Genomic DNA, 287,229 nt, shown 5'->3' with positions numbered 1-287,229 from the left:
TCAAATGAAAGTAACAGAACTTGTGCTGTGTTTTGTACACGCATGCTCTCCTTGAAAGCTGTAATCTCTTATGTCATGTCTTGTTTCGATATTAAATATTGATAATTCAAAGATAAATAAAGTATTTTATAAATAAATGCTGTTCCACAAAGATCAGTTTTAAGCAGCAACTGTTCGCCTAGTGTAAGAAGTATTAGTATTTCTTATCTGTATAACAGTCCAATACACTCTGTTTTTCACCAGTTTTCCATTTTATACACCACACGAATTGAACTGTTAATTTTGATTCTGTTCGCAATTTGTATTCACATTCTGGCATGGCCATTCAACCAAAAGAACTTTAGTGAAAGCTTACAATTCGTATATTTTACCTATATTTGTGTCTAATAACTGGGCACCTGAGACCAAAATAATTTATGTGTCGATGTCTAATGATGCATGAGTAAACTGATAATATTTCGCTGCTCTTCCAGTAGACAAGATGTCAAGAAAACTGAACTTTTTATCTGAAATGGAATTTTCTCAGGTGAATAGTTACCATAAAAAAGGGGATCCAGTGATCGTCTAAGTTATCGGCTTCATGTTTCATTCAGGAAAATAATAGGATTTATAATTATTGAAAGAAATGTAGGTACTTACAGCAGTGAGGCACTGTCCTGTTGTTGAACGGGCTTACTGCTGCATGACTCATACAAATGACTTGTTACCAACGTGAGAACGTCTGTAGCGTTCAGTTGGACGTATTTAGCTATTGTTTAGCTCTTCTTGGGTACACTAAATATTTGGAATTCACGGAGGAAAGTAAGCTTTCTATAGCCTCTCTATGGTTATACTTTCTCCGTAGTAGAAATGTACTGTGAGTCGTACTCACTGTGGAATGTGGAAATCTGCGGTAATCGTTCTCATTTGCATCGCACGAAACCTAACGACCCCCGAACAGTACATCATGTCGACCATCTCTGCATATCTGGTGCAAATGGAAAATTTCAGCAACCCCTCTTGTCTGGTGAAGGCCTCGATCTTGTTTAGGGGAAAAATAACCCTGATATTACCGCCGGGAGGTTTCTTAATGACTGTCGGTTCACAATCGTGAAAGTTATTTCCACCGAAATGAAAATACTACACTGGCGTAAATAAATGGGAGATCAAGCGTGATATTACGTGCAATGTACCGAAAAATAGGCTCTTTATTGACTCAGACATCATCTGTAATAGAATAAATGTTCAGATACAGTATCATCATCGTCATCATTAGCAGCAGCAGGAGCATAATGAAGATCATTATCATCTTTTTTGTATTATTTGACCTCCTGAGTTTGTGTTCTATTTACTCATCGAAGACAAATGTTTACATTATTCGTAATAGCGTATTTAACGGAAATGAAAGCAATTTTTTTCCCACAAAGTATTTTTAGTAAATGGTGTAGTAAGCAAACTAGACATTTTATGTTACCAATTCACAATCTTCCTTAGCTTTCATATTAAATGAGACAGGTCATTTAAAATATGAGTGTAGAACTGTATTAGAACCGTGTTCGAGTTGTGATTATACTGTATCTGAACTCCACTTGAATTGTGTTTGACATGTAGTGACTTACGCTACAAACCACGTGCAGTGTATGAAAACAGATTAAACGTTCAGTTGGTATTAAGACATAATAAACTGTGTCAAAACAATGTTCACATGCGCGGTCCATGGATTACGTGAGTGCCGACTTTATGACGATTTCACAACGCAGAAGGTACAGCAGCAGAGCTACGAGAAGTAATCAACGCCAGATACAAGATTCAGTGACTAGGAGCAACGAACGAGGCGTATTAGCTGTGACAGTGAACAGCATGTTCCATCAGTTCTGTAAGCAGTATGTCACGCAGGCTTCAGAGCAGTCGGTAGGGGAGCCAGAACTTCTCGGTGGCAGCACACGGATTAAAAAGCAGATTACAGTAAATGTTATGCCTGCATAGTCTAGTTCAAAATCCATACGGCTAGTAGAAGGAATTGAATAGCCCGAAATTGGTTAAAGTGTATTTTATTGTAATTACTGTATTGAGGAACATTTGTAAAAACAAAGAGTAATTTTTTAAAAATTGTAGTATGGTTAGGAAAGGGGAGAGAAGGTATCTTCTTGGAAGCAGCGAAGTTTACTGTGGTAGCGAAACTTTTCAGATCAGCTACAAGTGATGCAGACTGATGATGGTTTCGATGATACTTCAGACCATATCCAAATAACAAGTAGGTAACATACATATAATGAATGTGAAAAGGTAGATTTCGTTTTAAATGACTACACTACGAATGAAGGTTTTGTCATGCATGACAACAATGATGTGTTAGATTTGAATGAAGATGCCAGAGACACAGAATCTGACGTCGACATTTCAAATGAATGGACGTAAGACTTACACAGGTGAAGCCATGGCTCTGTATCAGCCGGCACTTTGCCAAATGAGTGTAGCAGTTAAGAGAATACTGTTGGGCATCAGAATCAGATTCAAGGTCAACGTCAGTGATGGAATCAATGATGCCAATGACTTACGTATTTTCAAGGCAAGACTAGGAGAAAGTAAATATGAAATTATATAGGTTAATGCATGGAAAAGTTTCATAACTTTACATTAAAACTGATAAAATGATCAAAGAAATATTTGCAGAAACAAAGGTATTGATTAAAAATCTGAATGAGGGTCAGGATAAAATAGAAAGTAAGTTCACGAACAAATTAGGGATCTTAAGGAGTAGCTAGGAGAATATTTAGCTGAAATTAATAAAATAAGTCAGAAAATTGCTGAAATAGATATCATTCAAACTCGCGTTATTAAGGCATGTAAGTACAGACATCAACTGCAGTGTACAAAATTAGAAATTGTTACAAATGAGCGAAATAAACTTACCAGGAAAATTTCGAATGTAGGCTCAAAATGTAAAGACAACACAAAGGTGTTTCACGTTAAATTCAGAGAATTGGAGGAAAAGGTAGAAAATCTTCCCGAAATAGAAGCTGTGACTAATTATGTCACTAAAACAGAAGCAGGCAGAAACGCAAGAGTTCAGAGAAAATGTAGCTGAATGTAGGACAGAGTAAGGGATAGTTTAAAGGACCACATTAATGATTACTATGAAATGAATCGGTAACCGATGAACAACGTGAAATTAACACTAGCGCAGCTAAGGTAAAATTTGTTTGTAAAGATGAAACGTGTGATTCAAACTGATATCGTACCATTTTGTTTCAAGGTTAGTCAAACAATTCATATGTAAAGTTAGGTCCGTGAATTCTATGTTACGAATAATCAAAGACAGTACTCTAGCATTGTGTCAGTGTCTGGCTACGCTATGAAACTATTACTGTAGGATCAGTGGCTAAAGACGAAATGAATCTGAATGAAACTGGTATTGAAGCGTTAGACATCGAGGAAGTTGTAACATTAGACACAAATGAAGATGTCAAAACAAATGATGAGGTTAGTGAACTTGGTAGCAAAGATTATTCGTTGCGAGACCCACAGATTGATTCAATGTCTAAAGAAATATAGAAACTTAGTAGCAAGATTTCCAATGTAGAATCCGTTTGTAAAGATAAGGGAAATGTGATCAAGTTAACTTGAAAGATATCGCAGAAAAAGGAAAGTAATTTACCGAAGTAGTGAAAGAAACTGTCATCATTAATGTCACTAAACTTACGGGGAATGTTAAATTCTAAATGCAGTCACGAAGTGATCCATAAAAGAGAGAGGAAGGAGAGTCAATATAAATGCCAAACCGCGTTGAGTCACTCCGCCTAGTGTTTTCGCTGAAAGAAACGTGCAGGCACTGACGTTCATGCGTCATTTAGAGATCATTATTCCGTTCCAGTGGGCACAACAAAAAGAATTCTAGTGGGCTGCTTACGAGTTTAAAGTCGCTGAGAGGAGAACAATGGTTACCCAAACTACGCAAAATATTGTCGATTTGCAATATGAGAACAGTAGTGGGAAAAGTATCCATAATGTTGAGTTGCAAGACGAAGAATAAACAGCTCAGGAGGCAATTACTCATTGCTATCCAGGTAACAGACGATGCCAGGTGCCCAAGTTAACTGATAATTCTATTTCATTTTCGTTTCGTATTGTCAGTTCTTCCACTTCTAACGCTCCGAGCTACACCTACCATCTTTATTATCCTACACTATCAAAGCTGAGTTTCAGAAATGCGATCAAGGTAAGTTAAGAGTGTTGAGAAATGTTTGTTACCTAAATGGGAATAGATGTTGACACGAAATCGTATGCGTGCGTAAACATTATGTAAGCGTAACATGAGAGTATCGAGATGTGACAGCGTTATACCAGATATGTGACAAATCAATGAACAAATAGAACAAACACATTTCTGTAACAGTCTGCATGTCTAGAGTTGATACAACTGAAAAACAACAAGTAAAAGCATGTCATGAATTAGAGATTTCATTTAATTTTTGCCTTAGCAGTAGGCACACTCACAGTTTACTGAAACTTTTACGACGTAAACCACAGAGTGGAGCAACTTTTTCGTAAAATACACGCTGACTATAATTGCAGTAGACCTGTTAATGAGCACAATTACTCCTTAAACATAAAACAAAGAGATAAAGAGTTTAATATACAACAATACTTTGCAAAGGCTATTAAGAAACAAATAATACTGAAGTCAAATTGTATTGCATAGTAGTGTATAATTTCGCTGCAGCGGAAGAGTGGTTAAACAAAACGAGGTAAGTGGTCAGGACGTAATAATGATTGTATTAACTAAATGTAATTTACGTAGGTGATGTCACAAGATGGTACAACCAGTATACTGTCTCATGGTCATAACATTGTGAAGCCTGTGTTAAGTATGAACAATGTTATGCTGTAATGGTGGGAGTTTCCTATGCGACATATATTTCCAACAATATGAATGTTGTCGAAATTTATTGGGAAGGGATGAGCTTGCCAGTGAGATTTGTTGTATTAGATAGATTTATAAGGCGACAGGTACGTGGGCCAAAGGGAGTTGTGTTTGTGGAGATTATTTCAGGGAACGTGAAAGTCGGCTAATTACTTGCTGGAGATGGACATTTTAAGACATTTAAGGCAATGTGGTCTCCACCAATGATTAACAAAGTATTAAGTAGAAGACATATACAACTGCTAAGTGCAAGGTTCAGGTTAGCAATGTGAATGCAATAAATTGAGTACATAAAAAATTTAGACTCTAAGGCTACAATACAACGAACAAACTGGAGTGTCATGCACTCACAAGAGTCTCGTTTACGTATTACAAATGACTAACTCGGCCACAAAATATCTACTTAGCCTCATGGTATGTGTCACACATCATAGGAAGTTATTTATTGCAAATGAGGCAATGACTTAGCTTGGAGGAATATTTTAAGACGTGTATCTATGGGTAAGCATAAATATGAATGTTTCAAAAGCAATCTTCCATGATTTTTGAAATCAAGTTTTTGTAACAAATACGTCATAGATTCGTGACGAGATTATAAGTCACAGGCAACACTACAGCAACAGGAATGAACCTCTGACTGTCGAGTTAAAGCAAGAACATATTATACTGGCTACTGACTTTTCATTTTTATCGGCGTATGAAAGCATATAGCCACAAATTTTTGACATGCAAACCAAAGTGTTTTCACAAAACAGCTATGAATCATATTTGTACGTCTACATAATTAATAAGACATCCTGGCATTGTCAAAGCAGAATTTGTACTGCCTATGTGTAAGAAATTTTACAAAGCAGAATGATAACCAAAATGTTACATTTTATAAGTATTTATGATAAAGTTTACGTAACCAGGAACCAATACTGACATTGTACTTTCACGTGTGAGATGGCTGGAGCAGCGAAGTGACGCTGCGTAATGTAAGGCAAGTCATAGAGTGGCAGACCATAAGAGGAATTTAAAGCATACATGATGTGAAGACCAACCAGTGAACCCGGATGACTCATAACAGGAATCTGTATACTGACATTGTGACACACTCGGATGAAGCTACGTGCTCTGGTCACACGAGCAGTATAAACAGTTAAACACTACGAATTCAGATTGTATCTCTGAACTAAATGGCTCACAGACATATGATGATTTTATGGCATATTGATGGAGACGCTGACGAGCAATGAGTGTTTTTACGATGCATAGTGATATGTTTGGTTTGGATTATCCAAATTAAGTAACTAATTGATGCCATTTTTGTGCCTTCGTTGGAAATGTGTACGAGTCCTGTATGCTGATACTGGAGTCGACAGAAGGTGGACATTAACTATTCTGGCTCCACCATGGAGCAATCTGACGTCACGGAGTGTGAGGTCACGCTACAAATGACGGAGTCACGTCCAGACGTCGCTGTTTCTGGCACATCGATGCCAGTAGAAGTGTAAGATAAAGGGAAAGGGGTACGTCAAAGAAACGTGTAAGAAGTTTAAGTAGAGCTTTCTTTTTTAAAGCGAACGTCTATGTGACAACATAAACCTGTAATAGAGTGGAGGAACCACACTGCACTGATGGAAAAGCTGTTCGTAACAAATACATGTATCAGCATTAAATTTTTCGCTGTGACCATACAACTGCTCATGCACAATTCCAGTAGAAAATTTTAAATAAAATCTTAGTGTTAGGATTTTGCAGTGTAAATGAATTGATTGATGAAGTACTACAGCCTTTAAAGTTATTAACCTCCTTAAAACTAGAGTTGGTTACAGATAAAATGATTACATAATGATTTCCATAAGTTGCGATAAAATGCTTAGAAAGCTAGTTTCTCCAAATACTGCCTTAGGTAGCAAAACATTTATGATTTATGAACTACTTAAAATGAGAATTTTCTTTTTATTTATGTATGATAATTTTAACTATTTTCATTAATAGAATGACACAAATAAATTTTGGGGTCACGTAGAGGCCGAATATCAGTGTGGTAAAACTTATTGAGGGGCTCTGGTTGTTTCAATTTTCTTCGTAGTGATCTAAGCACAACTTATTTCCAAATTGTCTACTGTCTCCGGTAACATTCCAGAAATCTCAAAAAGGCGACGATGCCTTGTATTTCGGGTTGTAGAAGCCATAATATCCTATCACTTCTTTCATAGTTTGGATGGGATTGCATTAGCTGAGGTGTGACGTAAGAAGTGGAGTTAGAGGCAGACGATAGTTGGTACAATGGGTACCAGTTCCGTGAGAAATTTCGCCAGTTTAGTAGTCGGATAAACTGATGGGCTGCCACGACACGAGTCAGAACGCCAAATATAATTTTCATTTATTATTGATTTATGAAGTATAGCTCAGATCGAATTGTGCCAACAAATCTCTCAATTGCAAGCTGTCATCCACTTACTTCACAACCTACATTATAAGAGATTTCATTAACATTAGAATAATGATATTCAGAAGAAACAGTTCATCATCGGCTCCCGCAAAAAATGCCAGCCGAGCAAAGTGATTCGTGTTGACTTCTTCAGTCGGATAGCTTGGTCTGAGAGGGACAGTTCGATTTGAGGGCTGCACAATTAAGATCTAAGAAGCCCGCTGCATAGAATAATCTTAATCGCGACTCTGTGTGCAATGCAGAGAAGACGAGAGTAGACCATTAGTAAGTTAAATTATGAACATAATTTCTACAATGTACTGAATGTACCAGAACAGTAAATGTTTCAAAAATGAACTGCGATATATGAGACTTTGTGGCCGTGAGTTCGTAGTGTGTTTTGTTAGCAGTTGTAACTTTGTCTCGTACTTGATCCGCGTGGTACTTAAAGAGTAACTTCCGGCATCGCTGTCTGAAATTTGACTGCTGATATGATAGCCTTAGCCTCCTCACTAGATAGATTATTAAAACTTCCACCTCAAGAATAATAGACGCACGACGTCTCCACAGGGGCAAAGGCATCAGATGGGTGGACAATTACAAAATCTCAGTGTTCTGCCTTCATGTGGCATGCAAGAACTGAGTGAAGTAATACTGAATATTTGCATAGCTAATTTAGCTACGTATACATCTACTGTACTGTGGAAGGATTTCATGAAGACAAGTACTTGAAATTGTATAGATTTTGTTACTTTGCTTAACGCTTTGCGGTCAACATTCCGTTATTAATGGTTCAAATGGCTCTGAGCACTATGGGACTTAATATCTAAAGTCATCAGTCCCCTAGAACTTAGAACTAATTAAACCAAACTAATCTAAGGACATCACACACATCCATGCCCTAGGCAGAATTCGAACCTGCGACCGTAGCGGCCTAGAACCGCTCCGTCACACCGGCTGGCATTCCGTAATTAATCCATCTTTTTATTGCCATATCCGTGCTTGCTGCTGGGTCAGCTGCTCTCATTTTCAATAGTGAGGAATTATAAGCAGCTGCTTTCTTATTCTGATCGCTTTATCCTTTGCTCTTCAATTTCCATGATTCGTCTGCCCTGGTGGGCAGTAAAAATTGGGAATTGTTACGTGTTATCTGTGGTAGAAAAGAAGAGAGAATGAAGGAATGGCTGAATGAATGCGCAGAGCGCATGTTGCAATGGTCACTAATTGCAATCGCCACATTCGGTTGCTACAAGTATTAGGTTCGTTCAACAATAGTCAGTTCATTCATTTTATCGACGTACTACATTGAAGTATCATAATGATATTCATTTGTTAGAAAAATAAGCTGTGCTGCAGAAAAAGCACTGCAGTAAGAGTCGACTGCATCAGGGTGTTATGAATAATAAACTCATATGCTTATTTTTTGCTAGCCTACAATAAACAATAATGAACTTTTATTCTAACAAGCACAGTAGATAAATAACTGTGAGCAAGGCAACTGTGAAAAAGAAAACAGAAAGTAAATTTTAACAATCTTTTTTGTCTCAAATCATATTTCTTAGAGCAAGTATTAGAAAATTGTGCTTCTACCTTCACTACGAAGTTGAAATCGTCGAAGAAATAATTCGAGCAATCTACCCAGACTGTAAACGACATTTAACAAATACCACACTGTGGGATCTATTGAAATATACTTGTCTTCGATACGATAAATATCACAAGACATTATATTGTGTTCATAAGGGTATACACATTTTAATGTACATGGATCTCTAACTAGATAATTAGGCTGCTTTTGAAGCATTCGAATTTTAAGTGCAGTTTAGTTAAATGCTTGATATTTGTCTCAAGGGCCAAGAGACACTGTTACGTGTTTTGCAGGCAGGGTGTTCTTAGACACCCAATTAACAGTTGGCTGAAAGAGACTTTTCTCAGTTGCAAATAGAATATGAGGGCGGGCTAAAATATTTTCTGCGAAAAAGCTTGAAGCATTTTGAATAAAACAAACGTTATTAACATTCTACATTTTTATGCTTCATGTCTGCACATTATTTCTTAAGGCATTTCTCCCAAGGAGGGATAAGTTTGTTGACATCGTCACTGTCGAATGTTTGACTGTGTTGACTCAAGCTCACATCTACTTGCACCGCTTCATCACTATCGAAGTGAATCTCTCGAAAGTGTTCGTTAAGTTGGCAAACAGATGAAAATCGTGTGGTTCCAAGACGGAAGTGTATGGAGGATGATTGATGACAGTGAACAAAAGGCGTCGGATTGTTCCAGATAGTGCTCATGTTATTTATGAGGCGGAACTATGGACATCAAGGAAAAAGAGTGATCCGGTCGAGTCACGCAATTTGACTCTTAGTCTGATCACGAGGTGTGGCCATTAATTGCACGCGTTGATCACGTAGGTTGACGTGAGGATCCATGAACTATACTTGACGGGATGTATCTGGAACATCTTAGGTGATTAGAAAGTTAGTAGACAGGAATACAATTAAATACTTAGCTTTAATTCAGCATCAACGGTGAACGTCGATCTTGACTTTGTACAATAACATTTACAAGTGAAATTACAGACTGAACTGCGAGTACTTCTTTACAATTCTGATTGCTTCACACACATATAGATCAATTGTCAAGGCATAAACTGTATGTGGCCTCTGCCTATGTCGTAGCTGCTGACTTAGCTGAAGGCTATGCTAACTAGCGTCTCTGCAAATGAGATCTCTGAAGCTATAACAAGTGAACCATTCCTATTAAAGTCGGCTGTAGAACTAGGCAGTGCGCTAGCTTCTCTCGTAAGACCAGCCGAGTGGTGGCGCTCGGTCTGCTAGAGTCGACAGTGACGACTCGCGCGTCCGATGTGTATTGACGGACCGCGGCCGATTTGAAGTCTACAACCTAGCCAGTGTGGTGTCTTGCGGTGACACCACAGCTCATGTCTGGTTTGGCATTGTCATGCTGAAGAAGAGGGTGCTCCATTAGTGGACGAAATCTTCGAATGTGACACTCGATTTTAACATACTATTTCTCACGCACGGACACAGCTGCGTTACACGTGTTACACGCTACACTTATGTGACCTCTAGCGGCAGAGGGCTACAATTATGTAGACATAAAGAGTAAGGAAGTGTATTGTAAATAACGTTTCTTTTATTTACACTACTGGCCATTAAAATTGCTACACCAAGAGAAGAAATGCAGATGATAAACGATTATTCATTGCACAAATATATTATATTAGAACTGAAATGTGATTACATTTCCAAGCAATTTGGGTGCATACATCCTGAGAAATCAGTACCCAGAACAACCACCTCTGGCCGTAATAACGGCCTTGATACGCGTGGGCATTGAGTCAAACAGAGCTTGGATGGCGTGTACTGGTACAGCTGCCCATGCAGCTTCAACACGATACCACAGTTCGTCAAGAGTAATGACTGGCGTATTGTGACGAGCCAGTTGCTCGGCCACCATTGGCCAGACGTTTTCAATTGGTGAGAGATCTGGAGAATATGCTGGCCAGGGCAGCAGTCGAACAGTTTCTGTATCCAGAGAGGCCCGTACAGGACATGCAACATGCGGTCGTGCATTATCCTGCTGAAATGTAGGGTTTCACAGGGATCGAACGAAGGGTAGAGCCACGGGTCGTAACACATCTGAAATGTAACGTGCACTGTTCAAAGTGCCGTCAGTGCGAACAAGAGGTGACCGAGACGTGTAACCAATGGCACCCCATACCATCACGCCGGGTGATATGCCAGTATGGCGATGACGAATACACGCTTCCAATGTGCGTTCACCGCGATGTCCCTTAACACGGATGCGACAATCATGATGCTGCAAACAGAACCGGGACTCACCCGAAAAAAATGACGTTTTGCCATTTCTGCACCCAGGTTCGTCGTTGATTACACCATCGTAGGCGCTCCTGCTTGTGATGCAGCGTCAAGGGTAACCGCAGCCATGGTCTCCGAGCAGATGGTCCAAGCTGTTGCAAACGTTTTCGAACTGTTCTTGCAGTTGGTTGTTGTCTTGCAAACGTCCCCATCTGTTGACTCAGGGATAGAGACGTGGCTGCACGATCCGCTACAGCCATGCGGATAAGATGCCTGTCATCTCGACTGCTAGTGATACGAGGCCGTTGGAATCCAGCACGGCGTTCCGTAATGCCCTCCTGAACCCACCGCTTCCATATTCTGCCAACAGTCATTGGACCTCGACCAACGCGAGCAGCAATGTCGTTATACAATAAACCCGCAATAGCGATAGGCTACAATCCGACCTTTATTAAAGTCGGCAAAGCGATGATACGCATTTCTCCTCCTTACACGAGGCATCACAACAACGTTTCACCAGGCAAAGCCGGTCAACTGCTGTTTGTGTATGAGAAATCGGTTGGAAACTTTCCTCATGTCAGCACGTTGTAGTGTCGCCAGCGGCGCCAACCTTGTGAGAATGCTTTGAAAAGCTAATCATTTGCATATCACAGCATCTTCTACCTGTTGGTTAAATTTCGCGTCTGTAGCACGTCATCTTCGTGGTGTAGCACTTTTAATGGCCAGTAGTATAAAAAGCCTAAAGAGTTTTCCCATAAAAATTGGAGCCATTACTTTTCAGTACGCCCTCGTAGATTCAATAGTTTTTTCTGAGACAACTGGGTGGCATTAAGTGCAACGAAACGTTTGTAAGCACAGAGCACCTACGCATTCTTAGAGCTAACAAGATTTATGTTCTCTTTTGTAGTTTTCAGTCTTACAGGTGAGTGACACTTCCCGACTTAGACTGGCAATAATGTGCCGCCAACGACTGTGTAAAATGGTGCAAGGAAAACAGCGCTCAAACTGGGAACGGTTATAACGTTTTCCTTACAGGAAAACGTATTTCAGGCGGTCTAGTAAACTGTTACCGGAACAGCTAATTCTTAGTGGCTTGTAAAGGTCTTTTTCGCCGAAGGAGTAAAACAGCTGTGGGTTTAAACTCTGCCCACTTCCTGAAACTAGTTTATCGTGTTAGCTCTGCCAACACCTCCGACCGAAAGTTCGCACGTCTGTCTGAAACAGGTTTTCCTTATAAACCGAGAGCGGACTTTTATCACCATAATTGTGTGTGTGGTGCACGCTGTTTAATGCGAAACGCTACTGTTAACGTTTGAATTGATTTTTCGCGAAAGTAGATTGTGTCTCTCAGATTAGTGTGTCTGCTTGGCTGCTACTGCAGTGCTCGCAGAAAAAGTAACGACGTGAATAGATTGAACAAAGGAGTACATACAGATTAAATTTGCACGAATTAGTATGTTAGACTTTTCTATAGCAGCATTGTAAAACTACTCGGGGCGAGAGGATTATACATTAATTTAAACAGAAAACAGAACTTGCTGAAGCAGTGGTCCGAGATGATATTCCGTTCAGGTATTTCATTTATTTTACTCTGCATGTCATCATAGTCACGCCGCCATAAGGCTTTTGAGGCAATGCCTAGTTGTGCATGACACTCAAAGAGGTGTGAAATATCATCTTGTGACAGCATGTTCCACGTTTCGTGCACCTGCTGTGCCAGTTAGCCAAGGGACCTGTCGGCAACAGAGACTGGACCAAATCCCACCACATTGTGGCCCTAAGGTACTTGACAGATTGTAAGTTCCGCTGTCGTGCTGATTACGGAAGCTGACAGGGGATCAAGATGGGCATAGCGCCAACTGGGACCAGGTCTATCCCACAGCTAGATCGCAGAGTATTTGGCGAAGATTCCATGGCTCTATGTAGATCATAGCGACAAGTTGAAAGTTTTCAGAATAAAGGTGTATTATTTTAAGCTGAAAATTGCTCTCTTGTGGAATATACAGGCACGTCTAATATAACACGCACACTAGCATGTTTTTGTAAGATGTATTATTTAAGTGCAACGGAATTAATTTACCATTATTTAAGCAAAAGCGCACGTTGGATAACGTTTCTGTCTGTGAAAAGACTACCCGTAATATCTGTCCCATTATTCTGTACCTAATGACATCTAAAACTTCGTAGCAGCTTTGTGAATTTCGCAGACAAATTGGATGTCTTATAGCGAAACAGTGAGCTGAAAAGAAAGCGATGCTGTACTATGCTTTGTAACAAGTGATGGTGCAATAGCCTAGTTTGGTCCTGACCATTTGCTTTCAAAAACATAGCATCTGTTAACGTAACTCTTCTCTTACCTATTCCCCAGCTGAGATAGAGGATCAGTCTTCAGTCAGTTTTAATAAAAGGAATCGAAGCTAAAGCTACAGGAGACCTAGGGATGCAGAGATGTAAGATGTATCCAACACATATTAATAAGATGTAAGAAAAGAAAAATACGAATGCATTATGCACACTCTCCAGGTTTAGACCTAAATTAAGAAGAACTAAGCCTGCAAACTATCGTACACCACGTATATAGTGTGCTCCAAGGAAAAACCATCCACTAACAAAGAAATATCACTCTATAGACAGACTCATGAAACCTACTTTTTATGCGTACATTCAAAAGTGGTATGAAGAGCAGAAGTTACATGTTATGTAGTACACAGGTAATACTATAAGACGAGCCTCTTGACACTCTTGTTCTACACTCACGCAAGCTACGAATGCTTCGTTTTCCCACACGAACATAAAAATACCTCGCTATTGACTCAAATAACTATAAATTTCTGTGCGGTATGAGAGAACATTCCTATTTCATAAAAGTCGCAAGGATTCTGGGCCAAATAACCAGAATGTGGTAAAATAAATTAGGTGGTTATCAGAAGACACCATGTGACATTTTACAAAAATAAATTACCCTCAAAAATGTCCTGAGCCTATCACATACTTCACCGTAACAAGTTACTAAACATTAACGAAATACGTGACTGAGCAACAACCACACTAATGACATTTGCAGTCAAACGAAGGAACATGGTAGCAAGCTCCAGTCAACGCTAATTCAAGGAATATTGCACGTATTATAATAAAGCATTTCAAGGCAAAGGATTAAGTAATTGGTGATGCAATAACTAGTTACCTGAGAGCCACGTGCACTTCGAGGACTTTAATTATTAATTTCATGAACTAATTTTCGAAATGAGTTAATCTGAGAGAGTATCTGTAACGACAAAGGTTGATTAATTCTTTCTCCCGCACGTTCGCAACCTTGCAACTACGGAGTGTTATTGAAACTACTGTCTCTTTACTTATTTTTATCATTTCAACACTTACCTATGGAATTTTACCTGACAAAGACAACTCAAACTTAACGTATTCATTTATTAACTACAATATACAAACCCACCGCAATCTGACTTATATCCCATGACAACATGGCTTCAAATAATTAACATAAAAGAACGGCCCTGAATTGCAAGAAATCCTAACAATAACCCACACTTTTTCATAAGTCACTTACCTCACAGAAAATCTTCATAACACGAATTACATCAATTACAGCAAGTAGCTACTACAGCCAGCACCTCACAGAAAAGCTTCATAACACGAACTACAGCAATTACAGCAAGTAGCAACTATAGCCAGCTAAATAAAAAGATTCTAACTACTATAACTAACTACTAGGAGGCATATGGTTAGTAAAAGAAAGATTTTGTTGAAGAGCAAACAATTTATTTAGAAGATTTTACCTTATTCATGTGACATCCAGTTCCATAAGTTATACAGTTGTCAATACTTCCACTACCCAACACTCCCAACTACATCCATCTTCATGTTACAATGCATGTCCTACCAACACTGAGTCTCCACTAAGACCTCAAGTCCAAACCTTTGTCTGTTTGCTCGCTGAGTGCTAGTCCGTCCAGCCACAGAATCTCTTGTCGAGCACGCAGAGCGCTATCAGCGATATCTAAACTGTGTATAGGGCTGCCAGATACAAACAGGCTACTTACAATCGTAGCATCTTATGACCTAGTTACAACAGCAGCGGCGAGGCCCCTTGCAAACAGCATCTTCAACACAAGTGTGCAATCCAGTGGCTCTTTGTTCCCAGTTTTCCTCAGTCTTTCTCCTGAGCAGCCAAGAGAAATTAGTTCTCTTTTGTTGCAGATTCTGCTCAGTTCGACAGTCTCTTGTCTTACTGAACGACATCTGACGCGACATCTTTGAACAACACTATAACCAGAGTATGCACATTTAAGGGAAGTTTTAATTTTCTGCTTTAACATGAAGAAATCAGCGGCTGTGGCTCTTAAAATGCTGGGTAAGACCAATGGTGGGGGGAACTATTAGTGGAAGAACGTGCAGAGAATGTTTTCAACGCCTTAAGAACGGTGATTTTGATGTCGGAGACCGGCGTGGCGATGGAACACAGAACGTTTTCGTAGCTACTGAAACAGACGAAGACAGTAACAGGACATCATTATCGTAAGCAATTGATACGTTCGAGCACAGCACCGAAACACAAACGGCCGCAGTACAGCGATAGACACGTAAAGCTAATTTTGCAGCAGGTCATTGCTCGACCCCATGTCGCAAAACCCGTCAAAATATACATGGAAACGTTGGAATGAGAAGTCCTATCCCTCCCGCCGTATTCTCCATACGTTGCTCTCTCTAACTGCCATCTTTTTCCATCAGTGGCATACAGTCTGGCTGACCAGCGCTTCCTATCATATGACAAGTGCAAAATTGAATCGATTCAGGGACTCCCACAAAAGACGCCCAGTTCTTCCACCACGAGATTCGTATACTATCCGAAAAATGGGAGAATGTAGTGACCAGCGATGCATAATACTATGGATCATAATGTTTTTGTAAATTTATCGCAATAAATCCCCGAACTTCGAGAAAAACGGCGGAAGCAAAGTTGTAGACCTACTACAACACAAAAATAACATCACAATAGAGACACATCCATTACACTCACCTACATTTTGAAAATTCTTATAAGAGACAACTCTAAGATATCCGCAAGGAAAGGGGCCACTGTGTGCAGCGGAAGAAATCCCCTTCGGACTGGGCGGCAAAACGTACCCCTCTGGCCCTTCCAGGCATCAATGCCATACGATTACATTTTACTTTATCAGTATATAAAGTTGTCAGAGAAGGCTGTACTCGGCTAAATATGATGTTTTGTTTAATTCTTATTCCACATTACATCACCATTTTTGGTACTCTTTGTTAAATTTTTTTATTAGAGTCGCGATATCCTCCCATCTCTCAAAGTATGCAACAAATCAGGGACCCCTGGCAAGTAGAAAGGCTGCCGACGATTTACACGGACGAATCAATTTAAAATCCTGGCGACCTGTTAACATATTCCACACCTTCAAAGTGGGGCATAGACCTTTCACTTTCGCCAACTGGCACAGCAAGAGTCGTGGGAGGGAACGAGGTGAGGTGGCCAGTACATACATATCACATCTACATAGCCTTCGTCCACTAATGGTGGTCTTCACCTCGTTTCACGAACTTGGTCTGTCGCTGGACGATAAGCACTGAATGAATCACAAAGAAAAGCAGAGCCTTTTCTCAAGCTTATAATCTCGTTTCTTCATCTTTATACTAATTACTGATCACAGCACCGTCGTTCTTACATAAACTAACTACCACTCACAACTTCAAAAATGGTTCAAATGGCTCTGAGCACTATGGGACTTAACATTTGAGGTCATCAGTCCCCTAGAACTAACAACTACTTAAACCTAACTAACCTAAGGACATCACACACATCCATGCCCGAAGCAGGATTCGAACCTGCGACCGTACCGGTCGCGCGGTTTCAGACTGAAGCGCCTAGAACCGCTCGACCACACCGGCCGGCTGCCACTCACAAGTCTCTGTACCTATTTTAAATCTAATTTTTTAAGTCGCCTGTACAGCTCTTGCCAGATAGCATTATCAAATGAGTTTTCCGTATCTAAAAGGACAACTGAGTTGGCTTATTTTTCGACCGTTGTTATCGATAAGATATCTTAGTGTCAGAATGATCTCCCGTGTTCACAACTGCTTATGAATCCAAGGTGATCTTAACAAATCCTGCACCAAACTTTCAACTCAGAATCTTTGACGCTTGCAGAATGAGACGTAAAGGTCACTGTTGCTTACATTTGGTAGCTGCCACCTTCTTTGGTATAGAAACCACTCTACATTTCTGTAAGTCTCTTGGTGTCTCTCATGTCTTATTGTTTGTATGCTGTCAACAGCAATCTTGATCATTTTTGCAGAAGTATCGTCCATACTTCTACAGATCTTTTAGAAATTGCTCAGTTCCTCTTACTTCTTTCTTTGTTATCTTCGTCTACTATGTTCACTCCTACTTTTCTACGTGTTTGCTCTTATTTATTTTATGTGGTAAAATATTCGAAGAATGGGTTACGGCGAATCCAATGTACAACATAATTCCGAATTCGAATTCAGAACTATAAAATAAATTTCTTCTTATGGTACATGGTTCCATGACTGGCCCATTCAGTGTTCCGTACTTCTCTGTTGCATACGCTTTTGTTGCAATGACAGTTACTCGGTAAAGTCCCCTGTCAAAAACAGAGGAAATATTAGAGTTTCATTGTTGGGCAAGCACGTCGTGGATGCGTGATTTCATGTTGTTGCACACAGTAAGGGACCGTGATAAGGCCATGTTCATGATAAATCTTTCATCTAAAAGCGACAAACTGCGCATAATCGTCTCTTCCTTCTTCCTAATAGACTTCACTGAGATATCTGACTAGACAAAACATTAGTCGCTCTTAGAAAAACACATTGCGCTGTGGAATGCGTCAAACTGGTACCAGCTATCTAGTTTTGACATGAAAATGGTTTGTTTATTAGTGTGGGATTTCGATAGTATCTATGAGGAATGATGTACTACTGCTGTCGTGTAACACAGAGTAAGGAGAGAGGTCTAAAAGCGATCCTAACCGATAGCAACACGAGTGTTACACCATTTCATTGAAAACTGGTTTTAAAACAGGCTCTCTAATCATATGGACCAATGGTGTAGACAAAATATGGTATCAATAGCCATGAATAAGGTATTGTGTGAAGGGTGATACAGCTGCATCTAGCTATGAGTTTTATGCAACCTGCAATGCCTTCAAATACCATATGCAAGATTTTCATATTCTCTCACTTACTACATGCAAACTATTAGTCCAACAGCAAAAAATGAACAGGTCCTTTTGTATGAGATTTAATGTAACTAAATTTTGTACTTGGGTAAGTTTTCGCTAGAGGCCGTAGTTTTCGAATTATTCAAGAAAATCGTTCAAAAGTGATCTTCAAAAGCGCTTTCCTTCGATAACTCGAAAGCCGTGGCCTCCAGCGATAGCAAAATTTAACTCCATTGAATTTCCTACAAAAATATTCCAATCATTTTTTTCTGTAGGACTAATAGTTTGCACATAGAGAGCGAGAGTGTATGACAATATCACCCATGGTATTTGAAGGCATTGTTGGTTGCATAAAGCCTATTGTTAGGGGCACTGAGTCATCCTATATACAGGGTGTCCCAGGAGGAATGGTTAATTGTCAGGGGCATGGCAGGAACGATCATTTAGATAAAAAAATGCAGTAAACATGGGTTCCAAGACGATAACTTAAGAGCTATGATCAGATCTTCATTTTCGATACTGTGAAACAATTTCTTTTCTATTGAAAGCTCTTTGCTATCCATATTCTGGCAAGTGGTAGTGTGGACCGAAACAAGAACAAAGGTTCAGTAAACATGTGTTCTAAAGTGCGTGTTTTAAGAGTTGTGAGTACTTGTTCATCTTCGCTACTGTGAAACCCGTCTCCTCTACTGAACAAGGGCTCATTGCTGTTAAAGTATGCATTTTTTTTTTTTTTTTTTTTGCTCAATGCTACCTCCTCCAACAATATGGAAAGTAAAGAGCTTTCATAGTATGGAAACTGAAGAAGTGCTCATAGCTATAATGCATTTTAAAGCTCATGTTTATTAGACTTTTTCCTTCGAACAGTTGTTCCTGATTGCTGACCATTCCTCCTGGGAGGCAACGTATTACTCAAAGTCACCAATGAAATCTTGTCGGGTTATCAGCCTAGTCGTTGCGTTGTGTTTCGCTACGTTTCGATGAGTTTCCTATTGGTCATCTTCAGGCGAAGACGAGGATGATGACGGGCAGGAAACTCATTAAAACTTTCTGTCAACACGATGTCGTGGCTCGACTGATAATCCGATAAGATTTCATCAGTGAAATTCGCCGCGAAATCCTGCCTGCCCACATACTAAAAGACAGTTTAAAAAGGGAGCTAAACAATGTTACTAAGCCAAGGAGACAAATAACGTATCTAGGAATAAATGTTGACCAGAAATTACCTTTTAACGGAAATATCAGACAAATAGAAAAAGCAAGAAAACTAGTCCCACAACGTGTTCAGAACTGACACTGAAAAATACAAACAACCGTAACACATTCTACTACAAACGTATCAATGTAATCTCTTCCAGTGCATAGAATATTTTATGACCAGTACGTGGACATATTGCCTCCCTCTCATGACTGATGTCGCAACTGTTTGGAGGACACCGAGGGGCGTGCTATTGTAACCATCAAGGACCTTCGGGACCGCAGCAGCAGAAGCACTATGCACTATGGTCGGAATATACTTGACAGACACGAACTGCAGTACACTGGTGGAAGATAGGTAAACAAAAGGTGCCATTACAGAGGCTGTCGTCAAAGCCCTGCAACAACTGAAACCCTGGGAAATATATGTACGGGACAGGGAGAGGCACGTCTTCCGCGTAACTTCTTCTCCAACATCTGGGAGTGACTGGGATTGAGACATGTCAGCCCAGCCAGGGCATGGTCCTTTTACTGACAGACCATGGCGCTTGTCCAATGCATCTCTACCTCGTGAACCTCGGTAAGGATGCCCCTGGGGTCTCCAGACTACACATTCTGCCACTGTCACATCCTAGACCACACAAGACAGCTGCATTTGACACACGAAGACATTCTGCAATCACTATCACACACTGAAATGGGTCAAATGAATCCGTTTCAGGAATGTTAAACACCGTAATACGCTGGCAGTATTTAGTCCATTTGAGATTCCACTATGTCGCAGCTACACATGGCTTCGGGAAAAGGGAGAAGCTGTTATGTTTGTTTTTTCACCTCTGCACAGCCAGGTTTATTCCTACCCATGTAAAAGAGGGCTATGTGAGGAATCGTATGTAAGACCGTGTTCTTAAGATACCTCCATTATGGCCAGAGTTCACTGAGGTACTGGTTTCGGTTACCATGCTAGCGTGGAAGGTGGGTAGCATAGAAACCAGAGAGTGTTTCGATCGCTGACACGAAGAGTCACCACCGCTGTTCGGCCGCAGCTAACGCTAACATCCGCCACCACCGGTCGCCGGTGGACTGTACAACCAGGGCTGCTTCCTCCAACTTCATCCACTAGGATCTGTAAGTAGTGAACGCTTATAATGCGAACCACTCGTAGATGGTCAATTCAAGCCATTTTAAACGATGGTTAAAATCATTTTTTATCGTCATTTTTACCTGTTTCCCGTCTTTTCCTTTAGTTTCTCTAAATTCGTGAAGATATGTACCGTCTATGCAACTAAATGAAGGCAGTTTGTTGCCGTACGCGTTTCGCTTCATCGTCAGTGGCCTGAAATACATGATTCTTTTTATACATACGATAAAAATATTATGTGATAGATATAATATGATGAGATATTCCATTTTGTTGTATTTTTCTCTTGCTTTTTAGGTTAGAAGCAACTTCTGCAGCACAAGTTCCATGTTATGAATGTATCGTTCTGTGTTACGATTTCCAGAGCTGATAACACATATATGTGTTCCTGGAGATGTATTTGTTGGTCTTCATACTTCAGCTAGCCGAATTTGACGTTGTTTATACACATTTGTCACATCACATGTTTCACTTTCATTTCCATTTGGTGATCAACATATGCGTGTTTTCGGTGTGTAATGTTGCCAACTGTTGTTTTGTGTTTGTGTGTCTTTTTTTTCTGTTGTGTTTGATGTTTTTCATTTGTTGTCTGTGTGTTTGTGTGTGGGGAGGGGGGAGGGAGGGGGAGAGGGGAAGGAGATTCATTAATTATTTATCCTGGTTGCATTTCACTTTGTTATTGTTTGGTGATTAGCATAATCAGGGAGTTATTGTTTATATGGATTTGGTCATTGAGTACCTTCTTTTCCACTGCAATGGCACTTTGTATCTGGAGGTTTTCATGCAATGTCAGGAGCCTTTTGTTGTGATTATTCATTCTGATAACTGTCATGTCACATTCCATGTTGGATGGTTCATGTCCCTGTTTTATCAGGTGTTCGGCAAACACAGAATATTCTCATATTGCCAACTTCTTATATGTTCTTTATATCTAGTTTTAAAGTTCCTGCTTGTCATCCCCAGATATACTGTTTTACAGTCTTGGTACTCTAGCTGGTATATACCCGCTCCTTGGTATTTATCTGGTTTTTCTGTTGTCTGTAAATGTGATTGGAGTGTGTTTCTTGTTCTGTAAGATATTTGTAATCCCTGTTTCCTTAGTATATTTGCTATCTTGTGTGTTGCTTTGTGTTTGTATGTAAGAGTGTATAACTTTTTTCTGTTAGTCATATCATGGGTGTTATTGTTTTGTGTTTCTGTGTGTACTGTAGTGTCTGCGGGGTTCTGTGCTCTCTGCTTGATTTGATTTTCCCTTTGTTGTGTTTTAATTTTTTGATTGAGTTTTTGTACTATATGGGTGCTGTAATCATTGTTAGTGACTATGAGTTGTATTGTTCGGACCTCTTTTTCATAATTTTCTGTAGTGAGTGGGATGTCATTTAGCCTGTGTAACGTGTGTCGTAGGGCTGCTAATTTTTGGTTTTGTGGGTTGTTGGATGAAGCATGTATGATTGTCTCTGGCTGTTGGCTTTCTGAAGATGTCGCCGGTCGGAGTGGCCGAGCGGTTCTAGGCGCTACAGTCTGGAACCGCGCGACCACTACGGTCGCAGGTTCGAATCCTGCCTCGGGCATGGATGTGTGTGATGTCCTTAGGTTAGTTAGGTTTAAGTAGTTATAAGTTCTAGGGGTCTGATGACCCCAGAAGTTAAGTCCCATAGTGCTCAGAGTTTTTTTTTTTTTTTTTTTTTTTTTTTTTTTTTTTTTTTTTTTTGAAGATGTCAGATGTGTGTTTATTGTTCTCTCTCTCTTTATTGTTATGTTCAAGAAATGTATTTGCTTTTGTGTTTCTTTCTCCATGGGAAATTGAATATTTTTATGTATGTTGATTATGTCTGTCTGAAGTTTATCAATTTTCTCTGTTGGTTCATCTACCATCCAGATTACGTAGTCCACGTATCTGTACCAGTAAGCAATTTTGTATCCTTTCTTTGTGATGACTGTATCAAAGACTGTGTTTTCTATGTGGTTCATGAATATGTTTGCCAGTGTTCCTGAAATTGAGGATCCCATTGGGAGCCCATCTTCTTGTAAGTAAAATTCCTTTTCAAATTGGAAGTAATTTTGGGCTGTGGTTGCTTTGAGGTTTTTTGTTATTTCATTAATATTGTCTGCAGGTAGTTAGTTGTGTGTCAGTAAGTTTTCTTCAATTAGTTTTATTGTGTCTGCAGTGGGCGCTGAGGTGTACATGTTTTCTACGTCAAAAGAGGTGAGTGATGCTGTTTGTGGGATGTGTAAGTCTTTTGTTTTTTTTATGATTTCATTTGTGGTTTTCACTGTTCTACTGTTTTCTATTTCATAAATTTGCATTACGATTTTGTTCATATGTTTTGACACTTGGTATGATGGTGCATTCATGAAATTAACAACAGGCCTCAGTGGAATATGGGGTTTGTGAAACTTGGGTTGGCTTCTGCGAGTTGGTAATTTTGAGTTCTTCTGTGTGATGTGTTGTTTTTGTTTACCTGCGAGTATATGTCTGATCTCTTTGAGGTTGTTTTTTATGTATGCTTGGAAGCGTGCTGTTGGATCAGATTTTATTTTTGAGATACTGTTAGAAGAGATGAAATCTTTAGTTTTTTCTATGTATTGTTCCTCATTGATCAGTACTGTGTTGTTCCCTTCATCAAGTCTTGTGACTATGATGTTGTTAGGTTGCAGTTTTTTTTTATTTCTTAGTGGTGTTTCTTTCTGTTTGAAGTTTACTGTTTTGCTCTTTTTTGACATAGTGATTATGTTATTTATTTATTTCTTCACTGCTTCTCGTGTTGGTCCAATATTTATAGAGTTATTTTCTTTTCTCTCTTCCCCTGCCAGGATGTTTTCTGTTTGGCTGTAAGCACTATGGGACAACATATGAGGTCAGCAGTCCCTTAGACTTAGAACTACTTAAACCCAACTAACGTAAGGACATCACACACATCCATGCCCAAGGCAGGATTCGAACCTGTTACTGTAGCAGCAGCACAGTTCCGGACTGAAGCGCCTAGAGCCGCTCGGCCACAGCGACCGGCTCTGTTTCACAATCAAGGTCTCTAAGTAGTGCTTATCAATTTTTGTACTGATGTTGTGTTTGAGGCCTTTCTCTGATAGCTGTGTTTCTCTCTCCATTAATTCTGGATCTGTGAGATTTATTAATTTTGGGTGAAATTTGTGCTGATGTGTGTGTTGCACTTTGTCACGCTCTTATTTATGGTTGATTTTGTTAGTGAGTGTTCTGACTTTTCGTTTGTGTTTGCTTTGTGTATATTACAGTGTTCTTGCTGTGATGTGTACAGGTCTTTTGTATTTTTGTATTTCTAGCATTAATTTTCGGTCAATGGCCTATTAAAAACCTCTGTTCGGTTGGAGATGCGCAGATTCATCTACTTGCTTTTCAGACCAATAGAAGAGCGAATATACAAATAATTCAACTAAATTTGAATCGCAGGTTGATTAATGCCAGAACTCCAAATTCTACCCACATGATGATTTACACATGCAGTGAAATGAAAATGTATACGGTCTAGCATTTGACATGTAAATCAGTCGTTTTAGAAACAGCATAACTCCATAAATGCATATTTTTCAGGAAGCATAAAAACTTTTTAAAAGAAAGTTCAACACTCAACAAAATTTGCTTCATTTTGTCAAAAGAAGAATAGTTGTGTGAGTAATTTAACAACCAGTATAATCTCCATCTCATAGTGAAACCAGCCAAAACAGTGATCAAAGTGATTGGAGTTATGTTTTTTTATAAAGTTAACTCAAATGCTTGAGAAAATGTATCACTGAAACAAGCTATTGTAATCAACGTAATAATGCTTTTACTTTCAAAAGTTATGAAACATATAAAAACTGATTTAGGCATCAAACTTGCACAAATGTATGACATTAGTAATATATTGCCTTTAACATTTTTTTGAGGCATCTAACATATTTTTTTAAAATTATGAAACAAAAATAATCTTATAATGCTTTGACTTGGCAATTAAAATGCAAGACTGGAAACAGTTACTTGAAATTAAAGACGATTGTCCTAAACTTCAAAGTAAACTTGCTGATACTCTTCAGAAACATACTGGAAGATCTTCTTCAGGTCAGCATGTTTAGCTTCAGTGATTGACAGCTGTCTGTTGGATGTCCTCGTCTGTGGTAAACATACATTTCGATTCCCTCTACCCCACAGGATGAATGTTTGTTCTACTGCTGCGCTGAATGAGGATCCAACTACTGCCTGCAGATGCCGGGTTGAGTACTCGAAATGCCTTAATGTTGATATCTGGAACGCAGTACGCTTGTCTTTTGCAAGCTGAAATTACTGTATTATTATAACGAAGAAGCCACAAGTCCTCGAAGTTAATTACATCTTCAACGCCTGCCATAGTAACCATGAACCTCCCAGGGAGTCTTGGCTTACTATTATCTGTCCTGTTTCTTTTGGAAGATAAATTCGATGATGTTTTGACAAAAGTCTCTTCACAACACCAGACTCATGGTAATTGGGGAGAGAATAATGTCCTCGCAGGGGAAACAAGGGCTGTATTTTATCAAAACAATGTTCCTGAAAGAGCCATGGCGTGATCTCTATTTTGACCACCACAGCTTTCACTAAAGCAGTGCAGTCCCTTCACGTCGTTTGGAATACAATTATGTTGATAGTGCAGAAGAAAACTATCACATTTTGTCCTTTGTTTCCCTGGGTTTCATCATAGATGTAAAAATGACTTTGATGATTTCGAACTATACATTTCAAAAACGTTGAGGGTTAACCGACTAGATACAACAATCGCAAAATTTGTACAAAGCTGCACGTTCAGAGATCGTGAATAGTTACAACTGAATGAAAACACCCCTCGGTCAATAATTTTTAACGAATCAACCGGGTTTCAACACTGCTAGGAAAGAAATACAGTAGAAGAAGAATGGGTAGCTTTGAGAGATGAAGTAGTGAAGGCAGCAGAGGACCTAGTAGGTAAAAAGACGAGGGCAAGTAGAAATCCTTGGGTAACAGAAGAAATATTGAATTTAATTAATGAAAGGAGAAAATATAAAAATGCCGTATATGAAGCAGGCAAAAAGGAATACAAACGTCTCAAAAATGAGATCGACAGGAAGTGCAAAATGGCTAAGCAGGGATGGCTACCGGACAAATGTAAGGATGTAGAGGCTTATCTCACTAGGGGTTAGATATATACTGCCTACAGGAAAATTAAAGAGACCTTTGGAGAAAAGAGAACCACTTGTATGAATATCAAGAGCTCAAATGGAAACACAGTTCAAAGCAAAGAAGGGAAAGCAGAAAGGTGGAAGGAGTATTTAGAGGTTCTATACAAGGGCGACGTACTTGAGGACAATATTCTGGAAATGGAACAGAATGTAGATGAAGACGAAATGGGAGATACAATACTGCGTGAAGAGTTTGACAGAGCACTGAAAGACCTGAGTCGAAACAAGGCCCCGGGAGTAGACAACATTCAATTAGAACTAGTGACGGCCTCGGGAGAGCCAGTCCTGACAAAACTCTACCATCTGGTGAGCAAGATGTATGAGACAGGCGTATTACCCTCAGACTTCAAGAAGAATATAATAACTCCAATCCCAAAGAAAGCAGGTGTTGACAGATGTGAAAATTACCAAACTATCAGTTTAATAAGTCACGGATGCAAAATACTAACGCGAATTCTTTACAGACGAATGGAAGAACTGGTAGAAGCCGACCTCGGCGAAGATCAGTTTGGATTCCGTAGAAATATTGGAACACGTGAGGCAATACTGACCCTACGACTTATCTTAGAAGCTAGATTAAGGAAAGGCAAACCTACGTTCCTAGCATTTGTGGACTTAGAGAAAGTTTTTGTCAATGTTTACTGGAATACTCTATTTCAAATTCTGAAGGTGGCAGGGGTAAAGTACAGGGAGCGAAAAGCTATTTACAATTAGTACAGAAACCAGATGGCAGTTATAAGAGTCGTGGGACATCAAAGGGAAACAGTGGTTGGGAAGGGAGTTAGACAGGGTTGCAGCCTATCCCCGATGTTATTCAATCTGTATATTGAGCAAGCAGTAAAGGAAACAAAAGAAAATTCTGAGTAGGTGTTAAAATCCATGGAGAAGAAATAAAAACTTTGTAATTCTGTCAGAGACAGCAAAGGACTTGCAAGAGCAGTTGAACGCAATGGACAGTGTCATGGAAGGAGGGTATAAGATGAACGTCAACAAAAGCAAAACGAGGATAATGGAATGTAGTCTAATTAAGTCGGGTGATGCTGAGCGAATTAGATTAGGAAATGAGACACTTACAGTAGTAAAGGAGTTTTGCTATTTGGGGAGCAAAATAACTGATGATGGTCGAAGTAGAGAGGATATCAAATGTAGACTGGCAATGGCAAAGAAAGCGTTTCTGAAGAAGAGAAATTTGTTAACATCGAGTATTGAGTTAAGTGTCAGGAAGTCGTTTCTGAAAGTATTTGTATGGAGCGTAGCCATGTATGGAAGTGAAACATGGATGATAACTACTTTGGATAAGAAGAGAATAGAAGCTTTCGAAATGTGGTGCTACAGAAGAATTCTGAAGATTAGATGGGTAGATCACGTAACTAATGAGGAGGTATTGAATAGGATTGGGGAGAAGAGAAGTTTGTGGCACAACTTGACTAGAAGAAGGGATCGGTTGGTAGGACATGTTCTGCGGCATCAAGGGATCACCAATTTCGTATTGGAGGGCAGCGTGGAGGGTAAAAATCGCAGAGGGAGACCAAGAGATGAATACACTAAACAGATTCAGAAGGATGTAAGTTGCAGTAGGTACTGGGAGATGAAGAAGCTTGCACAGGATAGAGTAGCATGGAGAGCCGCATCAAACCAGTCTCAGGACTGAAGACCACAACAACAACAACAGGAGTTTCTTCCTCAGAATTTAAATCAAAGTATGGTCTATAACATGGTCACAGAATTATGACTAAAAACGTATGATACAGAGTATAAGTACGGAATCATCGTGAAAGACTGGCAGTAATTATATGTCATTTATAAAATGATGAAGATGCCAAAAGGGCATCAGTCACAAAAATATATAAGATAAATAAACTGTGGTGGCGAGCCACTAAGGGCTAATCGTTACTTACGTGATGCAGGTTGCAAACGGACTGAGGGGCCCGCGTTAACGAATGCGGCCAGGTGAACATGGCACTGCAACAAGCGCGCCATCTAGTAGCCGTTTTTCTTTCTAGAATTGTTTTCCTGCATAGTTTATGTACACACTTCGTTGAACACATGCTCTTTTAATTACCTCACTCTTGCATTCTTTCCTCACACTCCTCTTTCGTTTTGTGTAGTTTTTCATTAACGCAGAACTTTAAAATAAAATTGCTATCAACCTGCACCATGTAATCACGTAAGATAACCGAGATGAAGAACTGTTCTATCTAAATGACAACCAGCTCTTCAAAAATGACAAATCTTATTATTAGAATAAACAGAACACGCAGCTCTGCCAACAGAATCAACAGTGTTGCTACGTTAAGATTAGAAACACCAGAACGCCAAGAGTTACGTTGTTTCTGAAACTAACTAGACTCAAAAGACACACACGGTTAGATGGAAATCACATTTCTATGCACAACGCTGCAGTTACACTTAACGAAGGCTTGCACGTAAATATCTCATTTTACATAAAATGTTGAGCTATGTCTTTTCTAAAAGGATCAAGCCTCGTATGAGAGGTTCCGTGTTTCTTACTATGAAGAAGAAGGATGCCTACAAATCCCACTGATACTCAAGGAGTTGATCCTAATCGTCGTAATAGATCACTCAGAACGATATAGTTAAATCTGGACCTATAGGTGTAATGGAAATTGGAAGTATGTGGCAAGGTCTAATGGGACCAAACTACTGAGGTCATCGGTCCCTAAGCTTACGCACTACTTAATCTAGCTTAAACTAACTTACACTAAGGGCAGCACACACAGCCATGCCCGAGGGAGGACTCGAACCTCCGACGGGGAGAGCCGTGACAAGGCGCCCTAGACAACGCGGCTACCCCGCGCGGCCCTATAGGTGTACGAACTGAATCTGAATCTGCGGCATATTTCCCAGAACCCACTGCAGTGTATGCTCCAGTTCTACGTGACCATGTGATTGCCTGCTGATTGGTGTTGTGCAATGAGTTGTATAAACAGACATGTGCTGCGCCGTACCAAGAGAATTTCACAATGGCATCACAAGGTGTGAAAATTACTGAAGAAACTCAGGGTTTCTATGATGATGATCATAGATAGTTCATATATGTTATTGTTGTTGTTGTCTTCAGTCCTGAGACTGGTTTGATGCAGCTCTCCATGCTACTCTATCCTGTCCAAGCTTCTTCATCTCCCAGTACACACTGCAACCCACATCCTTCTGAATCTGCTTAGTGTATTCATCTCTTGGTCTCCCTCTACGATTCTTACCTTCCACGCTGCCCTCCAATGCTAAATTTGTGATCCCTTGATACCGAAGAACATGTCCTACCAACCGGTCCCTTCTTCTTGTCAAGTTGTGCCACAAAATCCTCTTCTCCCCAATTCTATTCAATACCTCCTCATTAGTTATCTGATCTACCCATCTAATCTTCAGCTTTCTTCTGTAGCACCACATTTCGAAAGCTTCTATTCTCTTCTTGTCCAAACTATTTATCGTCCATGTTTCACTTCCATACATGGCTACACTCCATACAAATACTTTCAGAAACGACTTCCTGACACTTAAATCTATACTCAATGTTAACAAATTTCTCTTCTTCAGAAACGCTTTGCTTGCCATTGTCAGTCTACATTTTATATCCTCTCTACTTCGACCATCATCAGTTATTTTGCCCCCCAAATAGCAAAACTCCTTTACTACTTTAAGTGTCTCATTTCCTAATTTAATTCCCTCAGCATCCCCGACTTAATTCGACTACATTCCATTATCCTCGTTTTGCTTTTGTTGATGTTCATTTTATATCCTCCTTTCAAGACACTGTCCATTCCGTTCAACTGCTCTTACAAGTCCTTTGCTGTCTCTGACAGAATTACAATGTCATCGGCGAACCTCAACGTTTTCATTTCTTCCCCATGGATTTTAATATCTACTCCAAATTTTTCTTTTGTTTCCTTTACCGCTTGCTCATTATACAGATTGAATAACATTTTACCCCTGCCACCTTCAGAATTTGAAAGAGAGTATTCCAGTCAACATTTTCAAAAGCTTTCTCTAAGTCCACAAATGCTAGGAACGTAGGTTTGCCTTTCCTTAATCTAGTTTCTAAGATACGTCGTAGGGTCAGTATTGCCTCACGTGTTCCAACATTTCTGCGGAATCCAAATTGATCTTCGCCGAGGTCGGCTTCTACCAGTTTTTCCATTCGTCTGTAAAGAATTCGCGTTAGTATTTTGCAGCTGTGACTTATTAAGCTGATAGTTCGTTAATTTTCACATTTGTCAACACCTGCTTTCTTTGGGATTGGAATTATTATATTCTTCTTGAAGTCTGAGGGTAATACGCCTGTCTCATACATCTTGCTCACCAGATGGTAGAGTTATGTCAGGACTGGCTCTCGCAAGGCCGTCAGTAGTTCCAATGGAATTTTTTCTACTCCCGGGGCCTTGGTTTGACTCAGGTTTTTCAGTGCTCTGTCAAACTCTTCACACAGTATCATATCTCCTATTTCATCTTCACCTACATCCTCTTCCATTTCCATAATATTGTCCTCAAGTACATCGCCCTTGTATAGACCCTCTATATACTCCTTCCACCATTCTGCTTTCCCTTCTTTGCTTAGAACTGGGTTTCCATCTGAGCTCTTGATGTTCATACAAGTGGTTCTCTTTTCTCCAAAGGTCTCTTTGATTTTCCTGTAGGCAGTATCTATCTTACCCCTAGTGAGATAAGCCTCAACATCCTTACATTTGTCCTGTAGCCATCCCTGCTTAGCCATTTTGCACTTCCTGTCGATCTCATTTTTGAGACGTTTGTATTCCTTTTTGCCTGCTTCATTTACTGTGTTTTTATATTTTCTCCTTTCATCTATTAAATTCAATATTTCTTCTGTTACCCAAGTATTTCTACTATCCCTCGACTTTTTACCTTCTTGATCCTCTGCTGCCTTCACTACTTCATCCCTCAGAGCTACCCATTCTTCTTTTACTGTATTTCTTTCCCCCATTCCTGTCAATTGTTCCCTTATGCTCTGCCTGAAACTCTGTACAACCTTCGGTTTAGTCAGTTAATCCAGGTCCCATCTCTTTAAATTCCCACCAATTTGCAGTTTCTTCAGGTTTTCTTTACAGTTCATAACCCGTGGTCTAGGGGCGCCGGCATGGTAGCTCAGCGTGTTCGGTCAGAGGGTTAGCTGCCATCTGTAATAAAAAAACTGAGTTAATCGATCAACAACAAACTTAAACGGATGTCTTACGACGTCCGCCCCGAGCAAATGCAACGAACAAAGCGAACAAAATGAGATTAAAAAAAAAAGTGGTTGCGTCTTTGATTCATAATCAAAACGTCTTCGGTCCCGGGTTCGATCCCCGCCTCTGCCTAAATTTTCATAAATAATCAGTATTGGCTGCCGAAGACTTCCGCCATAAGAAGTCAGCCTCATTCTGCCAACGGCCTTGTCAAAGAGGGCGGAGGAGCGGATAGAGGTTCAGGGCACTCTCTTGTCCTAGGGGAGGGAAATTGCCCCTCAAGGCGGAAGAATCAGCAATGATCAACGACATGAGGATGCAGAAGGCAATGGAAACCACTGCATTAAAGACACGTAACGTGTATCCACAGGACATGTGCGCTGTAATTGAAGAAGTGTCATGATGATCTCTCCATTGGCAAAAGATTCCGGAATAGTCCCCCAATCGGATCTCCGGGACGGGCCTTCCAGGGGGGAGGTTACCATGAGAAAAAGATTGAATAATCAACGAAAGGATAACGTTCTACGAGTCGGGGCGTGGAATTTCAGAAGCTTGAACGTGGTAGGGATACTAGAAAATCTGAAAAGGGAAATGCAAAGGCTCAATCTAGATATAGTAGGGGTCAGTGAAGTTAAGTGGAAGGAAGACAAGGATTTCTGGTCAGATGAGTATCGGGTAATATCAACAGCAGCAGAAAATGGTGTAACAGGTGTAGGATTCGTTATGAATAGGAAGGTAGGGCAGAGGGTGTGTTACTGTGAACAGTTCAGTGACCGGGTTGTTCTAATCAGAATCGACAGCAGACCAACACCGACAATGATAGTTCAGGTATACATGCCGACGTCGCAGGCTGAAGATGAACAGATAGAGAAAGTGTATGAGGATATTGAAAGGGTAATGCAGTATGTAAAGGGGGACGAAAATCTAATAGTCATGGGCGACTGGAATGCAGTTGTAGGGGAAGGAGTAGAAGAATAGGTTGTAGGAGAATATGGGCTTGGGACAAGGAATGAAAGAGGAGACAGACTAATTGAGTTCTGTAACAAGTTTCAGCTAATAATAGCGAATTCCCTGTTCAATAATCACAAGAGGAGGAGGTATACTTGGAAAAGGCCGGGAGATACGGGAAGATTTCAATCAGATTACATCATGGTCCGACAGAGATTCCGAAATCAGATACTGGATTGTAAGGCGTACCCATGAGCAGATATAGACTCAGATCACAATATAGTAGTGATGAAGAGTAGGCTGAAGTTCAAGACATTAGTCAGGAAGAATCAATACGCAAAGAAGTGGGATACGGAAGTACTAAGGAATGACGAGATACGTTTGAAGTTCTCTAACGCTATAGATACAGCAATAAGGAATAGCGCAGTAGGCAGTACAGTTGAAGAGGAATGGACATCTCTAAAAAGGGCCATCACATAAGTTGGGAAGGAAAACATAGGTACAAAGAAGGTAGCTGTGAAGAAACCATGGGTAACAGAAGAAATACTTCAGTTGATTGACGAGAGGAGGAAGTACAAACATGTTCCGGGAAAATCAGGAATACAAAAATACAAGTCGCTGAGGAATGAAATAAATAGGAAGTGCAGGGAGGCTAAGGCGAAATGGCTGCAGGAAAAATGTGAAGACATCGAAAAAGATATGACTGACGGAAGGACAGACTCAGCATACAGGAAAGTCAAAACAACCTTTGGTGACATTAAAAGCAACGGTGGTAATATTAAGAGTGCAACGGGAATTCCACTGTTAAATGCAGAGGAGAGAGCAGATAGGTGGAAAGAATACATTGAAAGCCTCTATGAGGGTGAAGATTTGTCTGATGTGATAGAAGAAGAAACAGGAGTCGATTTAGAAGAGATAGGGGATCCCGTATTAGAATCGTAATTTAAAAGAGCTTTGGAGGACTTACGGTCAAATAAGGCATAAGGGATAGATAACATTCCATCAGAATTTCTAAAATCATTGGGGGAAGTGGCAACAAAACAACTATTCACGTTGGTGTGTAGAATATATGAGTCTGGCGATATACCATTTGACTTTCGGAAAAGCATCATCCACACAATTCCGAAGACAGCAAGAGCTGACAAGTGCGAGAATTATCGCACAATCAGCTTAACACCTCATGCATCGAAGCTGCTTACAAGAATAATATGCAGAAGAATGGAAAAGAAAATTGAGAATGCGCTAGGTGACGATCAGTTTGGCTTTAGGAAAAGTAAAGGGGCGAGAGAGGCAATTCTGACGTTACGGCTAATAATTGAAGCAAGACTAAAGAAAAATCAGGACACTTGCATAGGATTTGTCGACCTGGAAAAAGCGTTCGACAATATAAAATGGTGCAAGCTGTTCGAGATTCTGAAAAAAGTAGGGGTAAGCTATAGGGAGAGACGGGTCATATACAATATGTACAACAACCAAGACGGAATAATAAAAGTGGACGATCAAGAACGAAGTGCTCGTATTAAGAAGGGTGTAAGACAAGGCTGTAGCCTTTCGCCCCTACTCTTCAATCTGTACATCGAGGAAGCAATGATGGAAATAAAAGAAAGGTTCAGGAGTGGAATAAAAATACAAGGTGAAAGGATATCAATGGTACGATTCGCTGATGACATTGCTATTCTGAGCGAAAGTGAAGAAGAATTAAATGATCTGAACGGAATGAACAGCCTAATGAGTACACAGTATGGTTTAAGAGTAAATCGGAGAAAGACGAAGGTAATGAGAAGTAGTAGAAATGAGAACAGCGAGAAACTTCAGGATTGATGGTCACGAAGTCAATGAAGTTAAGGAATTCTGCTACCTAGGCAGTAAAATAACCAATGACGGACGGAGCAAGGAGGACATCAAAAGCAGACTCGCTATGGCAAAAAAGGCATTTCTGGCCAAGAGAAGTCTACTAATATCAAATACCGGCCTTAATTTGAGGAAGAAATTTCTAAGGATGTACGTCTGGAGTACAGAATTGTATGGTAGTGAAACATGGACTGTGGGAAAACCGGAACAGAGGAGAATCGAAGCATTTGAGATGTGGTGTTATAGACGAATGTTGAAAATTAGGTGGACTGATAAGGTAAGGAATGAGGAGGCTCTACGCAGAATCGGAGAGGAAAGGAATATGTGGAAAACACTGATAAGGAGAAGGGACAGGATGATAGGACATCTGCTAAGACATGAGGGCATGACTTCCATGGTACTAGAGGGAGCTGTAGAGGGCAAAAACTGTAGAGGAAGACAGAGATTGGAATACGTCAAGCAGATAATTGAGGACGTAGGTTGCAAGTGCTACTCTGAGATGAAGAGGTTAGCACAGGAAAGGAATTCGTGGCGGGCCGCATCAAATCAGTCAGTAGACTGATGCCAAAAAAAAAAAAAGCAATAGATTGTGGTCAGAGTCCACATTTGCCCCTGGAAATGTCTTACAATTTAAAACCTGGTTCCTATATCTCTGTCTTACCATTATATAATCTATCTGATACCTTCTAGTATCTCCAGGATTCTTCCATGTATACAACCTTCTTTGATGATTCTTGAACCAAGTGTTAGCTATGATTAAGTTATGCTCTGTGCAAAATTGTGCCAGGCGGCTTCCTCTTTCATTTCTCTCCCCCAATCCATATTCACTCACTATGTTTCCTTCTCTCCCTTTTCCTACTCTCGAATTCCAGTCACCTTTGACTATTAAATTTTCATCTCCCTTCATTACCTGAATAATTTCTTTTATGTCATCATACATTTCATCAATTTCTTCATCATCTGCAGAGCTAGTTGGCATATAAACCTGTACTACTGTAGTAGGCATGGGCTTCGTGTCTATCTTGGCCACAATAATGCGTTCACTATGCTGTTGGTAGTAGCTTACCCGCACTCCTATTCTTTTTATTCATTTTTAAACCTACTCCTGCATTACTTCTATTTGATTTTGTATTTATAACCCTGTATTCACCTGACCAAAAGTCTTGTTCCTCCTGCCACCGAACTTCACGAATTCCCACTATATCCAACTTCAACCTATCCATTTCCCTTTTTAAATTTTCTAACCTACCTGCCCGATTAAGGGATCTGACATTCCACGCTCCGATCCGTAGAACGCCAGTTTTCTTTCTCCTGATTACGACGTCCTCTTGAGTATCCCCACCCGGAGATCCGGATGGGGGACTATTTTACCTTCCGAATATTTTACCCAAGAGGACGGCATCATCATTTAACCATACAGTAAAGCTGCTTGCCCTCGGGAAAAATTACGGCTGTAGTTTCCCCTTGCTTTTAGCCGTTCGCAGTACCAGCACAGCAAGGCCGTTTTGGTTAGTGTTGCAAGGCCAGATCAGTCAGTCATCCAGACTGTTGCCCCTGCAACTACCGAATAGGCTGCTGCCCCTCTTCAGGAACCACACGTTTGTCTGGCCTTTCAACAGATACCCCTCCTTTGTGGTTGCACCTACGGTACGGCCATCTGTATCGCTGAGACACGCAAGCCTCCCCACCAACGGCAAGGTCCATGGTTCATGGGGGTAGGAGTTCATATATACAGATGTTGAATTCATTGCATACACAGAAGGTGCCATTATGATAGAGACAACCTCTGCAAAAACTGCGTCACCGAGGTCTTCAAGGTTTTGAAGGGTGCTAAGAGACAGAGGAGTGCAATGTGGTTACGACGTTTCAAGCAAGGCATTCACTGGGATGATCCTGGTGTAGCGTATAAAGATATGGCGACGTCGCTTGGATTATTGGACCACAGAGATACCATCATGTACGTCAAAGGCGAGGAGAAGATTACAGGGATGCGACGAATCTTCAAGTTTGCTGTTATTCAAGACCTGGAATTCTACGTGTGTCCTGCTCTTCATCGAGAAGAAGAAGAAGATGTGTGAAAATATTGTTGTGTATGCTTACGAAAACCTTAAATTCCGTTTCATTTGGAGGAAAAATACACGAATTTTCACATTTTCCTATTAGTATGTAACTTTACCCAGAAATCACGTCATTACAGTTATTTTGTTCCTCTCCATCTTAGAACTTCATCTCCTTAGTGGCACCCATGTTTCAAACGAATGTAATTTGCGTCTTGCAAATCTTTTATATACACAACTGGGATGGGTTTTCCTGTAAGTAACAATAAGAAAGACGTACGATAACGAATTTTTCGTTTATTCAATTCTGACAGATACAGTTTAGTTCTTCAGGTGTTCTTGAGATACAATTTGGTTCTAATATTTCAATGCAGACATACTTATAACTATGACTGAATACGGTTTTGGATTTTCAGTGTAGAAAGTCTTTAAACTCACACAGTATTACTAACAACTATGGCTTTAAAAAATCTTACAGTCCACCCAACAGTAGCCCTGGTTGACAATATTTACAATTTTCAGTAGCACTGATTAAAAATATTTTTTACAATTTTCCAGGGCACAGTAGCACTGGTTGAGAATACTTTCTTGATGGACTGGGATCTATTTACAATAACAACTTATCAGACTGGATGGTTGTCAGAGATTCTACAGTCAATAGCGCGTTAATACCCAAATCATGCGAGACTGGTTGCAGGGGTCTTGAACCTACCGAATATAGACTGGGATGTCTATGGATTCATTGCGGCGGTACAGAGAGAGTCATGCGAAATACTTTTGAAGACGTTTTCTGAAAATAGTTTTGAGCATCTAGCTCGGCATCCCATACCCCATTGAAATATCTTAGATCTTGATGCTACAAATAGGCTGGATCTTATCGACAATGTCAGTGTAGAGACTGGGAATAGCTATCATGATGTCATTATGGCAACTATACGAAAGTTAATAAATGTAGGACAGAATGTTAGGACTGTTCCTGATAGATAGAGCCGATAAGCAGTTGTTAGCATTTCACTTAGACAGCGAACTGACATCACTTAGTTCCAGTAAGATGGCTGCAGAGATTTATGGGCAAAGCTGATTAAGCAGATCGTAAATCGTGGTGTCGAGTGTTATGTGCCTAGTAACTGGATAAAGGATGGAGAAGATCCACCGTGGTTTAACAAAAAGAGAAGGCACAAATGATGACAAACGAAGGTTGGTAGAGATTCGTGCATCTGTCAGAATATCTCAGCGCGAAGTATACAACTACCACCGTCACACGTTTGCAAAACATCTGACAGAGAACCCGATAAAATTCTGGTAACTCACAAAGTCCAATCATCAACGCACCCCACAATAAAAAGAGGATTGCGCTGATAATCGTTCGGGGGGCGGATGTAACGCCGCTTCCTTTGGACCCAAAGATGAAAATACAAAAATAGTACCCAAAACCCAATACAAGCCCCCAACCCAAGATCCAAATTTCATTAAAAAAGAAAACGAAGTCCCACTGTGATAGCATCATTTGAAGAAAACCAAGTATACTGAAGGGAAACAACGTAAAAAGAAATAGAAAAGAAATCCAGTATAAAGTAAGTTAGTATTTTTGCAAAAGAAAGTAAAATAGAATCCATTTTGTATCAAATTAAAATTAAAAGTAGATCGCAAAAGTAGTGTGCTTATAGATAACGGAGTAGAACAAGTGACCTCAAAGAATACTCCTTGTGCGTACTCTTGATCAGCAACTTTGAGAATATCATTACGTAAAGTCAAGATAGGAAAAGAACCGAAATTTGTTCAAAAAATGGTTCAAATGGCTCTGAGCACTATGGGACTTAACATCTGAGGTCATCAGTCCCCTAGAACTTAGAACCACATAAATCTAACTAACCTAAGGACATCACACACATCCAAGCCCGAGGCAAGATTCGAACCTGCGACCGTAGCACTCGCGGTTCCGGACTGAAGCGTCTAGAACCGCTCGGCCTCCACGGCTGCCGAAATTAGTCTTAAATCGATTATTATCAATGGAAGACTGAACCTTGTCCTAAATAATAGCCTGTAATTTAACGAAAAAGGAAGTGAATATTAGTATCGAATTATGGGAAAAGACTTAGATTTCGCTGAAGCAACTGGTGAAAACTGGAGCTTATTGCAAATTATTTGACTGAAATTTACGTAAATAATTCCACCCAGCTTAGGAAAAGGTTACTTCTTTAAGACAATGATAGAATGTGCTTAGACTATAATAAACCAGCATACCGTGAATTTACCGTGTTTGACATTTATTTCAAACCAACTATTATTATGTGCTTACGAAACATTTTATCAGTGCAACAATACAGATTAATAACAGAGCGCTGCATATATATATATAGTGGAGAAATTATTGTTGTATATAGACTGTAACCATGATTAGTGCAATAATATCATTTTGTATGCATCTACGTGTAGCTGTACTCGTACACGTCGGGGAGTATATGATTATTTGAGCTGGCCGGCACAATTAATACGCACTTGGCCTGAATATAGTGCAGCAGGACAGACTTCTTTTGTAATGTTCCTTGTCAGACAGTATAGAGACATTCTACCGCTAGCTAGTTGGAGCACGAAGTTCATCTACTATCATTTTCAATAGGAGCAGTTACATGCCTGAGGGAGGACGCGAACCTCCGGCGGGAGGGGCCACGCAGTCCATGACACGGCGCCTCAAACCGCGCAGAGACTCCACGCAGACCATATGGATACAGGAAAATGTTTAAGGTAAAAGTTGTAGGTAGCAGGAGGGTCACGCGTTGCTGCTAATGGGCATGAGCTTGAACGTGATTTTCAATGTGATTTGGAAGTTTGACTGATTTTTTAAAAATGGGAGCCATAATATTTTATTTAAGATTCGAAATGATTGTCTGTTACGTATAAAATGATAAACTATTCAAGATAATGTCACGATCCAGTGAAGGCATTAAGGCGAAATAGAGGAGGGATACAGCAAAATACAATGTTAGATACAAATCGGAAGAAGTATCCCGAGGATTGTGATATGAGGGGACCCATTCAGCGACTGTTAAATCAATCACATGCGATATATTTATGTTTTTTTCTGTCTTGCAAATGTCAAAATAACATTTATACATTGGGATGTATTTATTTTCCAAATTCGATGTCACATATAGGGATTTGCGTGAAACAAATTCAACCTTCGACAGACGTTAGAGAACTACCTTTAAGTTCATGGTTATAGGTAACGATACGTGACCCCTTATGGCCTTCCAAATTCGTATCTAACATTGTATTTTGCTTTGTACCTCCCCTATTCCCAGTTAATCTCTACTAGAACTAAAAACATGTTTTTTTATTCGACCTTCATTGAACCGAGCCATGACCCTGAATAATATATCATTTTATACGTAAAGTTCTCCGCTCATGTCAAATCTTAAATCAAATATTACTGTTCATATTAAAAAAAAAATCACTTTAACCTCCAAATCAAATTGAAAATCACGTTCAAGGTCATGGCCGTCACTAGCAGAGAGTGACCCTCTTTGCCTCCTACAACTTTTATTTAAAACAATTTACTGTATCTCGTCTCCATCCTGAGCTATCTCCCATCATGGATTAAAATGGTCCACCCTGTATGTGGATACCATATGCAAACGTGTTGCGAAAGGAGTTAGTAGTAAAGAAGTAACCAATTACAACGTCATGCCTGACTCTGAAATTTTGATGAATGAACAGCGAAAACGTAGTTAGCAGAAAACATTTTTCGTTTTGTTACTTTGTGTTCAGATTATATATGAAGTTTGTTGGAAGCAGTTAAATGCTCTCATTCTCTAACACTCGATGAATGTAGTGGGGGTAATTAGCGCGCCATGGGCTACACTGCGTCAAGATATATACATACTTGATTTCTAGTATTAAATCATTAACGTGTGATATACCTCGTAATGAATAAATTATGTCAACATTTTAAATTTTCAATTTCGATCGTAATAATTATGTGAAATGATGAATATCCAAATTTTGTTAACCTGTAACTGGGATCGGGTACTCATTTTAGCCGTATAGTAATAAAAATTGTACTACATTTTCTCCTAGTTAAAGAGGTAAAATGAATTTTTTAAGGAATGGTGTTGTTTCGTTACGCGCCGACAGCAACCAGTTATAAAAGCAACAGTACAGGTCTAATCCCCACATTAGGGATCCAGTTTCATAAAAGCTAAACTCCGTCCGAACAGGCCACGGTTGGCCCAATGGTACCGACCGACCTCGCGATTGGTGTCACTGAATGCGGGTATGAAGGGGCATGTGATCAACACACGACTTTCCCGGCCATTCTCAGTTTTTGTGACTGGAGCCACTATTTCTGAATCGAGTAGCTCTTCAATTGGCCTCACAGGGGCTGAGTGCACCCCACTTGTCATCATCGCTCTACATATCCGAGCGGTGACACACACAAGTGCTGACACTGCTTAATTTCGCAATATTTTTTATATTCACTTCGGGAAAATTAATTATGTTATGATGAATTTATTACGTGGTAAATTGAAAACTAATGTACATTATCATATTTTGTAAATAAGTAACGGGTACAATATTCAAACTACCGAAAATGGCCGTCGTAATAGTAAACAAAAATAGCTTGTAAATTATAGATTGCAGCGATCAGTCGTCTTTTTTAAATGTTGTTGCGCAGATCTAGATTTCGGCTAGAAGCTAGCCATTCTCAGTGCTAAGAACACAGGAAGTACATAGTTAGGTGATGTAAAAAGTTGCTAAAAATGGGTAAAATGACTCTAAGCACTATGGGACTTAACATCTGAGGTCATCAGTCCCTAGACTTAGAATTAGTTAAACCTAATTAAGCTAGGGACATCACATACATCCATGCCCGAGGCAGGATTCGAACCTGTGACCGCAGCGGCAGCGCGGTTCCGGACTGAAGCGCCTAGAACCGATCGGCCACAGCAGCGGGCTAAAAGGTTACAAGTAATGGCTTAACTCATATGGTTTGTGTATTACATACCACTAATATTTTCGCTCACTGCATGTAATACCTGTTGGTCGGGCTTCATCCACAGTTCATTGAATTCTACTGTTTGCGGAAGGCAGGCTGTATGGAGAACACGTCGGTTGGTTACATGGCCTTCCGTAGACAGAAGTAATCAATGAACTGTGGCAGAAGCCCGACCAACAGGCATTACATGCATTGAGCGAAAATTATAGTTGTATGTAATACACAAACCATATGAGTTAAGCCATTACTTGTAACTTTTTACGACATCATCTAACTATGTGCGTCTTGTATTCTTAGCATTGAGAATGGCTAGCCTCTAACCGAAATCTATATCTGCACAATAAAATTTAAAAAGGACTACTGATCGCTGCAATCTATAATTTACAAGTCAATTTGACAGTAGCTGAGTGCAACAGCTTTCTGAATGGAAGGTAACCTGATGAATAAAATTAGCAATCGAAAGAATTGTAAAGACTTATTTACACACCATGTGAGAACATCTACCAATTTATTATGCACATCAAGAAGAAAATCAAGTAACAGTAATCACGATCACGGAAAAACAGCCTGAATAAAGTTACGTTTGCCAAGAACAAGCAAACAAAGAATACTAAATGACAATTTCTACGAGGGAGTAAAATTGTACCAGTAATGGTCCAGAAGAGTAAAGAGATTACTAAAATACAAATTTTAAATGTCAGTGAAAGTTTATCTCTTATATAATTCATACTAGAACGCTAAGTATTATTTAGATAATACAGTGCAGAGCCTGGTAAAATCTTACTGTAAATGCGACAGTCAAGTGCCTGTGTTGTTATATATCGCCGACCGGGGTGGCCGAGCGGTTCTAGGCGCTGCAGTCTGGAACCGCGAGACCGCTACGGTCGCAGGTTCGAATCCTGCCCCGGGCATGGATGTGTGTGACGTCCTTAGGTTGGTTATGTTTAAGTAGTTCTAAGTTCTAGGGGACTGATGACCTCAGAAGTTAAGTCCTATAGTGCTCAGATCCATTTGAACCATTTTTTGTTAAATATCCTTCGGATATGCATGCATGTCCGAAGGAACAGGCACTGCAGCAACTACAGCCGTTACGAAATAAATGAGACGTATTCCTAGTTGCGAGTATGAGTAACCATCAGCTGTATAATGGGATGAAAATCTATGCCGGAACAGGACTCGAACGAGCCCCTCTCAGGCAGCGACTATCGATTAAAACGTCCTCCTCCATACAGGAATTACATAAAGTGTGTATGAATACAGGTAAATGTAAATGTCGTGTGACCAGGGCCTCCGTATGGGTAGACCGTTTGCCGGGTGTAAGTCTTTGGATTTGACGCCACTTCGGCTACTTGCTCGTCAATAGGGATGTAATGATGATGATTAGGACAACACAAGACCCGGTCCCTGAGCGGAGAAAATCTCCGACCCAATTGAATTCTTCCATTCGTGAATGAGTGAGGAATTATGTACATCTTTAGAACTGTAAGACCATGCTCTAATACTACCTTTATCTTCCTTCATCAGGATTATGTCTGTGTCGCCTGGAGCAAGAGCGATAAGTAACACAAGAAGATCTGCATCTTGACCCACTATTATCACTTACTGGTAAAATTTTGAGGCATTTATTGCTTATGCATTGTCATTCGCAATCCTAGTTTCAATACCAAGACTGTCTAGTTTTTGCACAAGCTGTGTGATAAACATTTCCTTACTGCAGCGGTTTCTCGCCATTAAAGAAAATTTCTTGTGAGGTCCGCTTCATGGTTCGCCTTTGGCGTTCAGTAGCTTTTGTGTCCAGAGAAATTTCTGAATACCTGTCACATACAACAGCAACATCATCTTTATAATGTCTCTGAATGTAAGCTATTAAGGTTTTGTAAATGTCGCTAAAAGTTCCATTCTCGGGACATACGACATGGTGGATAAGAAACCCTCAATCTATAACAAAGAACTTTGATTCATTATTGTCAACATTGCTTTCAGGTACTTGATTGAAAGACTGTACAGCGACGACTTTTTGGTTTCCTCATCTATCCACTGCTGTCAGACAGAGACATTGGTACACTCGATAATTTGTACGTGAAGCAATCCTTTAAATCGTTCAAATGGTTCAAATGGCTCTGAGCACTATGGGACTTAACTTCTGAGGTCATCAGTCCCATAGAACTTAGAACTACTTAAACCTAACTAACCTAAGGACATCACACACATCGATGCCCAAGGCAGGATTCGAACCTGCGACCGTAGCGGTCTCGCGGTTCCAGACTGAAGCGCCTAGAAGCGCTCGGTCACACCGGCCGGCCTTTAAATCGTCAGGTGGATGAAACGTGCACAGTAATCTCTGAAATAACTGCGTTGTATCTACTTCAGTTACTTTTTTTCAATCCTAACAGTTAACATGCACGTTGTCCTAACCATGCTGGATCGCTTAAGCTTCAGAGAACCAAATTTTGGCGAGACAGTAGCTATTGTTCGAAGAGCTTCTTCACCAACAGTCACAGCTTTGTAGCAGTTTACTTTCTGAGAAGCTACTGATCCAGATCCTAATGGATACAGTTGCTTCTTATAAACAAATGGAGTGTGCTGTTGCAACCATAGATGAAATGAAGGGCTTATTTCAATAGTGGTACAAGTCCATTACCTCCACTTTTCTGTCTATAACGCTTCAGAAATTAATGAGCCAAACAAACAGAAGGAAAGGTTCATCTCTGGCAAGAAGCCATATGCTTGAATATTTCTGGTATCTCAACTGCAGATTTTTCAGGGCTCTGTATCTCAATATGAACAAAAATGGACTTGTACCAATATTGAAAAAAGCCCTTCAAATGTTCTACGAATTTTCTCGTCAATTTTGTCCTCCCACTCCTCATTTCATGTTGATCACTTGAAACCGAATGTAAACTGCAGAACTGTTCCATAGCTTCACATATGTGATGGGCTACTGGTATACCGCAAATCCATCTGTTCAACACACAGTGGGTGAAACCTCTTCCATCTGAAACACCTCCAACACTCTTCAGGTTCTTCATAAGCGATCGTTCTATCGTCATGTCGGTCCATACTCCACACCATACTTTTCAGAGTGTCGAACCGTGAAGAAGCTGCCCTTCATGAATCTATCGAACTCCGCGGGTTTCGTGGTTTCTTTCAGTTTTTCCATATCTTGGAGGTACAAATGACGCGTCTTAGCATAAGGAAAGAGTCCAGTTGCACGGAATATTGAGAGCACAGCTCTCACACGTTCTGTATGGAGCTCCCAATTCCCCATACGCTCTGCCTGGATGAAATTGTACCCATAACTGGGAAGTTTTGCCTCTTTGCTTAATATCATCCACAGTGTTGACAAATTCATTTTTCAGCTTTTCAATCACTTGATCTTTTTCCAAATCGCCGAAAGATGCACCGTTTCCAATCAAATCAGAAATACAATCTTCAATAAGTTGCTTCTCCTCCTCCGTGACTGCCATTTCCTCCAGTATTATGATGGAAAGAGCACACATGACTGCAGAGTGTACCTGAATTGCCCTCATGTATGCACGACCAGAAAGTATATGGGGGACAGAAGCTGCAGCATATACAGTCTCCAAAAGTAGAGAGAGTCCACAGTTATTATTAAGAATCCTATTGCTCCTAGAAAAGGCATTATCAAGTGAAAGCCTCCTAATCGAACAACTACATTAGTGAATACCTTACTCCATTCATTAGCCTCCACTGAAACTATCAATATCTTTAGTTTTCATGTAGGGTGGTTGATCAAACGTCACGATACATGTTTGCCGTATGGTCTTCTTACTCTCCGCGATGGGATAAGTTAAAGCAGGTAAAATAGTACTGTAATCTGTGGGCGGGTTATTGATGAATGAAAGTGCTAAAACATTTGATTACGTATAAGGTTCTCCAGTTATGATTTTGTCCATAAAGCCTTGCCATTATACAAACTTTTTGGCCACTTGCTGTTTCAGCAAGAGCTCGCCATGTCAGAGAGTTCCGTTGCTCTCTGATCTTCTAAAGCTTTCTCAAGAGTCACACACCTGATTCCATCCATAGTATGGGATGTACATTTGTCCGTCATTGTTGCGCTATTGAAGTCAGCATTATCGAAAACGAACTGCGAGAACGAATCATTTCATATATTTGGTTTCCAGAACTTGAACGGCAGAAGCCTGTAATAAAGCCATAGTACTATATGAATAGCAGAAACCCATATTCGAGACAATTTCAACAATTCTTTTCATCGCACTTTACGAAACAAGTACACTGCAAGACCAAGTTGCAGTGGGGAGATAAATGACCGAGGATTGGTAGCTGACACAGTCGCATGGGATATTGCTGTACATTCTTTTAAAGGGCATGTTCACTGCCTTTCTCTTTTGGCGAAACCACACCCTCCAAAAATCGTGTAAAGCATCAGGAACCAAACCTCAGCATTCTCTGTCAGGTCATTGATATCTGGCAAAACTGTATGGAGTCATTCTTATATCTTCACGGACGATAGCTGCTGCTGCTTTTGCTATTCTCTTTCCCTGATCTTTTTTCATTAATAGCTCGTTCACTGTACCACTGATTCAAAAGTTTATGACCACTGCCACGAAAATATACAACTGGGGGATTTTTTTGGCATTGTGGCAAACAAGACCCCATCACAGAGGTGTTCAGTCAGTTTGTTTTTCAGAGTTTTTGTAGTCATTGGCTCTCCTTCTGGGAGGTATTCATTAACTGCCTGCAACAAAACGAGCAGTGAAAATTGACATTCCTCTGAACTATCTATAAATTTGAATAATTCTTGAAAAGCGGCATCAAAGTTGGTATCTTGAGGGCGGCCTCTTTTTCGAACAGAGGAGGGGTTCCACACTAGTTTAGCATAGCAATCTTCGTGATAACGGACTTCTGCAGCTACTAAACACAAAACATTATTGATGTGTTCAGCAACCTTTTTACCGAAATGATCATCGCGTTTCTGTGCTGTCACAAGCAGCGTAAGTTTCACAGTTAAAGAGTGAACTTCAAACAGTCCACCGCGTCTGGCGAGAGTTTTTTTTTGTTTGTTTGTTTTGTTTTGTTTCCGCCTTTATGTCACACTTTTCAGCACATATGAAACAGCCTCTTTTGAAATTCAATGGATAAGAGGAAGAGGATCTCAAACTTTTATCATCTGTTTGTGCAACATCCTGATTAATTAGTTTCCTAATATTACGTCCTTAGTATATTCACGTCGACATACCTTAAGCACTTCCATTAGTCCAGCGTTCTGTAGAAGATTATGAGTCCCATACTTTCGTTCCTTGCTGACGCATGTGAGAGTTTCCAACCCCTTCGTCACTATTGATGTCTCTCCTTCCGAATCACAGTCCAGATAAAAGAAATGAGACTAAGAGGAAGCACTTCATAACACCACAAACTGATATATACTGTCACAAAAACATAACTCTCTAGCACTACTTTGACAGTTCACAACATTAACTCAACTGAACTGGACGTTGGGTAGGAAGAAACGGCAGCGACGATAGAGGTAACGGAGCGCTGAGTGAGTGGGAAGGGTAACTTCACGTTTTCATTGTTGGCACGTACTCCTAATTTCAACAATACTGATCGCAAAAGAAATACAGGGTGATTCAAAGAGAATACCACAACTTTAGGAATTTAAAACTCAGCAACGACAAAAGGCAGAGCTAAGCACTATCTGTCGGTGAATTAAGGGAGCTATAAAGTTTCATTTAGTTGTACATTTGTTCGCCATTTCAGCCAATAAAGTTTTTGGTCCCTTTTTCTTCGAAGGTGCTACTGTAACTGGACTACAGTATCTGGAGATGTTAGAGAATTGGCTGTTCCCTCAGCTCGAACAAAAAGCACAACAATTCATATTTCAGCAGGATGGAGCGCCACCACATTGGCACTTATCTGTCCGTAACTACCTGAACGTCAACTACCCGAGGCAATGGATCGGCCGCCAGGCAGCCCGTGACAGAGCACGCCATCACTGGCCTCCAAGAAGCCCTGATCTTACCCCCTGCGACTTTTTCTTATGGGGGTATGTTAAGGATATGGTGTTTCGGCCACCTCTCCCAGCCACCATTGATGATTTGAAACGAGAAATAACAGCAGCTATCCAAACTGTTACGCCTGATATGCTACAGAGAGTGTGGAACGAGTTGGAGTATCGGATTGATATTGCTCGTGTGTCTGGAGGGGGCCATATTGAACATTTCTGAACTTGTTTTTGAGTGAAAAAAACCTATTTAAATACTCTTTGTAATGATGTATAACAGAAGGTTATATTATGTTTCTTTCATTAAATACACATTTTTAAAGTTGTGGTATTCTTTTTGAATCACCCTGTATAATCAAGTAGAATATATAGGCTACGAAATATGTCCATATACGTAATTACGCTTTTCATTTAAATACTTTGCTAGGTAACAAAAACAGCAAACTATTACGTTAACAGAATTCTATTCCAATTCTTATACCTCAAATACCATTCGCATAAATAAAGAAATGCACAAGATATTTTTCGTGTACTATTTTGAGAGGAATATATTTACTAATAAGAGCTCTGTTCGAAAAATGAGCTTTTTTGAGTATAAATTTAAAATATGGAACAAATTGACTTTGAGAGGGGTAAAAGGGGGACGCGCCCATCACTACGAACTTTTCTGTTTCTTATTAATACACCCCATATGAGTATTTTCCCGAAGTTTCAAAACTTTACACATTTCCCCCCCATTTACTGAGTTTCTTACTAATTTGCCTGGGGTATTTGTTCAGAAGGGGAGGCCGAAAAGCGATTGTCACCTTTCGGCCGGTCGGCGATTACAGAATCGACGCTCACGCCATGAAATCTTTCTCAAACGATTTTACAAAATCTATTCGGTACAAAAATTTCATTTTTGCTTTACTTGTAGCTTTATATGTCTGGTTCATTACGATTTTCCCATCATTGTAATACTTACGTGGAAGTAAGACAACCCGTGGAATTCGAAAAAGTTTGCAAATGAAATATAGGAGTCGTTAAGATTTTGCGTCTCGTGCATATTACATAATACGTTGATGCGTATGAAATGGGATCAATATATTCAATGTCTCTTTAGACTTGGTTGGAGGTCTCTATTTGTCACCAATCTCGAGAAAATTAATCCGACGTAGCGCAATCTACATCTACATCTATACTCCGCGAGCCACCTTGCGGTGTGTGGCGGAGGGTACTTATTGTACCACTATCTGATCCCCCCTTCCCTGTTCCATTCACGAATTGTGCGTGGGAAGAACGACTGCTTGTAAGTCTCCGTATTTGCTCTAATTTCTCGGATCTTTTCGTTGTGATCATTACGCGAGATATATGTGGGCGGTAGTAATATGTTGCCCATCTCTTCCCGGAATGTGCTCTCTCGTAATTTCGATAATAAACCTCTCCGTATTGCGTAACGCCTTTCTTGAAGTGTCCGCCACTGGAGCTTGTTCAGCATCTCCGTAACGCTCTCGCGCTGACTAAATGTCCCCATGACGAATCGCGCTGCTTTTCGCTGGATCATGTCTATCTCTTCTATTAATCCAACCTGGTAAGGGTCCCATACTGATGAGCAATACTCAAGAATCGGACGAACAAGCGTTTTGTAAGCTACTTCTTTCGTCGATGAGTCACATTTTCTTAGAATTCTTCCTATGAATCTCAACCTGGCGCCTGCTTTTCCCACTATTTGTTTTATGTGATCATTCCACTTCAGATCACTCCGGATAGTAACTCCTAAGTATTTTACGGTCGTTACCGCTTCCAATGATTTACCACCTATGGCATAATCGTACTGGAATGGATTTCTACCCCTATGTATGCGCATTATATTACATTTATCTACGTTTAGGGAAAGCTGCCAGCTGTCGCACCATGCATTAATCCTCTGCAGGTCCTCCTGGAGTACGTACGAGTCTTCTGATGTTGCTACTTTCTTGTAGACAACCGTGTCATCTGCAAATAGCCTCACGGAGCTACCGATGTTGTCAACTAAGTCATTTATGTATATTGTAAACAATAAAGGTCCTATCACGCTTCCCTGCGGTACTCCCGAAATTACCTCTACATCTGCAGATTTTGAACCGTTAAGAATGACATGTTGTGTTCTTTCTTCTAGGAAATCCTGAATCCAATCACAAACCTGGTCCGATATTCCGTAAGCTCGTATTTTTTTCACTAAACGTAAGTGCGGAACCGTATCAAATGCCTTCCTGAAGTCCAGGAATACGGCATCAATCTGCTCGCCAGTGTCTACGGCACTGTGAATTTCTTGGGCAAATAGGGCGAGCTGAGTTTCACATGATCTCTGTTTGCGGAATCCGTGTTGGTTATGATGAAGGAGATTTGTATTATCTAAGAACGTCATAATACGAGAACACAAAACATGTTCCATTATTCTACAACAGATTGACGTAAGCGAAATAGGCCTATAATTATTCGCATCTGATTTATGACCCTTCTTGAAAATGGGAACGACCTGCGCTTTCTTCCAGTCGCTATGTACTTTACGTTCTTCCAGCGATCTACGATAAATTGCTGATAGAAAGGGGACAAGTTCTTTAGCATAATCACTGTAGAATCTTAAGGGTATCTCGTCTGGTCCGGATGCTTTTCCGCTACTAAGTGATAGCAGTTGTTTTTCAATTCCGATATCGTTTATTTCAATATTTTCCATTTTGGCGTCCGTGCGACGGCTGAAGTCAGGGACCGTGTTACGATTTTCCGCAGTGAAACAGTTTCGGAACACTGAATTCAGTATTTCTGCCTTTCTTCGGTCGTCCTCTGTTTCGGTGCCATCGTGGTCAACGAGTGACTGAATAGGGGATTTAGATCCGCTTACCGATTTTACATATGACCAAAACTTTTTAGGGTTCTTGTTTAGATTGTTTGCCAATGTTTTATGTTCGAATTCGTTGAATGCTTCTCTCATTGCTCTCTTTACGCTCTTTTTCGCTTCGTTCAGCTTTTCCTTATCAGCTATGATTCGACTACTCTTAAACCTATGATGACGCTTTCTTTGTTTCCGTAGTACCTTTCGTACATGATTGTTATACCACGGTGGATCTTTCCCCTCGCTTTGGACCTTAGTCGGTACGAACTTATCTAAGGCGTACTGGACGATGTTTCTGAATTTTTTCCATTTTTGTTCCACATCCTCTTCCTCAGAAATGAACGTTTGATGGTGGTCACTCAGATATTCTGCGATTTGTGCCCTATCACTCTTGTTAAGCAAATATATTTTCCTTCCTTTCTTGGCATTTCTTATTACACTTGTAGTCATTGATGCAACCACTGACTTATGATCACTGATACCCTCTTCTACATTCACGGAGTCGAAAAGTTCCGGTCTATTTGTTGCTATGAGGTCTAAAACGTTAGCTTCACGAGTTGGTTCTCTAACTATCTGCTCGAAGTAATTCTCGGACAAGGCAGTCAGGATAATGTCACAAGAGTCTCTGTCCCTGGCTCCAGTTCTGATTGTGTGACTATCCCATTCTATACCTGGTAGATTGAAGTCTCCCCCTATTACAATAGTATGATCACGAAACTTCTTCACGACGTTCTGCAGGTTCTCTCTGAGGCGCTCAACTACTACGGTTGCTGATGCAGGTGGTCTATAGAAGCATCCGACTATCATATCTGACCCACCTTTGATACTTAACTTAACCCAGATTATTTCACATTCGCATTCGCTAATAACTCCACTGGATATTATTGAATTCTTTACTGCTATAAATACTCCTCCACCATTGGCGTTTATCCTATCCTTGCGGTATATATTCCATTCTGTGTCTAGGATTTCGTTACTGTTCACTTCCGGTTTTAACCAACTTTCCGTTCTTAATACTATATGCGCACTATTTCCTTCAATAAGAGATACTAATTCAGGAACCTTGCCCTGGATACTCCTGCAGTTTACCAATATTACGTTAACTTTTCCTGTTTTTGGTCTCTGAGGACGGACGTTCTTTATCAACGATGATAATGTCCTCTCTGGTAAGCCGTCAGGTATTTTATCGTTTCGCCCAAGGGGGGGTCCCTCTAACCTAAAAAACCCCCGTGTGCACGCCACACGTACTCTGCTACCCTAGTAGCTGCTTCCGGTGTGTAGTGCACGCCTGACCTGTCTAGGGGGGCCCTACAGTTCTCCACCCAATAACGGAGGTAGATGAATTTGCAACCATTATAGTCGCAGAGTCGTCTGAGCCTCTGGTTTAGACCCTCCACACGGCTCCAAACCAGAGGACCGCGATCGACTCTGGGCACTATGCTGCAGATATTAAGCTCAGCTTGCACTCCGCGTGCGATGCTGGTTGTCTTCACCAAATCAGCCAGCCGCCGGAAGGAACCAAGGATGGCCTCAGAACCCAAGCGGCAGGCGTCATTCGCGCCGCGTCAGCGATAAAGCCAAAGTGATTTGTTTGTTTGTTTTGTTTTGTTTTAGGGCAAAAAAAAAAGCAACTGAGGTCATACGCGCCCAAGTCAAAACTATAGAACGCAAACAGAGAGACAAGGGCAAACGATTATATGTCAGTCCCAACGGAAAGGAGACATCTAAACAAGGCTCGTGGAAAAAGCACTAAAAAAAATGGAGGTCCAAAACTAAAATTTAAATGGTCTTCACCGTATTGCTTCGGGGGATAAAGAGTAAAACTCAGGAGACAGCCCGCGCGTCATTTGCTAAAACAGCTGATAAATCAGATGGCAAACCCAAGATGGAACGTAAATTAGTAAAAACAGGGCATTGCAGCAGGTAGTGGAGGACAAAGCCAGAGTGAAATATACACAACATTCCTCATATTTCAGAACCGGTTTGAGATCTCGAAATGAGGCATTAGCAAATGGTAGAACACAAAGTGGAGAGTATTTTTCCGTATGGTTATTATACAAACCTTCGTTATCTACAGTGTTATTCAACTAACTACAGACTTTTCTGATGCTGAATGTAATTTTCAAGAGCAATCGGTAGCTGGTGAAATGAGAAATGCTATGGGTTTTAGTACAACGTAAGTGAAGTCATTACACTTTTATTTCGTACCGAGGGTGTGCTTTATCGTATGTTGCTGACCTTACTTTTTCCCAGTTCCTCACTTAATAAACTTGATAAACCACCATTTCAGAAATCTCTCGCAATTGCGTCTGAACAACATGTTAGTGAGGTGTAAACTCGGCTGAGTTTTGGCAAAAGGAGCAAATTTTAACGTGGCAACAAGACAAACGTGTAGGTTTTACTCAAAATTGCCCACTCGTTATTTTTCTCTGAAAGCTATAAATGATTAACAAACCAGGCGACAATAAATCGCTGCATTCTCGGCGGAATTCTTTTTAAATACTAGCCAGAGAAGAAGCGACAGATCTCTTTGAATGGTCTCTACCCACGTGTGGGCATGGAGGGGCCCCGTTTAATATTTACAAAAAACGTAGCGTCGGCTTCAGTTTAGAAAGGCACTTCCTTTCCAGCGCTCGGCATTTACCCATCCCATACAACTGTCTGAGTGCCCCCCCCCCCCCCCCCCCTGACCGCTGACGCTCTTCCCACGCTTCCCCAGCCGACTGTGCATCTAGCGGCCGCGGAATTTTGCACGCCCTATAACCAGATTGCAGGCGGTGAGAGCCGCTCCTTGTCCACTAAACTCGCAGCGGTCACTGCTGCAGGAAAACGTGGGCCCCCCATAGCCCAACGGTTAACGCTGTTAACTAGCTGCAATTGGCAGGACGCCGAGTTTGTCAGTCACACCCGTCACTATTTTGCACATCTATTACTGGAGCTTCCTCATAGTTAACGAAATCTCTGGCGTATGAAAATTAATAGAGTAACTGTGAAGCACGTTAAAATGATTACTTGCCAGCACTGAAACCCGATAAGTTATTGAGGAGAGGGGATTCTGATTCACAAGTCAGCGACAAATGTATCTTATTCCTAAAATAAAAGGAAAAACTTCCCCATATACAGGGTGGTCCATTGATCGTGACCGGGCCAAATATCTCACGAAATAAGCGTCAAACGTCCCGGCGGAGGTTCGAATCCACCCTCGGGCATGGGTGTGTGTGTTTGCCCTTAGGATAATTTAGGTTAAGTAGTGTGTAAGCTTAGGGACTGATGACCTTAGCAGTCCCATAAAATATCACACACATTTGAACATTTTTTTAAGCGTCAAACGAAAAAACTACAAAGAACGAAACTTGTCTAGCTTGAAGAGGAAAACAGGATGGCGCTATGGTTGGCCCGCTAGATGGCGCTGCCATAGGTCAAACGAATACCAACTCCGTTTTTTTAAACAGGGACCTCCATTTTTATTACATATTCCTGTAGGACGTAAAGAAAGATAAACGATTTAGTTGGACCTCTATTTTCGCTTTGTGATAGATGGCGCTATAATAGTCACAAATACATGGCTCACAATTTTAGACTAACAGTTGGTAACAGGTAAGTATTTTAAGTTAAAATACAGAACTTAGGTACGTTTGAACATTTTATTTCGGTTGCTCCAATGTGATCATTTCTGAGAAAGCATGCTGTTACAACGTGATTACCTGTAAATACCACATTAATGCAATAAATGCTCAAAATGATGTCCGTCAACCTCAATGCATTTGGCAATAGGTGTAACGACATTCCTCTCAACAGCGAGTAGTTCGCCTTCCCTAATGTTCGCACATGCATTGACAATGCGCTGACACATGTTGTCAGGCGTTGTCAGTGGATCACGATAGCAAATATCCTTCAACTTTCCCCACAGAAAGAAATCCGGGGACGTCAGATTCAGTGAACGTGCGGGCCATGGCATGGTGCTTCGACGACCAATCCACCCGTCATGAAATATGCTATTCAATACCGCTTCAACCGCACGCGAGTTATGTGCCGAACATCCATCATGTTGGAAGTACATCGCCATTCTGTCATGCAGTGAAACATCTTGTAATAACATCGGTAGAACATTACGTAGAAAATCAGCATATATTGCACCATTTAGATTCCATCGATAAAATGGGAGCCAATTATCCTTCCTCCCATAATGCCGCACAATACATTAACCCGCTAAGGTCGCTGATGTTCCACTTGTCGCAGCCAGCGTGGATTTTCCGTTGCCCAGTAGTCCATATTATGCCGGTTTACGTTACCGCTTCGTCGCTAAATAGAATGCGTGCAAAAAATCTGTCATCGTCCCGTAATTTCTCTTGTGTCCAGTGGCAGAACTGTACACGACGTTCAAAGTCGTCGCCATGCAATTCTTGGTGCATAGAAATATGGTATGGGTGCAGTCGATGTTGATGCAGCATTCTCAACACCGATGTTTTTGAGATTCCCGAATCTCGCGCAATTTGTTTGCTACTGATGCGCGGATTACCCGCGACAGCAGCTAAAACGCCTACTTGGGCCTCATCATTTGTTTCAGGTCGTGGCTGACGTTTCACATGTGGCTGAACACTTGCTGTTCCCTTAAACAACGTAACTATCCTGCGAGCGGTCCGGACACTTGGATGATGTCGTCCAGGATACTGAGCAGCATACATAGCACACGCCTGTCGGGCATTTTGATCACAATAGCCATACATCAACACGACATCGACCTTTTCCACAATTGGTAAACGGTCCATTTTAACACGGGTAATGTACCAGGAAGCAAATAATGTCCGCACTGGCGGAATGTTATGTGATACCACGTACTTATACGTTTGTGATTATTACAGCAGCATCTATCACAAAGCGAAAAAAATGTTCTAAGTAAAACATTCACATTTCTTTACGTACTACACGAATATGTAATAAAAAATGGGGGTTCCTATTTTAAAAAACGCAGTTGATATCCGTTTGAACTATTGCAGTGCCATCTAGCGGACCAATCATAGCGCCATCTGATTTCCCCCTTCAAGCTAGACGAGTTTCGTTCTTTGTAGTTTTTTCGCTTGATGCTTATTTCTTGAGATATTTAGCCCGGTCACCACCATTTTTATGTGCGTGTGTGTGTGTGTGTGTGTATATACGGTGTCACGGCGGAGGGGGGGGGGGGGGGGGGGAGAAAAATGGCTCTGAGCACTATGGGACTTAACATCTATGGTCATCAGTCCCCTAGAACTTAGAACTACTTAAACCTAACTAACCTAAGGACGTCACACAACACCCAGCCATCACGAGGCAGAGAAAATCCCTGACCCCGCCGGGAATCGAACCCGGGAACCCGAGCGTGGGAAGCGAGAACGCTACCGCACGACCACGAGATGCGGGCGAGGGGGGGGGGGGGGAGGAGTAGTGCACACATATTATTGGTGTGACCAGTGTGTTGAAATACTAAAATGCCAACATGAACCACGAAGACAAATTTATACCGTAAAGAAAATCGTATGAGGTAGATCAATAAAGTAAGTAATGGCGACGCAGAACTTTTAACAAGATAATAATAAGTTGTCGTCTCTTTCTCTATGAATAGATGATGAATGCAGCTAGCCGCTAACTTTGTGTAATGTCTTGTCTGCATAGACGTGTATCTGTTGCCTTTAAGACCCTTTCACCTTCACACATAAATCTATACAGTAATGTAAGGGCCTCCCGTGTCTTGGCTGATCCGTGATAAGACAGGCGAAAGGTTAGACTAATGGAGGATTATTAGTATTATCTCTATTTTCATTCGCTCTCTCTCTTTCTCTCCTTTATCTATGTACAGTTTTTAATATAATATTTCATTACGTGAAATCAGCCAAATAGGATCTTTGGTGGAGTCCTTCGTCTTGGTAATCAGCGGCTGGCTTGCTGTAAGAGATCTTTACATTTATTATTACCGTTAAACACTGTATTCAGTCGGGAGAATCAATCGTGTGGACAATTTGTTCCTTTTACGAAAGATTGCGAATTCCAGATACGTACGAAGCCTTTTTGGACGATTTAACACAGACTCAGTGATTGCAGGCTCTCTTCGACACAGCTGAAACTTCCCCACTAATTACAGGGCCAACGTGATCATCAAATGGTTCAGAAAAAACTCATTCGTTCATTCACTCCGGAACAAAGAGTCAAAAACCTTATTTATGAAGGAAGTAGTGTACTAAATCCATCTCCGTTACATGTCCAGATCTCCGGTGATTCCACGTCTTAATTATTTTCCGTTTACACTCTCTTTCTATTCAAACAAACCGCTAGTGGCACAAAAGTTAATTCGATCGATTTAGCGAGAAGAAAATCAGAATATGTAATTCTCAGAAATACGTCAATCCCTCAATCCCTACTCCAGAAGCTGTCCTAGTTGCCACTCTAACAACCATGGAGAATGCATATATGCATCTCTGTTATTTCAAAGAATAAACGCGCTAGAAAATACTTTGGCGTCGTCTAGCTGTCGCCGCATATGTTACGAGAAAATCAGATCAGATACTTTTCCAAAGTGAATGAATGTGGATGGTTTGATTGACAATGATTAATTGGTGCGTGGTAGAGGGTATTTTCTGTGGGGACGTTACAATCTGTTTATCATCTTCTCGATTGCAACACAGTCAACTGTTACATAATGTGGAATGAACATGAGGGAAATGAGAAATTAGACGTTCAAATGTGTGTGAGCTCTTAAGGGACCAAACCGCAGAGGTCATCGGTCCGTAGACTTACTCACTACTTAAACTAACCTATGCTAAGAACAACACACACCTGTGTCCGAGGGAGGACTCGAACCTCCGACGAGTCGGTGACATGGCGCCTCTAACCGCGCGGCCACTCCGCTTGGCAACTAGCGTCAGGACATTTGAAACATGCACAGCTTCACCTCTAAGAAAAACGCAGTGTAATATACGGAGCGACACGGGTAAGCCGTCCGTAGTGGCCGTGTGGTTCTAGGCGCTGCAGTCTGAAAAGCACGAGACCGCTACGGTCGCAGGTTCGAATCCTGCCTCGGGCATGGATGTGTGTGTTGTCTTTAGGTTAGTTAGGTTTAACTAGTTCTAAGTTCTAGGGGACTAATGACCTCATAAGTTGAGTCCCATAGTGCTCAGAGCCATTTGAACCATTTAATTTTTTTGACACAGGTAAACAGTGGAGGAAAAGAGGTACAAACATCGTGTACCGGAAGAGTCGAGTCTGTGTAGTTCTAAATATCTGCCAGAGATGACGACAGTTCGTCGTTGTGCACCGTTCACCACCAAGCGAAATAATGTCTAGATTTCTTGGATATGTTCAGAATGTGAGATGATCCACTGGCTGCATGAAAAAAAAAATTGCTTGTGTGATTGTCACAAAACTAAATGCACTGATTACTGAAAATATTATGCCCACATTTGTAACTTATTATAGCAGCGGTTTTGAGTGGCAAGGATTCAGCGATTTTAAGTGGCAAGGATTCAGCAAGTTCTGGCTACGTTTCCGAAGGTAAGTGTCACCAGATAACTGCGCACGAAATGGTGGCTCGCAAGGTCAAAAAGTGGTGCCCGATAGCATGCCACTTGTGTCCTATCGCCTTGAGAGTTCACTATCATGCTCCTCGAACCAGTTACGATTCTCGTCTTGGACAGTTACCCAGCAGGGAGATACTATCGCTGTCAGGGAAGTCATCAAGCAGGAAGAGATGCTGGTGGTCGGCGATAATGTTCACGTGGTCCTAAGCCGTCACGGTGCCTCCGATTATTACCACAGTTCGCTTAAAAGCCCAATGAATCTCCCCCAAAGCATAATACTGTGTCCATCGGCCTGGGTCCATTGCGTGTTGCATATTGCGGGAAGCAGTTTGCCTGGATGATAAAGTGTTCTGGAGACGACTGTCAACCTAGTGTAACAAAAAACCTGATTCATCATACGAGGTGATCCGTTTCCGTGGATCCACGGTCAGACCGCCCGTGTCCACTGCAGTCGTAATTGACGATGTCGTCAAATCGACGGAACTCATAGGCGCCTTCTGGTGCGGATCATCGTGTTTAACAATGTGTGGCTAACAGTATGCTCTGAAACACTTGTTCCTGCACAAACGCTCTACCCTGTCGTCACATCTGCCACAAATCGCCGTATATCCTGCTTTACAATGTGGGCAAGGCTCCATAGTACACATTCTGTAATGAAGTGTGGACGCCCAACATCTCGTCGTTTCACAGTCCTTCAACAACCATTTTCCGTAGGTCTTTCAACAACCACATAGTCGCTCACAAGTTTAGCACGCGAACAGCTGAACACCTTCGCAGTTTCAGAGACGCTCCTTCCTAGGCCCCAGGCCACAGTATTCTTCGCTTTGTGAAAGTCGCATATGTCGTGGATTTACCTATTAGCCATCCGTATCGTCGCTAAAATCATTCCTTGCAACACGTATGTGTAAGGGACACTTAAATGAAAACGAGACAGACGGAAGAAAGTAAATGAACTGTTTATTATTTCAAAAGTAATAGCCATAACTGGCACTATATTTATCTCATTGTGAGACGAGACGGCCAGTGCCTTCATGGGAAAATGTTTGCGGTTGTCTACGGACTCCGATTGTATCAAGGCTTTCACTCTCCTCCGAAGCTAACCGACGACCACGAGTATCTTTCTTCAGGGAATCACAAATATGAGACTCGCATGGAGAGCGATCGGGACTGTATAGAGAATGTGCAAGGATTTCCCTGCGAAACTCCTACGACATAGTCGAAATAATTTTCGCAACATTTGGGAGGGCGTTTTACTGCAACAGAATGATATCGTCCGTCAACATTCCTGGGCGTTTGGACTTGATGTCTACATAAACACTTTGCAAAAATTGAAGCACGCCGTCAAGTCCAAATGCCCAGGAACGTTGACGGACGTCATCATTCCGTTGCAGGAAAACGCTCTCTCATATGTTGCCAAGGTTGTTTCGACTACGCTGCAGAAATTTCGTTGATAAGTTCTTAGACATCCCCTATACAGTCCTGATTTCTCCTAATGCGATTACCAAAATTTTGGTGTCCTCCGTCTGCTTCGGATGAAGAGGTGCATGCCTAGATATGATCATCGTTCCCTAGGCAACCACAAACATTTTTCATGAAGGAGTGGATACATGTATTAACACTTATGGAGATTACTTTTGATTGATAAACAATTTACTTACTGTTTTCAATCTGTCTCATTTTAATTTACTGCCCTTTTGCTACATTTAGCCTGCCACACGCCCACAACACCATCAAGTTTCTCGGTGAGCAGTGATCCTAATGCTTTTGGCCTATCAGTATAACATATAAATATTATTTTCTTTCTCATTAATGTCATATGTCCATGTAATGAAAATACGTCATGTTATTCCTTTTTAGTTTTGTAACAAATTTCACATATAATTCTAACCATCCGCCTAACATGTTTAATGATAAAGCTTTAATACCACCTCCTATTTTCAAATGCATACACAAAAGCGCCAAAGAAACTGGTATAGGCATGCGTATTCAAATGCAGAGATGTATAAATAGGCAAAAAAAAAAAAAGACCGCTCTGCGATTGGCAACGCCTATATCAGTCAACAAGTGTTTGGCGCACTTGTTAGATAAGTTACTGCTGCTACAATGGCACGTTATCAAGATTTAAGTGAGTTTGAACGTGGTGTTATAGTCGGCGCACGAGAGGTAGGACACAGTATCTCCAAAGTAGCGATGAAATTGGATTTTCCCGTACGACCATTACGCGAGTGTACCGTGAATATCGGAAATAGTATAAAACATCAGATCTCCGACATCGCTGCGGCCGGAAAAAAATCCTGCAAGAACGGGAGCAACGACGACTGGAGAGAATCGTTTAACGTGACAGAATTGCAACCCTTCCGCATATTTCTGCAGATTTCAATGCTGGACCATCAACAAGTGTCAGCGTACGAACCATTCAGCGAAACATCATCGACATGCCCTTTCGGAGCCGAAGGCCCACTCGTGTATCCTTGATGACTGCATGACACAAACCTTTACGCCTCCCTGGGCCCATCAACACCGACATTGAACTGTTCATGAATGGAAATGTGTTGCCTGGTCGTACGAGTCTCGTTTCAAATTGCATAGAACGGACGGACGTGTACGGGTATGGAGACAACCTCATTAATCAATGGACCATGCATATCAGCAGGGGACTGTTCAAGCTGGTGGAGGCTCTGTAATGGTGTGAGGCGTATGCAGTTGGTGTGATATAGGAACCCTGATACGTCTAGATACGACTCTGACAGGTGACACGTACGTAAACATCCTGTCTGATCACCTGCATCCATTCGTGTCCATTGTGCATTCCGACTGACTTGCGCAATTCGTGCAGCACAATGCGACACTCCACAATTCCACTACACAGTGACTATAGAAACACTCTTCTGAGTTTAAACGATTCCGCTGGCCACCAGACTATCCAGGCGCGACCATTATTAAGCATATCTGGAATGCCTTGCAACGTGCTGTTCAGAAGAGATCTCCAACCGCTCGTTCTCTTACGGATTTATAGACTGTCCTGCAGGATTCGTTGTATCAAATCCCTACAGCACTACCTTGCTCGCTGGGGCCCTACACGATTTTAGCCTGGTGTACCAGTTTCTTCGGCTCTTCAGTGCAAAATAAAAAAAAGGAAGTGAATACTTAGTTCACTTTTTACCATTTCTTCGGCTTTTTACGTAATACAACAAATATAAAATCAAACAAGCGTTGAATTATTTTAACTTGCATGAAATGCAGACATACTTCGTCCACACTGTGTTTCGATGTTATTCATTTAACATATGAGATGTGCCTTCAACCCTTAATGCTCGTAAACCGTGGTCTACGGAATTGTAACCCATGTCCGGTAGGTCAGAATAACAATAGATGCCACACTTGGCGGATTTCAGCTGTATCCATATTCAGAGCTTGCTGCTGGACTATTTCTCGTCGTGTGACAAACACAACGCCACGTGGTAGTCGACTTCTCATCCCATGACTTGCTCTGCTTTATCTTTTCTCCTCGTGCCTCGCTGTTTCTGACGCTCCCCACGCCCTTCTCCCATCGCCCCCACCCCACCACCATCATTATCCCCACCCGCGCTAATGAAGCTCATCGCGCAAAGTGTCGTGTGAATTGTCTTGAGTACTGGGCTAACACCGCACGGCCGGCCAACGTGGCCGAGCGGTTCTAGGCGCCACAGTCTGGAACCGCGTGACCACTACGGTCGCAGGTTCGAATCCTGCCTCGGGCATGGATGTGACTCCTGTCCTTAGGTTAGATACGTTTAAGTAGTTCTAAGTTCTAGGGGACTGATGACCCCGGTAGTTAAGTCCCATAGTGCTCAGAGCCATTTGAACAATTTAATACGGCACGAGTGCATTTCGTAGAAGTTCCAAACCCGTCGTGAACCTCGGAACAATCACCTGGGAGCAAGCAGTGACGGAAAGCATCGACGTGAAAGGAAACAGAGAATCCATGTTATACCGAAAACAGGCCATAAGCTGACTCACGTACGGAAGTGGAAGAAGACAGGATATAACAAGTCTGAATCTTAGTCACTCTTATCTTATTGAAATGACTCATATGTGACTTGTACGACGGAAGCAGCAGATTACTGCCCGGTCTTCCTGCGGATCGGTTCTCGAAAATTTCCGAAAAAGGTTCGACGTGAAACCAGTCACTTTCCTTCAGACTATTCCCAATGAAGTTGCTCATTCGCCATTGCTACTCTTTAGTGTCGCCTACGCTGATCTGTAGAAACTTTGTGCTTGTCTGAGAATCCTTTCGGAATCTGCTCTCAGATTTATTTGAAAAGAACTTGATTTCAAATGTTGGCTTCACTTCATTAGGCCTCGTAATGTTAAAACTACGTACATATACATCTACAAACATACTCGGCAAGCCACCTACAGTGCGTGGCGGAGGGTACCATGTACTACTACTACTAGTCATTTCCTATCAGCCTGGCGGGGGCCGCGCGGTCTCAGGCGCCTTGTCACGGTCCGCGCGGCTCTCCCTGTCGGGAGTTCGAGTCCTCCCTCGGACATGGATGTGTGTGTGTGTTGTCCTTAGTATAAGTTAGCTTAAGTAGTGTGTAAGCTTAGGGACCGATGACCTCAGCAGTTTGGTCCCATAAGATCTTACCACAAATTTCCTGTTTCTATTTCCTTTCATGTTACACTCGCAAAAAGAGCGAGGGAGAAACGACTGTTATATGCCCCCTTATCAGCAATAATTTCTCGTATCTTATCTTCGTGGTCCTTAGGTGAGATGTATGTTGGCGGCAGCAGAATCATTCTGCAGTCAGCTTCAAATGTCGGTTCTCTAACATTTTCCAATAGCGGTCCTGGAAAATAAATTCGCCTTCCCTCCAGGAATTCCCATTTGAGTTCCCGAACCATTTCGTGTTGTTCGAAACTACCGGCAACAAGTCTAGCAGTCCGCCTCTGAACTGTTACGACGTCTTCTTTAATCTGACTTGATACGGAGCCCAAACGCTCGAGCGGTACTCAAGAATGGGTCGCACTGGCGCCCTACATGCGAATATCTACAACTAAAGGCTTTCAAGCTCTGCAATACCTTCCTTAAATGTACTGCTTGTGTTATAATCGACTATTATCAGCATCTTTGTATTTTTTCCTGCAATTACCAGCAGAATAGCTGCTGCGCCGTACAGCACGTGGAAATATGTTCTGCGTTTCTTTACAATAATCCGACGCTAATATTTTGCTGCAGACAACGGTAATATTAATGAACTATATGAAAATGCTGCTGAGCATACCTGATAAATAGTTTGCATCAACCGAAACCACTGACTAGTACAGCAACGCGCAACTGTGCGATGGTAGTCAGTTCGGAGATAGCCGATTTTGGACGACTTTGTGTCATGTTGGTACAATTCCACACCTCTCCACAGTGTCTCATGAAAAATGGTCATCTATGCGTCGGATGCGGGCATGAAGCTCCTCATACGGAGAACGAGAAGCGTTCCAGATTAATCAACTGAATCTCCCAGCCAATAATGTCACACCTCGAAGAAAACGGTCTATTGACACACAGTCAACATGGGTTTAGAAAACATCTAGCACACAACTAGCTCTTTATTTACATGAAGTGTTGAGTGCTATTGACAAGGGATTTCAGATCGATTCCGTATTTCTGGACTTCCGGAAGGCTTTTGAAACTGTACCAAAGAGGCGGCTCGAAGTGAAATTGCGTGCTTATGGAATATCGTCTCAGTTATGTGACTGGATTTGTGATTTCCTATCAGAGAGATCACAGTTCGTAGTAATTGACGGAAAGTCATCGAGTAAACAGAAGTGATTTCTGGCGTTCCCCAAGGTAGTATTGCTGTTCCTTATCTATATAAACGATTTTGGAGACAATATGAGCAGCCGTCTTCGTTTGTTTGCAGATGACGCTGTCGTTTATAGACTAATAAAGTCATCAGAGGATCAAAACAAAATGTAAAACGATTTAGAAAAGATATCTGAATGGTGCGAAAAGTGGAAGTTGACCCTAAATAACGAAGAGTGTTAGGTCATCAACATGAGTGCTAAAAAGAGCTCATTAAACTTCGGCTACACGATAAATCAGTCTAGTCTAAAAGCCGTAAATTCAACGAAATACCTAGGTATTACAATTACGAACAACTTAAATTGGAAGGAACTCTTTTAGAATAGTGCTGCGCGGTGTGGGATCCTTACCAGATAGGACTGACGGAGTACATCACAAAAGTTCAAAGAAAGGCAGCACGTTTTGTATTATCGCGAAATATGGGAGAGAGTGTCACTGAAATGATACAGGATTTGGGCTGCAAATCATTAAAAGAAAGGCGTTTTTCGTTGCGACGTAATCTTTTCACGAAATTCCAATCACCAACTTTCTCCTCCGAATGCGAAAATATTTTGTTGACACAGACCTACGTAGGGAGGAACGATCTCCACGATAAAACACGGGAAATCAGAGCTCGTACGGAAAGATATAGGTGTTCATTCTTTCTGCGCGCTATACGAGATTGGAATAATAGAGATTTTTAAAGGTGGTTCGATGAACCCTCTGCCAGACACTTGAATGTGATTTACAGAGTATCCATGTAGATGTAGATTTAGACAACTCTTTGTTTACTAAGCTCGTCCAGTAAAATATTAGTCACCCTCTCAAAAGAGCATACTGTTCGCTTTGGTGTGATATATGTGGTGTAGAACTGACACCAAGCTGTTATACAAAACCATCAGCACAGACGTTATTGAAGGTGAAATGTGCCAGTGTGCTGTCAACATAGAAAGATGGTTCTACGTGGCAACGTGATAGAAAAGCAGAAATGAGATAATTGTGTTTGTCCGATTTGTTGCTGTATCTAACGTGTATACGAACAAGAATTATTACTTACCTCCTTGATTCGGTCAAAGAATGCCGAAGGAGATCGGACTAATTGTGACTAAGCTGTTGGCTGATGTTTTCGGGTGACCACTGACGACGGCGTTTGTCGACCTTTGACAGTGCCACTATGACAACAAACTTAAAGGACTCAAATGTTTGCAACGTTCCCGTCGGGTCGCCGAAGTTAAGCGTTGTCGTGCTTGGATGGGTGAACATCCGGGTCTGCCGAGCGCTGTTGGCAAGTGGGGAGCACTCAGCCTTTGTGAGGACACTTGAGGAGCTACCTGACTGAGAAGTAGCGGTTCCGGTCAAGACTTCGAAGGAAGCATTTGAGAATTCTTGATATCCAGAAACAAATGGCGCCAATATCGACAATTTTTGTGAGGTGCACATGGAACTTGAAGATGAGCTACCGAAACTGGTATCAAAAATTAAATAACTTCTCAATTTGCGCTGCTGTTTGGTCAATTTCTTTTTTTAAAAACTGACAATGACCGGAAGCACGGAGTGCTGAACACATGTCTCTCCATATCCACATCCAGTTACGCCTATCGGCTGAGGACGAGATGGCGGTCGGTCGGTACCGTTGCGCGTTCCGAGGCCTGTTCGGGCTGAGGAGGAGGGGAGATGCTTACAACTAACGTGACTAGGCCCAGTGTAATAACAGTTAATAAAATGTGAAAGGTATATAAACAGGGTAAATTAATTCAAGTTTTGTAAGAAAATATTGTATTGAACCAGAGATGGTCAAATGTAGTATCGATTGTGTAGTAGCGTCGCTGCTCAACAGCGATCGCTGATTCAGTGTGTTATGAGTCATGTGTTAGGGTAACTTTAGATCGAGAGACGTATGGAGGACTCTCAAATGTAAAGACGTTTTGCATCTGATGCGTGCTGGATATATACTCACTCTCTACGGACAGTAGGGCGTTTTTTATTTGCAAGATAATATGATTTTTGCAAAGGACCTGGAAGAGCAGATGAACGGAATGGACAGTGTCTTGAAAGGAGGGTATAAGATGAACATCAACAAAAGCAAAACGAGGATAATGTAGTCGAATTAAATCGGGTGATGCTGCGGGAATTAGATTAGGATATGAGACGCTTAAAGTAGTAAATGAGTTTTGCTACTTGGGGAGCAAAATAACTGATGATGGTCGAAGTAGAGAGGATATAAAATGTAGACTGGCAATGGCAAGGAAAGCGTTTCGGAAGAAGAGAAATTTGTTAACATCGAGTATAGATTTAAGTGTCTGGAAGTCGTTTCTGAAAGTATTTGTATGCAGTGTAGCCAGTATGGAAGTGATACGTGGACGATAAATAGTTTAGACAAGAAGAGAATAGCAGCTTTCGAGATGTGGTGCTACAGAAGAATTCTGAAGATAAGAAGGGTTGGTCACATAACTAATGAGGAGGTATTGACTAGAATTGGAGAGAAGAGAAATTTGTCGATGAACTTGACCAGAAGAAGGGATCGGGTGGTAGGGCATCAAGGGATTACCAATTTAGTATTGGAGGGCAGCGTGGACGGTAAAAATTGTAGAGGGAGACCAAGGGATGAATACACTAAACAGATTCAGATGCAGTAGGTACCCCGAGATGAAGAAGCTTGCGCAGGATAGAGTAGCATGGAAAGCTGCATCGTCCGCAGCTCGTAGTCGTGCGGTAGTGTTCTCGCTTCCCACGCCCGGGTTCGATTCCTGGCGGGGTCAGGGATTTTCTCTGCCTCGTGATGACTGGGTGTTGTGTGAGGTCCTTAGGTTAGTTAGGTTTAAGTAGTTCTAAGTTCTAGGGGACTGATGACCATAGATGTTAAGTCCCATAGTGCTCAAAGCCATTTGAACCATTTTTTAGAGCTGCATCAAACCAGTCTCTGGACTGAGGACCACAACAACAACAACACGATATTTGCAAACTGTAAAGGGAATCTTAACAGAAGTAGGAAATAATTAAGGTAAAGAATGTTATTTTGTTACTAATGCAATGCGCGTATTCATAAGTGATGATAGAGACTATGTATAGCACTCACATCCAATGATTTTGTAAAGCTAATTGTTAATGTATAATCACTTTATTGGGAGTGTTAATTGTGAACAATATTAATTTTGTAAGTATGAAAAAACAGGCTTTAAAGTTACTGCCATATTGTTGCTAACCCCAAGTCAATACTAGTTTCCAGGTCCATATCATTTTTAACTAACTACACTACTGGCGATTAAAATTGCTACACCACGAAGATGACATGCTACAGACGCGAAATTTAACCGACAGGAAGAAGATGCTATCATATGCAAATGATTAGTTTTTCAGAGCATTCACACAAGGCTGGCGCCGGTGGCGACACCTACAATGTGCTGTCATGAGGAAAGTTTCCAACCGATTTCTCATACACAAACAGCAGTTGACCGGCGTTGCCTGGTGAAACGTCGTTGTGATGCCTCGTGTAAGGAGGAGAAATGAGAAATGCGTACCATCATGTTTCCGACTTTGATAAAGGTCGGATTGTAGCCTGTCGCGATTGCGGGTTATCGTATCACGATATTACTGCTCGCGTTAGTCGATATCCAATGACTGTTAGCAGAATATGGAACCGGTGGGCTCAGGAGGGTAATACGGAACGCCGTGCTGGATCCCAACGGCCTCGTATCACTAGCAGTCGAGATGACAGGCATCATATCTGCATGACAGTAACGGATTGTGCAGCCACGTCTCGATCCCTGAGTCAACAGATCGGGACGTTTGCAAGACAACAACCATCTTCACGAACAGTTCGACGACGTTTGCAGCAGCATGGACTATCAGCTCGGAGACCATGGCTGCGATTACCCTTGAGGCTGCATCACAGAGAGGAGCGCCTGCGATGGTGTACTCAACGACGAACCTAGTTGCACGAATGGCAAAACGTCATTTTTTCGGTTGAATCCAGGTTCTGTCTACAGCATCCTGATGGTCGCATCCGTGTTTGGCGACATCGCAGTGAACGCACATTGCAAGCGTGTGTTCGTCATCGTCATACTAGCATATCACCCGGCGTGATGGTATGGGGTGCCATTGGTTACACGTCTCAGTCACCTCTTGTTCGCATTGCCGGCAGTTTGAACAGTGGACGTTACATTTCAGATGTGTTACGACCCGTGGCTCTACCCTTCATTCGATACCTGTGAAACCCTACATTTCAGCAGGATAATGCACGACCGCATGTTGGAGGTCCTGTACGGGCCTTTCTGGATAGAGAAAATGTTCGACTGCTGCCCTGGCCAGCACATTCTCCAGATCTCTCACCAACTGAAAATGTCTGGTCAATGGTGGTCGAGCAACTGGTTCGTCACAATACATCAGACACTACTCTTGATGAACTGTGGTATCGTGTTGAAGCTGCATGGGCAGCTGTACCTGTCCACGCCATTCAAGTTCTGTTTGACTCAATGCCCAGGCATATCAAGGCCGTTATTACGGCCAGAGGTGGTTGTTCTGAGTACTGATTTCTCAGGATGTATGCACCCAAATTGCGTGAAAATGTAAGCACATGTCAGTTCTAGTATAATATATATGTGCAATGAATACTCGTTTATCATCTGCATTTCTTCTTGGTGTAGCAATTTTATTGGCCAGTAGTGTATATTTCTCAAGAGGTAATTGTCTCAGTCATATTCGATTTAATTAAGTTGTATGCCAAGCAACAGCCTTGCAGAACAGCTATTTGCTAACTATACAATTTAAAGTACTAACAGAGCAGTGAGAAGAGCGTTACCATCCCGCAAGTAAAGATAAGAAATTTTATTATTTCAGAGACAGGATTGATTGAAGGCAGGGACCATTATTTTCAAATTGATCAAGTTTTTCTTTTATTAACAGGGCCCATTTCAAATCAATAGTTTTGATTCAGATTCAGTTTTTGTGTTACGTAAATTCATACAGTTTTGGTTTGGTTTGAAGTTATTGACAGTTTTCATTCTCGCAGCTAAATTAAATTTTTTTCCCTCAGAAAAGTTCAGTGCAGGTGGAGCCTGCACGCCCCACCACTCACGAGAATTGTCACTCTCCACGAGGAAGCGGATATCGTCCACCTAAAGATGACCATACGCAACAACGAGCGGCGGCTCTATGAGAAAGTGGATGCCTTGCGGGACACTGTCCATAGGTTACGCCACGTTGGGACCACACTTCCACGCCCCTGGCATCGACATCCGGTTCCCCCAACCATCCTAGAGGAAACGGATTCCGACCATGGCTAACGATAGGTTTGGCACGTCCACCACGGACGCATCCTTTGGCGGGACTAGCCCCCATTCTACGTCCAATACTTTCCAATCATACCTGCCCATGTTAGGCTAAATTTTTCTGCCTGACTCATGTAGTACTGTCACCGTCAGAGGGTGGTACGGGACTACAAGTCCCACCGCCACACCTCCAAAGTGAATTGCAGTGATGCAGTCACTGGCCTGTGGAAATTTACTGCCTCACCAACACAGTTAGACCGCAATAGACCGGTGATGCACAAAAAAAAAGGCAGATCGCATTAGCGACTAGATCAAATTCACTTTCACGTGCCATTCCCATTCTAACAGTTGTATTTCAGACTACTCTCACGAGGGGACCTCATGGAAGGGGCATCGAGTTATGAGCTCCCATTTCGCCTGCTTATAGTGTGGGTAGGCACCGATCACACACTAAAATTGTAGGTGCCAATGAGGCCTCGTTTATGAAATATTGCCTGTTAAAGTTTGGGCAATACTTTATATACGGAAAAGTTTCACAATTGTGGCAAGTGAGCGAGTAGCCGAGTGAAAAAAAAAAAAAAAAAAAAAAAAGTGACAAGGGAGCGAGACTCCCGTCCATGCGACCCTGGTTCGAGACCCGTATACACTACTATTTGTTAACTTTTTTATCAAATGCCTCTTTTAATTTATAATTAATCATCAAAATTACGCAAGTAATTGATTAAAAAAATTACAAGCCTCTATAAATCAAAATTACACATTGAATGTCAAATTTAGTCAAAATTTGTTAACTCCTGCTGTTCTTCATTGTTAGGTGGAGCCCACAAAAGATCTCCGTGGTCTTCCACCAAATGTTCAATATTGTCGAAATTGCACTAACTGACAACTCGGGAACAACTTGCACTTTGCTCCATTTTAAAGGGTACACGTCTGCACACTTCATAGTCAAGCTTTCAACTGACGAGGAACGTTTATTCGGCAGTTATAACTGTCGCTACTCATGTACACACGGTAGTGTCCCTTTATTCGTGGAACGGCAGGTACAAATAGGAGAACGCCAGCGGTCACAGACCATAAACACGACTTAGGCGCGACGACGAGTCAACGATGTGACAGGTATAAAATTTTTTAGGACCCTGTATGACGGGTTTATGACTATTTTCGAAGAAATATTTTAACAACTTCTCTCAATTTTAAGGTCAATAGGCAAATTTATGTTTGTGAACGTTTGAATTGTGGTTAATTTCCTGTTAAAATAAAAACAAACACAAAATATTGAAATGTGAAATTCAATTTTTAATTTTGATTTATAGAGGGTTGTAATTATTTTTAATCAATTCCTTCCAGAATTTTCATGATTAATTATAAATTAAAAGAAGCATTTGAAAAAACAAAAAGATAACAAAAGTAGCATAGACGGATCTCTAATTAGGGTCGCCTGGACGGGGGTCTCACTCGCTTGCCACTTTTTTTTTTTTTTTAATAATCTCATTTTGTTCGCTATTGTTCGTTCCATCTGCTCGGGGCGGACGTCGTAAGGCATCCGTTTAAGTTTGTTGTTGATCGATTAGCTCAGTTTATTTTTATTTATTTATTTATTTATTTATTTTTTATTACAGAGGTCAGCTAACCCTCTGACCGAACACGCTGAGCTACCGTGCCGGCGCCACTCGGCTACTCGCTCACTTCCCAAAATAGTGAAACTTTCCTGTATATAAAGAGCTGCCAAAACTTTAACAGGAAATATTTCAAAAGCGAGGCCGCATTGGCACCTACAATTTTAGGGTGTGATAGGTGCCTACCCACACTATAAGCAGGCGAAGTGGGAGCTCATAACTCGATGCACCTCCCAGAAGGCCCCCTCGGCAGTTACGTAATTGCAATCACATTTCAAAAGTACATGTTTCAAATGATTGAAAAAGAGAGACAAGTGACGTTGGGTTAGAAATGCCACCGCTGCTCTCATGCGCATCGTGTATGAGTGACAGGGCGCACAGAGCTTTGGGGAAGAGGCGGAGGAAGAAGTGGGAGCAGTGAAGGACGCGGAGGGGCGGCCTCGCCGCTTATCGCCTGAGCCGCGAGCAGCGCGCCGCGCACCCGAGAGACGGTGACTCAGTGCTGCGTCGCACACAGACCAGCGCGGTTGCCATGGCGACCGACGAGGTGCCGCGACTGGTGGACGAGCTGCCCGCACCCTGCAAGGCCGTGACGGGTGACGTCACCCTGGGCGACCAGTGCCTCGTGCTGCGTCACCCCGACCAGCAGGGGCTGCTGGCAGACCTGCGGAAGGTCGCGGAATCCGCGGCCGGCGAGCGCAGGCCCTCTGAGGGCTACGACAGTTCTTCCGGGATCTGCGAGTACGATCTGGAGCCGGTCGCCAGGAAGGACTCCCTGGACAGCTGCTTCTCGTCCTACAACTCCGGTGACCTGGTCGACGTTTCTAGGAAGCTCGCGTTCGGATTCGACACTGCTGGCGTGACGTGTACTGTCGAATGCGAGGAGAGCCTGGAACAGCGGTACGAGGCAGTCGAGAGCTGCAGTGTCGCGGAATATTCCGAGTCCGAGAGTGACAGCAGTAGCGAAGATGGCGAAGAAAATCTCGAGTGGCCGCTGGCTGGAGACGGCCACGTCACTGACGGTGAGGAGCAGCCGGCAGACGAAGTGATACAATCGTTGTCCTCCCTGCTGCACCGAGAGACGACCCAGAAGTTCGAGAGTCTCACCGTAACCGACTCGGAGTCCGTGCACGTGGGCAACGTGACGTACATCTTGGGCGAGGTCAACGTGAAGCAGGTGGTGCAGGAGACTTCTCTCAAGCAGCAGGTGTTCGTGTCGCAGGCGAGGGGAGGTAAGGCTGCATGATTTCTTTACTTTTTTCTTTCCACGCCTGCTTATGCAAGTGCCAGGTTGCTCCCAGTCTACACCTCACAGAGAACGACACATGAACAGCTGTAGTACGGTAACCTATAGAACAGACTTCTTCCCTCCCTTAGGTTACCTTACGGCTGTGCCGAAGGCAAGGTCAGCCTGCCACAAAGTTAAAATACAGTAAAATAGCGAAATCATCAATAACAGCGGACCGCATACGGCCGAATAAATGCTGTGTAAGAGAGAGAGAGAGAGAGGAGAGTTCGTTTGTCTGAGTTAGCGTATCAGCCATTGTCTTCCAAATTACACTCCTGGAAATTGAAATAAGAACACCGTGAATTCATTGTCCCAGGAAGGGGACACTTTATTGACACATTCCTGGGGTCAGATACATCACATGATCACACTGACAGAACCACAGGCACATAGACACAGGCAACAGAGCATGCACAATGTCGGCACTAGTACAGTGCATATCCACCTTTCGCAGCAATGCAGGCTGCTATTCTCCCATGGAGACGATCGTAGAGATGCTGGATGTAGTCCTGTGGAATGCCATTTCCACCTTGCGCCTCAGTTGGACCAGCGTTCGTGCTGGACGTGCAGACCGCGTGAGACGACGCTTCATCCAGTCCCAAACATGCTCAATGGGGGACAGATCCGGAGATCTTGCTGGCCAGGGTAGTTGACTTACACCTTCTAGAGCACGTTGGGTGGCACGGGATACATGCGGACGTGCATTGTCCTGTTGGAACAGCAAGTTCCCTTGCCGGTCTAGGAATGGTAGAACGATGGGTTCGATGACGGTTTGGATGTACCGTGCACTATTCAGTGTCCCCTCGACGATCACCAGTGGTGTACGGCCAGTGTAGGAGATCGCTCCCCACACCATGATGCCGGGTGTTGGCCCTGTGTGCCTCGGTCGTATGCAGTCCTGATTGTGGCGCTCACCTGCACGGCGACAAACACGCATACGACCATCATTGGCACCAAGGCAGAAGCGACTCTCATCGCTGAAGACGACACGTCTCCATTCGTCCCTCCATTCATGCCTGTCGCGACACCACTGGAGGCGGGCTGCACGATGTTGGGGCGTGAGCGGAAGACGGCCTAACGGTGTGCGGGACCGTAGCCCAGCCTCATGGAGACGGTTGCGAATGGTCCTCGCCGATACCCCAGGAGCAACAGTGTCCCTAATTTGCTGGGAAGTGGCGGTGCGGTCCCCTACGGCACTGCGTAGGATCCTACGGTCTTGGCGTGCATCCGTGCGTCGCTGCGGTCCGGTCCCAGGTCGACGGGCACGTGCACCTTCCGCCGACCACTGGCGACAACATCGATGTACTGTGGAGACCTCACGCCCCACGTGTTGAGGAATTCGGCGGTACGTCCACCCGGCCTGCCGCATGCCCACTATACGCCCTCGCTCAAAGTCCGTCAACTGCACATACGGTTCACGTCCACGCTGTCGCGGCATGCTACCAGTGTTAAAGACTGCGATGGAGCTCCGTATGCCACGGCAAACTGGCTGACACTGACGGCGGCGGTGCACAAATGCTGCGCAGCTAGCGCCATTCGACGGCCAACACCGCGGTTCCTGGTGTGTCCGCTGTGCCGTGCGTGTGATCATTGCTTGTACAGCCCTCTCGCAGTGTCCGGAGCAAGTATGGTGGGTCTGACACACCGGTGTCAATGTGTTCTTTTTTCCATTTCCAGGAGTGTATTAATGGAATCAGTTTACCTTTGAGAACTGTCTAAGTACGAAAGAAACATTAAAGGAGTATGCAGAGCAAATGCATGAGATATAAACCTTTCCCTGCTGAAACAGTTATAAGAATTAAAACCAGCGGAGTAATGTTCTTATCAGGGCACAGAAAAACGAATATGCTCTTGCTTATTAAAAAGACTGGCTGCCTCATTGTACCTTCTTCGGCACCTTTGAAATTGTTTTCAAAAATTTTGGGTTGCGAACATTCATGCGGTCTTTTTAACATGCAACTCACCTCTCGTTCCCATAAGCTCACCTAACAGTAACTTGCTCACACCCTCCAGTCCATCGCTGTAACTCGAAGACACTCATCAACTCCCACTTACCCATTCTCACTCACCCATTTGGCCCAAGTCATTGTTATTAAGTTTTTGTGTCTCTCTGTTGCTGTCCCCTGTCTCACAGCCACTGTCTTCTTCGTTCTATCCTATCAACAATGTCTTCTCTCAGTGTCACTGTCTCCCTTTTATTCTCTCTTACTCCTGCTATCTCATTCATTCCTTCCCACAGCTGTTGCCTCTTCTCACTGTCACTATCTCTGTCTTCCTAACTGACACTGTCATGGGCTCTGTCTCTCATTATTTCTGGCGTTGACCCATTTCCACATTCTCCTTCTCCTTATTCCTCTCCCGCTTGTGCAGTCTCCTTCAGTTTTTTCCTAGCTCTGTTTTGTCGCTGTCAACTGTGTTCCACTGCCGTTGTGTACTTATCTTTCTCTCACACTACCTTTGACTTCTTCACTTTTTTTGTACCACGACCATTGTCTACTGTCTTCCAGCATTTATCACTTTTCCCTCTCTTTCCCACAGCCCACTGTCTCCTTCCCTCTCAGCATGAAGAAGAGCGAATATGTTCTTATGCTGACGTTTTGGGGAAATTTTTAAAGGTGCTGAGGGAGGTAGACTTTTCAGCCAGAGTCTTTTAGTGCTGCGATGCGAGCATTTTTACTCTGGTTCCCTTCTTTTCCCCGCTACAACAGGGCAATTCACTCATATGAAAAGAACTTTACGGGTCAATAAGATTTTAATATTTACCTTATGTGAGTGACACTGAAAAAAAAAGGAAAACTACGTAATTTCACACCTCAGACCGGATTTTATGCGCCCAAAAATATTGCAACTGTTTCAGCACTACAACAACATGGTGTTCTCATAACCTTTCTTTACATCGTATTTCTCCTGCTACATCACTTTATAGACAACGATTTCGCCACACAACGGATTTTACGTGCGTATTTTATGTGTACAAAAAGGGTAACTTTGAATCTCTGTGTCTCGGAAATGGATAAAGAACCCACGAAAATTTTCAGGTTTGTTCGAGAACTGGATCTCAATAATATATCGTAATAATTCACCCATTTGCCGTCCACAGCCGTCTTGAAATCCGCGCGTCGGTTTTGGTTCCCAAAAACCAGCTTTCCGGATTTTCTCAGGAATCGCCCATGTACTAAACGGCGCCTCAATAAACCCCTTAAGGTGCACAGCACACTACATCTACTGCAAAAAGCACCAACCGATTTGCTCCATTTGCTTACGACGGAAGAAGTATGTAATGTCCAGACTTTGACCCTCTTCTGTACGGCAGTTACAGTAAGATGATCCTTCTATCGGATTTACGAATGGTCCCTAACGAAGAGCTATCCAATACTCTTGACGCTACATTTCTATCGCGAATTGAATCCGAGGTCCAAGGTCTAAGGCCCGAGAAAATCCCAATTTATGCGCGGCGTTTTGGGACATTTTGGGCGGCGCATGCTGTCGCATGCGTACTGACTTAAATTTTGCAGCTCTGTTTCCCAGTTTAATTCTTGTGACTGTGGCAAAAGACGCAGGAAAACTGTAATACGTTCAAACATAAACCAAGGCTCACCCCTCTACGAGTCCAAAGGTTTGTTTTTTATACCATTCGGAAGATTTATTTTATTTTATTTTAATTTTTTGCGAAGAACAGATTGAGTACGCCCAAAATTATCTGACTTGGTGGTTATGGTGAAATATCAAGCGTCAGATCGTAAGGGCGGCATTGTACCATCATGGTATAAAATTAATTTGAAAGGTATTTGTTGGTGAAGAGTAATCGCTATTCCAACAGCCAGTGAACATAACTAATATGAAAGACAGTGCAGTCGGTACAGTCGTTCGTGTTATGTTGTCATGTAACCCGTGGTCTTTTAGTTGGTTGTTGACTCTTGATTCGGGGGCCGCAAGTTCGAGTCCCTGCTGGGTCGGGGACTTTCTCCGCTCGGGATTGGGTGTGTTTTGACTTCAATGATCGATGCGCAAATCGCCAAAGTGGCATCAAATCAGAAGACTGACATCTGGAGACCAGACTCCCCAGAAAGGGATTATCGATCAAAAATACCTTAAGCCCCTTATGGTATTACTATTAGCAAATAATTTTCCATTTAGTTCGCTCCCTGTCAACAATTCACATAAAAATACACCACAAACAACGTTTTACGGTAATGATGAATGAAAACGAAGTTCTCTATTGACACTGGACATTGCACGGAAAACCTGAGTAGATATCTCTGTTTGACCTGCCGTGTACTACAGTTGGTAGAAACTAACTATAGAAACATCTTGTGGAACAGAATGTCCGAATGTTATGAACTCTTTTTTTTTTTTTTTTTTTTTTTTTTTTTTTCAGGAACGGTTAGTCGTATCAGGTTCGTTGGCGGTATAGAAACTTTAAGCTTCCAAGTCAATGCATCAAGATATACGGCCAGTTACGTCACATATTTTGATACTCGTGGAATCACTCACCAACTTCCCGTTGACCTAGAATCATGAAACTCGGCAGGTAGCAAGATTTCACAGTAAGAAGCAAAGGGAAAAACCGAAAATTGTTAAGTTGTAAATATATAATGTTAATGTTGTATAATGTTAAATATATAATGTTAAATTGTAAATATATTACACAAAAAGTGTTTGTATTTTTGTCGTGTTATTCGACTGTCTACCTGTCTGTCTTTAAAGACCTCTTTTTTTGACGAACGGATTGACGTATCAAGTTGAAATTTATGTCACATACTGAGGTCTATGGTCCCTCTGAGGTGTAGAACAAGATAAACTTCTATGCCAATGCAGTCAAAGGACGCGGCCAGTTACGTCACACATTTCGATACCCGCCACGTCAATCCAAAATTATACAGTACTTTCCGTCGCTCAGAGTCATGAAATTTGGCAGGAAGCAAGGTTCCACAGTAAAAGTGAAAAAAAAAAAATCGAAAATTGCTGATTTGTAATTATATCACACGAATAATTTTTTTAGTCATTTGTTTTTCGTATGTCTGTCAATCCGTCTGTTAAGACCCCTCTTTCTCGTAAACGAGTAGACTATCATGTTCAAATTTATGTCACGTACTAAATTCTACGGTGCCTTGGCGGTGTAAAAACTTTAATAGTCTTCTTCAACGTAATAAAGCCATTAATGTTAAATACTTTGATAGCTTGCCAATATCGCTATCGATAAGAGGCAGAGCCGGCCGCGGTGGTCTCGCGGTTCTAGGCGCGCAGTCCGGAACCGTGCGACTGCTACGGTCGCAGGTTCAAATCCTGCCTCGGGCATGGATGTGTGTGATGTCCTTAGGTTAGTTAGGTTTAAGTAGTTCTAAGTTCTAGGGGACTGATGACCACAGCTGTTAAGACCCATAGTGCTCAGAGCCATTTGAACCATTTGATAAGAGGCAGAGATCGTCGAAATTCTCGATTCCTGGCGCGGATAAACTATTTAAATATGTAACTGACTTTGTACAGAATCTTAAGTGTGCTAGTTCTACTCGCAATAATGCGGATTTATTTTAATATCAATTATATTTCAGGCTTCTTTAACTTTCAAGCCCAAGAGAAAAGAGACATTCTAATTATTCCTGAAGTAGGCCCACTGAGGAACTAAAATCTGGAAACGATCTCGGCTGCAGTAACTTTGCGACAAGGCATCAGTTTACTCTGAATGGCGGGACACGCAATACATGTAACGGCATTCCTCTTAACAGCGAGTAGTTCGCCTTCCGTAATGTTCGCACATGAATTGACAATGCACTGACGCATATTGTCAGGCGTTGTCGGTGGATCACGATAGCAAATATCCTTCAACTTTCCCCACAGAAAGAAATCCGGGGACGTCAGATCCGGTGAACGTGCGGGCCATGGTGTGGTGCTTCGACGACCAATCCACCTGTCAGGAAAAATGCTATTCGACACAGCTTCAAGCACACGCGAGCTATGTGCCTGACATCCATCATGTTGGAAGTACATCGCCATTCTGTCATGCAGTGAAACATCTTGTACTAACATCGGTAGACCATTACGTATGAAATAAGCATACATTGCACCATTTAGATTGCCATCGATAAAATGGGGGCCAATGACCCTTAATCCCATAATGTCGCACCATATATTAACCTGCCAACGTCGCTGATGTTCCACTTGTCCTAGCCATAGTGGATTTTCCATTGCCCAATAGTGCATATTATGCCGGTTTATGTTACCGCTAAATAGAACGCGTGCAAAAAATCTGTCATCGTCCCGTAATTTCTCTTGTGCCCAGTGCCAGGACTGTACACGACGTTCAAAGTCGTCGCCATGCAATTCCTGGTGCATAGAAATAGGGTACGGGTGCAATCGATGTTGATGTAGCATTCATAACACCGACGGTTTTTAGATTTCCGATTCTCGCACAATTTGTCTACTACTGATGTGCGGATTAGCCGCGACAGCAGCTAAAACACCTAATTGGGCATCATAATTTGTTGCAGGTCGTTGTTGACGTTTCACATGTGGCTGAACAGTTCCTGTTTCCTTAAATAACGTAACTATCCGGCGAACGGTCCGGACACTTGGATGATGTCGTCCAGGATACCGTCCAGCATACATAGCACACGCCCGTTGGGCATTTTGATCACAGTAGCCATACGACACACGATATCGACCTTTTCCGTAACTGGTAAACGGTCCATTTTAACACGGGTAATGTACCACGAAGCAAATACCGTCCGCACTGGCGGAATGTTACGTGATACCACGTACTTATACGTTTGTGACTATTACAGCGCCATCTATCACAAAGGGAAAAAAGTGGTCCAACTAAAACATTCATATTTCTTTACGTACTACACGAATATGTAAAAAAAATTGGGGTTCCTACTTAAAAAAACGCAGTTGATATCCGTTTGACCTATGGCAGCGCCATCTAGTGGGCCAACCATAGCGCCATCTGGTTTCCCCTTCAAGCTAGACGAGTTTCGTTCTTTGTAGTTTTTTCGTTTGATGCTTATTTCGTGAGATATTTGGCCCGGTCACTATCAAAAGACCACCCTGTCTAACTTGCCTCGAGTTGTGTAGTTTCTTCGCACTTTCGCTAAGTTTTCTGTTCATACAGTATTGCTTAATGTAAATAGTCTTCATGCTTTGCGGTATTCCCGTGAAGACTATTTACAACATATCCACCGGGAAAGCCCGAAGAGTCACAGTATTGCTTAATGTTTGCGAAGGCTCCCCTCGGCTGATTAATGTGAGCCTATAACTTCTGAATGCATAAATATTTTATCAGTTGTTCTTTTTGTGTTGTGACCTGCTTCCACTCCCCCCCCCCCCCCTCTAATCTTCTTCAGTCTCCATACTAATCAAGGACGCACTGATACTAGGAACACTTCCGACACCCTACGCCAGGGTCGGACACGGCTTGCAAAACTACACGCAAGCGTCATGTTCTGCTCGCGTGCCGTCCGAGGCTCGGCCTGTCGCGGTACTGCTCGGTCCTTCTCGGGAGTTCAAATGTGTGTGAAATCTTATGGGACTTAACTGCTAAGGTCATCAGTTCCTAAGCTTACACACTACTTAACGTAAATTACCCTAAAGACAAACACACACACACACACACACACACACACACACACACACACACACACACCCATGCCCGAGGGAGGACTCGAACCTCCCCCGGGATCAGCCGCAAAGTCCATGACCGCAGCGCCTTAGACTGCTTTTTTTTTTTAATTGTTCTCATTTTGTTCGATTTTATTCGTTGCATTTGTTCGGTGCGGATGTCCCATGACACCCGTTCCAGTTCAGTGTTGAGCCGTTGACTCAGTTTTTTTTATTACAGAGGGCAGCTAACCCTCTGACCGAACACGCTGAGCTACCGTGCCAGCTATTTAGCAGTGTGGTGGGGCATTTTTCGATCGGCATGACATTCATCAGCTCAACAGAATCGTAGTGGCATTGTTGTTTACCCTTCGCTATTTGTTTGTGGTATGAATTAGGTTCACAGCGTGGTTTCGCCCAAATAACTAAGTGCCAGGTAGTCGCCGCAAGCGATGCCGGCGTAGCCACGCCCAGAAACTTTCCGCAAAGCCGCCACAACCACTCTGCTACCTGCGGCCGCCCACAGTACTACTCACCTCAGTCCTTGGTCGTCGACTACGATGACAGAATCCTCTTCTAGTATGGCAGCTATGTGATTAGTGTATTAGGCAGAACCCAACATGAAAGTTAGTATTAAATTTATTCTGATTGAGAGACTTCTATTTTGTCTGTGTCAGGTGCTGCATCAATGATCAGAGACAGCTGTAAATCCCCATTCCTGTGTAAATGGGTTGTTGGTTGGTTGATTGGGAGGAGGGGACCAAACAGCAAGGTAATCGGCCTCATCGGATTAGCGAAGGGCGGGGAAGGAAGTCAGCCGTGCCCTTTCACAGGAACCATCCCAGCATTTACCTGAAGCGATTTACGGAAATCACGGAAAACTCAAATCAGTGGGTGGGGGGGGGGGGGGGGACGTGGGTCTGAAACGTCGTCCTCCTGAATGCGAGTCCAGTGTTCTAATCACTGCGCCACCTCGCTCGATAGATGGTTTGTACAAAGTTAAGTAATACTTCTTCTTCTTCTTCTTCTTTTTTTTTTTTTTTTTTTTTTTTTTTTTTCATCAGTCTACTGACTGGTTTGATGCGGCCCGCCACGAATTCCTTTCCTGTGCTAACCTCTTCATCTCAGAGTAGCACTTGCAACCTACGTCCTCAATTATTTGCTTGACGTATTCCAATCTCTGTCTTCCTCTACAGTTTTTGCCCTCTACAGCTCTCTCTAGTACCATGGAAGTCATTCCCTCGTGTCTTAGCAGATGTCCTATCATCCTGTCCCTTCTCCTTATCAGTGTTTTCCACATATTCCTTTCCTCTCCGATTCTGCATAGAACCTCCTCATTTCTTACCTTATCAGTCCACCTAATTTTCAACATTCGTCTATAGCACCACATCTCAAATGCTTCGATTCTCTTCTGTTCCGGTTTTCCCACAGTCCATGTTTCACTACCATACAATGCTGTACTCCAGACGTACATCCTCAGAAATTTCTTCCTCAAAATAAGGCCGGTATTTGATATTAGTAGACTTCTCTTGGCCAGAAATGCCTTTATTGCCATAGCGAGTCTGCTTTTGATGTCCTCTTGCTCCGTCCGTCATTGGTTATTTTACTGCCTAGGTAGCAGAATTCCTTAACTTCATTGACTTCGTGACCATCAATCCCGATGTTAAGTTTCTCGCTGTTCTCATTTCTACTACTTCTCATAACCTTCGTCTTTCTCCGATTTACTCTCAAACCATACTGTGTACTCATTAGACTGTTCATTCCGTTCAGCAGATCATTTAATTCTTCTTCACTTTCACTCAGGATAGCAATGTCATCAGCGAATCGTATCATTGATATCCTTTCAACTTGTATTTTAATTCCACTCCTGAACCTTTCTTTTATTTCCATCATTGCTTCCTCGATGTACAGATTGAAGAGTAGGGGCGAAAGGCTACAGCCTTGTCTTACACCCTTCTTAGTACGAGCACTTCGTTCTTGATCGTCCACTCTTATTATTCCCTCTTGGTTGTTGTACATATTGTATATGACCCGTCTCTCCCTATAGCTTACCCCTACTTTTTTCAGAATCTCGAACAGCTTGCACCATTTTATATTGTCGAACGCTTTTTCCAGGTCGACAAATCCTATGAAAGTGTCTTGATTTTTCTTTAGCCTTGCTTCCATTATTAGCCGTAACGTCAGAATTGCCTCTCTCGTCCCTTACTTTTCCTAAAGCCAAACTGATCGTCACCTAGCGCATTCTCAATTTTCTTTTCCATTCTTCTGTATATTATTCTTGTAAGCAGCTTCGATGCATGAGCTGTTAAGCTGATTGTGCGATAATTCTCGCACTTGTCAGCTCTTGCCGTCTTCGGAATTGTGTGGATGATGCTTTTCCGAAAGTCAGATGGTATGTCGCCAGACTCATATATTCTACACACCAACGTATCTGTATTATAATGTAATGAACTGCCGCGCGGTGTAGCCGCGCGGCTAGAGGCGTGATGTCACTGATTGCACGGCCCCTCCCGCCGGAGGTTCGAGTCCTCCCTCAGGCATTGGTGCGTGTGTTGTTCGTAGCTTAAGTTAGTTTAAGTAGTGTGTAAGTCTAGGGACTAATGACCTCAGCAGTTTGGTCCCTTAGGAATTCACACACATTTGAACATTTTGTAATGAATTAGTATTGTTTGTCTTACAGTATCCTCTCCGCGGCCTCCCAGAGCAAAGTAAAGAACCCACTACTTTACCGATGAATGTATTTTCGTCCGATACAACATGACAATCCGGTGACTGTTTGGAGAATAGATACCACGGTATCTGTTCTTTCGAGAACAGTTACTATCTTCATATATAATTAAATGGCTAGCCGCCCATTGACCTTCGTCTGTGCAAATGCGCTCAGTTTGCCTGAACTCTTACGGGAATCGTCACCTTAGTGGGCGCGAGTAATGAGTGAATGGGCAAATATCTATTAGGAACATTACGTATGTAGATTGTGGACAATTGGGAATGTGGGTCTCACGGGAGGCGTGCAAGGGATAAGTCCCTGCAGTCGCGCTATTCATCTGTGTCCTCGTGGCTCAGATGGATGCCGGCACGGTAGCTCAGCGTGTTCATTCAGAGGACTGCATGCCTTCTGTAATTAAAAAAAAAACTGAGTAAAGGAATCAACCATTACCTTGAACGGATGTCTTGTGACGTCCGCCCAGACCAAACGCAACGAACAATACCGAAAAAAAAAAAAATGGATAGAGCGTCTGCCATGTAAGGAGGAGGTCCCGGGTCCGAGTCCCGGTCGAGACACACATTTTAAGCTATCCCCATCGAGGTATATCAACAACACCTGTCGGCAGCTGAGGGTTTCAATTAATTATTATTGAGAAGGATGAGAATTCTCACGATTAATTATGCGGTTACATATCGACTGATATCGTAATTTTGCTGTGGAACGACATTGCAATACCATGCAGAAAGAATTTAAGGTTTGATCGATGACGAGAGAGCATAAAACGGCACTATCGACAGAGCGTTTGTACAGGATTCTTTGTTCTGTGCACCAAGAAGCACTTAGTGCTAAATTTGCAACCATGGAGCACGTTATGGAATTGGTGGTACGAAGAGTAAGTTCTCCGAAGTCGCACGCGTTATTACACTGTCAGTTGCAACTGTTTTCGTTGGAACTGATCGAAGAGTATGGAGACTTTATATATTACTGCAGAGTAAATTCTCTGAAGTAGCACGCGTTATTGCCAACGGCTTTGCTGCTGTGGTAACACCGGTTCTCGTCAGATTACCGAAGTTTAGCGCTGTCGCGCTGGGCTAGCGCTTGGATGGGTAACCATCCGGTCTACCGAGCACTGTAGGCAAGCGGGTTCACTCAGCCCTTGGAGACAACCTGAGGAGCTACTTGACTGAGAAGTAGCGGCTCCGGTCTAGTAAACTGATATATGGCCGGAAGAGCGATGTGCTGACCACTTGCCGCTCCATATCGGCACCCAGTGACGTCTGTGGACTGAGAATGACAGGGCGGTCGGTCGGTCTCTTTGGGTCTTCATGGCTTATACGGGTGGAGTTTAATTTTTTAGCACGCGTTATTAAACTACTAACGTACGATATCACCTGCAAGTGGTCGCTCGCTTCGAGATCCCACACATGAGCGATTTGCCAAACAATTGCATTCAGTGTTATGAACGCCACTGTGCCGACAAGTTTTGCTATGGTTAATGAACACACGAAAGGAAGGTGGCGGAAATGAGGATGCTGAGGTGGATGTGTGGGGAAACAAGGAAGGACAGGATTAGAAATGAATTTGTTGGAGAAGCTGTGAAAGTGGTACCCATGGGGAAAAAGATGCGAGAGAGCAGACTAAGGTGATACGGACACTTACAGAGAAAAGGGGGGAGTATATCGGAAACAGAGTTGAAGATATAAAGATTGAAGGAGCGAGAAGGAGAGGAAGACCGAAGATAAAGGATAAGATATCCGGGGACCTAAGGGAGAAAGGATGGAAGAAGGAATAGGCAATGGGTAGAGTACTATGGAGGAGAAGGAGCCACAAGAAGCAACGCCGACCCTACGTGACGTGGGACAAGGCGACGATAAAGAAGAAGAAGAATGAACTGCTGTATTTAGCAGCAGTTGCTGTTGATTTATGTATCCCCACGCATACTTGCAAAACTTAAATTTAAGTAGACATGAATTATAAGTTACTAAACTTGTTTTGAAACGCTTTTCTTGAGAAATGTGGGTTACTTTACAGAACATATTACATTTTCCGCTGACACCAAATGGGTTGTGTACATCTTTCCAGTGTGCCAGTAGAATTCATTCACGCTCAGTAGTCCTCAATTCCTTTTTTGTTGATTAGTCTTATTGTTTTATTGCACGTATTTAGGCCAACACAATAATTGTTAATTATTAACGCGAAGTGTTTATAGAGATGTCAATAGCAGCACTACTGATAACAGTAACTCCTTTTACAAGTTACAAGGAGGAGAATTGAATTATATGAAATGACAAGAGACTTGAGTATGACCGTATGTTAGATTTGCCATGAATTAAATGTCCACTTAACTTCACAATACGTAGGCTACGTGTATCATTCTGTTTAGAAGTTAAAAACTTTAATAACGTGTTTAATTATTTCACAAGTAACTCAAAGTGATAAGACGCACCCCATCCTATCGCGACTATTATTACAAATTTCCCATCATTTCCATTTCTGTAGCACAAACTTCAAAAAGCTAATCGCTGCAAAATAGGAGAGTGTATTCTGTATTACTTCTTAACATAAATGGCGGCACTGTGTTCCACTTCACTTCTCAGACTACTTCGTAGTCACATGGCTCTGAGCACTATGGGACTTAACTTCTGAGGTCATCAGTCCCCTAGAACTTAAAACTACTTACACCTAACTAACCTAAGGACATCACACACATCCATGCCCGAGCCAGGATTCGAACCTGCGACCGTATCGGTCGCACAGCTCCAGACTGGAGCGCTTAGAACCGCTCGGCCACTCCAGTTCGTAGTCCCTGGATCACTATACATTCTTCCACAGTATCGTCAGTCAACATGGGAAAACCGAGATGAAAAAAAATTGCACAAGCAGGCTTGATAAATAGAGAAACAAGACGCAGTCGTATTGCCACACAACACTGCTAACCAGCCAGGTAGCCACATTGTGAGTTCGAATCGCGTGCAATCCATCAGATCGCCTGGAACTTCCATGCGACCAGAGGTCAACGAGTGATAGCTGCGATTTTCCCACACACGTGCGATCTACGAAGTGATAGGTCTCTCCTATTTGGCACCCTTTAGTTGCAACACTCTACTTTGGAAGTGATCGAACACCATGTAGACTTTATATATTATTACAGGGAACGTTTGTTAAGTCAAGAGGCATGCTGTTTTCGATTTAAATTACTTTATATTTGAATTTATGAATAAAAAAAAGAAAACTGGAACAAAAATTAGAACTTCCGAAATGAATTGCAGACTTCGAATTTTAAGTAGACTGGACTGCACACCGCCTACAATAGGACGTTGCAAGGTTAATCTTCCATAATTTGAGGAAATTATCTGTTTTACATTTGTTTTTTGAACTGTTTTCGACACTGTTTGCCGCGACAGTTAAAAGAACCTCTCTGCATGTGTATAGAGGAACTGATCGATCTGTATTGTAATTCCCGTTTAAAAAACAAATTCGTTTACGTTAAAACTGTTTAGGAGTTGTACGTTGTTTTCGTCGGAAGAGCTTCCACGTCACCATAATGAGATTGCAAACGTCATGCAATATTTATATCAAGATTTGTGTGTGAAACGCTTGCTTCTATTGTGAAACAAAATAAGTCATGATTAGGTGGTAAACTGTCTGACGAAAATCTGCTATATTGCCCGCATTGGGCCGTGTGCCGATACCCGCCAGGGTGGCCGAGCGCTCTAACGCGCTGCTTCCTGGACTCGGGTAGGCGTGCTGGCCCCGGAACGAATCCGCCCGGCGGATTAACGACGAAGGGCCGGTGTGCCGGCCAGCCTTGATGTGGTTTTTAGACGGTTTTCCACATCCCGCTAGGTGAATACCGGGCTGGTCCCCACGATTCACCTCAGTAACACACGTCGCAGACATTTGAAACACGTCCGCACTATTTCACGATTTACACTAGACGCAGACAGTTGGGGTACACTGATTCCATCCTGGGGGGTACGGGGTGGCGGCAGGAAGGGCATCCGGCCACCCCTAACACTAACACTGCCAAATCCGTTGTAACCACGTCGACCCTGCGATCGCTGCGGGACTATGGCATAAGCGAAAGAAAGAAAGAAGAAAGAAAAGGTCCGCATGCCGATAGTCTATACCAGATAACAACTTTATTATGTCTCCTGCATTATCAAAATAATTAGGCCAAATAATACTGAAAACTCTTTTTCTTTGTGATCTATGTTGTTGTGAAGTAACACATGAAACAAAGGCACATGCAATGTTACTTGCGTGACTGGACTGCCATGTAAATGCAGCGCGTTCGCAGTTAAGCCCACTCCCCCATAATACCACTTAAACATGAGGTTGCCTTAGCAAAGTATACGTCAGCAGCGGAGAAAATCGCTCTACACGATTTTAGTTGTTTGACAAACTGTTGAGGCTTCTTCCGATCAGCGGTCAACGACTTCCAAAAGCGACGCGTCTCGTGTGCCTTCACAGCGCGATTCGGCCTTCGGCGGCTGTCATCAGTGGACATCATTATGATGTTTACGTCTCAGTTGCTGACGACTGAGCGGTGTTGTGTTGAGTTAGCGCTCTTGTAACGCCACAGTGACATGTAACTGTGTGTAAATTGTGTAGACTTCGAACATGTCGCAAATAACCGGAAAGATACAATGAAATCTGTATTTGATTCTAAACATGACCTAAGTAGGTTGAAGAAGTTGTGAAACTCTCACTGGATAAGATTATACGAATCCATTAACAGATAATTAACAGTAATGTGCACATTAAGATGAAATCTGCTGAAAGTTGTGGACAGATCACTGAGTCGTGTAGCGGTGTTCTCGCTTTTAAGCGCTGCGATGGGGACGCTGGAGACGTGCAAGTTTCACATTCAGACCTCGGTATTCGCACCGTTCGAATTTTCAAATTACCTTGCAAAATACCAGCAGAGAGGATCAATGCTACGATGAAAAATAACGGAAAGATTAGTAATGTGACACAAAAACGCTCAAATTGTCGTAAAGAATCTAGCTATGATTTGCAGAACAGCATGACAGCATAATATAATACTAACATCTAGTCTACTATCAGATCAGGAAAGCATACTGTGAGTACGGTAGTGCCCGTAGCTTAATCTAACTCTTTTATAAATAAACCGGCACTAGCCTGACCAAAACTAAAAAACACAAGCATGCTGCGGTGCCCATCGTAATTATCAACGCTCTAGCCTAGTTTACTACTGAAAGACTAAGAACCCTTCTCGCTGTATGACTTTTCTGTGCGAGCACAGGATAGCCACTGAGGACAGCGGACAACCGGACAACCGAAATGCATCCCTTGTCCCCTAGACGACATGCAAGAGAACAATTCAATCAAGTACGCGCCCTTGCGTACAGTAAATAAAACTAACCGGTGCATCAAAGGTAACACATGCAGCAAGGACGTCGTTCCTGGAATCACTCAACACACAGTGCCAAAATACAAGTTACACTGCTCAACACAGGGCGATGACCTAAATACTCAACTGCGTGTCCCAGGCACAGTAAATGCCAAGACGACGAAACTCTGAAGGCAAATACAGACCATTGCAAGGCGACAACGTAACCAAATGCGTGCACCTTCATCGAATAAACAGACAATCAACAAGATTAAAACAATATTTGATACAACACAGCTAGTGAAATTGATTCACTCTCCGATAAAACTCTCGCCAACGAAATGTGAGATACCAAACCATGTGACATCTGGAGGAAGTAATTCAAGAACAGTTCCGCTTCCAGAAGCATCTTGCATTGTATGTAACTCGTACAGATTTCGTGGCACGCCACTAAACTTGGTACGCAAATGAAGCAATTACTGCTACAGCCAAGACTGCCCAAACCGAAAAGACCTCGATGTACAGCTGACAGTACAAACCATCGGAAAATAAGTATCGAGGCCCAATCCTCCAGATCTCACTGTCCCGTTAGGGACAGCAAAGCGAGCCAAACTACACTCCTGGAAATTGAAATAAGAACACCGTGAATTCATTGTCCCAGGAAGGGGAAACTTTATTGACACATTCCTGGGGTCAGATACATCACATGATCACACTGACAGAACCACAGGCACATAGACACAGGCAACAGAGCATGCACAATGTCGGCACTAGTACAGTGTATATCCACCTTTCGCAGCAATGCAGGCTGCTATTCTCCCATGGAGACGATCGTAGAGATGCTGGATGTAGTCCTGTGGAGCGGCTTGCCATGCCATTTCCACCTGGCGCCTCAGTTGGACCAGCGTTCGTGCTGGACGTGCAGACCGCGTGAGACGACGCTTCATCCAGTCCCAAACATGCTCAATGGGGGACAGATCCGGAGATCTTGCTGGCCAGGGTAGTTGACTTACACCTTCTAGAGCACGTTGGGTGGCACGGGATACATGCGGACGTGCATTGTCCTGTTGGAACAGCAAGTTCCCTTGCCGGTCAAGGAATAGTAGAACTATGGGTTCGATGACGGTTTGGATGTACCGTGCACTATTCAGTGTCCCCTCGACGATCACCAGTGGTGTACGGCCAGTGTAGGAGATCGCTCCCCACACCATGATGCCGGGTGTTGGCCCTGTGTGCCTCGGTCGTATGCAGTCCTGATTGTGGCGCTCACCTGCACGGCGCCAAACACGCATACGACCATCATTGGCACCAAGGCAGAAGCGACTCTCATCGCTGAAGACGACACGTCTCCATTCGTCCCTCCATTCACGCCTGTCGCGACACCACTGGAGGCGGGCTGCACGATGTTGGGGCGTGAGCGGAAGACGGCCTAACGGTGTGCGGGACCGTAGCCCAGCTTGATGGAGACGGTTGCGAGTGGTCCTCGCCGATACCCCAGGAGCAACAGTGTCCCTAATTTGCTGGGAAGTGGCGGTGCGGTCCCCTACGGCACTGCGTAGGATCCTACGGTCTTGGCGTGCATCCGTGCGTCGCTGCGGTCCGGTCCCAGGTCGACGGGCACGTGCACCTTCCGCCGACCACTGGCGACAACATCGATGTACTGTGGAGACCTCACGCCCCACGTGTTGAGCAATTCGGCGGTACGTCCACCCGGCCTCCCGCATGCCCACTATACGCCCTCGCTCAAAGTCCGTCAACTGCACATACGGTTCACGTCCACGCTGTCGCGGCATGCTACCAGTGTTAAAGACTGCGATGGAGCTCCGTATGCCACGGCAAACTGGCTGACACTGACGGCGGCGCTGCACAAATGCTGCGCAGCTAGCGCCATTCGACGGCCAACACCGCGGTTCCTGGTGTGTCCACTGTGCCGTGCGTGTGATCATTGCTTGTACAGCCCTCTCGCAGTGTCCGGAGCAAGTATGGTGGGTCTGACACACCGGTGTCAATGTGTTCTTTTTTCCATTTCCAGGAGTGTATTTTCCCTAGACGTCAGCATGCAGGTACCTACGACAAGAAACAACTTACTACTGGTGGTAGATTATAACAATCCAGCCGATGATACATCAGTTTGTCACTTACTAAACAAACGATCGAGCAATTGACGAAAGTTCTCCCAGCACCTCCGTTACAGGCATCTACATCTGCATCTTCATGATTACTGTGTATTTAACAACTTAGTGCCTGACAGAGAACATCAAACCACCTTCAAGCTATTTCTCTACCGTTCCACTCTCGACCAGAGCGCGGGGAAAACGAACACTTAAATATTTCTCTGCGAGCTCTGATTTGTCTTATTTTATAAGGATGATCATTCCTCCCTATGTATGTGGTCGCCAACAAAATATTTTCACCTTCTGAAGAGAAAGTGGGGGATTGAAATTTCATGCGAAGATCCTGCTGCAACAAAAATTATTAATTACAGCCACCCCAATTCATGTATCATATCCCTGGCGCTCTCTCCCCTATTTTGCGATAGTAAAAAATGACCTGTCCTTGTTCGAACTTTTTCGATTTCCACACTGCCCAGCTATACTCCAGAAGAGGACACACAAGCGTAGTGTAGTCAATCTGTTTAATAGACCTGTTGCATGTTCTGCCAATAAATCGTAGTCTTTGATTTACTCTAACCACAATGTTATCTATGTGATGGTGCCATCTTGAGTTATTCGTAATTGCAATCACTATTTGGGTGAATTTACGGCCTTTACAGGATAATGGAATGCACTCGAATTAAATCAGGTGATGCTGAGGGAATTAGATTAGGAAATGAGACTCTTAAAGTAGTAGATGAGTTTTGCTATATGGGGAACAAAATTACTGATGATGGTCGAAGTAGAGAGGATATAATGTAGACTGGCAATAGCAAAGAAAGCGTTTCTGAAGAAGAGAAATTTGTTAACATCTATTATAGATTTAAGTGTCAGGAATTCTTTCATGAAAGCATTTGTATGGTGTGTAGCCATGAATGAAAGTGAAACATGGTCGATAAATAGTTTAGACAAGAAGAGAATAGAAGCTTTCGAAATGTGGTGCTACAGAGGAATGCTGAAGATTAGATGGGTAGATCACGTAACTGTTGAGGAGGTACTGAATAGAACTGGGGAGAAGAGGAATTTGTGGTACAAGTTGACTAGAACTAGGGATCCGTTGGTAAGACACGTTCTGAGGCATCAAGTGATCATCAATTTAGTATTGCGGAGGGTAAAAATCGTAGAGAAGATCAAGGCATGAATACACTAAACAGATTCAGAAGGATGTAGGTTGCAGTAGTTACTCGGAGATGAAGAAGCTTGCTCAGGACAGAGTAGCATGGAGAGCTGCATCAAATCAGTCTTTGGCCTGAAGACCACAACAACAACATTTCTGTGATTTATCGTTGACCGAAATTTAGCGGATTTCATTTAGTACCCATATGGACGATTTCGCACTTTTCATTATTTAGAGGCAGTTGCCATTTTTCGCACAATACAGATATCTTGTCTAAATCGTTCTGCAATTTGTTTTGATCTTCTGATGACTTTATAAGACAGTAAATGGCAGCACCTCCTGCAGACAATCTAAGACTGCTACTCAGGTTGTCTCCTAAATCGTTTACGTAGATCAAGAACAGCAGATAGCCTATAACACTTCCTTGGGGAACTCAAGACATTTCTTCTGGTATACGCGATGACTTTCCATCAGTTAGTACGAATTGTGACCTTTCTAACAGAAATCAGGTATCCAGTCGCACAACTGAAGCGATAGTCCGTAGCAACGAAATTTGATTAGAAGTAGCTTGTGAGTTACTGTATAAAAAGCCTCCTGGAAATGTATACGTATGGAATCAATTTGACGTTCCCTGTCAATGGTACCCATTACTTCGTGAGAATAAAGAGCTTGTTGTGTTTCACAGGAGCGATATTTTCTGAATCCGTGTTGACTGTTTGTCAGTAACTCGATTTCTTCGAGGTATAACATTATAATACAGCATATGTTCCAGTACAGTACCGCAAATCGACGTTAGCGATATGGATCTTTAGTTTAGTGTATTACTCCTATTTTCTCTCTTGGGTATTCGTGTGACTTATGCAACTTTCGAGTCTTTAGGTAGAGATCTTTCAACAAGTGATCGGTTGTGTATGATCACTAAATGTGGAGCTATTATATTAGCGTACTCTGAGAGGAACATCACTGGTGTACAATCACAACCGGATGCCTCATTTTTATTAAGTGACTTAAGCTGCTTTGCTACACCGAAGATATCTACCGCAACGTTGCTCATATTGCCAGTTGTTCTTGGTTCGAACTCTGGAATATTTATCTCGTCTTCTTTGGTGAAGGAATTTCGGAAAACCGTATTTAGTAATCTGCTTTAGTGGCACTGTCATCTGTAACATCAACATTGTTGTCGCGCAGTGAAGATACTGATTGGGTCTTCCCGCTGGTGTGCTTCAAAAAAATTCAAGTGGTTCAAATGGCTCTGAGCACTATGGGACTCAACTGCTGAGGTCATTAGTCCCCTAGAACTTAGAACTAGTTAAACCTAACTAACCTAAGGACATCACAAACATCCATGCCCGAGGCAGGATTCGAACCTGCGACCGTAGCGGTCTTGCGGTTCCAGACTGCAGCGCCTTTAACCGCACGGCCCGTGTGCTTCACATACGACCAGAATCTCTTTGGATTTTCTTCTACATTTCGAGTGGAAGGAATGGAGACTGTCACTTAGGAAGGCCTCAAGTCAATTTTTATCTGTTTTTTTGTTTATTTATTTAATACGAGGCTAAATCAATTATTATCCGCAAAATAGTTGTAAAACTTTATTGTAATCAAATAGGAAACTTACAAGAACATCATTTTTCGATATAAGCTCCTTGCGTTTCAACGCACTTGGTCCATCGTTGTACAAGCTTCCTGATGCTCTCATAAAAGAAGGTTCTCGGTTGAGCTGCGAGCCAGGAATGCACCGCTTCTTTCACTGCATCGTCCGAGGCAAATCTACAGCACCTTAATGCCTGTTTGAGTGGACCAAACAAGTGATAGTCAGAAGGGGGAAGATGGGGACTATATGTACGATGATCCAGTACTTCAAATTTTAGTTTCTGGAGCGTTTCAGCAGTGTGGGCAGCAGTATGCGGACGGGCATTGTCGTGCAACACAACACCTTTCGACAGCAATCCTCGGCGTTTGCTTCGAATTGCAGGCTTTAGCCCGGCAGTAAGCGTCTCACTGTAACGTACACTGTTTATTGTTGTGCCCCTTTCCCCATAATGTTCAGAACTGGACCTCATGCGTCTCAAAAAACCGTAAGCATCAGTTTTCCTGCAGACGGTTGGGTCTTGAACGTATTCTTGCACGGCAAATTTTGATGTTTCCATTGCATACTCTGCCGTTTACTATCCGGCTCGTAATGATGGATCCATGCTTCGTCACCAGTAATGACCCTCTCTAAGAAGTTGTCCCCTTCGTTACCATAGCGATCCAAATGTGTTTTTGCAGATGTCCAAGCGCGTTTGTTTATGCAACTGTGTGGGTTGTTTTGGGACCCATCTTGCACAAACTTTATGAAACCCAAGTCTGTTGTGGATGATTTCGTAGGCAGAACCGTGACTAATTTGCAGACGATGTGTCACTTCGTCAATAGTTAACCGTCTGTCTAAGATAATCATTACACGTGACCGCTCAATGGTTTCTTGATTTGTGGTGGTAAACGGACGTCCGACTCCTTCATCGTGCGTAACACTTGTGCGACCATTTCGGAATTTTTCAATCCATTCGTAGACTCCATTGTGGCAAAACACTGTTCACGTACTGTACGGAAAGTCTTCGATGACTTTCGGCTCCTGATACGCCTCCCGACCACAAAAAACGGATCACTGCACGTTGCTCTTCTTTGGTGCAAATAGAGGAGCAGCCATGATTAACAACAAGGCAGCGATAACGAAACTAACCTAGCAGCTTGAAAATTACGAAGATATAACAACAAATAAGCAAAGCATGCGTTATCAATGTAAAACGACAGTACTACCAAAATAAGCAAAAATATAACTAAATTGCGGATAGGAATTGACTTACCATCGTATATGTACTTGGAGTTTATTTTTAGTATCTTTGGGAGCTACAGTATTCAGTCTCCTTATAACAACTTTGTGGTCACTATTTCCTGCATCCATCCACATGTCCCCATTTGCGCAGTGCTATTTGTTGCTAGGAGGTCAAATATGTGTTCTCAACCATTCACACCTCGAGTGGGCTCCTGAACTAATTGCTAAAGTTAATTTTCTGAGAACGCATTCAGAACGATTTCTGACGACCTTTAAGCCTACCTCCACCTTTAAACATGCATTTTCGCCAATATATACAACCTAGATTGAAGAAACCGCCAACTATAACTATATTGGAGTGGGACCTATTCGAAATGAGACTCAAGTTTTCTGTGAACTGTTCAGCGCCTGTATCATCTGGGACGGCGGCCAGTAAAAGGAACCAATTATCAATTTATTTCGGTTGTCAAGTATAACCTCTACGCTTACTAACTCACAGGAACTATCTGCTTCGATTTCACTACAAGGGAAACTGCTTCCAACAGTGATAAAGACTCCACTACCAACTGTATTTAGTCAGTCCTTTCTGAACAATGGTTAGGTCCACTGTAAAAATTTCGGCTGACATTACTTCCGGCTTTAGCCAGCTTTCTATAGCTATAACGATTTGATCTTCAGTACTTTCTATTAGCGTCTGGAACTCTGGTTCTTTTCCAACACAACTATGACAGTACACAACTACAATATTGATTTTTCACATGTCTACATTCTTCCTGTGTTCGTCCTCCACCCTTTGAAATAGACGCTCTATCTGCACTTTCTCGAGACCCTCTAATGTAAAGAACCACCTAGTCCTCTCGGCACAGCTCTACTACCCGTATACCCGCTTCCTGTGTGTAGTGGACCTATTAAGTGTATCCCAGAAACCCACCAACCTTTGTGCAAGTCGAGGAATCTGCAGCCTACACAGTCACAAAACCCTTTGAGCTTCTGGCAGTCTTTACTACTTCAGCTAGCCGCCTGAAACCAGAGGGAATCTCTTCCAGTCCAAAGTGACACATATCGTTATTCCGACATGGTCCATCGCCTGCAATTGGCTGCACACTGTGCTCTTCACGACATCCAGAAACACTCTTTCCACATCTGGAAAGACTCTGCGCGGTAAGCGTATAGAGTGCACACTGGATTCCTTCCCCTCCTTGGTAGCCACATCCCTAAGGAGGCCCATTGCGTATCTAATGTTGAAGCTTCCAGCTATTGGAGAACGCACCCTCTGTGAATATCCATACTTCCTCTGGAAGCAGGCAAGCTACTTCATCTCGCTCAAGGACTTCGTCAGCCACAGATAGTGCCTGAAGCATGTTGGTCCGATGAACTGGGTGACCCTCCGATCCACACCCTAAAAACCCTTTCGCTTCCTGCCTCTCCTTGGAACAACCTCCCACTCGACCATGAGTCAACTTCAGGTCGGGTAGTAACCGGGGCGGCCAGAGTAGAGGATCGATCGGGGGATACGTGGGATGTGTTGGGCCCCCTGGATCCCTCCCTCCGGCCTCCCACAGAAATGTCCTTCGGCAACAGTCTTAAGCTGCGTAACTGAAGCCAACAGTGTCTGGAGCTGTGCGCAAAGGGTCACCAGCTTAGCTTGCATCTGAACACAGCAACCACAGTCTCCATCCACACCAAAGACCGAAAACTGTGCACTACAGAGTTATTAGAACGCTAGACTGTGCCTGGTAAGCACACAAACATGCAAGAAATTTAGAAAGTAAACTAATGTCTGCCCAGATAACTGAAAATAAATCGCTTCTGCTTGAGGGTCGTAAATACGAGAGTTGGAACTTAAGTAGTGGCAACTATTTATTCACAACCGATACAAAAGAGTTACATGTTTGCACCTGTTACTGTCCTTCAAAGTATTCACCAGCGTTGTGTAGAACACATTGCCAGCGGTGTGGAAGATGTAGGATACCGTTAGCAGAGCCTGTTCTGTTTATGGTGCGAATGGAGCGGTCTACTGTCTGTCGAATCTCTGGAACAGTTCTGAAGCGAATGGCACGAAGCGAAAACTGAAACGCCAATCCAACGAATGGCGTCATTATGTGTCGCCGTGAAATTCGAAAGTGCGTGCCTCAGTATGGTGTAAATTATAGTGATTCTCGTGTACGACTGTGATGGTGTTATCCTAACGCATTACGTTCCTCCACGGCAGATTGTCAATGCACAGTATTACTGTTCGCTTTTGGAGTATCACCTGCGAGCAGCTTTGCGAAAGAAGCGGCGACACTTTCAGCGCAACCCACCCATCATTATACACGACAATGCGCGGGCTGTAGCTGCTCTGTTCGGTCGATGGGACTGGGAAGTACTGTACCATCCACCATACTCCGCGGTCTTAAGTTCTTGTGACTTTGATTTGATTCCGAAGATGAAGGAACCACTTTGTGATATTCGCTTCAGAACTGTTCCAGAGATTCGACAGGCAGTAGACCGCTCCATTCGCGCCATCAACGTAACAGGCTCTGCTAACGGTATACTACGCCTTCCACATCGCTGGCAGCGGGTTCTACACAACGCTGGTGACTACTCTGAAGGCCAGTAACAGGTGCAAACATGTAACTCTTTTGTATCGGTTTGAGTAAATTGTTATCTGCAGCAGCAACGGAAGGTGGACTCTCTTGCTGACAGTCCAACCGACACTGAACCGATGTAAGTAAAACAAACAAACAGAAGCCTGTATTGTAAGGACGTCGATACAAGTGCCGATACAGTCGCGGATACTTTACACTACACTGCTATTAAAACGAAAGACTGTGCCTAGTGAGCACTCAGACACGCAAAAAACAAGGAGAATAATAAACAAAATGCAACTGCACTCACCTGTCGCCATAATCTCTACACGAGGCCCACGAGAGAGATAGGCCGTGGTGCATCCGTCACGGCTTGTCACACTGCAGGTCTTACGAGTGCCAGCAACCATCTCCGGCGGGGAGCAGACGAGTTTTTGACTATGCTTTTAAATGCATTCAAGCTCTCGATAGCACACGACAAATTAAGACCCCTAGCGGGTATCTTTTCAATTGCATAATTATTTCCAGTGGGCCCTGCACGGAGACGCTTTCGCAACCCGACTAGTGAGACGTTGCGGGTTCGTATTTCTGGAGGGCCCCGCCTCTGCATATATGACTGCACACCTCAACAATAACACAATGGAAAACCATAACATAATAGCTACAGGCGGCCCCAAACTGCTGGCTAATTCTAATTCCGCACTCCTCGCTGTCTCAAGCCAGAAGACCCTGTCTGTGGACGCTGCACTCCTCAGGTCGAAAAAACAGCCGCAAGGGAGTGCCGTACGCGGCAGGTGGCGAGATTTCAAAATCATGGTAGATCAGGATCACTCGGAACAGAGATGAACCAGAATGTTTCAAGGAGTCCATTACTTGGTCTCAGATGACAGGTGCATTTGTCAAGCGGCGACGTCGTGCTTGGTGCACAATACGGCGACCCTCCTTCTGGTGGTCGACCGACCCTTGACGATGAATGTGCCTGCGCTCTCGTTCTCATGCAGTCCAACATTGGGCCACTTTCGCATCCGAATGCCTCACAAATCTGGATGTTGGACGATCTGACCAGCCTGCCAAATGAAAACCCACAACTCTGTCAGTTGCCGAGAACGCTGTCTCACAACAATACGCGGTATCTCCGTGTCCTTCATAGAGATAATTCATCTGACACTTTTTCTACCCGCTACACAGAATTCTAACTAATCATTTACATTCCCGCTGATGATGTGTACGTGTACGAAGTTACACTGGTATCCGATTACGTTTTCTTGATTGGTTTAAGAGGGGGGGGGGGGGAGGGGGGAAGGGACCAAACTGCGTGGTCATCGGTCCTGGATGCTTGAGTTTTCTGTTGGGCAGTAGGCACATAACATACAAAATCCTGTCAATGATCGTTCCCGAAACACTTAAACCTTACGCAGAAAACATTATTCAAGATTACCAGGCTGGATTTCGAACAAACCGTTCCATAACTGATAATTTGTTTACTATACGACAGATCTTTGAGAAATACTGGGAATTTAACAAAGCAACCACCGTCTCTTCATTGACTTCCAGACAGCCTATGATAGCATCCACAGAAGTAGCCTCTACAACACTCTACAACACATTACGAGAATTTAGTATACCCAGTAAGATCAGTAGGATGATACAACTGTGCACGGATAGCTCCCAGGCAGCAGTGAAGTTCAGAAGATCCATATCCCCCACCTTTCTAATTAAAACAGGCTTAGAAGGAGACGCCCTTTCATGTGTTCTCTCCAACTTTGCATTAGAGAAAGTGGTTAGGGAGAGTAATTTAATCTATGCAATGGCCTCCGATTCGAATACAGTGAACTAAAACTCCTGACTTATGCAGATGATATAGTGTTACTGAGCGAAACTGAAGAAGAACTGAAAGAACGTACAGATCTCTCAGGCACAATGCCAGCAAAATGGGGCTTTTGATTAACCAAGAGAAAACAGAATATATGGAAATAGGTCGAATCATAAACCCAAATCCTTACTATGATATTGACCAATACTATAAATTCAGAAACCTTCTTCAGTTTAAGTACGTTGGATCACGTTTCAACAGTAAAAATATCATAACAATGAATATAAACGGAAGAATAGCTTCAGGGTCAAGATATCTGTACTCACTAAAAAGTAAATCTTTGTCAGTCACTACAAAGATGAAGATATACAACACTATCATCTGCCCCATAGTAGTGTACGGTTCAGAAAGCTGGACGCCGACAGAGAATGAAAAAGAAAATCTGAATGTTTTCGAAAGAAAAGTAATGAGAAAAATATGAGGACCTGTGTTGGAGAATGGCGAATGGAGAATTCGAAAGAACAATGAAATTTATCAGTTAATGAAGCAACCCACTGTTATCTAGAAATTAAAAGGTAGAAGACTGCAATGGGCTGGACATGTGGCTAGAATGGAAAACAACAGAATCACCAAGAAAGCATTTGAAGGAGCTCCCCAGGCAACAAGACCATTGGGCCGACCTAGTACAAAGTTGAAAGATGACATAGAGAAGGACATGGCAGCGTTAGGAATTTCCGCAGGGCGGAGAGAGTCTGCGAGAGATAGAAGGCGGCGGAAGCAGATCGTTGATGCAGCGCGTGGGATACAGGGCCTGTGATCGCTGAGAAGAAGAAGAAGAAGAAGAAGAAGTGTACTTTTGTGAGTCACTATGTGACTTGGCTTCTATGATACTGACCATATCTGGAATGAGCTCACAAAGCATTTCCTCTAGTTGTAGGCTACTGTTCATTGGACATGGACAACTCTCACTTCCCAACCACTCTGCCGCCCGCAAATGAATGCTGCACATTGCGAGGATACTTCTTGAACACAGCCAGTCAGTGCAAACTTTTCAGCAAGTAGCAACCAGTGAATTCTTAAGAAACAGCGATTTTGCGAGAATACGATAAGCGCAACATGATAAACCGTAATCGTTGCCATCTTACAAGAACGCTGATACGTTTGAAGTGGCTTGCCTTGGATCTTTCCGTAGTATCTTTCTCAGAGTATTAGCTAATCGTAAGACCTTGCACGTATTTCAGTTAACCAGAGAGATATCGTACGCCTACACCGAGTAACAAAACTCACGTCTCATCCCTCGAAATAGTGCAAGACTGATCGTGGAAAGGAAACTAGCGCTCCAAGAAACATGTTATCGTAAGGGATATGTCAAGAAAACAAAATGTATTTAGCCTCTTCTGACTTGGTAGGCTTTTCATGATATTACTAAAAAAACTGGTGTTACTGTTTGACGGTGCATTGAAATTGATGTTGTTAGTGATAAGAATATGCTGGTGCCTAGTAAGTTGTGAAAGGAAATTATGACCTTTATGGTTGTGAAGATATTGAGGGAAAGCCCTTTAAGGTGATGGTGGAAATAGGATAGTAAATATGGAGTAAATTGGTATGTAGCTGGACATTGTAATAGTTCCACCTTGGCTGTTGTTCAAGCTCGTATCTACTTTATTCAGTTTCGCACAATTTGCCAATGTAGGCTTTACAGGTCATTCTCAAGTGCTAAAGATGTTGGCATGTCGTATTGTATCCTACTACTTAGCGGCGAATAGTCGGATTTTTAATGATATGTTGGCATCTATGGCACTTGAGAATGGCCTGTAAGGTCCAAACGGAACAGTCGTCAGAAACTAAGTAAAGTAAATACGTTTTAAACAACAGCCTGCAAGAACCCCACGCTTGTACTAAACCTCCAGAAATTTCTCAGTTTAGCGAGTGAGTCCATAGAGGACAGCATTAGAGGCGTACAATATGATTGGCCGTGTTTTTCCATCCAAGTTTTGTGGTGATTAAGACAATTCGTCCTGGGACTATCTTAGTGAGTCGTCGTACGACTCTTTCTACCTTTCTTTGCTGAGAAACTCCCAAAGTTTGTGTCCCTCACAGAAGTAGTATCAGCACCGTCGAGTTCTCTGTAAAGTGCAATTCTACTTCCTGTGATTCTATGTGATGCCGCGGAAAGCTATATTATTCCAATGGCGGCGCTATATCGTCCACACGCTCCTTCAGCCAGCATGAGAACTGAATGTGTGTATTCTCAAGCACCGCTTTACTCACTCAATGCCACAAGATATCTGCAGACGCGACACAAAATTGAACAGATGGTTGAAACTTACAAGCCGAAGTGGAACCATTACAATGTCTTTCAACAAATTTACGGCCGTGGTAGCCGACAAGAAGAAAATTTTGGTGTGTATTGCTACGATTGGAACACAACTGAGTGTAGATAGCCGTTGATATTCCCAGGATGTATAAGAACAGGTACTGACGGAAGTAGAGCTGTGAGGGTGGATGGATGGTGACTTGTATTTGGATAGCTCAGTCGCTGACCACTTGCCTGTGACAGGCAAAGGTCCCTGGTCTGAATCCTGGTCCAGCACATAATTTCAGTCTGCGAGGAAGTTCCAAACTATTGGTGTGTTCTTAGTAGGTCTATGCACTTCTGATCAAGGTAGACAGAGAAGACGGCGAGAAGAGAGCGATGCTTTTAGGGCATCAGCCTGTCAGTGATAGTGGTGATGGTTTAGGCTATTGTGAAGACAGCAGATCATGAGTTGGCGGCAGCGACACGGATGTGTCACAGATCGATGGCAGAGGAATGGAAAAGCACATGTGATGAGGGTAGAAGCTAAACACAGCCCATACAATGTTGGCCTTAGTGACCGCCAATCATGGTAGAGACACACCGTTGATTGTGAGGATGATGACAAACCTGGAGCTCCATTGGCGATAATACTAATGCACGACAAAAATTCAAATGGCTCCAAGCGCTATGGGACTTAACATCAGAGGTCATCAGTCCCATAGACTTAGAACTACTTAAACCTAACTAACCTAAGGACATCACACACATTCACGCCCGAGGCAGAATTCGAATCTGCGACCGTAGCAGCAGCGCGGTTCCGGACTGAAGCTCCTAGAACTGCTCGGTCACAGCGGCCGGCTAATGCACGACAAATAAGGAAGTTTCTTACAGACCCAGGGAGTGACTGTGAGAATGGCCTATATCTCTCACTCCACGCAGTTACCGAAGGACTGAAACCCTCAGTCGCGTGATGCAAGCGCCACTGCATCCATTCTGGACTGGCCTCAAGAGTGCTCCATTGCAGCGTACTGAGTATAACCTTGTCCAGCGGTGGCCTGAAGACTAGATAGACATCCAAACCTTAAATTTGCCACATTAAGTCGGGAAAGTAAAACACGTTCAGGATATTACAGGAGAGAGAAGTGATCACAGAAGGTGACCCATTGGACATTACTCTGCAACTCAATGACTGATAGCGACACTGAGAAGGTTGCCTCCATCAAAACTAGTAACTGTGCATTAAAGACCCACTCGACTTCCATGATTCACAGTAATATGTGCCAAAGCGTGATGGAAAAGAGCAACTTACATGTGCGGCGACCTACTGCATTTGTAATGGCAGTATCATAATGTGCCAATAGACTAATAACCCGAGGGGCACTACAGTGGTGCAGCGGCTGCCGGGCCGGGGGCGCCCAACACATACGATGACCACAGACTTGGCGAAATGAAGACTTGAATCCAGTATGGCCGACAGCCCTGATTGCATCGTTTGGAGTGGACCTAACCAACTTCTCACAAAGTCGGTTGCAATGGATGCCTAAGAATGCCTAAGAATAGAGTCAATACCGTCCCTAGTGACGCCCTCTCTAATATGCTGTACATGTTCAGCGTGACCGTAATACCACCAACTTCACCTCGACATTTGATTGAGGATGCAATGAAAGTGTGACAACACGTTCATTGCCGGTCTACTCACCAAATATGCAGTGTCTGTGATATTACGGCTGAGGAAGAAGGAGGACCTGGTCAGACAGAGCGCACTGCCAACTACCGAGCTCTCGCTGTGCACCTCATAGACAAATATCGCGCCTAGCCCACGACATTTGCGTACAGACTCGAGATCAGGAACTGTGCGCCACCCACCCTTGTCCTCCTAATTCTAGTCGGTAAAATATCATCCAACTCCGAATCATATAAGCACAGTGTATTAGTAACCACAACTACACACATCAAAAAAATGTGTGCATCACCTCTGTCCCAAGAGTTTCGGAACCTGTACAGAAAATTGGAATAGAGATCAACATAAACATCACTTCCGCCCTTTTTATTGCTCATGAAAACCACACATTTCATGTTGTACCACTATACAGCGAGACCGTCAGAAGCGGTGGTCCAGACTGCTGTACACACCGGTGCATCTAACACCTAGTAGCACGTCCTCCTGCACTGATGCATGCCTGTATTCGTCGTGGCATACTATCCACAAGTTCATCATTGGTCCAGATTGTCCCACTCCTCAACGGCGACTCGGCTAGATCCCCAGAGTGGTTGGTTGGGTCACGTCGTCCATAAACAGCCCTTTTCGACCTATCCAAGGCATGTTCCATAGGGTTCATGTCTGGAGAACATGCTGGCCACTCTAGTCGAGAGATGTCGTTATCCTAAAGGAAGTCATTCACAAGATGTGCACGATGGGGGCGCGAATTATCGTCCATGAAGAGGAATGCTTCCCGAATATGCTGCCGATATGGTTGCACAAGCGGTCGGAGGATGGCATTCACGACGTACAGCCGCTATGGCGTCTTCCATGACCATCAGCAGCGTACGTCGGCCCCACACAATGCCACCCCAAAACATCAGGGAACCTCCAACTTGCTGCGCTCGTTGGACAGTGTGTCTAAGGCGTTCAGCTTGACCAGGTTGCCTCCAAACACGTCTGCGACGATTATCTGGTTGAAGGCATATGTGACACCCATCGATGAAGAGAACGTGATGCCAATCCGAGCGGTCCATTCGACGTGTTGTTGGGCCCATCTGTACCGCGCTGCATGGTGTCGTGGTTGCAAAGATGGGCCTCGCAATGGACGTCGGGAGTGAAGTTGCGCATCACGCAGCCTATTGTGCACAGTTTGAGTCGTAACACGACGTCCTGTGGCTGCACGCAAAGCATTATTCAACATGGTAGCGTTGCTGTCATGGTTCCTCCGAGCCACAATCCATAGGTAGCGGTCATCCACTGCAGTAGTAGCCCTTGGCCGGCCTGAGTGAGGCATGTCATCGACAGTCCTGTCTCTCTGTAGCTCCTCCATGTCCGAACAACATCTCTTTGGTTCACTCCGAGACGCCTGGACACTTCCCTTGTTGGGAGCCCTTCCTGGCACAAAGCAAGAATGTGGACGCGATCGAACCTCGGTATTGACCGTCTGGGCATGGTTGAACTACAGACAACACGAGCTGTGTACCACCTCCCTGGTGGAATGGCTGGAACTGATCGGCTGTCGGACCGCCTCCGCCAAATAGGCGCCGTTCTTTGGGCGGGTTTAGTAACATCTCTGAACAGTCAAAGGGACTGTGGCCATGATAGAATATCCACAGTCAATCTTCAGGAGTTCTGGGAACCGGGGTGATGCAAAACTTTTTTTGGTGTATACATGTTCACAGACCCGGCGACGTACGAGTATTTCCTTGTTCCTCGCTAGAAATTAGTGAAGTTTAAAAAGGCAGAAGTTAAAAGAAACTTATAGTGAGTCTGTTGAGACATTTGTTTTTTTATGTTGAATTTGTTGTCGTTTATGTATACTACTGCTATTCTATTCTTAAACTTTCGTTTATGTCTGTTTTGTAAAGTGAACCTGGAAAATGCGAGTGGTCAGCTTACGTAAACACTATTTGATAAAAAGAGTGCCCAAATCTATATGAAACTGTGTAACTGTATTGCAATTAACTTTAACCAAAAATAATCAGAAAACGAAAATTATTATCCTAAAGAAGCCGTCTTGCGAAAATCTATATTGCACAGTGCAGTGAACAGTGCTACAATCGTGAAGACACAGTACTTGTCCTGCAATTCCAAAAACTTTGAAAGAATATCTGTCCAAAACGTCCTGTAAAAATTGCCCCTAAATATAAGTACCAAAACTGACTAAACAAAATTCCGAACTCTAAATGGCACACTTCAGGACACATAACTACATAACACTGCACAATAAGAGTGACTGACAAAGATGTGGGATCTGAACTGAACTTTGAAATGCAAAGCCTGGCTGTGAATGATTTTAGTGTCCCCTGACTGTGGCGATAAACTGCCATAACAAACTTTTGTGACTTCCCTTGAGCCAGCGGAAACTCGGAACTGCCTGAAAGTGATGAATGTTAAGATTCAGCGCACCAGCTTACCACCTAAGGAAAACAAACCGTACCCAAGTGAAATGCAAGGAAAAGCATCTATACTGAGCACATCATGCATTACTTCGAATGACTGTGTTCTGCCATATGCAATGCGCCGACATACGATTACCAAACAAATTTCCTTGAGGAGGCAGTGGAAGTAATTGTCATTTCTCATAAAAAATATACAATTCTGCCTTGTAAATACTTACTGAAATGGTAAGCGAGCGGTGAATATAGACCTCTGCGTGCAAATAACATGAGCATATTATTTTGCTTAATTTCGCCTAGACAGTCAGACTAACTGAACTGAACCAAAAAAGAAAAATCATGTTAAAAACTCGCATCTGTCAACGCTCTTCATAAATTACACACGAGCAAGCAATGCAGCTACGTTGCATGAATATCTTCACACTTCCCAAATCAATTGTTACTAAAACATACCGTACTGGCCATTAAAATTGCTACACCACGAAGATGACGTGCTACAGACGCGAAATTTAATCGACAGGAAGAAGATGCTGTGATATGCAAATGATTAGCTTTTCAGAGCATTCACACAAGGTTGGCGCCGGCGGCAACACCTTCAACGTGCTGATATGACGAAAGTTTCCAACCGATTTCTCATACACAAACAGCAGTTGACCGGCATTGCCTGTTGAAACGTTGTTGTGATGCCTCGTGTAAGGAGGAGAAATGCGCACCATCACGTTTCCGACTTTGATAAAGGTCGGATTGTAGCCTATCGCGATTGCGGTTTATCGTATCGCGACATTGCTCTGCTCGCGTTTGTTGAAATCCCATGACTGTTAGCAGAATATGGAAACGGTGGGTTCAGGAGGGTAATACGGCACGCCGTGCTGGATCCCAACGGCCTCGTATCACTAGCAGTCGAGATGACAAGCATCTTATCCGCATGGCTGTAACGGATCGTGCAGCCACGTCTTGATCCCTGAGTCAACAGATGGGGACGTTTGCAAGACAACAACCATTTGCACGAACAGTTCGACGACGTTTGCAGCAGCATTGAGTATCAGCTCGGAGACCATGGCTGCGGTTACCCTTGACGATGCATCACAGACAGGAGCGCGTGCGATGGTGTACTCAACGACGAACCTGGGTGCACAAATGGCAAAACGTCATTTTTTCGGATGAGTCCAAGTTCTGTTTACAGCATCATGATGGTCGCATCCCTGTTTGGCGACATCGCGGTGAACGCACATCGTGTATTCGTCATCGCCATACTGGCGTATCACCCGGGTTGATGGTATGGGGTGTCATTGGTTACACGTCTCGGTCACCTCTTGTTCACACTGACGGCACTTTGAACCGTGGACGTTACATTACAGATGTGTTATGACCCGTGGCTCTACCCTTCATTCGATCCCTGAGAAACCCTACATTTCAGCAGGATAATGCAAGACCGCGTGTTGCAGATCCTGTACGGGCGTTTCTGGATACAGAAAATGTTCGACTGCTGCCCTGGCCAGCACATTCTCCAGCTCTTTCACCAATTGAAAACGTCTGGTCAATGGTGGCCGAGCAACTGGCTCGTCACAATACGCCAGTCACTACTCTTGAGCTGTGATATCGTGTTGAAGCTGCATGGGCAGCTGTACATGTACACACCATCCAAGCTCTGTTTGACTCAATGCCCCGGCGTATCAAGGCCGTTATTACGCCCAGAAGTGGTTGTTGTGGGTGCTGATTTCTCAGGATCCATGCACCCAAATTGAATTAAAATGTAATCACATGTCAGTTCTAGTATAATATACTTGTCTAAGTATACCGTTTATCATCTGCATTTCTTCCTGGTGTAGTAATTTTAATGACCAGTAGTGTATTTCCAAAAGGCATCATCTTCTGAATTTGCATCTCTGTGTTCCTTTAGTTAGTTCCAGACCGACTGAGCGATGTGGCGCAGTGGTTAGCACAATGGATTCGCATTCAGGAGGACGATGGTTCAAACCCGCACCCGGCCATCCTGATTTACGTTTTATGTGATTGCCCAAAATCAGTCCAGGCAAATGCCGCGATGGTTTCTTTGAAAGGGTACGGCCAAGTTCCTTCCCCATCCTTCCCTAATCCGATGGGACCGATGACCTCACTGTTTAAAAAAAAATGGTTCAAATGGCTCTGAGCACTATGGGACTTAACATCTATGGTCATCAGTCCCCTAGAACTTAGAACTACGTAAACCTAACTAACCTAAGGACACCACACAACACCCAGCCATCACCTCACTGTTTGGTCCCATTCCCCCAGATCAACCAACCAACCAACGTCCAGGTGCTCAGCAGCATGACCAACAGCCGTCTCTCTCACTTACTTCTCAATGATTGCCCCACTGGCTACGACAATGATGATGTTGTTGTTGTTGTGGTCTTCAGTTCTGAGACTGGTTCGATGCAGCTCTCCATGCTACTCTATTTTGTGCAAGCTTCTTCGTCTCCCAGTACCTACTGCAGCCTACATCCTTCTGAATATGCTTAGTGTATTCATCTCTTGGTCTCCCTCTATGATTTTTACCCTCCACGCTGCCCTCCAGTACTAAATTGTTGATCCCTTGATGCCTCAGAACATGTCCTGCCAACCGATCCCTTCTTTTGGTCAAGTTGTGCCACAAACTCCTCTTCTCCCCAATTCTATTCAATATCTACTCATTAGTTATGTGATCTACCCACCTAATCTTCAGCATTCTTCTGTAGCACCACATATCGAAAGCATCTATTCTCTTCTTGTCTAAAGTATTTATCGTCCATGTTTCACTTCCATACATGACAACACTCCATACACATACATTCAGAAACGACTTCCTGACACTTAAATCTATACTCGATGTTAACAAATTTCTCTTCTTCAGAAACGCTTTCCTTGCCATTGCCAGTCTACATTTTATATCCTCCCTACTTCGACCATCATCAGTTAGTTTGCTCCCCAAATAGCAAAACTCGTTTACTACTTTAAGTGTCTCATGATACTGACAACCAAAGATCACATTGCTTGTATTCAGAACCTCTGCGGCTGACGTATCGGCCACTGAACACTTTTGTTTGAAATGTATCCAGTGTATAAATATAAAGTGTGATGCATCGAACAAAAAGAGAGCCCACATAAATTCACTGAATAGCAAAGAAAGCTAGAAACTTTGCATATTGAAGAAGAACGAGTATAATGACTTCTTGTACAAATCTAGAAGCTAATGCAGTGTACACATTTGTCTGAGAAATACTGATGAAGGAAAAACGATGGGATTTTTTTCGCGGTTACCGCGCTGGTATATTATCCCCGGTTCCGCTCGCCATCTTTCCTGTGGACGCGTAGTTTCGGGATTCCACGTTGCGCCACCAGTCACTTTCTTCCTTGTGTGCGACGTGCGGGTTAATCCGTCTTTCAGCAGGTCTGACGTAAGGGAATCTCCCGGAAGTACACTTCGTCGAACCCTGAGTTCACGTGCTTTTCCAATCTGCGTTTAGGCGGACTTTATGAAATATACAGTGTAAAATTGTCTCCTCGACTGTTATGTTCCGCTGGCAGAGAGACCGAGAGGGCTGGTGGATCAGAGGTCCACCGGTAAATGCGTGGGCTGACGTTTTTCCAATGCGCCAGAGCCGGTCTTCAAGACGCCGCGTAGAAAGTGCCAAACAATTACCTTTGAGGCCTAGTGGGAAGAAAATTGAGGTTTCACAAGTGCAGAGCGTGTAGTGCCTGTATGTGATACAGTTTACATGACTATTGGACCCCCCTACTGTTTTAAACTGCTTTGCTGGTTTTCAGTGCCCTACCCTTGAAGCCTGCTACATGTAATTTATAATCCTTAGTATTTAATCCATAAGATATCTCAACAAGTATAGTAACTGAACTGACATCTTAGAATAAAGATAAAGAAATCCGTTTTTGCTTGAAAACTAAGCCATATTCAACTGCGGAACTTTAGGCGAATATCCTGTTTGTTTTCGTAAGGTTATTGTTGAAACAAACTGCACATAATTCCAACTGTCGTCTACGATGCTGTCACTAAGACAGCCCGTTATTTGGCTCTGTTTCAAATCACTATATACTTGGAACGCATACTTATTGTTCATTAAAAAGTTTTTTAAGGTCATTGCAACTTCTACATTTGTGGATATCGGAAGATATAGCATATTTATCTCAAAGCACATCGGTAGCATAATTTGTGTACTTCTTAATACGTTTTCGTTGGGTCGCTTTCTTGTCTGTTTGTTCGGTACAAATTTTGCAATTGATTTTAAACTAACTTCTCGCTGTGCTGGGGATGTGAATTTTCAACTTAGCTCAGAACTGGATGACAATGCAATACCAAATCGTTTTCTTGTATGGCATGTGGCGGGGAGGTTCTAGGGGCTACAGTCTGGAGCTGAGCGACCGCTACGGTCGCAGGTTCGAATCCTGCCTCGGGCATGGATGTGTGTGATGTCCTTAGGTTAGTTAGGTTTAATTAGTTCTAAGTTCTAGGCGACTGATGACCTGAGAAGTTAAGTCGCATAGTGCTCAGAGCCATTTGAACCTTTTTTTTTTGTGGCGGGGAGTACTTTGTTTACCACTATGACTTCTCGATAATTTAGAAACCTGAAACTTTAAAAATAGCTCAGAATTAGATTATAGTGCAATATGAAACAGCTTTGGTGTCTTGCGTATGGTGGAGGGTACTTTGCGTATCAATGTTATTCCCCCCTTTTCCTGCTCCACCTGCGAATGTTTCGTGGTAAGAATGGTTGCTCATTTTTATCTTCGAGGTCTTTTCACGAGACAATCGTTGGAGGAAGCAATGTATTGGTTGACTCAGCTGAAGAGAAACTGAAATTTAAGACATGTCACTGCTGTAATGTTGTCAAACTATGTGAAATGGATTGAAAAATGTGTCACACACAAGACTAAAAAGCAGAAAAATAACTATTCAAAAAAGAAAATTTTTAAAACAACGCTTTTTTAAAACGGACTAAAAAGAATGAAATAATTTCTCCTAGCTTCGCACAGATTCCCAACGCTAAACGCATAGTCCTGAAATTTGTACTTGTGAATTATTAATAGCTATGAAAATACTTGTAGAATTTAAACCGAAAAACATGTGGCGCATGCAGTCCATAACTGATGCAAAAGTAGTTCACGACCTTACTCTCGTCTAATGCATGCGCTCCACATTTTTCGTATTATAATCCATAAGTATTTTCAAATATATTAAAAATTCACAAGTACAAATTTTCGTGACTCTCTGTATGGGGTTAGGAATCAATATTGGGCTAGGATACATTAGTTTATACTTTTCAGTACTTTCTAAAAACTTTTGCATTAATAAGCTTTTTATTTAAATAACTCTTTATTTCACTTATGATACAGCTTTGATACAGTCAGCAGATTTAGACTTTGCGTAGTCGACACAATGGTAAGCCGAGTTACCACGCTCGATGGATCACTCCATGACTTTATATTTCAGAGACAGCTGTAGGATAATCCCAGTATATTGTGTAACGAGCTTTTGCAACTGTCAGCACAGTGTTATAGCTCTTTAAAGGCAATATACTTACAATTTATGGCAAGCATGGGAAAGGGAATCGGCCTTGTTCTTCCAAATGAACCATCCCAGCATTTGTCCTAAGTGATAGTTGTGAACCTAACTTTGCATTCTGCATGGGGGCGTTTTATTTTATTATTATTGTACCAACGCCACGAGCTCTTATGTTAGGTGATAAATTAACAGAATTTTTTGAAAGAAAGCAAAAACAGAACAATGGCAATCAAAACGTAAGGTGACAGAAAGCAACCGCAACAACAACAGCAGCAACAACAACAGCAACAACAACAACAGCGACAATAATATTCCTACTACTAATAACAATAATAATAACAACCCCGAAAGCAGACAACAAACGAATGGGATAACGTGAGACCGAAAGCGAAAAGGGACCTCTTGTCGGAGATGCAAAACGGTTAGTGAAAGCAAAAACGTTCTGTAATGTCCAAAATGACAATTTTCTTTTTTTGTATGTTATAAAAAATTACTTCATTTTGTACATGCACGTATCGATCTGAAAGTTGTTTGAAACCAACAGGAATCAGTAAGACCGTTAAAAGCATCCGATGTCAGTCTTCTGAAAATGGACGTCTTGTTCTAATGGGGCAATAGCACTGACTTGAAAAGAGGTCCCTTCTCTAAATCTCTCTGTGCAAGCAATGCTTCAGAAAATAGTATTTCCTAAATTTTAGACTATTTTAACGAGCTCAGAGTAGTTTTGCACAAAAGAAGAACATTTTGTGATTACAATAGAGTCAGACAGGACAAGCGGCCATTTTCTATATTTGATCTATAAATGTCTACACATGTGGCCAATTCACAGTTGGCCGCAAAACAGAATAAAATTATTAATACTTTGCTAAAAGACAACAGCAGAAAATTCACTAATTTCTCTCTGTTTGGGGACCAATTTCCTTGGTTTTAAATTTAAATACACTGCAGTGGGCTATAGGTCTAAGGGGTTAACAACATAACACGTAGACTGACTAAAAAAAAATCTCTGTGCCGTATGGCAAACAACATTTTAAGGGTAATAATATACAGATTTGTTTCTTAAATACGAGTATGTCCAACTAAACAATGATTAGAGGTGAAACTTTAAAATGCCTTAGCTCAATATACCTCTTCTGAATCACAAGCATTCAACTTATCACAAATCATTCAAATTTACAGGTAATAGTCCGTATTCTTTCGTTCTTCAGAATTTAATGCTGAACATAAAAATTACTGTAGTACAAAATCCAAAAGTTTTAACGAGACGTTAGTTTTCTCTTCCCGTCTGACATACAGTGTTTCCACGATGATGTACGAACTCTGATGGATGATGCTGAAGGGAAAATAAATCAAACTGAGACATGAAAGTCTGTTCCCAAAACGACGGAGTTGAGAGTTACAAACGAAAAAGAGAACATTTCATATTTGCTACTCGTCTGTAGACAATCACGAGAACAAAGAAATTTGATTTTTGTGATATAAACTCAGATCACAATGTAGTAGTGATGAAGAGTAGGCTGAAGTTCAAGAGATTAGTCAGGAAGAATCAATATGCAAAGAAGTGGGAGACAGAAGTACTAAGGAATGACGCTTGAAGTTCTCTAAGGCTGTAGACACAGCAGTAAGGAATAGCTCATTAGACAGTACAATTTAAGAGGAATGGACATATCTAAGAAAGGCAATCACGAAAGTTGGAACGAAAAACGTAGGTATGGTACAAAGAGGTAACTGCGAAGAAACCACGGGTAACAGAAGAAATACTTCAGTTGATCGATGGAATACGGATATACAAAAACGTTCAGGGAAATTCAGGAATACGGAGATACAAGTCGCTAAGGAATGAAGTAAATAAGAAGTGCAGGGAAACTAAGGCGAATTGGCTGCATGAAATACGTGAAGAAATCGAACAAGATATGATTATTGGAAAGACTCACTCTGCGTGCAGGAAAGACAAAACAGCCTTCGGTGACATTAAAAGCGAGGGTGGGAATATTAAGAGTGCAATGGGAATTCCACTGTTAAAGGCAGAGGAGAGAGCGGATAGGTGGAAAAAGTACATTGAAGGACTCTATAAGAGTGAATATTTGTCTGGTGTGATAGAAGAAGAAACAGGAGCCGATTTAGAAGAGATAGGATATCCAGTATTAGAATCAGGATTTACGAAAGCTATGGAGGACTTAAGATCAAATAAGGCAGAAGGGATAGATAACATTCCATCAGAATATTTAAAATCACTGGGAAAATGGCAACAAAACGACTGTTCACATTGGCATGCAGAATGTATGAGTCTGGCGACATACTCTCTGACGTTCGGAAAAATATCATCCACACAATTCCGAAGGCTGCAAGATCTGACAAGTATCGCACAATCGATGTTTAACAGCTAGCATCCAAGTTGCTGACAAGAATAATCTACAGAAGGGTGGAAAAGAAAATTGAGGATGTGTTCGATAAGGATCACTTTGACCTTTGACCTTTGAAAGTTAATGGCACCAGAGAGGCAATTTTGATGCTGCGGTTGATAACGGAAGCAAGGCTAAAGAAAAACAGACACGTTCAAAGGATTTGTCGACCTGGAAAAAGTGTTCGACAATGTAAAATGATGCAAGGTGTTCGAAATTCTATGGAAAATAGGGGTCAGCTATAGGAAGAGACGGGTAATATGCCATATGTACAAGATCCAAGAGGGAATAATAAGAGCAGGCGATCAAGAACGAAGTACACGTATTAAAAAGGGTGTAAGACAGGGGTGTAGTCCTTTCCCCCTAATGTTCAGTCTGTACATCGAAGAATCAATTATGGAAATAAAAGAAAGTTTCAGGTGTGGTATAAAAACTCAAGATGAAAGGATACCAATGATTCGATTCACCGTTGACACTGCTATCCTGAGCGTCAGTGAAGAAGAATTACATGATATGCTGAATGGAATGAGCAATCTAATTAGTACAGAATATGGAGTGCGAGTAACTCGAAAGAAGACGAAAGTAATGAAAAGTAGCCGAAAGGAGAACAGCGAAAAAGTTAACATCAGGACTGATGGTCACGAAGTAGATGAAGTTAAGGAATTCTGCTACCTAGGCAGCAAAGTAACCAATGATGGACGGAGCAAGGAGGACATCCGAAGCAGACTATCACTAGCAAAAAGTGCATTCCTGGCCAAGAGAAGTCTACTAATATCAAACATAGGCCTAATTTGAGGAAGAAATTTCTGAGAATGTACTATTGGAGCACAACATTGTATGGTAGTGAAACATGGACTGTGGGGAAACCGAAATAGAAGATAATCGAATGATGTGAGTGTGGTGCTACAGACGAATATTGATAATTACGTGGATTTATAAGGTAAGGGATGCGGAGGTTCTGAGCGGAATCGGTGAGGAAAGGAATATGTGGAAAACATTGACAAGCAGAAGTGACAGGATGACTGGACGTCTGTTAAGACATAAGGGAATGACATCCATGGTACCAGAGGGAGCTGTAGAAGGCAAAATGTGTAGAGGAAGACAGAGACTGGAATACATCCAGCAAATAATTAAGGACCTTGGTTGCAAGTGCGATTCTGAGATCAAGACGTTGGCACAGGAGAAGAATTTGTGGCGGAGCGTATCAAGCCAGTCAGAGGACTAATGACCCAAAAAAAAAAAAAAGTTTGCAGAGCTTGCAGAAGATGCTCTATTCATGACGTGTTACAGTGGCAGGTACGGTACATTTTTCGTACAGGGCAATGTCGCAGCACGCACCAGCTCACGTTGATCCCGTTCCCACAGACCTGGTGTTCTTCGAAAGAACGACAGGCAGCAACATTTCTCGCCAGGAGCTCTGCTACAGTATCGACAAGTGTTTCGTGCACGAGATTTTTCAAGTAACTTCACAGCATGAACTAAAGTAGTAGCAGATTACGTGAAACAGCCGTCTCCTTATTGCAAGGTGTACGACTACATGTTATTCTTGTTTGTTTGTCCTAGATCGTTATTAACTGTCAGTATTTGTTTTCCTTCGGTCATCAGTCTTTTAAATGATTTGATGCAGCCCAGTACGAAGTCCACTACTCTGCAAATTCTTTATTTCTGAGTAGCACTTGTGCTCAACGTTCTCAGCTATTTGTTGGATATATCCCGAACTCGATCTTTATCTACGGTTTTACCTTCTACAGCTCCCCCTAGTGGCATAGAAATTACACCATCACGTCTTTACGTACTTCGTATCATCCTGTCCCGGCTTTTTGCCAGCGTTTTTCGTATGTTCCTGCCTGCTCTAGTTTGCTGAGAACTTCCGCATTCCTTATCTTATCATTTCCACAATTTTCAACATCCTTCTGCAGCAGTACATGTCCAACGCTTGGAATCTCATCTTTCAGTATTTTCACAGTCCGTGATCCACCACTATACAATGCTGTGCTCCAAACGTACATTATGAGAAATTTATTCCCCAAATTAAGAGCTATTGAAACTCCCACGATTGAATCGTCTCAACAAACACCGGATGCTCCAGCAAAACAGCTGTCTTCTGTTTCTACTGATAATGTGATCTCACCAGAAAGTGCTATCATCATCGACAATGTTCCGAATGCCGTAATAGATGACTATGTAATTTCTAGCATCAATATTAGGCGTTGCTCTCTCGTATCTGGTGGCAAAAAGTTCCAGTACACGAGTTGCTTTTTTCTGAAGTATTTACTTTTATTAGTAATGCTGTAATAGTTAATACAATGTCTAAATTGGGACGTATACTAAGGCATATCAGAGATACTCCAACCGGTTCCAGGGTTCGGGATTGCTCTTGTGTAAAATCGTTTCTTCGCACTGCTCAATACGTATTCGACGATTTAAGCAATGTACCATCCACGATATAGATCCTCTATGAAGGAAATTATTTCTGTATTCGACGATTTAAGCAATGTACCATCCACGATATACACTCCTGGAAATGGAAATAAGAACACCGTGAATTCATTGTCCCAGGAAGGGGAAACTTTATTGACACATTCCTGGGGTCAGATAGATCACATGATCACACTGACAGAACCACAGGCACATAGGCACAGGCAACAGAGCATGCACAATGTCGGCACTAGTACAGTATATATCCACCTTTCGCAGCAATGCAGGCTGCTATTCTCCCATGGAGACGATCGTAGAGATGCTGGATGTAGTCCTGTGGAACGGCTTGGCATGCCATTTCCACCTGGCGCCTCAGTTGGACCAGCGTTCGTGCTGGACGTGCAGACCGCGTGAGACGACGCTTCATCCAGTCCCAAACATGCTCAATGGGGGACAGATCCGGAGATCTTGCTGGCCAGGGTAGTTGACTTACACCTTCTAGAGCACGTTGGGTGGCACAGGATACATGCGACGTGCACTGTCCTGTTGGAACAGCAAGTTCCCTTGCCGGTCTAGGAATGGTAGAACGATGGGTTCGATGACGGTTTGGATGTACCGTGCACTATTCAGTGTCCCCTCGACGATCACCAGTGGTGTACGGCCAGTGTAGGAGATCGCTCCCCACACCATGATGCCGGGTGTTGGCCCTGTGTGCCTTGGTCGTATGCAGTCCTGATTGTGGCGCTCACCTGCACGGCGCCAAACACGCATACGACCATCATTGGCACCAAGGCAGAAGCGACTCTCATCTCTGAAGACGACACGTCTCCATTCGTCCCTCCATTCACGCCTGTCGCGACACCACTGGAGGCGGGCTGCACGATGTTGGGGCGTGAGCGGAAGACGGCCTAACGGTGTGCGAGACCGTAGCCCAGCTTCATGGAGACGGTTGCGAATGGTCCTCGCCGATACCCCAGGAGCAACAGTGTCCCTAATTTGCTGGGAAGTGGCGGTGCGGTCCCCTACGGCACTGCGTAGGATCCTACGGTCTTGGCGTGCATCCGTGCGTCGCTGCGGTCCAGTCCCAGGTCGACGGGCACGTGCACCTTCCGCCGACCACTGGCGACAACATCGATGTACTGTGGAGACCTCACGCCCCACGTGTTGAGCAATTCGGCGGTACGTCCACCCGGCCTCCCGCATGCCCACTATACGCCCTCGCTCAAAGTCCGTCAACTGCACATACGGTTCACGTCCACGCTGTCGCGGCATGCTACCAGTGTTAAAGACTGCGATGGAGCTCCGTATGCCACGGCAAACTGGCTGACACTGACGGCGGCGCTGCACAAATGCTGCGCAGCTAGCTCCATTCGACGGCCAACACCGCGGTTCCTGGTGTGTCCGCTGTGCCGTGCGTGTGATCATTGCTTGTACAGCCCTCTCGCAGTGTCCGGAGCAAGTATGGTGGGTCTGACACACCGGTGTCAATGTGTTCTTTTTTCCATTTCCAGGAGTGTAGATCCTCTATGAAGGAAATTGTTTCTGTATGTATATATGATTTGGACCCATGGTCTGCGGATAGCATCTTTGATTAGTAAATAAAACGTCCTCGGTCCCGGGTTCAAACCCCGCCACCGCTTAAACTTTGGTTAATAAACAGCATTGGCGGCCGAAGACCTCCGGCGTAAGAAGTCACACTCATTCTGCCAACGGCCATGTCGAGGAGGGCGTAGTGCACGCTCTCGTCCTTGGGGTAGGAAACTGCCGCTAAAGGTGGAAGAATCAGCAATGATCAACGGTACGAGGATGCAGAAGGCAATGTAAACCACTGCATTAAAGATACATAACGTGTATCCACAGGACATGTGGCCTGTAATTGAAAAAGTGTCATAATGATCTCTCCACTGGCAAAATATTCCGGAATAGTCACCCATTCGCATATTCGGGACGAGACTGGCATGGCGGAGGTAACCATTAGAAAAAACTGAATAACTAACGAATGGATAACATCCTACAGGTCGGGGCTTAGAATGTCAGAAGCCTGAACGTGGTAGGGAAGCTAGAAAATCTGAAAAGGGAAAGGCAAAGGCTCAATCCACATATAATAGGGGTTAGTGAAGTGAAATGGAAAGAAGACAAGGATTTCTGGTCAGATGAGCACAGGGTAATATCAACAGCAGCAGAAAATGGTATAAAGGGAGTAGGATTTGTTATGAATGGAAAGGTAGAGCAGGTTTGTTCTTATCAGAATCGACAGTAAACAAACACCGACAACGATAGTTCAGTTATACATGCCGATGTCGCAAGCAGAAGATGATGAGATAGAGAAAGTACGGGTAAGTCATTGTGTAAAAACAGAAGATAAAGTAATAGTCTTGGGGGACTGGAATGCAGTAGTAGGAGCAGAAGTAGAAGAGACGGTTACAAGAGAATATGGGATGAGAGAGAAAATCTCCCACCCGCCCGGGAATCGAACTTGGGCCCAGTGCATGGGAGGCGAGCACGTTACCATCCAACTAAGCAGGCGGACGTAAGTCGTAGTGACCATGTCCTTTGCTCGCACACTTTTCCATGTGTAACCCGTGTACTGAGGGGCATTGGTATTCTTGTCGTATTTGCCTTGCTGGGCATATAGTACGGGTTTGCAATGTTTGTACATTACTTTGTCTACGTAGTCCTATACATTTCCCTGAAATAGTATCACAAAGACACTGCAAACGTTAAGGACATTTTATTTTGGGTCCGCCAACCTACGGCAACATTTTTCTCTTTCTTTTTCTTTTTTTTTCTGGAGGATTACCGCCTTGCAACAACGAATTTCAAGAATTGTGTTTATTGATGTGGTGAGCCGTGGGTTTAACTACGGTTTTTACTAGTCGTCAGTACTCTCGCTGTTAAATTGTTCACTAACAGTAAAGCGTTCGATAGTATTTTGATAAAAAACTACTGTTCAAGCATATAAATTTTTGTTAATCCAGCACCTTAGTATTCCCCAACCTGCTCCCTATGGCCCTAGCTGAGATTTGTGGCTCCGTGCTTCGAGGGCAGTGTCGATCTTGGGTTCGGCTAGCAACTCGCCTCATCTTTTGCAAGGATGTGGTCTTCAATTGTGCCGTCTCTGTTCTTGTCTCACATTGATATCGAATGGAAAATGAGAAACAAAATTCATGGAAACACATTGTTTAATATCCCGAGGCCGAAGAGAAAGACGGGTCGTGCCGTGTACGTCACAGCTCGTGACACTTGTAGTGTACCATCAGCCGTCTCCGATGGGGAGCGGGGAACTACTTCAGACGAGTTTAGTAATTCTTGACTGCTTTTTAGAAAGCATGCGAGCTGTCGATCGCACAGGACAAAGTTAATGTCTTTAGAGGGCACCTTTTAATTACATACTGATTTCCCGCGTACCCTGCACGGAGTCGAGCGTTCGCGAAGTGTGGAGGACAAACCGAGTCACAAGTTCGTTGCAGGGCCCGTATATCTCGTGGTCCCCGGTAATATCCCGAGGCCCACGAGAAAGACAGGCCCTGCAACGAACTTGTGACGTCACACTAGTGGGTTTGTCCGCGACACTTCGCGAACGTTTGGCTCCGTGCAAGGTCCGCGGGAAACCAAAACGTAACTGAAAACGTACCTACTAAAAGTCTTAACTTTGTCATGTAGTATCAACAACGCGCATGTATTGAAACGAGCAGTCAAGAATTGTTAAATTCGCCTCAGATAGTTACTCGTTCCTTGCCGGAGACGGCTCTTGGCACTCGTAACACCTTTAGTGCCACGTGGTGTGACGTACGCGTCACCACCCATCTCGTGGGCCACGCTAATATCCTGAGTGACGTCAGCTACTAATTGTGTTCCTAGCCACTTTTCTGCGTGCGCGTCGGTGCCCGTTTGGTTTTTTGTTATATGCGCGAGTGTATAATGTTGTTGGTTAAAGCAAACACAGCCGGTACGTCGCAGTGACGCCGTTCAACGTGCCGATTCGCCTTATCGGCGACACAGCGCAGCCGACAACCCGACATGCGGGAAGTTCAAATGTGGGACAGGGCGTCATTCGGTATTCCCTTCTGGGCGCGAGAGGCTACCGGCTTCCGCCGCCACACCAGTCCACGGTATGCGACATGCTGCCCAACCAACGAAGACAAGGACTGAAACTTCCTGGCTGATTAAAACTGTGTGCCGGACCGAGACTCGAACTTGAGACCGTTGCCTATCACGGGCAAGTACTCTACCGGCTGAGCTACACAAGCACGAATCGTAATCCGACCTCGCAGCTTCAATTCCACCAGTACCTTATCTCCTGCCTTGCAGACTTCACAAAGCTGTCCTGCGAACTTTGCAGAACTAGCACTCGGAGATGAAAGGATATTGCGGAGACATGGCTTAAACACAGCCCGGGGGATGTTTCCAGAACGAAATTTTATACTCTGCACTCTGTGTTCGTGTCTCGGTCCAGCACACACTTTTAATCTGCCAGGAAATTTCGTATCAGCACACGCTCGGCTGCAGAATGAAAATTTCATTCTGAAAACTATGACTGTTGATTCGATTGAAAAAAATGAGTCGCCAGGTCGTGATGAAATCCCATTTCGGTTCTACAAAGAGTACTCTACGGCATTGTCCCTTTACTTAACTTTATGGCGAATCTCTCATCCAGCGCAGAGTTCCAGCTGACTGAAAAAAAGCACAGATGACTCCTGTATGTAAGAAGGTTAACAGAACGGACCTGCAAAATTACACACCAACACGCTTAACCTGTTTGCCGCAGATTTCTAGAACGTACTCTGAGATCGAATACAATAAAATTCCTAGAGACCAAAAACCATATGTCCACGAACTAGCAAGGTTTTAAAAAGCAACTCAGCTTGCCGTTTTCTCACCTGACATTCTGTGAACAATGGACAAAGGCTAGCAGGCTAATTCCTTACTTCTAGATATCCAAACAGCTCAAAATGGTTCAAAGGGCTCTAAGCACTATGGGACTTAACATCTGTGGTCATCAGTCCCGTAGACTTAGAAATACTTAAACCTAACTAACCTAAATACATCACACAATCCGTGCCCGAGGCAGGATTGGAACCTGCGAACGTAGCAGCAGCACGATTCCGGACAGAAGCGCCCAGAACCGCTCGGCCACAGCGGCCGACTTCCGAAAACTATTTGACACGTTAACCAAGGTACGAGCATACAGAATAGATTCACAGATATATTAATGGCTCGAAGTAATAGAACACTTTATTTTGCCCTCGACGGCAAGTGTTCGCCAGAGACAAGACTAGCATCAAGGGTGCTACAGGCAAGCTTGATAGCGCCACTATTAACACATATAAAACAAAGTTTTGCATCACTTCGGTTCCAAGAGTTCCGGATCCTGTACAGAAAATTGGAATAGAGATCAACATAAACATCATTTCCGCCATTTTATTGCTCATGAAAACCACACATTACATGTTGTACCACCATACAGAGAGACCTTCAGAGGTGGCGGTCCAGAATACTGTACACACTAGTACCTCTAATACCCAGTAGCTCGTCCTCTTGCATTGATGCATGCCTGCATTCGTAGTGGCATACTATCCACAAGTTCATCAGGGCACTGTAGGTCCAGATTGTCCCACTCCTCAACGGCGACTCGGTTAGATCCCTCAGAGTGGTTGGTTGGGTCATGTCGTCCATAAACAGCCCTTTTCAAACTATCCAAGGCATGTTCCATAGGGTTCATGTCTGGAGAACATGCTGGCCGCTCTAGTCGAGCGATGTCGTTATCCTGAAGGAAGTCATTCACAGGTTGCGCACGATGGGAGCGCGAATTGTCGTCCATGAAGACGAATGCCTCTCCAATATGCTGCCGATATGGTTGCGCAAGCCGTCGGAGGATGGCATTCACGACTTACAGTCGGTACGACGCCTTCCAAGACCACCAGCGGCATACGTCGGCCCTACACAATGCCACCCCAAAACATCAGGGAACCTCCACCTTGCTGCGCTCGTTGGACAGGGTGTCTAAGGCGTTTAGCTTGACCAGGTCGCCTCCAAACACGTCTGCGACGATTGTCTGGTTGAAGCATATGTGACACCCATCGGTGAAGAGAACGTGATGCCTATCCTGAGCAGTCCATTCGGCATGTTATTGGGCCCATCTGTACCGCGCTGCGTAGTGTCGTGGTTGCAAAAATGGACCTCGCCAAGGACGTCGGTAGTGAAGTTGTGCACAGATTGAGTCGTAACACGACGTCCTGTTGCTGCACGAAAAGCATTATTCAACATGGTGGCGTTGCTGTCACGGTTCCTGCGAGTCATAATCCGTAGGTAGCGGTCATCCACTACAGTAAGAGACCTTGGGCGGCCTGAGCGAGGTATGTCATCGACAGTTCCTGTCTCTCTGTATCTCCTCCATGCCCGAACAACATGGCTTTGGTTCACTCCGAGATGCCTGGACACTTCCCTTGTTGAGAGCCTTTCCTGTCACAAAGTAACACTGCGGACGCGATCGAATCGCGGTATTGACCGTCTGGGCATGGTTGAACTACAGACAACGCGAGCCTTGTGCCTCCTTCCTGGTGGCTGTGGGACCCCCTCCGTATAACAGGTGCTGGTCATGCATGGTTGTTTACATTTTGGGCGGGTTTAGTGACATCTCTGAACAGTCAAAGAGACTGTGTCTGTGATACAATATCCACAGTCAACGCCTGTCTTCAGGGGTGATGCAAAACTTTTTTTGATGTGTGTGTTTTCTAAGTACGCAAGTGTTCTGACCCCTGCTCCATGACCGAGTTCTCTAACGCACGCAGATGCCATGGCGTTCGACCCCGAGGTAAGCAGGTTCTAATTCCGGTGGTGGAAAAATTTTTCTCTCTATTTGTGGGCAAAGGGGGAGAGATGGTGGAGGACAGTTCCTGACCACCAGAAATTGGACAATATCCCGGTTTAAAAACGAGACATCACCACAGTGGGTCATGAAGTGAGAGCACGAGACATTGTTGAAGGCGAACTATCCGTCGGATGGGGACGTGTAGCTTGGCGACCTCCTTGGTGCTGCTTCGGTGCTGGCAACGGCCTTGCCTCAGTGGATACATCGGTTCCCGTCAGATCACCGAAGTTAAGCGCTGTCCTGCGTGGCCGGCACTTGGGTGGGTGACCATCCGGGTCGCCATGCGCTGTTGCCAGAATTCGGGGTGCACTCAGCCTCGTGATGAGAATTGAGGATCTACTCGATCTAATAGTAGTGGTTTCGTTGAAGGAAAACCATCATAACGTTCGTGAGACCACATGCCCCTCCTATCTGCCTCCTCAGCTGAGGATAACACGGCGGTCGGATGGTCTTGATGGGCCAGTTGTGGCCTGAAGATGTGCTTTTTTTTTTTGCCTACTTGGTGCTATTCGAAAGGAGAGGGCTATGTGCAGTGAGCGGGTTTCACCCTCTCCCTTCTCATCACAAACATTACACTACACTCCACGCATGCACACACACACACACACACACACACACACACACACTACATAAATGAAATGTTACAAATAATGTAACAGAACATGTCGTAAAAGAATAGATAAAAAAATGTTCTAGCAGACAGGGTGGTTAGCAATCTTCGGTTATTTGCTGATGATGTGCTGTAGATGACTGATTGCATGACGATACTTTGACTTATACAAGATTTGTAATTTTCGTGACGAATGGAAGCTGTCTCTAAATGTACAAAAATGTAAGTTAATGCAAATGAGTAGGAAAAAAACCGTAATCTCCGGATGTAGCATTATTAGTGTCCCGCTTGGCACAGTAACGTCGTTTAAATATCTGGGCATAACGCTGCAAGGTGATATGAAATGGAAAAAGCATATTAGAACTGGTAGGGAAGGCGAATGGTCGACTTCGGTTATTGGGAGAATTCTAGGAAAGTGTTGTTCATCCGTAAAGGAAAGCGCATATAGGAAGCTAGTGCGACCTATTCTTGAGTACTCCTTGAGTGTTTGAGATTCGCACCATGCCAGAGTTATCTAAATTTCTGAATTGTGTTCCAAGAAAAGAACGTCGCCTTCCTTCTACGGATTTCTATTTGAGTTCCCGAAGCATCTCCTCAACTCTTGCGTGTTGTTCGAACCTACCGTCAAGAAATTTAGCAGCTCACCTCGGAATTCCTTTGATATCTTCCTGTGACAACTTGCTTCTGCCAAATTTCATGATTCTTGTTCAACTGAAGTATCCTATCGGTTTTGATGAGTGAGTTTGCAAGTATCAAAAGATGTGACATAATTAGCCGTATCTTCTGTTTGCATTGACCTATAAGCTTAATTTTTTTAACACCGTTAAAGAACCGTAGACCTTAGTTTTTGAAATAAATGTCAACTTGGTACCTCTATCCCTTTCTGAGAAGAAGGTGGCGAAACAGTCAGAGAGACGGACAACAAAGTGATCTTATTAGTGTTCCGTTTTTATCGATTGAAGTTCGAAAGCTTAAAAATGGCTTAAAAGTAATACAGTAAAACAGTGAATCGATCAGATGTGAAGTTTCGATATCAGGCAATGTCATAGAAGGCTTCAAAGTTGAATAAAATTTGTATCCTGCTACTCCATGCCGAATACTATTATTTAGTGGCATTTTTTCATTATTATCTTTGTTGATATTCGTCAGAGTTTTCTAAATGTAATTTTTTTCTATTTCAGAGGCTTGATGTACAGGGTCAACCTGATGTCATTGACGCTTAATGCGAACAAAAGTATCTTTAGTGTATATTTTCTAGCTTTATTTCCCAACTTCCTGTGTGCACTCAATTTAATAATATAAGGTGCCATATCAGATCGTTGAACCAAAAAGGTAGTATTTGTAACAGTATAAAAAAATCTACTATTCTTATGCTAATGCTATGTGCTTACCTTTTACGTGTCAAAGAAATCTACCTTCCAAAAAACATATTGACTGGAACTGAGTATAGAATGAAGTGAAAGAAATACAATAGTATATTTTGTGGTATCGTCAAACAAAGTAGAGAATGGCAATTAATGTAGTAGTGTGCACCACAAGAAATTGAAAGAGGGTTAATTGAAATCAGACATGAGAAAATACTCAGCAACGAGGATGTTTAATACAGTGACAAGTGATGAAGTTCCAAATGGAATAGAATTATGAGAAATTTTCCTGTAAGCAGATATATAAGCCTACGACCTGTATCTGATAAGAATAACGTTTTGTGAAGACAGTAAAGTAACAACACGTAAGCACAGTACGGAGGAATTATTCCCTGTTGTCTTTAGACGAATCTCAGAATAGAGTTTGCGTTGTCAATTAATATAATTAATATAAACCGAACAAATTAACCACATCCCTAATATTTGAATAAGTAGCGATAAAATACGGTACATATCACTAAGGTATCGCTTGAGATACAGTAATAAGAGAGCGTGCTGAAAAGTGATGCCTCCGAACTTTTTATGTGAAAATTCTTGAAGTTCTTTAAATAAAGCAAACATTATTAAGTTTCTATAGCTTTATTCTCCGTGACAACATATTTGCAATCCTCTGCCGGAACAGGGTTCCGAATTGCGTGTAACATGCGATGTGTAACGTAACTATGTTGGTCCGTGAGAAACAGCTTGCTGTAATCGAGTTTCGGTTCAAATGACTCTGAGCGCTATGGGAGTTAACTGCTGAGGTCATCAGTCCCCTAGAACTTAGAACTACTTAAACCAAACTAACCTAAGGACATCACACACATCCATGCCTGAGGCAGGATTCGAACCTGCGACCGTGGCGGTCGCGCGGTGCCAGACTGTAGCGCCTAGAACCGCTTGGCGACTCCGGCCGGCCAATCGAGTTTCGGATTGAGTCAACAAGCAGTGCAAGCAGAGATGAGGCTGTGGTTCGTTCCTTGTTACTACTGTATTTATTAGAAAACTGTGACTCTAGTTTCAACAGACTATTTTATCGAGGTCAGTCACACAACAGAGATACGAACTTGTGTGCTCAGTCTAAGGACAGTTTGGGTGCATTATTTTCACACGTCCCAAGAGCATTCGTGGAAATATTTCGTTTCGAACTAATGAGCGGACAAGACCTGCGAATTGTGTTCTAAGGTGTAGACAAGTTCGCTGGTTGCTGAGCTGCTGGCAGTTGACCTCGTCCTCGCCAGATGCGCCGGCTCAGCTTGCTACTTGTATTAGCGAAGCTGAAGCGGTTGCGTCAGCCCCACAAATAGGAGCGCCATTACTTGAGCCCTATGCGACATTTCCTTGTTCCCAATAGGTTATTCGCGTATGCACTTCCCTGTGATCTTTTGTGGCTAGTATCATCCCCCAACAGCTTTCAAAAGTCTCTTAATTTTCAGTGCTTAATATTAGCAAAATTTACATTCACAAACAAGCATTCATGTCCTTAGATTAGGCTACAATAAGGCCATTTTCCTTTCTAGGTATACTTTACAGCTACTGCTGGCATCCTTTCTGGGCATTGACGCCGCCTACACCTTTCAAGTGGCTCCTGTTTTCGCTCGCGTGACAGATTTGGCAAGATTCAACAAACTGCTCAATAATCCTTATAGTGTAGCGTAATCTGAACTGCTGCCCATTAAAGTAATCTGACCTGCTGCGCACTAAAATTACAACCCGAGGGCGGCATACAACGAACCTCAAGTTCACATAAATTGTGCTACATGACTTGATATACAAATGATTAGCATTTCGTTGGAACCGCACAAAATAGATAAGATTAACGGCATCTACAGTCTGTATAGAAGGTAACATTACATACCGACTATCACGTTCAGAAATCGCGCCTGAATATTGGTTGTTTGCGAGAAAACCGTGTTATGGCTCATGAAAGAAGCAGGAATGTCTACCAGACAGAAATCTAGTAACGTTCGTTTTTCTACAGGTCCATACTCAATGCAGGCTGTCGATGGAGGCACGGAGATGGAACCCGAGAGGAAAGACATATTATTGAAACTTTCAGGCAGATTAAAACTGCTAGCCGAAGCGGGGCTTGAACCCAGAACCTTCGCCTTTCGCAGACAAGTCCTCAAACGACCAAGCTGCTCAACCACGACTCAGAGCCCACCGTCGCAATCTTTTTCCAGCCACTACCTCATCTCCTGCCTCTCCCACGAACGGAGAAGTTCCCAGTTTCGAGACCCCGTTCGGCACATAGCTTTAATCTGTTCCGAAGTTTCAGATCAGCGCCTGCTCAGCTGCAGAGCGAGGAAGTCATTCTGGAGACTTACTGTTCCTCCGTTGTGTAGGATCGTAAAAATCAAATCACTTAAGTGCAGCTTATTTGACCAAGGCAAGGATTCATACGAACAGGCGGCGACAGTCTGTGGCGTCAACAGCTCTCAGTATGGCGATCAGTGTTGCGTTTCCCTTGACATGGCAGCAGAGAGAAGTGCGCCCACAAAAAAATGGTTGAAATGGCTCTGAGCACTATGGGACTTAACATCTGAGGTCATCATTCCCATAGAACTTAGAACTACTTAAACCTAACTAACCTAAGGACATCACACACATCCATGTCCGAGGCAGGATTCGAACCTGTGACCGTAGCGGTCGCGCGGTTCCAGATTGAAGCGCCTAGAACCGCTCGGCCACCCCGGCCGGCTCGCATCATTCCCGGTATTGCGTGCAGCACCAGTGCGGGACTTTTGTTTTTCGCTAGAGAAGTAGGAGATAAAGTACTGAGGGAAGCAGAGTTGTCAGAGCCAGCCATGAGTCGTTCTTGGATAGCTCAGTCGGTTGAACAGTTGCCTGCGAAAGCTAAAGTTCCCAAATTCGAGTTCCAGTCCGATAAGAGGTTTTAAGCTGCCAGGAAGTTTCAATAATATGTCGGTCCCCTCGGACACTATTCACGTGACCTGTTGAGAGCCTGCGTGTAGTACGAACCTCTAGGAGAACGAACGTTACCAGATTTCCGTCACAAAACTCATGCATGCCTAACAGCTAGAGTGATGGTATGAGATGTTTTTGGGAACACAACACGGACATGTCTGGTTCGCATAGCCAGTAATTTGGTCATTAGCTGTCATATTTATCCTGCGGAAAGGCCGGTGGCAGTGCCCTATTTTTGAAAAAATGGCTCTGAGCACTATGGGACTCAACTGCTGAGGTCATTAGTCCCCTAGAACTTAGAACTAGTTAAACCTAATGTGGTGTCACCGCCAGACACCACACTTGCTAGGTGGTAGCTTAAATCGGCCGCGGTCCATTAGTACATGTAGGACCCGCGTGTCGCCAGTGTGTGATCGCAGACCGAGCGCCACCACGAGGCAGGTCTCGAGATACGGAATAGCACTCGCCCCAGTTGTACGGACGACTTTGCTAGCGACTACACGGACGAAGCATCGCTCATTAGCCGAGCAGATAGTTAGAATAGCCTTCAGCTAAGTCAATGGCCATTAGCCTTACATAGTTTGATAGTTATCGTATGAAATATCTCATCAAGAACGTTGTAACCCAATGAGGAATTAAAAGTTAAGTATTCGAGGAGCAGCATACTTCTCTTATTAGCATTCACTACTTATCCTGTTCCAGAATTCACGCCCGTCTGCGTTAAATAGCGTGCATTTCGGCCTCCTCTATCTACAAGGTGTTGGCACATTTGCCAACACATCACCTAACTAACCTAAGGACATCACAAACATCCATGCCCGGGGCAGGATTCGAACCTGCGACCGTAGCGGTCTTGCGGTTCTAGACTGCAGCGCCTTTAACCGCACGGCCACTTCGGCCGGCCCTATTTTTGACATCTCCTTGACGTTATGTATCAAAAAGTTAACGCAAGACCACGTATTGTGCTGTTCCGATCCACCTCAATACAGAGGGTGTTTGGCTGTTGTCCTCGCCAGCACGTTCTCCTAATCTCTCAAGTATTGAGAATATCTGGTCAAAGTCTGTCGAGAGATTAGCACGCTACCACTCAGCAGCCGTTACGACTGACTAGCTCTAGCATAGGAATAAAGCTGTACCTATCATTCAAGCTCAGTCGTAATCGATGTACAGCCGGGCTAGGGCCCTTATTACTGCTGTGGCCTGATTTTTGCACTCTGTATATAATCCCAAATGATCTTCGCTTAAAGAGTCCTCTTCTCCATTTCAGTGGACACACTCCGAGCCCTCTCCTGAGGCCTGTACAGTTTGGGTGTCCCGAAAACCGCTCGGCTTAACCGCTACACACTGATCTACTCATGAGGCACTGAAATGCTTTTGATGAGACGTTGTCCCATGGGATGCCAGAAAGTGAAATTCGTGATTACGACGTATCTACTCAGCACAATTTAAAACAATCAGAGTGAGCGTTGACTTTTTTCCAGCATGTGAAAGCATCTGAAGTCCAGGTGCTTTACTACTAGTGATCTATATCCTTAGAGTCCATTACTTGTATTGCAGCCACTTACCTGCGGTGCAGCAGTTGATGTACAATAGAATTATATGGAAAATTGTTTCTTCTTCTTCTTTCAGTCCTTCGTCCTCCACTAATTTTGGCGGTCAGCAGCATTATATGTTGCTTTTCCATGGGAATTTCTCAACATCGATTCTGGGCTCAGTCCAAACCACGGGCTGAAGTTCTTTAGTCAGGATAATCTTTTACGTCCTGGACCATGTTTGCCATCAATTTTTGCTTGAAGTATTAGTTGCAACAGATTGTATTTATTGTTGCGCATTATAATGCGCCAGAGTATTCGAGTTATCTTCTCTTGATAGTGTTGAGAGTTTCCAAATCTTTCTTCATGCGCCGCAGTACCGCCAAATTTCTGGCTTTATCTGTCCACGGTATTCTTAACAGACTTCAATACGCCGACCTTTCAAATGCCTCGAAGTTCTTACATAGTACTACGGGGAGTGTCCATGATTCATTCACAGAGTAACATACCGAACACGTAGCATCGAAGTAATCGGGTGCGAAATGTAATACTTGTGCCAAGGCTAGCTAGAGCTTTCTTCATTTTCTGATCAATTCTGGAGCGAGTTTCTTTAGAGAGGTCCCAGTTTCCGTTCACCTTTTTCGCTATTATCATTACGGAATGCAAGACTGCCCTGAACTTCGTCTCGTTTTGTCCTGACAACCAGCCGTTGTGTCTTCTTGACATTTAAACGTAACCCCATGTCATTTCTCTCGTAATTAACAGCGTTTAGTTGTTCCTGCAGATCTCACAGCCTGTTCGCAAGTACGACAATGACATCAACATATCTCAGTTGTCGACCGAGAAGGACCGTAGTAAAATTGTCCCAGTACAGATTTCCACTAAATTGAGGAACACAACTATCCAGCACAGCTCATCTACGATATCATCAAATTCTTCTCCTGAACAGTGTCAAAAGCTTTTTCATAATCGATGAAACAAGCATGAACATAGACGTACAAGTTACGACGTCGTCGAATCAATATCTGAACAGTAACTCCTCCCAAGTCGCGAAACCACTTCTGAATCCACACTGAGAGTCTTCAGTTTTCTTCTTACAATTATTCTCAAATTCAATATTCCAAGAAATAACTTCAGGGCCTGGCTCATTAAATGGATCATTCTGTAGTCATTACAGCGCTTTTCACTTGACTTTTTGGGAACAGGTATTACGATTTATTTGAGCCAGTCATGCGTTGATTTCGCTTTGACAGAAACTGTTGAACAAACCAACCAATAAGGAAAGAGATCATTCATACTTGAACAGCTTTAGAACTTAAGGCACTTATCGTCAGGACCTGGAGCCTTCCCACTTATTGGAACTGTTATATTGTTTTTATTTATTTATTTACACATCAAGTTCCGTACGACCAAATTGAGGAGCAAATCTCCATGGTCATGGAAAGTGTCAGTACATGAAATTACAACATAAAAGTAATAACAGATAAAAATAAATATATATGAACCCGTAAAAGTCAGTCCATAAGTTCAAGTAAACGCAATCTGTAATACAACAATAATCAGCTTTTTTTTTTTTTTTTCGAGGAACTTCTCGACAGAATAGAAGGAGTGACACATGAAACTCTTCAGTTTCGATTTGAAAGCCGTGGATTAATGCTAAGATTTTTGAATTCAAGTGGTAGCTTATTGAAAATGGATGCAGCAGTATACTGCACAACTCTCTGCACATGAGTTAAGGAAGTCCGATCCAAATGAAGGTTTGATTTTTGCCGAATATTAACCGAGTGAAAGCTGCTTATTCCTCGGAATAAGCTAATATTGTTAATAAGAAATGACAGTAAGGAATATACGTATTGAGAGGCCAATGTCAAAATACCCAGACTCGTGAACAGGGGTCGACAAGAGGCTCGTGAACTTACACCACTTATTGCCCGAACGGCCTGTCTCTGAGCCAAAAATGTCGTTTTAGAATGGGAAGAGTTACCCAAAAATATACTACAATACGACATAAGCGAAGTAGACTAATTTTCGTGTTGATCACTCACTTATACAGTCCGAATAGTAAAAATGGCAGCATTAAGTGTTTGAACAAGATCATGAACCTGGGCTTTCCACGACAGCTAACTATCTATCTGAACACCTAGAAATTTTAACTGTTCAGTTACACTAATCATATGCCCGTTCTGTGAAATTAAAACGTCAGGTTTCGTTGAATTGTGTGTTAGAAACTGTAAAATATGTGTCTTACTGTGATTTAGCTTTAGTTTATTTTCTGCAAGCCATGAACTTAAGTCGTCTACTGCACTATTTGAAACCGAGACAATGTTGCACACAACATCCTTTACTACCAAGATAGTGTCATCAGCAAACAGAAATATTTTAGAGTTACCCATAATACTAGAGTGCACATCATTTATATAAATAAGGAACAGGAGTGGCCCCAACACTGATCCCTGGGGCATCGCTCTTCCAGACAGACATCACGGTCAATACTTCTGGTGTCTCTGAAATAATTTTCATTGTATTCGTTCCACTGACCAAGTTTCGCTTCAGGACTAGGGAGAATATTGCCTTCCTTGTTTTAGAGGAACTGATTTCCTTTGCTGCCGTAAGTTATCTTATTTTCTTTTACAAGTTGAATGAGTTACTCTTTCCATTATTCTTTCCGTTCAATTCTCTTTCGCTGCTGTATGCTTTTGAATTTTTTTTTCCAATACGTATTTCTTTCTGCAGTACTTTCTGCAATTCTGTGTACATTACGGGTATTTAGTTTTGTAGGATCTTCTGCGATCGAAGAGTTGTAGAATTTCAGTTGTCATGCAAGGCTCGTGTTTCTTAGTCTCTGAGTCCTTTCGTTTTTCTTTACCCACTTCACTGTAGATTTAGAGATTAGTTGTATTTGTGTTTTACAGGATCTAATCTACGACTAGTTTTGTGCCATTTTAACCTCATTCCTTAGTGCTGAATCTGGGAGTTTGTGGATCGCCATTTGGTAGGTTCGTTGCACTGCGTAAAATTTGTTCATTTTGATATTCATTGTCGCTAGCAATAGGTGTTGTGATCATAGTTAATATCGGCGCTAGGTATGTCTTCACACCTCTCATGAAAATTCTGAATTGCTTTTTGATGAGGATGTAGTTTGATTCCTGACATTTTGTTCAAGTTTGAGGTTCGTGTATAAAAACGACATGGAGGCAATTGAAAACGAGTGTTTGCTATTATGACATATCTGGATCAGCCGACCACCTCCGTCATTGCCATTCCCTGAACGCCGACCGTGGCCTACTTTGGCACTGAAATCGCCCGTCACTATGGTAACAGTAGAGTGTTTTATGAGTGTAAAAAGTTTCGATATCATCATCTGATGCATCACAAGTAGTCGCCACACCTAGATAACATTAATCAGAATGGGTTTTTGATTGAACTGTAAGAAAATGACAGTACAGGCATAAATTACTTCAGAGTGGCGTTGATAACTGGATGTACTATGAACCGAACTCCATTGAAATTACAGTTCCCTGCATAATATTCTTGAATCAATTAATGATATATTGTCTCAAATTAGAGCAGCTTATCTCAGTTATACCAAGCATGTCAATTTTGAGTCTTCCCACCGCTCTGATAGCATCGCGAGTCTTTGCCCTGTGTATTTCGAAGTCGCTGTCCTTCTCCTGACTGCCTCGTAGATTCTCATCACCTCCTGCCCACTGAAGGCTGCTGGCCTCGGCTTTAAGTTTTCCAGATGTGGTACAGATTTTCCTGGGCATAAATATGAGGTGGTTTCGCTTTACCTATGTCGCGCAATTTCGGGACCGCTTGTGGCACTATGGCTACTCTCTCACATGTGTGTCACACAGCCGTATCAGCCGATATCTACACAGGCCATGATGTACATTGACAACGACGCTGCTGTCCTCCGGCATTACGGATTCCATTGGCTTATCCTCCACCGACGGACCATACCGCTGTCTCAGGCGCCTTGCTACGGTTCATGCGGCTCCCCCGTCGGATGTCCGAGTCCTCCCTCGGGCATGGGTGTGTGTGTGTGTTGTCCTTAGCGTAAGTTAGTTTAAGATTAAGTAATTATGTAAGCCTAGGGACCGATGACCTCAGCAGTTTGGTCCCATATGAACTTACCACCATTACCACCACCATGCTGCTGAAGGTAGGACTAGACAATGAAAGTGGAGATCACCACCTGGCCTCGAAACTTAGTACCGTCGGGGTCGAAAAAGGAAGAGTTGGCCAAGAAAAGCCGACAGGAAAGAAGAGAGAGCAAGTTGCACTTTTGAAATATCTCATGCACCTTCACATTGCACTTCGGAGGAGATACGATTCATATCCAAATGCCAGGAACAGGTTCAAAACAAAGTCCTTGAAATACAGCTACACTACACTGAGGCGACAAAACTCATAGGTTAATGATAAGCACATACACAGATGACGACTTTTGCGTACAGTTGTCAGTGCTAACAGACACACAACACTGTATGAAATAACTGAAGAAATCAATGCGGGGCGTACGACTAACGTATACATTAGGACAGGGCGGCGAAAATTGGCGTTAATGAGCTACGGCAGGAGATGACCGAACCGAATGCCTTTGCTAATTGCACGACATCGACTCCAGCGCTTCTTCTGGACTTGTGACGATGTGCTTCCAAACAACCATAGAATTTTCATGGATAGCAATGTGCCGACTACCGGGCTACAGTTCTTCGCTGTTAGTTGAAGAACATTCTAGACATTTCGAGGGAATGATTTGGCCACCTAGATCGCCCGACATGAATTCTATCGAACATTTACGGGACATAATTGGGAGGTCAGTTCGTACACAAAATCCTGCACCAGCAACACTTTCGCAGTTATGGACGCATACGGAGGCAGCATATTCCTGCACGGAACTTTCAACGACTTGTTGAATCCGTGCTATGTCGAATTGCTGCACTACGCAGAGTAAAAGGGAATTCGACAGGATACTAACAGGCATCCTTCAGTGTACGACAGACAAACCTTTCCTCTTTGATGTTGAAGTGTAAAGTTTTTCTTGTCAACCCCGTATTAGACATCAACTATGAATTTTTAAAATACACTCCTGGAAATTGAAATAAGAACACCGTGAATTCATTGTCCCAGGAAGGGGAAACTTTATTGACACATTCCTGGGGTCAGATACATCACATGATCACACTGACAGAACCACAGGCACATAGACACAGGCAACAGAGCATGCACAATGTCGGCACTAGTACAGTGTATATCCACCTTTCGCAGCAATGCAGGCTGCTATTCTCCCATGGAGACGATCGTAGAGATGCTGGATGTAGTCCTGTGGAACGGCTTGCCATGCCATTTCCACCTGGCGCCTCAGTTGGACCAGCGTTCATGCTGGACGTGCAGACCGCGTGAGACGACGCTTCATCCAGTCCCAAACATGCTCAATGGGGGACAGATCCGGAGATCTTGCTGGCCAGGGTAGTTGACTTACACCTTCTAGAGCACGTTGGGTGGCACGGGATACATGCGGACGTGCATTGTCCTGTTGGAACAGCAAGTTCCCTTGCCGGTCTAGGAATGGTAGAACGATGGGTTCGATGACGGTTTGGATGTACCGTGCACTATTCAGTGTCCCCTCGACGATCACCAGTGGTGTACGGCCAGTGTAGGACATCGCTCCCCACACCATGATGCCGGGTGTTTGCCCTGTGTGCCTCGGTCGTATGCAGTCCTGATTGTGGCGCTCACCTGCACGGCGCCAAACACGCATACGACAATCATTGGCACCAAGGCAGAAGCGATTCTCATCGCTGAAGACGACACGTCTCCATTCGTCCCTCCATTCACGCCTGTCGCGACACCACTGGAGGCAGGCTGCACGATGTTGGGGCGTGAGCGGTAGACGGCCTAACGGTGTGCGGGACCGTAGCCCAGCTTCATGGAGACGGTTGCGAATGGTCCTCGCCGATACCCCAGGAGCAACAGTGTCCCTAATTTGCTGGGAAGTGGCGGTGCGGTCCCCTACGGCACTGCGTAGGATCCTACGGTCTTGGCGTGCATCCGTGCGTCGCTGCGGTCCGGTCCCAGGTCGACGGGCACGTGCACCTTCCGCCGACCACTGGCGACAACATCGATGTACTGTGGAGACCTCACGCCCCACGTGTTGAGCAATTCGGCGGTACGTCCACCCGGCCTCCCGCATGGCCACTATACGCCCTCGCTCAAAGTCCGTCAACTGCACATATGGTTCACGTCCACGCTGTCGCGGCATGCTACCAGTGTTAAAGACTGCGATGGAGCTCCGTATGCCACGGCAAACTGGCTGACACTGACGGCGGCGGTGCACAAATGCTGCGCAGCTAGCGCCATTCGACGGCCAACACCGCTGTTTCTGGTGTGTCCGCTGTGCCGTGCGTGTGATCATTGCTTGTACAGCCCTCTCGCAGTGTCCGGAGCAAGTATGGTGGGTCTGAGACACCGGTGTCAATGTGTTCTTTTTTCCATTTCCAGGAGTGTACTTGAATCTGCGTTGAAAGTTAGATAAGAGCAGATTTATTCCATTATTCAGCTTTAGAACTTAGCTTACATTAATTACATTAACTACAAAAATCTGCACTTTAATGTAACATTTGCAATCAGTAAGCCATCAGTTAAAAGGATTAGATACACCTGGTTTGGGAATGTAATCAAAATAGATTACAGTTGTTTTTATTTCTACAAAACATTTCACAATGAACGAGAGATATCCACGCTTATTGAAGAAGCCAGTTTCATAGGCAAACTGGACTCCGGAGGACTGTTCCACCTTCACAGATATCTGAACTAACTGGGTTTCTGTTAGTGGTCACGGGATAGCCTTTATAGCTACATATTACTGTGTCATAATGCTTCATCTATTTGAGGGATATACGCACAATGAAATCACCGCAACATCCCCTCGATATCTCCACATCCTGGAAACACAGTTCGCCCCCAAGATGAAAAAAGGCGCACATCTTTACACTGAAACAGTGTTGTTTCAAGACCAAACTACGTGCCACATTGTCCAACAACCAATGAAAGTAACTCGTGGGCTGTCTGAAAGGTGCATCGTTGCAAATAAGGTTGCATTAAATGGCTTCCGAGACACAATTACCTGGTGACAGCGATTTGTTTTTAAAGCCCTCAAATAATTTAAATTCAAAATATTCCTCGGATATTCTTTCAACAACGCACCCAGGTTCTGAGCTATCGATGGGAGGGACAGGTGAAGGAGGGGGAAGGGGGGAGGGGCAAAGCATGTGCTGTTCGTTTTGCGCTCAGTGAGATAATACCTGTAGTTTTGATGTTCCACGACAAATGGTTCTGAGTACCCTTACTACTACTCAATATCGATTACATTTTCTAGTTTTCTCCGAATACTACTGAATGGTGTGCCGTTTGTCACGTCTTTGCCTATCGATAGGGTTGTGGCGGTCGGTAGGTTGCGCGTCGTGCATCGCTGGGAGAACGGCGGCGGCAGCCAGGGCAGTTGTTTCATGGGGTAAAGGGGGGAGGGGGTGGAGAGGTGGTGCTGGCGGGCGGAGCGACAACAAGCAAGTGTGGGTAGTACGTGGGGCAGTACGTAACGGAACGTGTGGGCTACAGCAGTGGATGCTCTGTGATTGACGTTGAAGCTTGTAGTGATTATTGTGCTTAAGTCTGTGGAGACATTGAGTCACTGCCTTCACAGAGGAACGAAGCCCATATAGCATGGACATGATGGCAGGTTTCTTTTCACATAGCGTGGTAGATTGTGACGTGTTGTACGGGTGAGCCGAGTCAAGGGATTGCTGTGGGGTAGGCCACCTGAGTAATTCTGAATGGAAGGAGTCAACGGATTGTTACGGGCTAAGTCTATTGAGTAATTTTGCGTGGAAAAGAACTCTGAACTGACATTATTCATTGCCTGTTGTCACTGTGTTTTACCGCAAACTCATGGATATAATAGTTGGTGTTTGCATTGTGGCCCTCTCAGCAATAGAGAACTCACATAAGGAGACTTTATTGGTGGTTGTTTTCCTGTCGGGTTAGTGCGTATGCTACGGTGCGAATATATGCTGTATGCTGATGTGGGGACTGGAATATAGCGCATTTTTGTTGTCAAAATATTTTCATCAAACCGTGGGGTGCTCACTTTATCATCGGACCTCATGTGGATTTTTCTGTAGCTTGCTGAGCAGCAAGAATTGTATCTTGTAGTATCTCCATTTCAGATGGCCCTTAGGTATGGTAATTATCTGTTATCTGTGCGGACAGTAAGCAGTTAGGGGGGGGGGGCGGAACAAGTAACGGCGGTGAGATGAGTGTAAATGTACCACGCTGCTGACAGAAGATGCAACTGCCATTTCGACGATGTTTGCAAGTTACGTAAATGTTTGTTTTGTATCTTGATGATCCTTATGTGATGATCCTTATGTCCTATATTCATTTGTTTTGAAATTTATTAATGAATAAATTAGACTGTAGTTTTGGATTTTAGTAATGCTATTGTGGATTTCAGATTTTAGTTATACTGTTACTGGTATTAAGTGAAAACTTTCAAATAGGATTGCAGGGGATCCTCCATAGAAAATTGTAGAGATGTGTGGATACAGAACGACTGGGAGTATGTGAAAGATTAACACTAAAATCCATGAATAATTCTGAGCTGCGCTCGTTTTGGAGCCGTATATGCCCTGTTAGTATTACAGGGATTTAATGCCTGTGAAATGTGGAATAACTTATATGTCTCGAAATAAGTGATGGAGAACTCATGTGGTGTTGCTTCCAAATTTAAGTGGAATTTCATGAACTTTGTCTTCTGTAACGGCTTATTCTTAGAATGATGATTTGGAAATGTTTAATGCAGTCTCGAGTAGGGTTTCCTAGATGGTTACAAATTCAGCAAACACACGAACTACTCCAGCTGGCTTTCTCACTTGCTGTGGATTTATAGCCTTACTTATTTCTTCTTTAGTAAATGGTTAAGATGAAATAGAATTTTCAGTGAATGTGGCATCTGTTATCTTCAGTTCTTCCATGACAGTTGTAGTACATATTAATTTCTTTCATTGATGTGATGAAGCTCTCAGTTTTGGCATCACAGTATGAGATGTACTCATTTTGGAACCCACGAAGTATGATGCGTGTTACTGCTACGGTTACTACTCCCAGAAGAGGATTATTTTTATTTGTTCTATTTTTATTTTTTGCACACACACACACACACACACACACACACCGTTTAGTTTAGCAGAAGTGTGAGTCGACCTGCATAGAATAGGTTGGTTGGTTGGGGGCGGAGACCAAACAGTGAGGTCATCGGTCCCATCGGATTAGGACAGGATGGAGAAGGAAGTCGGCTGTGCCCTTTCAAAGGAACCATCCCGGCATTCGCCTGAAGCGATTTACGGAAATCACAGAAAATTTAAATCAGGATGGCTGGACGCGGGTCTGAAACCTCGTCCTCCAGAATACGAGTCCAGTGTGCTAACCACTTCCACCTCATATGGGGTAGGCCAGCTGTTCTGCCTTTCTGAAGTTCCACAGTGGATCCCAGATCGTTTTGATTCCTGGCAGGTGAATCCAAATGATTGCCATGGACAGTCGGTGTTCTCTGCAGGGAAAGTTTGGGAGCACGTTTCTGGAATGAGATACTGGGATCCGAGTTGCTTCAGAGGTGACTATGCAGAGGTCAAGATTTGAATTATTTCGCCAGAGAGCAGAGTGGAAGCTTGTCCTATCCCCAGCATCGAAAACGAGATGAAGGTTAAAGTGTTCCACCCAACTCATCACTGGCTCACTATTATCGTCTTTAGCAAAATATCGTCAGCTGACACGGTCAATTAAAATCTCCCATTGCGATTGAAAGCGGGAAAGGATGGGCTACGCCAAGAAAAATCATATAGCTCATAGACTGCAGGTATTGTATTCCTAGAGATTTCGACAGCTATTCATTGTCTTCCCTGCTATCTGTAACTGACTTCATAGTTGGCAATACTATTTCTGATATACGTACAAAGGGCAGTCAAATGATGACGAGACACAGGGAAAAAAGTACGTAAACTGTAAATTCTTTCAAAAGTAATCGTCATAATTAAGAGAAAAAGTGGACAGTGGCTTCATGGAGAAATGTTATCTACAGAACAATGATTGTATCCAGCCGTGCACCTCTTCAAAAAAATGGTTCAAATGACTCTGAGCACTACGGGACTTAACATCTGAGGTCATCAGTCCCCTAGATCTTACAACTACTTAAACCTAACTAACCCAAGGACATCACACACATCCATTCGCGAGGGAGGATTCGAACATGCGACCGTAGCAGTCGCGCGGTTCCGGACTGAGGTGCCTAGAATCGGTTGGCCACAACGGCCGGCTGCACCTCTTCGTTCGAAGCAAATCGACGTACCCTTCTGGAGCGTAGTCGGAACAACTTTGGCAGATTGTGGATGGGCATTATCCTGCAATGGAATCATGCCGTCCATCAAGAATTCTGGGCATTTGGAGCTGATGGCTTGCTTCAGTTCTCTTGTAAAGTGTCCACGTACAGATGTGGGATAATTGTGGCGCCAAGATCAAAAACGCCAACGAGCAGCGGGCCCCTGTAGTCAAAGAAAAAAGGTCATCATGATTTACCTTGAACTAGCGTGCCTGTTGCTTCGGCTACGCTGCAGATGTACATTCTCTATACAGTCCCGATAGTTGTCCGTGCGAATTTCGTATTTTTGCAACCCTGAAGAAAGACATTCGTAGCCCTCGATTTGCTTCGGACGAAGAGGTGCATGCCTGGGTACGATTATATTTGTGTTGTATTTCAACTGTCAGATGAATTTTCAGACGATATTGTACCCTCATGCGGTTCGACTGAGATTTATAAAATAAAAAATCGGCTTCAGTTGCCAGTAATTTTCTTCATTTATTCGACGACCGGTTACGAAGCTTCACCTTCAGATGCCACCATACAGTTATGGGAATATAAATGCATGGCAGTAGGGCCAGTCAGTCATGGAGGATCACACCGAAGTCAAACAGACGCATGAGAACGTAGGACCAGCAGCCACAGCGCGCACTGGACAGCACGTCACACAACGGCTGACCGCTTCCGCCGCCGCGGTTAGCCGGCTTCTGGACCTTCTGCTCCAGTCACTTCCGTGTCGTGCTGTCCAAGCGGGCGCTGTGGTTGCTGGGACTGCGCTCCCATGCGTTTGCTTGACGTCGGTGTGAGGCCCCGAGACTGACTGGCCCGACTGTCACAAATTTATGTTCCCATAATTATTTGGTAACACCTGAAGATGAATCTTTAAGATTCGAAACCGGTCGTGGAGTTAAATTACTGGCAACTGAAGCGGACTTTTTATTCTTTAAATACATTCCTCAGTTGCGGATGTTCATAAGATCAAAACTTTTGTATCGACTGAGATGTTCGAATTTATCGCGAGAAATGTCAACTGCAGCTGCAGAATGCGGATGATGGGAGCAGTATTTCTTCTGGGGTGGTCCTGACAACTGCTGCTTCATTATGGTTTGCTCTCTTATAGGTCTTCATGATCTTGAGGGGCCTCAGGACGAGAGCAGTCGCATTATGAGTAAACTTTTCGCCGGTGTCCTCATGCAGTCTGTTGCCTGCGTATCGAAATTGTGGAGATTTCTCTTCTCCCTTTTGACTACTTCGCCTCAAAGTCATCATTGGTGCCTACACAAAGACACTTCCCCGGATCTGCAATATTTCCGAAGCGGGGCAAAAACTTGATAGTGCCTCCCCCCCTCCCTCCCACTTGTCCGTTTAAGATAGGACGCTAAAAATTAAAAAACGAAAAATACATTAATTTTGTAGCGCACATCTTGCATGGGGGCTTAATTAAAAAGAAAAGACTAATATTAATGAATAAATACAATAATTTTACTAGCTGTGTGACCGGTTACGAAGTCTCGTAACCGGGTGGCTCTGACTATTATTAGCACGCAATCTGACTGCATAAAATAAAAATAAAGAATGACAAGGAATTTCCATTAACAGAATTGATTAATTAAGTCCCCTGCAACTATAAAAGCTACGAAACAACAAAGCACAAGTGTGACTGTTCTGTGTGTGGTAGTGTGACTCAACGTACATGTATCTGGCTCGGTTCTTTCTCAATACGACAAAATATTTTAAACACCATTTACAATGAACTAATTGAAAAACCAGAAATACAATAATTGCACATAGAAACCAGAATTACAAGTCTAATAAATGAACACTAGCCAGATGCTTTGTTGACTGTACCTGTGAGCAAGAGGGATTGTTATTAAAGAAAACTGTGACACCTTTTTACCTCATTATATATTGACGAAAATATTCCATTACACCAGCATCATAAATCAAAAGCTCATCTCCTCTGTCAAATATATTCTGACAATTGCATTTTCTTCCATCTACACATTACACCAACCGAACAGTACAACATTTCAGTCAACACTCAGATCGTCTACTCTCCCTCCCAACAGAACAACGAGTGCTCTCGACATACTCTGAACTACTACTGCGCCCAGTGGAGGCGGCGGAATCTCTGGCGCTGTGACTCAGTGTAGACACCTTTCAATCTTTGTTAAGAGTTTGATGTATAAAACGTATATATCCGAGGAAATATGAGACATGTTATTTGTTCTTAAGTGTGCCAAACTGCAGTTGCACGCCTCTTCACACACACTCCTGGAAATGGAAAAAAGAACACATTGACACCGGTGTGTCAGACCCACCATACTTGCTCCGGACACTGCGAGAGGGCTGTACAAGCAATGATCACACGCACGGCACAGCGGACACACCAGGAACCGCGGTGTTGGCCGTCGAATGGCGCTAGCTGCGCAGCATTTGTGCACCGCCGCCGTCAGTGTCAGCCAGTTTGCCGTGGCATACGGAGCTCCATCGCAGTCTTTAACACTGGTAGCATGCCGCGACAGCGTGGACGTGAACCGTATGTGCAGTTGACGGACTTTGAGCGAGGGCGTATAGTGGGCATGCGGGAGGCCGGGTGGACGTACCGCCGAATTGCTCGTGGGGCGTGAGGTCTCCACAGTACATCGATGTTGTCGCCAGTGGTCGGCGGAAGGTGCACGTGCCCGTCGACCTGGGACTGGACCGCAGCGATGCACGGATGCACGCCAAGACCGTAGGATCCTACGCAGTGCCGTAGGGGACCGCACCGCCACTTCCCAGCAAATTAGGGACACTGTTGCTCCTGGGGTATCGGCGAGGACCATTCGCAACCGTCTCCATGAAGCTGGGCTACGGTCCCGCACACCGTTAGGCCGTCTTCCGCTCACGCCCCAACATCGTGCAGCCCGCCTCCAGTGGTGTCGCGACAGGCGTGAATGGAGGGACGAATGGAGACGTGTCGTCTTCAGCGATGAGAGTCGCTTCTGCCTTGGTGCCAATGATGGTCGTATGCGTGTTTGGCGCCGTGCAGGTGAGCGCCACAATCAGGACTGCATACGACCGAGGCACACAGGGCCAACACCCGGCATCATGGTGCGGGGAGCGATCTCCTACACTGGCCGTACACCACTGGTGATCGTCGAGGGGACACTGAATAGTGCACGGTACATCCAAACCGTCATCGAACCCATCGTTCTACCATTCCTAGACCGGCAAGGGAACTTGCTGTTCCAACAGGACAATGCACGTCCGCATGTATCCCGTGCCACCCAACGTGCTCTAGAAGGTGTAAGTCAACTACCCTGGCCAGCAAGATCTCCGGATCTGTCCCCCATTGAGCATGTTTGGGACTGGATGAAGCGTCGTCTCACGCGGTCTGCACGTCCAGCACGAACGCTGGTCCAACTGAGGTGCCAGGTGGAAATGGCATGGCAAGCCGTTCCACAGGACTACATCCAGCATCTCTACGATCGTCTCCATGGGAGAATAGCAGCCTGCATTGCTGCGAAAGGTGGATATACACTGTACTAGTGCCGACATTGTGCATGCTCTGTTGCCTGTGTCTATGTGCCTGTGGTTCTGTCAGTGTGATCATGTGATGTATCTGACCCCAGGAATGTGTCAATAAAGTTTCCCCTTCCTGGGACAATGAATTCACGGTGTTCTTATTTCAATTTCCAGGAGTGTAGCATTCTTCTATCGCACGTCACTGTATCTCGCTCTGTGGAATTCAAACGTGTATATTTTGTAATGGCATCCACCATCCTGTATTCAGGACACTGGAAATTAAAATATCCTGTGGTGCCTCTCCTGCTCCCTGTCGGCCAGTCCGACATACTACCACCTTCAAAAAACTCACAATTAATACTCGATGGGACAATTTGTGACTGGAAGAATAAGAACTCTTCAGAAATTTGCACTCTTTATTACCTATTGGCTAATAATTTTCTCTTTTGTCTGGCATAAAATTAAATATAGGTAATATAAAACCAATAAAGACAAGAGACAAGCAAGACAGTACACATTTCTTCAATCCTTAGATTTTGGCATCTTTTCTCTCTAATCTATTTATTACATCAACTTTCGTCAAACGTTTCGCAACATGAAAAATCAAAATATCATTGTCTAACACTGAAAAAGCTGTTAAAACGAATAGTACCAAAGAGTGGCGTGGGTTCTCCATTTGATTACGTCTGTTTTGCACTGGCTGCTAGATAACACGAAACAGGACTTTCTAATGCTGCAGCAATTGTAACACACGCCAAATAAGCGAGAATGTATTGGCACAAATGGTCATTTTTATCTTCCTCATTTACATAAATAACACGAGAGAATATAATTCACGAAGCACCAATATCAAATGCCTATTAGGCCAACTACAACCAGAAAGTTGTATGTTATGAAATAGCTTCAAATTTCATTCATGTGCTCCAGTTTCTCAAACGTAAGATCGACAAGTAGTAGTACGGAATTTTTATACAAATTTGGAATCGTCATATTCTTTCATATGATTTGTGTAATATCTCAGTTTCTTCTCCATCCTCGCCGGCCGGAGTGGCCGAGCGGTTCTAGGCGCTACAGTCTGGAACCGCGCGCCCGCTACGGTTGCTAGTTCTAGGGGACTGATGACCTCAGAAACTAAGTCCCATAGTGCTCAGAGCCATTTTTTCTCCTTCCTCTTTCTAACAAACAATATTGTCATCACTAATGCTGTAACTATTCCTGCGGCTGTCAAAACTTATTCTCTGGTTAACTTCACTACCTCTGCCAGAATCACGGGTTAGGTATGCGTTTATTCTACGGATAGGCGTTATAACGCGTTCGTACAACTCGTTTTGCTGAGAATAGAACTTAAGCGGTTGCTAACCAGAGACCGTACAACTGACCCTTAGTAGTGTAGTGATATGGCAAGAATTGTGTGTCAAAATTTCATTTTCTTGCCTACACCGAGAAGGTAAGATGTAATCTATCTAATCTATTATTCCTGTTTGTCGTTTATTTCCACTCTGGTAGTCTGAATCCATGAATTTCGCTAGTAATTATAACAAAGCTTATCATTCGCACACCCTATCTACCATATAAGCAAACAGCGATTGGTATTCACCCGCTCGGGTTTATTCGCCTCAGCTCGTATAGCCCCGTTCCCTTTTGTCTGCAGGAAAGTTTTTTTTTTTTTTTTTAATTTCTTGACGTGACGGGGATTCCCCTGGCAGCTACTATGAAGGCATTCAAAACACAACTTGTTATTCGTTCATAAATCAGCTTATAATGTGGTAGAAATGTTCAAAAACCAACAGGGATGCGTTTGAAAATCATAAAAACAATCGACAAACGTGCCCTGGATGCTAGGCGCTTTCTGAAACAAGGTTTTTTTCTTCGAGAATATGAATATGGCGCCTCCTTGAAATTGGGGCCTTGTGCAGGTACCCCGGATTGCCCCCGTGGTTCATGCACATATATATTACTCGTCTTTCATTATAAGTCAATCCTATTTTTCTTAGAATTTCGAACATCTTGCAACATTTTACGTTGCTCAAAGTTCTTTCGAGGTCGATATATCCCACGAACATACCTTGATTTTTCTTCAGCCTTGTTTCCATTATCGACTGCAACGCTAGAACAGCCTCTCTGGTTCCTTTACCTTCCCTAAGGCCAAACTGATCGTCATATAACACATACTCGGTTTAGGGGCCTTTACATATACATGTCATTTGTGATAGTTTGCTTTCTTTGTAATCAGCCAAGCAGCTTAGCAGAAAACTATCTTTTATTACATATTTATCCTGTGCTTGAGGAAGGAATTTGCACTGAGAAATTTGTTTTATTTATGTCTCATACCAGAAAGCTCTTTTCTTAATACATGCCACGAATAATCTCTGCAGAGATGTGTAGGTAATTGAGAAGTGATATGTAACAGTAGAAATCAGAGTAGTTTCTTTCTTTTCTGTGTAAAGTGGTGGAAGTTTTCCTTGAGTCCTGCCAGAACACGTCCTATAGCCCGCAATCTTGTACACTACAGTCCCTTTGCTCTTCTTAGCGTTTTGCGAGTGGTAGCAGCCCCCAACTGGTAAAAATAAAGCTAACCCCGGTGTTAAGGGCTGTCAGAAAGTTTTCTGGTCACTCTTCCTGGGGATATAGTCGTCAGTATTTGTGCTCCTTGGAATACACTTCACGTTGTTTAGATTTAGTTGAGGGTTTGTTTCGAATGTGGGTATATATCGAGTTTCCTGGAATTAATAGCACACTGTTTTATTCGGGAAACATCTAACTGTTGTTCTTAGAGTTTGTCAGTATAACTTGGACGTTGGCGTTTTGTCCTTGGCCTGATGTTGAACATGTTCCTTCAGCACGTTCATTAGTTAAGCTCAGAACTTGTTGCCATGTTTATTAATCAACTGGCGCACACTTGAGTTGTGTTGAGTGAATGTTGAGTAAATTTTCCTCGCCTTTGCGAAGTTCAGCCCTTACTACTGCGTGAAGTTCTCAATTCCTTCAGTTTATTAATAACGTTTAGCGAATTACCAGTAACTTCTTTCTTCAGTTTTAATGATTCTAATTGTGATTCAGATTCTCATGTTACTATTCAGGCTGAACTTGTATTTCTGTGTGAGTATGAGAAGAGGGGTACAGGAGAATAGTTCTCAGTTCGCTGAGTAGAACGAATAGCCACATGTGTATTCAGATTTGTGGATATCGGACTCAACCGATTTTACTGCATTTTTCGACATGGCCCTGAATCTACTGTCCATTCAGTGTGGATCCTCCTAACTGTTACCAGCTCAACTTCGTGAGTAGAACGAATACGTGTAAGGCTGAGAATGTTCCGATAGATCAGGATTTATTATAATCATTGATCTTTGTCACTTATACTGGACTTTGATTTCTGTCATGTGGAACCTGCCCCTGTCATAGTAGTACATGCTGATATCAATACTTCGTCTAATTTCTCCAATAGTTATCTGTCACGCGAATGATTGTGTTTTGCGAGGCTCAGAGTTATTACTTTCCAGTGATCCCCCCCCCCCCCCCCCCACTTTTTCTTTCTCCTCCCATGATGTTCCCGTACTGATGTACTGATGTTAAAGATATAGGCTGTCGGATTAATTTCTAATACTTGTTGAGGAACAATGTTAGGCAAGTGTTTTTCTAGATACACGATGTGTGCTGTGAGAGCGAAGTGTTTTCTCTGTAATAAATGTCCATTTTATAGAAAATGTATCAATTTCGCTCTCAGCCTCAGTCGTGGTCGGTCATCTCTCTGCATTCAGTAACAGAAGGACAATTCCATTACAAAATACTTGACGAAAATGCTAGGAAACGTCATCCTTGTATAGTCGTGTCGAAGTCTCCACATTAATTCCGGTGCACATTTAATTAATGTACAGGGTCATAAAATATTAGCGGAACTTCGTGTGGCATTTCGCATACAGTGGAACTGAAGCATAGAGAGTATATTTCCCTTAATTAATAAGAGTCACAAATCACTTCAAATGTCCATGGTATATGGCGGAAGAGGTGTACCAGAGAATAACTGCTTAAAAGGATTTGAATTATAATATAGAAAAGACAGCAACGAAAGGTAGGGGGACCCCTTTTAACGTCTCTATGGCTGGGTACGGTATTTTGATTTGCTAAGATTTTCTGAATTCCTTCACCTCAAAATCAATATCAGCGAATAATAAGATGAGAATCTACAAAATCGTGATATGCCCAGCACTGATGTCCGTTTCAGAAACCTGGAGCGTGACAAAACGCGATAAAGAAAAACTATTAACATTTTAAAGAAGAGTAAAGGGGAAGATACGGGGACCAACCTTAGATAAAGGAGAATGGAGAAGGAGGAGGAATGAGGAAATCAACTTCTTGATGCAACAACCAACAATACCACAACAGCTGAAGAGCAAAAGAACCCAGTGAGCAGGCCATGTAGTCCGTACGCCAGAAGAAAGAGAGGCGAAGACAACATTTGAGGGAACACAAAACGCCAGACGCCACATAGGACGAACAAGGCAGCGCTGGATGGGCGCCCTGGAGAAGGACCTGGCAGCTTTGGAGACTGAAGATACCTGGAGGAACCGAGCACGAAACAGAAGGGAGTGGAGGCGGTTTCTAGAAACAGTGTGTGATCAGTAGGATCTGTGACCGCTGCTTATTTTTGAGGAAGTGAGACATGACTAAATCATGAGGAGCGAGGTAAGGATAGCAGGATGTGCCAGGAGGACGGTCGTCTGATGTGTGGCTCACAATTCACGGACTGACAAAACGGAGCGTGCAAGCGTGTTGTCAGAATCAAGAAACTATGAACTGCCTCGCTACTGAAGTGATTCCTTTTCAGATTTTCTCCTGCTACCTTTTCAAAACGCTTGCACATCAAAGATGGTGGATTGACCAAACGGTGGAAAATTTCGTCGCCTAGAAAAAAGCTATGGGCTTTGACAGCGGACAGAAACTGTTGTGCTTTTTTCGTGCGTGAAGATCCTACACCACAGTATTGAAATGAATTCTGTCTCAATGTAGTTACCACATATGCCAAAAATCCACTCCTGTGCTACTTCTATGTATAAATTTTTCTTCACACCAAATTGCCCAAGCATTTTGTGTAAAAAGTTCGTTTGAAGATCCTACTCTTTGATCGTCAAAGGAGAAACAGCTACGCAACTCGATGTATGTCTAATTTCCCTACATGAATATCTTTCCCCGAGCTAACTGAGGTTCCGACGGCTTTTGCAAGTTCTCTACCAGTCTTAACAGTTCGGCGGCGGTTGTAGCATACAAGAACCTCTACATGTGACTGCCACCTATTCCTGTCAAGGACCTTCTGGCAAGTGGCTCGTCTCCGATTGACAGACGGGAGTGTCATTCATAAAATTGTGTTCGATCTAATTCATTATCTAGAACCGAATGCTTCATAAGTTCTAACTTTTTTCGTAAATTTTTCACCAACCTTCGTGCAAGGACCTCACTGCGTCGATGCTCAATTAAATCGGACACAGCAGTAAGAGAGTTAAAAAATATTGGTCAAATATTTTGCAGAATGATTTGTCTAAAAGTAAGAAATAAGTAGATTAGAGAAACATTTAATATAACTTTTATTACGCTCGAAATCTAACTCAGCAAATGAGATATGGCAAGCATTTCTCTAATCGGTTTTTTTCTTACTTTTTGACAAATAATTTCTCAAAGTATTTGACACATCTTTTTAAATATTTTTTAAATTTAATGTTTTATTCAGAACTCATGAAATGTATTATAAATAGAATATTGTTGGTTTTTTATTGTTATGAAAATACACAGATAGGGAGACAGCAGAGCAGCTTATAAACTGAGCTGTAATTTTACACTTTAACAATCAGGAGTGATGGCTGGGGTGCCATTTTTTTTCCATAGCAGGACCCTTACAGCACAGTGGTACGTCAACGATATTCCACACCCCGCCATTCATGGCAAACCGTCCTGGGCTTGTATTTCAGCAACATAACGCCCGCGATCATAGTGCGAGGGTTTCTACTGCTTGGACCGAGCGAGGTGGCGCAGTGGTTAGCCCACCGGACTCGCATTCAGGAGGACAACGGTTCAATCCTGCGTCCGGCCATCCTAGTTTAGGTTTTCCGTGATTTCCCTAAATCGCTCCAGGCAAATGCTGGGATGGTTCCTTTGAAAGGGCACTGCCGACTTCCTTCCCCGTCCTTCACTAATACGATGAGACCGATGACCTTGCTGTTTGGTCTCTTCCCCCAAACAATCCAAATCCAATCTACTGCTTCTCTGCGTGGTTACCAAACCCTACCTTGGCCAACAGAGTCGTCGGATTTCACCCCAACTCAGAAAGTCTGGAGCATTATGGCCAGGGACCTCCAGTCATCATGGAATTTTGACGATTTTATTAGACTTTATCTTCACTTATTGTACAGAATTCAGATAGTATGTTTAAAATACGAGTGCATGATGCTTAATAGGGTCCCACTGTTCGTAAGTGCTATTCAACTCCTTGTGACATTAAATCGGTGCTCTTTAGTGGGTCATGTCTGAACCGTCACATCAAATGAAATTAAGGGTACTTCGTGCAGTATCGAGAAACACTTACTACCTGCAATTACCAAGGGTAAATACAACAAAGACCTGAAAAATATGCTTTAAGATCCTGTCTATCAATCGAAAGAGAGACAGTGAATACGTCTTTTGAAGATAAACACTTGTACGGTAGACAGATAAGTAATACTGAAGGATCATCTGCTCGTATTTCATAATTTCGGTTGAAACACTGGTCAAAATGTTTGCATTTGGCTTCTTGTCTGATGTGTCAAGGCAGATGTGATAAGAGCAGTGAATTAGGCCACGCATTGAGTCAGAGGACATCTGTCCACTTCCAGACTGATGGAGCAGTATCCTTACTTATTCAAGTGGTAACATACCAGTATATCGAGCAAGGTGACACTGTCATTAACACAATGGACTCGCATTTTGGAGAATGTGTGAGGTGCCCGCTGAGCTTGTTAACGTGCCACTAAGATACTATAAGTTCAAACTCCGACGGCCTAGAGAGAAGGAAAGCTCCATATAAGAGCATTAAAATTCAAGAAAAACGACGTCGCTCAACAATAACAACGTATTGAAGGAAAACTACCAGGAGTGGTCCAGTAAAGTATGAAAATATGTGTACCACATAATGCATGGATATACTAATGAAGGGGCTCATCCTAAACTACAAAAGAAACTAACAGTCACTATAAAAAATTTGTTTCGTACCATAAAGCAATGAATAAATGAATTACCCACTGTGACTTTAATAGCTTTTAATAAGTGGAAAAAGTTAAACTTTAGAATGTAAAGGAAAGACATAAGGAATCTGCTTCTCTGTAATTGATCGTCTGGGCCTATTGTAATGAAACCTTCCTTTGCGGCACTCGAAACTGAAGCTTCATGATGGATGACCACAGCAGGTCATTACAAGGTTATTTCTATACCAGTAAACCCCGATTCCTTGAATCGAACTCCCATCATTAAAATATCTTCAAATGTCTGATTACTTTGCAAATGAGTTAAGGTGTTAAGTATTTGACGTTAAGCGTGTATGCGAGGAAAAGTTTAGAAACAAACGGTTTGAAACTATTTTTAAAGATCGTTGAAATTCGCCAAGTGTTGTGATTCACAAGCAGAGGAAGAATGTAACCTGGGCATTTGTGTGCTGTGAGTTAAGCTGCCTTAGGACACATACGCATTTTCCAACTGTAGTACTTGTCTCATTAGGTTGAACATTTAATATAAGAGTGTGCCTCTTAATCAGTAGATTACGTCAGCACTTTAACTTTTTAAATTCGCTCAGTAATTACACGAAATGTTGAAAATCAAATTTTTGTTGCCCCCGGAGGTCGTTAGATAGGCAACCTGCAAAAAGGTTTGTGAACCATGAAACCCGATAGCCGTTTAGCAATGTGAAGGGTGGTTGAGAGGGAGTCCAGGGCCAACAAAAATTTGATTTTCAAAAAATCACGTATTTTTTGACCAAGTTTAAAATTTTATATTGCTGACGTAATCTGCTCATTAAGAGGTATGATCTTACGTTAAATCTTCAACATAAGACAACTGCAGAGTGCTTATAAATTAGTTACACAAAAGAAACCTTTAATTGTGAAAAGGGTTAATAACTTACATAAATGTTTGATGTAGCACTTAATACGATATACTTTCAGTTTTATTCCCGCGTAAGACTGTTAGTTCGCAACGTTCCCCCTAGGTGGTATGTGCCGATGAGTTATTCCAACAGCCATCATGGAGCTGTATAATGAAGCAGAGCGTGCACACCGTTGTATATGTTTTCATGAAATCAAAAGCGCTACTGCAGTTCAGGAACAATCCAGGACTAAAGATCACAAGCCACCATCTCGAAGAAAAACTGTTATTAACTGGACAAACTGTTATTAACTGGAACAATCGTTTCACCGAATCTGGCTGTGGGATGCCGGGTTAGGGCTGCCCAGCAGTCTCTGACGCAACAATTGAACATGTTTGTAGTCTTACATTCGTAGTCTGGTGAATCAACGTGACGTGTCAGCTTAGAACTGAATGTGCCTAATGTTACAGGATCGAGGGTATTACGGTAGCGCCTGTCATTAAACCCCTAGAAATTGAAACCGTTGCAAGCTTTGATAGAAAGTGACAGGGAAAAATGGCCTGAATTTAACAAAATGCAGACTGAAGATGATTTTCGTAACAAAATTGTGCTCAGTGACGAAGCCACCATCCATACCGGAGGTAAAGTTAAAGGACATTATGTTGGGATATGGGGTGAGAACAAACCACGCCACGTAGTCGAACTTGTACGGAACTCGCCTAAGATAAATGTTTCTTGCCCTATAAGCTGTGACAAGATTTACGGTCCCTTTCCGACTCAACTGTAGCTTCCATAAGTTACCAGAACATTGTTGAACATTATGTAATGCCTCAGTTACAGCACGATACGAGCACAGAATGTATTTTCCAGCAAGATGGCGCACCACTACATTATCATCGTGAAGTCGTGGCGTATCTCCGACGGTATGTGCCGACTTGGATTGGAGCTGCTAGAACAATATCTTGGTCGCCAAGATAACCCGATTTAACCCCAATGGACTTCCGTGTACAGGGCTACGTTAAAGGCAAAGTACTTGTTCCTCCGCTTCTGGGAAACGTTAACGAGCTGCGACAACGGATAACACAATCCTTTGCCACCGTACATCAAGACTTGCTTCGTAGGATTTGATAGCAAACTGGTTACAGTTGGGACATTTGTCGCGTTACAAAAGGTTGCCACACTGAACATTTGTAAATAAAATTTGATGATGAATTGCATCCAGTACTGTAACGAACATTTGACGATTTTAGGTTACTTCTGTATAACTAATTTATAGACACTCCGTATTGCAGTTAGCAGCTGTGTGTATGTCTTGGGTCAGTGTAAATCACCGGTTGCAAATACCAAGACTATAGTCATCCAGTATTTGAGAATGAGTGGACGCAGCGCTTTGCAACGAACTTTACACATAATTTCATACCTTTACGAAACTTTTTCGCATGATCCCCACACAAAAATTATGAAAGGAAAAAAGTTTATCTTACTATATTTTCGCTATCCATGCGGCAAAACTGCCGCATCAGACATGACTTTTTAATGCATTGCTTCTTTCTTACTTATTGTACTTACTACTTATTGTACTCGCAATGCACTTAGCAGATAGTACTCACATATACCAGTGAATGTATCTGCAAAATTGTGTCACTGTATGACACATAGCTTAGGAGATACGGCGCACTAAAAATCATGATGCATGATAAACTAGCTTTTACAGTTAGTGTCTTTGTATTTGTCTTGAGGCAATTACGGCGACTGTATTGGAGAGAAGAGAAATTTGAGGCACAACTTGACTAGAAGAAGGGATCGGTTGGTAGAGCATATTCTGAGGCATCAAGGTATCACCAATTTACTATTGGAGGGCAGCGTGGAGGGTAAAAATCGTACAGGGAGACCAAGAGATGAATACACTAAACAGATTCGGAAGGATGTAGGTTGCAGTAGGTACTGGGATATGAAGAAGCTTGCACAGGATAGAGTAGCATGGACACCTTCATCAGACCAGTCTCAGGACTGAAGACCACAACAACAACAACAACAACAACAATATTCACCCTGTATTTGTGAATGAGAGCAAGCAGCGACTTGCAACGAACTTAACACATAATTTCAAACCTTTAAGAAGCTCTTTCTCTCTGAGACTAACACAAAGTGGTGAAAGGAAAAAGTGTTTAGCTTATTATACTCCTCGATGATCTTGCAGTAAAACAGCACAGGACATGATTTCTTTACTACTAGAATTACCGGCAACACATTTTGCAGGTGGTATCCCCATATACCACTGAATGAACCTGCAAAAGTGCATCATTGTACGACACGTGGTTCAGGTGATATGATGCAGACACTGATATGCGTGAAAAATTAGCGTTTGCTTAAAAAGGACCAGAATTATATAGACTATATTCATCCAGCGCTTTATAATTACTTAGCGACGTACAACAAACTTTAAAACATAATTTCCAACCTTTTCTAAACTTTTTCTCGCTTGCGTGCTTAACGCCAAATGCTGAAGACAGTAACTCGTTCGTGAGGTGATCAGAAGTTTGAAGCTATTAGATACGTGGGAGTTAGTTCCTTTTTAGAATCGGTAGTTTATTGATATAGGCACATGTCTGCTAATCCTTATGAAATTCAAGTCAGATGATAATCTGTTTGTAGAAACAGCAGAGATACTTTTATACCCAGTATCAGACGAGGTACGGGGGCCAAGCGAAGTTCTGAAGTGTAAGGCAGCGGATTCGTAATCGGGAGGTCGGAGATTTCTGCTACGCCTTCATACTAGGTACATAAGTCTGGCACCATTCGTGTAGCTTCTCTTCGTATTCTCTACACATTACACGCATTTCTCAAATATTGAGCAGTTTCCACTGTGGACAGTATCTTTCGTAAACAATCCCTTCCGTGGTCAAAACGCCTAACGAATGAACTGAAACGCTTCATTTGCTATACCTCGATTAAGGATCCGATTAAGCTCATACCACAGGAATTGTTTCCTTGCGACATTTATGGCAGAAATGACTCCCATAGTTATCCACTAAACCTGTAGCAAGAGACTATCTTACATCGTGAGCTGCACAGCTTCATCTACTTTACCAGCTAATTACCAATCATTGCAAAAGAATATTATTTTCTTCCTGCTCGGCTGGAAACTGCTACGGTTTTTATCAGGTAGCACTGCGTCATACGAGGAGATTACCGCGTCGTATGTCAAAAAGTTTGATGTAGTTACTAGTACTATCATCTAAATGATTAATTAACATGGAGTAGAGCGACGCGGTCACGCTTTCATGCGGCACACTTGACGCTATTCTATGTGTGTTTGTGATCCTCCATCCACAATAACAGAACTCTGTAGGCAATCCTTTATTTTCTGAAACTTTCAATACCTACGGTGAGAGAGATCATGGGGAAACACACTGCAGAATAAAAGAAAAAAAACAGAATGTATCACTTTTTCGAAACTACGTTGTAGACTCCCACTCCAACGCTCGTTTAAAATTGGCCGCAAGGCGCCCACAGCAATCCTCTGTAATGATATAAAAGCTTGGCGTTCTGCGACGTCAACCTCGGGCTCTGCGACTCTTCAAACAGCAATGTGTCGACACATGCGGAAAAAAAGGCCAGAGATTGGAAGTTCATGTGAGGTGTAAGCTGGGTTCATATCTCATAGGCAACAAGCTTCACTACAATTCTTCCAAACGCCATCGTGAACGAGTCATACGATAGGAAGGTCGTCACAGCCCCGTCCTACACATATCGCACTCCTTTTGACGCCTCTACCATGCAGGTCAAAACCACGACATCCAACATTGAAATCACGCTTCTTTTGGGCGACGACACTCACAGCTGATGGCCTTAATGGCAGTAAATTAAGAACTGTTTCACACCTGAAGGCCTTAATGGCAATAAATTCAGAATTGTTTAACTTGTTGCAACTCACAAACTACAGTTATTAAAATATTGAAAGCAAATCACCAAGGTCTTAAAGGTTGACTGCTAAACTACAATTGCCACATTAGAATTGTAAGACAAGTAGTGACAGTCACGGCTCAAGGCCTTTAACGCCAAGAATGGCAATTATTAAAAAAATTTAACAAACATACTGTCAAACAGCTAGGCAATAGCAAAAGTTAATTTACAAGATAGGCAACTGATCACCAAACAGGTGACACAAAATGATAGTACACTTGGTAGCACAACCATTTAAACTTGCTGTAACGCCAAGAATGGCAATTATATTAAAAAAAATTAGAAACATACAGTAAAACAGCAAATATAATAACAAGGTTAGTTCAACATGACAAGCAACTGGTCACCAAACAGGTGAGACAAATGATGGTAACTTGGTAATACAATAATAAAATAATAACACAATAATAAAACACAAAGGGCTAGCCACAGACGGTGCTCCAGGAACCGACCTCTGAGTAGACAGGCCAGAAACACCTTCGCGACCGATGATAAAGGCAGCCAAGATGGTAACTCAGACTAGTGGCAGTCTAACGAATGACTAATGATAATCTGCTGAAGCTACCTAACGTCCGATAACCAATGCAACGATGGAACACCACACCAAAGCCGGAACCGGCGGTCAGCACTACGTCCTCAGAATGCTGTGTTTAGAGCGTCCGAAAGGAAAAAGGAACCACTACTACCAGAGTAGAAGAAACACCAACCGACCTAGAAATCAAGGAAACTGTCAAAGCTACACGACTTACCGGACAGCAGCGGCAAGGCGAGGAATCGTGCACTACCGTTACATATACTAACCTCCAGAGCAGATCACTGGGGCGTTAGCGGCCACCAAGCAGGAAAAATACCTCTGGTTGAGCTTAACAAATAGTAATGCAGCAGTTAGTAACAAGAAGTCGAGGAAAGCTAATTAGATCCACCTTCCCCCAGCACTCCACTCGCTGCTCTTCGTCTCGGCGACATTGCGAGCAGCAACATGAACCCAAGTCACTGGGGAATCGCGAGATCTCACAGTGGTGGAGGTTTCACTGCTAGGATTAAAATCCACTCAAAGCTTTACGGATCCGGTTGACGACTAGGTCATGTACCCTCGCGACCACAGCACTTACATCCGGCAGTGCATGTGTGCCGCCAGCGGTCCCCGCATATTGTAGCACTGCCCTGTTGGCTCCTCTGGAGTCCCCAACCGAACAGCGACGTCCACCAAAGATAGGGCCACAGTTACTACATATCGATAACGCCGCTGCTGCCACTAGCGGACAGGCAAAGCTTGTGAAACCAAGTGGCGCCAATCAACACAAGAAGAATACAAACAACCGCAACCATGTCAACTAAACGATACAGTCTGGCTTCCCACAGAGGGCGGAAACCTACAACAGCACCAACGCGAGCCGCAGCACGGCTCCGACAAGGCATAATGAGCGTCTCAGCGGATGTCAGTAAAACCACCCCTTCACCTGTGGCGTTGATTCCCACACATTTCGCGGCCGAAAACGGCAAATCGCAGTGCGATGAGAACAGGACGACATTGTCGATTATCTTCGACACTGATGACACCCCACGGACAATTCAGTCCTTCTTCAAAATGGCTCTGAGCACTATGGGACTTAACTGCTGAGGTCATCAGTACCCTAGAACTTAGAACTATTTAAACCTAACTAAGCTAAGGACATCACACACATCCATGCCCAAGACAGGATTCGAACCTGCGACCGTAGCGGTCGCGCAGTTCCAAACCGTAGCGCCTAGAACCACTCGGCCACTCCGGCCGGCATTCAGTCCTTCTCTAAGGACATTGTGGGCCAGCAACCACACTGAACGTGCTAACACCTCTTTGGAATGTAGCGCGACCGTATTTTTTCTATGCATATAGCGTGGAACCACTAGAGACCATGCAAAACCATTCGACGACATTTGAATGAGAACGAAAAAGGAAAGAGTGTTAATGCTTTTGAGTCCTCCAGTTCCGCGCGGTCCTAAGGCGTCATCACATAGACATGTGCGTGAATAAAACGGCGACAGGTCGCTGTAAGAACCCCCAGTTCGGCAACACCCTCGACGCCTCCCGCGCACCTCCTTTGAGCACGTTAAAAATGTCAGAGACGTGGATACACGTTTAGCTGAGCTGCTCCAGCGCGTGAGGCCAGGCAGCCTCACCTAAGTGGTGTCGAAAATAACAGATTGAAATTATCTGTCCTGCCACTCGTTCACTACACTGGTACAGAACTGACTGAAACATAATATTCAGGGTCGTGTTGGTGAACCCACTTCACGACTGAAGTTTGTACCAAAGTGCCTTCGGCACATTACACTGTGTCAATAATGGCAGATGTACAGATAAGTTATCACGTTCTCTAAAATTAATTAAAGTTGCTTAATACAGACAGATTCTTCGAACGTTATGACGTCTTTGGTATCGACAAAATTAATTACCCAACAGATCTTGCCTCTCTGCTGTAATCCCATTGTCTAATGGTTCTCAATCAACCAATCGTCGCCCACTTGAAAGAAAACGACACGCCTTATCAGGTACCGCACAACAGGTGCACTGAACTAAATGACAACAGAACTGTAGATATAACTGTAGTAATGAGGTACAAAAAGGAGGAGCGCAATAAATTCCCACGAAATAGAACAGCTTCTGTTAACAGATCAGCACGGGTTTAGAAAGCATTACTCGTGCGAAACTCATCTTGCCCTTTTCTCATATGATGTCCTGCAAAATATAGATATAGAGCAAAAGGCAGCTTCCATATTCCTAGATTTCCGGAAAGTGTTTGACACGGTGCCCCGCTGAAGACTGTTAACGAAAGTACGAGTATACGGAAGAGGTTCCGAGATATGTGAGAGACTCGAAGACTTCTTAAGTGATAGAATCCAGTACGTTGTCCTCGACGACGAGTGTTCATCAGAGACAAGGCTATCGCCAGCAGTGTCCCAGGCAAGTGTAATACGACCACTATTATTAATTACATACATAAATGATCTGATTGACAGGGTGAGCTGCAATGGTTCAAAAGTAACCTAAGGGCAGCACACACATCCATGCCCGAGACAGGATTCGAACCGTAGCGGTCGCGCGGTTCCAGACTGAAGCGCCTAGAACCGCTCGACCACATCGGCCGGCTGAGCTTCAATCTGAGACTGTTTGCTGATGATGTTTTGTACGGAAAGGTGTCAACGTTAAGTGACTATAGGAGGATAGAAGGTGACAGACAAAATTGCTATTTGCTGTGATGAACAGGAGCTGGCCTAAGCGTAGAAGAATGTAAACGAATTCAGATGAGAAGGAAAAACACATAATGTTCAAATTTCGCATTAGTCGTGTACTGCTTGACACAGGCACGTCGATTAAATATACAGGAGAAATGTGAAATGGAATGAGTACGTAAGGACTAAAGTATGGAAGGTGAATAGTCGACTTCAGTTTATTGGGAGAATTTTAGGAAAGAGTAATTTATTCGTAAAGGAGACCACGCGTAGAACTGTAGTGTGACCCATTCTGGAGTACTGACCAAGTGTTTGAGACCCCAGCAGGTCGGATTGAAGGGGAGATATCGAAGCAATTCAGACGTAACCTGCTAGACTTGTTACTGGTAGGTTCGAGCAACGCGTGAATACTACGGAGGTGCTTAGTGAACTAAAGTGGGTATCCCTGGAGGGAAGACGACATTCTTTTCGTGGAGCAGTATTCAGAAAATTTACAGAACCGACATTTGAAGCTGGCTGCAGAACGATTCTGCTGCGACCAACGTACATATCGTGTAAAGACCACGAAGAGCCGGCCGGTGTGGACGAGCGGTTCTAGGCGCTTCAGTTTGGAACCGCGCGACCGCTACGGTCGCAGGTTCGAATCCTGCCTCGGGCATGGATGTGTGTGAGGTCCGTACGTTAGTTAGGTTTAAGTAGTAAGTCTAGGGGACTGATGACCTCAGATGTTAAGTCCCATAGTGCTCAAGGCCATTTGAACCATTTGAACCACGAAGATAAAATAACAAAAATTAAGGCTCGTCTTCAGTCGTCGTTGGTCCCGTTCTTGCAGGATCTTTTACCGTCCACAGAAATGTCGGAAATAATAATTTATCATAGGATTCCTGATATTCGCGGTGCAATCGCGAAATGATCGTTCTGGAAAATCCCCACTTCATCTCTACCTCTCAGATGCGGTGTCCAATGGTTCGTGCGCCGACTATCACACCACGTCCAAAATCACTTAAATCTTGATAACCTGCCACTGAAGCAGCAGTAAACGATATAACGACTGTACCAGATACTCATTGTCTTATAAAGGCGTTGCCGACCGCAGCGCCGTATTCTGCCATTTTACACATCTCTGTATTTGAATACGCATGCCTACACCAGTATCTTTGGCACTGCAGTGTATAAACGAGTATGAAATTTAAGCTACACACACTTAACAGAATCGAATTTATATACCACATGAAATATACGAGGGATGGAACTTTAATAGTGGCAACTATTTATTTACAGCTGGTACAAAATAGAGACGTGTTTCAAAGTTTTAATGACCTTCAAAGTAGTCACCAGCATTGTGTATAACCCGTTGCCAGCGATGTCGAAGTCGTAGGATACTCTTAGCAGTGCCAGTTGTGTTGACAGTTCGAGCTGCGCGGTCTATTGCCCGACGATTTTGTAGCAGTTCTGAATCGAATGCCGTGGTTTCCTTTAGTTTAGAAATCGAGTTGAACTCACGAGTGCTCAAGTCAGGAGAGTGCAGTAGGTGGAACAGCACTTACCAGCCCCATCAGTCAAACAAATCAGTAACAGCTTGCACTGTACATACTTGAGCATTATCCTGCAAACTGATGGCCAGGTCCTGCAGAAAGTGTCATCACTCTCTAGGTCGTAGGCTGTGTTCCAAAAATGAACAGCATAGAGACAGAAGTGATGACACTTTCTTCAGGATCTGACCATCATTTTGCAGGATAATGCTCAAGCATGTACAGCGCAGGCTGTTACTGATTTGTTTGACTCATGGGGCTGCTAAGTGCTATACTACCTACTGCACTCCCGTGTCTTAAGCCCTCTTAAGTTCAACTCGATTTGTAAACTGAAGGAAACCACGGCATTCGATTCAGAACTGCTACAAATTCGTCGGGCAATAGACGGCGCCGCTCGAACTGTCAACATAACTAGCACAGCTAAGAGTATCCTACGACCTCCACATCACTGGCAACGGGTTATACACAATCCTGGTGACGACTTTGAAGGTAAGTAAAACTTTTAAACACGTATATATTTTGTACGAGCTGTAAATAAATAGTTGCCACTACTAAAGTTCCAACTCTTGTATATTCCAACGCTGTAGTCAGCTACTCAAACAAAGATCTCAAATAATGATGTTGTTACGATGTATATTCTTTGTACTTCGAGATAATGTTCTTTGCACCTAGCAGTTTCCAGACACCAGAGTGTTTTTTTTTTTTTTTCACAAAATATGACATGGCAACTTCCTGGCAGATTAAAACTGTGTGCCCGACCGAGACTCGAACTCGGGACCTTTGCCTTTCGCGGGAAGGTAGGAGACGAGGTACTGCCAGAAGTAAAGCTGTGAGTACCGGCCGTGAGTCGTGCTTCGGTAGCTGAGTTGGTAGAGTACTTGCGCGCGAAAGGCAAAGGTCCCGAGTTCGAGTCTCGGTCGGGCACACAGTTTTAATCTGCCAGGAAGTTTCATATCAGCGCACACTCAGCCGCAGAGTGAAAATCTCATTCTGATATGACATGGCAGTTTGCATGTGGTATGTTACAACAGAGACAGGAGCGTATGACCATTGGTGGTACTGTATTTTACTTTTACCCCAACATCGTAACACAACACACACGTATGTCATACTGACACATGTAAATCCACCTGATGATGAAGGTTTAAACTTGCAAGGTGCGTTGTGCATATAAATAGACAGTGAGTGTTAACAGTAAACTTGTTGTTTCATTCGAACACTAAAGATATTTTAGTTGAATTAAAAAAGTAAGTTCTTAAAAATACGATTATTGTTGTTGAACCAGAAGATGTTCCTTTTCTTTTTGTAGCCACTGTCCAATATTCATTTAGACCAGTCATTTTTATAACTATTCTCTTCATAAGCGTTGAACATAATGCTGTTGCTACTGTAGTATACTTTGATTAACTTTTCTCTCCAGATGTTTTGTAACTTATAAATTTCAACAATTTCGATAATGTTAACATTACAAAACTGCCAGATATTTTTCTGGAAAAACTAAAGTTTATTAGTAAACGATTGTTGTTTTTTATTATTCATTGGCTGCTGCGTTCTTTGAACATTAATGCTGTAATTAGTATATTATACTGATATTTAGTTCATCCTTTTATTTAAGCTCAAGAGTTATTAGCACTGCTGTTACCTATTTTCAGGGAATAACTCTGATCCTGTGACATAACTTGCAAACAAATTACCAATCAGAGTCTTTCTTAAGTGAAGTAAAATCTAAATACTGATTACCTTACGGAAAATGTAAATACTGATTACCTTACGGTTTTCATTTGGTTCTGTGGTTGGTGTAGTGTTATGCAGCATGCAGTGTGTACGACACGTTATTCGGCTGATGGTCATCGTCAAGTTCATTTATTTACTCATTTACTTCATTTAGTTTCATTTTAAAAAATGTAGCAGAAAAATTCATCCGTTCCGAAGTTTCAGGCCCTATTATACTTCACCATGAGCCGACAACGACACTACATCACTTCCAATACACTGTACTGAAAATGCAGAAATGATTAATTCAGGATATACTTTCATCTAGTAATTAGTAAGTAGAAATTTTCTTTGTTTTCACCAGAAGATATATTTACACTTCATTAATATCTTGACAATGTAGTACAGGGCTTAGGACACAAAATGGCCGTGTTCGGAAAGATTAACAAATACGTATTTCCTCAAAGACAGACAATAGCTTAAAGATTGCGTATTGATCTGCAAGAAGCTATCGAATAAACGAACAGCAACAGCGATAATAATATGCCCGGATACGCTCTTACCTGAGATTACTTATCAAGTATTTACTTTGACTCGCACACGGCGAAAAATGTATTAAGATATGTAAGTCATTAGATATATTATAAAATTTTCAATTTCTATATTTATCCAAATAAGAAAGCTCGACTGTCAGAAGTAATTTGTTAATTCGTTGATTGCTTTGGTAGTACCTTTTATGACTGTTACAATATCTTTTAATGAACACTACCGAAAAGTTTGTAGTGACTTTTCAGGGACTGTGACTAGGAATATTAGTTGAAGGAATAATTTTATATTTCTTATCAATTTCTTCACTTTTATGCGGAATTTATTCAATTTTTCAGACAGTATATATTTCACCATCTTTGTAAGCCAACGAAAAGTGTTATCAACTGTAATGAACATATGTCACACAACTTAATGAAAGAAGACTTGGGTACAGTGTTTCTGAGACCAGAATGAAGATCACAGATGAACTAAGTGGGCGCATTCGTCTGACGTATTTCCCGCACCTAAGAAAGGAAGAAACATAACACTGCTCTAAATTTTAAAATTAATTATCTTATAGCACAGTGTCTCATATGTTTGCAATGAACACAGTTTATTTTCGCCTCTCTTATATTCTATCAGTAACTTCATTCATACACATATGAGACATAGGACAGCTGTGAGATTTAGCTGTTCTTAGTTTTTTAATACAACTTCGGTTTATAAAAAATACGTTTATAAGATCAACCTTCTCTATGAACCGGTGCCTGCAGAAACTACTTAAGTCTGAAACTTTCCATAACATATTTTATGCCTTTAATACAACCTGTGTAAGATCTACGCGCGGTGGACGTCAATGTTTCGCTGGTTCAGCGCCTCGTCTCGAAGAGACAGACACGTGGAAAACTTGTGTGGTTTCTGTTGCTCTCGGTAGACAGTATCACAAGCCTGAAGATTTTTTTCCCTTTTTTATGTCACAGGGGAGTAGCAAAGAAAGCAGCCAAATGAGTTTGTAGCTTGTTGATAACATACATAGATGAATGCTTACCCCCTACAGTAAAAATCCTTTAAATTTTTTTTCTTGACTGATTGACTTCATGACGCCTGCATCAGTTAACTGTTACTGCTATTCTCAAGTACTTGTGTATATTTGTCTACCCGCTAACCAAAAATTTTACAACTGCTGGAAAATGAATTAAAAATTGAGAGTACATACATCGTGGAATCATCCAAAAAACTCATAGCAATCTAGACCCAGGGTGAAAGAAATACCTTTTTTCTCTCATGGTTATCCTAGAGCAAACAGAAACGACCCAATGATCATATTTTATCTTGTTCTGGCTGTGACCGTCACTATTAGCTTATTAAGAGCCACTTCTTTTTACTAGTTATCGAGAATAGAGAAAATCGTAAAAAGATACGATCTTGTGCGTGTATCTTTTAATGTATTGACTTAGATGCTTAAATTTGTTACACCACCTCGGAATCGTACACCTTAGTACTTGACATAAGTTTCAACTTGATAAGTTTACCGTTCCCAGACAGACAGACGTAGCGATCCTATAAGTGTTCTGTTTTAGGACGTAATTTGTTCTCACTGTGGAAAAGCTTCACAGTTTTTGTGCCCTCCTGTAAGTAAGAGGCATTATGTTGTTTCCCCAATAACCATTTCATTTGGAAACTTGTCTTCTGTTACTATTTAAGAACTCGGTCTGTAATTGCCTGCGATCGACAGACGCTAGCTGGTGATGGCCCGTGAAACCAACGACCAGTTTCTGAAGGCACAACACCAAGAGAGTTCATTTGTTTCACTTTGTAATTGTTTGTCGGGAGCCTGCTATTTAGCTTGTGGGTGCATCACAAAATATAATATTACAGTCATCTCAAACTACGAACTAATATACAGGCTACGAATGTAGGCTACTGATGCCTCCGACATCACTAAAAACTCTGTTGTATCGACAGGGAAAGCTCTGAGAGGACATTCTTGAATTACATGGCGAACAGTCTGCTTTGCAGCGACGCAGCCACAACATGGAGAAGTTATTTTCTTCCACTTGCCCAAAGAGTCGGCACATATTCCAGTGTTGGTTCTTATTCGGTTACGAGCCGACCACACCTTGTATAGTAGTTCAAAGCCAGGTGGCTTGGTCGTTAAGCAAAGCATTTTACGACGTTCCTTCGTCACGTTAACCTGTTATGTGTTGTTCCAGCAGTCATCAGTATTTTAAGCCGTTTCAGTGAACATTCTTTTGGTTTCCAGAGATGGGTAACGAGAGCGAAGCCTACTTTTTCTGATGTTTGGAATGTCTCCTTGGACAGGGAGGTTAGTTTCTAAAGTTTATTGCACTACCGTTAAAGTGCACTTTCCCGCATTGGAGATGGAGGTGGTATGTGGCCAAGTGTGGGTGGCCAGAAAGTAGGTGTCGATCTGATGGTAGCAGTTACAAGACGCATGGCCTGGTGAAGCCGTGTATCAACAAGAGTTGTGTGACTACTATTCTTCCAGCATGTCGACCAATATTCTGCAATAGCGTAAACATCTCAGAGCTGAAGTACTGAGAGCTGATGCAGTCGATCGGCATGATGTACCACAAAGTTTCTAGAGGACGTTATTTCGAGTTTTCATTTTGACAGCTGTTCTTAATAGCCTTTAGTTACCCTGCAAGTGTTCTCTGAGTGGCGCTAAACGGGAAACAAAATACGGGCAACCAGACAATCCTCGAGATCTCACGGTACACAGGGTGGTCCATTGATCGTGACCGGGCCAAATATCTCACGAGATAAACGTCAAACGAAAAAACTACAAAGAACGAAACTTGTCTAGCTTGAAGGGGGAAACCAGATGGCGCTATGGTTGGCCCGCTAGATGGCGCTGCCATAGGTCAAACGGATATCAGCTGCGTCTTTTTAAACAGGAACCCCCATTTTTTACTACGTATTCGTGTAGTACGTAAAGAAATATGAATGTTTTAGTTGGACCACTTTATTCGCTTTGTGATAGATGGCGCTGTAATAGTCACAAACATATGGCTCACAATTTTAGACGAACAGTTGGTAACAGGTAGGTTTTTTAAATTAAAATACAGAACGTAGGTACGTTTGATCATTTTACTACGGTTCTTCCAATGTGATACATGTACCTTTGTGAACTTATCGTATCTGAGAACGCATGCTGTTACAGCGTGATTACCTGTAAATACCAAATTAATGCAATTAATGCTCAAAATGATGTCCGTCAACCCCAATGCATTTGGCAATACGTGTAACGACATTCCTCTCAACAGCGAGTAGTTCGCCTTCCGTAATGCTCGCACATGCATTGACAATGCGCTGACGCATGTTATCAGGCGTTGTCGGTGGATCACTATACCAAATATCCTTCAAATTTCCCCACAGAAAGAAATCCGGTAACGTCAGATCCGGTGAACGTGCGGGCCATGGTATGGGGCTTCAACGACCAATCCACCTGTCATGAAATATGCTATTCAATAACGCTTCAAAAATGGCTCTGAGCACTATGCGACTTAACTTCTGAGGTCATCAGTCGCCTAGAACTTAGAATTAAGTAAACCTAAATAACCTAAGGACATCACACACATCCATGCCCGAGGCAGGATTCGAACCTGCGGCCGTAGCGGTCGCTCTGTTCAGACTGTAGCGATTAAAACCGCACGGCCACACCGGCCGGCAATACCACTTCACCGCATGCGAGCTATGTGCCGAACATCCACCATGTTGGAAGCACATCACCGTTCAGTCATGCAGTGAAACATCTTGTAGTAACATCGGTAGAACATTACGTAGGAAATCAGCATACATTGCACCATTTAGACTGCCATCGATAAAATGGTGGCCATTTATCCTTCCTCCCATAATACCGCACCATACATTAACCCGCCAAGGTCACTGATGTTGCACTTGTCGCAGCCATCGTGGATTTTCCGTTGCCCAATAGTGCATATTATGCCGGTTTACGTTACCGCTGTTGGTGAATGACACTTCGTCGCTAAATAGAACGCGTGCAAAAAGATCTGTCATCGTCCCGTAATTTCTCCTTTGCCCAGTGGCAGAACTGTACACGGCGTACAAAGTCGTCACCATGCAATTCCTGGTGCATAGAAATATGGTACGGGTCAATCAATGTTGATGCATTCTCAACACCGACGTTTTTGAGAATCCCGATTCTCGCGCAATTTGTTTGCTACTGATGTGCGGATTAGCCGCGACAGCAGCTAAAACACCTACTTGGGCATCATCATTTGTTGTAGGTCGTGGTTGACGTTTCACATGTGGCTGAACACTTCCTGTTTCCTTAAATAACATAACTATCCGGCGAACGGTCCTGACACTTGGATAATGTCGTCCAGGATACCGAGCAGCATACATGGCGCACGCCCGTTGAGCATTTTGATCACAATAGCCATACATCAACACGATATCGACCTTTTCCGCAAATGGTAATCGGTCCATTTTAACACGGGTAATGTATCACGAAGCAAATACCGTTCGCACTGGCGGAAGGTTACGTGATACTACGTACTTATACGTTTATGACTATTACAGCGCCATCTATCACAAAGCGATAAAAGTGGTCCAACTAAAACATTCATATTTCTTTATTTACTATACGAATATGTAATAAAAAATTGGGGTTCCTATTTAAAAAAACGCAGTTGATATCCGTTTGACCTAAGGCAGCGCCATGTAGCGGGCCAACCATAGCGCCATCTGGTTTCCCCCTTCAAGCTAGACGAGTTTCGTTCTTTGTAGTTTTTTCGATTGATGCTTATTTCGTGAGACATTTTGCCCGGTCACTATCAGTGGACCACCCTGTATATTACATCAGACACCAGAACGTGAATGAGTCCTATCAGCCTTTAAAGTATACCTCACGCAACGCCTGGCTCTGTGGTGACGATGCCCGCCAGAGTGGCCGAGCGGTTCTAGGCGCTACCGTCTGGAACCGCGCGACCGCTACGGTCGCAGGTTGGAATCGTGCCTCGGGCATGGATGTGTGTGATGTTCTTGGGTTGGTTAGGTTTAAGTAGTTCTAAGTTCTAGGGGACTGATGAACTCAGAAGTTAAGTCCCAAAGTGCTCAGAGCCATTTGAACCTTTTTTTTTTGTGGTGACGGTCACTTGCTGTTGCAGGGAAGGGCCCTTCGCTGCCGCCCAGTGCACTGAGGATCATCAGCAGGAAGGAGTGGCTGGCGCAGCCGCCCTTGCAGCCTGCCGTACCGGTCACGCCGCCTCTCAACCTCGTCGTCATCAGTGAGTACAGTGGACCACCCTATGAATAATACCACCTAAGGCACACAGTCCTGGAATTTCTCAACTTATAACACGTACATAACACAGAAATGCAGCTTTAGGGGAATACAAAATGTGAAGTGGGCATAAAATTTAAATTTTTATTCTTTTTTACTTCAGTTTTCTCTTTAATTTACATGCTTGTAACCTCCACCAACATTCACACAACAGTCATACATATACCATGCAGTTGTTTTTTTTATGATTTCTGTTACAAGCCAGGAGTGACGACAGGAAACAGTACTGGTATCTTCTTTGGACATTAATAATGGCCTTTTTAAAAGTTATATCGTTTGGGAGGCAGATATGTGAGAACCCTCCAGGTACTGGATCATATATATGTACAAAATTATATGGAGACCTAACAAACAAACTGAGGAAATAAATATAACAGATTAAATAAATGAAATAATTTAAAAAGGCACTAATAACAATTAGCTGTTTCAAATTTGGTAATAGGGAAATTTTTAAAAACATAAACATTCTGAGCAGATACACGCTCTCCTTTAAGCTAAAGACAGTAACATGAATTCGTTACACACATTGAAATTAAGATAAAAATTGGCAACCCCAACGACAGAAAATCACAGCTCTGAAATCGTATCTGTAAGATGCAACAAATACATTTGCTACATAAGATTACCGGATATCCAGAGTAGAAGGTCACCACAACAATTTTAGCCACAACGGTTCATCTTCTAATGTTTTCATGGGTCATGACTGATTTGAAGAGAAAAATAATACAATTGACGTAAACAGACAAATCAGACAGTTAGTCAAGCTTTCAGATTTAATGAAACTTAATTTGTATGTATAAGTCATTGTATGTATAAGCATTAGGCTTCGATTACAGAATGAGGACCCCTTGCCACCGTTACACACACCGGCTGACATTTCCAATGTGCGGGTTGTCTGTCGAAATATAAAGGCGCCGGTGTACCCGACGAATCACTCCACATGGCAGTCGTGGTTGCTCAGTCGGCTGCAAGATCCACCCAGGCCAAACACTCGGCCGAGTAAACTTACCAAGTCCTTTGAATAAGAGATATGCCAGGCGCACCTGAAGCACAGACAGACGTATTGCTTTAAGGATAAATATCACGTGCCTATCTGGCGTACACAAAGGCCAATGTGCAAGTTCTGACTACGGATAATTGTTCCAGTACGCAGCAAGGAGCCAAAATACAGATTTCGCAGCTATTGTCTGTCTGTAGTGACGCTCAAACATTTTGTGCATAATGCTTACGGCCAAGCCAACAAGGATGCAAAAGCCAACCGGCCTAAGTACAAGTGTGGCTTCAATTTAGGGACTTTAGAAACGTTGTGTCAACTAACCAACACAAAACAACAACACCTGTTGAAAATTTTTCACCTGAAGAGCACAGCAAAGCACGAATGACAATTCCAAATAAGTAAATTTCTTACTAAGAATTAAAATCAGCTTCATAAAACTTTAAAAGTACAAACAGCTCAGAGCCCTGAGGGGGCTCAGAAAAGTTTAAAAACCCGTAGGAGTAGCATGCAGTGACCAGCCAGAACATTACGACCACCTACCTAATAGCGGCTGTGTCCAATTTTAGCACGGATAACAGTGGCGACGGGTCGTGGCAGGGAAACAATCTGGCCTTGGTAGCTTCCTAGACGGAATTGGCACTACATCCGCACACATCCCTGTAAATTCCGGGAAGAGGGCCGGTGAGCTCTGACCACACGTTCAATTGCCTCCCACATGAGTTCGATCGAGTTTAGATTTGGCGAGTTGGTGGGGCCAGCACATCAATTGGAGCTCATCATCACCACCTACCTAATAGCGGCTGTGTCCACTTTTAGCTCGGTATCCTGGACGACATCATCCAAGTGTCAGGACCGTTCGCCGGATAGTTACGTTATTTAAGGAAACAGGAAGTGTTCAGCCACATGTGAAACGTCAACCACGACCTACAACAAATGATGATGCCCAAGTAGGTGTTTTAGCTGCTGTCGCGGCTAATCCGCACATCAGTAGCAAACAAATTGCGCGAGAATCGGGATTCTCAAAAACGTCGGTGCTGAGAACGCATCAACATCGATTGCACCCGTACCATATTTCTATGCGCCAGGAATTGCATGGTGACGACTTTGTACGCCGTGTACAGTTCTGCCACTGGGCAAAGGAGAAATTACGGGACGATGACAGATCTTCTTGCACGCATTCTATTTAGCGACGAAGTGTCATTCACCAACAGCGATAACGTAAACCGGCATAATATGCACTATTGGGCAACGGAAAATCCACGATGGCTGCGACAAGTGGAACATCAGTGACCTTGGCGGGTTAATGTATGGTGTGGTATTATGGGAGGAAGGATAATTGGCCACCATTTTATCGATGGCAGTCTAAATGGTGCAATGTATGCTGATTTCCTACGTAATGTTCTACCGATGTTACTACAAGATGTTTCACTGCATGACAGAACGGCGATGTGCTTCCAACATGGTGGACGTTCGGCACATAGCTCGCATGCGGTGAAGTGGTATTGCCGGCCGGTGTGGCCGTGCGGTTCTAATCGCTACAGTCTGAACAGAGCGACCGCTACGGCCGCAGGTTCGAATCCTGCCTCGGGCATGGATGTGTGTGATGTCCTTAGGTTATTTAGGTTTACTTAATTCTAAGTTCTAGGCGACTGATGACCTCAGAAGTTAAGTCGCATAGTGCTCAGAGCCATTTTTGAAGCGTTATTGAATAGCATCTTTCATGACAGGTGGATTGGTCGTCGAAGCCTCATACCATGGCCCGCACGTTCACGGGATCTGACGTTACCGGATTTCTTTCTGTGGGGAAAGTTGAAGGATATTTGGTATAGTGATCCACCGACAACGCCTGATAACATGCGTCAGCGCATTGTCAATGCATGTGCGAGCATTACGGAAGGCGAACTACTCGCTGTTGAGAGGAATGTCGTTACACGTATTGCCAAATGCATTGGGGTTGACGGACATCATTTTGAGCATTAATTGCATTAATGTGGTATTTACAGGTAATCACGCTGTAACAGCGTGCGTTCTCAGATACGATAAGTTCACAAAGGTACATGTATCACATTGGAAGAACCGTAGTAAAATGTTCAAATGTACCTACGTTCTGTATTTTAATTTAATTGTGTTCCTCGAACGACTCCATCACTGCCTCTTGTTGAAAAACTCCATTGCCACCTGGAAACACGATCGTTATGAAGGGCTGTACGTGATCCGCAGCCATTTTTCGATACTCCTTGGCTGTCATGGTGCCTTCCACGAGCTCCACTGAACCCGTGGATGCCCGCGTGAACGTTCCCCAGAGCATAATGGAGCCGTTGCCAACCTGTCTCCGTCCCGCAATACGGGTTCCAAGGAGTTGTCCCCCTAGAAGACGACGGAATCGCGCTCTGCCATAGGCATGATGAAAAAGGTAGGAATTCATCAGACCATTAAACGCTCTGCAGGTGCGTCAACATTGCCGACGGTCACGTGTCCATTTCAGTCTGGTTGCCAGTATCGTGAAGTTAACATTGGCATATGCATGGTTCGTCGGCTGCGGAGGCCCATTGTTTGGAGTGTTTGGTGTTCTGTGTGTTCGGACACACTTGTACTTCACCCAGCATTTAAGTCTGATGTTACTTCCGCCATAGGTGGCCACCTGTTCTGTTTTGCTACACTGCGAAGTCTAAGAAATTCGACATCTGGCCGTGGCTTCATCATGGTTTCGCCATCTGTTGAAGACACTCACCATAGCATTACTCGAGCACCCGACAATTCGAGCAATTTCCATAATACATGCGCCGAGTTTCCGTGCTATCACGATCTGCCGTCGGTCAGACTCAGACAGCTCATGGGCCTTCCCCATTCTACACACGTACAGCATGGTCAGTGATACTACATGATCTGTGCGTGTGTCTGACTAGTAGTCATTCCTCGCAAGGTGACACTACTATCGTCTGGACGTGTTTATATCGATAGTAGGTCGGAGGTTATTATGTTCTGGCTGATCACCGTACGTGCTTATAGCTTACAGTTCCTCCTCTTCCCACACTGGACTCGCATTCGGGAGGACGACGGTTCAATCCCGTCTCCGGCCATCCTGATTTAGGTTTTCCGTGATTTCCCTAAATCGTTTCAGGCAAATGCCGGGGTGGTTCCTTTGAAAGGGCACGGCCGATTTCCTTCCAAATCCTTCCCTAACCCGAGCTTGCGCTCCGTCTCTAATGACCTCGTTGTCGACGGGACGTTAATCACTAACCACCACCACCTCCTCTTCCACTATTACATAGGCTAAATAACACGTCCAGAACATCAACGGTGACGCAGCACACACCCAGTCTTATCGCAGCTCCGTAGGCAACACTAAAACACACTAAAATGCAACAGTACGCGAGCAAGAGCATGGAATTTACAATCAATATGACAAGTAGCTGTTCCTTATGTAAAGCGGAAGTCCTTTCAGAATTAACTCAAGCTGCACACATACGACCCTTAATAGGAAATAATTTACAAATCATACATTTATAAATATATCAATCTGCAAACCCCTCACCGTAACACAGAGGTCACTTTCTTTCTCAAACTACTGTCAAGTCACCACTCAGGCAGATGCGACCACAAAGTATGGAGTAAGAGCACACCAACGTATAATACACAGGTTTTCAAATAGAAAAGAAGCTAAGACACTTGGCTTAAGGCAACGTGCGACGTAGCCACGGCAGAAAGATAAAATACCGCGGCCATACTAGTCTACTGCTAGCCTCTCAGCCAAACACGGCTGCAGTCGCCGCACTGCACGGCCAATCACGCGCCTTCCCGATCTGTCTTGTGTGTGCTTGTCTCCACTCCATCGACCGCCGACCAACTTTCTATCCGCGACCCACTTCACCTCACCTCTCTTCGGCCGAGCACCACCGAGCTTCCTCGTTCGGCAGCCGATCAAAGATTATACTCTACCCGGAAATCGACTCGGAGCGAGCCGTCGCGACTTAATCTAATTGACGATGTCATTGGGTCAACAGCGGAACACGTACTAGTCCTCTACAGTGGAGTGTCGAGTCCCACGTTCAACAGGGTGCCGTGGACGGTGTGCTTCGAAACAGTTGTGTGTGTACCAGCACAGTCGTCAGACGTGCCACAGATAGCCGGGCCTTCCTGTTTTACAGATGGAGCAATCCTCAGACCTCCACCTTCTGCATAGACGTCCACACCTGAAGTGTGCTTACCGCGTCGGCGGAGTTTTCGCTCCGCGCAGCTGTTGAAATTCGTTATAATTGGTCGTAGCTACTCAGGTGAGAGTATAGCCACTGAGAATCGCGCGATTTTTAATTTTGGTTTACCGATTACGCAAGTATTTGGCGTTTTTTTTCCGAATGTGACACTATTTCAGAGGTGGTTGCTGGGCAGGAACCTAGAAGCACAGATTAAATTACTATGAGTGAAGTGAGCAGAGTGAAATATGTAGTCACACGTATGTTGCTCTATATAGCGAATTGTCACGATATCCGAGGCTGTGGTGAGGCATGAAACTAAGAGCACTGCTTAACTTTCTACTTGCAAAGCAAAATACGAGGGACAGTCAATAAGTAGTGCAACACATTTTTTTTTCTCGGCCAATTTCAGCTGAAAAAATGCTGAATTTGTTATGGGACATTGTGAAATATTCCAACTTCAGCTCCTAGAGTTTCATGAAGTTTCGACAGGTAGCCTCAAAATGGCGTCTGTAACGGAGGTGCGTTCAAACAGAGTGCTGTCATTGAGTATCTTTCGGCGGAAAGCCAGAGCATCACAGATATTCACAGGCGCTTCCGTAATGTCTGCGGAGACCTGGCAGTGAACAAAAGCACGGTGAGTCATTCGGCGTGGCGTCTCTCATCGTAGAAAGATGGTCGAGCAAACCTGTCTGATGTCCCACATGCCGGCCGACCGCACACAACTGTAACTCCTGGAATGTTGGAACGTGCGGACACTCTCATTCGAAGAGCTCGACAGATCACAGTCGAACAGCTCGCTGCTCAACTGGACGTCCCTGTTGGTAATGCCGATACAGTCGTCCACCAGTTGGAGTACTCTAAGGTGTGTGGTCGCCGGGTTCCTCACCGCCTAACAGAAGACCAATTTATGAGCAACAAAGGACCAGCGGATCTGCTTGCATATACGAGCTGATCGCGACAGTTTTTTGTCGAACATGGTCACCTACGATGAAATATGGACTGCTACGGTCGCAGGTTCGAATCCTGCCTCGGGAATGGATGTGTGTGATGTCCTTAGGTTAGTTAGGTTTAAGTAGTTCTAAGTTCTAGGGGACTGATGACCACAGATGTTAAGTCCCATAGTGCTCAGAGCCATTTGATGAAATATGGATTCATAACTCCGAACCGGAAACTAAAAGGCAGTCCATGGAGTGGCGCTACACCACCTCTCCTCCAAAGAAAAAGTCCAAAGCCACTCCGTCAGCCGGTAAAGTCAAGGCGACTGTCTTTTGGGTCTCTGAAGCGGTTGTACTGTTTGATCAACTCTGAAGTGTATTGTGCTACCCTCAGGAAATTGAAGAAACGACTTCAGCGTGTTTGTCACCATGAAAATGCAAAAGAACTTCTTCTCTATGACAAAGTAAGGCCTCACACGAGTCTGCGCATCCGAGAGGAGCTCGTAAATGTTCATTGGACTGTTCTTTCTCAAAAGTTCATTGGACTGTTCTTTCTTATCAAAATGGTTCAAATGGCTCTGAGCACTATGGGACTTGACTATGGAACATCAGTCGCCTAGACTTAGAACTACTTAAATCTAACTAACCTAAGGACATCACACACATTCATGCCCGAGGCAGGATTCGAACCTGCGACTGTAGCAGTCGCGCGGTTCCGGACTGAAGGGCTTAGAACCGCTCGGCCACAACGTGTTTCTCATCCATCTTACAACCCGGGTGTTGCATCTTCCGACCTATATCTGTTTGCCCCAATGAAGGATGCACTCGGCGAGAAGCAGTACGTTGATGGTGGAGGATAGACGTCGGCTTCGACGTCGATCAGTATAATGGCACCATGGGGGCATACAGGTAATCCTAGTAAGGTGATGTAAGGCCGTCGCTTTGAACTGACACTGTGTTGAAAAATAGGGTTTTATAGTCAAGAGAGTGTGAAATAATATCGTGTATTGAAATCCTGAATAAAACCAACCTGACTACAGAAAAAAAAGTGTTGAATTGTCTGTCGAACCGCCCTGGTATCATCAAACTTCATTTACGAAGAATCTCATTAGTTATCCACGTTGGTCAAAGCTGACGGCCGGTATCGTAGGCCCTTATTTATCCAACATCACTGTAACAAACAAACTAAAGGAAAATTTATTTATAAATTCTTCCAAACACTGTTTTCGCTCCTTACTAGGACAACCAAAGATTAAATATTCACGACTGGCCATTAAAATTGCTAGACCACGAAGATGACGTGTTACAGACGCGAAATTTAACCGACAGGAAGAAGATGCTGCGATATGCAAATGATTAGCTTTTCAGAGCAGTCACACAAGGGTAGCGCCGGTGCCGACACCTACAACGTGCTGACATGATGGTAGTTTCCAACCGATTTCACATAAACAAACAGCAGTTGACCGGCGTTGCCTGGCGAAACGTTGTTGTGATACCTCCTGTAAGGAGGAGAAATGCGTACCATCACGTTTCCGACTTTGATAAAGGTCGGATTGTAGCATATCGCGTTTGCGGTTTATTGTATCGCGACATTGCTGCACGCGTTGGTCGACATCCAATGACTGTTAGCAGAATATGGAATCGGTGGGTTCAGTAGGGTAATACGCAATGCCGTGCTGGATCCCAACGGCCTCGTATCACTAGCAGTGAGATGACAGGCATCTTATCCGCCTGGCTGTAACGGATCGTGCAGCCACGTCTCGATCCCTGAGTCAACAGATGGGGATGTTTGCAAGACAACAACCATCTGCACGAACAGTCCGACGACGTTTGCAGCAGCATGGACTATCTGTTCGGAGACCATGGCTGCGGTTACCCTTGACGCTGCATCACACACAGGAGCGCCTGCGATGGTGTACTCAGCGACGAACCTAGTTGCACGAATGGCAAAACGTCATGTTTTCGGATGAATCCAGGTTCTGTTTGCAGCATCATGATAGTCGCATCCGTGTTTGGTGACATAGCGGTGAATGCACACTGGAAGCGTATATTCGTCATCGTCATACTGGTGTATCAACCGGCGTGATGGTATGGAGTGCCATTGGTTACACGTCTCGGTCACCTCTTGTTCGCATTGACGGCACTTTGAACAGTGGACGTTACATTTCAGGTATGTTACGACCCGTGGCTCTAACCTTCATTCGATCACTGCGAAACCCTACATTTCAGCAGGATAATGCACGACCGCATGTTGCACGTCCTGTACGGGCCTTTCTGGATACAGAAAATGTTCGACTGCTGTCCTGGCCAGCACATTCTCCAGATCTCTCACCAATTGAAAACGTCTGGTCAATGGTGGTCGAGCAACTGTCTCGTCACAATACGCCAGTCACTACTGTTGATGAACGGTGGTATCGTGTTGAAGCTACATGGACAGATGTACCTGTGCACGCCATCCAAGCTCTGTTTGACTCAATGCCCAGGCGTATCAAGGCCGTTATTACGGCCAGAGGTGGTTGTTCTGGGTACTAATTTCTCAGGATCTTTGCACCCAAATTGCGTGAAAATGTAATCACATGTCAGTTCCAGTATAATATATTTGTCCAATTAATACCCGTTTATCATCTGTATTTCTTCTTGGTGTAGTTATTTTAATGGCCAGTAGCGTAACTTTGATTAGGAGCGTAAACTCGTTAACTATGACGACACCTACCATAGCACTATTTCCGGTCTCAAAGCCGACCCGTGGTATCGAATACATGAAATGTATTCACAGTTACTAATATAGAGACTAAATTAGCTGTATAATGGAATGACAACAATGAAAATTAGTGGCGCACTGGTACTCGATCCCAGATCTCCAAATTGTCGCCAGCGGTCGCTTTACCATTAGCCTCTCTGGGCACCACCCGCGCCGAGACCCAGATTTCAATATGTTGTCAATCGTGTGTCAGCAACCTGCCCTCTTACACTCATGCACGTTCGAAGGAACATTGCTCCGTACTTCTGAACAACACAGGCACTGCAGTATCGAATCTCAGTGTCAAAGCTTCAAGTTGACGCTGAATGGTCACCGCAAGAGCTCGTGTCGCGGCGTAAGCGAGCCTTATCTTCTGCCGATAAGGTTCCTCTGCACTTAAGCTTCTTTGTTCTGTAAGAGAGAACAGCGCTGACTTAGCGGCGCGCTCACAAGTCTGGCAGCCGGAACTGAAATACTGAAAAGCTGCTGGTCATTTGCTTGTCTGGACTCACATTGTCTCTTCACTTCACATGTTAGGCTGCTTATTACCAGTCACTGTTCCAAAACGTTCCTTACTCCCTCGGTATAATTTTCCCTTTTTGTTTGTTGTTAATTTTACTGGTAGTCATTTCTAGTGGTCTAATAGATGGGTCCTCGACATAAACCCTTCCACAACTCGAGCAATAATTATACGACGAACTAGCCGCAGTTTTCGCCTCTGTGACTTCCATATCACCATTTATGTGTGGGACTAACACTCGACCGGTGACTAACATGGGAGCCCTGTCCGCTGAGTGTCAAACAGAAAGCTCACAGCCCGCATCTCGTGGTCGTGCGGTAGCGTTCTCGCTTCCCACGCCCGGGTTCCCGGGTTCGATTCCCGGCGGGGTCAGGGATTTTCTCTGCCTCGTGATGCCTGGGTGTTGTGTGCTGTCCTTAGGTTAGTTAGGTTTAAGTAGTTCTAAGTTCTAGGGGACTGATGACCATAGATGTTAAGTCCCATAGTGCTCAGAGCCATTTGAACCATTTGAAGAAAGCTCACAATAGACGAGAACTTCTAACTAGTCAAAATCCACTATTCTCGACACATACGAAACCTAGATCGAACTTATCCACTCCTGTGCAAATGCTGCGTGGATATCTGCTCCACCTAATTTCTATCACTCCCTCCTCATATTTGAACGTCATGCACTCGCCTCGTTTCGCGTATTCGTTTACCTTTCCCCACGTGGATCCTTTGCCATCTCATCAGATTCTCATTCTCCTCATTCCCGTTGAGCATATAAAAATCTGACTGTATTCCTATAATCCTACTGTCTCCTCTCTCAATACCAGCTCTGGCACACGATCACGCTTATATCGATACGTTCCATTAACCCTACACATACACACATTCCACATCGCAACGAAATTTCAACAATGTCCGTCTCTCACAAAGTGAAATCTGCCACGATATTTACTCACACAATCAACTATAGTTTCACCCCACACATCGCACCTCGCAAGGACTGCCCATTTTCGTCTCCCGTCACCAACTTTCACTAACCCTTTTTCCATTCTTCCCCATCTTTTCCTATTTATTTTCCCCTTCTCACATCCCAAACTGCTGCTTTTCCCTCTCTTGCCAACTTCCACTCCAACACCTTCTGCATCGATATTACACATACCTACGCCCACACCATGCTATCCTACCACATATCGTTCTCCCCTCCAAAAACAGACATTTTTCCCAGTGCAGGCCCATCTTTTATCGAAAGGGCAGTGCTGCTTTTGGAAAATCAGTTTCTATAATAAATGTCCTCCTCTTCAATTTTTTTTTCTAATTTACTTTTAAAAATCTATAAAATTTCACCATTTAATTTTTTGTTCTCGTCTTGTAGGGCGAAGTGTTGTACCTTGTAACACTTTAGAAACAATCGAACATTTGTGGTAAATAATCGAGAGGTAATTTCGTGTACAAAATCCTGCACCGAAAGTAGCTTTGCCGGCCGGTGTGGCCGAGCGGTTCTAGGCGCTTCAGTCTGGAACCGCTCGCCCGCTACGGTCGCAGCTCCGAATCCTGCCTAGGGCATGGATGTGTGTGACGTCCTTAGGTTAGTTAGGTTTAAGTAGTTCTAAGTTCTAGGGGACTGATGACTTCAGATGTTAAGTCCAATAGTGCTCAGAGCCATTTTTGAACCGACAGTAGTTTCGCAATTACAGGCGGCTAGACAGACAGCTTGGTTCAATATTTCAGCAGGGGACTTCCATCGAATTGTTGAGTCCATGCCTCGTCGTCTTGCTGCACTACGCCCAGCAAACGCAGGTCCGACATAATATCAGGAGATATCCCATGACTTTTGTCACTTCAATGTACTCCGGAAAGGTAGTAAGGTTCTGCCAAATGTGAAAACACATTCCTAGGTACAGTGTGGTCCTGAGTCTAGGAAGAAATATTCTGTTGAGTTTTAAAAGCGTTGTAATCGAGCAAATCTTGTCAGAACTGTATTAAGTCGTCTATCTACTACATTATTATTGTATTACACACCAATAACCAGAAAGGAAATTTAATTAAGAAGATGTATTATTAAAAACCAGTTACAAAAATGTTGAAATTGAAGCTATTGGTAACTAAAACAAATTTCCATTTTCGTGACAGGTAGGATTGTTAATACTTTAAGGAAAATCACTTATTTTGCTAATACCTCGTATTCTATGGTACTGTACTCAAATCAGAATGGAGGGGACGCGGATTTGAACCGTCATGCTCCAGAATGCGAGTCCAATGTGCTAATCATGGCGCCACCCGCTTGGTTGTTTCAAGGTAAAAGATGGTGCACGGCTGACGAAAGGAGGCTTAACTGTGAAATTTAATATTTTTTTGTTCGAAGAGATTTCGAGATAGCAACTGGTCGTCATAAAACTTCACGATATTTCGATTGGACACCTTGTAGCCTCCTCCTCACTTATCGACTTTAATGACAGTGAAAAATTAAACCGCGTGTACCTAATGGAAATCTGGGAAAAGGAATCGTCACCGAAGTTAATCTGTCGGTAAAGAGGGAGGAAAGGGTTACATCTAAATGAAAGGAAAAATGCAAATGAAACTGGTGGAAATTAATTTTGAAAAGGGGTAAAGTTAATAAAGAAAGTAAATGTGCGGCCATGTAACACTTTAGAAACTTTCGCCTCTAGCCAGCTATCCTTGTAACAGAAGTTTGTTATTTTGTCTCTTTAAACTGGAATAAAAAGTGATAGCATTCATTTTTTGCGTGCTGCAGTCTTTTTCTGAAATTGTAAAACTTACATCGAAGTAACTAAAGTCATGGGATAGCGACATGCATACATACAGATGGCGGGAGTGTCGCGCAAGAAGGTATAAAAGGGGAGTGCAATGGCGGAGCTGTCATTTGCACTCAGGTAATTCATGTGAAAAGGTTTCCGGAGCTATTATGGCCGCACGACGGGAATTAACAGACTTTGAACGTGGAATGATAGTTGGAGTTAGACGCATGGCACATTCCACTTTGAAAATCATTAGAGAATTCAATAATTTGAGATCCACAGTGTCAAAAGTGTGCCGAGAGTGCCAAATTGCAGGCTTTATCTCTCAACATGGATAATGCAGTAGCCGACGGCCTTCACTTAACGACCGAGAGCAGCGGCTTTTGTATAGAGCTGTCATTGTTAATATACAAGGAACGTTATGAGAAACGACCACAGAAATCAATGTGGGACGTACGACAAATGTACTGTTTGTATTGTATTGTATGGAACTGGTGACCTAGAAACGACGGAGAGGTTTCGTCCCCGCCGTAGCCCTCAGTGGATCAAAACCCCACAACAGGCTACAGCAGTCCACTCACCCCACCGCCGCCCCACACCGAACCCATGGTTATTGTGCGGTTCTGCCCCCCAGTGGACGCCCCCGGGAACGTCTCACACCAGTCGAGTGCAATCCCAATGTTTGCATGCTAGAGTAATTATGGTGTACGCGTACGGGGTGAAAGTGTTCGCGCAGCAATCGCCGACATAGAGTAACAGAGGCGGAATAAGGAGAACCAGCCCGCATTCGCCGAGGCAGATGGAAAACCGCCTCATAAGCATCCACAGGCTGACCTGCACACCGGGCCTCGACGCTAATCCGCCGGGCGGATTCGTACCGGGGACCAGCACGCCTTCTCGCCCGGAAAGCAGTGCATTAGACCGCACGGCTAACCAGGTGGGCAACGTACCCTTTAGGAAAACGCGACGAAATTTGGCGTTAATGGACTATGGCAGCAGACGACTCTCGCGGGTGCCTTTGCTAACAGCATGACATTGCCTGCGGCACCTCTTCTGGGCTCGTTACCATATCCGTTGGACCCTAGACGATTGGAAAACCGTGGCTGGTCAGATGAATCCCGATTTCAGTTGGTAAGAGCTGATAGTAGGGTTCGAGAATGGTGCAAACGCCACGAAGCCATGGATCCAAGCTCTGAACAAGGCACTGTGCGAGCTGATAGCGGCTACATAGTAGTCTGGGCAGTGTTTAAATGGAAAGGACTTAGTCATTCACTGAATATGATTATGTTCGGCTACTTGGAGACCATTTGCAGTCATTCGTGGGCTACCTGTTCCCAAACAAATATGAAATTTTTATGGACGACTATGCGCCTTGTCACATGGCCGCAATTATTCGCGATTGTTTTGAAGAACATTCTGGACTAATGATTTGGCCACACAGATCACTCGATATGAATTCAATCGAACATTTGTGGTAAATAATAGAGAGGTCATTTCGTGTACAAAATCCTGCACCGACAGTAGCTTTGCCGGCCACTGTGGCCGAGCGGTTCTAGGCGCTTCAGTCTGGAACCGCTCGACCGCTACGGTCGCAGGTTCGAATCCTGCCTAGGGCATGGATGTGTGTGATGTCCTTAGGTTAGTTAGGTTTAAGTAGTTCTAAGTTCTAGGGGACTGATGACCTCAGATGTTGTCCAATAGTGCTCAGAGCCATTTTTGAACCGACAGTAGTTTCGCAATTACAGGCGGCTAGACAGACAGCTTGGTTCAATATTTCAGCAGGGGACTTCCATCGAATTGTTGAGTCCATGCCACGTCGCCTTGCTGCACTACGCCCAGCAAACGAAGGTCCGACATAATATCAGGAGATATCCCATGACTTTTGTCACTTCAATGTACTCCGGAAAGGTAGTAAGGTTCTGCCAAACGTGAAAACATATTCCTAGGTACAGTGTGGTCCTGAGTCTAGGAAGAAATATTCTATTGAGTTTTAAAAGCGTTGTAATCGAGCAAATCTTGTCAGAACTGTATTAAGTCGTCTATCTACTACATTATTATTGTATTACACACCAATAACCAGAAAGGAAATTTAATTAAGAAGATGTATTATTAAAAACCAGTTACAAATTTTTAAAAAATGTTGAAATTGAAGTTATTGGTAACTAAAACAAATTTCCATTTTCGTGACAGATAGGATTGTTAATACTTTAAGGAAAATCACTTATTTTGCTAATACCTCGTATTCTATGGTACAGAACCTTTTTCCGTTTCAAGGTTGGTTGGTTGGTTGGTTTATTTGGGGTGGGGGGGGGTGGGGGGTGGGGGGTAGGGACCAAACAACGAGGTCATCGGCATTTGCCTGAAGTGGTTTAGGGAAATCACGGAAAACCTAAATCAGGATGGGGCGGACGCGGATTTGAACCGTCATCCTCCAGAATGCGAGTCCAATGTGCTAATCATGGCACCACCCGCTTGGTTGTTTCAAGGTAAAAGATGGTGCACGGCTGACGAAAGGAGGCTTAACTATGAAATTTAATATTTTTTTGTTCGAAGAGATTTCAAGATAGCAACTGGTCGTCATAAAACTTCACGATATTTCGATTTGACACCTTGTAACCTCCTCCTCACTTATCGACCACCGAGCGAGGTGGCGCAGTGGTTAGCACACTGGACTCGCATTCGGGAGGACGACGGTTCAATCCCGTCTCCGGCCATCCTGATTTAGGTTTTCCGTGATTTCCCTAAATCGTTTCAGGCAAAAGCCGAGATGGTTCCTTTGAAAGGGCACGGCCGATTTCCTTCCACATCCTTCCGTAACCCGAGCTTGCGCTCCGTCTCTAATGACCCCGCTGTCGACGGGACGTTAAACACTAATCACCACCACCACCACTTATCGACCTTAACGGCAGTGAAAAATTAAACCGCATGTACCTAATGGAAATTTGGGAAAAGCAATCGTCACCGAAGTTAATCTGTCGGTAAAGAGGGTGGAAAGGGTTACATCTAAATGAAAAGAAAAATGCAAATGAAACTGGTGGAAATTAATTTTGAAAAGGAGTAAAGTTAATGAAGAAAGTAAATGTGCGGCAGTTACGTTAACAATTAACTAGCGGTAATTAGATATTTGAGATTTGAGGGAAATTACGGTCGCCAGTCCTATGGACAATTAGTGTAGTAACTGAAAAAGAAAGGTTATTACACATATAATTAGCACTAGAAGCGTGGCAACTGAAGGTTGACACGTGTAGTGTGAAAACTGAAAGTTTGTCAGAAGTAATAAATTACGCTACATTCTGACTTAATTTAGCAAAAGAATTAATAAAACCGGAAAATTGAAAGTTAATTTAGTGACTGAAATTAATAGTGAGCTTTGTTTCTGAAGCACATCGAAATTCAGTAAAATACGGTTAGTCTTGGGCTACCTCAACAATCATTTCAAAAGCTACTTGAATCTACTCAATTTAGAAATAAGATTGAATTAAATGATTCTGAACAATTAACAATAGTAAAATTTAGTACGTACCAAGCTGAGCTGCAGTCACAGGTAAGCTAAAATATGGTAACAAAACTCGCACTCTTAATTTGTGCTTGTGTAATCTAAATATTGTAGCCAGCTATGAATACCTTAACTGAACTTTGAAATTAAAGCAGTGAAATCGAATGATATTACTTCAATGCTGGCGTTTGAATTTCAACGACACTCGGGTTTATTCCGGAAAAGGAAGGGACCCTGCTTGGTAATGCAATTGGGACAATGAGCAACAAAGGTTCATGCTACGTTGCTGTAATTTAGTGAGAAAATTTTACAGTTTGAAAAGCTGAGGTCTGCCATACAGTTCTAAAACTTTACGTGCTACCAGTCTTCCTTGTTGGTTGATTGAAGGTTTATGTCGTCGATCGAGGAGGTGGCGACAGTCACTCATTGTCGGCTGTCGCTATTGCAGAAGCTGTATGTTGGCGCACCTTCTTCTCGACACAGTCTTCAGCCGAAACGGGCTCTTGATGCGTGCCAGCTAACGCTTCCCGTCCGCGACACCATGTCAGAAACTAACATATCAAGTCGAGCACAATTACATGCTGCCAAACCCCGAAAGCGCGGCAACTCGCGGGAGCGTCACACAACACCCCTGCTCCACTGCCCTCCTCCAGCCAGACTCTGCTCTGCCCGCGCTCCACGCTGCCGAGTTCGCACTACCAAAGATCCTAAACACTTTGGTTCTCCACACGACCTATCGATGTATTCGTTCGATAGCATAGTTTTCCCTAGGCAAGACCCAGCGTAAAAATACAAATATTATTTACAAAACAAACCAATTATACATCGACATAAATGCATGTATATACAAATAGTAAAACAATTACAATATACACTCCTTGAAATTGAAATAAGAACACCGTGAATTCATTGTCCCAGGAAGGGGAAACTTTATTGACACATTCCTGGGGTCAGATACATCACATGATCACACTGACAGAACCACAAGCACATAGACACAGGCAACAGAGCATGCACAATGTCGGCACTACTACAGTGTATATCCACCTTTCGCAGCAATGCAGGCTGCTATTCTCCCACGGAGACGATCGTAGAGATGCTGGATGTAGTCCTGTGGAACGGCTTGCCATGCCATTTCCACCTGGCGCCTCAGTTGGACCAGCGTTCGTGCTGGACGTGCAGACCGCGTGAAACGACGCTTCATCCAGTCCCAAACATGCTCAATGGGGGACAGATCCGGAGATCTTGCTGGCCAGGGTAGTTGACTTACACCTTCTAGAGCAACTTGGGTGGCACGGGATACATGCGGACGTGCATTGTCCTGTTGGAACAGCAAGTTCCCTTGCCGGTCTAGGAATGGTAGAACGATGGGTTCGATGACGGTTTGTATGTACCGTGCACTATTCAGTGTCCCCTCGACGATCACCAGTGGTGTACGGCCAGTGTAGGAGATCGCTCCCCACACCATGATGCCGGGTGTTGGCCCTGTGTGCCTCGGTCGTATGCAGTCCTGATTGTGGCGCTCATCTGCACGGCGCCAAACACGCATACGACCATCATTGGCACCAAGGCAGAAGCGACTCTCATCGCTGAAGACGACACGTCTCCATTCGTCCCTCCATTCACGCCTGTCGCGACACCACTGGAGGCGGGCTGCACGATGTTGGGGCGTGAGCGGAAGACGGCCTAACGGTGTGCGGGACCGTAGCCCAGCTTCATGGAGACGGTTGCAAATGGTCCTCGCCGATACCCCAGGAGCAACAGTGTCCCTAATTTGCTGGGAAGTGGCGGTGCGGTCCCCTACGGCACTGCGTAGGATCCTACGGTCTTGGCGTGCATCCGTGCGTCGCTGCGGTCCGGTCCCAGGTCGACGGGCACGTGCACCTTCCGCCGACCACTGGCGACAACATCGATGTACTGTGGAGACCTCACGCCCCACGTGTTGAGCAATTCGGCGGTACGTCCACCCGGCCTCCCGCATGCCCACTATACGCCCTCGCTCAAAGTCCGTCAACTGCACATACGGTTCACGTCCACGCTGTCGCGGCATGCTACCAGTGTTAAAGACTGCGATGGAGCTCCGTATGCCACGGCAAACTGGCTGACACTGACGGCGGCGGTGCACAAATGCTGCGCAGCTAGCGCCATTCGACGGCCAACACCGCGGTTCCTGGTGTGTCCGCTGTGCCGTGCGTGTGATCATTGCTTGTACAGCCCTCTCGCAGTGTCCGGAGCAAGTATGGTGGGTCTGACACACCGGTGTCAATGTGTTCTTTTTTCCATTTCCAGGAGTGTACAAAGACACAGAAACGTCATATCTTCAGGTAACAAAATAAGGGAAAAAATTTATAGTACAATAGATGGAAATAGGAGGATATGCATTACCGGCGTTACAACCTGCCAGTCTTCTTAATGTAAGCCATCGAAGACTTAATTGTCCACACTTTACTTAACTGTTTTCAAAAATATACAGAATTTGAATCACCATAAAAGTCTAACTGAAGAGTTAATAACATCCTCGAAATAAATATAATGTATTGTATAGTATATAAAAATGTAGAATATTTATAAACGCAGCACAAAACACAACCTCGTGTCTCACAACAACAAAAATAGTTAAAAATGCCGAAAAATGCTTATGGCGGTTTGCAGTGCGCATTTTTTCATGTGATTCCAAAAGCTGTCTCTAGAGTGGGCGTTTGTAATCTTGCGTTCAAATGTCACCACGAACATCTTCAATAGTAACGCAACGTTTCTCCCTTCATCTCATATATTCGTGAGACTTGTCTGCTTATTCCGATAACTGAGGACGGAATGGACAGTGGTCGTCACGTACTTTTGGAGAGAGTATAGCTAGTTCACATGCCTTCGGCGTCTTTCTAATAGCAAAAACCGCAATTCAGCACTCCGATAACAGAGACGTCGCAGTATCCATCCCACCCTGGCTTAAAACCTAACCTCTTCATAAATAGAATAGGTTCTAACCTAACCTAACCCAACCTAACCTCCATGACCCCGCGAAAAACTGACGAAGCTGATCGGACGTACTGCCACCAAGCATACATCTGACGTCATCGGGCGATCTCTGGCTACGGCGTCCGGCAACTGTTGTTGTGTGACTGTGAATTTCGATATCGAGTTTCTCGGGACTAGGGACCATCAGTGAAAAGTCGCTAGCCAAGTTCTTTCCCTATTCCACACACACACACACACACACACACACACACACTCACACATATCTGCCACAGTTAGAAATTTTCTTATGAAAGTAATTACCTTTCTTCCAGTGAGATGTGTCCAGTGCCATGTACAGAGTGAAGTGCTTAACTGTTTCACATCAAATTACTTGTATCCCCCTCCCCCCACTTCGTTTTTCCTCTCCTTCCCCCCTTTTCTTTCCCATCATCTGTCCAGGTTCCCCCCGTCTGCCCTCGGCTGTGGTGTGTCATATTTGTGCCAACTTTTTAGTGCAGTGTTCAAGTGAGTGTTCAGTGCTATACGTCTTTCCGAAGTGTTGCGAAAAGAAATCATGCTGTCGCTGGGCGTGATTTTTATATCTTTGCGAACAGAAACCAGACTGTCGCCGTGCTTTTTACTTGTCTGTCGTTTAGTTTTCCTGTCTCCTTCCTGTGTATTTTATTAGCATCACCAACCCTTTGTTTTATATTTTAAGTTCCACAATTTTCCACCATTTTACCATTTCAGTCGACTATTTTGTCGCGTGCTTTAATTATTTATTATCTTAATATTTTTAAAACAAATTCTGTAGGCTGAAGAGCGGCGTACTAAGCTACTGCCAGCCCGCCCCCTTCGGGGGAATCGAAACTCAATAAAGGAGAAAAAAGAATTACTTCGTTGAAGGCATATATAATCTGTTTTCATGTACAAGAACAGTGACCAGGGGCTCATGAAACAAACAGCGATAAGTCTCGCAACTTCATTAACAACTTTGTCTTTCGAAATGGAACAATTTTTTGCCGACAGAATAGCAGATCTCGATGAGACGGTGGTCCTCCACACAGTCCCAACTTGGCCCCATACTATTTTCATCTGTTTCCAAAACTTCAAGAGCACCTTCGAGGAATCCACTTTGTTAGTGATGAAGCGGTGCAACCAGTCGTAAGATTGTAGCACCGTCAATAAGGCCAAACATTCTACAGTGACGGCTACAGCAAACTTGTCTCTCATTGGGACAGATATGTTCGTCACCCGAAATAAATCTGCAGACGTGAAGAGTAAGGATGTGGAACGTTACTAAATTTTGTTGTGTTTCAAAAGTTTTAATGGTTTTCACATAAATCATCCGGGAGCATTGTTTTTCAGCACACCCTCTTCATTCTCACGTAGATAGAGATTTTTGTTGTGAGGTTGCATCCGCTGAAAGGCTCGGCATCCGGAAGTTTACGCCACACCCCTACGAAACTTGCCTTGCGGATACAACAGCTATGCGATGCTTACGTTTGTCTCGACAGATATCTCTTTCGTGGAGACAAGACAAACTGCGTCACATCAAAGACGGCTGAGTGACTTTCCAGCGAAAGAGCATTTTCTTTGGCACAAAAAATGCTTAAACCTTCGTCAAATCTAGCGCGAAAGCGTGACATTGCGTCTTAATGCGGCGCCGCAAGTTTGCTTGGATAGTGGAGTAAACTTCCGCACGGTGGGCAAGAAACTAAGATCCCAGTATCCAGTGTACTTTTACTCAATGATTATTTGTTACAACTACGAGAAAGTTATGTCATTTGTCTCATCGACTTCTACTATTCTTGCGGCAAAAAATAGCAGAGTGATGTTTAAAAAAATGAAGCTGATGCTCGTTTCTCGGTTATTAATGAAGTTGCGAGAACGCACTTCCGTTTGTTCCATGTGTTCTTCGTACTGTTCTTCTAGATGAAAACAGTAAGAAGTAATTTATAGTGATGGGCGATCCTGCTAAAACAGTTTACCCTAATTATATCCATAACCAATAAATGTATCGAGATGCGCCTTTGTGTAAGCTGCAGCGGAGAATGTGGTGAATTTTCTGACGAACGCAAGCAACTTTTAACGTTTATAGCTGCCGGATTACGAAACTGGCTTTTTTGATGGAACTACATACTTTTTATTGTGGGACTGGATAATAGTGGGCCATGACAAATCAACAAAATAACAGTGCCGTTAAACTCTAGCATTCAAAGGCTAAGAGGCTTTGTTCAAAAAATGTTCAAATGTGTGTGAATTCTTAAGGGTCCAAACTGCTGAGGTCATCGGTCCCTAAGCCCACACACTACTTAGCCTAACTTAAATTAGCTTACGCTAAGGACAACACACACACCCATGCCCGAGGGAGGACTCGAACCTCCGACGGGGGCATCCGCGCGGACCGTGACAAGGCGCCTTAGAACTCACGGCTACCCCGCGCGGCAGAGGTTTTGTCTAACGTCCTGGAGGGGACAACATTTTTAGAGGCTGAGCACGAGTTCGAAAGAGGAGCGGGTAATGATAAGGAAGGAATTCAGTTGTACTCTTTTCGAAGACCCAATATCGGCAGTATTTAGAGAACCCCTTGGAATTTGGTAGCTCTACGGGATTTAATCTTCCACGAATGGATTCCGTTGCGTACTGAATGCCTGAAGATACTTCTGGACGGTATTCCTCACCAAATCGAGGCAAGAGGCGCTGTTACACGGTATTAATGTGATACCTCCTGGGCTTAATTTTTTGACCCATGTGTTTATGTCTGTGAGCGAAACATTCAGTGACATGTGATGACAAAACACAAACGTCACACATCTACCCGTTGCGATCCTCCTATTGAATCCAAATTGCTTTAATATTAGCGCTTTTACTCCTGGTGATACTGTCATTACTTTGTGAATGAGATACAATATATTGAAATTGTCTGCCTTAGAAAACTATGAGTGAATTTACTACACCACGAAGATGACGTGCTACAGACGCGAAATTTAACCGACAGGAAGAAGATACCGTGATATGCAAATGATTAGTTTTTCAGAGCATTCACACAAGGTTGGCGCCGGTGGCGACACCTATAACGTGCTGACATGAGAAAAGTTTCCAACCGATTTCTCATACACAAAGAGCAGTTGACCGGCGCTGCTTGGTGAAACGTTGTTGTGATGCCTCGTGTGAGGAGGAGAAAAGCGTACCATCACGTTTCTGACTATGATAAAGGTCGGATTTTAGCCTATCGCGATTGCAGTTTATCGTATCGCGACATTGCTGCTCGTGTTGGTCGAGATCCAATGACTGTTAGCAGAATATGAAATCGGTGGCTTCAGGAGGGTAATACGGAACGCCGTGCTGGATCCCAACGGCCTCGTATCACTAGCAGTCGAAATGACAGGCATCTTATCCGCCTGGCTGTAACGGATCGTGCAGCCACGTCTCGATCCCTGAGTCAACAGATGGGGACGTTTGCAAGACAACAACCATCTGCACGAACAGTCCGACGACGTTTGCAGCAGCGTGGACTATCTGTTCGGAGACCATGGCTGCGGTTACCCTTGACGCTGCATCACACACAGGAGCGCCTGCGATGGTGTACTCAGCGACGAACCTGGATGCACAAATGGCAAAACGTCATGTTTTCGGATGAATCCAGGTTCTGTTTGCAGCATGATGATGGTCGCATCCGTGTTTGGCGACATAGCTGTGAATGCACACTGGCAGCGTATATTCGTCATCGTCATACTGGTGTATCAACCGGCGTGATGGTATGGAGTGCCATTGGTTACACGTCTCGGTCACCTCTTGTTCGCATTGACGACACTTTGAACAGTGGACGTTACATTTCAGGTATGTTACGACCCGTGGCTCTAACCTTCATTCGATCACTGCGAAACCCTATATTTCAGCAGGATAATGCACGACCGCGTGTTGCAGGTCCTGTACGGGCCTTTCTGGATACAGAAAATGTTCGACTGCTGTCCTGGCCAGCACATTCTCCAGATCTCTCACCAGTTAAAAACGTCTGGTCAATGCTGGCCTAACAACTGGCTCGTCGCAATACACCAGTCACTACTCTTGATGAACTGTGGTATCGTGTTGATGCTACATGGGCAGCTGTACGTGTACACGCCATCCAAGCTCTGACTCAATGCCCAGGCGTATCAAGGCCGTTATTACGGCCAGAGGTGGTTGTTCTGGGTACTGATTTCTCAGGATCTATGCATCCAAATTGCGTGAAAATGTAGTCACATGCCAGTTCTAGTATAATATATTTGCCCAATGAATACTCGTTTATCATCTGCATTTCCTCTTGATGTAGCAATTTTAATGACCAGTAGTGTACAATCAAAGATAGAGAAGTTCTCGGCAGACACACTGTGCTAATCAGACTTTTTGCACTGTATCTCACTGAGTGACTGCGTTTGTTGTTCACTTTCAGATCACACGGCCACGGAGGCATCCACGAAGATGATGACGAACATGATGCTATGCCGGCGCATCCAGCTGATGCACGTGGAGGGTAACGAGTGGTGGGACATCGGCTACAACTACCTGGTGGGCATGGACGGCTACATATACGAGGGCCGTGGCTGGGGACTGGTGGGCGCGCACACGTACGGCTACAACTCGCGCAGCCTGGGCGTCGCCTTCATCGGCTGCTTCATGCAGCACGTGCCCACGCCGGAGGCCGTCGCCGCCTTCCACCAGCTGGTGGAGCTGGGCGTGCGAGAGGGGCACCTCACCCCAGACTGCCGCGTCATGGGCAACTGCCAGTGCACACCCAACGAGAGCCCGGGCAGGGCCTTCTACGAGCTCATGAAGACGTGGCCGCGCTGGGCCGAAACGCCCCCGCCGCCCCCGTGGGACTCTGCCACGTAAGTGTCGCCAATCTAGCTGCCCACTCCTGTCTCCTAAAAGGTCAAGTTTATTGTCTTCTACATGAAGGAAAAAAGCTCGTTAGATGGGAATTTTTACACTGACGTTTTGCTATTTGGACATTTCTGTAGCGCTCCTAATATACAGAGTACCTGAGAAATCCTTATCACTCCAATAATGATCGAAACAGACGAAATTAATGAAAGTTTGCGCTGCCGCCGGGACTCGAACCTGTGTATTCTTGCTTGTGAGGCAGAAACACGAACCAGTACGCCACCGCAGTACGATGATCAGCTTTGCTGCACGAACTACCTAGGCTGAGTGCCCTCCCCAATACAAACTTCAATATCTAAGGGAAAAATGAAGTTTGTTTTGGGGAGAGCACTCAGCTTAGGTAGTTGGTGTAGCAGTGCTGACCATTCTACTGCTGTGGTGTAATGGTTAGCATTTCTGCCTAATGCCGGCAGGGTAGCTCAGCATGTTCGGTCAGAGGGCTGCGTGCTCTCTGTAATAATAATAAAAAAACTAAGTCAAGGAATCAATGATCAGCTTGAACGGATGTCTTGTGATGTCCGCCCAGACCAAACGCAACGAACTATATCGAACAAAATGAAAAAAAGCAAGCTAGAAGACCCGGGTTCGAGTCCCGGCCGCGCCACAAATTTTAATTCATTTCGTCTGTTTCGATCATTATCGGAGATAATAAAGAGAGACTTAAATGTCTCAGGGAAACATTTAATTATAAGACCTCATCACTCCGTTGCATATTGGTCTACTTACATATAAAAACTATGTTATCTAGAGGTTCTATATGTGCATAATCGTGCCTGATAGGAGATCTACACGTCTCCATGTCCTTCTTGTCATCTTTCGGGGAATCCCAGGGATACCCTTTGAAAACCTTCGTCAACAATTTTTCGAAAATCTTGATTAGTCTGGTACTGGCGTTGGGCACATGGGACGCGATTATTCTCCATAATGAGTTGTTTGACGTAGGAAGATTCGGTCTTTGAAGTGGCCTTTACAATCGAACTGAAGATATTGCTCATCCACATTCAATCCAGCAGTCTCCAAATTGTAAACGGGGTATTGCCTTTTCTCGACGTGGAAGTTTACCGTAAGCCAGAGTGGAAGCTTGGACACAGAGTTTTTAGGAAGCCTACCAACACGGACAGGTATCTGCATGCATTCTCCCACCACCATCCAATGGAAAAGAATTCGGCCCTGCAAACGTTAACTAAGAGAGCGTACAGGATCATTGATGAACACAACCTGCAAACTGAACTACAGAACCTCAGGTACATTTTTGGAGTTAATGGCTACGACATGAGGATGATACACAGAACCATGGCGCCGAAGGAGGAGGGCAACAGGGAAATGCAGAAAGAAGCACAAAACACCGTCGTGCTACGATATGTACAAGGGCTTACAGAACGTCTGGGCAAAATTATCCGTCGGGCAGGCATTAAGCCGATTCTTCGCAGCAACTACAAAATAAAAGACATTCTGGGCTAGACGAAAGTTACAATTGACAAGTTTCATGCCGCCGGAGTTTATGAAATCGGGTGCGAATGTGGACTGGTGTATGTAGGTGAGACTGGGCGTACAATAAGCACAAGGTTAACTGAACATGAGAGATATATCCGCCTCAAACAGTACAACAAATCAGTGGTGCTAGAACACCAGGGACAGTGCAGGATGAAGATCGAATTTCGAGAGGCCCTCGTACTGGCGAAGCAGCCGTTTAGTTTGAGGAGGAAGATTAGAGAGGCTATAGAAATAGCCAAGCGACCCGACAACATGAATGGAGAAAACGGGTACCGACTTCCAGCGTCTTGGCTGCCAGCTGTGACAGCTTTGCGGAAGGACAGCTCTCGCAGAGCAACAGGCGCGCGGTAGGCCACAGCGGTGGAGGGTACACAGAGCGCTGACGCGGCCTAGTCGACACCATTCAGTTAGTAAACAACGCTACGCTGTAGTCGCCGCTCAGTCTCCTATTCGCCGATTTCCACCAATGGCAAGTAGTAAAGGAAACTCCAATGAAAAACGCTCATTTCCGCCAATGACAACACGCAATGCAAAGACGAATAAAATGAACTCCTAATACCCTCCTCCTCACCCACACATCCAATGGCAGCACTCCTCCATAGTATATAAGTATCCTAACTAGTACTCATTCAGCACTTAGTAATACACCCTGAGGAAGTCGGAATTTTACAGATGTCAATGCGGCCTAAAACACAGAAGAATTCTATTGACAGTGCCCAAATTGTTATAATTAATTTAGCATACAGCCACTAATATTTGGAATGTATTCCTCATTGGCTCGTTTGTAGAGTCAAACTCCCATCTGGCTGAGTTAACATTCACTTAAAAAGCACACAAAGTCATAGGGTTAACACAAGCACCCAGATGATGGGATCTTGACTCCCGAAACGTCGTTCTAAGATTATGCTCCCAGCGTAGGTGTTATATGCTAAATTAATTATAACGAGTGTCTTTCCAATTGCTACGTCCGTTTCTTAAGATGGATATTATTAGAAGGCTTCCACATTTTTGGTCGTCAGACTCATGCAACTGAACAGCAATGTGTGCTAGACTGTGCTAGAGCTCTGCCTACTGTAGCCAGAGACGATTTATGATATCTCGTTCTTCGAGATCAGTTATTAAACGCAACATGTCCAAAACGAATTTCCTTTCACACGCCCTCATCAAAATCTGGTCCGAATAGGCATCGCGATGACATACTACCCCATATCATGAGGCGGGTTCCTTTCCAGCTTTGCGCACAATGGGGATTTTACATAGACCAGAGAACTACATGCCTCCTGTGTGTGACTGGGTGTCGTGTGATGTCCTTAGGTTAGTTAGGTTTAAGTAGTTCTAAGTTCTAGGGGACTGATGACCATAGATGTTAAGTCCCATAGTGCTCAGAGCCATTTTTTGAACCTCCTGTGTGAATTGCGATATATCGCATATTCGTCAGAATGTAACACTTTTGAGCGAGGCAGCATATTTGGAATAGTATCAGCAAAGCACGGCAAGCTAGAACCCACCCACAACTATCGGTCAACATCCTTTCATTTTCTAATCTTTCTATTGTGGTTATGCATTTTTGACTGCGGTAGAAGGTTTAGAGCTGGTCTTTGCCATATGTATTTCACTGGAGGTGGCGGTGGCGCAAATTTATGTTCCAATTTTCTTACGTCCTCTGGGCTGTCTCTCTTTGACAGTGCCTGAAAGAAAATAACATTTTCCCCAGGGCCTCATCAAAGCCTCTTCTAAGCGCGCATTATCCCTGTCACTATCCTGCCTGTGGACGTTCGTGCATCTAGACACACGCCAGTAACAGTTCCTCAACAGTGTAACTGTGTCCACCTTACTTTACCCTTGGCTTAACAGCGGAAACAATGGAATACTGAAGCATGGCTGTACAGTACTGACACCAATTCCTTTCGTCAGCTTCGAAGATGGTATACCAATAAGACAACTTTATTTACTTCCACACTTGAACAAATTCAAGAGAGGTATAGAGACATCCTGGGTACACGGTAGCTGAGGAATCAGTAAATGATTTTAAAGTGAACATGGGACACGTACCCGTGGTATAAGAGTAGCGTCTTTGTCTAGTAAGCAAACCGTTCACATACCGAGATCGAACCTAGCCACTGCCTAAATTTTAGATAAAAATCATCAGCAATGGCGGACAAAGACTTCTGGCATAAAAAGTCACCCTCGTCCTGCCAAAGGGCGTCTATATAGGGCGGATGAGCTGACACAGGTCCAGGACACTCTCTTGTCCCTCGAGTTGCAAGCTGTTCTTTAAACGCGGACGAATCAGCAACGACCAGCGGCATGAGGATGCAGGAGACAATTGAAACCACTGCATTAAAGACTCATAAGATGTATTCGCGCGGCATGTGACCTGTCATTGAAAAAGTGTCACGATGATCTCTCCACAAGCTAAAGATTACGGATTAATTCCGCATTCGGATCTCCGTGAGGGACTACCATAGGGGAGGTGAACACGAGAAAAAAATGGAAAGACAAATGAAAGGGTAACATCCTACGAGACGGATAGTACAATGACAGAAGTTTGAACGTAGTAGGAAAGCTAGAAAACCCGAAAAGTCAAATGCTAAGGGAGAGAAGGGGGGGGGGGTTGAGTTGTTTGGGGAAGAGACCAAACAGTGGGGTCATCGGATAAGGGAAGGATGGGGAAGCAAGTCGGCCAAGCCCTTTCAAAGAGACCATCCCGGCATTTGCCTGGAAAATCACGGAAAACCTAAATCAGGACAGCCGCACGCGTGATTGAACCGTCGCCCTCCCGAATGCGAGTCCAGTGTGCTAACCACTGCTCCACCTCGGTCGGCAAATGCTAAGGCTTAATATAGATATAGTGGGTTCAGTGAAGCGAAACAGAAAGATGATTGGGATTTCTGGTCAGACGAATATAGGGTAATACCAATAGCAGCAGAAACGGGTATAACCGAAGTAGGATTCATTATGAATGGGAATGAGTTACTGGGAACTGTCCAGTGATAGGATTATTCTCATCAGAATCGACAGCATTAGTTCTGATATACATGCCGGCGCCGCAAACAGAAGATGGAGAGTCAAAGTAGTCATATGAGGATATTGAATAGATAATTCAGTATTTAGAGGGAGGTAAAAACATAATACTCATGGGGGTTGGCACACCGTTGCACGGGAAGGAACAGAAGAAAGGGTTTCGGGAGAATTTGGGCTTGGTAGTAGAAATGTGAGGGGAGAAAGACTAATTGAGTTCTGAAACAAATTTCGGCTAGCGATACCGAATAGTCTGTTCAAAAATCGTAAGAGGAAGAGATATACTTGTCAAAGACCTGGAGACACAGTAAGATTCCGTCTGGATGACATCGGAGGCAAACTTTTGAGCAGTTTCCAGACGACAGCTATGTGTGTTTGGAACATACGCCTCGCCATCTACTGCATCGAGTCCGAAATCACATGCTGGATTGTAAGGCGTGCCCAGGAGCAGATATAAAACAGGTTCACAATTTAGAAATGATGAGCAGTAGACTGAAGTTTAAAAGAATGGTACGTAAGAATCAGTGTGGAATGAAGTGGGATACTGAAGTCCTGAGGAAGAATGAGACGTGTTTGAATATCGCTAAATTTGTGGATATCGCGATAAGGAATACAACAAATGGCTCTGAGCACTTTGGGACTTAACATCTGAGGTCATGAGTCCCCTAGAACTTAGAACTACTTAAACCCAACTAACCTAAGGACAGCACACACATCCATGCCCGAGGCAGGATTCGAACCTGCGACCGTGCAGTCGCGCGGTTCCAGACTGAAGCGCCTAGAACCGCTCGGCCACACCGACCGGCAAGGAATACAACAGTAGGCAGTTCAGATGAAGAGGAGTGACGTGTCTAGAGCAAAACTACAGATGTTGGAAAACAAACATTGGTACTACGTAAGTAACTGCGAAGAAACCATGGGTAGCAGAGCTTCAAACGATCAAAGAAGAAAGGAAATACAAAACTGCTTAGGGAAAGACAGGAATATAGCAACATAAATCATTTAGAAATGAAATAAACAGGAAGTGCAACGATACAAAGGCCATATCGTTGCAGGAAAAACATGAAGAATCGAAAAAGTAATGAATGTCTGATGGATTGACTCAGCATATAGAAAAGTTAGAACCACATTCGGTAAAATTCAAAGCAACGGCGGTAACATTAAAAGTGTAATATTCCACTGCTAAACGCAGAGGAGAGAGAGCGGATAGGTGCAGAGAGTACAATAAGGCCTCCGTGAGGTGGAGGAATTGTCTGATATGTTTGATAAGGAAGAGGTAGGTGATCCAGTATTAGAGTAAGAATTTTAAAAATCGTTAGAAGACTTGATATCAAATGAGACAAAATGAATTAGTAACACTGATTCGGAACTTCTAAAATCATTGCGTTCCTGTGGCAACCAAACAACTATTCAAGTCTCTGTGTAGATTCTGTGACACTGGCGACATACCAACAGACTTTCGGGGAAATTTCATCCATTGAATTATGAAGATAGAAACTTCAGGTAAGTGCAATAACTATCACACAATCATTTTAACAGGTCATTCATCGAAGATGCTGGCAAGAATAATATTGAGAAGAATGGAAGAGAAAACGGTTGTTCAGTTAGATGGTGATCAGCTCGGCTTCAGGAAAACTATAGGCACCAGACAGGCAGTCCTGTCGTTGCTCTTGGTAATGGAAAGATGAATGAAGGAAAATCAAGACTCGTTTGTAGTATTTGTCGACCAGAAAAAGGGTTCGACAATGTAAAACGATGCAAGATGTTCGAAATTCTGAGAAAAATAGGAATAAACTTTGGGGAAAGTTATACAAAGTGTACAAGAACCCAGGGGGAACACTAATTTTGGAAAACCAAGAATGAATTGCTCAGATTAAAAGGGAAGTAAGCCAGTGACGCAGTCTTTAATCCCTGCTGTTCAATCTGTGCATCGAAGAAACGATGAAGGAAATACACTGTCCAGATACATTAACGTGATCACCTGTCAGCAGGAAGATGCCATCGTGTCGAGGAAAAACAAACTTCACGTAGGGATGGATATGGTCCCCAACGATATGAGCATACCTTTGTAGATCCACTGTGCCTTCCAGAATGACGAGGTCACTCAGGGAATGGCACGGAAACATTTCCCAGACCATAACGCTCCCTCCTCGTTGCAGGGTATGTGAAATCTCGTTTCGCAGGGTAGAGCGGATCAGGTTATGGTTGTGGAGGGGGCCGTAATCAGTTACTGTCAGTTGCACAAAACACACAAACTTTTATTTTCCTAAGAACCACTTGATTACACATTGCCTTAAAATGATCAAAATAAAACAATACGCCTGAAGGCCTAGTTAAGAAAACTTGAGATACTTCTTCCTGAGCTGAAGGCCCAAAACCACACCAAAATCAAGAACGGCTGAAGGCCTGAACACAAGTTATAAAAAAAAATGCTTTAAAGAATACACGCAGCTGAAGGCCTTACTTAAAAAAATATTTCTCGTAAATACTCGGCTGAAGGCCACACACAAGACATTGAACAACTCAGAGCTTAGCGCCTACTTAACAAGAATTTCAGATAGAGCAAATTTTTAAAAACATTTGTTTTAAACAAATGAATCATCAAATTTTAATTTAAGATGGCTGAAGGCCGTATCTTAAAAAAAAAAAAATTACGTAAAAGTGGGGCTGAAGGCCACACATTGGACATTGAACAACTCAGGGCTTAAGGACTTAACAACAGGAATTTCAGATGGAACAAAATTTCAAAATTTAGTTTTAAACAACTCAGTCCTCATAATTTTAATTTTAATCGGCTGAAGGCCTTATATTAAAAGTATTTCACGTCAAAGTTCGGCTGAAGGCCACACACTGGACATCAGGCTAAAATGAAAATCACAATCTAAAACCAACAGAACAGTGGTGCTCAGAAGTGTTCCAAGGGTCGGCCTGAGGAGGTAGCTCTCACGTAAGGTGTAGTGAGACAGGCAGCCAAGAGTAAGGTTGATAATAATCGGATGACAACCCGACCAAGGGACGGCTGAAGGACACACCAGCAACCTAATCAGGCCCCTTCCGCCCGACCAACAGTATAACAGCAGAAAGTATCAGCTGAGGACAAAGATACCAGCAGCACTACATCTCCAAAATTGTCGTCTAAAAACAGCCAGGGCACAATAACCACTCTAAGAAAAAAATATGAACAAACAAGTAAAAGGCTGTCGAACTACACGCCGTGCTTGACAGCATCAACATGGCGAGGAAAAACACACTGCCAGAAATCTACACTAACGAGCAGGGCGGGTAACTGGGGCGTTAATGGCCACAAGGCAGAAAATATCGCTGGTGCACTCCACTGATAAGTAACAACCAATTTAATAGTTAAAGACCATACAGGATGACGGCAGCAAAATTTCTCCAACTCCAACACACCATACATTGCTGCTAGCTGGAATGGCCCAGGAAGAAACAAACGGCAATGAACAAAGAGATGTCACAGTAGTTGAGGTTTCATAACAGGTTAACTGACCACTCAACTTCAGTGTCCAGGTTCGGTGGACAACGAGCTTCGTAGCTCCCGCAGCTAACGCCTCACAATTCCAAACCGTGCATGCCAGCGGTCCCGGCCTGACCTCACGCCACGGAGACTTCCTCACTGCTCTGTCCCAACTGACCGACTGCCTACAGCACACAGACAGCATTAAAATAGCTGCTCAGTCAAAACCAAACAAGCTACACATGGTTCCATGAAACACTTCCACAAGCAACTCGAACAATATAAAACCAGTGACTGTGGAACAACAAGGACGAATCACAAGTCAGCACACATGGAGAATCCAGAAGCGGTCGTCCCATAACACGACAGACTGAACGACCAACCAAGGTCGGGTGAGTCATGGCCTTACTGCTGCTCCATCCTGACTCAACTCCCAACACATGATGACCCAGAAATACTAGCGGTCGCTCCAAAGATAATACGACAGTGTTCTTATCGATAAGTGTTGCTGCTGCCACTCACGGGCAGGCAAGACAGCAATTTAGTGACGCCAGTAAATCGAATAAGAAAGAGGCAGCAGTATGGTAAAGACAAGATGACAAGGAATAAACAGCATGAACACAAGCTGTGCACGGCTCAGTATGTTCGCTTCCAGACGTTTCATGCCGTACACGCCAACAGCCATCTGAGCGATGGAGCACACAGCGCGATTCTAAAAAGGCCAGCTATTGTCACCTGGTGAATGTCCAGCTGCAGTATTGGTGTGCAAATTCCAGCCATTGTCGCCGGTGAACAGCAGTCAGCATCGTTTCAAGAATGAAGCCCCTGCTGTGAAGGCCCAAATGCAGCAACGTTTGCTAAATAGTCGTTGAGGAGACACTTTAGGTAGTTCCTTGGCTCATCTGGGTGGTCAGTTGCTCAACAGTTACATGACTTTTCGTCCATACACATCTCAGCAGCCGCTGTTCACCCCTGTGGCCCATGGTGCAACACCGTTGCCTCGTTGGCAGTTTTGAATAGCCACGCAAGATATACTTCAACCACGACGGCATGAAAGTACACACATCAAAAAAAGTTTTGCATCATCCTGGTTCCCGAACTCCTGTGGATATTGTATCAAAATGGTTCAAATGGCTCTGAGCACTATGGGACTCAACTGCTGAGGTCATTAGTCCCCTAGAACTTAGAACTAGTTAAACCTAACTAACCTAAGGACATCACACACATCCATGCCCGGGGCAGGATTCGAACCAGCGACCGTAGCGGTCTCGCGGTTCCAGACTGCAGTGCCAGAACCGCGCGGCCACTTCGGCCGGCCGGATATTGTATCACAGACACAGTCCTTTGACTGTTCAGAGATGTCACTAAACCCACCCAAAGATGTAAACAATCATGCATGAGCAGCGCTTATCAGATGGAGGGGCTCCGACAGCCAATCAGTTCCAGTCATTCCACCAGGAAGGAGGTACACGGCTCTTGCAACCATGCCTAGACGGTCAACACGGCGTTTCGATCGCGTCCGCGTTGTTACTTTGTGACAGGAAGGGCTCTCAACAAGGGAAGTGTGCAGGCGTCTCAGAGTGAACCAAAGTGATTTTGATCGGACATGGAGGAGATACAGAGAGACAGGAACTGTCTCACTCAGGCTGCCCAAGGGCTACTACTGCAGTGGATGACCGCTACCTACGGGTTATGGTTCGGAGGAAGCCTGACAGCTACATCAGCATGTTGACTAATGCTTTTCGTGCTGCCATAGGACGTCGTGTTACGACTCAAACTGTGCGAAATAGGCTTCATGATACGCAACTTCGCTTCCGCCGTCCATGGCGAGGTCCATCTTTGCAAACACGACACCATACAGCGCTGTACAGATGGGCCCAACAACATTCCGAATAGAACCTAGCAAACTCTTTAATAGATTCCTTGCCTGCATTGAAGCGTTTTCCACTCCGAAATTCTCTCAACACTTCATTTTGCTTATTGCTAGACCAATACTCATTAATTAAAGCTGTTTTAAACTCCGCTTATGTTTTACACTTCAACATAACATCAGCTGACCAACGCATGGCGTCACCTGCTAAATGGCTTCTAATAAATGAGATTTTCTCTCGTTCAGGCCAAGTTGGTGGAATCACATCTTCAAAATCGTTTCAGAAATCTAGCGGGAGGATATTTTTATCTGGATCGAACCGCAAGAACTGCCGACACCCGATAAAAGCGGCGTTTGCAGTTACAATTTGTTGCATACTACCATTACCAGAAGTTACTGAAGCTACTTTACTCTCAATGTTAGCAATGTTAGTACTAATATTTTCTACTCTCATTTCAACATTATCTACTCTTTGCACAATATGAGTAGTATCAGTTTTGATTGCGTCTACTTCTGCTTGACATATGTTTACTTTTATATGAACATCTTTAAACCTATCTGAGCACAGTTCAGATTCCGCCTCGATCTTTTCTGTTAACTTGTGCTCCAGCTTCGCATCTTCCATTTGGTAGTCTCTGCGAACCTCAGCAACTTCGGATTTTACTGTTTTATACATTTCAGAAAACTGTTGAGAAACCTTTTTCTTAATATCTTCATGATTGTAATCAATTTTATAATTCAAACTGTCCAGATCCTCTTTCAACTTATTGCAACCATCCTTGAAGAAAGTTTCTAATTCAGCCTTATTGGATTCTAATTTATTGTCCATTACCTCAAACCGTTTATTAAAATTGGTCTGGCTGGCCACAATCCTGTTATTTACCTCAATTACATCCGATTTTAATTCAGCTGTCATTTTAGCATTACTAGCAGCTATTGCTTGTAATATAACATTTAAATCCATAGCCCCAGTATCTTTGGGTTGCTCACTAGTTGGTTTCTTACCACACTCAGGTGACGAAAAACTGGCTCCAATACCAGAATCATCAAAACTAAATGAAACTTCTGATTGATCAGTCATATCTAACTTCTCCTTCTTAAACTCTACCATTTCTGGTGATTGTTTCATTTTTAATTCATCAGAGAAACTATCATCCAATGAACTAACAATTTCTGATTTCTTCTTTACTACAGGGGTCTCTATTATTGAATCATTGCCCACTTTTACACTACTGTCAGGAGACAATACTTGAAATTTCACTATAATAGTACTATTTTCATGCATATTTACACTTGAATCGTTGTCTGGATTTACAGATCCCTCAACAGACATAGGTTCTGATTTAAGTTTAACCTCAGTTTCTTCTGGCAGTTCCATTTCCGACAGTCTTTTAGTGCAGGTTAGTAAAATTTTAACAGCTTCTCACTTAACTTAGTTCCTTCTGCACGACGTATGGCGTTGCCGGCACGCCGCACCAGGATTACTGATGCGACGCAGCACGCTGAACTGCAGACAGCACTCCGACGGCTGTTGTTTGTTTGCATGGCCCGCAACTGCAGGCGCAGCTCCGGCTGTTCCGGCGGACGACTGCGATGAGGCGAAACTGGCTTCTCGTGATGCCGCAGCGCCGCTAGACTCTGTGCCAGCTCCGTCAATCCAGATGCGTTGTTAATCCAATTGCGTCGTCCACATGCACACGTAACACTTTCACTGTTCTATTACTCGGTTGCGTGTCGCATTTCACTCGCGAATCCGAATATTTAAAAATCACTTTCACTTTTACTCAGTTTATCTCCCAGCCGATGCACCATATGTGGGGCGGCGGGTGGAATTATTGTTTTATATAATGTTTTGTGATGTAGAAAAGAAGCATTTCCTGGCCGATGCACCATATGTGGGGCGGCGGTTGGAATTATTGTTTTTAATAATGTTTGAATGTTGAAACACTTCCCGGCCGATGCACCATATGTGGGGCGGCAGTTAGAAAATTTTCTGTTGCATAAATGTTTGAATGTTGAAACACTTCCTGGCCGATTAACCATATGTGGGGCGGTGGGTGGAATTAATTGTTATTTAAATGTTCCTATTATTTATGCTGTTGTTTGCCGTTCTCAACACTGGCTCTCTAACTACAATATTGGCAACCAGAAAGTGATTAGCAAAACGTGAAGCCTGTAATTAGAATTCCTAGTGCCCACTTCATCTGAGAAATACACTTATAGCTACAGCTTATAGCTCTGAGGAATTAGGAGATTGTCTGGGATTTATAATCAAAAACGATTTATAATCAAAAACTTTCTCTATATTCTGAAAGTCACAGATGAAAAAAAAGGAATCCACACAACCTAACTAACAGAGCAGTTCAGACTCTAATGCGCTGATGCCACTATAACTGTCCAAATTAAATATTTAAATGAATGCTCGCCACAATTTGATGATTAGGTTCATCAGACGCCACGCTAAATAATGGTAGAATCTCTGTCCCGCGACGGCACGTGAAAATACGACATACGCAAACTGAAGATAGATAATTAAAGTCAACCCACAATTAACACTTCACTCGAAAATGATTTCATGGTTACACGTATCCCGAGTAACTTAATACGGCATCCGAGGCTGTTTATAGCAATGATACCGACGCGACGCGACTCCCGACACAGATGGCGTGCTGTTCAGTGTCTGGAGAGAACTGGGGCCTTCCTCTCTCGCGCAGCGTTCTTATATATAAAGCCGCGGTGCGGACGGCTAAGGGAACGCCTAATCAAATCGGCTCTCCCGACTAGCCGCTGGACTAGTAATGCACCACATTAAGTTATTGAATAAATCATAGCTCCTTTTGCTGATGGCAGATGAAGCTCTCAATTTAAATGCGCATTCAGCACACAGGTAAGTAATCATAATAAAAGTTTGACATGGCTAAGTTAAATATTTTGGGCGAGAGAATTAATTTAATTACACTGCACGCAGTAGACGAGCTCTGAACTTGCCCTTTGGAGATACGCTATCGCTATAGTTTTATAGTTATTCAAATGAAACTTCTCATATCTTTGTGGTTATAGCGGATCTCCATTCTACTTAAATATAAACATCCTAGCCTTATTTATTAGCCTATTTACTCTATCTTGCTTACTTAATTTTTAAGACAAAAACCAGAAAATTATGAATTTCAACTAAAATCTTAATTTGTGAGATCCAAAGTACTGTTTCTATTAAATTATTATGGAAAAGGAATCTAAATATAAATTTTTAAGTCTCTAGCTCTTTTCTGTTGCGCCAATGATTCTTACAGAAAAACGTCCAAATTTCGAAAATGGTTAAAGTTATCGAACTGATATTCAACACGTATTAATGTAGTATTACTCTCGACATGCTAGAACCGTTTCAGGTTATTTGCTTAATTTTTAAAGTATAGCGCAACATTTATGACGTCAGAGCTAGTTACAGCGGACTGGCTGGCACACAATGGAAAGACTGCTGTGAATTTACTATGGCGTGAGTAGGCTGCTTCCCTACACAGCGACTGCAGCATGGTGGAGGTTCCCGGCTGTTTTGGGGTGGCATTATGTGGGGACGACGTATGCCGCTGGTGATCATGAAGTGCACCGTGACGGCTGTACGATACGTGAATGCCACCGTTCTACCGATAGTGCAACCATATCGGCAGCATATTGGCGAGGCATTCGTCTTCATGGACGACGATTCGCGCCTCCATCGTGCACATCTTGTGAATAACTTCCTTCAGGGTAACGACATCGCTCGACTAGAGTAGTCAGCATGTTCTCCAGACATGAACCCTATCGAACATGCCTGAGTTAAATTGAAAAGGGCTCTTTATGGACGACGTGACCCACCAACCCACTCTATGGGATCTATATCGAATAGCCGTTGAGGAGTGGGACAATCTGGATCAACAGTGCCGTGATGGACTTGTGAATAGTATGCCACAATGAATACAGGCATGCGTCAGTGCAAGAGGACGTACTACTGGCCATTAGAGGTACTGGTGTGTACAGCAATCTGAATCACCACCTCAAGGTCTCGCTGTACGGTGGCAGAACATGCAATGTGTGGTTTTCATGAGCAACAGAAAGCGCGAAAATGATGTTTATATTGATCTCTATTCCAAATTTCTGTGCTGGTTCCGGAACTCTCGGAACAGAGGTGGTGCAAAACTTTTTTTGATGTGTGTAAATGATTCGATTCTGTTGGTCATGACTCGAAATTGTTTTCAAAAGATCATTACTATTGTCTCAATTTGGTAAGATTATAATATAGATTATATAAGTTATCAATAATTACTTTTCCTCAATTAGCAGCATTAATGTGGTGGAGGTTACAGGTTCCTCACATAGTCCACCCACTACACACATACGTGTGTTGTGCATTGTCCTGAACATCGCTGATGATAAAAGTGAGACATACACGTAACAACTGCTAATGTCTCAAGAAAAGTCTTGTAAAAGTTGTAGACAGTACCTGCAGTAATCCAGAAATTGCTTCATTACTCGATTCGAAAAAGATAAATGAATTAATTGACAGCAAGAGACAGTAGTACCTACATAAGGGCTTCTATAGGGCTGTACGCAGTGTTATTATTACTATTATAATCAGTGGCTGTGATCAGACACAAAGCATTAACAGCCTGAAGTCATCCAATTTTTGCCAATTTAGAAGTAAGGAGGGCAGCAATCAAGTGATTTACGAACATATAGTGCATACATTTTAACTTTTTTGTTTTTAAATGGGGTTTGAGTGTGCAGGTCAAGGAAGTGCCGCAATGGAGAGGAATGACGCAGGGGAAGTTTGTTTTGTAACAAATGTCTACTCTCACTGTGGATAGCTTTCTTATCTGAGGAGAAGCTGTGGGTAAAACTTGCGATGTACCACGAATTCCTGTGTTATTCATTCTGACACACACACAGACACACACACACACACACACACACACACTCACACTCACACACAAACTAATTGTCATTCATCTTTAATCATTCTAAAAGTAGAAGTGATCCAAGGCAAGTGTTTCATTCAACAGTTTAGTTGGGTGCTAATGTTGGTGATAATGTGGGGGAGAGGGGGGCGGGCAACAGATGGCAGGATCGTGAGGGTACCAGGTAATGTCTTATTGCAGTCAGGTGTAACGGTGTAAGGAAGACTGGGAACCACTGCACTAGACCAACGCGAGCATCTCCAGAAATTACGTTGTCGTGGGCTGTAACGTATGGCCCCCGGATGTGTAATTTCTGAAGTTGCTCGTGTTGGTCGAGTGGATCGGTCATGGAGGCGTGCTCAGATAGCCGAAGTGATCAAGGCGACAGCTCGCGATAAGTGGGAAATTCGGGTTCGAGTCCCGGTAAGGCGCACATTTTCATGTGTCGGAAGCAGCTGACGTCAATGCATAATAGCAGATGTGAATGTATTCCGTAACTAGTAACACATTGAAGCGTCCCCTGAGAGAAATTAATAAATGACAGTGCTGGAAAACCTCTGCGTTATTTGTTTTCCAAACAGCTGAGCAAAACTGAACGTACTCAGACATTTCTCTCTTTACTTATTCTGATCAACACTAAACTGACACACGATATTTTTTAAGCGCAACGCAATCTGACTTTCAGTAATCCCTACAAAAGAATGGCCCTGACTAACAATAACCTATACCTTTCATGAATCACTTACCTCACACAAATCTTCGTTACTCGAACTACTACAATACAGCGAGAGCCAATACTGCCAGCTAAATAAAAGATTCTAACTACTGAAAGCACTAACTACTGATAGGCATAGTTAGCAAATGAAAGATTTTGATAGAGAACAAACAACGTATTTACCTTAATAGTGTTCAAAAGACATAATACATATATCAGTTCATGACATCCAGTCTTACAAATTTCCTTTTTCTGACGGACACACGTCCAGATCGTCCGCTCTCAAAACTCCGCCATCTCTCTCCCCACATCCACCAATGCTGGCAGCTCACCTCCAACTGCGCAACGCTGCGCGCTGTTCACAGTCAACTGCCCAACACTACATTAGTGAATATTCCAAAAAAAATGTTCAAATGTGTGTGAAATCTTATGGGACTTAACTGCTAACGTCATCAGTCCCTAAGCTTACACACTACTTAACCTAAATTATCCTAAGGACAAACGCACACACACCCAAGCCCGAGGGAGGACTCGAACCTCCGCCGGGACCAGCCGCACAGTCCGTGACTGCAGCGGCCCAGACCGCTCGGCTAATCCCACGCGGCAGTGAATATTCCAACAATGCCAGCCAGCCACAGACTGCACACAGCACAGTCAGTGATTTTCATACAGAGTTCTACGTGGCGTTACCAACATAAAAACCTAAACAGCCTACTTACGTAGCCCCCATGCTCCCCACAAAAAACCTTACAAATTGTTTTGGGCAGCGCCCAATAATTATTTGCAAATATTTTGTATTAACTATAACAAATATATCAAATGCACGCAGTTATTGATACAATGTTCGTCCAAATCAAAAATTGTTCTCATAAAGACAGTCCTGATTATTCATCACAGTAGTAATTACATTGCAGAAAGTCTGATCAGTAAAAGAAAATTCACACGGAAGTAGTGCATTTCCATGCAGTCTTGAAGAAGTAGTGTTGTCCTTCCAACGGAAAGACAGTGCTGACTCTTGACATGCAGACAGGTAATGGGCCACCACGGAAGAATATTGGTAGGTAGGTCATCACAGAGCAGACCCACTTTAGTCCTGGTAGAGATTATGGTATTGGTGGCCCACCAAAGATGCAGACTCACTACAAAACTGCCTACTTACAACATGTCTAAATAGTGAAAAATGTACATGCGACTTGTGGCAGCCGTGCAATTTTAATCTTTAAGGGACGCTGTTCCCATGTGTTCAGTACCTGCACGTACAACGAAGTGATTAATTTGTCCTTTTAATTTCAGGAAACAATCTGACCGTGTAGGTACGGCTTCTGAAAGAACGAATGACAGTTCACACGTGGAAAGGGAGTGCACTGCAGAGAAACCGAATGCCTCCATGGATTCCCATGTAGGAAATAATGGAGCGTTCAGTCCACTGACACCTCATTACGAATTCCACCTACCGAAGACTGTCAACAAGCCTGAAGGCAGCGGGGACTGCTCTGGTGGTCAGAGAGCCGTGCTACGCGCAGAAGCCGTCGCCAGCAGTCTTCAGGTGGCGACTAGCCCGACGGTGAGCGGACAGAGTGTGGCGGTCGCGATGCGACAGGGAGGCAGCCATGTTGCGGAATTCAGCGGAGACCACGGAGAAACACTGACGGAGCGCTCCAGCGAAAGTCACGAGGTGGTGAGCGTGTCCAACTCCAGAAACGTTCACCTGGGCGGCGTCAACTACGTGCTGGGTCCGCTCAGCGTCAACCACGTGCTGCAGCGCTCCAGCATCGAGAGGAGCATCAGCGTCACCAAGCCGGACCAAGGTAAGGGGTGGGCAACCGTTAAACATTTTCTGGGGATCACCAATCTACTGACTGGTTTGATGTGCCAGAATGAGATTTTTTCACTCTGCAGCGGAGTGTACGCTGATATGAATCTTCGTGGAAGATTAAAACTGTGTGCCGGACCGATGCTCGAACTCGGGACCTTTGCCTTTAGCGGGCAAGTGCTCTACCATCTGAGCTATCCAAGCACGACTCACGCCCCGTCCTCACAGCTTTACATTTGGCAATACCTCGTCTCCTACCTTCCAAACTTCACAGAAGCTCTCCTGCGAACCTTGCAGAACCAGCACTCCTGAAAGAAAGGATATTGCGGAGACATGGCTTAGCCACAGCCTGGGGAATGTTTCCAGAATGAGATTTTCACTCTGCAGCGGAGAGTGCACTGATATGAAACTTCCTGGCAGATTAAAACTATGTGCCGGGTCGAGACTCGAACTCGGGACCTTTGCCTTTCGCGGGCAAGTGCTCTACCATCTGAGCTGACTCACGCCCCGTCCTCACAGCTTCACTTCTGCCAGTAACTCGTCTTCTACCTTCCAAACTTGATGTGGTCCACCACGTCTTCTACTCCTGTAACATGAAAGTGATTTCAAAAATGTTGGTAAGTCGCGTAAGTAATGCAGAGCCAGATGGTATTGAATCTTTTGTTGTGTTCATATAGATGTTTCTGGTGTGAAAGGATCAGCTCATGAACTGGCCAGTCTGGATGTCCTTGAATAGGTAGAGGTCAGGAGTGGGCAGATCGTGGGTTAACCCGGAAAATGGGGATACACTAAAGAAAACAAAACCCAATGTGACTGTCGGGAAGAACAGACTGTTAAACATACTCTTCAGTATCGACTGTGTCCAGCCACCTGCACAGAAAATGACGTGCGAGTCCCTTACACGTTTTACTGACTGTTTCTGACCACCCTGTATAACTAACCAAACCCAGTAACTGCACTAAACATGAACAACACTAACACACTCTAATGGCCGTTGTAACTCTTGCACGGAATTACAACTCTAATCATTTACATATCTGCCGATGCTGTGTACATGAACGAAGTTACATTGAGACTTGGCTGTGTCTTCCCGGTGCTTCATTTTTTGTCAGGCTGTGTATAATAATAATCTTGCCAATACTGCCTAACATACAACATTTTTAGCCATCATTTCATATCGACATTGTGTGTGTGTGTGTGTGTGCGTGTGTGCGTGCGTGCGTGTGTGTGTGTGAGAGAGAGAGAGAGAGAGAAAAAGAGAGAGAGAGAGAGATCATTTTTACTAATGTAGGATACTACAGAAACTGAGATGATATTGCTGTAAATGTCGTAATTTTTGTTATTTGGGATGAATCCATATGGTTTTCATTGGTGTTTGCATATTTGAAGCGTTTCAAAGTCGTCTAGTTTCTTTCCTGTAGGTTGGCTATGTAAAATGCCGATACTTGTGTTAATATCACAAATAGTATCATTCTCCATATACTACGTTATATATACTCTTTGCATTAAATACAGTTTTCCGGAGGCTGCTAATATAATTTCAAGAGGTGTGTTGTAACAATGGTACTTCGTCAGATCGCAAAAGTTTTAGAAACTTATTTTTAACACTAGGGTTGCTCTAAAGGAACAGACTGTGGGAAAACAGACGTCATTGAAAACAAGGAAAAACAAGGTCTACGGTGATTACAAGCTAAAGGCACGCATTAGATGTACCACAAACTAGCTTTATGGTGTCCAGACATCCCGCTATTTTTTGGAATGCGTTCTGGGTGACCAAACGATACAGTTTTGAGGATGGCTTCCTTAGCGATTAAATCAACTTCTTCACTGGAAGAATGCTGGTTGAGCCTTAATCCAAAGAAATCATCTTTGACCTTGGATTTTACACTGTATGCATTGCCACGTTATAGCTAACATTACTTGTCTTGGAACTCCACTTCTTACGCTATAAGATTCAAAAATAACATCATATCTTATAAACTCAACACCATGAGAACGTTGCAAATATCCTCCTCTTACATGTTTCAATGCACCTACAGATTCAGCAGCAAAAAAGGAAATTTCTTTCGGTAATTGGAACATTTTGAAGCAAATATTTGAGGAAAGAGAATGGCAAACTAAAACTGTCTTCCTGTGTCGTTCTACAACGCTCAACGTAATATGTAAAGTGTCTGATCGTTTTTCATACCTTATATCAAGATACTGAACGTCTTCAAACGTTTTTGACAAATTAATGTGCAGGAGAGTAGTGACCCATCTCAGTACACATAATTTGTTGTCAAACTCGACATCTGGCATTGGGAAAGGAGAATCCACAGGAAATGTAATTTATTCCTTTGTGTAAGAGGCACTGACGCGGCTAAACGGTAGGCTGAGGACCGCAGATATTTTATTGATTTAACTATAGCTCATAATTGCGTGGACCCTGCGATAATCTTGCACGAATTGTAACTTTTGTGATTAGGCAACAAGCGTAACAATGGTTCACTTTATATCTGGAAATTAGAGAGCGGTAGTCCAGTTTCAAGAAAAAGAGAAGAGGTTTGAATCTGACTGGGTTTACAAAATGCCGGTGTTGCCACGGGGTTCAGTTCAGGGTGCTTTGCTTTTCTTCATACAAATCAATCATCTGCCAGTAAACATGACAGATGACCCGAAACAACTTATAAGATGCTGTTAATGATGGGCATGTTTGCTCGATACTAGTCCCTCATTAAATAAATAGAAGTAATATCCGTTGGTCAGCTTACGTCAGTCTCTTGTAGCTGCCTAAACGGTGGATATTTGTCAGTGGACAAATAAGGTAAAAATCAAATAAAGCAAAAGGTACATGTAACGTAGTTGGTTACACACGTTGCTAATAGTGCACGGGAATGTATTATAGTGTACTGCTTCTCACGACGTTAACAGGATTCTCTGTTTATTCTTTCCATTATATAAATTTACCACATGGTATCCCTATATCGATATTCCTGCTATACAATGCTTTTGCATCGTCTTTATGACACAGAAATGAGAAAGAAATATTCTTAGTTACAAATTAAATGTGGTTCAAGTATTAAATTATATTTTAGTGAGAAGCCTGAAAGCTCCTGACAAACGTTTGCAACATATTGAGACATGGACAGCTAAGCTCGCCTGCTGTGGGCATTTCTCTTACCGACTTCAGTATCTCCGTATGAAGCAGAACCTGATTTCACATCTTTCCATCTACCAGTGCCCCACTGATACATTCCAAATTATTCAAACGCTCTAAAGCATGTCGTGCCAGACTAGTACTCATTCGAAAAGGCGCACTGGGGAGGAACGGCTTCGCCACAGCTTATGGATTGTTTTCAGAATGACCGTTTTGCAGAAGACTGTGTGCTGTTCCCAAAGTTTCTGACATTTTATATTATGATCCTGGCCGAGACTCGAACTCGGAACCTTGCCTTTCGAGAAACAACCTCTACTCCGTGTCTAACAAAGCTTTTGCAATATCCTTCTTCCAGGAGTGCTAGTGTGTGGAGGGAAACTTGTGAACTTGGGAAAGTAGAAGGGTGATGTGGTCGGGACCAATACTTCCCAAGGCAAGAGACAACGTTTCGGTTTCGTTTCCGATCCAGCACATACAAAATTTCCAAATAGCTTGCACCCCACTGCTAGATGTAACACTCATGCTTGGATACTAATACCTTCATCATACGTTACGATGTAGCATGGCCATCCGAGGTGGCCGAGCGGTTCTAGGCGCTACAGCCTGGAACCGCGCGACCGCTACGGTCGCAGGTTCGAATCCTGCCTCGGGCATGGATGTGTGTGATGTCCTTAGGTTAGTTAGGTTTAAGTAGTTCTAAGTTATAGGGGACTGATGACCTCAGAAGTTAAGTCCCATAATGCTCAGAGCCATTTGAACCATTTGATGTAGCATGATAAGAGTGCAAAAGAAGCCACTTACAATCTTTCACGTAATGCTGTGGCAAGAACATTTTTTATTACTTCAGTATTAATAAAATAATTCTTTATTGTGTGCCAGAAGAGAAAAATGATCGCCACTACTGCAACGTTTCGTCTTTGGGCTCATCCTCAGAAACGCTATCTGTTACAGACAGCGAGCTGTGTCTGGTGCAACGCGAGGAGTGGGGAGCGCACCCGACAAAGGAAGAACACACGCCTCTGCCCGAGCTCATCTCCAGAGTGATTATCTGTGAGTATCCTCCTCCATAGTGGATCCGTCTCTCTCAAGAATCACTTGTTTTCCCTCGTGGGGGTGGAAACTCTTTCGGAGATTCGCAGGAAAGCCATATAACTTACGTCACTCACCGTTGTCATAATATGAATCTAGTACGAACATAACATTTCCAGAGCGTGTTTCTTGACTTATTTGTAAAATGAGTCGCGTTTTACCTGTGTTGTAACTTACATTTCCTTTTCGTTATGTTTGGTACTTCTTGTACTGCAAAATATCAGTAAGCGAATTTATACGCCAGTATGTCTGCAATCTTTGATATGTGGCGTTGTTAACTGTCATCATATAGATCTTTCGGAACTTTAGAGGAGAGCTTTCTCTTTTGTCTATGTTTATTTCATATTTGTTACATATGATATCACACTCCTGTAACTGAAAATATACTGCTTACTAAGTGCTTAATTATCTTATTATTTATACGCATAGAAGATTATTTCAAATACCAGATACTAAAGATTTTCTAACAATCCTTTAGTACAACTATTTTTAGAGTTGTACTTTAAAAGATTAAATTCTCCTGGGCTCTGTTCCATTCACCCGTTATGCATTGCAATTACAAACAATGTGTGTAGAACATCTATAATATTGTGCCCACATCTCACATTTCAATATCAGCACAGTCATAATTCAAGGGGAATCTCCCAGTTACATTGCTATTAAACTGAATGATTAATCATGATCACAAAACGGCAAATGGAGTGTGGAACAAACTGACTTTTTATAGCCCCTCCCGTGTTGATCACAAAATCCTTATATGAAATACGCAATGAGTTTGATAGATTTATGGAACAGACTACGTAGAATACCGGCTCTCTAAATTAATTGAAGACGATTTCTTCCAGTGATTTCCATTTAGTCTCCATGAACACTTCTGTTATTTTTTCATTTGAGCTGTTCCGACCTGTTACAATACCGGCAGTGTTTTCTGAATTCTTTCAACTTATTCCTTCAATCATTAGTGTCCTACCAGTAATCTCTAAACTAGATGCCGAGAACTCCAGCCGCCTAAGCAAACCGGATAAAGATTCTAATACTTCGTATCTTTCCCAATTTCAATATGGTGACCACGAAGTAAAACCTTTTTAAAGCCAAGATCGCGTAAATATTTCTTCATTTACAAACAACCTGTTTCGACAGACTTCGTTGTCATTTTCACGTCTGTAACATAGTGCATAAACATGGAATATATCGCATGTCATGAGTTATAATTTTTGATATAAAAATTTTAGTTTGGCATAACAAGAAACAGAAATGGAACTGTACTTTTACATATCTTCAAACATTTTTTTGTTATAAAGTGTGTTCATTTTGATTTACATCTCACTTCAAGTTGTCATGTAGGTAAAATTTATGCACTGTGTTAGAGACTTGAAGGTGACACCACGAAGTGTTACTAGAATGCACTTCAAGTTGTCATGTAGGTAAAATTTATGCATTGTGTTAGAGACCTCAAGGTGACACCACGAAGTGTTACTAGAATGCAAAAGAAAATAATTTTCGAGTCTGCGTCAACATTAGCTTATTATACAGCATGTCACACTTATGTGGGAAAGAACAGGATGTAATGTTTTAAGATAAATACAAAAAGAACTCACACATCTGACGTACCGATACTCCTGATAATGGCAAACTAATATATCTTCTGCATTATTTCGCTTACGCCTTTTTCATATATTCTGCTGTCTGGCACCAGACGACTTGAACCAATAAATTAGCTACTACATCAGGTATACATTCAAACATGTGTAATTCGTAAACTTAAGATTTGTAAACAATACAGAAGCTTATGGAATAAAGGTGACATCGTTTGCTTGGATTGGCCACTAATGATTAATATTACGCATGAACAGAGCAAGCAATCATTATTAGTTACTGTTGTTGTTGTTGTTGTTGTTGTTGTTACTGTTGTTTTTGCTGTGGTCTTCAGACCGAAGATTGGCATGGTGCAGCTCTTCACGCTAGTCTGTCCTGTGCAAGTCTCTTCATCTCCGAATAACTGTTGCAACCTGCATCCATTTGAACCTGCTTACTGTATTCAGGCGTTAGCTGGAATAGATACCGGGGAAAACATCAGACAACGCCCGAAGGCCAATACCTTGGATACTTCGAGTTGGGGAGTACGGGCAGCCACCGTTTCTCTAATATAAGGTTTTTTTTTACCTTTATTCATTCTACAACATCATTAACTTGATTTTAAAATAGTAAGTGAACATTCGTTATCATGAACAGCAAGAGCCTCAATACAGTTTCTCAATGAAAGTTCCTGAAGCATTATTTAACCAACGGTCTCTTGAATAATAGTAGGTCAAATAACAGCTCTCAAAATCAATTTACAACGCTTAAAACTCAAAATCCCTTTTGAAGCAAAGGAAAAAAATACAAATTGCATAATGCAAGGTTAAATAAAAGATTCTAACGCTACATGGCAATCACCTGTGATCTCTAAAGGCAATAAAATATTGATCACAAAATTTTAATTAAGACAACAACTTAAATGCAATAAAACCCCGTAGCCTCTACGATGCGCACAGTATCACAAAATATTTTCCTTCTTTTTAAACATTTTACACCATAAACCTCCCTACATGTGATGCATACTACACCCAACGAATTATGACAAATAATTAAGCATAGACGTTATCCTTAATCTGGTATGCAAATCTTTTCCTTTCAGAATAAATAAAAAATACACAAATCAACTTAGCTCATTGGTTACATCCGTTAAAAAAATAAAATACAATACATATCTTTTGATTTCGTCGTGGTCGTGCGCTGTTGTGAACCGTGCTGTCCTTCAGGATCACAAGCGGCAAGGAAAAGATTTTCCACGATGTACAAAACGTTAATACGGCGCAACCAACTTACACAAATTGCATTCTGGGATTATATGTCGATACGGACGCGGCTCGCAAATCTTAAAACGGCCGAGGGGGTAGATGCGGTACTACTGAACACTTCGACTATACCGCACCGCACCAAACAGCAGTACGGTGGGTAGACAAGAGGCAAGTCAACAATTGTTGCAAGGAAACTTCAGCAAAGGCAGTAAGAAAATATGTGGGGCTTTAAACTCTTGGGAGGGCCACACCAAACCACAGAATTACACCCGAAGCTAAAGTATGAAAATACTATCGGCGATTTCGCCACGAGAAGTAGAACCGTAAAATACTATAAGAAGTGAAATGCGATTAACTCGATTCATAAGCGTCCGACTGAATAGCTCCACACTCGTCTTTCCATTACTATAAACACTTAACGGTACCTCCAAAGTTCAGTCGTGGACACTACCAGAGTGTCAAATTACTCGTTATAACTGTAGATAACAGAGTTTAACACGCTGGGGGCCGACTTAGGTTTCTTAATAAGACGAGGAATCATTTTGTCCCTCACTTGGCTCCACCTTCGACCCAAAACATTTACCTTGAAGCAGCTAAATAGATGACAATGCCGATATCAACGCTCTCCTCCCAAGCAGCGCTCTTGCTGGAGACTGCAATACCGAAGCGAAGCTTACACCACTCAAAAGTCTGATACACGCGCCAGCAACGTGCACCTTTTTTCGAATTCTCATGTTCACCTCATACGCCAAACTTGCCATAATTCATCGTCGGAATCGAAGGGCAGAACCAATAAATCACTTCTCAGCCCTTGAATAACCACACGATGACGGCCATCGGGACAACACCGGCCCTCTACACTACGATCTTCGAGCCCACGGCGTACCCAGCCAAACGACTGCTTGCACGGGGCCCCACCGACCAAACGCCCTTGCCCTCCGTCACAGACTTCGCTCCTCACCCACAGTCCAGAGTAACTCACAGCAACCCCTTTCTTCTTCGCTCTGTCGCGTCGCGGTGCACGTGAAGCCAACTCGCCAAAGATATGCGGCGACCAGAGACTCCAATCCGATCTTGATATTTACAGTGCGGCGAGTACTGAGAAAGAGGATGATTTCAAAAACAAAACAAAAAATTTAAAAAGCGAGCCGTAACGGCTCAATTCCTTGGCCTCCTTCCATCCCCCCTCCCCAGTGCTTTATTCTAGTATTATCTCGACAACACCTTGATGCCTGAGAATGTCTTCTATCGCCCAACCCCTTCTTTAATTCAAGTTGTGCTATAAATTTCCTTTCTGCCAATTTCGATTTAATACCTTCTCACAAGTTACGCGATCTACCCATCTAGCTTTCAGCATTCATCTGTAGCACCACATTTCCAGAGCTGCTAGTTTCTTGTTGTCTGAAACGCTTGTCGCTCACGTTTCGAATTGGTTCAAATGCCTATGAGCACTATGCGACTGAATATCTAAGGTCATCAGTCCCCTAAAAGTTAGAACTACTTAAACCTAACTAACCTATGGATATCACACACATCCATGCCCGGCCGGCAGCGGTGGTCTCGCGGTTCTAGGCGCGCAGTCCGGAACCGTGCGACTGCTACGGTCGCAGGTTCGAATCCTGCCTCGGGCATGGATGTGTGTGATGTCCTTAGGTTAGTTAAGTTTAAGTAGTTCTAAGTTGTAGGGGACTGATGACCACAGCAGTTGAGTCCCATAGTGCTCAGAGCCATTTGAACCACCATTTGAACCATGCCCGAGGCAGGATTCGAACCTACGACCGTAGCGGTTCACGTTTCAATTCCGTATAAGGCTACTACTACAAAACATAAATTTATGTTCGATGTTGATAAATTCCTCTTTTTCAGAAATGATTTTCTTGCTATAACCAGTTCGCATTTTATATTATTTCTGTTTCGGCTATCATCAGCTATTTTGGTGCCCAAATAGAAAAACTCAACTACATACACCACACTCTATTGACTTTCTTTTACATTTGTTGAAGTTCATCATATATCCTCCTTTCCAAACACTGCTCACTCCTTGTAACCGCTCTTCCTAGTCCTTTGCTATTTCTGACAGAATTACAATATCATCGCAAACATCAAAGTATTTATTTATCCTCCCTGGCATCTAATTCCTTTCCCAGATTCCTCATTGCTGTCCTTTACTACTTGTTCATCGTGCAGATTAAATACTAACTGGGAGAGGCTACAACTCTTCGACTCTTTTAATTGTAGTCTGATTTCTGCACAGCTGTATATAACCTTTCACCTTGTGTGTTATATGCCTAATACATTCAGAGTTTCAATGGTTATAATGGTTCAAATGGCTCTGAGCACTATGGGACTTAGCTATTGAGGTCATCAGTCCCCTATAACCTAGAACTACTTAAACCTAACTAACCTAAGGACATCACACACATCCATTCCCGAGGCAGGATTCGAACCTGCGACCGTAGCGGTCGCGCGGTTCCAGACTGTAGCGCCTAGAACCGCTCGGCCACCCCGGCCGGCTCAATGGGTATAATCCAGTCAACATTGAAAAACTTTCTCTTAACCTGCAGATGATATCAACGTATATTTGCCTGTTTTTAAGCTGTCTTCTAAGATAAGCTGACGGATCGCTATTGCTTCGTGTTTTCCTAAATTTCTCCGGAACCCAAAACGGTCATCCCTGAGGTTCCCTTCAACCTGTTTTTCTTTCTTTTGTAAATATTTTGCAAAGAATCTAAGAGGGTTGCTCAGATGGTCTCCTTTGTCGTTTAGGTATATCAGGAACAGCAGAGGGCCTATAATACTTCCTTGGGGAAGGCCAGATTTTTGAAATGGCATTATTGTTTTATGTAAACAGAATTAGTGAAGGTGCTGCTTTATTAGTTTTGGACAGTTTGTGGCAGTTTCAATTTAACAGAGGAGAGTTGCTAGAACTGTTTTCAGAAGTGTATAGATTTCTTTTTCAATTGCGTAATAACGAAAGGTGTCGGTATAGGTATTGGCACTTAAGAAAGGCTAAGTGGTTGCCATTGTGGTATATTTATGAATGAGGGTTTTTGAAGTTAAAGTTGATCTTAAGACCTTAGTTAAGCAAGTCAGTTTTATGACAATTAGTGATGGTTACATTGTGAGTGCTCGTTGGATTTGTGGAAGACATAAGTTAAGAAATTTGGTTAAGAGAATTTATAGAGCACCAATTTTTATCGAGTTTAAAATATTTTTTGATGAGGAAAATGAATAACTTAAATGATTTAATTGAAGCTGCAGAAATTCGTGTTATGGTACGTGATAATTTACCAGTTGAAAATGCAGTACCTAGTCCTTATATGGCTGATGTCTTATCAGGAAGATTTAATGATAATTTTGAACCTCATGATGTTTGTGCTTGTGGTAATATTTGTTGTTGTTTGGGTAATTCGTGTTATGGTACGTGATAATTTACCAGTTGAAAATGCAGTACCTAGTCCTTATATGGCTGATGTCTTATCAGGAAGATTTAATGATAATTTTGAACCTCATGATGTTTGTGCTTGTGGTAATATTTGTTGTTGTTTGGGTATTCCATGTGGTCAGAAAAATCAGCCAGTTAGTGATAGTGAGGAGGAATTAAGTCAGTATGGCCAACAGTTAAGTAATGTTGGTAGCCCTTGGCGGCAAGATGGCCGCCAGTCACGGCTTGGTCAGCCATTAGAAGGCCGTGACGAGTGTGGATGGCTTAAAGATGGCGGTCAGCCTAAAGAAGGCGGTGAGCCGGGCGTAGCGGTGCCGGGCAACACGGGCCCTAGTATTACTAGGCCCGTGTTGCTGGAAAATCAAGTTGGTGATAACGCTGCGGTAGCAGCTGCACAGGAAGTTGCGGTCAGGCAGCACGGCGGCTTGCGCCGCGGCGCTGGTAGGAGAACCGGAAGTGTTGATAAGCGCAAGCGCGCCGTGCCTGGCACTAAGTTCGGCATCACAGTTGACTGTGACACAGTGGAGAGTAAGGTTGCTATTAAAGAGTGGCTTCTCTCTGAATTCAGTGTTGAGGAATACTGTGTTGCCGAGGAGTGTTATCACTTAAGAGAGGGTATGCACGTTCATGTTTACATGAAGCTTAAAGAACCAGTCTATTCTAATTATGTTCGAGCTCGTTACTTAATGAAGTATGGAGGCTGTGGTACTTTTGATATACAGTTTCCAAGGAACGAGCGAGCATGGCTACATTACATTACTAAAGAAGATGGCTATGCATTAACGAACATAAATCAGTCTAGATTGAGTTTTATTACCAACTGCACCGCTACGCTGAAGCGACATCTGTAATTGATTATTGTGATGCTTTTGTTTGTCAGAATTATCACAGAGTGAATTAAATAGAGAAATTTTTGGCTTCATTTAAGACTAAAACAAAGTCTCAGAAGCCTTTCACTCTGTTTGATTATCCGTATATTGGTTGGGCCAAGGAAGTTGTGGATTGGTACAACAATGCGATACAATCTAAGAAGGTAAGGAAGCAACAATTATATTTGTGGGGTGATACAAATATTGGAAAGAGTACGTTAATTGACAAAATTATTAAGAAGTATGAAGTATTTTTACCATTTCCTGATAATTTCGGTTTTGGTGGATATGTTCAAGGGTTTCATCAAATTATTTTGTTTGAGGAATTTGAGTGGAGTAAGTGGAAACATTATAATTTTATTTTAAAGAGGTTAATGGAAGGTAGACCAGTGGCAGTGAATGTTAAAGGCTCACCGCCTAAAGAAGTTACACACAGAGGACTTGTTATATTTGTGAGTAACGAATTGCAAGTGACAGATGAAGCATTTTTGTCACGTGTTAATATTGTGAGAGCTGACTGTCATATCTGTCATTGCAAGGTATCGTCTCCGGTCAAGGTGGAACCTCCGCCTACGCCCCAGGAGTCGATTGAACAGGAAATTATTGAACTTTGCGAAGAGGAGGAAGATGCGCAGGATGAAGCGTCGTCTTCTTCCGAAGTATATTAAAGCCAGACGAGCAAGGAGATTAAATAGAAAATCTCGTCGTTTGATGCCGGTGTGGCGAATGCCAGTTGCACCAATGTGTCATGCAAAATTGACTTTTTGGCATACCGTAAATATGGCATTTAGATATGGTGGAACTGACTTTGATCAAAACTTTAAAAAATTTAAATTAGTTCCATTGAAACATAAGGAATGGTTTCATACTTTTAGATGTAATTACGACAGGGTATTACCATCTAAGGCAGTAATTAAATTCTATGGATTTAATGTACATGAAATGTTGTTTCCTCATTTGTCCAATACTGTTGAGGAAACTAAAGATAATAGTTCCATGCAAAGGAGATTAAATGCTTGTTTAGATAGTTTGTCTAAGTGTAGAGTAAGTGGTTTGGTACAGCCAAGTGAAATGTTAATAGTTTCAAAACCAGCACAAAATTCTTATGCAAGCATACGTCACTTAAAGTATGGTGAAGATCCTGGTAGTTTGTCAAAGTATGATTCTGGAAATATAAAATTTCGTAAAATAAATAAGAGGACTAGTTTTAAATTTTATCATTATTTCAAGCCAAGTACTTCATGTCCTATTGACAGTATATTGAAAGAGGAAAATGCTATTGCACAGGTGGAAAATATTTGTAAAGTACCTGATCATTGTAGATTGTGTGCTAATTCATTTGGTGACTAGTGTATGGGTGTTTTGTTAAGTGGTAATGAACCTCAAAAAGATTCAGAAAATATTTTAAGAAAGACTTTGTCTGTATTATGTAAGGTAGATTATTATGTAACATTTTGTTTAAAAAATTCTTCAACATCTTGTGTGTAATTTCAGAAATAAATGACTGCAAGAGATTTCTTTGGATCAAATTGGGGACGCATTGTTGATTTCTCACCTGTTGTCCGTGACGCCCCCCTGAATCCCAACGCACCTAACGTTGGAGAAGATTATATTTTTGAAACTGCATTATTGTTTTATGGAAACAGAATTAGTGAAGGTGCTGGTTTATTAGTTTTGGACAGTTTGTGGCAGTTTCAATTTAACAGAGGAGAGTTGCTAGAACTGTTTTCAGAAGTGTATAGATTTCTTGTTCAATTGCGTAATAACGAAAGGTGTTTCACTCGATGACTTTCCGTCAGTTACTACGAACTGTGACCTACCTAACAGGAACTCATGAATCCAGTCGCACAACTGAGACGATATTCCCTAGGCACGCAGTTTGATTAGATGACGATTGTGTGGAACGGTGTCGAATGCCATCTGGAACCCCTGTCGATAGCACTCATTACTTCATTAGGATAGGAGCTATTCCTAAATCCGTGCTGACTATTAGTCAATAAATCGTTCTTTTTGTTGTGATAATTCATTATGTTCCAACACAGAATACGTTTCAACACAGAATATGTTCCAAAATCCTACTGCTAATCAACGTTAGTGATGTGGGTGTGTAATTCAGAGGTTACTTCTGTTTCCTTTCTTGGGGATTTGTGCAATTTTCCAGTCTTTAGGTACAGATCTTTCTATGAGCGAGCGATTGTGTATCATTATTAGATAATGAGCTATTGCATCAGCATATTCCGAAAGGAACCTGAGTGGTATGCAATCTGGACCGGAAGCCTTACCTTTATTAAGTGATTTAAGCTTCTTCACTACACCAAGGATACTATTTCCAAGTTACTCGTGTTGGCAGTTCTCCTAGATTCGAATTCTCGAATATTTACTTCGTCCTCTTTGTTGAACGAATTTCGGAAAACCTTGTTTATTAACTATGCTTTAGTGGCACTGCCATCAGTTACATAACCATTGTTATCGAGCAGTGAAGGTACTGGTTGCTTCTTGCAGCTTGTGTACTTTACATATGACCAGAATTTTTGGATTTTCTGCCCGACTTCGAGACAGAGTTTCGTTGTGAAGTTCGCGCTAAATTTCGAGTTCCTATAAAATTTCGCCAATCTTTTGGATTATGCGTTCTTTTAAATTTGGAGTGTTCTTTTAGTTGCTTCTGCAAGAGTGTTCTGACATGTTCAGTTTACCAGGAGGGGTCAGTACCATCGCTTATTAATACGTGTGGTATGTATCTCTCAATTGCGGTGGATGCAGTTTCTTTGAACTGAAACCACAACTGGTCTACTCTTACATAGTCAGATCGGAGTGAGTGGAGACAGGAGTCTCGCGAATTTTTATCGGCTTTTTAAATAGATGTACTTTGCGTTTATTTTTGATGGGTTTGGATGTGACGGTATTCAGTCTCGCCTTGTGGTTACTAATCACCGAATCCGTTATGATGCTCGCTATTTGTTCAGAATTATTTGTTGCTAATAGGTCAAGTATATTTTAGCAACCATTAACACTTCGAGTGGGCTTTTGAACTGACTGTTCGAAATAATTTTTGGAGAAAGTACTCAGTACAATTTCGGTCAACGTTTTATTCCTACCGCCGGATTTTAACACGTATTTTTACCAACATATCGAGGTCAGATTTAAGTCACCACCAACCAAAATTGTATGAGTAGGGTACCTATTTGAAATGAGGCTCAAGTTTTCTTTGAACTGTTCAGCAACTGCGTCATCTGAGTCAGGGTGTCGGTCACACGAACCAACTATTAATTTATTCCGATTGCCAAGCATAACCTCTGCCCGTATTAACCCCACAGGAACTACCTATTTCAATTTCAGTATAAGATAAACTTCTTCTGACAGCAATTAACACTCCAACACCGACTGTATTTAATCTGTCCTTTCTCAACACGTTTACGTCCTTTGAAAAAACTTCAGCTAAAATTATTTCCAGCTGTATTTCTGTACCTATAGCGATATGAGCTTCAGTGCTTTCTATTAGTGGTTGGAGCTCCGGTTCTTTCCCAACACAGCTACGACAATTTAGAACTACAATATTAATTTTTTCTATCTCTACCTTCCTGCGTTTTCCCTGCGACGCTGTGGACTGATATCCTTTCTGTAGTTTCCCGAGACCCTCTAACCTAAAAGACGACCCAGTCCCTTCCACACAGCCCGCACTTTCCGTGTAGTCGCTTCCTTTGTGTAGTGAACTCCTGATGTATTAATCGGAACCCGGAAACCCACCACCCGATGGCGCAGGTCGAGGAATCTGCAGCCTACACGATCGGAGAACCGCCTGAGCCTCTGATTCAGACGCTCCTCTTGGCTCTATACCCAAGGACCATAGCCGGCACTGTCGACGATGCTGCAGATAGTGAGCTGTGCCTTCATCTCGCATGCAAGACTGGCAATCCTTACCACTTAAGCTACCCGGCTGAAACCAGAGAGAATCCTTTCTGATCCTAAGTGACAGACATCGTTCGTACCATGAGCCACCTCCCACAGTTGGCTGCACCCTGTGCTCTTCATGGCATTCGGAGGCTCACTTTCCACACCTGCAACGACTTCACATGGTATGCACAAGGAGTGCACACTGGACTCCGTCCACTCCTTTCAGTCATATCCCTAAGGGCAACCATTACGCAGGTAATGTTGGAGCTCCCAACTACTAACAAATTCACCCCCGTGAAAGCCCAGACCTTGCGGCTCGAGAGGCTTCCTCTGGAACAGGGTGAGCATCTGCATCTGTCTCTGGGAAATCATCAGCCGCATCTATCACCTGAAGCCTTACCGTCTGAAGAATCGAAACGGCCTTCCGAACGGCCTCCCAGAAAGTCTTTCGACGCCCGTCAGACTGTAGAACGACTTCCCACTCGAACACTGGTGAGGGGTCAGCCTTAGTACAAGCAGTAACCAGGGGACACGTGGCACGTACTCCACATCCTTAGGATTTGCACATCCAGCCCCCACAATGATGCCCACTGGCAGCAGGTTCAAGCTGTCTGATGAAGCCAACACAGCCTGGAGCTGTGAGCGAATGGTCACCAACTCAGCTCGCATGCATACACAGCAATCACAGTCCCCATCAATACTAAAAATGGCTTAAGATATACACTAGACAGTTAACAAAGGCAGAACTGTGTTTGATAAATAAACTTGCACGAAATTAACGACTTTAAACTAAAGATTACTCAAACACACAAGAGATTACAATATATATATATATATATATATATATATATATATATATATATATATATATATATAAACTTGTAACTACACAGATAATTGAAAATATATCGGTTATGTTTGAAGCTCGTAAAAATATGTAAGAAACGGTGCACTCGCAGGAATGCGAGGCACTGTCTCACTGACGGTCTAACCGACACTGAGATATGCAAACCACAATCAAAACACCTAGGATACTAGGGACGATGTAAACGTCCATAACAACGGCGGTACTTTACGCTACATCGTCATCATCAACATCATCATCATCATCATCATCATCATCATCATTTAAGACTGATTACGCCTTTCAGCGTTCAGTCTGGATCATAGCCCCCTTATAAAATTCCTCCATGATCCCCTATTCAGTGCTAACATTGGTGCATCTTCTGATGTTAAGCCTATTACTTCAAAATCATTCTTAACCGAATCCAAGTACCTTCTCCTTGCTCTACCCCGACTCCTCCTACCCTCTACTGCTGAACCCACGAGTCTCTTGGGTAACCTTGCTTCTCCCATGCGTGTAACATGACCCCACCATCTAAGCCTGTTTGCCCTGACTGCTACATCTATAGAGTTCATTCCCAGTTTTTCTTTGATTTCCTCATTGTGGACACCCTCCTGCCATGGTTCCCATCTATTAGTACCTGCCATCATCCTAGCTACTTTCATATCCGTAACCTCAACCTTATTGATAAGGTAACCTGAATCCACCCAGCTTTCGCTCCCATACAACAAAGTTGGTCGAAAGATTGAACGGTGCACAGATAGCCTAGTCTTGGTACTGACTTCCTTCTTGCAGAAGAGAGTAAATCGAAGCTGAGCGGTCACTACATTAGCTTTGCTACACCTCGCTTCCAGTTCTTTCACTATGTTGCCATCTTGTGAGAATATGCATCCTAAGTATGAAACCATCCACCTCTTCTAACTTTGTTCCTCCCATTTGGCACTCAATCCGTTTATATCTCTTTCCCACTGACATTACTTTCGTTTTGGAGATGCTTATCTTCATACCATAGTCCTTACATTTCTGATCTAGCTCTGAAATATTACTTTGCAAACTTTCAATCGAATCTGCTATCACAACTAAGTCATCTGCATATGCGAGACTGCTTATTTGGTGTTCACATATCTTAATCTCAACCAGCCAGTCTATTGTTTTCAACATATGATCCATAAATAATATGAACAACAGTGGAGACAGGTTGCAGCCTTGTCTTACCCCTGAAACTACTCTGAACCATGAACTCAATTTACTGTCAACTCTACCTGCTGCCTGACTATCTATGTAAAGACCTTTAATTGCTTGCAAACGTTTGCCTCCTATTCCATAATCGCGTAGAACAGACAATAACTTCTTCCTAGGAACCAGGTCATATGCCTGTTCTAGATGTATTAAGCATAGATACAATTCCCTGTTCCACTAGTAACACTTCTCCATTACTTGCCGTAAGCTAAAGATCTGGTCCTGACAACCTCTAAGAGGCCTAAACCCACACTGATTTTCATCCAATTTGTCCTCAACTAATACTCGCACTTTCCCTTCAACAATACCTGAGAAGATTTTACCCACAACACTGATTAAAGAGATACCTCTGTAGTTGTTACAATCTTTTCTGTTTCCATGTTTAAAGATTGGTGTGATTACTGCTTTCGTCCAATCTGATGGAACCTGTCCCGACTCCCACGCCATTTCAATTATCCTGTGTAGCCATTTAAGACCTGACAGTCCACTGTATTTGATGAGTTCCGACTTAATTTCATCCACCCCAGCCGCTTTATTGCACTGCAATCTATTAACCATTTTCTCCACTTCCTCAAATGTGATCCTATTTCCATCATCATTCCTGTCCCATTGTACATCGAAATCTGAAACATTACTGATCGTATTTTCTCCTACATTGAGCAACTCTTCAAAATATTCCCTCCATCTGGCCAAGGCATCAACAGGATTCACCAGCAGTTTTCCTGACCTATCCAAAATACTTATCATTTCCTTCTTACCTCCCTTTCGAAGACTGCTAATTACACTCCAGAATGGTTTTCCAGTAGCTTGATCCAAAGTCTCCAACCTGTTTTCAAAGTCTTCCCAAGATTTCTTCTTGGATGCTGCAATTATCTGTTTGGCTTTGTTTCTTTCTTCAACATAACTTTCTCTGTCTACCTGAGTTCTAGTATGTAGCCATTTTTGATGCGCCTTCTTTTTGCTTTTACAGGATTCCTTGACTGTCATTCCACCAACCTGTTTGCTTCATCCTACCTTTACACACTACTGTTCCAAGACATTCTTTAGCCACTTCTAGTACTGTGTCCCTGCACCTTGTTCATTCCTTTTCCAATGACTGTAATCGACTACATTCAACTAACTGGTACCTTTCTGAGATCAGTGTTATGTACTTGTGCCTGATTTCCTTATCCTGAAGTTTCTCCACTCCTATCCTCCTACATATGGACCTGATCTCCTGCACTTTAGGCCTCACAATACCAATTTCACTGCAGATTAAATAGTGATCAGTGGCCTCAAAGAATCCCCTGAATACACGTGTGTCCCTCACAGCCATCCTGAATTCCTGATCTGTTATTATACAGTCAATGACAGATCTGGTTCCCCTGCCTTCCCAAGTATACTTTATGCTACACTGTTACTAAAATGAAAGGCTGTGCCTAGTAAGTGCTCAAACACGAAATTAGAAGAATAAACTAGTAATTACACAGACAGCGGAAAACAAGTCGTCATTTTTGAAGCTCGTACAAATATGCAACCAACAAACGGTATAATCGCCTTATTAGCAGCGGGATCGCGAGGTACTGTCCTACGGAAGGTCTAACCGACACCCCCTTCCGACGACGAGCCAACAAAAAGTGTAAAACAAGTTAATGGTAGAATGCATCGTTTCACACTGAAAAAGCTGCTGGATTCGTATGTCTAAAGTAAATGTTCCATGATATTTTACTACAAAAATACAGCGACTGGGCCGGCCGGTATGGCCGAGCGGTTCTAGGCGCTTCAGTCTGGAACCGCGCGATCACTACGGTCGCAGGCTTGAATCCTGCCTCGGGTATGGATGTGTGTGATGTCCTTAGGTTAGTTAGGTTTAAGTAGTTCTAAGTTCTAGGGGACTGATGACCTCAGATGTTAAGTCCCATAGCGCTCAGAGCCATTTGAACCATTTTTACAGCGACTGGTCGCTGTATTTTTGTAGTAAAATATCATTATCCACGGTAACGGAGCTCAACAGTCCACATAAAATAGACAAATTGTTATGGTAACTGTTCTATGACGCCACGATCACGGTGTGCTTTTTGACCAGGTCACACGGAGACCAGCTGCGGCGCGTCGCTGGAGCAGGAAGTCAGCCACGTGCAGCAGCTGCAGGTGCACGCGCTACACAGCGACTTGCTGCAGGACATCCGCTACAACTTCCTTGTGGGCGCCAGTGGCTACGTCTTCGAGGGTCGCGGCTGGCAGGTCAGGCCGGCCGTAGCGCGCGGCTACGACGACACCAGTCTGGGGGTCGCCTTCATCGGAAACTTCAAGACGCAGCCTCCGACCCCGGAGGCCGTGGAGGCCTTCCACCAGCTGATGGCTCTGGGGGAGCGCGAGGGCCACCTGAGCGCGGACTGGCGCGCGATGGCTCAGTGCCAGGTGGTCACCACGGACAGCCCGGGCCGCGCGCTCTACCAGCTGCTCAAGGCCTGGCCGCGCTGGGCCGGGCCCTCGCCGTCTGAAACAGCAGGTCGGTCCCGCCAGCTGCATGAAATTCCGAGAAGTTACAATGGAAGTTCTCCTTAATATGTTTATTACCAATGAGATGTACGCAGGCTCGTTCTAAACCCCTGCATCGATTTCAGTCAAACTTGTTACAGATATTACTTACTACCTGAAAAGAAATACTGTGAGGTTAAGAACAAGCAAGCCGTGCAGAGACAAGGCACTGGAAGAGGTGGATAGACGGAAGGAAGGAGGACATGGACAGAGATGGGGGGAGGGGGGGGGGAGAGGAGATGTGCAGTGAGAGGGGAGGGGCAAAATTGACAGGAAAGACGAGGGGATGGAGAGAGAGGGGAGAGGAAGAGATTGGTAGAGAGAGAGGAAGAAATAGACGAACAGACAGGGGCTGAGGAGAATGGGATGTACAGAAATTTGGGGAGGAGGAAATGGACAGAGAAATGGGAGGATATGTACGGAGAGAGGGGAAAGGAGGAGATATACAGTGAAAGGAAATAGGAGGGTATGGATAGAGAGAGAGAGGGAAGGAGGAGTGGTTGGGTAGAGAGATGGAGGGGGAGGTAGAGGGGGTGAGGTGGAAACACAGCGGTGAGAAAGACATCTAATTTGAGAGTGGAGGAGGAGATTGACAGAGGACGAAGTAGTAGATGGATAGAGGGGGGTGCAGATGAACAGAGAAAGGAAAGAGGACGAGATGGACTGTTATGCTGAGGAAAAGGAAAAAGAAAGGGAAGAAGAGGGTTGGCAGAGAGAGGGGAGGGGAGGAGATCGACAGAGAGCCTGGTGGAGGGAAGAGATTAATAAAAAATTGGAATAAATACACACCTGTGTGACGTCAGTTACTCAGCTTGTTCTTATGACAATAACTTGCACTGTAGGGTGTGCTGTCTTCATATTTCATTGTTAATCGTCTGTTCTGCTCTGCAGTATTAATGTGTTTAGTCAGATTGCGCCTTAAACAGGAAACCCAGTGAACAGTTGTGTAAAGGGGGGGGGGGGGTTGCTGTCTCACCTTCCTGGACAGTTCGGGTCTATGCATTGCACACCCGTATTCACATTTGCTACTGCCACAAACGGTGTCCATATTGAGCACCTGTAATGTAAGTTGAAAACATGAAGAGATGCTCTATCCACTATTGTGTGTTTATTTTCTATGAGCCTTGTAGGTTTTGTGCAATTGTCATCTAAAACCCCTAATTTACATATGAATAACCTTGTATGTCACTCCACTCCTGCCGGCTGGAGTGGCCGTGCGGTTCTAGGCGCTACAGTCTGGAACCGAGCGACCGCTACGGTCGCAGGTTCGAATCCTTCCTCGGGCATGGATGTGTGTGATGTCCTTAGGTTAGTTAGGTTTAATTAGTTCTAAGTTCTAGGGGACTGATGACCTCAGGAGTTAAGTCGCATAGTGCTCAGAGCCATTTGAACCATTTGAACCACTCCACTCCGCAGCACGGGGTAGCCGCGCGGTCTAGGGAGCCTTGTCACGGTACGCGCGGCTCTCCCCGTCGGAGGTTCGAGTCCTCACTCAGGCATGGGTGTGTGTGTTGTCCTTAGCGTAAGTTAGTTTAAGTTAGAAAGTAGTGCGTAAGCTTAGGGATCGATGACCTCAACAGTTTGGTCCCGTAAGACCTTACCACAAATTTCCAATTTGCCTCCACTCCCTTCATTGGAAAAACGATACGGTGGGAAATATATATTTTTTCGTATTTTTACCTGGGACTAAGACATTAATTCAAATAATCATACATTAATGTCTTTTGCTCAGTAAAAAAAGGTAGTGATAAGGTTAATATCCATATGACAGTCTTGGCTCTTTATTCACACGACGTAATGAGTGCTATCGACAGGGGGTCTCAAATTGGTTCCATATTTCTAGATTCCCAGAACGTTTTTGTCAGTGTTAACTTCTAATCAGATTGCGTGTCTGTGGAATGGCATCCCCGTTGTGCGACTGGATTCATGAGCTCCTGTCAGATAGGCCACAGTGCGCAGTAATTAACATCAAACTGAAGTAATACAGCAATTCCTCAACGAAGATTTACAAGCCCTCTGCAGTTATTAATCTATATAAGCTATTTATGAGACAATATTACGAGCTGCCCTCATAGACTGTTTTCAAATGATGCTGTCGTTTAGTGTCTAGTCGGCTCATCAGAAGATCAAAACGAACTGCAGAATAATTTAAGACAACGTATCAGCGTAGTGCGAAAAGTGCCAGTTCACCTTAAACAATAAATATTGTGAGGTTCTCCACATGAGTGCTAGAAAGTAAACGTTAATTTTCTGTTATACGAAAAATTATACAAATTTATAGCATGTAGATTCAACTAAGTACCTAGCGACTACAATATTACAAAACTGGAACCATCCCGTACAAAATATTGTGGCGAAGGTGTATCAGAAACGGCCTTTTATTGGCACACCACTTACAATATGCAAACAATCTACTGAAGAGATTCCCAATACCACGCTTGCCCTTCCTCTTCCGCAATAGTGCTGTGTGGTGTGGATTCCTTAATGAATAGGAACGAAGGAGGACGTTCACAAAGTGCAAAAAAGGGCACTTCGTTTTGTATTATCCCGAAATAGGGGAATCAGTGTCATGGATATAATAAGCGATTAGGGTGACTATAATTAATGATGATTATGATGATGTCCCATACTCCGAGGAGCGTAGGGGAGACCTGCACCGCTGTACTAGGCAAAGTCCTAGTGGAGGTATTTTGCCATAGGCTTCCTGCGACCGTAAGGGGAATGAATGAAGTTGATGAAGACGACACAACAACACCCAGTTATCTCGAGGCAGGAAAAATCCCTGACCAAAAGAAAGGCATTTTTCATTGCGGCGAGATATTTTCACGAAATTTCAGTCATCAATTTTCTCCTTTGGATGCCAAAATATATTATTAAATTCCACTTGCGGTGGGAGAAATGATCACCGTAATAAAATAAGTCACAGCACACATGGAAATATTTAGGTGTTCAATTTTCCTACTGCGAATTACGGAGCAGTCATCACGTCACCTTCAAGGAGCCAGTCATATGTCATTGCATTGTCACCTTGTAAGACGGCACAGCAACCTTCTTGGCTGCTGCAATGATCTGGCTGGGCCGACTAAGAGACGACTCATTCCTCCTAGGCGCTACAGTCTGGAACCGCGCGACTGCTACGGTCGCAGGTTCGAATCCTGTCTCGGGCATGCATGTGTGTGGTGTCCTTAAGTTAGTTAGGTTTAAGTAGTTCTAAGTTCTAGGGGACTGATGACCTCAGGAGTTAAGTCCCATAGTGCTCAGAGCCATTTGAACCATGTAAATGGTTCTGTCGAGTAATGGAATGAATGATTGAATAGAATGGTCTTCGTAAATGTATCCCAGTCGTTGGTCATTCCAAAAAGCATCAAAGGCTTATAGTTAAAAAGAGGTTTCTTCTGACAATTGAATTTAACCTCAGTTTATTGCAATTACTACTCTTAAACACATACATAATCAAGAAAGCAATAATTACACCTTGAAGTGAGTAATAAGTGACAAAGTGAGGGAAACTACCAGTTATGAAAATTGTATCATACTTAAATCGGATTCAGATTGGTTTGACAAAGTCTGCAAGTAACAAGTGGGACGGGTGTGAGCATCTTCTCACTATGTCATTCTCGAAAATATTTAGCAGTGGATGGGTGTACAGTAATTAGCACTATAGTGCAACAAAGACGTGTGAAAATAGCATTCAAACGAGAAAGTCTACTCGGTCATGGAAGGGCCTTCGAATCCTTTGTCAGGTTTTAAGTCTTGGAACTTAATCAACACTAGAAACTGCGGTCTTAAAAACGTCTGTTGCCTTGCGCTGCAAGATATCTCACCATAGTTGATGAGTTGGAGCGCCGAGTGCTACTTACACCGGAGTCTCTTCCTAGCAGCTGGTCATCAGCCACCCTGACGGCTGATCCTCAGAAGTATGAGGGTCACTCCAAAAGAAATGCACACTATTTTTGTAAAAATACATTTTTCATTCTACATGTGTGAAAGTTTTACAGTGTGTAGATACATCTTTCCCGCTTGTTTTGAAACTTAGTTCAACCTGTTTCCGTGAGTGGCACCGTCACAGCATGTCTTCAAGGTGGCTGCTACACTTGACGTTCGTCAGAAGCAACGTGCTGTCATAGAATTCCTGTGCTGTGAAAACGAGACAATGGGAAACATCCACAAGAGGTTTAAAAAGGTGTATGGAGATGCTGCTGTCGATCGCAGTACGGTTAGTCGGTGGGCAAGCAGGTTACTTGATGAAAGCGGGCACGGCAATATTGAGAGTTGTCCTCGCAGCGACAGGCCTCGTACTGCACACACTCCAGACAGTGTGCAGAGAGTTAACAAATTGGTGACTGCTGACAGACGCATCACAGTGAACAAATTGTCACGCTACGTTGGGATAGGGGAAGGAAGTGTTTGCAGAATACTGAAAGTGTTGGCCTTAAAAAAGGTTTGTGCCAGGTGGGTTCCCAGGATGTTGACAGTGGCTCACAAAGAAACAAGAAAAACGGTATGCAGCGAACTTTTGGAATAGTACGAGAATGGTGGAGATGAATTTCTTAGTAGAATTGTGACAGGTGATGAAACATGGCTCCATCATTTTTCAACGGAGACGAAGAGGCAATCAATGGAGTGGCATCATGCAAATTCATCCAAGAAAAAAATTTAAGAACCACACCTTCTGCTGGAAAAGTTATGGCTACAGTGTTTTTCGATTCCGAAGGGCTCTTGCTTGTGGACATCATGCCAAGGGGAACCACCATAAATTCTGATGCATATGTGACGACACTGAAGAAACTTCAAGTTCGACTGAGTCGTGTTCGACCACATCGGCAAAAGCAGGATGTTTTGCTGTTGCACGACAATGCACGGCCACACGTCAGTCAAAAAACGATGGAAGCGATCACAAAACTCGGATGAACAACACTGAAACACCCGCCTTACAGTCCTTACCTGGCTCCATGTGACTATCATCTATTTGGGAAACTGAAAGACTCTCTTCGTGGAACAAGGTTTGAAGATGATGACTCCCTTGTGCACGCTGTCAAACAGTGGCTCCAACAGGTTGGTCCAGAATTTTACCGTGCGGGTATGCAGGCGCTGGTTCCAAGATGGCGTAAGGCAGTTGAGAGGAATGGTAATTATGTGGAGATATGAAAATATTGTTCCTAAAGGATGTATCTACACACTGTAAAACTTTCAAACATGTAGAATAAAAGATGGATTTAAAAAAAATAGTGTGCATTTCTTTTGGAGTGACCCTCGTACAAGCGAGACTTCTGTCATGCCTCCAGAGTGAGAACTTCTGCTTCTCTGTGTCTTCAAGTCCCGTGCATCTACTTTGGCATCTTCATCCAGAGTGCCCACAAAATCTTTCCTCTCTGCTCTGCACGAAATCCACGCAAAGGAATACTCCATCAATAAGAAGGCTCTGCTAAACATTGTCCAGAGATAACTTTCTTTCAAACAGCGGTCCAACGCTCCAGCTAGCAAATGTTTTATAAGTCAACCAATGGGCTGTCTTCTAGCGCATTCAGTTCTGAGAAAGCTGTTTTCCTGTGTCCGAAATTTCTAGAATGTGGCACCCTTAACTCCAAAGTACAGATATATTTTTAGAACATGCAATAGGCTTCCTTCCTATCTCATACCAAGTGAGGTACCGGTAGGCAAATCCACTTCCTCCCCCCCCCCCCTCCCGCTCCACCCCCCACACCCAAAATGGATGGAGAAAAATATTTCAGCAATAAACAGAAGTAGAGATCCGCACAGTAAAGCAGGTATGAATATCTCCCGACCAGCCTGGCGGAACTTCCGTAGGAAAGGCGTTGCCAGTGGAAAAATAACATTCCAAACAAATGTTCTTTGAGCAGAGAAACCGATTTGTAACAATAATTTATACTGCACTAGCCAGATGCGCGGTACAGTTCATTACACTGGCCTTATTTAGACAGACTCTGAAACCCCACAACGCACGGCAGCGGCCAGTGCAATCTCGATTGCTTTCGTCACACCGGCGCCGAGACGGAAAGTAGCGTTCCGCAACCGCCTACCTTACATCCAGTGTCTAGCTCACTCTCGCTCCTTGGTTTTTAGAAGCTATGTATTCTCCTTGGGGACCTCTAGAGAGTACCTGCCAGTGGCTCCTGTCCTGTCCTTCCGCGAGGACTCATCCAAGACCCCATCACCTTAATACAGCACGACAACTACACAACATGCTACTGATGCTACGGTCGCAGGTTCGAATCCTGCCTCGGGCATAGATGTGTGTGATGTTCTTAGGTTAGTTAGGTTTAAGTAGTTCTAAATTCTAGGGGACTGATGACCACAGATGTTAAGTCCCATAGTGCTCAGAGCCATTTGAACCATGCTACTTACTATGACGACAGAGGGAAATTAAGACACCTGTTAGCGGCTCCATCTGTGCCATCACTTTGTTGTTGTTGTGGCCTTCAGTCCAGAGACTGGTTTGATGCATCTCTCCATACTACTCTATCCTGTGCAAGCTTCTTCATCTCCCAGTACCTACTGTAGCCTACATCCTTCTGAATCTGTTTGGTGTATTCATCTCTTGGTCTCCCTCTACGATTTTTACCCTCCACGCTGCCCTCCAGTACTAAATTGGTGATCCCTTGATGCCTCAGAATATGTCCTCCAAGCGATCTCTTCTTCTGGTCAAGTTGTGCCACAAATTTCTCTTCTCCCCAATTCTATTCAATACCTCCTCACTAGTTACGTGATCTACCCACCTAATCTTCAGCATTCTTCTGTAGCACCACATTTCGAAAGCTTCTATTCTCTTCTTGTCTAAACTATTTATCGTCCACGTTTCACTTCCATACATGGCTACATTCCATACAAATACTTTCAGAAACGACCTCCCGACACTTAAATCTATACTCGATGTTAACAAATTTCTCTTCCTCAGAAACACTTTCCTTGCCACCACCAATATCACCCATATTATCAGTACCAGTACAAACTGGATACGAATTTTAATGAAATGATATACGAGACGTGTGACTCCTTTACTTGATTGATGTGTTTGAACCTCACCTAGCGACAGCGACACACATATACAAACACTGTGCAGAATATATCGACCTTTTAGTTTTGAAGGCTGAGAAGAACTCCTGCCACCTTCTTTGTAGCTCTTCCTCTAGAGCTAGTGTGGTTATCTCAAGACATCATTCTGACAGCAGTACTGTATACAACCTGGCTATATTTTGAAGGACAGTTCGGTAACATAATATGCTAATGTACGTATTTTATGTGGAGCCTACATGGGAACTATCAGAAGCTAGTTCATTTAATAATTCGTGTGCCTTAGGGAAAGAAACAATCATATTCTAATAGCAATAACAGCAATTATCTTTCCAGGAGTTTCGATTTCCAGGAGACGACGGTAGTATGGAAAGTTCTGCATCCACATGTTAGGGTTTCTTCCTCATTCAGGCTCATGTGAAAGTTGGTAAAGATCACTGCTTAAATGCCTCTCTGGTTGTTGCAGTTAGCCTAGTTTTGTCTTCCTGGTGCCTTATGGAAGCTTCACTTACGGGGTGGAGTAAAATCTCTAGTTGATGCACTTAATACTGCTCCTTATTTGTAAGTAGGCTTTCGTTGGATAGATGGTTTCTATCTTTAAGAGCCTACCAACCTAGATTTTACAATATTTCCGTGAAGCTCTCCAGTGGGTTAAACAATCCTGTGAACATTTATAACGCCCTTCTTTGGGTACATTCAGTACCATTTGCTACACCTGTTAGCTATGGTTCCCACACGCTCGAGTAATGTTTTAATTTGGGACGCATGAGTGATTTGGAAGTATTCACATTTGCAGACTCACTGCACTTCCCCAGTCTCCTACCAATGAGCCAATGTCTGCCACCTTACCTGCTACTGAGCCTATGTAGTCATTCCATTTCACATGCCTAAGAACGGTGAGACTCAGAAATTTGTGTGAACCGATCGATTCTAATTGTGAATACCTGATATTGTAGTGTATATGTGCAGACTGAAGAGACGCATGAAAATTTATACAAGGAATTTGAATCGCGGAGGGATGTGTGCTAGGATGGTCCGTGCAGTTATGCAATACCACTGTGCCACTGTGGCGCAGTGGTTACCGCATCTGCCAAGTGAGCACGAGACCTGGGTTTGAATCCCGGCCTTGGCACAAATCTTCATTCGCCACCTTCTATCTGCATATACACAAGACAGGTGTTTGAGATTTGAAAAGGTCTCTTGAATCATATACTTTCATTTGATATTTTAGTAACAAGGCACTAGCTTTTTTTTCGTTTTATGAAGTTCATAAATTTATTTTTCTGTACTTCCAAGGGAAGCTGTCAATCTTTGTACCACTTAAAATCTTATCAAGATCTCACTGAAGTGGTGTGCAAATGTTATTAGGCAAAAATTCATTACAGATAAGTGTATCATCCGAGGCTGCAATAAATGTTGTCTCCCAGATCATTAATACACATCGTGGACAACAAACATCCCACCATACATCTCTTGTGTTCTCTTAAGTTACTTTCAGCTCTTTCGACGACTCTCCAATCAGTACAACATGCTGCGTCTTGTGCTGCGTCTTGCCTACCAAGTAATTGTCTTAGTTACAAATTTTGATTGATGCCCCATATAATAGCACTTCTGTTAACAGAAGATGATGTAACGCGTCGTATACTTTTCGGAAGATTATAAGTACTGCATCTACCTGATTTCACTAATCTACTTTTAGGATGTAATGTGAGAAAAGAATAAGTTGCGTTTCTCCCCAGCGATGTTTTCGGAATCGATGCTGGTTCATCCTGTTCAGAAACATGTTTTGGAATTCTAAATACGTGAACGAAAGTGTGGTTGGACGGTAGTATTGCGAACAGTTTTGTTTGCTTGTAGACAAGTGTGACCCATGCTTCTCTCCAATCAGTTGGCAAAGTTTTTATTAGAAGAACCTGCGGTATGTTATGGTTAAAATGAGAGCGAACTAGGAGGAACGTTCTGTATAGAAACTCTCACGGATCGTATAGTACCTTGGTATCTTGCTTAATTTTAGCAGTTTTAACTGCTTCTCAACGCCACTGACATGTCTATATCATTCACCCTTGTAGTGATCCAAGAAGTACATCTATATTTTCCTTAGTAAAGGATTGTTAGAAAACGTCGTCCAGTGCTTCTGCTTTGCTTTGCTTATCTCAGTTACAATTCCTGTGTCATCCATGAGAGTCTGCAAAGTTTTATGGTACTGACTGTCTTTTCGCATAACCATAATTTATTTGGGTTCTGCGAGAGTTCTTTCGACTAGATTCTGCTGCAAAAGTCATTGAGTGCTTCACTAATGGTACTCTTCACAGTCCATTCATTCAGAATCTTTCTATCTTTGGCCCTGTGTTCTGTTTTAACCTATTATGAAGAAATCGGTATTTTTTTTAGTTCTCTATAGTGGTTGTATTCTCTGAGGTTCAATATCAATACGACAGTGGCCTATCCTTACTACCGTTTTCAAGCTCCGTCACAGTAATAATCAGGAAATGTAGCCCTCAGTAAACTTGTCGACAGATCACTTAATTCACATCTCTAAAGGCAGTTTATTTGGGAAGTTAGCTTTTCTCTTTTCACATCGTTCTTGTAGCCTAAGCATACAATTTTTTTATATGAAATCCTCTTTAATCCTATCAGTTCAAGGAGTACTGATCACTACGTTATAGATTGGTTCAAATGGCTCTGAGCACTATGGGACTTAACATCTGTGGTCATCAGTCCCCTAGAACTTAGAACTACTTAAACCTAACTAACCTAAGGACATCACACACGTCCATGCCCGAGGCAGGATTCGAACCTGCGACCGTAGCAGTCGCGCGGTTCCGGACTGCGCGCCTAGACTACGTTATAGACTGAACAAATTTCTCTGTGTACTAGATGTCATTGTATAACCACTCCCGCCCAAACTACTCTCCTACGTTGGTCTCACTGTATAGCTGATGTCAATGACGCTTCAAGCACTCCAACCTTTTGGTAACGTAGGTTCATCGGGGCCAGATGTGCGAACGCTTCCAAATTTTCCTCTTAGCAGTCATTCGTAATTTTTGAACAATGGTGCAAAAATTCTCTTGTTGGAATACAGTTCTAGTAATTTAAGCGTTCTTTACTACTGGATAACAAAAAACCTTGGTTCTCAGTACATCGCCACAGTCACCTTCACTTGAAATAGCTGTCAACTCAAACAGAGCACCATGTTTCATTTGTCAAAAGTCCGGACGTTCTAGAGCATTCCCTTCGCTCTGTATCTTGCGTCCGTCCGTCTGGAAAACATTTGTGACCATTTCTGGGCAGACAGTTTGTAAGTAAAAATTAGGGTTGCGCCTCGCCCCCAGTGATACAATTAGTTACTATTTGTGATTGGACAAGGTCGTGAAGAACACGCGACATCAGAACTTAAAGAGCCAAAGAGGGATTTGAAACTGGATGTCCGTGAATGACAGCTCAATGTTATACCCACTTTGCCGCATATTTCGGCCAGGTAAACTGGTCACTTGTTTCTGTATGGCTAGTAGCGGATGCACAGCAGTTTGCCGACTCCATTATTTCTGGGCTTCTTGTGGCACACTCCTCAACATCCTTACATGTTTTGCCTCCAAGTGTTGTATCCTTGAGTTAATGCCTTCTGTAAGCCTGTCCCTGACTGTTCACGTGTTCTTCGTGACGTTGTGTTACATAATGAGAGTATTTCGTTATTTGCTCAAGGCTCTTGTATTCTGTTGTTGTCTTTGAAGTCCGCCGTAGTCGCTGCTCTGAACGAAACTAAGAATTTTACAAGGTTGACTCTTAAGTTTCTGATTGAGTCACATTGCTTTAGACCTCACTAAAATTAACTTTTGAATGACACGCAAACGTATTACCTCATTGCTTTTTCACTATATTGTACATTAACTACTATCTTAAGAGTTGCGTTAATATTTCCACATAATATTTGTGTAGTATCATTGTATGATATTGGCTGTGTTTTTAAGTTCCTCGGTTGTTTAAGCAGGTTTCCGGTGTATTTTTTTGTTTGCTTTAATTCAGTCACATTGACTGTTACTATGGATAATTAATGTGGAGATAAAAATGTACATGATAAAAGACAAAACCCCAAGTATCGTAATGATATCCAAATTTCATCTATGTATTCGTTTTACGTGACGGTTTCTCTTTCAGTTATTACATTATTAAATCTATTCAAAGAACCGACAGATACGACGGTTTTACATATTTGTTATTAGTATAGAAGAGTATATATGTATAATATTTGCAAGAGTTAATCGGTGTTTTTCCATACCACTATTCCTAGCTGACACGCACACAGACACACACACACACACACACACACACACACACACACACACACATACACACACGTGCCGCGCGGTCTGCGGTCCGCGTGGCGCGTGGCTCTCCCCGTCGGAGGTCGCAGGTTCGAGTCCTCCCTCGGGCATGGATGTGTGTATCGTCCTTAGCGTAAGTTAGCTTAAGTTAGATTAAGTAGTGTGTAAGCTTAGGGACCGATGACTTCAGCAGATTGGTCCCATAAGACCTTACCACAAATTTACAAAATCATTACGCAGTTGAACGAGAGTGCCTGAGAGTCCATTCCGTGTTCTCATTTCACAAATGCTGCACAATGCCCTGGGACTGTGACGAAGTACTGAAATGAACTGGTGCAATGCTATTGCTGTAGTCGAACTATTAAAGACGTTCCGTCTTATTACATACGTTACTCACGCTTTCCGGTAGTTTAGAGACAGTTTTCACAAGATGCTGTTTAGCATCCTCCTTGAACATCTTTGGAGAGCTGAAAATATTTTACAACACTGTAATTTCACTGTAAACAGATATTGAAATTAAACATATCACTATTACTCCTAATTTTTTTTTCATAATGCGGGGCCACCGTCGTAATATATTCCTTTAAAGTCAGTACCCGCCATTAGAATGTTGTTTATTTACAGAGTTACATTTACACTTACACAATCATGATTTCGGCTTCAAATTGCCATTATCAAGTGTTTTAAGTATTATACAGTGCCTAAGATGGCATACTGTCGTATTAAAATACACTATCAGACGCATTGTCAATGTGTCTAATAGTGTATTTTAATACAACAGTATGCCATCTTAGGCGCTGTATAACACTTAAAACACTTTATAATGGCACTTTGAAGCCGAAATCATGATTGTGTAAGTGTAAATGTAACACTGTAAATAAACAACAGTCTAATGGCGGCGCCGGCCGGAGTGGCCGTGCGGTTCTGGGCGCTACAGTCTGGAACTGAGCGCTCACTACGGTCGCAGGTTCGAATCCTGCCTCGGGCATGGATGTGTGTGATGTCCTTAGGTTAGTTAGGTTTAATTAGTTCTAAATTCTAGGTGACTGATGACCTCAGAAGTTAAGTCGCATAGTGCTCAGAGCCATTTGAACCATTTTTCTAATGGCGGTACTGACTTTAAAAAAACTATTACTCCTATTCCTCTGACGAATCTTAGTAAAAAGATACACATCGAATTGTATCAAATAATAAGTACCCGATTCACTGTTCTCTTTTCTTTATAAACTGGATAACGCACTGAGATATTCTAGCTTAAGAATTTATGTAGAGCTCATTATTTCTTCCTAAATTTTTGCCATTAAGATTTGCAATAATGTACTCTGTCATTCCTCTCAGTTTTATTTGTACAGCGTATTTCAAATATCTGTTTAGTCGCACTTCAAATTCCAAATTTGAGGGAAAGAAAATGGAAAGAGATTTCGAATCGACGAATATCCTAAGAGCCGAACTTACCTTGCCATAACAGTCTCGACTGATACTAACCAAAACAGCCAATGTAATGTTAACTATAACAATAAAACCATTTGTAACTGAAAACCTACACTAAGAAACCGCATGCAGGTGATGGTCATCTCCGTGCTAATTCTGGAATATCATCAGATTGTGGGATACGTGTTGTACGTGTCTATACAGTGATTGGATGCAGTGACAATGTGACTGTACTTGTTTCAGGTCTGCAAGACTTGTATGTGGTGTCGCGAGATCAGTGGCTGGCAAGTCCACCGGCAGAGCCAATCCCGAAGCTGGAGTATCCTGTCCGGGTGGTTGTCATCTGTAAGTATAGCACATTTGCAAGGTTCATAATATGACCGGACGTAGTCCTCTTTCGATGACTGATAATATCAGAGATATGTCTACCTAAAAGCAGATTGCATTTTGCTTCTTTCCAAATTTCTTATTCTAGAATAAGGATACAGAAAGCATATTAGCCAGAGCCCTACGAACAGCATTCGACAGGCGGTTCAACTAAGACTGAAGCGCGACGGTCGAGCTTATTATTTCTGAGGTCTGCTAATTTGGCAGGCTCCATAGCCGACTTTTGCCTGTCGCATGCTTTTACGTGCAGATGCGCTCTAACAGGTGGCAAACAATTTCAACTGTGATTGTGAAAGAAATTTTTACCACAACTATTTCGCGTCCAGGGAAGGAAACGTGACTTCCGATCACCAGAATTTACGTCAATGTTCTGGACTTAATTTCAGTAGTTTCATCTTCACATAGTCTGCCCCGGTAGCTGAGTGGTCAGCGCTACAGATGTCAGTCCTATGGACCCGGGTTCGATATTCGACTGGGTCGGAGATTTTCTCCGCTCAGGGACTGGGTGTTGTGTTGTCCTAAGATCATCATTTCATCCCCATCGACGCGCAGTTCGCCGTAGTGGCGTCAAACCGAAAGACTTACACCCGGCGAACAGTCTACCCGACGGGAGGCCCTAGTCACACGACATTTACATTTATTTATCATCACATACATCTACATACATACTCCGCAAGCAATCAAACGGTGTACAACAGCATTGCCTTTTCTGTTTCACTCGCTTATAGAGCGAGGGCAAAACGACTGTCTATATGCTTCCGTACGGGCAGTGAATACTCCTATCTTGTCTTCGCGGTTCTGACGCGAGGTGTATGTTGGTGACAGCAAGATTGTTCTCCAGTGCGACGTAAATGCCGGATGTCTGAACTTTCACAACAGTGTTTCGTGATAAGAATGTCTACATCCCCCCAGGGATTTCCATTGGCGTTAAATTTGATTTCCGTAATGGTCGCGTGTTGATCGAAGCTACTGCTAACACATATAGCAGCACGCCTCTGAATTGCTTCAACGTTTGTCTTTAATCATCATGGTGGGTATCGCAAACACTCGAGTGGTGTTCAAAAATAGGTTGCGCTAGTCTACTATGCACGATCGCCTTAGCACATGAGCTACTCATATACTCTCCTTAAATTCTCCCAGTAAACCGACGTCGACCAATCACCTTCCCTGCAGCCGACCATGCTCGGTGTATTTCATGACACTCTGTAACGTTACTGCCAGATATTTAATAGATGTGATTGTGTCAAACAGCACAACAATAATACTGTATTCGAGCACTACTGACCCGTGGCCGGCTCGCGTTCATGCCGTTTGTTCTTTGGCATTTTGTTGTAGTCGAGTGGCATCTTATTTCTTCCTGAGTTACTACCATAACGAGTGGCAGCAGCAGCGCTTATCGAGACTGGTAGTGCTGTACCATCTTTGGTCTGACTGCTGTGTGTGCTGAGTGCTGTGTGTGGAATCGGTAGGTTGGGACAGAGCAGTGAGGTCAGGCCGGGACCGCTGGAAGCATGCATGCACGTCCGGATTGTGAGGTACTAGCTGCGAGAGCTACAAAGTTCGTTGCTCACTCAACCTGGACACTGAAGTTGAGTGAAGTTGAGTTAACCTGTTATGAAACCTCAACTGCTGTGACATCTCTTCGTTCATTGCCAGTTGTTGCTTCCTGGGCCATTCCGGCTAGCAGGAATGTATGGTGTGTTGGAGTCGGCGAAATTTTGCAGCTGTCTTTAACTATTAAATTGGTTGTTACTTATCCGCAAAGTGCGCCAGTGGTATTTTCTGCCTTGTGGCCATCAACGCCTCAGTTACCTGCCTTGGTCGTTAGCGTAGTTTTCTGGCAGTGTGTTTTCCTCACCCTGTTGATGCTGTACAGCACGGCGTGTAGTTCGACAGCCTTTTAGTTGTTTGTTCATATTTTTTTCTTAAGAGTGGTTATTGTGCCTTGGCTGTTTTTAGATGCCAATTTTGAAGATGTAGTGCGGCTAGTATCTTCGTCCTCGGCTGATATTTTCCATTATCGTACCTTTGGTTGGGCGGAAGGGAACTGATTAGGTTGTTGGTTGGTCCTTCAGCCGTTCCTGGGTCGGGTTGCGATCCTATTATTTAACCTTACTCTTGGCTACCTGTCACACACCTTAAATTAGAGCTACATCTTCAGGCCAATCTTTGGAACACTTCTGAGCACCACTGTTCTGTTGGTTTTACATTGTGATTTTCATTTTAGTCTGATGTACTATGCGAGTTCGTCAGCCGTCTATTAACTTAGTTTGTTTTAATTTTAAAATAAGGCCTTCAGCCAACTTAAACTAAAATTTGAAGATTGATTTGTTTAAAAACTAAATTTTGAAAGTTTGTTCTACCTGACATTCTTGTTATCCAGGCCTTAAGCTCTGCCTTGTTCAGTGCCTAGTGTGTAGCCTTAAGCCGAGCTTTCACGTGAAGTTGTTTTAAGATAAGGTCTTCAGTCGCCTTAAATTTAAATTTTTAAAATTGATTTGTTTGAAACTAATTGTTTTAAAAATTTGCTTTATCTGAAATTCTTGCTATCCATGCCCTAAGCCCTAAGTTGTTCAATGTCTTGTGTGTGGCCTTCAACCAAGTATTTACGTGAAAGTTTCTTCTTTTTTTTTAAGTAAGGCCTTCAGCCGCATGTATTCTTTAAAGTAATTTTTATAACTTGTGTTCAGGCCTTCAGCTGTTCTTGTTTTTGGTGTGGTTTTGGGCCTTCAGCCCAGGAGGTATTGCAAGTTTTCTTAACCAGGCCTTCAGCTGTATTGTTTTAATTTCATCCTTTTAAGGCAGTGTGTAATTAAGTGGTTCTTAAGAAAATTAAGTTTGTGTGTTTTGTGCAACTAACAGTTACTGATTACGGCCCCCCCCCCCCCCCCCCACAACCACAACCCGATCCGCTCTATCCTGCGAAACCAGATTTCAACTACAGGATTATTTTCCCTACTCATCATTATTAATTTACGTTCTCCCACATTTAGACCAAGCTGCCATTTATCACACCAAATAGGAAGTCTACCCAATTCGTCTTGTACCCTCCTGTAGCCACTCAAGACAACACCTTCTTAAGCGCTGCAGCACCAAAAGCAAACCGTTTCATATTTCTGGTCATCCTATTCGCCACACTATTGATCTATGAGGGCGTGCTGAAGAGAAATGCCTCCGAATTTTTTAGGTGAAAACTACTAAAGCTTTTTAAATGAAACGAACTTTCTATACGTTCTACATCTTTATTCTTAATGTCTACATATTTATTGCTTAACATAGTCACCCGGGTGACAAACAGATTTCTCTGAACTGATGACCCCCCCCCCCCCCCACCCCCAAAACAAGATAAAAAGATCATATGTCTCCTTCTTGGTGTTGTGAATTTCATGAACAATAGTGTACGTGGCGCTGTCCGTTGTGAGGGGCGAGTGAACAGTCTCACTATTTGACTCACTGTCTGTAAGACATCACACCCAAACCTATCATTCAAAAAGACTTAACCGATGTTGTTTGTGTTGTCACAGGCCACACGGGGACGAAGGAGCCTTCGAGCGTGGAGGGTGAACGTCGTCAGGTGCGCAGCCTACAGGACTTTGAGGTGCAGTGTCGTGGTCTGGCGGACCTGCCGTTCCACTTCGTGGTGGCACCGTCTGGCACCGTGTACGAGGGACGCGGTTGGGAGCTGGCGGCAGACCTCAGCCTGGGGCTCGGTGGAGATCTGGAGCCAGACCTGGAACTGGACGCTCCAGACGATGGCAGTGGCCGCCGCTGCTTGGCCGTGGCGCTGCTGGGCACCTTCTGCAGACGCCTGCCGGCGCCGCCAGCGCTGGACGCACTGCCCTATCTGCTGGCCGAGGCGGAACGCAGAGGGGTGTTGACGCGGGACTACCGCGTCGTGGGCCACTGCCAGCTCGCGCCCACAAACAGTCCGGGCGGCGCGCTCTTCTCGCTCCTCAAGACGTGGCCGCGCTGGACCGATCGGCCGTTTGACGACGGGGATCACGGCGCTGATGAAAGCGACAGTGCTCCGGGACGCTGACTGGCAGAATTGAGACCCAGTCCGCTGAGTGTCAGAATTGTGATCCAAGGGCGGCACTCTCATTCTTCCAGAAGGGGAAGTTACGCACCTCTTTAAAGAGCTGCACTCTTGCCAGGAAAATTGTGATATTTTACTGGTAGAGCCCCATTCGAGAACAGGAGTGTTTCACATCACAGACTGCTCTGTCAACAGTAGTACGAAAGATAGTCCAGTTGGTGGACTAAGCTTTTAGAAGTAAATTATTACAGTCAGAGTCTGGAGCACAACAGAACTGCAGTTCACAAATCGGTAATCTTCGTACACCTAATCACTGGCCACAGCCTTTTGTGTTTGTTCTCATGAACTAGAATCTCTTCTACGCTCATCAGCAGAAAACCACCGAGTCCAGAAGATGGAACATTCTTTCACAACTGATTGGTGCATCTCTATTGCTGTTAGTGCCCTAAACAATCTAAGAGCATCATAAAAAACTACGAATCCTCAAATCCAAGAAAAACGATTAATCAGAAATATACGAATCCTATTCTATGAAAATAAAAAAAAACTTGAATAAATTTCTGATTTCTTTATTCCTGTATGTTTTTGGAGCTTACAGGCGCTCAGCAGTGAGGTTATCAGCGTCGCTATTTATTCCTGAAGGTCTAGATAATTCCTTCTATAATGCATCATGAAGTGTCCCACACGATACAATATTTGTATCATGAATCGTCTTTGTAAGATTGCTTTCAAAACCGGCTGTAGAATGGAGGTATTGTTCTTGAACATAGTTCTAGAATCAATTTTGGAAACTTGTTTGCTCATTGAGTCGAAGTAGTGATGTTTCAAAGACAGCTAATCGACTTGTTGTTCTATTGAGAATTGTTATCGTTTTAACAAGGTTTTCGATAAACTTCCACGTAAACTGAATTTTCCTATGCTGTTGGTTAAGGTGCTTGTGGAAGTTCTGTAACTCCTCTTCTCCGTGGGGAAGAACGGGGAAACAGAGAAGAATGGGGTGCTGCCTTTTCTCGACGTGGAAGTTTATCGAAAACCTGATGGTAAACTTGGCCACAAAGTGTACAGGAAACCAACCAATACGGACAGGTACCTTCACGCCTCCTCCCACCATCACCCCACGCAGAAGAAGTCCGTCCTGCACACGCTAACGAAGAGAGCGTACAGGATAAGCGACGAAGAACATCTGAAGACAGAACTTGAACGCCTCAGATCCATCTTCGGAACCAATGGCTATGGGAAGCTGATGATAGACAGCACCATGTCGACAAGGGAGAAAACAAATAGGGAAGAGGAGAAGGAGGCACAGAGCATTGCTGTGTTACCATATGTACAAGGGGTTACCGAACGTATTGGCAAAATTCTACGAAAAGCCGACATCAAACCAATTTTCCGAAGCAGAAACAAAATATCAGACATGCTCGGTTCTACCAAGGATGCAGTTGACAAACTACACACAGCTGGCGTGTATGAAATTGGTTGTGCGTGTGGATTAGTCTACATAGGTGAGACGGGACGTCCGATTAGCACAAGGCTCTCGGAACATGAAAGATATATCCGCCTGAAACAACACACTAAGTCAGCAGTGGCGGAACACCGAGACGAGTGCGGGAAACCAATATTTTTTCAAGAAGCCCGCGTCCTGGCGAAACAGCCTCTCACTTTCAAAAGAAAGATTAAAGAGGCGATAAAAATAGCCAAAAGACCCGCCAACATGAATAGAGAGGACGGGTACAAGCTTCCGAGGTCTTGGCTGCCTGCAATAGCAGGGCTACGGAGCGGCGGCAGAGCCGTGGCGGCCCATGCAGACACGCGGAGAGCCGCAGTAGTGGTCGCGAGCACACAAAGCAATGGCACGCCCCAGCCGGCTTCTGGACAGCATGGACACAGTGTGACGTCACAGCCATCACCTGTTCGCTATTCGTCCGTCTCCTCCAATGGGGTGGATTAATATAAAGACCAATAGAAAACAGCTATTTCAGCCAATGACAGATAATAAAGGAAACACCAATAAAGCATACCTTTCACCCCTCCTCCTCCTCCTTTTACAGCCAATCAAGTAACGACACGGTTTTCTCGTGCAGCTATTTAAGGAATCAAGTGTGTTCATTTAGCAGTTAACGTAAGGCCCTGATGAAGGCTAGCTGCAACGCTGGCCGAAACGTTGGCGCATTTTAAATTATGACGATGCGGTCTGATACCCTGAAGAATTTTATTGAAGAAATGACAAGACGTTTAACACCAAATGCAATCTTTAAAAAACTCCATATATTAAGAAGTTAAAAGTTCCTCATATATTTTTAATACAGTGTTAGTATAAATTTTTAAGTATTGTATGTACTGCCAACGAAAATGTGCTAAACTTTCAGGAGAACTAAACTATGGAACTCACAGAGAGAAGAAACAGCAGCAGCAAACATTCAGAAGATCTTAGTATCAATGGATAGTAAGGGGAAATTGAGAGTTGTGGTACAGTTCTCATTGTTTCCAGGTCTATTCCCCCATCCCCTACCCATAACCGTCCACTGCCTTCACCCTTCTAGGTCACTTGTCCCATTTGTGGAACTGAGTCATTGTCTTATTGCTTAGGGTTACTGGTGGGGTCTGAATGTTTACCAGAACGCCTTTCCTGGGACATACAATGGAAACTATTAAAACGGGTGCTCCCGTAAGGGTGACATGATACAGAACAAATGAGTGGTTTATGGCGTGCAAATCACAAAGGACACAATAAGGCTAATGATTTGGTCCTGTGGAGCTCCAAATTAATCATAATATTGCACCTTAGCCCTGATGGCAATCCAAGGTGGCAGTCTCTGTAACATCAGATATGTGAAATATCATACAGGTCCACTAAGCGAAACTATTTTGGTCTAATATGCACAGTCCCATTGCACCACTGACCTCGCACAGCACGAGAGGGCATGAGTGTGGCCACCCTCTCCAGCAATGCTTGCGTAGCCAAATCGACCAAGTACATCAACATTTGGCCCAGGAGACACTGGCTGACAGCATCTTGCCATCTATCTCACTAGCATAAGGTACGTGCCAGCCTATGAGAGGCTGGCCAGCAGAGGATGACGTGTGCATGCAGATTGCATTTCACAACCAGGAGGGGACTCACTCTCGCGCCCTGAATCACAGTTCATGTTTCAGTAGTTATAAGTACAGTATGTGCTGAATTACTAACAATAAATAACAATTATTGGGGAAATATCGTCAGGTGATATTTCTTACAGAACTCTGAGATGTTTTATCATATCAGTTATTATTCTAAATGTTTATATAGATGCATAGTCACTGTAGCTCAGTCAGTAAGGCATAGTCATGGTAGCTCAGTCGGTAAGGCAGTTGATTCTTAAACTCAGGTTTATAAAAAAGAGTAATTGCCATGGCCCAAATGGCTAAGCCATAGTGAGTGCACATTCCTACATAATGTAATAAGAAAAATATATATTACTGAAACCTGGTGGTAGTCAAGGGAAGGTAGGATTCGGTTACGATTGTGTAATCAGTAACTATTGGTTGTGTTTTACAATTACACACAATTTATTTGAAACCAGTAGTTCCAGACTCAACAATAAATTAAAAATACCACACGTTATGTGGTGTCACCGCCAGACACCACACTTGCTAGGTGGTAGCCTTTAAATCGGCCGCGGTCCGTTAGTATACGTCGGACCCGCGTGTCGCCACTATCAGTGATTGCAGACCGAGCGCCGCCACACGGCAGGTCTAGAGAGACTTCCTAGCACTCGCCCCAGTTGTACAACCGACTTTGTTAGCGATGGTTCACTGACAAAATACGCTCTCATTTGCCGAGACGATAGTTAGCATAGCCTTCAGCTACGTCATTTGCTATGACCTTGCAAGGCACCATGTTCAGTTACTATTGATATTGTGAATAATGTACAGTCAAGAGCGACGTTCACCATTTATGGATTAAAGTTAAGTATTCCACCAGTTACGTCCGTTTTTTCTAAAGTCTAAGTTCCTTGTCCTGTTCCAGACCTCACGCCAGCCTGCGTGAGCTAAGACGCGTGTCTTTCGGCTTCCTCTAGTAAACCGGTGTTGGATTTCCTGTCAACCCACAACACTTTATTAATGAAGGAATAAACAACAGTGTAAATAATAGTGTTTTCAGTGAGTTACAATTTAGCAAATCACCATAAAATACAACAGATAATCTTTTAAAAGCAAGCCACTGTGATGTGGGCAGAAGGCCTTAAACGCCAGGAATGGCAATAAATTAAGAATTGTTTAAAACTCACAGCAACTAACAAATTACAGGCATTAAAATATTAAAGGCAAATAGCCACAAACACGGCAGACGGCATCAGACGCCAAGAATGGCAGTAAATAAGGTTTTAAAGAGTTACTGCTAAAATACAAATACCAAATTAGAATTTTAAGACAAATGACCACAATCACGGCAGAACGCCTTAAATGCCAGGAACAGCAATAGTATTAAAAAATTTGAAACCTGCTGTAAAACAGCACATACAATAACAAAAGTTAATTAAAAAAAAACAAGCAACTGATCTAGACGGTGCTCCAGGAATCGAACCTCTGAGAAGGTCCTGCAACAAACACTTTCGCGAGCGATGAGATAGGTAGCCAAGAGTTGCAATCACTTTACAAGATGGTAACTCAGACTAGTGGCAGTCTAACGAATGACTAATGATAGTCTTGCTGCAGCTGCTTGACGTCCGATAAACCAAGTGCAACGACGGAACAATACGCCAAAGCCGGATCCGGCTGTCTGCACTACATCCAGAATACTGTTTAGAGCCCCCAGAACAAGAAAGGAATTATTATCACCAGAGTAGAGGAATCATCGTCCGCAGCTCCTGGTCATGCGGTAGCGTTCTCGCTTCCCGAGCACGGTGTCCCGGGTTCGATTCCCGACGGGGTCAGGGATTTTTCCTGCCTCGAGATGACTGTTATTGTGTTGTCTTCATCATCATCATTCATCCCCATTGCGGTCGGAGGAAGGCAATGGCACACCACCTCCACTAGGACCTTGCCTAGTATGGCGGCGCGGGTCTCCCGCGTCGCTCCCCTACGCTCTGTAAAGAAGTATGGGACTCATCATCATCATCATCATCATCAGAGGAATCATCAACCGGACTGCAATCAAGAGAGCTGCGGAAACTACACGCCTTACGGGACAGGCGACGAAATGTACACTGCCGTTACATACACTAACCCCCAGGGCAGGTAACTGGTGGGGAGAGTGAATTTAACTGACTAAAGGAAAATATAAAAATCCAGCAACAAAAAAAGCAGAAGAAAGAAAATACACATGATAAGAAATTAGAGTGAGACAATATGCAAGGTGGCAAATCAGAAATATGTAGAAGATTAATGCAAAGCTGTAGGGGGACCTCCACTTGGAAGTCGAGTATCTGTAAAGATGTCATGCAAGTTTATATCTGTTACTACTCCCTACCAACTTTTCCAGTCATCAAGGGGTTTAAAATCCGCGGCGTTTATGTCAGCAGCATCACGCTGTGGAAGCCAGTGAAATGGAGTAGATCTGACTGCGCCAGGTATTATGCGCACTGTCTTACTCAGCTGGATGCCAACAAGCCTTGTTCGATGACTATTCATCCAAACAGGTGTGCAATACACAGCACCTGGGTACACCAAACTGAAGGTTGAAGATCACAGGGTGGTTACTAAAGATCCTCCAGGTAGTTCTGCATAGCTTATGGAGGATGTTGTTTCGAGCCCTCAACTTTTGAGCCAGTTTCAGGTACTGTTAGTGTAGTGCTAAGTGAGCCACAGTGGTAAGGCTCCCGGACTATCCACAGGATCTTCTGGCCATGACATATCGACTGAATCACAGAGATAATTTAAGAACAACATGACGAAGATAAGGGATCGTTTGATAAGGCACTTTCTGAGGCATTAAGGAAGAGTCAGTTCACGTATGGAGAGAACTGTAGGGATTAATAACTGTGGAAGGATACCAAGCCAGGAATACAGCTAGCAGGTTCAAATGGATGTGGATTTTAATAGTTAGGCAGAGATGAAGAGGCTCGATAGACGCGAATGGTGAGTGGCATCAAATCTGTCTACAGACTGAAGACAACAATGGTCGAGAATGGTAGATTATGTGATATCACTTACGACGAGTATCGCCCAAGAGGGAAACGGTTTATAATTTCCAGAATGAATTTTCACTCTGCAGCGGAGTGTGCATTGACACGAAACTTCTACAAAGGTAAAAACCGTGTGCCGAACTGGGACCTTGCCTTTGTGGGTAAGTGCACTACTTACTGAGCTACCCAAGTATGATTCAGGACCCACCCTCACAGCTTTAACTGGTGCAATATCTCATCTCGTCGCTTCCATACTTCACAGAATTTCTCCTGCATCCCTTGAGGGACTACAACAGCTGAAAGACAGAATTTTGATGAAATACACCACAGCCACAGCCTGGAGGATAGTTTGCAAACAGATCGCGGTAGGATAGCTCAGTTGATAGAGCGCTTAATCGCGAAAGGCAAACGCCTCAGTTTAGCGTGCTTCCAAGAGAGCTAGTTCCAAAAGGTATGCAGGTGATGTCTGTGAAATTCGGAGGGTAGGAAATCAGGTACTAGCGGACGTATAGCTGTGAGGGCAGTTCGTGAGTCGTGCTCTAGCAGCTCATTTGGCAGTCTGCTGAGGCAGTGGTGCAGCACACATCCGTCCATCAGTGGGCAACCAGAGCGTTGGAAGTGTTCCAACCTCTGTCCCCTCCTACAGTGTTTAGCCTCTACAGTTCCATCTAGTACCGTGAAACTTATTCCTGATGTCTTAACACACATAATATCCTCAATTTCCTTATTCTTGATTGTTTTCCATATCTTCCTTTCTTCGCCGATTCTCCAGAGAACCGCCACGTTCCATATGTTACCAGTCCACCCAATTTTCAACATTCTCCTGTAGCACTGCAACTCAAGAGCTTCAGTTCTCTCCTCTTCCACTTTTCCCGAAGTGCATATTTTACTACCATACAATGTGTGAGCGTAGGGTTGATCTGAGATTCTGTTATTCTGCGCAATGGATTAATCTGAGATGTACCCTTTACCCTGTGGCCCCTGCAAGATGCAATTTCCACCCCCACACTACTACAGAAGTCAGACAGACGCTCCTAACCTTCTAAAGAAAAATGCCTGAAAAACTTTCAGGAATAAATATTTTCTGGAGTCATCCGCTGTAAGGAAATGATACAAAAATTCACGAAATTTCTTACGTAACTAGTGGGATACTTGGGTACTGGAGTAGTGCTAGTTAGTGTAAGAAAAACATGAAACTAACGAAAATTATTATTTATTTTGAAAAAATTCTGAGGAATCACAATGGCACTTTTAGATATGAATTGAAGAAGTTATATCCTGATTCTTTTCGGAATGTGAAGTTACCTCTCAAGGATAGGATACACTAATGAAATTTCTATACAAAGTTTAAGATTATTATTAACTTGGCAGAATGGCTGAGAGGCGCGCCTACTCAACTTGAATAATTATCCTTCAGAATGTTGCTAGGTACAGTCAAGGCTGTCGCGTGAAGTGTATGGTAGTGGAGGAAATATGGGGCTCGCAGTAGCTGTAGCGCACAATACCGTAAGCTGCGATGACTGCTGTCTGCGCGGCTCGCTGCTGACAAATAAGATAACTCAAAAATGGCTCTGAGCACTATGGGACTCAACTGCTGTGGTCATAAGTCCCCTAGAACTTAGAACTACTTAAACCTAACTAACCTAAGGACAGCACACAACACCCAGCCATCACGAGGCAGAGAAAATCCCTGACCCCGCCGGGAATCGAACCCGGGAACCCGGGCGTGGGAAGCGAGAACGCTACCGCACGACCACGAGATGCGGGCAATAAGATAACTCTCATTCTATCTGGATTGACCTTCGCCAATCAAACTCTCCCTACGCCTTGATGAAGTCAAGGATTCCTATTTTCCTATTCACCCCTAGTCTAGCTATTGGCGTGGTACACCGGTCAGATAACCAGTCCACTGCGATGCCACTCAAAAATTCGCTCGCAGGCGTTTAACTATAACTCTGTCCGTTCACACCGCACAATAAGTGTGTCGGCCAACACAGTGAACAACGCTTAATCGCAAGGACTCAATATAGAGTCGCACTTCGATTCGTTCTCCTAGTGAAGTACTGACGAGAGACTTGTTCCTCGCTCCAAGAGCGACAATGGAACGGCGCCTCTCCACGACAGACGTGAAGGGGTATATCTTTCAGTCTCTTCCATTACTCCTTCAGCTCAAGGTGTTAGAAATATCGTCTGCCAATCAGCATTGCTCTTCTAAAACGGGAGAATGACGTTTCGTTTAAGGCGACCAATCCGGAAATCTGTAGTATCGGCGTTTGGCGTTTGCTGTCTCCCTGTGAAAATCTCTGAAACATCCTTTCACGGCAGATTTTAATCTCAATCTTGAACCTTTCTTTTATTTCTATCATAGCTTCATCGATGTGTAGATTGATCTGTAGGGCGAAGGCCTGCATCCGCGTCTTACACCCTTTTTAATCTGAGCACTCCAACTTTGGTCTTCCAACCAAATTGCTCCTGCTTTGTTACAGTATATATTTAATGAAACTGATTAGTAGTGCCATATTCGGATGGACAGTATCAGAAAAAGGAGAAAATAAAAAATTTAGATATGATGACGGCAGCATCAGTGACGTAGTTGTAGAGCACGCCCGTTAGGGTGTCGTGAATATTAAGACAGATAACGTGCCATTTGAATGTGCAAACTACGAAAGTCAGTGTGGGAATGCTATGAATGTGACAAATGACAAAAAGTCTGATTCTGCATAAGAACCGTTTGGATCGGTTTGAGAAAGCTTGTGCCATCCTTTTCGTTCATGTTTTGTATCGTATAGCAGCTAACCGCAGACCTCCTCTGTTTTTGGCTTGCGCTATCTCTTGCGTAATAACAGCTCCCGTAAACAGCACGTACATCCAGGTACCGCCGATACCTACGCCAGTACAGTGGGCGCAGGGCCACGAAGCGGTGCGTCTGCGAGCGTCACCTTATTTATACCTTAAGTAGGAGTAACTGCGGAAGAAACTGCAGAAGAAACTGCAGAGTACCCAATGAAAACATAGTTGTTTTTATCATTAAATAAGTTTATTCGCTCAGGTTGCTCGAAACTTAAATCGCAATCTTCAGATCATTTCTACAGAAAACCTTTTTAAAGGACCAGTCCATTTCGTCGACCACATTAATTGGAGACAACTGTAGTGTACAAATAGGTACAATTATGAAAAAAAATCTAACGTCAAACCAACATAAAATGCATACAAATTCAAAGGAAATGTACCTTATAGAGACGACTTTCCATAGTACCCTCTCTCGTCATACAATAAGAGAATAGCTGTGTGAACAGAGCACAGTGGTTACATATAAAAGGCATGCGACGTACATAAAATGTTTTCATGTTGTGTCATTGTCGACAGTCGACATCTGACAGGAAACTGTTATGAGGCAACCAACGGAATAAATTTTGTTTTGAGGCGCCAGCAGATAGCAACATTCTTTTACAACATAAGATTATATCTTCGAAATAAAATGTAGAGGATTTTTATTTTTTATTTTTTATGAAAATCCATAAAAGTAAAATGATTATATACCTGGGCTTCCAAAAATATACGTCAGAAGTTGTTATAAAAATATTATTAACGTATCGTACAGACATTGTTAAGATATGCAAAAGGTGGTAAACTATTAACAATTCTTGGTTAAAGAGATTAAAAATATGAAATCGGTTTCGTGTGGCTTGACTACATGCGAATGTAGAGTCTTGTTTAACACACGCACTTCATGAATTGGATTGAAACCTAAACCTTGGACTATGTATCGCACTTTCCTAATGTGCCACTATGTAGAAACCAGACCTCGGGCTACATATCACATTATCCTGGTATACTACATTATTACTAATACGGTACATAAGAGGTTTTGCTGTTCATATGTTATTACATTACATTCCTTCAGTAAAAAAAGACTCTTTAATAAACATTTATGGTTATAGAAATAAAACCGAACCATTGTGTTGAATATTATATAACATGACGTAGTGCGATAAGACCCAGAATTAATATAAGGGATTTCTGGTTAGCATTCTAGACGGTACTGTAATGCCCTCTTTCGCTAGATATACCTACTGAGTTATTCTAATTAAGTTTTATTTTATTGACAGGTGATAATACAAGCGTTGTCTGCCATAGGGCAACTTAAGTCGTTAGTGGCATTTGCGCTTACATTCAGGGTTGTTACATATAGCCACAGTAGAAGCTTCACACTCATATAGATAGGATAATGTTTAACTTAGACCTCGAGCTAAGCTGTGTTCAGTGGTCTGCTTTATTGCTACCAAGCCACGTGAGGTAAAGATAGTAAACTTTGTGAAACGGTAACACCATTGTAACTTTTATTAGTTGGTATATTCTATGAAGTTCGTAGTTTTCTTGATATTAGTGCGATCTGATACCTGGTACTGGAAGCTTTGTAATGTTTTAATGTACTGCATTGATCGGTTTTCATATATTTTATTTGTTACATAATTATATGTGATATTACATTGGAAGGTGCTCCAGTACATTAAAATAGAGTTCCCCAGTGTGTTTAATAGACTATAAAGACATGCCGTCTCTGGTGTTTTTGTGGTTCAACCTTGCATCCCTTCGCTTTCTTTTTTTGTTTAAAGACGGAGTTTGGTCAAAAACTTTTGTATAATGAGTCAATATGTGGCACTTGTAACCTATACCACGACTAAGGTAACAGACTTAATACATTGGACCATGACCTAGACCTCTATCTACTCAGCACATATCAGCTGATCACTAAAGATACATTATTATACGAGACTCTACATCCGACCGAAGTAAAGTCGCACAACACCTTTTTTATATTTTTAGTTTCTGTATACCAAGAATTTACTATTGTGACGTATCTGGTAACAATGACGATAACACTGATACAGATACAGTAATAATGTTTTTAAAAATTTTAGACGTATGTATGCGGATAACCATCACTTTACTTTTATGAATGTTTATAAAAAATAAAATTCTTTACATTGTATTTCGGAGACGCAATGTTATACTGTATGAAACTGCTGCCATCTGGCGGCGCCTCAAAACGCGATGTATTCCGTTGGTTACCTCTTAACAGTTTCCTATCAGACGTCATCAAGGGCAAAACATGAAAATATTTTATACGCGTCTTTTGTGCTTTATATGTAGCTATTGTGCACTGTTCGGACAGATATTCTCTTACCATATGGTGAGAGACTATACTATACAGTGGCCGGCCGAAGTGGCCGAGCGGTTCTAGGCGCTACAGTCTGGAACAGCGCGACCGCTACGGTCGCAGGTTCGAATCCTGCCTCGGGCATAGATGTGTGTGATGTCCTTAGGTTAGTTAGGTTTAAGTAGTTCTAAGTTCTAGGGGACTGATGACCTTAGCAGTTGAGTCCCATAGTGCTCAGAGCCATTTGAACCATATACTATGCAGTGTCGTCCCTATAAGATGTTTACTTTGATTTCTATGCATTTTATGTCGGTTTGACGTTAGAATTTTCCATAATTGTACCTTTACGTACATTAAAATTGTGTCCATTTAGTGTGAACAGTCGACGAAATGGATTGGCCCGCAAAATGATTTCTGTACAAATAATCTAAAGATGACGATTTAATTTCGCTGAAACTAGTAATCACTGTGTATTTTTTGTGTGATCTGGGCGAATAAACTTCTGTAATAAGAAGAACAGTCATGTTTAGATTCTGAGATCGCTTTTGATACAGTTGACAATGTCAGGTTATCGTAATGATACCCAATGAAGAAGCTGTAATGGGCCATAGACACGTGGAAACGTCCACATCGTACAAAACTGGTCCAAGCTCTGTTAACACAGCGCCAGACAACAAGAAAAGTGACCACGAAAATTAAGAAAGAGTAGAGGTGCCGGACAGAGATGACAATTTAAAATGGTAGAAAACATTCTGTAATTTGAACACAGTGATCGGTATAAAACGCTAAGACTCAAACAAAAACGGTCTCGATCGCATTTTCAGATTTTTTTATTTGTTAGCAGCCGAATTCGCCCCGTTCCTCAGAACATCTTCAGGCTTTTTCCGCCTTTCTGCCTATCGTACTTCTACGAATCTCGTAATGGTGGTAAAAACCTTAAGATGGTCTGAGGAATGGGTCGAAACCGGTTGCTAACAAATAAAAAATCCGAAAACGCGATCGAGGCTGCATTATTTGATTTTTAAAAGATGACAATGTTTCTCCAGACACCGATAATCAAAATAGAACAACAATAACGGATATAATTCCACTTCCAGCTGCTAAGACTGGTTGCAGGTCTAAATAAAACAACCTAGAAAATAACGAAACCTCGAAAGTAGTGACATAAACGCAAGTTGATCAACCCTCCATAGGAACTCCTCTCATATCTGATAGATAAAAATTGTTCAAATGGCTCTAAGCACTATGGGTCTTAACATTTGAGGTCATAAGTCCCCTAGACTTAGAACTACTTAAACCAAACTAATCTAAGGACATCACACTCATCCATGCCTGAGGCAGGATTCGAACCTGCGACCTAGCAGCCGCTTGGTTCCGGACTGAAGCGCCTCGACCTCCGCGGCCGGTCTGATAGATAAGTTCAGGATCGTGAAACAATTTCCACAACTGAGAAGTGTTTCTGGGAATAAAGCAACAGATCAAAACCTTCACTAGGAATGGCGGTAAATGTCAGGGTGACCCCTACCCCCGACCCCTGTCGCCCCTCTCACGCTGCACGGGAGAACATCCAAATAGAACCCAAGATGACGAAAGCACAATCGGCCCCCCATGTTTGATAAATTCCGGGACAGACGGCAACCGCGGAAGTGTATCAGACAGCGATGTTCCCAGTCAATAACCTTTAAGTTGTGTGGTTGATGTGCAGAGACAGCATCACTAATGTCCACTGACCTGCTGAGTAGCTGTACAGATATCACTCAATCCAATAATATCCCGCACGATAACGGACAAAACTGTATAGGCCTTGTTTTAATTCGCTTATAATACTCGTGTGGCGATCCCACGGTAATCAAAATGACCTCGGTACCGGGTTCGAAAAACCGCCACCGCTTAAATTTTTATAAACAGTATTGGAGGCCGAAGATTTTCGGCATAAGAAGTCACCCTTATTCTGCCAACGGCATTGTCAACGAGGTCGGAGGAATGGACAGAGGTTGAAAGCACTCTCTTGTCCTTGGGCTGGGAAACTGCCCCTAAAGGCGGAAGAATTAGCAACCGTCAACGGCATGAGGATGCAGAAGGCAATGGAAACAACTACATTAAATAAAGGCACATAACGCATATCCACAGGACATGTGGCCTGTAATTGAAAAAGTGTCGTGATGATCCCTCCACTGGAAAAAGATTCCGGAATATTCCCCATTTCGGATCTCCAGGAGTGGACTGCCAAGGGGGAGGTGACCAAGAGAAAAAGATTCAATAACCAACGAAAGAATGACATTCTACGTGTCGGGGGGTGGAATGTCAGAAGCCTGAACACGATATGGAAACCAGAAAATCTGAAAACAGAAATACAAAGGCACAATCTAGATATAGTAGGGGTCAGTGAAATGAAATTGAAATAAGACAAGGATTTCTGGTCAGATAAGTATAGGGTAATATCAGCAGCACCAGAAAATGGTATAATGGGCGTAGGATTCGTTATAAATAGGTAGGTAGGGCAGAGAGTGTGTTACTGTGAACACTTCAGTGATGGGGTTCTTTTTAACAGAATCGACAGTGAACCAACATCAACAACGATAGTTCAGGTATGTATACCGACGCCGCAAGTCGAAGATGAAGATATAGAGAAAGTACATGAGGATACTGAATGAGTAAGATATTACGTAAAGGGAGATGAAAATCTAATAGTAACGGGGGACTGCAATGCAGTTGTAGGGGAAGGAGTAGAAGAGAAGGTTGCAGCAGAATATGGGTTTGACACAAGAAATGAGAGAGAAGAAGGACTAAAGTCTGTAATAAATTTAAGCTAGTAATAGCGAATACTCTGTTCAAGAATCACAAGGGGGGCAGGTATACTTGGATAAGGAAAGATATCAGATTACGTCATGGTCAGACAGAGATTCCTAAATTAGGTACTGGATTGTAAGGTGTGGCAAGACTCATATTACAATGTAGTAGTGATGAAGAGTAAGCTGAAGTTTAAGAGATTAATCAGGAAGAATCAATACGAAAAGAAGTGGGACACGTAGGTACTAAGGAATGACGAGAAACGCTTGAAATTCTCTGAGGCTGTAGATACAGCAGTAAAGAATAGCCCGCTAGGCAGTACAGTTGAAGAGGAATGGACATCTCTAAAAAGGACAATCACAGAAGTTGGAAAGAAAAACATAGGTAAGAAGTAGGTAACTGCGAAGAAACCATGGGTAACAGATGAAATACATCAGTTGATGGATTAAACAAGGAGGTCAAAAAATATTCAAGGAAGTTCTGGAATACAGAAATAGAAGTCGCTGAGGAATGAAATAAATAATAAGTGCAGGGAAGCTAAGACGCAATGGCTGTATGAAAAATGTAAAGAAATCGAAAAAGAAATGATTGCTGGAAGCACTGACTCAGCATACAGTAAAGTTAAAACAACCTTCGGTGAAATTAGAAGCAAGGGTAGTAACATTAAGAGTGCAACGAGAATTCCACTGATAAATGCAGAGGAGGTAGTGGATGGGTATGAAGAGTACATTGAAGGAATCGGTATAAACGAAATAGGGGATCCAGTATCAGAGTCAGAGTTTAAGAGAGATTTGGAGCATTTCAGATCAAATAAGGCAGAAGGGGTTGATAACAATCCATCAGAATTTCTAAAATCATTGGGTAGCAAATCGACTATTCACGTTAGTGTATAGAATGGATGAGTCTGGCGACATACCATTTGACTTTCTGAAAAATATCACCCACACAGCTCCGAAGACGGCAAGAGCCGATAAATGCGAGAACTATCGCACAATCAGCTTAGCAGCTCATGCATCCAAGTTGCTCACAAAAATAATATACAGCAGAATGGAAAAGAAAATTGAGGATGTGTTAGATAATGATCGGTTTGGATTTAGGAAAGGTAAAGTCACCAGAGAGACAATCCTGACGTTGCAGTTGCTAACGGAAACAGGAGTAAAGAAAAATCAAGAGACATTCATGGGATTTGCTGACTTAAAAAAGCGTTCGACAATGTAAAATGGTGCAAGATGTTCGAGATTCTAAGAAAAGTAGGGGTAAGCTATAGGCAGAGATTGGTAATATACAATAATAAGAGTGGATGGTCAAGAACGAAGTGCTCGCATTAAAAGGGTCTAAAACAGGGATGCAGTATTTCGCCCCTACTTCGCAGTCTGTACATTGGAGAAGCAATGATGGGAATAAAGGAACGGTCCAGGAGAGGAATTAAAATTCAAGGCGAAAAGGTAGCTTCAATACGATTCACTGGTGACATTGCTATCCTGAATGAAAGTGAAGAAGGATTACGTGACCTGCTGAATCGAAGGAACTGTCTAATGAGTACAGAATATAGATTGAGAGTAAATCGTAGAAAGACGAAAGTAATGAGAAGTAGCAGAAATGAGAACAGCGAGAAACTCAACATCCAGATTGATGGTCACGAAGTAGATGAAGTTAAGGAGTTGAGCTATCTCTGCAGCAAAATAACCAATGACGGAGGAAGCAAGGAGAAAAGTAGACTAGCACTGGTAGAAAGGGAATTCCTGGCCTGTAAAAATCTACTTGCACCAAACATAGGCCTTAATTTGAGGATAGAATTCTGAGAATGCACGTTTGGAGCACAGCATTGTATGTTAGTGAAACATGGACTGTGGCAACGGCGGAACAGAGGAGATTCAAAGCATTTGAGATGTGGTGCTATTGGCGCATGTTAAAAATTAGGTGGACTCGTGAGAAATGAGGATGTCCTGCGCAAAATCGAAGAGGAAAGGACTATATGGAAAACACTGACAAGGAGAAGGGACACTATGATAGGACGTCTGTTAAGACCTGAGGGAATGACTTCCGTGGTACTAGACGGAGCTGTAGAAGGAAAAAACTGTAGAGGAAGGCAGATATTGGAATACACCCGGCAAATAATCGTGCCGGTGCCATGCCACCAGACAGTAAGAATCCTTGCCAACTAATAAATTGCACGGCAACGCTAAGTATCTGCAAATTGCAAAACGAACATAAAACGCGTGCAGGAATACAGGGTCATTACAAATGATTGAAGCGATTTCACAGTTCTACAATAACTTTATTATTTGAGATATTTTCACAATCCTTTGCACACACATACAAAAACTCAAAAAGTTTTTTTAGGCATTCACAAATGTTCGGTATGTGACCCGTTAGTGATTCGGCAGACATCAAGCCGATAATCAAGTTCCTCCCACACTCGGCGCAGCATGTCCACATCAATGAGTTCGTTAGCATCGTTGATGCGAGCTCGCAGTTCTGGCACGTTTCTTGGTTGAGGAGGTTTAAACACTGAATCTTTCACATAACCCCACAGAAAGAAATCGCATGGGGTTAAGTCGGGAGAGCGTGGAGGCCATGACACGAATTGCTGATCATGATCTCCACCACGAACGATCCATCGGTTTTCCAATTTCCTGTTTAAGAAATGCCGAACATCATGATGGAAGTGCGGTGGAGCACCATCCAGTTGAAAGATGAAGTCGGCGCTGTCGGTCTCCAGTTGTGGCATGAGCCAATTTTCCAGCATGTCCAGATACACGTGTCCTGTAACGTTTTCTTTGCAGAAGAATAAGGGGCCGTAAACTTTAAACCGTGAGATTGCACAAAACACGTTAACTTTTGGTGAGTTGCGAATTTGCTGCACGAATGCGTGAGGATTCTCTACCGCCCAGATTCGCATATTGTGTTTGTTCACTTCACCATTAAGAAAAAATGTTGCTTCATCACTGGAAACAAGTTTCGCACTGAACGCTTCCTCTTCCATGAGCAGTTGCAACCGCGCCGAAAATTCAAAGCGTTTGACTTTGTCATCAGGTGTCAGGGCTTGTAGCAATTGTAAACGGTAAGGCTTCTGCTTTAGCCTTTTCCGTAAGATTTTCCAAACCGTCGGCTGTGGTACGTTTAGCTCCCTGCTTGCTTTATTCGTCGACTTCCGCGGGCTACGCGTGAAACTTGTCCGCACGCGTTCAACCGTTTCTTCGCTCACTGCAGGCCGACCCGTTGATTTCCCCTTCCAGAGGCATCCAGAAGCTTTAAACTGCGCATACCATCTCCGAATGGAGTTAGCAGTTGGTGGATCTTCGTTGAACTTCGTCCTGAAGTGTCGTTGCACTGTTATGACTGACTGATATGAGTGCATTTCAAGCACGACATACGCTTTCTCGGCTCCTGTCGCCATTTTGTCTCACTGCGCTCTCGAGCGCTCTGGCGGCAGAAACCTGAAGTGCGGCTTCAGCCGAAAAAAACTTTATGAGTTTTTCTACGTATCTGTAGTGTGTTGTGACCATATGTCAATGAATGGAGCTACAGTGAATTTATGAAATCGCTTCAATCATTTGTAATAGCCCTGTACTTATACGCAACAATGGTCGATGTAGCACTGGTACAAGAAATGGTTCCAGGACAGCTTTATAAAATAACGGGTATGATACAGAACAAAACTTCGGGAACGGCTGAGACACTGGAACGGTTATAATGGTCAAAGATGGCACTGAAGTGACGCAAATGCTTGCCAATAGTTGTGGTATATTTTGAGTAATAGCAGGAACACGCATTGTTAACTGATACTCGCCATCCGGAAATCAAAATGGTGAACCATGGAAATATTTCTATAAAACTGAAATATCCACCTTACAAGGATGCCCCCATGATGACCTTCTTATAGCAGGAGATTTTAATGGTGTTTCGTCGCCGAGAGATCAGACACAGTGCCGGAACTGTCTCAAAGAACTTGGCCACCTCATTAACACTCTAGGAATGAGAGATGCCTGGCAACTATGTCACGACGACATCTCCGGATACACATTCGTAACAGATTAAGAAAGTAGGCTAGGCCGCAGTTGTGTATCCAACAACATACTGTCTAAACTGATCGGAACAGAAATTTGGGCACTAAGTTTTTCGTGATACAGCATTTACCACTGTAAAATCAATCTCCACTATTTACAGGGTTGAAGCTTGTGGAGACGTAACACGATGAAGTACATTGCAACTGGAAACAATGCAGAAGGCAAACGAATAGGTGTTATTGTTGTTGTTGTTGTGGTCGTCAGTCCTGAGACTGGTTTGATGCAGCTCTCCATGCTACCCTATCCTGTGCAAGCTTCTTCATCTCCCAGTACTTACTGCAACCCACATCCTTCTGAATCTGCTTAGTGTATTCATCTCTTGGTCTCCCTCTACGATTTTTACCCTCCACGCTGCCTTCCAATGCTAAATTTGTGATCCCTTGATGCCTCAGAACATGTCCTACTAACCGGTTCCTCCTTTTTGTCAAGTTGTGCTACATACTTCTCTTCTCTCAAATTCTATTCAATACTTCTTCTGTAGCACCACATTTCGAAAGCTTCTATTCTCTTCTTGTCCAAACTATTTATCGTCCATGTTTCATTTCCATTCATGGCTACACTCCATACAAATACTTTCAGAAACGGCTTCCTGAAACTTAAATCTATTCTCGGTGATAACAAATTTCTCTTCTTCAGAAACGCTTTCCTTGCCATTGCCAGTCCACGTTTTATATCCTCTCTACTTCGACCATCATCAGTTAGTTTGCTCCCCAAATAGCAAAACTCCTTTACTACTTTAAGTGTCTCATTTCCTAATCTAAATCCCTCAGCATCACCCGACTTAATTCGACTACATTCCATTATCCTCGTTTTGCTTTTGTTGATGTTCATCTTATATCCTCCTTTCAAGACACTGTCCATTCCGTTCAACTGCTCTTCCAAGTCCTTTGCTGTCTCTGACACAATTACAATGTCATCGGCGAACCTTAAAGTTTTTATTTCTTCTCCATGAATTTTAATGCCTACTCCGAATTTTTCCTTTGTTTCCTTTACTGCTTGCTCAATATACAGATTGAATAACATCGGGGAGAGGCAACAACCCTGTCTCACTCCTTCCCAACCACTGCTTCCTTTCATGCCCCTCGACACTTATAACTGCCATCTGGTTTCTATACAAATTGTAAATAGCCTTTCGCTCCCTGTATTTTACCCCTGCCACCTTTAGAATTTGAAAGAGAGTATTCCAGTTGACAATGTCAAAAGCTTTCTCTAAATCTACAAATGCTAGAAACGTAGGTTTGCCTTTCCTTAATCTTTCTTCTATGATAAGTCGTAAGGTCAGTATTGCCTCACGTGTTCCAATATTTCTACGGAATCCAAACTGATCTTCCCCGAGGTCGGCTTCTACCAGTTTTTCCATTCGTCTGAAAAGAATTCGCGTTAGTATTTTGCAGCTCTGACTTATTAAACTGATCGGTAATTTTCACATCTGTCAACACCTGCTTTCTTTGGGATTGGAATTATTATATTCTTCTTGAAGTCTGAGGGTATTTCGCGTGTCTCATACATCTTGCTCACCAGATGGTAGAGTTTTGTCAGGACTGGCTCTCCCAAGGCCATCAGTAGTTCTAATGGAATGTTGTCTACTCCCGGGGCCTTTTTTAGTTTCAGTGCTCAGTCAAACTCTTCACGCAGTATCGTATCTCTCATTTCATCTTCATTTACATCCTCTTCATTTCCATAATACTGTCCTCAAGTACATCGCCCTTGTATAGACCCTCTATATACTCCTTCCACCTCTCAGCTTTCCCTTCTTTGCTTAGAACTGGGTTTCAATCTGAGCTCTTGTTATTCATACGAGTAGTTCTCTTTTCTCCAAAGGTCTCTTTAATTTTCCTGTAGGCAGTATCTATCTGACCCCTAGTGAGATAAGCCTCTACATCCTTACATTTGTCCTCTAGCCATCCCTGCTTAGCCATTTTGCACTTCCTGTCGATCTCATTTTTGAGACGTCTGTATTCCTTTTTGCCTGCTTCATTTACTGCATTTTTATATCTTCTCCTTTCATCAATTAAGTTCTATATTTCTTCTGTTACTCAAGGAGTTCTACTAGCCCTCGTCTTTTTACCTACTTGATCCTCTGCTGGCTTCACTACTTCATCCCTCAGAGCTACCCATTCTTCTTCTACTGTACTTGTTTCCCCCATTCCTGTCAATTGTTCCCTTATGCTCTCCCTGAAACTCTGTACAACCTCTGGTTCTTTCAGTTTAGCCAGGTCCCATCTCCTTAAATTCCCACCTTTTTGGAGTTTCTTCAGTTTTAATCTACAGTTCATAACCAATAGATTGTGGTCAGAGTTCACATCTGCCCCTGGAAATGTCTTACAATTTAAAATCTGCTTCCTAAATCTCTGTCTTACCATTATATAATCTATCTGATACCTTTTAGTATCTCCAGGATTCTTCCATGTATACAACCTTCTTTCATGATTCTTGGACCAAGTGTTAGCTATGATTAAGTTATGCTCTGTGCAAAACTCTACCGGTTTCCTCTTTCATTTCTTAGCCCCAATCCATATTCACCTACTACGTTTCCTTCTCTCCCTTTTCCTACTCTCGGATTCCAGTGCCCCATGATTATTAAATTTTCGTCTCCCTTCACTACCTGAATAATTTCTTTTATCTCATCATACATTTCTTCAATTTCTTCATCATCTGCAGAGCTAGTTGGCATATAAACTTGTACTACTGTAGTAGGCGTGGGCTTCGTGTCTATCTTGGCCACAATAATGCGTTCACTATGCTGTTTGTAGTAGCTTACCCGCATACCACGAATAGGTACGTAAACATAATACAAAGGTGGATAAAGTTCGAGAAGCTAAAAATCACAGGTACATTAATGAATTCGAAGAGAACTATGAGCAAATGGGAATAGAGCATAAAGGAATTCCTGTTAAACGTCCTGAGACACTAACGTACGGAAAACAATCTAACTAAATACTCGAAATATACTAAGAAAGTAAAGGCGAAATAGTCAAAATTACAGGGAAGCAAATAAGTGCAAACAGTTGAGAGCCAGAGAACATTACAGAATACAAACGGAAACTTCCTCCACTTACCGCCTGCTACAGAATAGACGTAAGGCAAAGAGAAGATTAATATTTAAAAAATATGTTGTAGAAGAATAATCAACACCGAGAGAGAACTACTGACAACAGTGGCAGAGCATCTGTCCGAATACACGCAGAAGAAAGACCACACAAAAATGAAGGTCAAAAAATTGATAAACGTCCTTGAAGAAGACGTCAGCGCAGAGGAAAACTGCATGCTGGATGAAGCAAATCACAGGGCAAGAGGAGTTAGACGCTATTAAAAAGAGCCCCACCAACTAGGTACCAAGCCCTGATGGCCTGTCCACAGAATTTTATACAGAATATTGTGAGCTGCAGAAAACTCCATTTACAGAAATTTGTAATGTTCCTGCTGAATTTCGAGGAGGGTTAATGGTAATGATTCCTAAAGAGGCTGAAAAGGAAAATATTGAAAAATACAGACTATTAACTCTACTTTTAAAATATTTGCTTGAATAATTGTGGGAACAATGCGACCCTCAGCAAAAAAAAAAAAAAAAAAAAAAAAAAATCGGCAAATACAAAACCTATCTTGGGAATATACGAACTATCGTTGACACTTTAAGCAGTGCCAGAGATTCGGTACCAATTTTACATGCTGCTAATGTCAAATGGCAAATTGCTTTTTAATTGTGCGAACTATCATACCTAAATAAAACTCTCAAACAAATGCGTCTACATGAAGAATTTTGCAACTCAATCTGTGGGGTAACAGGTGACGCCCCGTCAAGAATTCAGATAAACGGAGTCATAAGTAAACCGATCAAAAGCAACCGTTGTCCATCATACGTATTGGGATACGTCACTAAAACAAACGTGTATTCAGCTGCGATAGGACTTTCTCATGAAATTTCAATCACAAACAAAATATTCTGTTGGCGCCCTCCTACATAGAGAGAAATGATCATCGTAATAAAATAAAAGAAATCAGAGCTCGCACGGAAAGATTTAAGTGTTCGTTTTCCCTCGCGCTGTTCGAGAGTGGAACGTCAGACAAGTAGCTTAAAGGTGGTTGGTTGAACCGTCTGTCAGGCACTTAATTGTGAACTGCAGGTTAATGATGTAGATGTAGAAGGAGACCAATTACTTGCAGCTGTTCACCGAGAAACTACTGAGCTGTCATATCTAGGTGGAAAATTAACAAATGGCTCTAAGCACTATGGGACTTAACATCTGAGGTCAACAGTCCCCTAGACTTAGAACTACTTAAACCTAACTAACCTAAGAACATCACACACGTCCATACCCGAGGCAGGACTCGAACCTGCGAGCGTAGCAGCACCGCGGTTCCGGACTGAAGCGCCTAGAACCGCTCGTCCACAGCGGCCGCCGAAAATTAACAGTTTGTGCTTACACTGTTAACGTCAACCTATCAGTTGCACAGAAAGAAGATATAGCAAAGATCCTGGAGCTAGTTGGCAGGTAATGAAAGCCTCTAACGCAACAATAAACGTACGAGAATCTATAATTGTGAACCCACAGCTGAGGCAAATTAAAGTTGACTAGATAGAAGCCTATGACACTACAAAAATACTAGGCCCATATTTTACAAAATACCATTAGCGAGCTGTCAGCTGGATAATGGGTCTCTTAGCTACACCAGAACCATTACAATGATATTCACACTGAGAATTTAATACAATGCAAGAAATACAGTGCGTAAACAATGTGGACGGCAGTTATAAGAGTCGAGGGGCATGAAAGGGAAGCAGTGGTTGGGAAAGGAGTGAGACAGGGTTGTAGCCTCTCCCCGATGTTATTGAATCTGTATATTGAGCAAGCAGTAATTCTGTCAGAGACAGCAAAGGACTTGGAAGAGCAGTTGAACGGAATGGACAGTGTCTTGAAAGGAGGATATAAGATGAACATCAACAAAAGCAAAACGAGGATGATGGAATGTAGTCAAATTAAGTCGGGTGATGCTGAGGGAATTAGATTAAGAAATGAGACACTTAAAGTAGTAAAAGAGTTTTGCTATTTAGGGAGTAAAATAACCGATGATGGTCGAAGTAGAGAGGATATAAAATGTAGACTGGCAATGGCAAGGAAAGCGTTTCTCAAGAAGAGAAATTTGTTAACATCGAGTATAGATTTAAGTGTCAGGAAGTCGTTCCTGAAAGTGTTTGTATGGAGTGTAGCCATGTATGGAAGTGAAACATGGACGATAACTAGTTTGGACAAGAAGAGAATAGAAGCTTTCGAAATGTGGTGCTACAGAAGAATGCTGAAGATAAGGTGGGTAGATTACGTAATTAATGAGGAGGTATTGAATAGGATTGGGGAGAAGAGAAGTTTGTGGCACAACTTGACTAGAAGAAGGGATAGGTTGGTAGGACATGTTTTGAGGCATCGAGGGATAATCAATTTCACATTGGAGGGCAGCGTGGAGGGTAAAAATCGTAGAGGGAGACCAAGAGATGAATACACTAAGCAGATTCAGAAGGATGTAGGTTGCAGTAGGTACTGGGAGATGAAGAAGCTTGCACTGAATAGAGTAGCTTGAAGAGCTGCATCAAACCAGTCTCAGGACTGAAGACCACAACAACAACAAACAATGTGGCGCTGTCCAACAATGGCATCTAGCGCACTCACTTCCAGATCCTGCATGAATAGTGAATAGAATAGAAATGGCTGTCACGTGGTTTCTGGAGAACGGTAAAATGCTTAAAATTCCGCACCGTACAGTGCAAACGTACTATGAAAGAGGAGCATTACAACTTGTAGACGTCAGGACAAAATGTACTGCCATCTTCCTGGGAAACACGCTTCATCATGGTCAACACCTTCAAAGCAGCGTTACAAACTAATATCATCAACGAGATAGAGCCAGCAAGCATAGAATCGCTAACTGATGTAAACCGCTTCAATCTCCATTTCAGAAATATATGCCCTACCTGAGTAGAGTATAATGATATAGAAAAATCAGTTTCAGGGAGTCCAACAACAAGGATGGCATACATTACAATTTGCCAAAAGTATACGAGCGAAGTTGATGCTGAGAATGGCTGCAAGGAGTGGAAAAAGATAATGGCACACACCCACTGATCAATTCAAAGGCGATCTCTGTGACATCCACCGAAAGATTTCCACAAACTGCCTAAAATAGGGTTTATCCTTCGCCCAAGTGTACTCGTTGCAATGTAAAGGATACGATACATCATCACTCAACATTCTGCGAAAGAAGTAGCTTACAAAACGCTTGTTCGTCCGATTCTTGAGTATTGCTCATCAGTATGGGACCCTTACCAGGTTGGATTAATAGAAGAGATAGACATGATCCAGCGAAAAGCAGCGCGATTCGTCATGGGGACATTTAGTCAGCGCGAGAGCGTTACGGAGATGCTGAACAAGCTCCAGTGGCGGACACTTCAAGAAAGGCGTTACGCAATACGGAGAGGTTTATTATCGAAATTACGAGAGAGCACATTCCGGGAAGAGATGGGCAACATATTACTACCGCCCACATATATCTCGCGTAATGATCACAACGAAAAGATCCGAGAAATTAGAGCAAATACGGAGACTTACAAGCAGTCGTTCTTTCCACGCACAATTCGTGAATGGAACAGGGAAGGGGGGATCAGATAGTGGTACAATAAGTACCCTCCGCCACACACCGTAAGGTGGCTCGCGGAGTATAGATGTAGATGTAGATGTAGTCTGAAATTTGGCAATGGACAACACAAAAACTTGCAATCATAAAGCGTACTTTTCCATCCACGTACAGTTCAAAAGATATTGTGTTCCCGAAACTGTCCTTTTATCTCAGAATGAAAAACAATGCATATCTCTGTCTGGTAACCAGTTATACCCACTACTCAAATAGCAAGAAAACCGAAATGAGTCTTGAAGACTACTCGTATTACCTGACATTGGAGCACAACAAACTGTTACGTTGCACGAAATACAAATATAATTTTGCCCGATTTTTGACAGCTTTCCTACTGTCCTCATCAGTGGTACTGAACAAAGAGGTTACCGACTTGGTTACTAACCGTAGAACAGTCTGAATTCTGTCACCAATACTACTCGATTTATACTCAGAGTGTTTTTCGGAAAGCGCTTGGAGATACAGAAAAAAGCATAAAGGATAACAGAGACTTCATCAGCAACATTCGCTATGCTAATGATACAGAATTGATTGCTGATAATTTAGTAGATCTTCAACAACTCATCAACATTGTACGGGATTACAGCAGTAATCTATGTCTGAATATGAACACCAATGAGATGAATTTTATGGTTACCACGCGACGGCCCGACTCATTTACAAATGCTAATCTAGAATTCAGTGGCTCCTTAACACAAAGAGTAGACAGTTATGTACCTTGGAACGTGGCTCTGTAAAGATTGGAGAAGGATGTGGAGATAAAATGTCGCATAGAGAACGCCGGGAACGCCTCCATAAAAATTTAAGAAAATTTTCACAACTGGAGACCTAGAGCGAAATCTTGGAGTTCCATTTGAAGATGCTGCATGTGGTCTTTACTTCTGTATTATTCCGAAGAATTGGAAGTAAATATGCAAAGAATAAGGAAGATAAAAGGCTTTGCAATGTGGTTCTACCGCAGGATACTTAAAATATCGTGCCCAGCAAGAGTAACTAACATCAAGTATTGCTAAGAATACACAAATGGCGAGTAATGTAAACGTTAAAAGAAGAAAGACTGGATATCTATGACACACATATATTATTGAATACTAAATAAAAGCTCTACAGTTCATAACGGGAGGGAAGATTGACAGAAAAAGAAGAAAGGGTGAAGAAAGGGCAGTGGACAGGTTCACCAAGTGCCGAACAACTATGACACAGTACGATTTATACAATAAAGATGCATCTGTTAGTGGATAAACAGAAGAAGAATAACGTCATTAGACCATGGTCCACAGCATATTTCGGCCCAATGGCCATAAAACAAAAACCACCGAAAACCTTGTTTAGCTTTGCCACTTCATATCTCTTTCACAAAACTGTTGTCTGAAGTACACTATGCCGAATTATTATCATTTTGTAACTGGTCCCATACATGATTTCGCTCTTCCAACTGCAATTCTTTGTACCTGTCACTAGTCCACACTATAAATAATGGAACAATAAATCCAAGGTTTTGACAAGGAACCGAAATCTGGTGCTCTCCTGTTACAAAAAACAGCCGCAACTTACGTGTTTCGATTTCCAAACTTTTTTTTATTTAGTACTTTTGCAAGTTGGAAAGCATGTCCAACAAACAGTTCTTCAGTTCTGTCGGACTTCTCCCCAAAATGTAGAACACTACCGCCACTCTGAAAAACCGTACTTTGTAGTCAGAATTCCATAAAAACTGTCTGTTGAACTTGCACATGTTTTTGTTGTGGTCTTCAGTTCAGAGACTGGTTTGATGTAGCTATCCATGTTATTCTATCCTGTGCAAGCTTCTTCATCTCCCGGTACCTACTGCAACCTACATCCTTCTGAATCTGTTTAGTGTATTCATCTCTTGGTCTCCCTCTACGATTTTTACCCTCCAAGCTGCCCTACAATTCTAAATTGGTGATCCCTTGATGCCTCAGATTATGTTCTACCAACCGATCCCTTCTTCTACTCAAGTTGTGCCACTAATTTCTCTTCTCCCCAACTCTGTTCAATACCTCCTCATTAGTTATGTGATCTACGCATCTAGTCTTCAGCATTCTTCTGTAGCACCACATTTCGAAAGCTTCTATTCTCTTCTTGTCTAAACTATTTATCGTCCACGTTTCACTACCATACATGGCTACACTTCATACAAATACTTTCAGAAATGACTTCCTGACACTTAAATCTATACTCAATGGTAACAAGTTTCTCTTCTTCAGAAACGCTTTCCTTTCCATTGCCACTCTACATTTTATATCCTCTCTACTTCGACCATCGTCAGTTATTTTGCGCCCCAAATAGCACCTGTCTCACACATGTCGCTCACCAGATGGAAGAGTTTCGTTGCGGCTGGCTCTCCCAATGCTGTCAGTAGTTCTTGTTGTCTACTCCCCGGCCCTTGTTTCGACTTAGGTCTTTCAGTGCTCTGCCAAATTCTTCTCGCATTATCATATCTCTCATTTCATCTTCATCTACGTTCTCTTCCCTTTTCATAATATTACTCTCAAGTACATCGCCCTTTTATAGACTCTCTGTATACTATTACCACCTTTCTGCTTTCCCTTCTTTGCTTAGAGTTGGTTTTCCATCTGAGCTCTTGATAATCATACAAGTGGTTCTCTTTTCCCCAAAGGTCTCTTTAACTTTTCTGTATGCGGTATCTATCTTACCCCAGCGATATATGCCTCTACATCCCTACATTCGTCCTGTAGCTATCTCTATTTAGCCATTTTGCACTTCCCGTCGATCTCATTTTTGAGACGTTTGTATTCCTTTTTGCCTGTTTCATTTGCTACATTTTTGTATTTTCTCCTTTCATCAATTAAATTCAATATCTCTTCTGTTGCCCAAGGATTTCTATTAGCCCTCGTCTTTTTACCTACTTGATCCTCTGCTGCCTTCACTACTTCATTCTTCTTCTATTGTATTTCTTTCTCCCATTCTTGTCAATCGTTCCCTAATGCTCTCCCTGAAACTCTCTACAACCTCTGGATTAGTCAGTTTATCCAGGTCCCATCTCCTTAAATTCCTAACTTTTTGCAGTTTCTTCAATTTTAATCTACAGATCATAACCAATAGACTGTAGTCAGAGTCCTAATCTGCCCCTGGAAATGTCTTACAGTTTAAAACCTGGTACCTAGATCTCTACCGAGCGAGGTGGCGCAGTGGTCAGCACACTGGACTCGCATTCGGGAGGACGACGGTTCAATCCCGTCTCCGGCCATCCTGATTTAGGTTTTCCGTGATTTCCCTAAATCGTTTCAGGAAAATGCCGGGATGGTTCCTTTGAAAGGGCACGGCCGATTTCCTTCCCAATCCTTCCCTAACCCGAGCTTGCGCTCCGTCTCTAATGACCTCGTTGTCGACGGGACGTTAAACACTAACCACCACCACCACCTAGATCTCTGTCTTACCATTATATAATCTATCTGAAACCTTACAGTATTCCAGGCTTCTTCCATGTATACGCCCTTCTTGCATGATTCTTGAACCAAGTGTTAGTTACGCTTAAGGTATGCTCTATGCAAAATTCTACCAGGCGGCTTCCTCTTTCATTCCTTACCCCCAATCCATATTCACCTACTACGTTTCCTTCTCTTCCTTTTCCTACTATCGAATTCCAGTCACCCATCACTATTAAATTTTTGTCTCCCTTCTCTATCTGAATAATTTCTTTTATCTCGTCATACATTTCATCAAACTCTTCGTCATCTGCGGAGCTAGTTGCCATATAAACTTGTAGTGCTATGGTACGCGTGCGCTTCGTATCTATCTTGTCCATAATAATGCGTTCACTATGCTGTTTGTAGTAACTTACCCGCATTCCTATTTTTTATTCCTTATTAAACCTATCCCTGCATTACCCCTATTTGATTTTGTATTTATAACCCTGTATTTACCTGACCGAAGTCTTGTTGTGGCTACGAAGGCTTTCCCGGCGTAATAATTGATAATATTCTTCTCGGGTATGCAGCCGGATCATAACGTCTTCATGACACAATATTTCCGCGGTCCATCTGGCCGCCATCTTCAGGTGAGAGTGCTGGTGCACGAACTCGCCGGCGAGTATCCAGTATTCTGTCTGCTGCTTTCCGAGCCAGCTAGTGTAGTTATTTATTTTACCGTGATCTTGCTGACGGTCAGGGCAGGTTCCGTCCAATAAATGGAGTCATCGCACCTGTCCTCGCGAGCCTATCAGCCTGTTCATTGTCACTGTTTCCTGAGTGACCAGGAACACACAGCAGGTTTACCCTGATCCTTTCCCCTAGCCTCCCAAGGGATTTCTAGCATTATGCAACGATCTTTGATCTCATTGCAAGGACTGAAAATGTTACCAGAGCTGCTTGGCTGTCGGAATAAATAGAGGTGCTACGATCTTTGTAAAGCCTAAGCAAATTCGCCTCCACGCTCGCCCTGATAGTGGATATTTCCGACTGGTATACCGTGGCCAGCTTCCCTAGAGAGATTGCTAGGCTCTGCCCCCTATACCCTGGTCTCAGCATCTTGGTCTGTTTCTTGGCTCGTCAGTAAATCAGATTATGAAACTTCATGGCAGATTAAAACTGTGTGCCGGACCGATACTCGAACTCGGGACCATTGCCTTTCGGGGGCAATTGCTCTACCATCTGAGCTACCCAAACACGACTCACGCCCGGTCCTCACAGCTTTGCTTCTGCCAGTACCTCGTCTCCTACCTTCCAAACTTTACAGAAGCTCTCCTGCGAACCTTGCAGAACTGGCACTCCTGAAAGAAAGGATATTGTGGAGACATGGCTTAGCCACAGCCTGGGGGATGTTCCCAGAATGAGATTTTCACTCTGCAGTGGAGTGTGTACTGATGTGAAACTTCCTGGCAGATTAAAACCGTGTGTCGGACCTTTGCCTTTCGCGAGCAATTGCTCTACCATCTGTAGTTCTGCAAGGTTCGCAGGAGAGCTTCTGTAAAGTTTGGAAGGTAGGAGACGAGGTACTGGCAGAAGTAAAGCTGTGAGGGCGGGGAGTGAGTCGTGCTTGGGTTGCTCAGATGGTAGACCAATTGCCCGCGAATGGCAAAGGTCCCGAGTTCCAGGCTCGTCCGCCACACAGTTTTAATCTGCCAGGAAGTTTCATATCAGCGTACACTTCGCTGCAGAGTGAAAATCTCATTCTGGAAATCAAATTATGTCTCCAGCACGTTGTTGTTGGTCGTTTTTCCACTTCTCTCTATTGAAAGATTTATTGAAGTAGTGGGAAGTTATTGTGTAGTCAGCTGGCATCTCTCTGACCATTCCTAATTTACCACGTTCGCTATATTGGTGTGGGATTCAGGATATCCTCAAGGTACCCAGCTTTTTTTCCGGTTTTCAGCCTGTATGCCCCGGGCACTGACTCCATTTTAACCCACAGCTGTAATGAGGCATTTCCAGCATTGTCTCCATCGCAGCAGTTTATGTACTGATCATCCCGCCTTTTACGGCTAAGCAGGCCACACTCTGCGTCTTGACAGTCTCCTTAGCCGCCATCTTCTGTTCTACTTTGCTCCACCACACTGTAGCCCCGTAATTATCATAGGTCTCATTAATAGATGTATATCCACCAGATACTTTTGGAGTTTAGATACGAGTCATTTCCACAGGCTTTTCTCGTGCCTATAATGGTACATTTCGCCTTCCTTCGTGTATTCCTTTAGTGAGAGATCCATGATAATATCGCAACCAAGGTTCCGCAAAATACTTCGCTACTTCTCTAAAGGTAGAGTTTCATCGAGAAGCTTAATATTCGAGCACATGTGCTACGTATGCTTTCTTGTAAATGGTATTAAAACAGTTTTCTTGGGGCTAACCCTTAGATTCTGTTTCTTACAACAGTTTTGGACAATGTTCAATGCACATTGTACCATCATTCTAACAGTACTAGCAAATTTGTCAAGTATGACGATGACTGTGACTGCGTATCTTGGGCAAAAGTAGCCTTTAGTATTTAGCTCTTCAATGAGTTTATTTGCCACTAGGCTCCACAGTAGCGTGGACAAAACCGCTTCTTGCTGGCTCCCTCTGCTGGTGTTGATCAATACCTGGCGGCTTCTAGTCTTCTTCTGCTCACATAGTATTAAACGACCTACATATCGTTGTCTTAATGCCATGTTCTTCTGCAGCTCCTACCAGAGTTTTGAAGGTTGTAGTGCTAGAAGTCCTCTCTGCTTCCAGGAAGGTATAGAGAAGAATTACCTGGAAGTGTAGTACTATTTCCACTTTACCAACAAGTTGGTAATTTGCTGTTTCAGATGATTTGCCTGGTTGATATGTCGGGAAGCCTTAGCTAGCTTCCTTTTTCTAACATGCACATTCAGGAGTTTTAGTAATGTCTTTGAAAGAAAGGAGCACAGACTGATCGATTTCATATTTTCGGCCTTGGTATGATCAGTCCCCCTTGATTCGGAATAGAAACAACCCTCGCTGTCCTTCAAGCATTAGAAATAATTCCTGCTGCTAGAGCAACACAGAAGTTTAAATGAACTTTGTCTTGCTTGTCGCAGAAGAGCTGGAAATATTCAATCTGAGCCACAACACATTCTATGATAGATTACCAGATCTCCCTTGGATTACGTATAGACTAGTGCCTCTCAGGGTATGAATTTTGCTCTATGTTGTCTGACAGACGGCGCTGAGAAAAGTGAATCTCGAGCAGCACTTCCAGCAGAACCTTATTTGCTGTTCTTGTATTTTCACCATCCTCCTTCCTTAGGACACCTCTCGCATAAGTCGTCATTCTGGTGGGGCTATTGTGAAGTCTGGTGAAAGTAGCTGTGCCTTCCACTTCCTCCAAGAATACCTTCCATTTCTCACAATGGCATCATCGTATTTGGCAAGGTATAACACTGCTACAACGTTTGTTATATCATTATGCAGTTTACCTAGTGACGCAAAGATTTTAGTCCTGTCATGGTAGCCAAATATAATACTATACTGCATCTTTGGTTATATCATTATGCGGTGTGTATTACCAAATGTGGTATTACGATGCAGTAAATGTTACCCTCTGGGAGGATTTAAATAAAATTGACCGTGAGTTACCTAATGGGTCTGGCTTATCTAATCTGAATTCAGTGCTACAGAAGAAACCAGAAAGCTAAAGATTGAAATTTGGAAAATGTTTTAAGTAACCAAGTTCACTGAAATGAAATAAAATACGATCGCCAGCCTAATTATCCATAGTAATGTGGAACATTGCTTTCATATAAACCGTATAGAGTTATGATAAAGGAAAGCTACTATTATTTCTTACCCAAAGAAGTGCATTGAACTGTATCATAATCAGATAAGTGATACAGTGAATACCAGCAGCTATAAATTGTATGTGCAAACTCTCACAGGAACAATTGACACTTTATCTCTTCTCAACAGTAATACTTTGTCGTATATAAGTTATCTCATCAGCAAATGTTGTGAAAGGCTCTACTAAACCAAAACTTTACATGGACATAGTCCTGTTTCAATACTTGCAATAAGATTTTTACACTCATTAAGAGGTAATATTGTTTCCATTTTTATGGATAAGGGCAATTACAATAACTTTATCTTCAATAAACAAAATTGTTGGTGGGGACTCTCAAATTGGCTTTCCAATTTTTATCACACATAGTACACAAAATTCAAAATTAACTTCAATTGCAATCAATATATTCATTATTCAAGCAGGTTTATTCATCTTAGGCAACTCAAAAATGGGGACCCTTAAACTGTCCAATACCTTAAAGCAAACTAAACGCACTTTTCTGAGACATTTTGTAAGACGCAAATTCAGGTATTACTCTTTCACTGATTTCACTCACCTTGCAGGACTTTTAAAACAGTTAATGCCAGGTTCTCAAGCATGACTTTAAATCCATTGTACTCTAACCAGCCTCAAAATAACGTGATTCCTTTTGTCACTAGCACAACTAGTAATTTTCACCGACAGAATTAAATGCAGTTAATCTTTGAAGCACAAATACTTTGAATTAAAACAAATTAAACATTATGGAGGTTTTCATAAATGCAATACTTCCCTTGATTTCAATGAAACCCACAGTATTTCTATACATCTTGTTGCATTCAGAGTTAAGCAACACCAACAATGACTTATTTTTAATCGTTTTTCACATACAGGTTACTCAGATGTTAGTAATTATATGGAATGGATCCTAAGATGTATGATGGGAGGAACCAATTCAAGGATCGGACACAGTGCCTCCCGATACTTTGATAACTGGACTTTCTTTCTTGTAAGACTGAGTAGTCTTCTTACATGCTTCCTTTGCATCCCAGATTATTGTTCCATCAAGGTTCATTCCTGTTTGTGTACGGCTTGGTGATTAGGGGGTTTTATAAACAAGAACTCATAATAGCAGAGGTCACAGCCTCGAAATCTTCTGGATTCCACATCGAAGTTCAGGCCATTGCCGGTTTAACACTCATTTCAACCTCAAACTTTATGTAGAGTTGGTCAGATGAGGATCGCTCCAATGCCACTTTCAATTATTTCGCACAGCTACCCACGAGGATGGACCCAAAATTTATGTCAATTACTTCTTCCATAGCCGTGCGGATTAGCCGAGCGGTCTCAGGCGCTGCAGTCATGGACCGTGCGGCTGGTCCCGGCGGAGGTTCGAGTCCTCCCTCGGGCAAGGGTGTGTATGTTTGTCCTCAGGATAATTTAGGTTAAGTAGTGTGTGAGCTTAGGGACTGATGACCTTAGCAGTTAAGTCCCATAACATTTCACACACATTTGAACATTTTTTAACTTCTTCCAGTCTTATGTTCATGAACGTAGGTTCCCTGCCCCTATTCAGGACCTCCTGGTTGCTTTCAAGTCAAAATTCAAAAAGATACTCTTCTGTTGTTATCGCTGCTTCCCCACACCAGGTTGTGAACGCTAGTATCACAAATAACCAGCAGTTTCATTCTGTTGTGAGGAGCTATCTACCATTCTCCTCATTTCCTGGGAAGTTGGAGAGCTGCTCTCGTAAGGGAGGTAAACTGAGGCCTATGCAATTTAGGTCGTGCTTCCTTCCTCACGCTGGCTCATTTTGATGGTCACATAGTCCCTGGGAGAATGTTCAGACATCGACTTGAATTAAATTCCACTTTTCACATAAATGTATGTTCTGCAGCTCCTTAGATTTCTAGCATAAATCAACATGCCTCCAGTTTTTCTGAGGCCTGAAAGGCTCCCTTTATATAGATATGATTCCTGTATTATAAACACATCCATCTCCTGTCTTCCCAGACGACTACCCAGGGTGGCAGATGTACCGGCAACGCTTGCAGTTTCCGTCTGATATCTTTGATTCCATTATCACTATCTACACCTACATTCACATATCTACATACATAGTCCGCAATCCACCATACGGTGCGTGGCGGAGGGTACCTCGTACTACAACTAGCATCTTCTCTCCCTGTTCCACTCCCAAACAGAACGATGGAAAAATGACTGCCTATATGCCTCTGTACGAGCCCTAATCTCTCTTATCTTTGTGGTCTTTCTGCGAAATGTAAGTTGGTGGCAGTAAAATTGTACTGTAGTCGGCCTCAAATGATGGTTCTCTAAATTTCCTCAGTAGCGATTCACGAAAAGAACGCCTCCTTTCCTCCAGAGACTCCCACCCGAGATCCTGAAGCATTTCCGTAACACTCGCGTGATGATCAAACCTACCAGTAACAAATCTAGCAGCCCGCCTCTGAATTGCTTCTATGTCCTCCCTCAATCCGACCTGATAGGGATCCCAAACGCTCGAGCAGTACTCAAGAATAGATCGTATTAGTGTTTTATAAGCGGTCTTCTTTACAGATGAACCACATCTTCCCAAAATTCTACCAATGAACCGAAGACGACTATCCGCCTTACCCACAACTACCATTACATGCTTGTCCCACTTCATATCGCTCTGCAATGTTACGCCCAAATATTTAATCGACGTGACTTTGTCAAGCGCTACACTGCTAATGAAGTATTCAAACATTACAGGATTCTTTTTCCTATTCACCTGCATTAATTTACATTTATCTATATTTAGAGTTAGCTGCCATTCTTTACACCAATCACAAATCCTGTTCAAGTCATCTTGTATCCTCCTACAGTCACTGAACGACGACAACTTCCCGTACACCACAGCATCATCAGCAAACAGCCGCACATTGCTATCGACCCTATCCAAGAGATCATTTACGTAGATTTTTTAAGATTACTAGGACTTTAGGGCTTCTCAGTTACAAGCGTTTCCTTTAAACATGATTATATGCATATCTTTAGTTGTTTTGGAGGCTAATGCTACTGCGTAAGGTACGACCAGCGCTTGATATCCTCAACCTAAGTTCCCACAGTGGTCATCTGTTACCCCAGCCACAGCTGGCTACCGCTACAATTGCAGCGTTAGCTTGTCCTGTGCGCGACTTTTAATGACTCGCTTGCTTGTGATGAAAGCGACTTGACCCAGTGCAATAACTTTTAATACAAACCATTAGAGGGAAAGTATCATTATTGATGGAAACGTCAGAATGAGGTAACACAAATGTCAACGCCCTCCTGAGGTGCTTCATGCATAGCCGAGAGTGCTCGTAGAGATTCGTAGTAGGGGCAGAGGAAGAAGTGGGAGTACCGAAGGACGCGGAGTGGTAGCTTATCACCTGAGCTGCGAGCAACGTTTCACGCAACCGCGAGCTGATGACTCAGTGTTGTGGCGTATCGTGGCTAGCGCGGTTCCCATGGCGACAGAAGAAGTGCCGTGCCAGGTGGACCAGCCGCCCGTGACTGGTGACGTCACCGTGAACGACCAGTGTCTCGCGCCGCATCACGCCAACCAGCAGGGTCTAGTGGCGGACCTGCGGAGGGACACTGACCGGCGAGCGTCCGGCGAGCGCAGGGGCTCCGAAGGCTATGACAGCGCTTCCGGGATCTACGACTGCGACCTGGAGCCGGTCGCCAGAAGGGACTCGTTTGACAGTTGCTTCTCGTCCTACAATTCCGGCGACCTGGCCAGCTTGGCCAGAGAGCTCGCTCTCGGTCTCGGCGCGTCTGACGCCAATTGTAACTTCGAATACGAGGACAGCTTTGAGCAGCGTCACGCAGCAGTCCAGAGCTGCGCTGTCGAGGAACATTCCAAATCCGAGAGCGACAGCAAAAGTGAAGAGTGTAGCGAGAAGCAGCTGGCGGAAAACAGAGAGGAAGATGGGCACGCCGCTGGCGATGGAGAGCAATCGACAGACGAAGTGCTACGAGCGTTGTCCTCGCTTTTACATCGTGAGGCGAACCAGAAATTCGAGTGTCTCTCCGTGACTGAATCGAAGGCCGTTCATGTGGGAAATGTGACGTACGTCTTTGGCGAGGTCAACGTGAAACAAGAGGTGCAGGAGACGTCACTCAAGCAGCAGCTGTTCTTGTCGCGGGAGAAAGGAGGTAAGACCACAATAAGCTGTGTTTCTGTCTCAAAGGTTAACGACTCGTAGAGTATTTTCAGTCAAAAGATTTCAGAAGAAAACGAAACCAAAATAACTGTGGCCACACTGTCGCGCTCTTGGTCCAGTTCAGGGAAATGAGAGGAAACAGGCCGAGGCTCCTTTTGATTAACAAGCAGTGTGCGAACTTGCAACAAATGTGGATCAGCCAGGCCAGTATCGAATCCGTGCAGCGTATTAGCGACCGTTGGTCTGTTACACTCGTCAGTTTGATTGATTTTTGGACGGTTTTCAAGCTTGTTTATGCAAGTGCTAGGCTGGTTCCCTTTCACCACCTCAGAAAATACGATCAGTTAAAGTTTTTTAACTCATAGAACGAAATTATAGCACGATTCACCGACAGAGACACACACCGACCTCCTCATCCCCCTTTTAGATCATCTGACGACTGTCGCAACGGCAAAGGCCTCTGCATAGTTAAAATAAATCAGCCAAATCATGAAAAACAGCGAATTCCCTACGGTGGGATGAACGACAGGAAGCAGGGAGCCGGCCGGTGTGGCCGAGCGGTTCTAGGCGCTACAGTCTGGAACCGCGCGACCGCTACGGTCGTAGGTTCCAATCCTGCCTCGGGCATGGATGTATGTGCTGTCCTTAGGTTAGTTAGGTTTAAGTAGTTCTAAGTTCTAGGGGACTGATGACCTCAGAAGTCCCACAGTGCTCAGAGCCATTTGAACCATTGAAGCAGAGAGAGAGGAAACATGTCGGAATGCTAGAGCAAGAGTATGAGCCATTGTCTTCCAAACAAATATTAGACTTAATTAATTTCTGTAAATGGTGTAAATAATAAACAAACATTAAAGAATTATAGATAGTAGACAAGAAAAAAATCGATCGAAATACTAGAGTAACATTTCTCCAGCATTGTTAGAATATAAATCCAATATGTTTCTACTGTAGATGTAGTCTGTGTGATCGTTATAGTTTTTTTAACGCTCGAACACTATCCCCAAAAAACCTACGCCATTGATGAAACTTCCTGGCAGATTAATACTGTGTGCCCGACCGAAACTCGAACTCGGGACCTTTGCCTTTCGCGGGCAAGTGCTCTACCATCTGAGCTACCGAAGCACGACTCACGCCCGGTACTCACAGCTTTACTTCTGCCAGTATCTCGTCTCCTACCTTCCAAACTTTACAGAAGCTCTCCTGCGAACCTAGCAGAACTAGCACTCCTGAAAGAAAGGATATAGCGGAGACATGGCTTAGCCACAGCCTGGGGGATGTTTCCAGAATCAATGGTAGAGCACTTGCCCGCGAAAGGCAAAGGTCCCGAGTTCGAGTCTCGGTCGGGCACACAGTTTTAATCTGCCAGGAAGTTTCATATCAGCGCATACTCCGCTGCAGAGTGAAAATCTCATTCTGGTTACGCCATTGATGTCTTTGTATCTATCAGACAAATGATATAAATTATAAAATGCAGGGTGAATCACACAAAACTTGCAACGCAAATATTGCTGGAAATGGGAAGTGTTAGTGATGAGCGGTTCTCACAGAATGGACTGGTAGCCAGGAGCTCGTATTCTTAGCAACGCAACAGATTATAATAAGGTTTTTTGTGCAAACATACTCTTATTTTAAACGCAACATTGCCTATTGACATTAAAAGACTAAAAGCAGGGTACATTAGAATGTCATTGGTGTTTGTTACAGGATTCTAGTGCGAATCGTCTACGAGATATCGTATTTTGAAAAGTTCCCACACTTACACGTGCACAATACCTGTGGTAGAACACACTTAAGAACTACACGAGTGCATACACTAGTTATGTGTATTCTGACCAGTAACGGGACGATTGATCATCACGGGTTGTGTTCAAAATGACCACCCGCGGTGGCAATACACACTTCCCGTCTTATATGGACCGACTGCTGGACGCATGCTAGCGTTTCAGCGGAGACGTCCGAGCAGGCTACAGCAATAGGTCAAAATGGTTCAAATGGCTCCAAGCAATATGGGACTTAACATCTGAGGTCATCAGTCCCCTAGACTTAGAACTACTTAAACCTAACTAACCTAAGGACATCACACACATCCATGCCCGAGGCAGGATTCGAACCCGCGACCGTAGCAGCAGCGCGATTCCGGACTGAAACGCCTGGAACGGGTCGGCCAGCAATAAGTAGTTGCATATCATGGATTGTAGCTGGTGTGTCTATATAGACAACGATTTTCAGCTTTCTCCACAGAAAAAATGCCTACGGGCGTCAAATCCGGGGAACGAACCGGCCAAGATGCAGGTCCTCTGCGTCCAGTCCAACGGTTTGGAAAGAATTCGTGAAGACTTGCTGCAGTACTTTGTGCACTTTAGGCTGGACAGCCATTACGCTGCTACCAAAGGTTCCTCCCACTCTGCAGAGGAATGTCTTCTAGTATCCGTGGAAGATGGTGTGTTAGGAGATTGCGATACTTGTGCTCGTTCAGTATTCCGTCTATGAAACCTGTTGGTTCACTATCCCACACCACACGTTTACAGTCCAAGGACGCTGACGTTCCACCTGACGAAGCCAACGGGGATTGTCAACAGACTGATAGTGCATCTTTCGGCAGTTTACCTGGCCATCATTGGTAAATGTGGCTTCATCTTTATAAAAGATACATGATACATCTGGAGTATGTTGTCTTACTGTCCTTGTACAGAAGTCAACACGATTCTCATAATCGTTTCCATGCAGTTCTTTATAGAGAGAGATGTGATAGAGATGACGATGGAGAAATGCCCATGACACTTGCCTAACTCACGCCACTTCTTCATGCGACTGCTAAGAACCTAACGTGCGGATCAAGAGCAACAGCAGCAACAACATTATTTTTCCCCTCTTCTGTCGTCACTTTTTTCCTTCTGTTACATTGCCCAGGTGTTGCGCTACCACTTTCACGTAACTGGTTGAACAGATCCATAAATTATAAATAATAAATATACATTTCTCTGCCTCGTCATGACTGAGTGTTGTGTGATGTCCTTAGGTTAGTTAGGTTTAAGTAGCTCTAAGTTCTAGGGGACTGATGACCATAGATGTTAAGTCCCATAGTGCTCAGAGCCATTGGAACCAATAAATATACAAATAAATTATAAATAATTTCCGAGAAGGTTGACGTCTACTTGGATATCTTGCCGCATATACGGAACAAGAACGAACTTTATTCATTCTACATCCTCCATACGACATGAGCATGTCGGCTTTCAGTGCATTGATAAATCCCATCGTCCACTTACGACCCACTGCTTATACTGTCAAACACTAACTGACAAGTAAGTTGCAATGCACTCAAGGAACACGCAAGCACATTGTAAGCAACAATAACAACATCGTACCTAGAAACTACCCAAGCTGAAGGGCACAAACAAGTGTCGGTGTGGAAACATTTCAAAATACGATATCTCGTAAATGACTCATAACAGAATCCCGCAACAAACACCAATGACATTCTAATTTATCCTACTTTTAGTCCGTTAATGTCAAGAGGCATTGTTCCATTTAAGAAAGTGGATCGATGCACAAAAAAACACTTCCTAAGTGTTATTACAATCTGTTGACTGGCTAAAAACACGAGCCTCTGACTACCAGTCCATTCTGTGAAAAGCGCACATCAATAGCACTTTCAACTTCCACAATATTTGCGGTGCAAGTTTTAGGTGTTTCACATTGTACATTTAGGGGGTTGTAGTAAGTAAATAGAGGTGCACATCCTTTTCCCCCTTAATAGCTACAAACGTACAAAGCAGGCAGCAAAATCTTGTAAAAGGAAGGAAATATAAGTAGGTGTATTTACGATTTAAGAAGCGTACTGTGATAATAAGCATAATAAAGTTTAAGTACAAGAATAATGTAGAATAATATAAAGTCTTAAGAACAAAATTGGTCACCGTCCTCTTCATTATGTTCATTTCCTGTATCACACCGCCGGCCGCAGCGGCCGAGCGGTTATAGGCGCTTCAGTCTGGAACCGCGCGAACGCTACGGTCGCAGGCTCGAATCCTGCCTCGGGCATGAATGTGTGTGATGTCCTTAGGTTAGTTAGGTTTAAGTAGTTCTAAGTTCTAGGGGACTGATGACCTCAGACGTTAAGTCCCATAGCGCTCAGAGCCATTTGAACCATTTCCTGTATCACACTCAGTGTATACACAAGTACAGTGTTGCAGGCATAAATACTGCCCAAAATCTCGCAGGTATATTTTGTAAGTCTTCTTGTTTTCGTGACTCAGCAGCGCAGGTAACGCTTCGTATCTGCACTATCAGAAGTCACACGACTGGGGTGGGTAGTGATGGGTTGTCTATTTTCGGATGAAATTTCGCAAAGTCTGGTAGAAATTGATCGACGTAAACGAGGCATAAAATATTGCCTTATCAAGTGATTACCAATAATTTCTCTTCCGATTCCTCGAAGAGGCAGCCGACGTTTGAAGTTAGTTTCCGTTTCCCGCATAAATAACTTGAGAACTGATTGCAACAATACTTAGAACTAAAGAGAAAACAGACATTGGCCACTTTCTAGTACCCCTCACGGTAATGTAAATGGAGCACATTTTGTCAACTATATCTACTCCAATCTTACGTTCATTGTACTAAATTACCATTTCCGAATTTTTCTTGTCACCAATATCTTTATTATTTGAATCAAACTTGTACAAAGTTGAGATGAGCAGTACATTTTTCTTTGTACTTTTATTCTGAGGGATGTATTAAACTAGCTTTTCTTGAATGAGATTTTCACTCTGCAGCGGAGTGTGCGCTGATATGAAACTTCCTGGCAGATTAAAACTGTGTGCCCGACCGAGACTCGAACTCGGGACCTTTGCCTTTCGCGGGCAAGTGCTCTACCATCTGAGCTACCGAAGCACGACTCACGCCCGGTCCTCACAGCTTTACTTCTGCCAGTATCAGGTCCCGAGTTCGAGTCTCGGTCGGGCACATACTTTTAATCTGCCAGGAAGTTTCATATCAGCGCACACTCCGCTGCAGAGTGAAAATCTCATTCTGGAAACATCCCCCAGGCTCTGGCTAAGCCATGCCCCGCAGTATCCTTTCTTTCAGGAGTGCTAGTTCTGCAAGGTTCGCAGGAGAGCTTCTGTAAAGTTTGGAAGGTAGGAGAAGAGATTCTGGCAGAAGTAAAGCTGTGAGGACCGGGTGTGAGTCGTGCTTCGGTAGCTCAGATGGTAGAGCACTTGCCCGCGAAAGGCAAAGGTCCCGAGTTCGAGTCTCGGTCGGGCACACAGTTTTAATCTAGCTTTTCTTCTTTACGCAATGTAAAAAGGCTGGAAAAGTTTTCACTGTTTTTTTCATCTCTTTAGCCATGTGTTATTTGCTCGTCTTTAGCTTCCCCACATAAAAGAAGCGATGTTTTTCTGATAAACTTTGAAGAAGAGTGATACCACTAAGCCAGTTTCAGCTGTCACACTACTTCCGGTGTTATTTAAACATGCTTTGTACTATGTCTATGCATTTGTCACTATACTGCTTGTTTACCAGATTAAATTTCTAGATTGATGGTATAAAACATTTTAGAATCTACAACTTCAAATATTTTGGTCCCATATTTTGATGGTTTTCATGTAGTATACTGAGGGATTGGGCATCTGTCCCTAAAGGCCTCCAGCTTTTCGTCAACTGTGATATCAGCTCCCACGAGCAGCAAACTCTGCAATTGTTCACAAACTTTTTAAAGAGATCACTAATGGCTGCTAAACCGTCTTCTGCTCTGCTTTCTAGGCTACTTTCTTTATCATCAAATCCCACAGCTTGCAATAAGGACCGACGTCTAAAGAGGAACACTTCTATACCAAATCCATTTTAGTCCACAAATCTTCAAGATTGCTTCTTCCACCTCTATAATGTCCTGCCATTTGTGAAAGGCCTATGAAGGCACGTATTTTGGCCCAAGCAGTAATGTGGACGTATGCTGCCAAGGTACTGGTCTGAATATCTAACAATCGTATGTGCCATGTCATCGTGACTGAGACGCTTCCATGCATTCACAATTTTATCAACATTTCGGGCTTTTCAAAGTACACGTGAGAGCCTGACTTTTTTTTTCAAGTAAGTGTTTCTGCTACCTTTCTCCGCTGCTGCCCGTGACAAACGTAGAAATTCCGCTTTACCTCCTCCTCCTTTTCTTCTTCTTCTTCTTCTTCTTCTTCTTCTTCACGAGAGCTCACATCTGTGCTGTTCTGCTCTGTTTTCGAGTATTCCTACCGCTCTTTAACTTTCTCCCATGCATCAGTGTCACAATCTTCCCCTTCTCAGTCGTATGGAGATGCTCCAGGCTGCACTTCATCCTCATCGATACTATCAAACTATAAACTCACTCACTCTCTCACTCATTCATTCAAACTCATTGTCATTATCTTTTTGTGTCTGTCAGTGTCTCCTTTCTCACAGCCGCTGTCTCCTTTATTCTGTTCTACTACTACTGCCTCCTGTCACTTTCATGTTCTTCGTCTTTTCTCTCTCTTACTGCCGCTATCTCATTAATTCCCACTGCTGCTCTCTCTTCTCACTGTCAGTGTCTCTCGCTTCCTCGTTGTCATTGTTGTAGACTCTGTCTCACATTATCACTTCCACTTTCTCTTTCTCTTTATTCTTCTCCTACTGACACTGTCTCCTTCGGTTTTTTCCTAGCACCGTTCTGTTACTGTCAACTACGTTTCACTGCCTCTGTGTCCCTCCCTTTCTCTCGCGCTGACGTTGTCCCCTTCGTTCTTTCTATACCACAACGAATATCTTCTATCTTCCAGTATTTATTACTTTTATGTCTCTTTTTCATTTGCACTTTCTCTCTCAGCAGAAAAAAGCCCGAATATGTTCGCATGCTAAAATTTTTGTGTAAAATTGTAAAGGGGCTAAGGTAGATAGAACGACGCAGCTTATGATAAACAGAAACATATTCGCTTTTCTTGTGTTCCCTTCTTTTATCCGCTACAGCAGGGCATCTTACTCACATGAAAAGAACTTCTTGGGTCAGTGAAATTTTGATATTTTACTTATGTGAAATAGAAATAACGCGGAATTATATAATTCTACATCTCAGACCGGATTTTGTGTGTAAACAATTTGGCAGATGCTTCAGTACTACGACAGCACGGGATTACCAGAACCGTCATGATGGTAGCGTCGATAGCTTATAGCAAATTGT

General features: G+C 43.1%; 1 protein-coding gene across 1 annotated transcript; it reads left to right on the top strand.

Moving 5' to 3' along the window:
* Nucleotides 1–70,588: 70,588 nt before the first annotated feature.
* On the top strand, nucleotides 70,589–244,534 carry LOC124612676. Its single transcript, XM_047141000.1, has 8 exons — nucleotides 70,589–71,303; nucleotides 165,724–165,843; nucleotides 188,918–189,353; nucleotides 206,208–206,722; nucleotides 210,815–210,913; nucleotides 226,146–226,571; nucleotides 239,629–239,730; nucleotides 243,297–244,534. Exons 1-8 carry the CDS (start codon nucleotides 70,604–70,606, stop codon nucleotides 243,809–243,811), a joined length of 2,913 nt encoding a protein of 970 aa, XP_046996956.1. The 5' UTR covers nucleotides 70,589–70,603; the 3' UTR covers nucleotides 243,812–244,534.
* The last annotated feature ends 42,695 nt before the right edge of the window (nucleotides 244,535–287,229 follow it).

Source organism: Schistocerca americana, chromosome 4 (assembly GCF_021461395.2).
Source record: "Schistocerca americana isolate TAMUIC-IGC-003095 chromosome 4, iqSchAmer2.1, whole genome shotgun sequence".
Lineage (NCBI taxonomy): Eukaryota > Metazoa > Arthropoda > Insecta > Orthoptera > Acrididae > Schistocerca > Schistocerca americana.
This window is presented reverse-complemented; position numbering and strand designations above follow the sequence as displayed.

Bases quoted from the DNA above. Each gene is read 5' to 3' on its own strand.
- LOC124612676 (XM_047141000.1), top strand. From the start codon at position 70,604: ATGGCGACCGACGAGGTGCCGCGACTGGTGGACGAGCTGCCCGCACCC. The intron at 165,844-188,917 runs GTGAGTACAGTG...GTTCACTTTCAG, and splicing joins TCTCAACCTCGTCGTCATCA to ATCACACGGCCACGGAGGCA. The intron at 189,354-206,207 runs GTAAGTGTCGCC...TTTTAATTTCAG, and splicing joins CCCCCGTGGGACTCTGCCAC to GAAACAATCTGACCGTGTAG.